The sequence below is a fragment of the Thunnus maccoyii genome, chromosome 11, assembly GCF_910596095.1.
Source record: "Thunnus maccoyii chromosome 11, fThuMac1.1, whole genome shotgun sequence".
Lineage (NCBI taxonomy): Eukaryota > Metazoa > Chordata > Actinopteri > Scombriformes > Scombridae > Thunnus > Thunnus maccoyii.
The window spans coordinates 21,453,379-21,692,139 of NC_056543.1; the positions used below are offsets into that span (position 1 = coordinate 21,453,379).

General features: G+C 39.4%; 16 protein-coding genes across 30 annotated transcripts; 9 read left to right on the forward strand and 7 right to left on the reverse strand.

Moving 5' to 3' along the window:
* Nucleotides 1-438: 438 nt before the first annotated feature.
* Nucleotides 439-13,832, reverse strand: u2af1 (U2 small nuclear RNA auxiliary factor 1). Its single transcript, XM_042426659.1, has 9 exons — nucleotides 13,714-13,832; nucleotides 8,622-8,773; nucleotides 6,839-6,926; nucleotides 4,141-4,207; nucleotides 3,763-3,812; nucleotides 3,169-3,267; nucleotides 2,912-3,045; nucleotides 916-1,008; nucleotides 439-765 (listed from the first exon to the last, which is right to left on the reverse strand). Exons 2-9 carry the CDS (start codon nucleotides 8,663-8,665, stop codon nucleotides 642-644), a joined length of 699 nt encoding a protein of 232 aa, XP_042282593.1. The 5' UTR covers nucleotides 8,666-8,773; nucleotides 13,714-13,832; the 3' UTR covers nucleotides 439-641.
* On the forward strand, nucleotides 12,906-19,150 carry gabpa (GA binding protein transcription factor subunit alpha). Of its 3 annotated transcripts, none has more exons than XM_042426655.1 (10): nucleotides 12,906-13,286; nucleotides 15,582-15,681; nucleotides 15,776-15,920; nucleotides 16,127-16,211; nucleotides 16,361-16,585; nucleotides 16,692-16,886; nucleotides 17,061-17,117; nucleotides 17,454-17,576; nucleotides 18,016-18,208; nucleotides 18,345-19,150. In XM_042426655.1, the coding sequence occupies exons 2-10, from the start codon at nucleotides 15,605-15,607 to the stop codon at nucleotides 18,565-18,567; spliced, it is 1,323 nt and encodes a 440-aa protein (XP_042282589.1). In that variant the 5' UTR covers nucleotides 12,906-13,286; nucleotides 15,582-15,604; the 3' UTR covers nucleotides 18,568-19,150. The 3 variants fall into 3 exon arrangements, with proteins under 3 accessions (XP_042282589.1, XP_042282590.1, XP_042282592.1); XM_042426656.1 differs by lacking the exon at nucleotides 12,906-13,286 and adding an exon at nucleotides 13,337-13,510; XM_042426658.1 differs by lacking the exon at nucleotides 12,906-13,286 and adding an exon at nucleotides 13,569-13,667.
* An 83-nt stretch (nucleotides 19,151-19,233) lies between these two features.
* On the reverse strand, nucleotides 19,234-33,490 carry LOC121907218 (amyloid-beta A4 protein-like). Of its 4 annotated transcripts, none has more exons than XM_042426650.1 (18): nucleotides 33,282-33,490; nucleotides 30,191-30,358; nucleotides 29,943-30,072; nucleotides 29,713-29,825; nucleotides 29,033-29,223; nucleotides 28,703-28,947; nucleotides 28,341-28,508; nucleotides 26,100-26,233; nucleotides 25,840-25,914; nucleotides 24,366-24,524; nucleotides 23,953-24,084; nucleotides 23,670-23,769; nucleotides 23,200-23,267; nucleotides 22,870-23,008; nucleotides 22,565-22,618; nucleotides 21,812-21,903; nucleotides 21,548-21,694; nucleotides 19,234-21,385 (listed from the first exon to the last, which is right to left on the reverse strand). In XM_042426650.1, exons 1-18 carry the CDS (start codon nucleotides 33,339-33,341, stop codon nucleotides 21,284-21,286), a joined length of 2,277 nt encoding a protein of 758 aa, XP_042282584.1. In that variant the 5' UTR covers nucleotides 33,342-33,490; the 3' UTR covers nucleotides 19,234-21,283. The 4 variants fall into 4 exon arrangements, with proteins under 4 accessions (XP_042282584.1, XP_042282585.1, XP_042282586.1 ...); XM_042426651.1 differs by having other exon boundaries at nucleotides 23,953-24,081; nucleotides 33,282-33,488; XM_042426652.1 differs by lacking the exon at nucleotides 28,341-28,508 and having other exon boundaries at nucleotides 33,282-33,488.
* si:dkey-192g7.3 lies at nucleotides 32,316-39,977 on the forward strand. Of its 3 annotated transcripts, none has more exons than XM_042426662.1 (6): nucleotides 32,316-32,852; nucleotides 34,596-34,677; nucleotides 36,994-37,311; nucleotides 37,668-37,715; nucleotides 38,164-38,250; nucleotides 38,369-39,977. In XM_042426662.1, exons 2-5 carry the CDS (start codon nucleotides 34,635-34,637, stop codon nucleotides 38,247-38,249), a joined length of 495 nt encoding a protein of 164 aa, XP_042282596.1. In that variant the 5' UTR covers nucleotides 32,316-32,852; nucleotides 34,596-34,634; the 3' UTR covers nucleotide 38,250; nucleotides 38,369-39,977. The 3 variants fall into 3 exon arrangements, with proteins under 3 accessions (XP_042282596.1, XP_042282594.1, XP_042282595.1); XM_042426661.1 differs by lacking the exon at nucleotides 32,316-32,852 and adding an exon at nucleotides 33,578-33,670; XM_042426660.1 differs by lacking the exons at nucleotides 32,316-32,852; nucleotides 34,596-34,677 and adding an exon at nucleotides 33,511-33,670.
* Nucleotides 39,978-40,155: 178 nt separating this feature from the next.
* piga (phosphatidylinositol glycan anchor biosynthesis, class A) lies at nucleotides 40,156-47,788 on the forward strand. Its single transcript, XM_042426654.1, has 7 exons — nucleotides 40,156-40,307; nucleotides 43,428-43,910; nucleotides 44,025-44,295; nucleotides 44,714-44,846; nucleotides 45,242-45,374; nucleotides 46,185-46,391; nucleotides 47,004-47,788. The coding sequence occupies exons 2-7, from the start codon at nucleotides 43,443-43,445 to the stop codon at nucleotides 47,259-47,261; spliced, it is 1,470 nt and encodes a 489-aa protein (XP_042282588.1). The 5' UTR covers nucleotides 40,156-40,307; nucleotides 43,428-43,442; the 3' UTR covers nucleotides 47,262-47,788.
* A 794-nt stretch (nucleotides 47,789-48,582) lies between these two features.
* Nucleotides 48,583-51,906, forward strand: asb11 (ankyrin repeat and SOCS box containing 11). Its single transcript, XM_042426705.1, has 7 exons — nucleotides 48,583-48,745; nucleotides 49,179-49,258; nucleotides 49,368-49,475; nucleotides 49,629-49,779; nucleotides 49,873-50,007; nucleotides 50,848-51,036; nucleotides 51,167-51,906. Exons 1-7 carry the CDS (start codon nucleotides 48,649-48,651, stop codon nucleotides 51,289-51,291), a joined length of 885 nt encoding a protein of 294 aa, XP_042282639.1. The 5' UTR covers nucleotides 48,583-48,648; the 3' UTR covers nucleotides 51,292-51,906.
* A 1,248-nt stretch (nucleotides 51,907-53,154) lies between these two features.
* Nucleotides 53,155-63,978, reverse strand: LOC121907283 (gastrin-releasing peptide receptor-like). Its single transcript, XM_042426756.1, has 4 exons — nucleotides 63,668-63,978; nucleotides 61,789-62,317; nucleotides 56,805-57,156; nucleotides 53,155-55,071 (listed from the first exon to the last, which is right to left on the reverse strand). The coding sequence occupies exons 2-4, from the start codon at nucleotides 62,202-62,204 to the stop codon at nucleotides 54,757-54,759; spliced, it is 1,083 nt and encodes a 360-aa protein (XP_042282690.1). The 5' UTR covers nucleotides 62,205-62,317; nucleotides 63,668-63,978; the 3' UTR covers nucleotides 53,155-54,756.
* Nucleotides 63,979-69,091: 5,113 nt separating this feature from the next.
* Nucleotides 69,092-76,686, forward strand: LOC121907136 (lanC-like protein 3). Its single transcript, XM_042426529.1, has 5 exons — nucleotides 69,092-70,170; nucleotides 71,939-72,062; nucleotides 73,351-73,548; nucleotides 73,636-73,843; nucleotides 75,193-76,686. Exons 1-5 carry the CDS (start codon nucleotides 69,637-69,639, stop codon nucleotides 75,350-75,352), a joined length of 1,224 nt encoding a protein of 407 aa, XP_042282463.1. The 5' UTR covers nucleotides 69,092-69,636; the 3' UTR covers nucleotides 75,353-76,686.
* Nucleotides 76,687-78,566: 1,880 nt separating this feature from the next.
* xk (X-linked Kx blood group (McLeod syndrome)) lies at nucleotides 78,567-85,718 on the forward strand. Its single transcript, XM_042427293.1, has 3 exons — nucleotides 78,567-79,158; nucleotides 83,246-83,508; nucleotides 84,003-85,718. Exons 1-3 carry the CDS (start codon nucleotides 78,914-78,916, stop codon nucleotides 84,938-84,940), a joined length of 1,446 nt encoding a protein of 481 aa, XP_042283227.1. The 5' UTR covers nucleotides 78,567-78,913; the 3' UTR covers nucleotides 84,941-85,718.
* A 651-nt stretch (nucleotides 85,719-86,369) lies between these two features.
* Nucleotides 86,370-91,387, reverse strand: LOC121907235 (dynein light chain Tctex-type 3-like). The gene is made up of 5 exons (XM_042426683.1): nucleotides 91,245-91,387; nucleotides 89,661-89,702; nucleotides 89,432-89,555; nucleotides 89,234-89,311; nucleotides 86,370-87,202 (listed from the first exon to the last, which is right to left on the reverse strand). Exons 1-5 carry the CDS (start codon nucleotides 91,269-91,271, stop codon nucleotides 87,126-87,128), a joined length of 348 nt encoding a protein of 115 aa, XP_042282617.1. The 5' UTR covers nucleotides 91,272-91,387; the 3' UTR covers nucleotides 86,370-87,125.
* Nucleotides 91,388-93,281: 1,894 nt separating this feature from the next.
* Nucleotides 93,282-144,782, forward strand: sytl5 (synaptotagmin-like 5). Of its 4 annotated transcripts, XM_042426963.1 has the most exons (18): nucleotides 93,282-93,407; nucleotides 93,612-93,732; nucleotides 121,658-122,019; nucleotides 122,113-122,328; nucleotides 123,547-123,659; nucleotides 123,795-123,912; nucleotides 125,452-125,595; nucleotides 126,277-126,385; nucleotides 126,497-126,620; nucleotides 130,494-130,594; nucleotides 131,235-131,330; nucleotides 136,654-136,832; nucleotides 138,212-138,314; nucleotides 138,417-138,578; nucleotides 138,687-138,795; nucleotides 139,736-139,874; nucleotides 139,964-140,172; nucleotides 142,198-144,782. In XM_042426963.1, exons 3-18 carry the CDS (start codon nucleotides 121,901-121,903, stop codon nucleotides 142,338-142,340), a joined length of 2,184 nt encoding a protein of 727 aa, XP_042282897.1. In that variant the 5' UTR covers nucleotides 93,282-93,407; nucleotides 93,612-93,732; nucleotides 121,658-121,900; the 3' UTR covers nucleotides 142,341-144,782. The 4 variants fall into 4 exon arrangements, with proteins under 4 accessions (XP_042282897.1, XP_042282896.1, XP_042282899.1 ...); XM_042426962.1 differs by lacking the exon at nucleotides 93,612-93,732; XM_042426965.1 differs by lacking the exon at nucleotides 93,612-93,732 and having other exon boundaries at nucleotides 126,277-126,379.
* Nucleotides 144,783-145,988: 1,206 nt separating this feature from the next.
* srpx (sushi-repeat containing protein X-linked) lies at nucleotides 145,989-165,158 on the reverse strand. The gene is made up of 10 exons (XM_042427182.1): nucleotides 164,857-165,158; nucleotides 157,295-157,351; nucleotides 154,991-155,179; nucleotides 153,349-153,525; nucleotides 151,979-152,105; nucleotides 151,725-151,846; nucleotides 150,012-150,191; nucleotides 148,518-148,651; nucleotides 146,855-146,976; nucleotides 145,989-146,774 (listed from the first exon to the last, which is right to left on the reverse strand). The coding sequence occupies exons 1-10, from the start codon at nucleotides 164,915-164,917 to the stop codon at nucleotides 146,591-146,593; spliced, it is 1,353 nt and encodes a 450-aa protein (XP_042283116.1). The 5' UTR covers nucleotides 164,918-165,158; the 3' UTR covers nucleotides 145,989-146,590.
* Nucleotides 165,159-169,511: 4,353 nt separating this feature from the next.
* rpgra (retinitis pigmentosa GTPase regulator a) lies at nucleotides 169,512-179,960 on the reverse strand. The gene is made up of 15 exons (XM_042426473.1): nucleotides 179,829-179,960; nucleotides 179,423-179,548; nucleotides 179,215-179,307; nucleotides 178,716-178,778; nucleotides 178,463-178,621; nucleotides 178,151-178,300; nucleotides 177,816-177,974; nucleotides 177,511-177,666; nucleotides 177,089-177,213; nucleotides 176,621-176,833; nucleotides 175,921-176,446; nucleotides 175,713-175,792; nucleotides 170,613-174,105; nucleotides 170,520-170,570; nucleotides 169,512-170,375 (listed from the first exon to the last, which is right to left on the reverse strand). Exons 1-15 carry the CDS (start codon nucleotides 179,854-179,856, stop codon nucleotides 170,122-170,124), a joined length of 5,676 nt encoding a protein of 1,891 aa, XP_042282407.1. The 5' UTR covers nucleotides 179,857-179,960; the 3' UTR covers nucleotides 169,512-170,121.
* A 4,189-nt stretch (nucleotides 179,961-184,149) lies between these two features.
* otc (ornithine transcarbamylase) lies at nucleotides 184,150-187,844 on the forward strand. Its single transcript, XM_042427163.1, has 10 exons — nucleotides 184,150-184,355; nucleotides 184,479-184,617; nucleotides 184,735-184,816; nucleotides 185,244-185,331; nucleotides 185,695-185,848; nucleotides 185,939-186,061; nucleotides 186,279-186,332; nucleotides 186,435-186,584; nucleotides 187,139-187,276; nucleotides 187,373-187,844. Exons 1-10 carry the CDS (start codon nucleotides 184,273-184,275, stop codon nucleotides 187,430-187,432), a joined length of 1,071 nt encoding a protein of 356 aa, XP_042283097.1. The 5' UTR covers nucleotides 184,150-184,272; the 3' UTR covers nucleotides 187,433-187,844.
* Nucleotides 187,845-196,277: 8,433 nt separating this feature from the next.
* Nucleotides 196,278-205,135, forward strand: gpr161a (G protein-coupled receptor 161a). 2 transcript variants are annotated; one of them, XM_042426097.1, is made up of 6 exons: nucleotides 196,278-196,876; nucleotides 198,751-199,138; nucleotides 201,023-201,744; nucleotides 201,840-201,947; nucleotides 203,182-203,307; nucleotides 203,447-205,135. In XM_042426097.1, exons 2-6 carry the CDS (start codon nucleotides 198,795-198,797, stop codon nucleotides 203,722-203,724), a joined length of 1,578 nt encoding a protein of 525 aa, XP_042282031.1. In that variant the 5' UTR covers nucleotides 196,278-196,876; nucleotides 198,751-198,794; the 3' UTR covers nucleotides 203,725-205,135. The 2 variants fall into 2 exon arrangements, with proteins under 2 accessions (XP_042282031.1, XP_042282032.1); XM_042426098.1 differs by lacking the exon at nucleotides 196,278-196,876 and adding an exon at nucleotides 196,921-197,155.
* Nucleotides 205,127-237,978, reverse strand: dcaf6 (ddb1 and cul4 associated factor 6). 4 transcript variants are annotated; one of them, XM_042426091.1, is made up of 21 exons: nucleotides 237,567-237,978; nucleotides 228,363-228,424; nucleotides 225,348-225,440; nucleotides 224,372-224,557; nucleotides 224,165-224,278; nucleotides 221,068-221,203; nucleotides 219,821-220,032; nucleotides 218,145-218,238; nucleotides 216,320-216,439; nucleotides 215,098-215,424; nucleotides 214,598-214,780; nucleotides 212,283-212,342; nucleotides 210,759-210,960; nucleotides 209,688-209,797; nucleotides 208,275-208,617; nucleotides 208,073-208,114; nucleotides 207,297-207,435; nucleotides 207,048-207,204; nucleotides 206,861-206,949; nucleotides 205,743-205,848; nucleotides 205,127-205,586 (listed from the first exon to the last, which is right to left on the reverse strand). In XM_042426091.1, exons 1-21 carry the CDS (start codon nucleotides 237,652-237,654, stop codon nucleotides 205,528-205,530), a joined length of 2,922 nt encoding a protein of 973 aa, XP_042282025.1. In that variant the 5' UTR covers nucleotides 237,655-237,978; the 3' UTR covers nucleotides 205,127-205,527. The 4 variants fall into 4 exon arrangements, with proteins under 4 accessions (XP_042282025.1, XP_042282026.1, XP_042282027.1 ...); XM_042426092.1 differs by lacking the exon at nucleotides 208,073-208,114; XM_042426093.1 differs by lacking the exon at nucleotides 214,598-214,780 and having other exon boundaries at nucleotides 237,567-237,977.
* Nucleotides 237,979-238,761: the final 783 nt, after the last annotated feature.

Below are 238,761 nucleotides of genomic sequence, written 5' to 3' on the forward strand. Positions count from 1 at the left end.
TTGAAGACCAGCAATGTCATTAGTTTAGTTTGATTTATTAGCACAAAGGAAGTGATAAAAACAAAAGTATATAAAAACAAACATAGCAAGGATTGTGCAGGAGAGATAAGAAACCCCAAAGGGCTTATAGTAAACCTCCCCTCTAGGACTTACAATTTATTCTAACACCATGGATATTTCTTTCCTTAACAACCATTGTTATCTGTATCAGGCAATATTATCAGACTGTTCATTTGAAAAAGTTACCTCTGCGCACTCAAAGGAGTTGGAAAAATAACAGATTACATGTTAGGTGTAACAATCATTGTGTCCATTTACCTCTTGCTGTTCTCCATGTGACTGAACAGGAGTAAGTAGCTCTAATATCAGAAAGCATTGACATCCTAACTTTGAGATTTATGCCGTGTAATGACGAGCGAGATTCACAAATCAGTCGTGTTAAGTAAAAATTTTAAATTTAATGAGGTGAAAGTCATTTCAGAAATCAAGAAAATACATGTTCATCAATGCTGTCACAGCTTCAAAATCAGGTACCTGTCAATTCGCCCTAGAATAGATCGGGAAAGGTACAAACTTAAAAAAAGAGTGGGGATGGATACAGGGATACAGGAATGGAAGGACAAGTAGTCATGGCTTGTGGTTTAGAACCGTCCTGAACGTTCTCTGTCTCTGGAGCGACGTCTCTCGTGGTCACGGCCGCCTCCTCGACCTCTGTCCCTTGAGCGAGATCGTCTCTCTCTCGATCGTGACCGAGACCTATGACGGCTACGGAAGTGAAGGAGGAGTGATTATGATTTGTTAAAAATTAATACTTCCAAACCTCGCCTGAGAAAGATGTTATAATCTGCAAAAACAAGTATTCATGTAGGTTTATTTAATTCTCCCTGAATGTAAAGGTGATGAATATGTTTGTACCTCTTCCTCCGGCGCCCGTAGAGCTCTCTTCTCAGTTCACGTGAGATGGGCTTCAGATGCATGAAGTTACAGAAGCCACCACGAGTACATTCCCTGCGGAGAGAGGGAAACTTCAATCAGTTAGAGCAGAGAAGAAAAGGACATAACAGAGGAGTCACACGCAAGTTTCACACAGCAGCTGCAACGGACAAATCTTTGGTGTGCTGATGTGGAGATTGAGCCATTTAAAACCAAAGACTTGCTACAAACTTACTTATAAACAGACTTTGAACAAAAGCTTTATGTTGGAATCTGTAAAACACTGAAAATATGACAACAATCAGTCACAAGAATTGATTTATTTTTAAGAAATTATTTAATCAAATGGATGAAAATAGAATTATAAAATACCCTCCTTTCATCGGGACTTAACTTTGGATAAAAGGCACCATTGTGTGACCCTATTTATCAATCTGTTGAGAACTTTTGATACTGTGGATCTGTGTCCTCAGTACTGGTCTCTCAGTTGAAGCTGTACAGTAGTTTATGAAATATTTAACTAGGCAGGACACTATGAGCCTCATGCAAGAACACTTTAAGATTCTTATCATATGTTGCTCTTACTTTTTTCTGTGAGGTTTGCGCGTGTTGTTGTTAAAAAAATCATATTTGCCAAATTGCAAAAACTTGTTGCTCATTTCAGCCTGATGAGTATCACCTGTTTGTGAGATTTAATCATTAGTATAATCAACGTCCTTTAAATTGCCTTAAAATTGCCGGTTCCACTCCATTTGTGTTCATTTACAATCTGCTTTTAATGTTGTTCAAGAAGGACAACATGAGCTAAAATTAGATCTAAATGCTGAAAAAGTAAAGTTGACAAATTCTAAGAAACAATGCACCTATCAGATGTCAATGCCATTCAGGGTGCTGAAAATTGTTAACATCTGGGTTTGTAAATGATAACTGCCTTTCTATCAAGCCTCGAAAACTGAAGCCAAGAATTTGCCTCAAAGGAAAAACAAACATTTCTTTCTGTTGTGGACCATGGATATTTTATTTACAAGCATGACTCTTCTCTATGTTTTACATATACTGTGGGGTCCAAAAGTCTGAGACCACATTGAAAATATTTTCAAGTTAACCTTGAAATAATCAGAAAGTTTGAGGATTCAAAAGTTATGACATGTAAAATGAAGAAGAAATATTTAAGATTCCGTACAATTTCTAGGCCAGCAATGAATTTAAGCAAATTTATAGCTTTGAACAACTTAACTCCTTTGTACAAAAGGTCAGATTTCCTTGAGTTGTATCCCTTCCATTGAAGCGTTCAGATGACACTGATCTGATCTTCTCATCAGAGGCTCGTTCAAGTAACTCAACTTGTTCATTTGTTATAAATGTGGCTGAGTCTCAAGTTTCCAGCAGATCATTTCTTTCTAAGTAGCATTGTGATAGTGGGAAACATGACATCAGGACTAAATGAAAGTATCAGAAGTCAAATTGTTATTCTAGACAAAGAGGGGCTTTCTCAGCATCAAATCATGGCTACACTAAAGGTTTCTAAGGGGGCAGTGCATGGAACTCTAAAACGCTTTGCAGAAACTGGATCAGTTGTATCTAAAGCATGATCAGGAAGACCAAAAGTGACCACACCATCAAAAGATCAATACATCAAACTTAGTTCCCTGAGAGACAGAAAAGCAATTTTATAACAGATACAGAATTTCCTGAATAAAGAAAACAAGACTCCAATCAGCAAAAGTACTGTCAAAAGAAGGCTGTGTTGTAGAGGTCTCAGAGGACGAGTAGCAGTTTCTAAACCACTTCTCAGGAGGGGAAAAAGGCCAAACGCTTGGCGTGGGCTAAGAAATACCAGCATTTCACAGTGGATGACTGGAAAAAATTAGTATTACATTGGAAACAAATGCACAGTAGAAGTATCTTAAGTGGTGGTCTCAGACTTTTGGACCCCACAGTAGTAAGTATATAAACTGTTCTATCATGTAGCACTCACCCCATTTCATACTGGCGACAGCAGGCTTCTCTAAAGTCTGTGACAGGAGAGAGTTCAGCATGGATGGGCTGCCCATTAAACCACCGATTATTCAGGTCTATCACAGCCTTCTCAGCGTCCTCTTCATAACGGAACTACAAAGAACCATCAAGAGACAGACAGAGTTTACTTGAAGAGAAAAATCAGACTCTGCATGCATATTAAAAACCAATGGCATTTCAGTAGCAGCAACATGAGGTTTTCAGGCCGACACCCACCTTCACATACACGTTTCCCACTAGGTGGTCCCCGAGGTTGTCACACACGTTCATTTCCTCCACCTCTCCGTACTTTTCTTCCATCTCTGTGAAAACCTCCTGAGAGGATGGCAGAGAAAAATGAAGTGTGACATCATGTAAATGAGTGTTTATTGCATATTGCAACGCTGACTTATAGCCCATTATCTAGATGTTGACAACTTCAACTTTTGATCAGATTTTGTGCATAAACGTGTAAATAATGCAGTTTTCTCAGAGACGATTGTTTTGAAAGTTAACTTACTGGAAATATGAACCTGGTGATAAGCTAATATAACTTTTGCTTCATGTGTTTATGGCAATGTGTGATACTGCAATTATAAAATCCAGGTCATATGGACTACACACCATTCAGTGCTCTTTACAACAATTCCTTGATATTTTAAAATAGAATATATTTAGAAGAATTCATCAACAGTTACATACTTTATATAGTTTTATCTGATCCTGTGGACGTGCTGTTAACATTAAAGAAAATGTAGCAGCTATAAACTGGTGTGGTTGTGGTTTGAGACCAGAACTACATGAGACAATCTTTCAAATGGCATGAAATACCTCAAAAAACTCGTCGTAGTGCTCCTGCATCTCCATGTCACTGATGGCACCTAGTGGTGATAAAAGAGAACGATAATAAGTGAAACAAACAAATAAACATGGATATAATTCATAAATTCTGCAACAAATTCTTGTTTGTTACACAAACTGAGACAAACTTTAATTCCAGACATGAAGGGCTGTTTCAATGATTAGCAACACATTTTGATTTAGTAAACTATTTGTTGATCAATGAAAACCTCTAAAGTGATTACAAATGACAAAACACGTTTAAAAATCTTCTGCTGCGTTCTTGTGGCAGTGAAAACATGAGCATGTAAACAGAGAAAATTACATTTTTGAGGACTAAAGATTCCTGTTAAGGGTTGAAACACTTACATGTCAGACCATCAGCAGACTGGGCACTGTTTTGAGGGTTCCTGTAAATGTTCAGGAGGGCAATTGTCTGAAACACAACATGTACATTTTTTTTTAGGATGATCTTGTTTTGATTAGGACCAGGTATCAACATCAGTACTTTTTTGATATTGACAAAAATGTGACAAATACAAACATAAGTCAATTCAATCACATTGAAAACTGTTTAATAACAATCATTAAAAGAAAATAAACTGTGAGGTACAGTTACAGATTTCAAATGCAACCACAGACCAAGAGACGTCAGAATTTGAAAATACCCTTTCAAGGATGCAAATTCCTGTTCTGACTGATCAAAGGTCAACTGTAACAATTTATTGACTATTGATAAGCAAGTATTGTCTGGGAGCAGCCTTCTACCCCAATGTGTTTTTATCACAATGGTTTCATCCGTGTCTTTGTCGTTGTAAACTGTCTATCAGTCCTATTGTTTGAATCTTTAACTATCACATAGATATCACTACTTCATTTGCATTTTATTCACAGCTTTATGTATAAATTAGTTAAGGCGACAGTTCTTTCTTCAGATTGTCAAACAGGTTCCCAACATCTTTTCAACACTGGAATTGCGGTGGCTGTGTGTTACAATTTCTGTACTTTTCCGAAACCGACACACCTACTTCCTGCAGTGATTGGCCAGGTGTGTGGATGTGAGAAAGTAGTCAAGGTTTGAACTTCTCTCTCTATCGCTCTTTTCATTCGTTACACAACTATTTCTGGCACCTTTCGTGTGAACAACCAAGTGCAGCACTGTGAATGTCTTCTAAGAGAGTCTGTCTGAAATGGTTATCCCCATGATCACCGTGTCTCGCCTGACACCCAAGTGTGGGTGTTCAAAGCAGCTATAAACATTTGCTTTTCAACGTGGTCAGACAACACATCGTTGGAACTAGTTCTTTTCTAGCATAACCTGGCCCTGTTGCCACACCTCTTCCATACAACCTTAAACTGTATTAGCTGATATCTACTTAGTGGAACACGAGTTCACTAGACACACTCTCCTTCCACGCATCTTCTGAAATATCAACCCCTGGTGCTTCACTTCAATATTTCCTCAGATTAACAACTAAATATTCAAGATGTTCATTAAAAGGATGTACCAACTTGGATATCAAATACCTGGAATTAGGTGACATTTTTAAAATATCAAGAGAGGATGCTGCTCTAAAATAATGTCAAATCTGTTAACAACAAAAAAATGTTGAAGATAATATTTTTCCTGTAAGGAATGATGCCAATCAAATCTTGAATTGTTTTAAGTCCCCTACCCTTCCACATAAAACACGTTGTATCAGAGTACGAAGATAAAAATGAAAGATTAAAGTAAGTATTAACTAAATCAGCTGGTTATCTGAGGGGCTTTTCTAATTTGGTTGAAGAGTTGTAAGGAATTTCTCACAGTGAAGCAAGGTCTTTGTGAAAGATTTACTTAGCTTTGAAACAAGACCAGGTCAAAACCTAGTATATGGCTGAACCGTGTATGGTCAATGTGTGAAACTGTGGCCAGTTTATTACTGGAATAGTCAGTGTGAATTCCTGGATATTAAATGTTCATCTGCATTTTTCTGTAGTGGTCCCAGTGATATTTGCTGGTAAAGTGTACTTAAATAGCATATCACATGACACGGTTAAGCAACATTTGAGTCAAAAAATAAAAAAAGGTTATAAAAGCAGAGGAAGAACAGTACTTTCCACTCATATCTTGGGATGTTTGATTTAGATGAGAACTTATTTTAATTCTAATTATAACTATTCTAATTATCTGTTAACTCCCCCTGCTCTGTCATCTGTTTCACTCTGCGGATGGCTCTAGTTTTTCACTTTGCATTGAGTGTTTTATCAGAGTGATGGTTATTTGTGGTGCTTTAACCGTGGTTCTCCCTGATATCTCTATGTACCTTTTTTCTGCCTCTTTTCCCATCGATCATGGAGGCTGCAGTTGAAATTGTAAATGAAAGTTTTGGGTGCAAATTCAGATGGCTTATCTCCACCCAGTTACCATCAAATCAAGCTCACCCCCACACTAAACTGATATAACAGCCTACATGATTAGCATTTTTACCAGCAAGACTCGTGTTTTAATGCTGTTGTTCATTGTTTGTGATGTGAAAATGTCAGAGAAATAAAAAAACTTGCACCCTGGTATTAGCTTCATTTATAAAATCCAAACGCACTACGGAGTGTCTCTCCTGCTGGCTGCTGACAGCGCTGTCAGCCGGAGGGTCAATCACACTGGACAGTAGAGGTGGACGCAGAGACGCTGGTACACGTCTGTTTAAAAAGGAGTTTAGCCGATGTCGCTACATTTAACATTGGAGCTGAGAGCGTCAGAGCAGGAAAAACAGTCACTCTGCATCGCGCTGCTGTCCTCTGCTTCCATCATCTAATGCCGACTCATTTTGAAAGAACAACGGCCATGAGGAAATTCCAACACTCAGACGGCCGACCAATGGTGAAATTCATCATTCAGTGAGTCAGTCACTCACTAACGGACAACTGCAGTTATAGGGCTGGCTTATAGAAACAAATCTCACCATAATTCCCATTAGACATTAGAAAAATATTGTTTTCTCTAATGTTTGGGTACTGATACTGAATAAGTACCATAATCTAGAAATTAAATGTCGGGACATTCGGGGACAAAAAAATATGATCTTACCTGGCTGAATGTTGGCTTATTGTGTAATCTGGAGCAGCGGTCTCCATGTCGGCAGGCACCAATTTTGAAATAAAAAGAGCAGTTCACCCTGCGGAAAAAGAGACAATAATGAGATGAGGAAAACAGGAAAACATACATATTCTCTGGAAAATCTCTCTGAAAATCCACATCTGAAGTCAATTCTTTCTCCAAATAGATGCAATTATCTCAACATAACCAATACATTTTTTCTCAAAAATGTTATGACTGAAACAAACTGCAGAAAATACTATTTCCACTGTCGGTTTGTTATGTGAGCCCGGAGCCTTGGTACACCAGAGTCTGAACTCTGGTAGGCTTACAAACATCTCCTCTGACAATGTTTCCTATTTTGATGTATACATCTAGATAAATATGCTGCCTGAAAGTAAACTGTAATGTTATTTCTCCATCATTTCAAGCTGTGCCATTTATGCAAGGCAATCGATAAATGTACCCACATTGTATCATTTATGCGTGACCATCATCTTGTCAGATGAAATAAGGATGAAAATATGATCTGACTTGAAGGAGGAGTCTAATTTTCCCTCCTACTGTAATTCATCCTACTGACCACTTTTCCTTGTTAGTTAACACTTAATCCAAACCTTATTTTTTTGGGTACCAACCGAGATATAAGCATTACATGTAGTATACTAGTATATGGTCAAGTATCAGATGCCTGGTCAGGTTCGTAATCTTGTTTACTAATCTTTGATCACTTTGTTCCTGAGGATTTTTCCAGGCTTTAGTTTTAGACCATTTTATTTCGACAAAGTTCTTTCATGGCTGCTTGTAGTAATATTGAATATCAGAAAATCCCAGTGCCCAGCCACGGCATAGTGCCCACTAATATTTATTATGTGATTTTGTAAAAAGTTAGGTGGGGCTAGTTAGAGCAAATTGTAAAAACAGAGAAATAATGTTTGCTTTGTGAAATATTCTTAACTCTTCTTCATCATTTAATCATCATCTAAAGGGAGAGGGGAGAAATACATATAATCATTATCACTATAAACGAGTGTAATATGGCAAGTACTCTGATAGCCTTATTAACTAAAGCTTTCAGTAAGTTTTAAGTTTATTTTTAGCTTTAATAGGGGCATGGCATGAACTGTTGCCTAGCAACAGGAAAGACTTTTGCTAGGAGAGAGAGACATTGGAATAAAATAGGTTTACAAAGTAGTAGGAGAATAACCACGTTACTGAATGAGACAAGCACCTGTTCTCACTCATTGCTATGAACTTTAAGATTACCACCGTGAGATCACACGGCTGGGGGACTGAGGTTTAAATATTTCAGGATTTGGGAACCAATTTGCTTTCCTTAATAACGCACTGATAAGTTAATTTCGAGCCCATATCGTTACGAGTCTTTGTTTAAATATTTCCATTGTAACAAAGGGTTTAAGAAAGTCGCTCTCCAACTACAGGATGAAAATGTAGTGAGAATATCACTTTGACTCTACTTTAATGAGTAAGGTAATTGTATTTTCATTCAGGAAAACTACCTGGACTGTTCCTTGTGACTACCCCAGCACTGTTCAGCACCCAGATGTTAACAGCAGCTAACGTGAGGTTAGCAACGGCGGCGCGGTATTTTACTGTTAGCTTGCTAGCATTAGGCGCTACAGCCACTGTATCACCTACACGCTGTAAACAACACATTTTTACATACACAGTGGCACTTGACAACGAGGGTTTTTGGAGAAAATGGTTAGCAACAATTGCTTAACAACAAATTTAATCAATATAAGCTACTTACTTATCTTTCTCTGTCCCAAAAATGGACGCCAGGTACTCCGCCATCTTGGCTGGTCTGTGTTCAACCACCGGCAGCTACGGCACACTTCCGTCCTGAATCCTTCACAATAAGAGCGTAATCTGTGCAGGCAGAACTGAATTTTTTCACACAACCTGCAAAAAATGTATATTACAAAAAGTTAATTAGCCACAGTGGTTTACTGAAGTAAAAGTAGCAATACTGCAATATAAAAAATACTTCTTTACAAGTAAAAGTCTTGAATTCAAAGTTAAAGATCCCCTCCAGACATGTTTTAGAACATATAAAAATCCTCTGTTGGAATAATAAATTGTGTCTGACATGTTTTTCCATACAAAATGTTCAGTTACCTTGTTAAAAATCCTTAAAATGGCATCTTCCCTTCTACCTCATTAAAATAAATCCAGAATCTATGAATATGCAAATATGTTTCATTTCAAAAAATTAAGCTGCTGGATACAAGATGTTTCCCACCTCACTGAAAGGTTCATTCTCAGTGTATGTGCACTGGAGGTTTCAAGTTTCCACATTACACTTGTGGAAATTATAAACTGGCCCTCGATGGCTCCAGACAAGTTGTGATGTCATAAATTATGCTTGTAGGCCCACCCCTTAAACTCAGATTTTAGGACAGGGATTAACAGGGAAACTTTCCTTCTTCAGTAGATGAATGTGAAAACAGCCTTCTAGTGTCAAACTCTGAACATACATCATTCTGCACAGTGAAGCTCAAACATCCAACTGAGGGAACAAGAAGAAAAACACATTTTTGACTGGAGGGGGACTTTAAGTAACAGTACAGAAGTATTAGTTGCTAAATTTACTTGAAGTATCAAAAGTAAAAGTATTCATTATGCAAAATGGCCTCACTCAATGATATATTGTTTATACATATACAGAAATAGAGTGTCTCTTGGAAGTTTTGATGTTTTTTGACTCACAACATGTAATCAAATTGAATTTACTATGGCTTTTAAAAATAAAAAAATCTGAAAACTAAGTTCTACAAAGTGATCTAAATTAATCAAATGTAAAAAGTATAATCTCTTTTATTTGTAAATCTAGATCGGAAAATGAACTATTAACTATAGCCATGAAATAAATGTAGTGGAGTAAAAAGTACAATATTTCCCTCTGCAATGAAGTGGAGTGGTATGAAGTTGCATTCAAAGGAAATATTAAAGTAAAGTACAAGTACCTCAAAATTGTACTTAAGTACAGTACTTGAGTAAATGTACTGTACCACTGATTAGGCACACCTGGTAAAGCTAATGAAATGAAATGCAATATCACTGCAATGAATGTTATCTTTGTGAAGCTATAATATAACACTGCATTATACATTAATACAATGTTTTAGTTGGCACTGTCACCAGCATTTGTTGATTGAATGCTGTTAGATTTTGAGTCTGTAGTTCATGGTGCTGTACTGGTTTGTGGTGTGTGTGTTAAAATACTCATGTTAGCCTATTGCATCTTAATATTGTCATTTAAACTGTAATTAATAATTGACCTTCAAAGTCAACCATCTCTTGTACAGGGGTTAGATTTTGAGACATGTTCACTGTACGAGTTGTAGAGTATTTATTATACATCAAAATTCACTCACTGGACTGTACTGTCCCCACACTGTCGTTTAAACTGTAATTAACTGTTATTCAAAAAAGAAAACTGTAGGACAAAAGTTAGCCCATACTGTACAATGGACTGCACTAGAATGAATGCACTACTAACACTAAATTCTTTCTCATATTTAATAGCTGTACATCATAACAACTGCAGGGTAGTGCTTTGTAGTTTTGTGTGGATTATGTTTTGGATGTAGACACATTATAATTGTGACACTGATTGTGATTGTTTTTTCTTTCTTGTTTTTATTGTTTATATTAAATTGTGTGCCCACACTGTGAACCAGTTTTACTCTGGGGTAATAATACAGTTAATGTATCTAATGTACTTCAGGCTAATCTGATAAATGGGGACATTTTGAATTTTGGGTGAATCAGTTATCCTCAAGATATTAAAAACAAATAAAGAAAAGGCTTAAAAAATAAAACTTCTGACTGGCAAGTTGTCAGTATTTTATGTGCAGTTATGTGTGCAATTAAAGTGTACAAGTAGTTTCTTTTACATATTTTATTTAGCTGAGTTTTTACATTATTTTGAAGGCAAGACATCCAAACCGGAAATTTTGGACAATATCGGCCATTTCCGCCTCGAGCGTGACTTTCGAAACAAGAGTTGATTTCATACACCACAGTCATATAATAATAATAATAATAATAATAATAATAATAATAATAATAATCATACATGTACTCATAACTATAATTGTAAATAAAATATAAATACATCATAAATTTCAATGTTATAATAACTTGAAAATGGAAATGTAAGCCACATTCCAAGGGGACTTGTCTGTTCAGTATTGATGCTATAGGTAGGTAGATAGATAGATAGATAGATAGATAGATAGATAGATAGATAGATAGATAGATCTAGCGGGGGGATGGTGGGGATTTCCCCCTCTGGTCTACATATCCCTGCCTCTGCTGAGTTAAATTTATCCCGCTCATAGTGATTTATGCTGCTTCACCCATTGACCTAATAAAATATCTAAAATAAAAATATGCTATTTAAAAAAAACTAAGTAGAGCACTGCAACATGAGAGCAGTTATTAGTGCAAACAATAAAATTAGAAATGGATTTTCACTGTCAGCGCTCTCGTGATAGTAGAGATGACATCGCGTCTAGGCTACGCAATGACGTAGTACATGGACCGTGAGCTACGTAAATGGACCAGGGGGTTGCCTCCTTCCCTGCTCAGAGAGAAGTCCGACATCAAAGCAGACTGTTTTCTTTGCCTATATTTTTTTTTACAATGACAGCACGTTGTACTGTTGCATGTTGTGATTATTTTTTATTCAGTATTGAAGTTTGATGCACATAGAGTTGAATTAAACAGTGACTTGCAAGAATGACATGAAGTGTTTTGTGACGTCTGGCCGAGTATCCACAGTACTGAAAGGAGCACTGGGGGATTCAATTCTGGCATGTTAAAATAACATTTAACCTTTTGTTTGATGTATATGATCACATCTCCTATATATCTATACCTTGACTGTAGAGGTTAAGGTAAGGGTTGGCATTAAAACAAGGTACTTTTGAACTGTTTACATTATCTTATGACCTTAATTTACCATTGTTATACTATAAAGACCACCAAGTGTGATTGTATATGAATGCAAATTTCTAAGAGCTAACTTTACCCTGTGTGGTCTGGGGAGCAGTGCTTAATCTGCATTAACACTTTCCAATTAAAGCATGGATTATACACATGGTTTCATCAGATCCAAATAATCTTACACAATATTGTGTATTTTACATAGTGATATAATTTTATCATGTTTAATAAAATAAAAAAGACTAATCCTGGTAATCCTCATGGAGTAATAATTTGACAAACAGGAAAAGAGAGCAGATGGATCTTATCCAGATAAAGTTTATTCCTTCCTTTTTCCGTTGCATTTGAGAAATTCCTATCAGCGAGCAAGAATGTAAAAAGAGAAACATGACAGCAGATCATTTACAAAATAACACTCATCACATCTTTAACCATTTGGTTTGTCCTTTGGATAATATTTCACAGCAGATTAACAGAAATGCAACAGAACCTACGTATGATTCAAATAGTTTCATCTGTATCACTGAACAACACTTTGGCAGTTTTCCCCTGTCTGTGAAAACAAACATGGTGCACCATAAATATAACCATCACATAGTTTTTACCAAACACATTTAAACACAAAGTACTACAAATTGCAAAACACGGCTAGATTAAGAACCAGGCAAATGGGGAACTGGCAAAGACCCCTGAAGGGTCCCTAAACGCACCATATTGCCTGTGTGGCAAATTACTGAAGTGGCAAGAGCCCTAAGGTGAGTCCTGTATTTTTACCCAATACTGAGGTTTTGTACAGGGGCCTGTGTCAAAATGTAGCCTTAACACTGTTAAAATATTATGGTTACATGGTGCACATTCCTTAGCAAAGGAACACTGAACACAGACTTGTTTCAAAAATTAATGCTCAATAGTTTCTTTCAAACTATTGTCATCTTTAAACACATCCTACTTACATTGAACTTCTCATTTCTGACTTCAATATCTTGGGACAAACACTAGGAGAATCAAAATCAAATCAAATCACTGATGAGGATGGAGGATATGCTACTCCGCATGTTAGTTACTTGGTGGGGAAACAAAAAAATGCAATTTTTTTGTTTAATTGACTAAGAAATGAAGAATGGGTGATCAGTTCCGTTTAACGCTGATGGGAAACCACGCATGCCTTCTTTATTATCACACCAAAGTTTAAACCGATGGACACGAGCACGTGTCCAAAAACAATTAATATAACAACACTCTAGTACACGATAAAAAATAAAGACAAGTGTAGCAAGTCATCTGTATTTCAATACAAGTTTTAGAGTAACTTCAGTCCTGCCGGTTAGTCTCCGCCCCTCCTCTCACTGAGTGTACTTCACCAAAAACTTGCATGAATCGACTCGACTGTGTGTGAATTTTGGCTGCTTATCTACCACAGTTGAACATTTTCCAAGATCTTCCGAGGCCTGACTTTTAAGAGGTATGGATATTTAGGAAAAAGACGTGTTTGTACTAAAGAAAAATGTACTAAAAGGCGGTCATCTTCATGGGATATATATTTGTCGTGCTTTGGGACTCTTCCCGCTATTTTGTCGCTCACTAGCTTAGCTTAGCTTAGCTGTTGTTGATGATTCCTGGTTAGCATTAGTGGGAGGAGGCCGCCGACATTTACAAACACACAGAGCTCACTTCAACTAAAGCCAGGTAAACGCCAGCTTCTACGGTTTAGTTATTTACCCCCGATGTGATCTAGAAAATAGAAACAGGAGAAACTCTTGTACCAGTTGAGTGTTAGCTGCGATGCTAACGGTATAGCTGCCTGCTGCCCTGCGCCGCTTCACCGTCCGGCTACAAACACACAGTGCGTATACATCCAGACACGATTAATACTGCTTTTTAGTCCTTACTTCTCCTTTTAGTTGCAGTCTGGTAAACCGAGAGTGTTGTTTCTGAGTATTAGCGCGGTCAGAGCTGCTCTGTAGTCTTATTTTTCTTCTAAAACTCGTGTCGTGTTACTATCACGGCTGCTCTCGGAAGTCTTAACAACGCAGTAAACCTTAGCCAGGATTTCCGGCTCCTTTCCATTTGCCCTATGCTGTTTTGTTTCCGTTTATTCTATTTCCGTTTTTAAAAGTTTCCTACGCGCAGAGTTAAAGTGCGATTTAACGTGAAATTGTTGAAGTTATGAAGCGCGACGCGTGTTTACGATAAATTTAAGGGTTGTTTAGCTCGTCGGTACCTCACGGTTGTGTAACGGGCTGCCTCGCCCCGACCCGTAACTGTTCACCAGTTTCAGTGCAGCGACACGTGTAGTCCGAGGCTTAAATCTGAGTTTTATGTGCTTTCCATAATGTGTAGTTATGTTTGGTCACTGTTTTTGGTGATTAATGGCCTAGCAGTTGGCCTTTAGACGCCAAAGCCTCGACTTCGAGTGGGCTAATGTTAGCAGCTGGAGCAGTCAGTGAACTGTCCCAGACGGCCAATGAGGAGTCGAGGCTGAGAGGCCTTTATCACTGCTGTCTCACATTCACACCAGTACACAGCTATTAAACACTGTACACACTGTTCAAAAGCTGAAGCTGCTATATGCTCTCTGTGTTATAATTGAGTCATTAGTTATTAAAACTACTTGGGTTCCAGTTACGGAATAAATAATAAGTACAACAACTTTTCTTGCAAGATAGCCAATGTGTCAGTGTTATTTAATAGTGACAATATAGTGTCGAAGTCTTATGTTTTTAATCTCTCTGGCATTATGAAAAGTCGAGCTGTACCAGTTAAGTCGACTAATGAATTAGCTGATCAACAGAAAATTAATCAGAAACTATTTTGATGATCAATTACTAATTTAAGCAATTTTTCAAGCCATAAATGCAGAACATTTGATGGCCCCAGTTTTTGAAATAATGAGAATTTGTTGCTTTTCTTGGTACATTTACATTACAATAAATTGAATATGTTGGGGTGTTGGAATACTGTTTTTATTTTTTGTTTGTTTTATTTAGTTTTTTAAAGACATCTAAGGACGTCACCTTGGACTCTAGGTTATTGTGATGCACATTTCTCACAGTTTTCTGATGTTTTATAGACCATATGATTAATCAAGAAAATAAAAGTCTGATTAATCAATAATTAAGATAATTGTTAGTTGTAGCCCTAATGAAAACAATATGATAAATCAAATTTAGAGTAAAACTATGGGCACCAATGACTCCTACATGTATGTAGTATGTTAAATTTTAGGACTATCTAATGAAAAGGGCTGCTTAAAGTTGACAGAGTTTATGCATGGCTAGACACAATGTTATTAACACCTCTACAATTCTACTAAATTTTAATAATCATTTATTTTTATTGATTGCTTAGGCTATAAAATGGTGAAAATCACAATTAAAACCCAGAGCCCAAGGTAGCCTCAGATCAGGTGTTTTTAAATTATCAATACTCAAAACCCCAGAAAAATTGAATTTACAATTACATAAAACAGAGAAAAGTGGCAAATCCTCACAGGTGAGAACCTGAAATGAGAGAATGTTTGACGTTTTTGATTCATAAATGATTCTTCAATTGTCAAAATTGTTGTCCCTTTGCTGGTGATCATTAAATTTGAACCATTGTATTAGATTATATAATGTTTTTAAAAAAGTGTAAATAACAGTGTAATTTTTCCTTTCTGATGTTTTGAGTCCCTTTTTAGTGATTTTTGATTAATAAGTTATGTTCAAATAAGTCACTGTAAAAACAGTTAAACACCTCTTTCATTACTTTCCTACAGCTTGGCTCTCTGTTGAAAAGACGATGTCTAAAAGTGAACCAGAGGAGATGATAGAGATCGAGATCGATGAACGGGAGAAACAGGGATGCCTGGAGGAAGGGTGAGGAAACATGTGAACTTGAATCACATACTGTTTTACTTGCAGCAGCTACACATTTACAAGTTCTTTCCCCTTTCTTCCTTTTTACTGGTAGTGTTGAGGAGCAGACCATCACTGCATCTGATCTGATCCAGCAAGACATTGACATCAACGAGCCAATCGGCAATTTGAAGAAGCTTTTGGAGCCTCGTATCCAACTGTCACTGGATGCATATGAGATCTGCTTGCAGGATATTCAGGTAACAACATACATAAATTAAAAAAAAAAAAAAAAAAAAGCATTTCAACATCTCTTCATGCTCTTCATGATTCGATGTAGAGACAAAAAACAGCACACAGGTGTGTTATGTGGGTCTGATAGGCAGGAGATCAGTCCTCCCTTGAACTGAAACATATATTGACTTCTCTCTCTGATTCAGCTCCTCTGTTGTGCTCTTCGTTTTAGTTGCACCCTGATCACAGCCTCTTCGATCAGGGAGTAAAGACAGATGGAACAGTGCAGCTCAGCATGCAGATTATAACCAAACCAGGTACTGATCTGACCAGAAACCGTAACAAAATCCATGTGAATTACTCAAAGCGTCCTTTGAAGGTCACTTATTTGCTGTTGGAGCGCAAATTCAAATTGCACATACACACATCGAGTGTACTCATTTGTCATGTGTTTGCTGTTGTCCAGGTGAGGAGAAGTTGAACATTTTGGAAATCGTGAAGCCGGTAGAGACAGTAGAGGTGGTGATTGATCCAGACGCAGCCGGAGAGGAGGCCACTCTGGTGGAAGAGGGACAACTCATTGCTGTGGAGAGATCCGCCCTGTCTGACGAGACCTCAGAGCAGGTTACACGCTGGGCTGCAGCACTTGAAGGCTACCGCAAAGAGCAGGTCCGCCTCGGCATACCATACGGTGAGAAGCACTTCATTAAAACACCTCACTGCGGGGAAAACAATCCTTAATATGGTGATATAATATGGTGTTTGTTAGTATATGAGGTTTCTTTCTCTCTCCTCAGACCCCGTTCTCTGGTCCGCTGACCAGGTGATCCACTGGGCTGTGTGGGTCATGAAGGAATTTAACATTGATGAGATGGAAATAGGCAGCATTCACATCCCAGGTCGAGACCTCTGCTCTTTCAGCCAGGAAGAGTTCCTTCAGAAAGTGCCCAACGGAGAGATACTCTGGAGTCACCTGGAGCTCCTACGCAAATGTAAGTCAGAGGTGTTTGTGTCCAGTATACACAATGTTAATGGTCGACAGTGTGTTTTTTAGAGGTAAACAGACGTACAGCGAGGAACAAAGTTGGATCAAGTTTGTACTAGGGAGAGTCAAATCTGAGTTCTGTACAGAGTTTATCCTGATCCCTTTTTTGTATTTATTTCAGATGTGTTGGCAAGCCAGGACCAGTCTGGAGGGGACGCTACTGTCACCATTGATCAACGTAAGTGTTCTAGTGAAAAATCTGTTAAAAGGGCAGGAAAAGGTTTTGAAAAGTGTTCCTCTTAACTCTGTGAGACCTGCAGACACTAAGCTATGAGCTGGATTTGGTTAGTCACAAGTTACTCTGGTTATCAAACAGTACACAGTGACTCCCTTTACTCGCCCACAGGGCAGCGAGGTTAAATAAAGTTACATTTGTGAGAGAGAATTTATCCTTTTCTTGCAGATCCACTTATAACATAGTTGACTAAATGTCTGTTTCACTAGTTATACACAAAGCAGTAGCAGTTCTGACCATTGATGTATGTATCTCTAAGTTTACTGTCCCTGTCTCCAGCTGTGCAGATAATCCCGGCTCAAGTCAGCACACCCACTGCGATCAAGGTATTGAAGCAGAACCGTGGTCCCAGAACGCCCCGTATTTCAGGAGAAGAACGCAGCTCACCTGGCAACCGCACAGGTAGCAAACACTACACACAAGGACTATTTTGTTTGTATTTTTATAAAGCTTCTTTAAGTGCTCTGTCTAGACAGTCTGAAAGCCGGATTGTGCACTAAATTTTAAACTTTACAATGCCGACTATTTGCCAGTAAAGTTGCTTTGCATACAGATGTGAAAATAGGTAAAGCAAATAATAGATTAGTCAGTCAACAGATAATTAATCAGCAACTATTTTTTATGTTTTTTTATTTGTGCCAAAAGTTTCTCAATTGTGATATAATCATTATAATAATATAATAAATGAAAATACTCCAAGCGCTACAAGTTTTGATTCTACATTCCTAGCGTTAGCTGTGACAGCAATAACATATTGTGGCGCAGTGTTTATCAAATGCAGCGCAATGTCTGTGACTACTTGTAAAACTTCAAACTGAATGCTGTGTGTCTCCGGTGCCAGGCAACAACGGACAGATCCAGTTGTGGCAGTTCCTGCTGGAGCTGCTGACAGACAAAGATTCAAGGGACTGCATCTCCTGGGTGGGCGAGGAGGGAGAGTTCAAACTCAACCAGCCTGAGCTTGTGGCACAAAAATGGGGCCAACGCAAGAACAAGCCAACGATGAACTACGAGAAACTCAGCAGAGCTCTCAGGTTTGTTTTGTCTGTTTGTTTGTTTTTTACATATTGTGATGGAGGTTTGGCGGATTGTCACAACATGTATATAATCAAGGTGATATTGGAAACACAACATCACTTGTTTCACATGACAATATCCTCTTTCATTTAGGTATTACTACGATGGAGATATGATCAGCAAAGTGCAGGGCAAGCGGTTTGTCTACAAATTTGTATGCGACCTGAGGACTCTGATTGGCTACAGTGCTGCTGAGCTCAACAACCTGGTGACTGAATGCGAACAGAAGAAACTGGCTCGCATGCAGATGCATGGCATTGCTCAGCCCATCACTACAGTGACCCTGGCCACCACTACACTTGACAAGGACAGTTGAAGGAGGCCGCATTTCAGCGCTCTCCATCCGCCGCAGGCAAAGTTTACTCTCCACCAATGATTGGAAATCAAAACAACTTTCTTCTGTTTGACTCAACTTTCTTCATTAGGCACAGAATGCAAAGCTGATCCGCGATCACTGTGGATTAACTTTGTCGTCTTTACAGTTTCAAGTTTCAAGTTAGACCCGGGCAGGTAAAGTTTTTGTTTTGTTTTGTTTTTTTTTGTTTTTTTTTTAAAGCTTTTCTTTAACTCTAACCAAGAGCAGACACGTGCTCAGGATGAGGGGGGCGAATGTGTGCGTGCGATTGCTGAGAAATGCTGTTGTTGTGTGAATGTGTCTGAATGCTTGAATGCGTGACTGAAAACCCAGATCGAAGCTTCGTGTAATATTTCCCTCGTCTGTAGTTTAGGTCGTTTCCACTGTATATACCGGTACTTCATGTTTTTGATAGCCACAAGGGCAAGTGTATTTTCATATTTTCCATTTATAGAGGACCTGTTTTGTATTTTATTTAGTGTTTGTTCCCTAAATTGTTGGACCCTTTTTGTCCACTAGGGGGAATAAAGTGGCAAGCATTTTTCTTAATGTCTCCTATTCAATCAATTTGCCTTTTTGAGATGTTAATATTTATGTTTTTAAAGATGACAGACAGCCAAAAAAATCTATATGTACATTCAAAATTTTATTCATGGTATAGTGAGTGTAGAAAGCTTCTTCTTACTCTAAGCAAATGGTTCATTTAACTACACAGAGGAAAGTCACTGAATCAATGAGGAGAGAAAAAAAAAAGCATCATATTTTAGCACTAGCCTCCAAAGACACTCAGAGTGAGCGTCAGTACAAATTTTTAAACATTCACCTGATTAAGAGCTTCTAGTGTGTCTGTACATGTGTGGATAAGGTGTAGAGAGGTGATATGTGTTGTATTTCTATGGTATAAATGCAAGTCACATTCATGTTCACTGCCTTAATAACTTAATTTAAGGGATATGTGTCTCTGTGCTGATGTGAGATGTGTTCATCCTCCCAGTTGATAGTAACTCTTCACCTCTACTAATAAGAGACTTAACAGATATGCAGGGAAGGGATATCAGTCACAGAAGCACTGTACATGTATACACAGGAAATGTAGAAAAATAGAACGTGTATGTGAGATTTGGTGAAGGAATGTGTACGAGCGGTGTGTGTAAAGAGGGGACCATTGGGAAAACTCTGTGTAGGCCCGACAAGTCCCGTCTATTTATCAGATACTCACACACGAGAGTCCCATAGTGCTGCACTGTAAAATATTGCTGACACAGCAAGAAAGAGGGTAAACATGAAAGATGGGGGTTAGGAAAGAGTGACGAACACTTGAAGTAAAGGTAAAGGTTTGATAATGAAACTGGGTCACTGAGAACTGGAGCTCAATCATCTGAATATTTACAATCAAGAGAGACAGAGGAATGATAAATCTGGAATGATACACTTTCTCAAGTTAGATCCTGATTCTATTAAAAACCCAAAAGTGTAATGACAAGTGGAATTGGCATCAAAGACTTAACAGCAATAATATTTGGTGATAATAATCAGACCTCTAAAAATGACAGAGTGCATAAAACGCAAACAGTAACACAATCATCTTCCTTTCGGATACTATTACACTTCATATTTTACATATAGAGTATTTTGCCCATGCAGCTAACACAACAGTGAAGCATGGAGATGAGCATAAAGCAAAGATTCAGTTAAAGCAAGTCTGTGTGACAACAAAGCAGACCAGATTCTGAATACTCTTTTCTTCTTCATATCACAAGGTCACAAAGAAGACACTAGAAATGTACAATCCTGCTAAAATATCTAGTAAGAGGACCGCTTCCTGTGGACCTCAACATACAGTATACTGCATCTGTCATCAATATTGCCATGCACTACATATACTTACAGCGAATCTCTGTCTTAATATATTACACATAAAAAAAAATCAGAAAACAAAACATTCAATATTTTTAACATTTACATATTTTGATTCTGTATATTTTTTCTGCATTTTTTTTCTCCTTTTTAAAAAACAAACCTGAAACATTTGGGCTTTATTCTTGTGGAGAAGGCGCTCTGAGAGCCCCTCCTCCTCCAGTTAACAGCTCTAAGAGCTGTTGTGTCATCAAGTACAGCACAGCTGTCATCTGAGAGCGGGGAGCGAGACTGTGTGAGGCAGCTTGAGAAAAAAATGGAGCGATGAGGGAGTGACTGGGAATTTAACTGCTGGGTTTTTACATGTTTCTGGTCTCAGCTGCGTGTGCAGTACTGAAATGACTCCATATAAATAGTCAACGGGGTGTTGGTTTTTCAGTACAAACACTGTCAAGTTTTCATTGTGGTTGACTGAAATGTGCAGGTGAAACAGGGTTACCCTTGTCTGACAAATTGCAGGTAAATTTATGCTCAAGTGTTGCTCTGTACAATCAAGGGATCTGGGATTAAGAAGGCTTTGTTCCATATCATTTTCCTCTAGCCCAAACCCCTGACTCAGATATAAATTGGTTTCTTTTTCTAACCTTCAAGCAAGATAAAAATCAGCCTTCGCAGCACTCTTCGCACCGTTCCCTCCCCCTTAACAGGGTGAGAAACTGCAGGTGTAAGGGCTAAGGGCAAGAGACCAGAATGGAACAGACCCTAACAGTGAGAGTGTGGGTTTGGGATAAGCCTGAAGAAAGTGTCGACGAGCAGTTCTTTAGTTCTGCATCTGCTCGAAGAATTTGTAGGTGGGGTTCTCATAACCGTTCTGCTGCATCTTGGCCAGATGACGTTCCTCTGGTGTCACTGCTGCGTCCACCTAGGAACAAGCAGAAGGGATGGTCAGCAAAACTATTTATAATAGTATTATGAAATATTTTGATAAAGACACAAAAGAACACAGTGGATCTTTTATACACAAATCAACACTGATCTCTGTTCTGTATTTTATACAAAGCCACCTATTCATTCAGCCCTTTACCTCGATTACACCGTGATGAATAGAAGTATACTGTTTCTTCCTCAGCATCACCAAGGTGATGACAATGACGGTCGCTATGACAACCCCTCCAACCATAAGCCCGATAATGGCCCCTTTATTGGATCCCACATCCTCGGCGAAAAAGACCTGCCATTAAAATAAAAAGGGACTATTCAATGTGTACAAAGCAAAGCGCAGACCTGCAGGAGCAAAAATAAATGCCATGATGACGTGTGTAGTGCTGGAATCAGCTGGTTTTCATACCAGTTTTTGATGGTGAACTTCGTAACCAGCACTTTGTCTCTCCTCAGTGTCCATCCGCACTTCTGGCATCTCCTCTGGCTTCAGGGCAGAAACTGACACCAAGGAACATAAAGTGCATTATAAAAACACACATTCAATGGTGAAATACAAACTCCTTGTCCACCATATATGCTATATTTCCAATGTGTTTGTATTGTGTTATTACACTCACATTCAGTCACAGTCACACTCCAATAATTATCACAGCCTGATCTTGATATTAATGTTGCCATATTTACTCAGTATTCAAAATCTAGCTAAACCTAAAAGCTTTTTCCAGTTTTACTAGGGCGAAATCCTTTCAATTCCCAATATGTTTTCCAGTAATTAAAGCCTGCTGTGGAGTTTTGCACCACTAATTGTGCTGCCAAGCAATGAAAAAGAACTGGTGGCAAGTAAACAAGGATGTTGCAAAATACTTTCCATTTTACATTTCTTGAGAAAGGAAATTCTTTCAACATGTTCTTTGGGTTTTAAAGATATATAAAGTGTGGCTGGTGAGAGACAATTAATGTTAACATAACTTTTTTTTCTTAAGAGAACTCAACAGGGCCTCTTCACGTTCTCATGCTACGACAGCTTACGGTACATTTTTAACTTGTCGTTCCTCTATGAGGATTATGTTGATGCATCATCAAAGGTACTATGAGTTAATTTCCCAGTTCGCCCAGGACTACTTGCTTGTGGCCATACTGGATCAAGAATTACACATACCAGGTCGTGTGGGGAGCCCTCTATCCGGAATTGGACGAGCATCAACAGGTTCAACTGCAACATTTAGAAAGAAAATTAAAAAAGGGGACAAAATGCAAATTGACATATATATTAGCTCATCACTGACACAGTTTCTGAAATGTTATGTCATTAATACTCTACACTTTGTTAAGATTAAGTATTTTGTTGCTGTACCAATTTTCTAATGAGGCTTTATACTCTCAGAATAATTTTTAGTCAGTGAATATCTCATTTTATAATACAAGACTAAGTCTGTGTACTAGTCTACAATCTGTTTGTGTTACCGTGGTTCTCTGTGTTGGGCTGATTGAAGCTCTCAGGGTGGATGAAGCCCAGTCCGTCAAGGCCGGGCTCCATAGGAGCAGAGCTGTAGGCCTGATCAGGCATCAGAGCGTCATTACCGTAACTCACCCTGCCGTCCACCTGGAAACACAGAGCAGCATTAATATGGACTCCACCAATCCCCGACCACGCCTGCATCTAAATTTCTCCCTGTGCATGGCAACTTTGTCTTGTACCATTCTGAGTAGCAGAGATGATTCTATTTATATATGTGAGAGAGGTTCACGCAGGACAGACTCCATGCATATGTGAGTGGTTGCAACCAGACTCACCCGCCCGTCGCTCTGCAGGGAGGAGACTTGCTGAGACAGCTCAGACTGAACTCTCTGCATTATGACCGCTGGAGAGAAAAAGGGAGTGAGCGTGAGAGAGAGAGCCCCAGCATGATGATAAATGAGGAGGGAGTGGTGGGAGTGAGACAGATAAACAAAATAATTGCCAGGTGAATTTCATACGGTGTCCCGATTACTGAGAACAAGCTATCTGTAGAGACACATGCTATGTGTGTCTGTCTCATCCAACACATTATTGTTCTCATACGAGAAATAAACGGCAATAAATGTAATGATGTGAAGATTGCCAGTAACAGTCTCATAAAAACACAACCTTTACTCCCTTTTATTAATAGGACAGGCTCCCTTATGAGTGGACACATAGAAATTTTTATGGTACTATAATGTTTTAAAATCTATGAAGCTCACTTCCTGACTGATTGTGCAGACGTGAAAAAAACAACACTCACAGACTTGATTGTGGATCTCATTAGCCACACTGGGCACTTTGTAGAGCAGACCCAATGACTGATTCATCCTCTCATCAATCACACGTAGGTGCGTCAAAACCTAAAAGGTGAGAGGAAAGTTGAGTACGTTCTGGTAGAAAGGGTTAAAGTACATCTAAAAAAAATATACACTAAGAATAGGCCATGCTAAGAATTCACCAATACAAACATTTAAAATCCTTTCATCACATTAAAGGTTTAGTGGGGATAAAAGTTTTGGCATTGTGTGCATGAGGTAGCGTACCTGAGGTCGGATCTGTGCGGCCTTCTTGGGATCAACTGTGCGGACATGCTCATAATGTTTCAGCGTGTGCTGCCTGTCCTTCTGTTCTGCGCGGACGTACTTCTTCAGCAGGCTCAACACCTGACGAGACTGCTGGTAGCAGTGTTGTATGTTGTTAGTGGGATTATTACACTCAGAGCTGCATTATAAATATGCACGTATGGTGTGTTTTTATTCTATATATTTCATACCTAACATTATATAATATACTTCATCTTATTTGCCAATTACTACAACAGTATAGTTTGACACAGGTCCTATTTAATTAATTTATCTGTGTACATACCCATGAGTTCATGTAACAGTTTAATGGCTTTTATTGAATAGTGCAGAAGGATGTGTTTGTGTTTGTGTTTGTGTGTGTGTGTGTGTACCCGTGGAGGGTTGGCCTGCAGGGCACTGAGGTAATTTTCCAGAGCCAGGCGTCGGCGGCTATTGAGCAGAGCTTCCACCCGGGCCATGTGGGTCTCCACCAGCTGCTGCCTCTCTCCTGCTGCCTCCTGCTCCAGAGCCTCCACCTTCTCCTGGAAGTGCTGCATGTCAAACACATTTTAAACACACACAAGTAGGCTTTAATGGTAATAACATGTAAAAGAAGTTGACAAAACTCATGCTAAACGTGCCAGAAATGGGACGAAAACCCATTTAAATGGTAAATAGACTGTACTTGAACCACTCAAAGCACTTTTACACTACAAATCACATTCACCCATTCACACGCTGAATGGATGCAGGGGCTACCATGCAAGGTCCCAACCTGCCCATCAGAGGAAATCTAATCATTCACATACATCCTCACACTGATGGCACAGCCATCAGGAGCAATGAGGGGTTAAGTATCTTGCCCAAGGACACATCGACATGTGGACTGGAGGAGCCGGAAATCGAACCGCTAATCTTCTGATTAGTGGACGACCCGCTCTACCTCCTGAGCCACAGCCGCCCCCAACTACAGTATATACCTCATTAAAAATACTAATTTTAATTACACAGCTCGTTAACAGTCCTTCATCATTTTCACCTCTGAAGTAATTTTCTTTTGACACTAATATATTTTATTGATAAGTTTTACATTTACTGTTATGAATTTGCACATGTTCTGACATAAAGTTTACTTTATGTCACATTTTTCATTAAAAATGTGTTCTGAAATTTTTTTTTTTCCTGTTATGTTTTTCTCTAACCTGACGCACCAGATGGTTTGCTACACAGAACCATCTGAGATGTCTTCCTTGGCAACTGTTTGGACAAGGGCAGGCACTTTCAAAAATACTTGGCAGGTGACTGGATGAACCATCTGTCCATCACCGTCTTTGCAGCTGGATTCATGAGATCACAAGATAATGTGAGAATCCTCATAGGACGCTGACTGGTACATGACTTGAAGCCCGACAAGATGGATTCTGGCCTGATCTCTTGATGTTGTGATGTCACAAATCCAGCTCCATAACAAGATAAGTTTTTCTCTACTTTAGATGTTAATCTCTTAACCTACATTAAAAACACAGTAAAATAAATGACACATTTTCCAAGTTATACCTCTGTTCCCTAATATACATGTGTTAAAAAAATAATTTCTGCATGTTTTATATCAGATGATTCTCTTTTGTCTTCCTGTAAAACATTACATATAAAAACATACCTCACTTTAAGCTTGACAATTAAGATTTTTACTGAAACCTGTGACTTTCAATTATATTGATCACTTTGTGACATTTTGGCCAGATATACTCAGATATTTTAATAACAAACACGTCAGAAGACAGAGGAAGTTCTAGTGTGTGTCTTTGACAGCCTTTTAAAAGTTCTCTATAAATAAAATGTATTATCATTATTATTGTGTCATACCTGGATGACAGCTTTCTTGTCAGCGCGAGGAAGGTTCTTGGCCTGTCTCTCAGCCTCCTCCCACTCTCTCATCACCTGGACACACAGAGCGTCATGTCACGGACAAAAGCAACCATTTCAGACTGATAAATTCAGGTTTTGTCACATCAGATCAGACACCTTCAAAGGTGCTGGACAACAGGAGTTAAAGAGAACCACAAGGCACACAGAGATGTTCAGGATGTAAATGTTAAGCACGCTACACACACATTCACACATACCTCCGACATCTTTTCACGGTGCTTAGCCTCCAGGCTTTCCTTTGCCTTCTGGAAGTCAGTGTGCTCATTGTCATCCCCAGGAGATTCAAGGTACCGATCCACTGCATCTGGAGGACTGGGAGCCATGGTGGGCACTGGAGGAGAGCAAAGATGGAGGAATCAAATACAGGGCAGGGAAAGGCGGAAGAGAAAAGATTTGAAGCAGAGTGATTCGAGAGGATGGTGGGAACACAGGCGAAGAGGATGCATGAAAAGGTAAATGCGGGACAAACACTGATCCTTGTGAGTCTGAAACACACGACGCATTCAATAGAGGCAACGTTACACAGGATTCAGCTCGAGGCACATGATGAACAGTTATTACTTAAATTTAAGAGACAACATGAACACATTTAAACAACTGTGTTAATAATCACATATAACAGGTTAGGCACATACAGAAAATTGTTTTTAAATACACATATAAAGGACACACAGGTTCTCAGATGACAAAAGGTGATTAGTTTCCCAGTACAGGTGTGTGCATATGTCTGTCCTGAGATAAGATGAAAAATGCTGAGTCAGGATCAGGGCAGACGCTGCACCACTGAAGAGTGTGGTGGTTCACTTCACTTGGTGGAAACAGCAAATGGCTGCAACACTCAGCTGGTTGAGGCATCTTTACTGCCAGGTCAGACTACTACAGAGCTGCAGCATCAGATACAAGACCCTACTACTGCATACAACAGTGCAAGGCATGCAAACACATGTGCAGAAGCACTCTTGACATTCAAGATTCAGTATTTACGCTGCCTCGTCCACATGCTGTAATAAGTATGCGTCAGTTAGTGTTACTGGTCAGTAAATGATGAAATGAGAAAATGAATGAAGTGGAAGTGAGTCTTTTATGTGATGAACAGTTACTTCATCTGCTTACTTTCATTTCACTTTTATTACTAAGTTCAAACATCATTGGCCAAACTACAGACTGTGTCAGTGTAAAATGGCAATTTAAAGGATAAAGCTGGCAATAATAATTTTCTTATTGAAAAAAGTATCGCTTGCACACTTTTTGACCATGACGAAGATCCGAGTAGGATCGAAATGTTGTCTTGATGAAATTTTGTGGCTTGTAGTAAGGGTGCAGGCATTCATTTTTCATTGGTGCTGCTTTCTAATAGCCTTGATGTGAGTATAATTACTGTCTTTCAACTCATATTTTTCTTATAGCCCACAAATCCCATGAAAAGACCAAAATCAATGATGAATTGATCCTATTAACAAGTATGGTCTGTGTAGTCAAAGCCTGATATACTTTATTCCTCTGTGCCAGAGTACAAAATTAGCACCAGCGACCAGCCAAATGCCTGGTAAAATATGCAAGTGTTTGGTCAATTTGCTTCACTCACCAGCCAAAAAAACAATGGTCATCTATTGAGTGGCTGGTAAATTTAAACATTCATTAGCCATCTGGCTGATGGACAAAAAAGTACCCTGCTCTGTGCCATAGAGCTTGTTGTGCAAAAACAATTAAGAACACATGAATGAGCCACACTGTTGCACTAGGTGACAAGTTGCTTCATTGCAATAAACATGGGCGTTGTAGTTTATTTTGAATCAATCCCATATTCATCATCCAAATACTAACTCAAGAGCCAAATGTGTATTAATCCGCTGCTGAAAATAGTCCCCAACAAATGCCCTCTGTACTCCTGTTTGAGTAACACTTGCTAAAAAATACAGTGCCCACCTATTTCAGGAAATTACTTTTCTACAGTCTATCTGCAGTATATATTTGTGCATTTTTAAAAATTTAAGTCTTCAGGACAAAAGAACGGGCTTGGGGCTGAAACCCATACATCTTCTTTTCATGAGATTTGTTGACAATAAAAAATGTAGGATGCTTTATCTTTACCACAAAATTGAAGTCCCTTTCTTTGCTTTTTGTGAAAGGTACAAAAATATGTTATTCCAGGGAAATGGAAGGGTTCATGGCCTTCACTGTTTCTCTTTGTTTCCTCTCTCTTCTAATTAAAGATACGTTTTTATCTTGCTAAGAAAGTAATCCTATAAGACTAGATAACGAGCAACCGAATCCACTTGTCAGTGCTCTGAATGGTTAAGAGCCATTAGACACAAGAAAAGGAGAGACAGAGTGTTGGAATGAGACAGAAAGACAGTCTGCAGCAGCCTGAGGACAGGAATCAGGCTTATTAAGGGGTGGACACTTCAGGCTTTAGACGGCTCCGTCCTGGGACTTACACGAGCTGCTGCAGACAGCTAGGCAGTACTCCTCCGACTCAAAGTTATTCCTGTTGCCCCCACAGCCCCCAAACAAGAAGGGAGCACAGCTGCCCTTGTCAGGCACGAAGTACCAGCGCTCCAGCATGGCATGACACGGGCCTGACTCAGCTTGTGCCCAACAAACCGCTGAGATGTGCACACACACAGGTAGCAACACAAAATAAAAATTAAATATCAAGTGAAAATAAACGCAAAATGTGAGCTTCTGAATTTGATGAGTAAAATAAAAATGATCAACAAAACGACACCTGATCATAAACAAATGAATGAAAACATGTAAACAAAACAAATGAACGAGCTCCTCTCTCTTGATTTCTTACCTCGAACGACTTCCTCAACTGATTCAGTGGTGGTGGTGGTGGTGGTTGTCATGGCGATGTTAGCGCTGCGCTCATCGCTATCCCGTTCGCTGGTCACGTCGTCGTCCTCGTCTTCCTCGTCCTCCTCGTCTTCCTCGTCTTCATCGCCATCTCCATTCTCATCCCTTTCAAAAGTCTCTGCCTCTTCGTCCTCGTCTTCATCATCTTCAGTGGTGGCGGGCTCTGTGTCTGCCTGACGCGACATGCTGTGGAGAGAGCGGTTGGTTCAGTCTTTGTATCGTTAAGTGTGTGTGTGTCTCCGTGGCGATGAATGTCAACGAATGATGATACCTGTTATCGGTGTATTCAGTCTCAGCTCCGCCCCACCAGACGTCTGACTCCTCCCCGTCTAGCTCGACACTATCTGACTCTCGTTCCGCCTCCGGCGGACAGCAGACAAATTCCACCCCGCGGAAACGGTCAATACCACATGGTAACAGCATCCCATAGTCATGGAGATTCATGGAGCGGTCTCCGCAGGACTAATTTTAATAAAAAGCCATTAATCATAATAATAACTTCCTACAGCGTTTCTATGGCTCACATGTAAACAGCATCACAATGAAACCACACAACATTCAATCATTTCAATCCTTTCGAGAGCTTATTGTGGTAAACCTTGGTAACTGGAGATAAGGACCGTGGCCCCACACTAGTGCTGTAACTCTGATGTGCGGATTATTTATTATAATGGTCTTCATGGGTGACTGCACATTAATGAACAGTGAAAAAAAAGAGGATGAAAGGAACACAAATCAGAACAAAGTGGCAGAGAAGGTTGACAGTAGATATGAGTGGGGGTTGGGGTGTAATTAAGGAGTGCTGAGTCATTCAGCAGGAGCTTACAGAAGACCAGATGGAGAAGGCAGAAAACAAGTGAAAAGAAAAAGGCTACTAGCAGATATCCACATGTGGGTGCAAGGATAACATACATATAATATGAGGCTCATACAATGAGACAGAAGGCTCACCTCTTTGGCTACAGTGTGCCAGTGCAGGTGACTCTCACACTGGTCCATACGCTCCTGGTGCAGGAACTTACACTTGTCAGGAACTAGCAGGGCATCACTCACAAACTCCCCCACTGCAACAGACACATGCTTTGGCTGTTTACAGGTACAGTATTTATCCATTTACATGTGCATCATTACACACATATTCATGCTCAGTAACATACACCTGTTTCATTAAAGCTGCTTACCCAGGCAGCGGTATGGCACCACAATATGTGTGTGACTGCGGCATTGCTTGCGGCCTTTCTTGCACCAGTTCTGGATGCTGACGGGCTGGTTGGCCTCCACGACATTTGTGATCTGCAACTCTGGATACACCTGCATAAAAGAGAGAGATTGTTATATTCTTTGTTTTTACTACATAACCTGCCTTTCTGTCTTTCCTTCCATCACAGTTTCTCCGTCTCCGCAGTACTCTCTGGCTCCGTTTAAATACCTCTTGGCAGTACTGCAGGATGCCCTCCTTGGTGCCAATGCAGCTCTTGGTGCCAGAGGGGTCAGATTCCCATTTGCCACTCTGCACGTTGATGTGCATGTTAAGCTTCCCACAGAACATGGCCACCTGGGGCTCAGTTAGCAAACCCACAGAGTCATCAGCAGGCACCTGGACAAACAAGGAGAAAGAGAGGACAACGATGAGGATTGTTTATACCAAACTTGCTCAAGTATAGTTTAACAATAAATACCTCCAGATACAGTTTATGTATATTTAGACCCTCTCATTTTATTCTGCTTCTTCTCACATACAATCCTGAAGATACATCTGTTTTTCTATGTGGTATTGGGATTAACAATTTGTGAGGATATATGCCTCTATGAATTACACTATAGCACTGCACATTTAAGTTATTATATAAATATATAAACACTGGTTTAAGCATAATCCAGGCAAGATACGCTATTCATCCCTTTAAGCCCTTTGGCCAGAAAGCTGAGCATTACAGTCACAGGGCGGCACATGTGCCCCTTGTTAGCCTGCCTTTTAAGCTCAGTAAAGTTTTATTCAATTCCTATATTAGAGAAAGTGCAGAGCAGTGAAAGTGAGACAAAAAGATGAGAGAAACTCCAAGAACCACTGACTATTAAAATCCAGCTGTGAACCAATATGAGGTGCAAACAACCTTTTCTTTCAAATGACGTGGTCTAAGTCTTCTACTGTTGAATAGGACATAGCTGTCTGCACTTATTGTTTCTTCTTCCTTTGTGTTTGGGGGAATAATTGGAGGGAGTCTCGATGTTTTGAGTTCTGGGGACCCTTTATTTTTCTGGCAGACATCAGAAAAGACTGATGTTGCAATATGTTAGCCACCAAGCCATCCAATCTATAAATGACAAATTCAGACTTGATGCTGTGCTTGCTTGTCAAGTTCTGCATGTCATTTGCCTCCTGTGAGTCAGGATATATCCATCAATACTGTGCTATTCAATTTTGTCCTTTGGGTGCCTTGCATCATATGGCACATCCATCTTGTTCTGTTTAAACCTAAACAGTAAAACAGAAACTGCAGCAGTAAGCAGTGGGTGCATGAACCAACGCCCAGCTGAACACAGTGAGTCTTGTGGGAATATGATTTTACAGGCTACAGAATATAAAACAAAATGTTATTTAAAGAATATGTGATGAGATGTCAGCTGATAATGGTTGGCCCACGGCTGCTTCAAACCACATAAATATCAATATTATCCTATTCTTCACATATCACTGGTTCCTGTATCTCCAGTAACGTTCTTTTTTTTAAAAATGAGAAAGGGATAGCCAGGACATTGTTGCTGTGTTGGTTAATCCACAATCACACTCACTTAACCAGCTTGACTTGGTCTAGATAAAAGAATAAGCTCAAGACACTCCTTGTGATTATAAGGGAAAGTGGCAGCAGGGCATGCCAGTGCAAAAAGGTTACCACATTTAGGTATTGCTGCTGCAGGGCCTGTGTGACTTTCTATCATGACTCAGCCTGCAGGTGACAAAACATGCAGCACAGAGGTGGAATTGCAGAGGTCCAAAACAATGGCTGGATAAATAATAAGTCGCCAGACTACATATGAACTTTAAGAACAATGGTTTATCAAAATATTACAGCAAAAATACCAAATATATGTCAGCAGGAATATAACAGGAATAGCATAGTAATAGGAGATAAAAATACAACCAAGTATGATAAAAATTTCTACGAACGTACTCTTGAATGACACTAAATAGTAGAGCTACAGTATCACATACTATCATATGTATATATGGTGATATTAGCAGGGGAAAGTTCTTGAATGCTACATCAAATGGTGTGTCCTGTATAACTCTTCTGTAGAGACATCCACTGCAGCACGCAGGGGGTCTGGCTGGGAAAGCTACAGTGGGTGTGTTATTATATTGAGCCTGCAATGTAGTAACACTTTCCATTAGTTAATTGCATCTCTTAATCCAGAAAGGCAATAAGGAAACAGCAGTGTGCATGTAATGAGTTGCATATTGCGAAACAGGCCCTTTTCATCTTATTTTCAGCTGGACCTGAGCTGTGTGTTTTTCTCTGGTCCAGCGCAGCAGCAGCAAGCTGCAGGCGCCATCTTGCTTGTGTCAAACTAAAAAGACTGCATCCTTTTACCATTCTCCTCAGCAATACCAGCCTACATAATAACGGTTTAAAGGACAAACCCGTTCAAATCCCTGATAATGGTTTGTAAATATAAAACGGTGGTTGTAACAGTTCAAAAGGACAGACTATGGCTGTAACGGTTTAAAAGGACAGACTGAGGCTGTAACAGTTTAAAGGGACAGACTGTGGGTGTAACAGTTTAAAAGGTCAAACTGTGTCTGTAACGGTCTAACGGGACAAACTAAACAAACAAATGACGCTATGTTAGTCTATAGCGGTTGCCATGCCAATCCGTTTAATTTTCTGGTAAAAGCTAGCTAGTGTTAGCTTCCTAAACCCTTTTAACTGCACTAGTTAGGTGACTTAACACAGCTATCCAACCAGTAATAGGAAAGAAAACCAGAACTTCACTACTGTAACAGCTATGAGGGGGGTTAAAAAAAAACTCCTCGGACAAAAACAAGTCCAACATGGCAGAACCAAGTTGTCAATCACTGACATCTAACGGTAGGCCTTGGTAGCATTGCTAACATTACTGGCTTGCTAATTGTGCGCAGTAAATCTGTATACACCGTACACCTGGCACATTGATGGACTTCTATGACAAAAATGTTAAAAACTATCAGGGAAAATTCAATTTAACACCTAGTTACTGATTCAATCGGAGTGTGGGCCTCGGCAAACCCAGTAATAAATATTGGTAGCAGCACTGTTGTTACCGTTACACCGGTGGAGCGTTACAGCCTACGCAATAGCTGTAACATTTATATTTTAACCGTTATTCTAGCAAGTCATTATTCAGTTGTGACACGGTGGTTGACACTGTGGTCAGTTTGGTGCTTGCTGTAGCCACAGGCCCTCAGATGAGTTCAGCCAGTCCGGACTCACCGACACTCTCTCTCCACCACAGGCGGAGATTTTCTCCGTTGTACTCACCTCGGATGAGAGCGTCAAGGTCGCCACCAGTAACAGCAGAAACGCCGTGTGTTCTCCCATGCCGTCCTCCCGGTATCCAGTACTCCCGTTTTGTTCACGATTTTTCCGTTAGAAAAAAAATATTACAGCAGGTGGTTATGTGTGTCGCGGCAGATGAAGCGTCGCGATCCCGCTTATATCCCTCCCAGTTTAGCTCCTGACGGTGACGGAGTGAAGCTGGACCGTAGGGATGTGTTTGGATGGGGGCGGGGGAGTGGGCAGCGTAGGAGGAGGAGGGGGAATGGGGGGGCGTCTCCGTCCACGCAGACATGTAATAAGTAGTCACAAACTATCCTGGTTTTCATCTGAATCTGGATGCGGCAAAGTTTACACGGAAAATGAGAAACCAGGTAATTCATATTCCTGTTTATAAGATTCTAACAGTGTTCCAGTGGTGAGGTACATTTACTCAAGTAGGCTACTGAGTAATTTTGAGGTACTTACTTTACTCTTGCATTTCCATTTGATACTACTTTATACTTCCACTCCACAACATTTCAGAGGATTGTACTTTCTACTCCACTACATTTATTTGACAGCTTTAGTCACTTTTCAGATGAAGATTTGACAAAATGGAACAAGCTTTTAAAATTCAACACATTGTTAAAGATGAAACCAGTGGTTTCCAACCTTTTTGACTTTTGACGTCTTACAGAAAGCAGTGTGTAGTCGGGGTCACATTTCAGATGTCTATGAGTTAACAGCTCCACCAAATAGTGATTTTCCCTCTAACCTTCTCACATGGTCTCATTTCAATAAATGTTCAAATGATCCAATATTTCACCAAAAATCAGATTTATACTTTAACTATATTTTGCTGTTAATACTTATGTACTTTTACTGAAGTAAGATGTTTCATGTGGGACTTTTACCTGTAATTGAGTGTTTTTACACTGCTGTATTAGTACTTTTACTGAAGTAAAGGGTGTGAATACTTCTTCCACCACAGCAGTATCAACAGTTTCTAGTCATATGTGTGTAGTTGTGTGTTATGAGCATGTAAACACACTAATTGTGTAGTTACACAGAAAATCTCAATGACGACATATTGGGAAAAAGTAATATTCTCTTGTATGATAATGTCCTATCAGTTTGGGCATTACCGGAAATGAGTCTTCATATCCGCTACTATTAGTGTTGGACTTGGAAATAATTCCACACTTCCTCTAAGACTGACAGAGGAAGGTCGCACATGGACTGCTGAACTGCTCGTGGTTCGGGATTTCAAGATAGTCTACTTGAACAGCGTGACGAATTATTATTATTTTCACGCAGCATATTCTTCAAGAGATCGCGGAACCATCAGAGTGCAACATGAGGACTTTCCTGGTCTTGTTAATGGTGTTAATTGCCTCAGGTGAGCTATCACATGATTCACACTACTACAGCAGTAATATGGAGTTAAACATTAAGGGTAGGCGGTGTATGACGCATTGCAAACCCTGTGTGACAATATTTGAGAGGTTGTCGTCTTGTGTGATTGCTTTATGTTACCTTTTCTATTCCTGTCTCATTGACCATTTGTTTTTTGCAAAAGTAAAGCAAAAGTCCGTTTAGATTTGACTGTTACAATATATGGCTTACCAACTTTGAGAACAGGTCTCCCACTATTAAAAAACATGCATAACACAAACTTTATGTTTTCTTGTAAGAGGTGAAGGGTATATTCAGTGATAGATTAAATAACCTTTATGAGCATTTGTTAGATTTAACTGAGGAAATAGATGATTGTGAACATCTGTGAAAATCTTTATTCAACTAGCAACAAAGATTTATAGTAATGGGAAAAAAATGCTGTTTTGAAATAGTTTCAGCAAATAATGTAACATTGAGGCACTTCCTTGTTTTATCACTTGAGGTTTTTTTAAGCCAAAATCTTGCAACACTACTTGGCAGTGAGCCATCATTGATCATCATTTTAAAGGCGTGGTTGAAAGTCCAACATAAACTGTTAGGCATGACAAGGGAACCACCAAATCACATCTGTAGTCAATTATGTTAACAGAAGAGGTAGCTACTCTGTTAAGAGACCTATGATCAAGGTTTTACTATTAATCCAAAATGATTTAAAGTCTTTGACGCATCAACCACATCAATCCAGCAAACCATTGTCATGTATTATAAGAGAGTGTTTTTTCTCATTGTTTTGTCTTACTTGAGGAGTTTGGTAACAGGTTATGAATGAAAATGTATTTGACCTGTGTTGTATGAAGGTGTACTGATTTGATTTTTAAGATTCAGTGGTTTTAATTTTATGTTACTTTTTTGTGTCTGTCTTTTAACATCTTGTTATACTGAAAATAAGTGTTCTCACCATGGTTGTATTTAGATTCTCACTTAAACATGTTATCTCTCGTGTAGGTCTATAAAAAATCAACCCGCCCCCCCAAAAAAGCAAATCCTCATGAGGAATTTTAAAAAGCTTTTACTGCTTGCACATCCAGATTAATGTTCAAGTTATTGAACATGATACATGTTTGTCCATTAGTTTTAATTAATTACACCAAAAAATGAATGTTTGTCTCATTTGAAACCAAACTATGTTATTTGGTGGATATCAGTGGAAGTAATATTTAGGTCACATTTTTTGCACTGTTGCAATAATAAATACCTCTCTCTCTTTATTTGTGCACTTGAACAGAAATGCAAACAAAGCAAGACTCTGCAATGTCTGGTGAGAAGCAACTATGCAGTTGTGTTTGATTGGAGAGAATCAGAATAAGGTCAAGTTTGTAAAATCTGCACAGTAATTAGCTCAAATTGAGGAAATTTAGTTTAGGACATGACTTTCACATGAATTTGTAAATATCTTTGGCAGTTACCACACACAGAGAAAGGCGAGTGAGAGAGAGAGAGTAACAGCTGAGGCCATTTGGTTATCATCATTGTTTGACATTTACAACACCAAATAAGAGACATTCCTTCTAAAGTAAACACATTGCTAATGTGTTTATAATAAAATCAGCAAAAAAGGGAAACATGCAAAGACAGACATCATAAAACGAATGACATCGGTGTATGTGTGTGTGTGGATGGTGGACTACAGAAAGAAAAAAATTGAAGAGTCTGAGAACTGAGTGGGTTGATCAAAGGGGTAGTTCTTCCTTGCAGCTGTCCCCAAGTGCTTGCTTATGGGGGACTTGTTTGGTCTCTATAAATTAAACAGTACGATCTAGACATTGTCATGTCTCAACCTGTCTTTAATTCTGCTGTTCCTGTTTTATTTTGGTATCTAATTCTCCTCTCACCTCTCACCTGTTTCTCATTGCACTCACTCTCCTTGTCTATTTAGTATGTGTGATCCCTGCTCCCTGTGCCAGTTCATCTCAGCCTCTTTCGCAAGCATTCCAGCACTATTCTCCCACTTATAGCCTTCTATGTTTTTTGACCCCAGATCTGTTTTTTGTTTTGACTCTGTCTCTGTCTAGCTCTTTGTGTCTGGTTGCCCTCTCTGACTGCCTGTCCGTGTATCGAATCTGCCTAGTAAAGACTTTGTTTTTTGGAAATTCTGACTGTGTGAGTCGTGCATTTGGGTCTAGCCCTGATGTATCAGACATTTTGTCAGACCTGCTCTATGTGAAAAGTGCCCTGAGATAACTTTTGTAATGATTTGGCACTATATGAATAAAATTGAATTGGGGGGAAAAAACTAATTCCTATTTACATTTTCTAGGGGAAGAGGAGAAAACTATCAATGGCATCTTGGAAGACAGTGTCCTTCTGCCATGTTCCTGCCCCAACAGAAATTCAAACAAGGTGTTTAAGTGGCAGATGGAAAAACCAAAAATGACTCGGGTTTTCCAATACGATGAGGGCACTCCAAACTCCCTTGATAGATATGAGGGCAGGATCCAAACGTTTGTGGCTGAGAACAGAGAAAACTGCTCTATTCTCCTAACCAACATCACAGAGGATGACCAGGGGAAATACAACTGCATTTTTCACGAAGAAGACAAATACACCCGTCGCAGCGTAAATCTAAACTTATCTGGTGAGTCATTCATTCATTATGCATACCAAAGTATTTGATCATTCATTCACTCATGAATTTTACTTCAAGTCTTCTCTTGCTAGCAGGTTTCAGTGTTTGTCAGGTGGGTGAACGTGTCCCTACCAGTGTCAGGGTGTTGCTACCAATATTTTTACCAATCAATGAATCTCACCATTTTAACGTCACATAGTGTTTCTTGGTAAGCTCTATCCAGAGTTGGCAGGTTTGTGTGTTTTCTGCAACATGTGGTATGACAAAGAGCAGGTCATGGGAAATGGGAGATGAGAGATGGCAACACTTTCAGCTTACTCATTTCATATGAATGTTTGGTATCTTTTTTTTTGTTTTTTTTGTAGGAAAGTCCCATCAGAGGCAGTCTAAGCAGACCAGCAACCAACCCACAGGTTAGCTCTGAAAGATCTTGCCATAAGTTGCCATGAGTTAAATGAAAAACAATACAAGTAGAAGTTTTTGAGATGATTTAAAGATCACGTCACTGTGACTCTGTCATGAATTCTTGAGTTGTGTTGCCCAAATCCACAAACTGAAAGGACAGCTACAGAATCTCAGGTGAGGTTTGAAAATGGTTCACAGCAGATAGTTGGTTGAAACAGAGTAGCACATTACCTACAACTCATTATACATTCTTGCTGGGGATGGGAATTACATACAGCCCATGAATCCTCTTAGCTTAGAACAGGCATATTACTACACATATATTAAAACCCCTTAAAAAGTAATTATTGTTTAGTATGTGTAAAATAAAGTCTGTGAAATCAAATTAGTAAGTAAAAGAAATCACTTAGTCATTTACAGTGTCATATTTTTTGCAATTTTCTTCATTTTTCACAGGATCTGTCAGCTCCATGACACACTGGAAAAGCATTCCTGTTGTGGTGACGCTTGGATTTTCCCTGATATCAGAGATCTTCATCTAAGGTGAATTTGCCACACTGCACTGAAGTATTGTTTGTTAAACCAGAGTTGCACAACTTTTATTGCTGTCACAGGGTGATTAAGTGCTATTTGTTTTTCCATGTGTTTTTCTTTGATAAAGGGGCTAATCAAGGATAACAGGAACGGTGACTGATAACCTCTGTACCCTGACGATTGCAATGACCCAAGAGAAAGTAAAACAACAGTGTTAAAGATTTTTCCTCTGAATAGTGGTTGGTCATGAATGTGGCATCCTGCCAACAAAGACTCACTGACAGGTTACACCCTGTGTTCACGACGCCTGTGGAATGTTGTGTTTATCAAAAGGATTTCTATTTCGTGAACATTTGTGGATGTTTATAGGCAGGTGTCACAAAATGAAATTATAAATTTAAATGTGAGAAGTTAGCATCTCAGTCACAAACAATGTACAAAAAATTACAGAAATCATCACACAACAAAAATAGATTGATAGATGTGTGATCTAACTGTATCAGGGAACTGTGATGCTAAAATTCAGTCAGAAATGTGAATCATGTAATGCAGATATTTACAGAATGTGTACAGAAAATGTGAAGGCAGCTATATACTGCTGTGTACAGGTGCTTAATGATTTAACCCATTGCCCGTAACTGTATTTCTATTAGACTGGCTTTTTCAATCCCGCAAAAAGTTTAAGGTGACTGTAAATATACTGTTGTCATGCTGCACAATAAATATGGGACTGATCAGAGGCCTCCCATACGGGATAAGAATCTAAACATCTAAAGTTCCTAAAACTTTTGCACAGTACTGTATATATATATTTAAGGTTTGGAGGGAACCCCCTGTGCCATTTTTTTTTGACAATTACAACATATGACACCAAGAGGGAAGGAATGAGAATGATTTTTGCCAAGACAATCAAGAATTTTAAAATGTTTTTTAAATAGTTTACCATCTGTGAATTGCTGAATTTTGGAAAGTGGAACACACACTGCTGGTCCATATGTCCACTTTATCACTGGTCCCATATTATAGGGTTGGGGAAGCAGTAGCTCCCAACAGAAGCAAACTGAAGCAAACTGGGAAAAAGGGAAACGGAATTGTAATGAAATGACTCATGATGACTGTGTGGACGTCTTTGTGGTTAACACATGAGGTCAAAGAATTGAAATGAAACTGCAGTGCAGCTGAACAACCTTTCGTCAACATACCTCCATTTTAACCTTTCGTGTCTTCATGTACCATTTTCTCTTTTTTTTTTATGGCTACCTGCTTACGTCTTTTTGTATCCTGTCATTATTTTCACTTGTGCTTTTTGTATGTTCATAGTTTTGATGTCTGCAGAACAGCAAAAAGATGTTGGCACACACCATATTATTTGCCAAGGGATACTTGTATCATTGAATAGATTTCTAACAAGTACATGTTGAGACTGGTAAATGAAACTTAAGTAGAGAACAGTATCAGACTTATTTTTGTCTAGCTGAAAGAAATCTGGGTACATCTAGCATTGCATGAAGGAGAGACATTACACAGTACATTATATGTTTTTAAGATAACTTCATGACCCAAAATTAAGAAAAGTAATAATGTTTAATAGAGAAAAGCAGGTTACACAGAGCAATACTGTATAAATAAACCACATTCAATAAAGAAATGATTGTAAAAGAATTATAGAACCAAAAAGATCCAATAAACAATCACTTAAAAAGATAAATAAACAATGTATGAGACTCTTCAAACAACTCTTTGTGTTTGTGGTTAGTTAATGTGGAAGTTACATTATATTTATATTTGGGGAAGATTTAGAAAACATTTCTTTGTGCGCGTGTGAAGTTTACACATATGAGATAAAACACGTTGTTACAAATTTTCTTTCTCCTGAATTGCATTCAGAAGCAGATGGCTGCAACAGCTCGTACGTCATTGCGTGTGACATGACGTCGTGACACTCCAGGAAGTAATGCAGGCGGCTAACTGGCTAGCTCAGAGCTAGCAAACAGAAATGAATCTACATCTAAGAAATTGTTCTGTGTATTGTCACAGGCTGGAACAAGATTGACTTTGTGTCCACGGTAAGGCAAGTTCGAATGAAAAATGTAATATCTGCATCGTTATAAGTCAAGTGGTCGTTAGTATGAACGAAGTTGGATAGCTGGTGCTAATGTTTAATGAAAAAGACAAGACGTAAAAAAAACGTATAGCTACTATGAGTTTCACCTGACATGAAACCAGCCAGTCTGAGAGGTGTTTGTTAATACATAGTATTGCTGAATTCTCCCTAAAACATGCTGAACAGCAGAGAGAAGCTGCTGTATACAGTAGTGACACGAGAGGGCTTTGACACTAACGATATATATATATATATATATATATATATATATATATATATATATATATATATATGACAGCACCAATGGTGGTTTTATTTATTGGGCTATGTGGAGATTTGAAGTAGGCTAAGTAAGTAAAATTTATTTATATAGCTTTTTTCACAGACATTAGTCACAAAGTGTTTTACATGAGCATGATGCCACAAAGAAACACAGAGAAATACACAGTCTGTAATTAAAGTACACAGTAAAAAACATAGAAAAAGTGAAAAAAAATACACAATAAAAACATGGAAACATTAAATGTCGACTTCTTACAGGTTACTCAAACACTTGTCTAAAAAGGTGTGTTTTTAGCTGCTTTTTAAATAAATAAGCAGAATCAGCAGACCTTAAGGGTGCAGGCAGAGCATTCCAAAGCTTGAGTGCCATGGCCTCAAAAGCTTGATCACCATGGGTCTTAAGGTGGGTGTGTGGAACAGAGAGCAAATTTTGCATGTTTGACCTAAGAGAGTGAGCTGATGTGGTAGATCAGCAACATAGTCAGGAGCTTGACTCTGCAGAGCTATGTAAGTAAGACTAAGAATTTTGAACTGAATCCTAAACGCAACAGGAAGCCAATAAAGAGTTTTAATTAAAGGAATAATGTGAGAGCTGGTGAGTAGTCTTGTGGCAGCATTTTGGATTGCTTGCAGATGATCAACGGCAGAGATATTAAGGGAGGTGAATAGTGCCTTGCAGCGGTCAATGCGAGAAGAAATAAAGGCATGTATAAGCATTTCTAGTTCAACTGTTGAAACTACAGATTTCAGTTAACTGATAATTCTCAAGCGGAATAAGTTAAACAGTACCCGTAAATTGCGCAGGTTGGAGTGGGCAGCGGAGGAAAGAGGCCCAGTACTTTTTATAATCACAGGCGCAGCCTTTTCTGGGGTGAAAACCAGAACTTCTGCCTTATCAGCATTGATCTGTAGATAGTTTTCTGTGTCCAGTCTTTAATAGTGTTAAGACAGTCCAGGAGCCTTGGTAACCTAAAAGACTCATGTAATGGAAAAAAACACACTTTGTATTCTCTGCAGCACACTTTAGACTTTGCATTTTGGATAAACTCACATATAACCTTGAACATGTAACTACCTGGTCACATGCTCATTATTGTTTTTCGTCACTATCTGGATCAAAGTTGGGAGTAGCTTCACCTTGGACATGCTCCAGTTCTTGTTAGACAGTTTTGATGAGATCCAGCACTGCACCTCACTCACATCATTACACTGTTTCCAACACTCCTTGTCTATAAAAAGTATGTAAACTTTGTAACTGGCATCAGTCTGCAGTTAGGCTACACTCTGTTGTGACTGTATGCTGATCCCTTGCAAGGTTTTTCATTAAAAGACAAAAAGACAACTTGGTCTTTGTCAGCTTTTTACTATCAGATTTCCACCACACTCACTGGGTTTGAATGAGAGGTGGAGTTGGATATCGTCTGCATACAAATGATAAGCAACATCAAAACTGTTGATGATCTGTCCCAAGGGCAGCAAATGTAGAGAGAATAATAAGGGCCCCAGAACCGAACTTTGCAGGACACCACGAGACAGTGGAGAGGAGTCACCAATAGAGTTGGTAAAACTTCTGTCAGTGAGATAAGATAAAATCCGGTCCAATGCTATGCCTTTTATGCCCACCCAATCACATAACCTCTTTATCAGGATATGATGGTCCACTGTGTCGAATGCAGAACTGAGGTCAAGTAGTACTAGCACGGAACAATTACCCGCATCGGAGAACAAAATAATAACATAAACATAACATAAAATGTCATTAGAGACCCTCAGAAGAGCAGTTTCAGTAGAGTGCTGTTTCCGAAACCCAGACTGAAACTATGTATATACTAGATACTATGCCTCTCCAGCGCAGCCGTGAGTTGATTGGCCACAACCTTCTCTAAAATTTGTCTGTGAAGTATCATGCTATACTGATATATATGAATTTGGACTCATTTTGAATATAAGGCTGCCACTAACTAATTATTTTCATTATCCATTAATATGTTGATTATTGATTATTGATTTATTATTTATTATTATTAGGTCTTTGGTCTAAGAAATTTCAGAAAATGGTGAAAAATCTCAATCACTGTTTTCCAAAGCCCAAAGTTATGCCTTCAAATGTCTTTTTTTGTTCTAGCCATCAGTCCACAACCTAAAGATATTCAGTTTACTATATAGATGACTAATTAAACCAGAAAATATTCACATTTGAGAAGCTTGAATCAGAGAATTTGGACATTTTTTTCTTTAAGCAATGACTCCAAACGATTAATCGATTATCAAAATAGTTGAATACTTGGCAACTAATCGATTCATCGCTGTCGCTCTATTTGAAGAAAATTTATTTAGATGTCATTGGCGCTAAAATGGTGAGTCAATGAAAGATATAGTCAATGGTCAGAAAGCTTTTATTTAATTTATCAATAAATCATTTAAATCATTTGTTGGACTTTCTCTTATTTTCTGACAGTTTGATATTGTAATTTAAATAATTTTGTGTTTTGTACTCTTGGTTGAACAAAAGGAGGAAATGGAAGATGTGAGCTCTTACAAGACGCGATGAACATTTTTCACTATTTTATTAACAGGAAATGTTTGGCATTTTTTGTTAATAAATTGCTTAAACCATTAATTGATATCAAAACTGTTGGTGATTAATTTCTTTTTTATCAACTAATAGATTAATCAACTAACCATTTCATCACTAAATGTATGGTATTTACTTAAACTCATTAACTGATGATTGAAATACTGTTGTTATCATTTAACTTTCTGTTGATCAACTAATCAATGAATCACCTCATTATTTCAGCACTGGTGAAGTGCAATGCCACACAAGAAGTCTACAATGGGCCAAAGAAGGAGAGCAGCAGCTGTCAATAATCCTTCATCTCAGAGAGTCACTGGAGCTCCGGTAGAGGCTGTCAGGGTCCCCAGCAGGAAGCACAACATCTGCATGGTGTCTGACTTCTTCTATCCCAATATGGGAGGGGTGGAAAGTCACATTTACCAGCTATCTCAGTGTCTGATCGAAAAGGGACACAAGGTGGTGATCGCCACCCATGCCTATGGCAGGAGGAAAGGTGTCCGGTACCTGACCAATGGACTGAAGGTGTACTACCTTCCCCTGCAGGTGATGTACAACCAGTCCACAGCAACCACCTGCTTCCACAGTCTCCCACTACTGCGCTGTGTGTTTGTCAGGGAACGCATCACTGTGGTGCATGCACACAGCTCGTTCTCCGCCATGGCCCACGATGCACTGTTTCATGCTAAGACCATGGGCCTTAACACGGTACGTGTCTCATAATGACCCAGGTCAAGAATTTAGAAAATCTTATTATACATTCATATCACAATGCTACACATATTCCACTGACATAAACCTAAACCAGATTATCATTCACAGATATTCACTGACCACTCACTCTTTGGCTTTGCCGATGTGAGCTCTGTACTGACCAACAAGCTCTTGACTGTGTCGCTGTGTGATACCAACCACATTGTGTGCGTGTCATACACCAGTAAGGAGAACACAGTGCTGCGTGCAGCACTCAACCCAGAGATCGTGTCTGTTATTCCCAACGCTGTTGACCCTACAGACTTCACCCCTGACCCCTCCCAGCGCCAAGACGACAGGATCACTATTGTTGTGATCAGTCGTCTCGTCTACCGCAAAGGTACAAAGAAGCTGCTGAATTAGACATTGTATAAGCTATTTGTCTATATATCTGCTGGTATTATATTTATATATATATAACTCTCAATTTGGCAGGAGTCATCCACACTTAAATATCTCTTCCAATTACAATGTGTGGACAAGCCTAAATTCTGGTCTGGTTGTCTACTAAGAGAACTTTCCTATAAGGATCAGAACTCAGAGAGAATCCGCTTAGTTGATTTATTGGCCAATATTTATCATAGATATATCAGTATCTATGTATATGTTGGCAAACTATGCATTTTTGTAAAAAACAAAGAAAATTATAGTCTTTAGCGATATGTAAATATTTGGCTTTTTATAATATCTGTATGCTTATCAGTCGGCTATAAAAAGGATCAGTGACAGCAACTGTCCATATTCTTTCTTCTGTTCAGGAATTGATCTTCTTGGTGGAATAATCCCAGAGCTCTGCCTCAAACATCCAGATCTACATTTCCTAATTGGTGGAGAGGGGCCGAAGAGAATAGTGTTGGAGGAAGTAAGAGAGAAATACCAACTACATGACAGGTACTTCTGGACACTATTATTTCCTGAAGTTATATGATAACAGTACATCTTTGAAATGGGCACAATGAGCGGACAAACTTATGTTTTGAGGTTGGTGAGAATGGGTCATAATGAATTAACCAGCCTGACACCATGTTACCTGCACCTTTATGATGGATCTCAGGTTTTAATTTTACAGCTGACACATTTGTATTTATATAAATGTATATTCATACAACATCCAGAACTTTTTAGTCTCACAATGATGTGTGTGAACCCACAGTTGCAGACCTGGGTCTTGTGAATGGCAAGGAATTAACCCATAACAGCAGTAACAGCCTGGATGGTCAAACATTGGGTTTGTGTGTGAAAGCACCATTAGATTTGCCTAATTTGTTTTGATTGGCTCACTGCAGGGTGCGTCTCCTGGGGGCTCTGGAGCACAAAGATGTGTGTGGAGTTCTGGTTCAGGGTCACATCTTCCTTAACACATCTCTGACTGAAGCGTTCTGCATGGCCATTGTGGAGGGAGCCAGCTGTGGACTGCAGGTTTGCTGCCATTCATATACTTGTTTTAAAGACAGGAAAACATATGTCAGAGAAAGCAGAGTGTCTTTAGGATTTCAGTAGCACCGCTTAAAAAACACATAAGGGAAGAAAATGGAAGAAACCATGGACAGCTTGTGACCCAAAAGGAGCAAAACAAAACAAAACGACAAAAACTTATAACAAGGAGTTGCCCATGGCAGGACCCAGACACTCACATGTGCCAGGGCAAACTGGGTATGGTGAGTCACAGGAAGAGAAAGCAGCGTTATCAGCAAATATGCAGAGAACAAAATAACAGAGAAATAACAGAGAAATGTTGATACTAGGAGGAGCCTCATCCATAAAAAAAACCCCTATCAATCCCACACTTGTTACACGCACTTGTAGAACATGTCTAGATAATAATGCCATATTGTCTAAATTTGGAAATCACAAGGCAGCTGCCTTCCTTGATAGAAGCTGGAAGTTGAGTGGCTCGGCAGGACTTTTGTCTTAGTTTTTGGTATAACAAAGAGACCCGTCTGCTGAGTATTTATGTGAAGGTTGTGAGTGGAAAGTTAGCTTGACCGAGTCAGATCAGCTGCTATATGAGAATAAGACCCAGGTTAAATTCCCTTTAAAGCAATTGAAGCAACAAAGACTGATGAGGTTCATTAAGGAGTCACTTAAAACTTAAAGCAGTGTGTCAGCATTGTGCACTTTAAAATCTTTAAAAGGATGCCAGAAAGGACATTTACTCTCATGTTGAGGGTGATTTATACTTGTGTACATATGTGTACAATATGTGCAGTTTTTGTTTTGTCTCTTAAGGTGGTAAGCACCCGTGTGGGGGGCATTCCTGAGGTGTTACCTGAGGATTTAATTACCCTGTGTGAGCCTACTGTGCGGTCATTGTGTGCTGGTCTGGAAACAGTCATCGCCCGGCAGCGGTCAGGGTCTGTCCCCTCCCCCGCTTCCATCCATGCACGTGTGCAAAACCTCTACACCTGGAGAAACGTTGCTGAGAGGACTGAAAAGGTAGGTTCACCAACACCAAAACCTGTTGTTTCATTCAGTCGTGTTCTGTTAGTATCACCTCAGTCACTGTATACATGTTCATGAGATAAAGAAGTTGTTGTTTCAGCATTTATTCTTTGACAGATCGAAGCCAGCTAAAGCTCAAGTTCTAGTATTGATTTTTGGAAGTAAACAGTTAGTCAGTTTTCTGGAGTAATCAGATTTCTTATCATCATCTTAACGAGAAACCCAGTTTACCCCAGATACTATTTTCCTGGAGATCACAGATTTCTTGGTCTTGTATGTGCGTAACCAGGTTTCTAAATGGCTTTTTACATGTATGTATGTTCTGGATAAAGACCTGAATGAAAGGAGAGATAATTAAATTTAAAGATGCATCCTTTCATTTGAAATTATTCAATTCAAAGTCCTGCTAAAACTAAAGCTGACACTGAGTGGCCTCTGTTAGACTAAATATGTCAGTTTCCACAGACATTTAATGGTTTGAAAAATTCAGACATCTTCACACTTTAAGGAAAAACTACTCTGTCAATACACAGTCTGTCACCACACAAACACAGATAAAACCAAGAAGCAGAGTCTGAAGCAGGATCATTGTGTTGTTCTTCTCAGGTGTATGACAGAGTGGCTGGAGAGGAGGTGCTTCCCCTGCACAGACGGTTACGGAGGCTGAGGTCTCACTGCGGCCCAGTGGCTGGCTCCATCTTTGCATTCGTTGCTGTTCTAGACTTCCTCTTCCTGCTGCTCCTGCAGTGGTTGGTGCCTGATCGGGTCATGGACATGGCTGTGGATGCCACCGGCCCTCGAGGACTCTGGAGGCAAGAACGGAGCAGCAAAGATGGAGCTGTTTTTAAAAGTGCCACGAAGTGAGCAGCAGAACCAGAGATTTCCTCATAGCAATCACTCCATCTGTACCTCTGCCTCACCTCTAGCTGCTTACATGGTGCTTCACTGTTTGTGCTCTTTAAAGTGCCGACTGACAACGTTTTAAACTTGGCCACTGAACATTGTTTACATTTATTTATCAGGAGGGACCATGAGTAAAAAAGCGTTTTATTAAAGATATAGAAGGAGGTTTTTATTTTTATATTTAATGCTTAAATCGAAGGCACTGCGTGGAGTTTTGATTTTCTTCATGTTGTTATGTATGCATTACACTGAACAGAAGGAGTAAAGGGCTGGTTAATTGCACTCTCACTGTTGGGTTGCACAGGGAAACAAAACTGCAGTAACATATTTTCAGTTAGTTGCTCATTTTGATATCATGTATGCCACTCCTGTTGTTTGATCATTTAAGTTCTCTAAGATGTTACACATATGAAGCTGGGAGTTTTTTCAGATGATAATGTGACTCGCAGATAATAACCCACTGACAAATAAACTACTTTCTAATGTTTCATATGTTTTCATTTTATTTGTATTGTCAGTTGTATCTTGCTTAGGCCTACATGATGGTACAACCAGAAATACATGAGACGACTTGTTTCTTAGAACTGGTTTTACAAAAAAGATTGCTCTCTGGAATGAAGAGTGCCAGACAAAACAGTAGCTGTGAAACGAGAGGTGATAGAGATGGGAAGGCATGGCTTTTCAAGGCTGACAATAGAGATTTGCATATCGTGATCATGCCTGCAAAAGAAAGAAAACACTAGATGGGTTCATGTAAGTAGAGCTTTAACTGAGAGTAAGTGTCTGTTGTGAATGAAATGTGCAGTTTCTGAAGAAATAAGCAGATGTGTAGTTCTGAAGTGCACTACATGTAGTAATGTGTTTCTCAGATGTGTTTTTGATGTTATTTTTATTGCAATTCACCAGAGTACATTCATGAGGATATGAATGTCTTTCAGTGCATTTCAATCACCAGTCGTATGATAGTAACATTTACTGTGCTTCTATCTGACAATATAACAGAAAAGTTCATATCCACATTTAACAGTTTTTTCTGTTTTTCTGCCACACACCCAGATACCTACAGTGTAAGAAAGTCGTCCAAGCTAGTGTGTGTACATGCATATTTGTAAGTGCTTCATTTCAAGGTGTATCAGTGCAGGCCCATTCTAGCAACCATTGTTATGCACATACTGTAGACTATATCCATGGATGGGGACGAGGCTGGGCGGGAAGTGGCAACGTGGGGGAGGTGGCCAAGGACCCAGATAAGAGGGGGAGGAAGACCAACTTCAGGTTTGTGCATCTGACTGGGCCAGCCCAAGTCCTGGACAGTCGTGGAGGAGTCTGCTGTTGGTTCATTTTCATCATGGCTGCTGTTCAAACGGAGGTTTCCCTGTACTCACAACCATGGCAGAGGCCTTTGCACATCTATGGGGGGCTGGTGTGCAACTCTCTGATGGCTGGTAAGCTTTTTTTTGTCTTCTTGGCCATTTCAACTCAGTCGTATTGTATTATGAGAGACGTTAAGAGATACCACTGCATTACATTTCTTATTTCTTTTATACATGTACAAACATTTTAGTGACTGTGGTATGGCTGAATTTAAGCAACAAATTCCTAGTTTTGTTTTTTGTTCTTGAAAGTTAGTTTTTGTAGTAAGGATTGCATAATGAAAGTGTTGACTGGGCTCTGCAGCGGCCCTGGGTGTCTAGTTCATTCTTGTTAGTTCAGGGAGTTTGTTGTTTATAGTTGGGATGACCCTGAAACCAGAAAAACATGTATTCAAATGAGGTCATCTTAACATCACAATGGACAGAGAGCAAGATCGCTTTGGCCATGAGCTATCTGTGTGTTTTCTGAACGTGGAGACTTCTCTGATCTTATTGTGTGTCTCAGACTCCTGGTCGGACAGAACTCCTCTCCATGAAGCAGCCTACCAGGGCAGACTGCTCCACCTGAGATCCCTCATCACTCAGGTAAACTTACACTGGCTCTTTCTTGACATGCACAACACAAGCATGGATTGTATGATGAAATACAAATGAAAACCTAAAGACAGTTTATCCTCTCTGATGTCACCTGCAGGGCTTCCATGTAGACACGCTCACCATGGACAGAGTCTCTCCTCTCCATGAGGCTTGTCTCGGGGGCCATTATGCTTGTGCCAAGTTCCTGCTGGACAGTGGTGCAAATGTAAGAGTGCAGGCTGTTTTCAGTTTGGAGATATATTTATTTTTAGGGTGTTTATGATCTAAATGTGGGGGAATTTGTTAACACGTTTTGAATAAGGAAACATGGGTCTTTTAACAGTGGTATTATATTGTTTCCTCACACATTCCTCCACAGGTGGACGCAGTATCAACAGATGGCGCCACACCTCTTTTCAACTCCTGCAGCAGTGGGAGTGCTGCCTGTGTCAGGCTGATCCTGCAGCACAGTGCCTCCATCCACACCACATACCAGCTGGCGTCACCCATCCATGAGGCCGCAAAGAAAGGTGTGTATGTGCAGATATGTACAGATACTAGAGACGTGGTCTGTCACAGCACAGATTCTGACATAGTGTTGTTTCTTGTTTCTCTTTCATCAGATCACAGAGAGTGTCTGGAGCTGCTGATCTCATATGGAGCTCATATTGACATGGAGCTGCCAGTGGTGGGGACACCGCTGTATTCTGCATGCATGGCCCGGGCCGCAGCCTGCGTAGATATGCTGCTACACTCAGGTAATCTGCAACCTCTGCAGTGTAACAAACAGTAAGGAACAATCCTCACAGACACAGAGGGCTGTTTATGACAAATGTATAAAGTGAAAAACTTCACACTGAGCCACTCATATGCTGCATTGTTGGTCTCACTAGTGATTTCTCATCGCCTTACATACACATTGATACCCAAACTACAACAAGGACCATTAGCCTTCAATTGTGCTGTATGTTTTCAGTCCTTGTTGTGTTGCATATTCCATGTATTCAATTAAATTAACACACCAAGGTTTTCAGTATTTGATAATTTCCACACTGTGACTCATTTATTAGGTAATACAGACAGTAGAGAGTGGAATTAGTCATCTCATTCACTTCCATACCTTGTGCTTGATAACAGTATGTTGAGTGATGGTATAAAAGTAACATAATCCAAAGAAGGAATAATGTGTGGAACTGAGTGTGGTTTTGAATCTTGTTCACAAATAATAGTTTAATGATTTAGTGTGCTGGTCTGTTTCCAGACCAGCACACTGATTTAGTTGCTGTTTGTTATCACGCCATTTACACTCTCAGTGGAAACAGGAAACAGCAAAATAACTGCTAGATTCAGTCTAATTTACAGAACTGTCAGGCGTGGCTGCAAACCATTTCGTGTTTTTCATAGCTCTGCTCCAAGTTCTGTTCCAATCTTTTCATTTAATTTTCACTCAGTATTTCTTAATCATTTTAACCACAAAGTGCTGGAATGAACAGTTTGTGAGGACTCATGGGTGGTTTTACTGTTTATGGTCTAAATAACATCATTTGGTTGGTCTGATGTGTTTCCTTGAGTCCGTTTGTGGTTTTTTGTTCATGTAGGGGCAGATGTTCAAATAGGCTGTGGGCAGGACAGTCCGCTACATGCTGCAGTTCGAGAAGGAGAAGCCAAAGTAGTGGACCTGCTGCTGGACTTTGGGGCCGATGGGTGTTGTAGGAACGCTGAGGGCAAGACCCCTCTGGATCTGGCAACACCAAACAGCACAGTGAGAATTGCACTGCAGAAAAGAGGTATGTTGTGCATGCATGCATGTTACAGAAACACTCCAAATCTAAATCTAATTTAAGGTAGAACAACTCCACTCTCTCTCTGTCTCTCTCTGTCTCTCTCTCTCTCTCTCTCTCTCTCTCACCTGATCAGGTCCCTGCTCTCTGTCTCAGCTGTGTCGTTTCTGTATTCGCCGAACTCTGGGAAGGAGTCGTCTGCACAGTGCCTCCAGCCTATTCCTTCCACCAATTATCAAGGACTTCCTCCTCTACCAATGAGCCGTCTCTGCTTGGCTTGTGTGGCTCTCTTTGGACTACATAGATTTATTTGTCCTTCACATTTTTACCTTGTCTCCAACCAATGAGGCAAAACATGTGAGAAAAAGACATCTACATTCAGAGAATGGGACTAAGTTTTGTCAGTCGTCTGTATTTTATAATACGGTTGCTTTCAATAATATAATCGTTGCCATTTTCATATTAGTCAAATGAAATATGTTGGATACAAGTGTAATTTCATATAATATTAGAGGTTATGTATTTTTGTACTCTTAATGAAGTGCTTTCTGTTTCCTTTGTATGGATTTTACATTGTTCCAATTTTTTTTTTTATAATGACAGTTTTATATTTTTGTGCAGGATCTCACAAAATAGGTATAACTTGTAAATCTCTGTATCCACTAAAAGTAAATATTGTATTTTGTAAAAAGTATTCTAAAAAGATGATGGTAATGTTGTTTTGTGGGTATCTATGGTGATCTATAAGTCACATGGCTGATCAATGGACTGTAAATAAGGAAACCAGAAGCAAGACAAGACACACAAAAATGTTTAGTGAATAAAGCATGGTGAACTGAGGAAGACGTATTAATTTTGATGAACTTACAAAAAATATTTGTTGGAAATATGTCCAGATTTTGCAGCATTGTCAACACAAGGATTAAAGAAGTAGGCAACTTTAAAAGAAAAGTCTGAGTACACTAGATTTCAGTGAACTGAGCAGTGGACGGTGTTGCTCAAGGGGAATTAATTTCCTGTATTCAAATACCAATCTAAAAGGTCACCTCTGCAGAGACTTGAAGAATCTTGTTTGAGTATGTAGGAGCCATGAATGGATTAATTTCAAGTTTGAATGAATTGCAAAGTAGTAATTCTTTTGTTTTATATTTTGGGTTATTTTGGTTTGTTTATTATTGCACGATCACGGGGATTGATAATCAGGTCACATGGATATGGGCGGTGGTATCCTATAGTTAATTTAAGCACCTGTTCACCTGCATGCCAGCTGGTAAGAGACAGAGGGTGAGTGGGTCGTCGTATTTTTTGTTGACCGCTGTTTTACACCTGAACGCTGTTTTACACCTGAACGCTGTTTTACACCTGAACGCAGTGATTATTTTGAGTAGCCTATATTTTGTGCAAGTTATAATAAGTTGATCACTTTCATTAATAAAAGTTATTAAACCTACAGTTTTGATCTCAGCGAATCTTTTTGGTAGCGTGTCGGACAAACGGCAAACAAGGCCCAACCTCAGCCTCTCAGCGACTTTTACGTTGTTGCCAGTAGTCGCTACAGAGTAGATTTAACTTGACGCTTCTTCATTTAAATAGCACAGAAAAGTCTGAGCCTTCACAGAAAGTTCTGAAAGAGGGATATATGCTGTGATTTTGCGTGTGTATGTGTGTCGATGGATTTCCTGCTGCTCATGCCCACATTCAGCGGTTACATGCAATACCTGTGAGACGATAACACCATTCAGAATGTCCACGATCTTTCACTGATGTCTCCACTGTGTACAAAATGACATTTGGAGGAGTTGTACACAGCATGTTAGATAAAGCAACTTAGATGTTGACATTTTCTGAGAAGCCCACAGTTCACAGTAGGTTTACACCAAACACCCATGTTACATACAAAGAGCAGGTCTACTGACTCAATGTAATAAAATTTATTCTAGAAATATAATCCAATGTAGTCCAAATATAATCCAATGTAGTCAATTGTGTTACACCATGGGAAAAGTCAGAAATGCAGCAGAGTGAAATACTCAGTGGTGCTACTGTGCTTCTCTTGATCTGTGGTATCAATCAATACACCAGAATGTTTCACATGTTTTTTGACTTTAATCAGCTCACAATCAGAGAACCTCTTAAAAATGACATCTCAAATCATATTTAATAGTATACAAACATCAAGATGGCACAAATCAACAACAAATTTACAGCACAGTTCTGTAATATAAACACAATTAACAGTATTGTTGTACCTTGTGAATACTTTGTGAAACTGCATATCAGCAACATATTATTAGGACAGAAATGATTAGTCGATTTAATCGATTAGTCGACGGACAGAAAATTAATCATCATTAAATAATTTATCCAAGAACGTGAGTCTACAATCAGCTCTGTGAGTTGTACTTATGACAACTCACAGCAGCACTTTGACCTAAATGCCTATTTGTTTACCATCTCAGTATAACACATTAGCATGCTATCATTTGCTAATTAACACAAGGTACAGCTGAGGCTGATGGGAAAGTCATTTCATTCATTTTGCTGATATTTGGTCAACAAAATTAAAAAGTCAGAGGATTAAAGTTATTACCATTCATTTTGAGGGGGAGATGAATGTCTGCACCAAATTTAATGTCAATCCATTGAATAGTTGTTGAGATATTTCAGTCTGGATCAAAGTGGTGAACTGACCGACAGACTCAGCATCATCGTCATCCTTAGAAACATGCCTAAAGATGCTAAATATTCACTTTCCAGCTTCTTAAGATGTTAGCATTAGCTGCTTTTCTCAGTTTTAAATCATTGTGAATTGATTATCGTTGGGTTTTGGACTGTTGGTCAGACTAAACAAGTTATTTTAACGTGTCACATTTAGCAAATTTAAAAAATAATAACGGATGAACTAATAATAAACATAATCAGTACTTGCAGCCCTATATATTATTATACATATGATTATTACATTACATGAACAAAAAGCTGCTGAATTTTGTACAAGTCTAACAAACACACCACTAACTAACTCAAGATATTTAACAGGAACATCTCTGTGAATACAACATGTGACATTTAACAATTCTTCTGGTAACATTTGACCCATCTTGCATAAAAAACGTTTCCAGTACACAAAATAGCAGGAATTAAATATGTTCACTTTGAATATTTTACAACCATTAAACCCTCAAATGTCAGAGGAACCTGCTGTTCCTCTCCAGCAGATAAAAACATGCACAACAGAACTAAAACCATAAGTGAATTTCATTTTACACCTAAAGATCTTTGAATTTTACATCAAACAGATTCATAACACAAAGAGAAAAAACTACCAACTATAAGGATTTGCTTTTTTACATTTGTTTGACATATGTACAAAAAATGTTCTGTACCAGAGTTACTGACAAGCAGCTTTACATCTGCACTGATTGTATCTCTTCAGAAACAGTTCTTTTGATAGTTGGATAGTCAGCAGGTAAGATATTAAGATATATGTTTATATATGTAACATTATTTCAGGGTGTTTTGTAATAAAAGGTAAGTGAGAAGTGATGAACTCATGACTGAGATGGCTTGACAAGTGGTTGTCTCCATTCATCATACTGACGCTAACACTTCTACATCAGAACTGAACATGATGTCTGTAAAACTCAGTGTGAGGAGATAATTATCACATGATCGACATGACTCCAGATCAAGTTAATGAAACCCCCCACAGGTTGACAGATGTTTTTAGACAGTGGTTATGTTTGTGCTCCTGCTATTCTGGCTGTGCAAGTGTCTCTGAGTATGGGAGCACAGGAGCTGCTTGTTAAAGTGTTTGCTGAAGCTTTTGCTCATCAGGTAGAGGGCAAACGGGTTCACACAGGAGTTGGTGAAGGCCAAGATGCGAGCACACACGCTGGCGATGAAGTGGCCCAGTGATGTGTCCACCTGGTCGTAGTGATAGGAGCGGTACAAGTAGATCACATGACTGGGCAACCAGCAGACAGCAAACAAGCCAACAAACACCAGAACAGTCTTTGCCAGACGCTTCCTGGACTTTATCTGAGATGAGAGTACAAAGAGAAGAAAGCGTTTATTTGTCTCCTTGTGTCCATTGCAGTTTTCTTGTTTTACATTCTTGGCAGCAATATTGTGTTTTATCATGTACCTACTACATGTCATGCTTATTTTTTTGTATAACTGTGCAACAAAGCACTCCTGCAATAAAAATCTCATTGAGTTTACATATTGTAAATAAAGGTTTCAAACAATCAGTCAGTATTTCTCAACACAGTAGAATTACTGAATATGGAAATACTTAAGAACAAAACGACTCATAAATGGCAAAAAGTATCGATCTAAAACTGGCTTCCTGCAACATTAAATCACAAAAAAGACAAAAATATACAAATACTAAATATGCATAAAAATTCAAAATTATACTTAAGCATTTCTCATTTTTCCTTTATGAATGCATCAACATTGATATATAGAGTAACCCAGCACCCCTGAGAATATTATTTTTGCCGACCTTCAGTAGTTAAACTTCTCACCTTGATGTAGTGATATAAAAGTGTACTCCAGACACCATAACATCACTGGTGGGTGCGGTCAGAGGGGAAACAGGCTTGAAATTTTCAACTGGAGAGGGCAGTGAAACACTGCTTTTCAGCCTAATGTTCAGTTACTCTTTGAATGCATTTTTATACAGTACATCAGTATCAGTATCAGTGGTTCTCAGCTGTTTTGGCTCATGACCTCTGTGACCTCTACCGGTTGAGACCAGTTCAACAAAAGAATGTTTTTCTTTTTCTTTGTTTTATGTAAAAAATTCTTAGATATGAAAGTATCCAATAATTCTCAAGACTAGAGTTGAACCGTTTTTTGTTTTTTTTTCTGTTGACAACACAGTCTCACCTGAATGTCCATTTAGTACCTGTTCCATAGCTTTTGGTCACATCACATGATCTTCATCAGCAGATAGTTAGTAATTGTATATCTTCACATGAGAAGTCCTTAAAGTGCTCAGAAAAAAAGTTAAGCTTGAACATCTATAACTCCACAGCAGCTACTAAATAAACCTTGAGACTGTTTTGTCAACTGCTTTTCCCAAGTCAAGAATGAACATAAATTTTTTGATGCTTTCCTATCCTGTTAATCATCTTTTGACCCCTCAGATTTATCTTGTGACTCCTTGTGTGGGTTCTGACCCTCAGGTTGGGAACCACTCCAGTTCCAGTATGTATGTGGATATGAATATATGAATGGAAGTTGCAGCAATGGTGCATGTACATGTACATGTATAGTTAGATGTTCAATTTTCACACTATAATACCCACTGCACCAACAAATTATACATATTTGTTTCAGTTTAAAATACTAAATGTACAATGCATTTCATTCATTACTGTATATTTGAACAGGTTCTATATACTGTACATAACCACCTACTATATGTATATAAAGTAACATGTCTTTTTTTTTACCATTTAATATTTTCCTCAGCACTCCTTGCACTCTTCACTTCTTTGCACTATTTGTATCCTGTTTACAGTTCACAGAAATGGTTTCACCGGTTGATAGACATTCCTTGTGTATATTTCTGAAGACTGTTTTATTGTTATTCTGTGTAAGTACACTGAGAGCCACTAAATTGGAGTCAAATTCCTTGTATGCATAAACATACTTGGCCAATAAAGAGCATTCTGATTCTGAGATTATTGTATTTAATTGTTTTGTTAAAGGTTTTAGAGGAAAAATATTATTAATCGGAAATAAAATGTGTATGTCCTCACCTGTTTCTGCATGTGCAGGTGTCCTTCAGCGGGAATGTTCACAGAGCTCCTGACCAGGCTGTGAGCAATGAAGCAGTAGTAGATGGATATGATGAAGAGCGGGATGATGTAGAAGATCAGGAAGGAGGCGGTGGAGTGAATCTTTGGGTGCAACTCCCCGGCATGGGGGTAGGGTGCACAGGTCACAAATGACTCATTGGTGTGGCTGGTGGTGAAGGTGTGCAGGTCAGAGAAGACGGCTTCAGGAATCGCCAGAGTCACTGAGAGGAGCCAGATTGCCCCGGCTCGTAAACAGATACTGAGTGTAGCGCTGGACCTGTGGATATCCAGGGGTTTGACAATCGCTCTGTACCTAAAAGGAGAGGAGAAATTAATTGTAAACTGGAATGATAATGGGTTTTTTTCCTTAGTGTGGAAAGACTGCTCATATTAAGATGAGCGCTGATTACCTCATTAAACTTTCTGATTATGCATGCAACCAAAAACAACTGTCTCATCACTGATTTCAATGTGGCACTCCACCACTTTGGACCGAGGCAGACTGTTGTGTACATATATCTATTGATCCCTCTGAACACATCTTCAGTGATGTTCCTGGAATCATCAGGTGTTTTTGGGTCTTTCAAAATCATACACCCTCCTCCAGGTGACCCAGCTGGGGCTAATCAGACCCCAGCTTGTGTCCAGATGGCTAGCTACTTATGACTACATGCCCAAATGTCTCAAGGCTCTGGCTAAAGAACAGGCAGCAAATCCATTGCATCCAACTTCCAATGGGAGACACCTCACTCTCCACCCAGCCTGCTTACAGTTGCTGACCGGTCCTGCGTACTTGGAGAGCTTCCTTTCAATGGCCTCTTCCAAGCAATCTTCCCATGGCACTGTCAGCTCCAGCAGCACAGCTTGCTTGGTGGACCCAGACACAAGGACAATATCTGGTTACAGGGTGGTGGCTGCAATATGGTTGGGGTACTTCAGCTACTGTTCAAGGTCCCCCAACAGCTGCCAGTCCCTTGCAGAGGTCAGGCTGCCAAAAGATGTTTTTTTGGAGGGCTTTGGCAGCTCCCCAGCTCTGACAAAGGTGATGGCCTGCTGGGAGGGTCGGGACCGCTTTGCTCACTCAACTCCTGTGCTAATGGCTTCAGCGATGGTCTTCAGAACTCCTTTGGTACTGTCCCTATCCAAGTACCTTTGTGCAACAGCTGAGGATGTGCTCTAGGGTTCCTCGCTTGGAGCAGAGTAGGCATGCTGGTGGCTCTAGTTTACCCCATTTGTGGAGATTTGATGGGCTTGGAAGCACATCATATACTGCCTCGATGAAAAATTTGATGCGGTGTGGCTCAGCCTTCCAAAGTTCAGCCCAGGTCACTTTCCTCTTAACAGCATTCTCCCATTTTGTCCAAGCTCCCTGTTGCTTCATTCCCACCGACTTGCAGGTTCTGGTCTCCTTCACTGCTGCTCTCACCTCCTCCTGAACTAGGCGGCGCCTTTCCTTTCCTCTGATGGTTTTCATTTGGGGAATTGGAAAGGATCCTAGCCCAGCTCGGCCTCATGTGACCACTCCAACCAGCTTATTGTGATACAGCCTTGCCTCTGCTTCCTGAACAGCTTCTTCTGCCTTCTACTTCCTGCCGGTCCTCACTTTGATCCCTGCTTTAGCCAGCTTTGGATCACTTGAGTCCCTGTACTGTACCTCTGGTTCTTGTTACTTTGAATTCCTCCTCCAAGGACTTGAAGGGCAGTCGCAATTTGTTGTGGTGTCCGTAGAGTGCAATGCTGCTCAGGCTCTTTGGCACCTTCAGCGATCTCCTGAGGTGGTTGCTGACCCTCCTCTCTTAGGTCTCAACTATTAAGATCGGAACTGCATAGACAAGGAGGGGCCATAGGATTCTGGGAATAATTCCATGCTGATACACCCAGGCTTTGAACTTTCCAGGTAGGCCAGACTTGTCCACAGATTTCAGCCAGCCCTCAAACTCTGTGCAGGTCGACTGAATGGATGTCATGTCCCTCAGAAAGCTGTCAAAAACCTTGCTTTAGCTCTTGATTGGCTTCTCTGTGATAGTTGGGATGGTTGTGCCTGCAATGTTGAACCAGAACTTTTCCTCGACCTTTCCTTTCCTCAGCATCATAGATCTTGATTTTGCTGGTTTGAAACACATCCAAACCCACTCCGGCTTTTCAAGCCCCTGCAGAATCCACCAGCATCCCAGGACTGATTCTGTGGTGAATCTGAGGTCATCCATGAATGCCCTGATGGGTGGTTGCCGTTCAGCGGAATTCATTCTGGGCCCTTTGTACTCTGGTTCAGCAGACTTAGTGAGCATGTTCACGGCTAGGGAGAACAGTGCCACAGAGATAGTGCACCCTGTGATGATGCCAATCTTCACCTTGTGCAAGCTTGATGTAATTGGTCCTGAAGAAACCCTCATCCTGAAGTTGCTATAGTAATCAGCAATGAGGTCTCTGATTCTGCTGGGGACATAATGTTTGTGTGAGCTGCACCAGCTTGTGTGGAATAGAGCCATATGCATTTGCCAGATCAAGCCACAACACTCACAGGTCGCCCTTGTTCTCTCTGACCTCCATGATGAGTTGTGTCTCCACACCGGTGTGGTCCAGACAGGCTGGCATCCCTGAAATGCCACCCTTCAAGACTGATGTGTCAATGTAGGTGTTCTTGGCCAGGTAGGTGCACAGTCGATTGGAAACGGCACTGAAGAGGACCTTTGCCTCGACACACAGCAGGAAGATGATGTGTAACTGGTCTATCTGGGTGGAGTTTTCCTTCTTCGGGATCCACACCCCTTTAGCCACTCTCCACTGCTCTGGGATCTTCCCCCCTTCTTCAGAGGACTCGCAGGATCTTCCACAGACGCAGCAGGAATTTGGGACAGTTCTTGGTGCTGTTTGGTCTGGGACTTCAGCACTTTCATCTCCTGCCCGATGTTGTGGATTCTTACGGCTCTTTGGTTCTTCAAATAAGGTGTTCTGGAGCCTTTCTTCTCTTCTTCACCAAACCATTCAGCTGCGATGCTGACAATGATTGTTGTCATGGCTTGTAGCTTCTCATCGTCCTCCCCAGTCACTGTTGCCTCCAGAATTTGGTTGACATCTTCGTCAAACTGCATCCACAGTGAAGTCATGTTAGCTGCAAGCCATGTGATCCACCTCCTCTTAGACTTGATGTTAGAGGGATTAGTTTGCAACACTTGGAGGTTCCGGGAACTATGGGGTGACTCTGGGCCTGGCACCTCCTGCATCTCATCAGGTTGGACACTTGTGCAATGTGCTGCTTCTGCTCCAACCAGACACTTCATCCTTGCTTGGTGGTTCTTCAAGCTGCGAATGTTCTTGCAGATTTTGCCACATACACACTGTTTGCTCATAGTCATTTGTTCTTTGCCTGGGTCTGATGCCGTTGTGTCATCCTCCCCCCCTCTCGGGCACCCCCGGGGGTATTTTTCCATTAGATACATCATAGCTTTTTTCATCATAGACTCAATTTCCTTCCTTCAATCACAACAAGAAAATCTTAAGCTTATCTTATACAGCAGAGAAAATTAATTTAGGATTTAAATCAAAACAGGAATGATAATATTGGCTCCTGGACAGGATGAGTTACACATCAAAGAGACAGTTTGTTAATTAAAACTGGCATTAAATGTTCTTTTGTTCCCGAAAGCTACAAAATTTCCAAAGGTCACACGTGCTGGAAATACTGAAAGATGCTGGCAGCTCCCAACACTTGTTCAGACAAGTTTTCAACATATCATAGACTGAATATTTACTTTACTGTTTCAGGTTGTTTATTCCCAGATCAACAGAAATACCACCAAAATCATTGTAGTTCTACATTAAAATTATCACATTATATTAAATCAGTCTAACACCTAAATATAATGTTCCTAACATTACACTTATACATAACATTAGACTTTCTTGTTGCACTTGATATTCGCAAAGGAACACACAGTTTTGCTGAGATAATTGTAACAGTGTCATTGTAATTACTGTAGTTTTTTTATCTATTCAACCTACTGGTGTGTTTATTTTTTCAAACTTGCATTGTACAGACAAAAACTGTTCAAACCCACACAGCTTTATTTGAAAATTTCCAAAAAATAGGCCAGCATGGACAGTGAGGACACTAAAATCATGTCCTTATTGTTGCCAGTTTGTGATAATTTAGAGGTTTAAAGGAGCCAAGGAGGAACAAGTAAGAGGACTTAGAATATTTTGAGATTATTTTGAATATCAAGCTCAATTTTAAAGCCAACATGAACAAGAAGTCCTAGAAGAATAAGTTTGAAAAGAGAATTTGAACATCTAAAGTGCCCTGACAACAGAGCAAACTCCAATCTCATAATGAAGACTGTGTGATAAGGTCAAAAGCTCCAGAACAAGCAAGTAAGTGGACCCTGAGTTGAGTTTCTTTTGTGGATGGAGTTCAGAGAAAGTTTACATTCTACATAACTTAAACAAATGACTTATTGTGAGTCTTGGCTTGTTGTGCCATTTTTAAGTAAATGTGATTATTTTTAGACCAAAAAAAAGTCAGAATTGCATTCTTGACAGAGTGGAAAAAGTTTTGGAGCATTTACTTACATCATGATCTAAACAAATTAAATGTACAGGAAAATATAATTCAAAATTTAAATATGTAAAACATAAAAAAACAATCATTTACATACTTGATGCAGTGGAGATCAACTACGAATCTGCATGTCAGCTGAGTTCTGGAGAAATGTGCATTAAATGATGCAAAACACTTAATATATACAGAATATTTCCATTTTATATAATAATGCAGCCATGATAAACATATTTTGGTTTTGAATATATCAGTCATTGTAAGCATTATGTGGCTTCAGCGCGGATTTGTTTTTTAATTTAAACAAACCTAAGAGGTGTTTAAGGATGAATGAAGAAGCTCAGAAGTTAAAAACACTTTTTAAAGCATGACCAACTGTGTGAGGAGTACCGGTCAGCCGAGAGAGCAGTGAGGGTGAAAACGGACACTCCCACCGAGGTGAGCTGGATGAACGGGATGAGTTTGCATCCAACCCGGCCAAAGAGCCACTCGTCCACCAGGTATCTGCTGGCGTCCACCGGGGCGCAGGTCACCAGCAGCAGCAGGTCCCCCAGAGCCAGGCTGGACAGGAACAAGTTGGGCACCGTGCGCATGGACTTCACCAACAGACATGTCTTCATTAAAGTCACATTTCCCACCAGACCTACGATGATGATGATTCCGTAGACAGCAGCAATCCCGATGCCAGGGAGCCAGATGTTGTACTGGTGCTGTTCTCCTGTGGAGTCCCAAAACACTCTGGACACATTCAGAACCGAGAGCCTGCTGTCCTCTGGCTCTAACACGAAGGAATCCTCCAGAGACATCACAGCATACAGTGAGAGGACAGAGGTTTCGATAGGAGAGTCTGATGTCGCTGGTGCGTTTGGTGAGAGGCTTTATACGCGCCATCCTGCTGTTGTGTGCGTCATTTTATGAGCTGCAAGTTGAAGATTGTCAGGATGAGGGCGACCACCAGGATGAGAGTGCCAATAACAAACCGTATAGACTGATCTAACTAACTGGAATATGGTTATATAAAGCGAAAGACTATCCTTAAATAGCAGATACCAGAAATTGACCTACACCCTACATAACAACATCAAGTGGACTCATATATTCTGCATCAGTTTGTTTCAGCTCTTCATTAAAGTTATATGCTCTTCAGTGGTGGAATGTGACTAAGTATATTTACTAATCAGCAAATTAGTCCATTGGTGTGCAATCAGAGTTAATGGAACATAAGGAACATATTTTTCACTTGCATTAGTCAAACTGTAATTCAAGGAGGTGTGTATATATATATATATATATATATATACACACACACACACACACACACACACACACACACACACACACGGCTGGATTACAAACTGGGTAACTGGCCAGATTCAAGGCATGTCAGTTCATGCATGATTTTAACAATTGATTAAATACATGAACTATTTGATTAAATAAAAATTTGTTGGGGGATTTGCACCACTAATGTACGAAAACCATTAAGAGATCAATGGGGGTCCTTGACAGCTGAAATGGTGGGCCTGGGAGGAACAGGGAAAAAGAGACTTTCCACCTGGAAGTTGCCATCTCAAGATCCATCTTCCAGATGGCAGGGAGGAGCCTCAAAAACCCTGGGTCTTCATAAAGTAAAATGTCTCTTGGTAAACCAAAAGCTTCACAGGCACTCAGGAGTCTGAGCCGCTGAATGTCTGCAGGGTCCTTTATTGGCCAATTTGTACCGTCGACAGTGTTAGTGGGGACTGGGGTTGGCCTTGGAGGGGCATGATCAGACAGGAGGCTAGCTGACTTAGGGGCAAAGGTAGACAGGAGGATAGCAGTCTCAGGTGCAGGCCAAAGAACTGCAGGTTGGAGGTTAGCTGACTGGGAAGCAGGCTGGTTGGACTGACTCTTTGTGGTGCTGGGCAACAGAGACTCTGTGGCACTGGGGAGCTGTCAGGAGCTGACAGGACAGGCTATGGAATGGCCTGGCATGGTGGTAACATGGCCTAAAAAATACTGGGTTTCTTTTCACAAAGCCTGGGAGTCTGGCAGACACTTCAAGGACCTCCAAGGGCAAGGTGGGTTCCCAGGAATGGGTTTGGGGCTGGAGCTGGCTCAGGACAGGTGGGCTGCAGACTCACAAAACATAACCTGATTCACTGAGTGACAGGCTGGTTGTGAACAGACTGGGGTGCAGGCTTAGAGACTACAAGAGAGTCAACTAAGCTGGTCTGCAGGAAATGGTTGAGCTTCTCACGACATCCAGGTGGGGAACAAAATAACTCACCCATGGCCTCTCCTTGAAATACTGCTGCTGTACAAAGATCTTCTCCAGGAGCGATGTACACTGATGTGAGTGAGAGGCAATGAGTTTTGCCACAGTCCGATCAAACTCAGAAACCTTTTCTGAAAAAGGCATTACTCTGCTGGGACCATATCTTGGTCAGATTGTACTGTCACAGGTAGCAGAGCAGATGGACCCAAATGCAGAAACTGAGGCAGAATTACTGATTTAAGATCTTTACTTTGAGTTCAGCAGTCCAGTAACAGAAGGCTCACAAGCTGGCATGAAACAAGGAACATAGACAAGCTGAAACATTGACGACAATCTGACAAACAACTAAGAGAACAGACAGGTATATATACACAGGGGACTAATCACAAGACAAGGCACAGCTGGGATGAGCAGGGACCAGAATAAGGAGGGAACATGATGATTGGGTAACAAGGTGATTAGGAGGGTGTGGCAGGCAAACATAGGGCAAGGCTGACAAGGCTAACACAGGATAATACCAAGCTTAAGCACTACACAAAGAAACACAAATGTCAAATGCAGTTATCACAAACCATTTGTAACCCAGATCACAATCAGAATGCACACAATCCTCTTTATCACTGAGGTAGAGTATATGCTGTGCAAGTTCAGACCGGACTGAAAACAAAGACAGACCAACCAATATAGGCAACCCAAATAATCACCATGCAAGATAGTCTTTTAGACACAAATCAGCTTTGTCCCACTCAGTCCAGTCTGAGGGCCTCTGGAGGACAGGTGGAGAATGGCAGAACCATAATGTATTTATTTAGTCGAGGATTTCTTACAAGCCACTAATACCAGTATTTTTTGTTTGTTTATAGTGCAATACAAGTGACTAACATAAAAACAAACAAACAAACAAAAACATACAACACAGCACAAGACAAGAGGGAGAACTAGACTCAAACAAACCAAAACAAAATACACAAAAAAGGCAAAACAGCAGTAACAACAACAACAACAACAACAACAACAACAACAACAACAACAACAACAAAGCAAACAAACAAACAAACAAAAAGAAAAAAGACATGATGTTTGACTTAGATCATCTAATTGTAGTACGCATGTGTTTAGGTAGGTGTGTGTGTGTGTGTATGTGTCGATGGGTGGGTTTTCTGTCTGAAAGATTTAGAGGGGAGAGAGAGCATAAGGAGGAGACAGTATCAACCAAAGGAAGAAAGAAGCTTGGAGGGCGTCTCTGGTTGGGCTCTGAGATAAAGAGGCACCAGGGTGGATCCAGGGCAGGTCAGGTCAGGACAGCCGAATACCAGTATTTAATTAAGTATTTATCATCCATTCAAATTCATCCAGCTTACTCAGGTATATTAATTTAAAACTATCTTAACTACTATTATTTTAAGATGCTTTGAAAGTTTCCAGGATTTTATTCTAAAATGGAGAGGGACAACTCCCAAATATATGTGATTTGTATCTTCATTCCCACTATATCTCCAAAACTAGTTTAAAAAGTAACTGCACCCAGTCTAATAATCCTGCTTGCCCTTTTCAGCTTGAACATTTTCAGCTTTTATCATGTATCATTGCACTTTAGTACACCGCTACATCACAGCTGAGGATGGTCACTAGAACACACCACAAAACCAAATGACACATAGAAAACCTGGAGTCAGGTAGTGTTAATCTAGATGTCTGAGGATGTAATGATGCTACCGAGTAAAGTTTTTCAAGACAAGTCAAGTCAGTTTTGTATTGCCTAAATTTCTAAATTTGCCTCAAAGGGCTTTTTTTTAAGTTGCACAGCATATGAACCCTCTAAACCTTTAATTTGTGTAAGTAGAAAACCCTTCAACTGGGAAAAAAGGGAAAAACTTCAAGAACAGACAAGGGATCTCTCATCAAAGGACAGACATGCAAGAGATGTTGTGTACACAGAGTAGACATAAATAACAATAGTATGTGACAATGTGTACATAAATGGGAACTTAGAGAAGCGGAAGGGTACAAAGGGGTGCCTTAACAGGTTAATCCTGCCACATACCATATACCTGCTACATACATATGTAAAAAGACCTTTTGTCTAATCTGCTGCAATCATTGGTGAAATGAAAACTGTTTCCTTTCAGTTGTTGCAGCTGGATCTGCTACTTTATGGCCAACTATTTTATTACTTTATGTTGTAGGAGAGCTGCCTCTGTTTTGCACAGGAATAAAAACCAAACCTTTATATACAAATGTTCAAATGTTCTTCAGTCTCCACTATACCTTTCATCTACACATTGTTCATGGTCCTTGTATCTTATATCAAAGACTTATAGAAACACTAGTGGGACATTATTTGCTGGTGCATCAGATGCCACCAATTGGGCCCAACACCATTTCTAATATAAATGCAAATTGAGTTTTCTAGTATCAAGGCCGCAGATAAGACAGACGAAAACATGCTTCCCCGAGCATGACTTGAACCATTTAAATTTTCCAGGCTCTTCTGTTGTCCACTTCTGAGAACTTTAGTCAAAATTGCCTAATAAGTTTGCAAAGAACAAAATGGCTGTAGAGCTGGTAAAAAAAAAAAAAAAAATCAACCCCCAAATGTGTATAATTTGTTTCCTATCATTTGTGTAAGACCGAGGAGGGACAGCCATCAAAGTAAAATGGCCACTTGCACAAACACACTCAAAAAGCTGATACTGATGCCACTGTCTGCTATTTCAAGTAATGACTAGACGAGCTTGCTTGAACCAAATGATGTTTTTCAGAGCTCTGAGTGCCACTGCTATTCTCCCTTCTCCATATCTCGCTCTCTCTCTCTTCATTATCCTCTGCCTCTGTGGCTTTCTATTTCAGAACAAATAAGAATAAAGGATTTTTATTTCAGTTTTTGAAGAAAGTTGATACCTTTTTTAGTGGTCAGAAATCAATCAATCAATCAATCAAACTTCATTTATATAGCACACGTCATATATCAAATGCAACTTCCTGTGCTGAACATAAAAAGAGTTTAAAAAGGACATGAGTTTAAATTTAAAAAAAAGTATAATATAATAAAGCTAAGAATAAAATAAGAGATAAGAAATATCAGATAAAAGCCAGGCTAAAAAATGTGTTTTAAGTTTTCTTTTAAAGATATCCAAATTCTTTAAAAGAAAACTTAAAACACGTTTAATTAATTCCACATTCAAAGGCTGACCTTTGCTTCTACATTCATATCTCCGTGGCATTCATCCTCTTTTTATCTCTTACTTTAGAAATGGATCAAAAACCCATTTCAAATTAAAATTTGATTCAAAGCTTCTCTCACACAATCTCGACTCAGATAACCACTTGAATCGTCTTGGAAATGGCAGCACAGTGTGATACAGCAGTAATCAGCACAGCTGATAGCGGCTACCTGTGATAGTTCTGAATATCTCATGTATTTGATGGTTTAAAATAAAAACATTGTGCTTTATTCTATGATGTCTTTTGAATGTAAAATCTTAATCCTATCTACAAAGAAACAGCTATCTGTCAGCAGAATTAAGTGGAGTAAGTAGAAAGTAAAGCATCAGTACCGTAAAGATCCCCTCCAGACAGGTATTAAGGCATATAAAAATATTCTGCTTGGAGCAATAATGAGTGTCTAATATGGTTTTTCCACAATGTTAAAATCCTTAAATGACATCTCCTCATTCTCCCTCATTAAAAATTCCAGAATCTGTAAATATGAATATATATTTCTTTTCAGAAGTTGATCTGCTGGACACAGGATGTCTCCTACTGCATTATAAAGTCCATTTTCAGTGTTTGTGCACCTGGGGCTTCAAGTTTCCACATCACACTTGTGTAAATTTAATATTGGACCAGGACTGGCTTCCAAACCACTCAAGCTTGTAGGTTTTCAATGATCACAGAGAAACTTTCCATTTTCAGCAGATGAATGTGAAAACAGCCTTCTAGTGTCAAACTGTTAACCTAGTTGCTCTGATTATCATGCAGCCACAGATAAAATTCTTGGTTTAGTATATTTTCCAGTCTCTTTCAGCTCTCACTACTTGACCTTTAGTTTTAGGACCACATTGAAGTCTGTCTGTTAGAACTGCTTTCAGCACCATGGACAGCGAGCGGCTGAGCCTGCAGGTTTCTGTCGTCACCTGGTGGTGAAGAAGCTGAACTGCAGGATTCACCAATAAGAATGACTTGACACTTTGGTGATTCAGGATAAATGGACCTTTTTCCTATCAGACATTTTGACTGGTCATAGCAGGTGAAGCACAGGTAAAACTGATAACATTAACAATGTCCAAGGAAGCCATACTGGTCATACTGGAGCTGTCACACACTGTACAGGGTCACTGGGTCAAGAATTTGGAAAAATTAAATGGGATTCATCCATCATTGATGGTATTAATTGCAAAAGCTAAAGAAAAGTGATGAGTCTTAAGATGAGTTTTAAAAATATCGATTGAGGGGAAGATCTAATAATGAGAGGCAAACTATTCCACAGTTCAAGGCCAACAATGTTCAAACATCCCTTGGGGAGTGGAAGAGCAGTGGAATAAAATATGCTGTTAAAAATAGAGAAAAATACTTAATTACTTAAGTAATAGTACAGAAGTTGTATCAACAAATAAGTAAATCAAAGTAAATATTCACTATACATAATGATCCCTTTGATGGTTTTATATATATATATATATATATATATATAATCTTATTGGATTATTGATGCATATGCATTCATGTATAAGCAGTTTTATAAAGGCGTTCTTTTAGTTTAATATATAACAACACATTATGTTATTTAATTAATATGTTTAAGCTGTCCAATAAATGTAGTGGAGTGAAAAGGCACACATTTCGCCTCTAATATGTAATGTGTATATATAATATAATAATATAATATATTCATAAACGTAGGCCACTTAGTCTTCACATTATATTTATTATAATTATCAGTAGTTGTAATGCGCTCTAGTGATTCATGTATGAGTTGAGATACATTTCAAAAATTTACATATACACAAGGTTATCATTATTTATTTATATATAATAGGCCCAAACAGTGAAATGCTTGCAAATATGTTAAATATAAGACCAACTAACTATTTAATGTGTTCCCTATACATTGTATGTAACTGTGTTACTTATCCTTCATGCATGTTTCATTTAGTCTTTGTTTGCCTCTGCTGACATACAACTTGCTTTGCAGATTTAGATTGTATGTACAACATCAGCATACAAAATATAATGCAATGTTAAAGGTTCAACTGCCCAACAGTATATAAAGTATTTGAAATGACCTTTACCTGAGCATGAGCTACACAATTAAAACACCCCGGGGGGCAATTCTGTATAGTAAGTAGCCTACTTTTAAGTACATTATATACACTTAGTTGCCAGTTTATGCAGTCTAATACAGCAGCCCCGCATACCTTCATACAGGTTATTTTATCTGCCCTAATTTATATAAATGGAGTGGACAAAATATTAGAAACACTATACTGGAACACAATACACCAAAAGACTAAAGCCTAAAATCAACACCTCTCTAAAACAGTTTGAACAAGACATTATAGCCTTCGTGATGGTAGGATCTATTGCACGCTGAAAACTGGAAACTGTGCATATTTTGCTGATAATACTTGTGTACTTCAATATACTGTTAAGTAAAACTTTGAGAGAAGGACTTTTAATAGTGGAGAGTGAGGAGTATTTCTATATTGTGGTGTTACTGCTGCTATTTATTTCAGTCAAGAACCTGAATACTTCTTCCACTTCTGCACACTGACATAAAAACTTTGACAGGAGGTCACTGCGAGCGGACAGGCTGCAGGTCCCAACATCCAATGTGAGACTAAACCATCACTGCTGACATCCAATCAGCTGAGGGCTGATGGGATTGGATGAGCAGTGAGTGTGTTTCTCCCCGCAGCATCCTTGGATACCTTTCAGGCTGACACTGATCTGCGTTATAGGCGTGGGGATTTTCATCGGTGATGGAAAACACCCGCTGCTTTGCCAACCGCTTCTCCGACTACAAAGGCGCGCTAATACCGGGCCAGGGCGCAGAGATCGTGGTGCCCGCCGTCATCTCCACCGTCGATAAAATCCTGAAAAAGGTCCCCATCGACATCAGCGACTATGACGGAGGGCTGTACGATGGCCCGGCCGGGGTGGCCTACATGCTGTATCATGTCAGCGAGTGTCCGCTCTTCTCCCAGCAGCGGGACGTCTACCTGAAGACGGCCAAGCAGATCATCGACGTGTCGGTCAGATATGTGGACGCGGAGCCAGACAGAAACATGCGTGCCGCCTTCCTGCTCGGCGGGGCGGGCATCTACGCGGTGGCCGCGATGATATACAAGTCCATGGGCTTGGCTGAGTTTGTGAAGCCGCTGACCAAATTCCGTAACCTGTGGGAGGTGTGTGCGCCCATCAATTTCCTGGAGTGCGGCTCCGATGAGCTGTTTGTGGGACGGGCTGGGTACCTGTGTGCCGCCCTGGTGCTTAAGCAGAAGCTGGGCATAGAGGTGAGCTCCTCCCCAAGGCACAGGATGGCACACTTCACATGGCCTGTTTGCAGAATTATAGAGGCAGTTCATCACCTAAACTTCAAAACACAGGTTTGAGACCTGATGCTGATAGATCCACAGGTCTGTAAATAGTCTACATGCACACACACAAGACAACCAACTCAGGTTCATGCTTTCTGATGCTTTAAAAGGTTTGTTTATCAGTAATCTATTAATCATTAAAGCTCCCCTTCACTCAAAAATGTTTTTCTTCTTGTTTCTTCAGTTGGATGTTTGAGCTTCACTGTGCAGAATGATGTATGTGCAGAGTTTGATACTAGAAGGCTGTTTTCACATATATCTGCTGAAAGTGGAAAGTTTCTCTGTGTTCATTAAAATCAGAGTTTAAGGGGTGGGTCTATGAGTATGATTTGTGACATCACAACTAGTTTGGAGGCTAATCATGGTCCAGTATGCAGTGTGATGGGGAAACCTGAAGCCTCCAGTGCATAAATACTGACTATGGACTTGAAGCAGCAGACATGTTCATATTCAGTGATTCTGGATTTGTCAATGAGGGAGAAGGAGTAGATAGAATTTCAAGGTTGTTAATGAGGTAATTGTACTCTTTATTAAGGAAAAAAACATAATAGGCAATACTATTATTCCAAGCAGAGCATCTTGTATACAGTATCTTTTACAACATGTCTGGAGGGGATCTCTAAATCTATAAAATGGCAGAAAATAGTTAAAAGTGGCCCCCACAATTTCCCATATTCTAAAGTGAAGTCTTCAAATGTCTTGTGTTGAACAGGAAATCATCACATTGGAGAAGCTTGAAGCTAGAGAATGGTTGCTTGATAAATTATTCGGTTAATTGATCATCAAAATTGTTGACAATTTGTTTTCTGTCACTCATTTCAGCCCTTTAGTTAGGCTCACATTTTCAGCTATGATAAATTGAAAATGTGGGCCTGTGGAGCAACTCTTCAATTATGTATGTTTATTTGTTTATTTGTCTGGATCGCCATTAGCTTTCGCCACAGCAGTTGCTAGTCTTCCTGGAGTCCACACCCTTAAAATACATCATAAAAGCAGGATACTTATAAGAGTATCTTATTAAACAATAACCAAAGGTAATGCTAACATAAATATCATCATACTAGACACAGCAGACTAATCCAAGGTAATCCAAGTTGCCTTAAGTATGTTTATTCATGTGGTTGAGCTAAGATGTATCTTATGTATTTCTCGAAGGTGGAGATGCTGGCAAATTCTCTAACCCTAATTAAATGTTTGTTCCATTTTGACCAAAAGTTTGAAAAAACTACTCTTGGAGCGAGGAATTACTAAATTACAGTTACTTAGGGAGCATGTGGGATAACTATGTATTTGGTCTGGATATTGCAGTTGGTCAGAAAATGGATGAGGTGTACCTGATGATATCATAATAATAATAGTATAATATTACTTCCTTTATAAATATGAGTATGCCATAATGAATCTGACTTGTACTGGGAACCAGGACAGTTTGTTGTGCATTTCAGTAATGTGTACTATATATATCTCTCATTTCGAAGGTGTGACAGGTGATTTAAATGATTTTGGCTGATCTCTTCTCACTCTCTCCTGTTACACTTTTATTATTCTTACTATGTCTGCAGACCTCATTTAATTTCCGGCACATCTCCACCTAGTCATCAAGTGTCTGTCTATATCTTACAGTTGTATTTCTAGCGATTACAAACCTTACAAATAACAAGAGGATATGTCCTTTATTCTCCAGATTCTGAGCAAGGATCAGATCAAGTCTATTTGCCAGGCCATCATTGAGGCGGGAAAACAGTACGCCAGGAAGAAGAGAAAGCCTTTCCCCCTCATGTACTCGTACTATGGGACAGAGTACCTCGGTAAGAAGAACAGCAGCTTTGATCGAGCTTTGATAAAGAAGTATGTCACCCTGCTGTTAGCATTTAATGTCTGTCTTTGTTATCCAGGGAGACTTTGTAAGTTGAAGAGTGAATTAGCTTAGTGAATTAGTTTCTCAGAGCTGCTGCCCTCTGACTATAAGTACAAGGAAACTTTAAAGAGATTTATTGTTGTGGGATTGGTGTGTTCACATGTGTAAAGCTAACTTTCCTTTCCTTGACTGCATCAGATGAAGAAAGCCGTCAGGCTCGGAGATCCTCAGTAACACTCACACCAACACAGAGTCCATAGTAAGCATAGCCCCGCTGGCCACTTCTGCATGGAAACAAAACTTTGAGGATGATGAAGAAGTGAAAAAAGTGACACTTTAAACTAGAAAACTATTTTCACGTGAACACACCTGGCTAAACTAAGATACTGCATGTGTTAACAGTTTGCCTGTACTAAAAGATTTGCTCGCTGAGGGGTTCCTCATTTGATTTGCTCGATATCAACAAGAATCACATCTGAAGGGAATTCACTGGCTTTCCTTATATCAGAGAGCCATGTTTTCCCTGCATGTGTTCAGTACTACGTAGGAAGATTCTGCCCCAGTTTCCCAAAGAATTACATCCATATTTGACGAATTCTGCACCTCACAATTTACATCCAATTCCAACAACGTGTAGCATGTCTGACTGACATTTCAAAAATGTTGGACCTCTGAGGTTTTGCATAATCGTCCAATATCGACTATCTTGCCTGGTTAGAGGGTTGCAAGACTACAAATACCTCAATGTACCTGTATTAATAACCTGTATTTATACTATATTTTCTAATAATTCTAATCTTATTTTAGTAATATGATATTCTGTACAATCTTTTTTCAACAAGTAACTTGTGGTAACATTTAAATCCCAACAGAGTGGTCTCTGGTCCTGAAGGGTTCCATAGTGGGACAGTGATTGTGCAGCTTCTTATCTAAACATCATCTGTTCTGGGAATCATCAAGTTTTGGCTGCTTACCATTAGCTTTATTAAACAGAAAGGACTTGTTCACTGCTTGGAAACAAAACATTTGCTATCAAACAAAACTGTCAAGTACATATATCAGACTAGAGGGTAAACAATCAAAAAACAGAAAGCCAGTCCTCCAGTCGTCCTTTGTGAATGTCTGTGCCTGTGTGCTTCGGATTGTGTCTGTCTGTGTGTACCTGGCACATTGCCCTCTTGCATGCCTGGTTTGGCGGATGCATGTGTGTCCCCTCCCCTCACTCCCCCTCCTGTCAGGCGCAGCCCACGGCCTTTCATCAGTGCTGCAGATGCTGCTGAGCTACCAGGACGTGCTCAGCGGGGTGGAGAAGGACCTGGTGTGGCAAAGCGTCGATTTCCTCATGAATCAGGAGCAGAACTGCAACTGGCCCGCAGAGCTTGGCGCCATCATCGAGAGGGAGAACGAACTGGTGCACTGGTGTCACGGAGCCCCGGGTACGCTCAGTATTGTTCATTCAGCAACTGTTTCTTCAGTTAAAAGAATGTCTCCTGTTAAATTCGTGTCACCATCCTCTCATGCAGGTGTGGCATATCTTTTTGCCAAAGCCTACCTGATCAATAAGAAACCCCAGTATCTGGACACATGCATCTGCAGTGGGGAGCTTGTGTGGCAGAAGGGTCTACTGAAAAAGGGACCTGGGATTTGTCACGGAGTTGCTGGCAGTGCTTACGTTTTCCTCCTGCTTTATCGGCTCACAGGCAACTCGAAATACATCTACCGTGCTCAGAGGCAAGAAAGCCCTTCTACTGTCCTTCATTACAAGAGTCAAGATTTTAGAAATTCTGAGGTCAAGGTTGGCGTTTGAAATACAGGTGCATGACAAGCAACAAATACAATACAAACAACTTTATTAATCTCTGAACAAATTGCCCCTAGTGGGATTAATAAAGTTGTTTGTATTGTATTGTAACAAAGGTCCTCAGCCACAATGGAACTAGGGAGTTCAATTAAATTCAAAATACTTTATTCGTCTCTCAAAGGGCAGTTTGAGGCAAGCGGGTCTGTAAACACAAAAACACTTCATTCATTCACAAGCTTAAAAACAATGTAACCATCTTTGGGAAAAACTTATTAGACATGTACTTTGATTTTTTAGTTTGGCTCATGTCCCGTCTACTAACATGGAGGAGGCAGGACATATGACCTATACTGCAGCCAGCCACCAGGGGGCGATCGAGATGTTTTGGCTTCACTTTTGGGGAGCTGTCATGACATCCATCTTTATATACAGTCAATGGTTACAATAGATGAAAAGATCAATACCACTCTTGTGTCTGTACAATGAATATGAAGCTAAAGCCAGGAGATGGTTAGCTTAGCTTAGCATAAAGACTGGAAACAGGGAAATAGCTAGCCTGGCTCTGTCTGAAGGCCTCTGCACCAAATCCCTTGTAAAAGCACAACATGTCATTTTTACACTAATATGTACTAAACAAACAAGATATAACGTGGTAATAGGTGAGCTTTAGAGGTGCTGTTACCTCTTGTTATGTTTTAGCAGAGCCACGCTAACTGAACACGCCCCTGTTTCCAGTCTTACTAGGCTACAGCAGATCATCTCCTGGCTCCAGGGTCACATAAATGTATAAAAATGAGAGTGATATAGATCCTCTCATGTAACTCGGGTCAAGAAAGCAAATAAGTATATTTTTTCCCTTAAAGGGAAACATTAAAATATTGGAGGCTACATGACAAAAAGCACAATGTGTTTCACCAGAAAATCTCCTCACATATGCAACCAGTAACAGACATGTATGTATGTTATTGCTGAGACTATGGACAGCTATCGACAAGAAGTTTACATAAACGTACCTAAATTTATAAAATCTAAACTTTTAAGGGAAATGTTTTGTTTCATATACTCTGTTCAGCCATCTTGGCGTCAGAGTTTCTAAAGATGTGAAAACTTTGTAGAAGAAGAGTATTTGTGTCCCCCACCCTTCTTCAAAACCCCCAAATTCTCAGAAAACATACTGAAGACATGACCTCAGTGTCTTTAACTGCTTCTCAGCTGTACTCCATTCATTTAAAACATCACTGTCAATTCATGTCTCTCTACTTTTCTTTCCTCCCTGAAGGTTTGCAGAGTTCCTCTTCACAGAGGAGTTTAAGGCAGGCTCCCGCTCAGTGACCAGTGTCTACAGTCTGTTTGAAGGCCTGTCGGGGACCGTCTGTTTCCTGGTCGACCTCCTGCAGCCGGACCAGTCAGAGTTCCCTCTGTTCAGTGTCTTTGTGTGAATGGACCCAGAGTCACTGACCTTTAACTTCTGAAATCCCCCAAGAACAGGATTGGTAGAAACTTCAGAACCTGGATTGAAACTGTGGAGGGATGGATGGATGGTGTTTGTTTGAGTTTTAGGAAATCACATTTGAGTACAGTTGCAGTAGAAACCGGTCTTGTTTTGTGTCTATTCTAAAGTGGGTGTTCAAGTTCCAGGCTTTACCAGTTTCATCCCACTTACTGTAGCCTATCATTGCCCATTTCAATTTACAATGTAATCACATGGAGTGAAGTTTTGGATGTTTTGTTTTGAGAGTGGTACTTCTAGTACAATGAATGAAACTGCAGCATATTTTACTAAGGTGCTGCTCTCAGGTCCCAAACACACATGAATATACATGATTAACAGCTGAAATAAACGGCAATCACACTCAAGTCACACAAAAAAGAACAAGTGTCACATAATGCCTTTAAAATTTTTCTACCGCTTCACCAGCTCAGCGTCACATATCGCAGACTTTTGAGTTTATGTCTTTAGGCTTCTTAATTTCTCAAATTGCTGTTGTCACAATAAATATTTGCACAACAAATATTGGAACCTTGAAAGGATTTTGATACTGAACTTAAAAAATCAAATTGGGCAGAGAAGTATAACCAACAGATACTGAGAGAAAACCAAACTGTACTAGTTTATTGTCTCACTTTGTCTGCGCTGTGCAATATAACTTACTCACCTGTTTGAACCGAGCTTAGGTCATGTTGCAGTGTGACAGTTGTTTGTACCTATTTGATGTGTCAAACTTATCTATTGTTATCTATGGAGATGTTTGAAACGTTCAATGTGATGTGTTTGCTACAAATTCTACCCTGAAAAAGTGCAGCATATTAGACTTTAGCTTGTGATGAGGACTGAAAACAAAAGACAAAAACATGTGATCAGTGTGAAAATGTAATTTTCCTTTTAATGTGATCTCTTCAAGACACTACTTTGTGCAGCTCAGTTATGTAAAATTACAGTTGACGGCAGATTTCTTTTCTTAGATGATGTGATAATAAGGCCTTCAAACACATTTCAAGAATTTGGATGTGATCACATCTCTCAGAGAAAAGGTCTGAAAACGTTAGAAAGTGAAAATGCTTTGGGAGGCGTTTTGGACATGTTGGTCATGTTGTAATGTAAAAAGGCCTGTGAACTCAGTAATGTCAAACCAAAGCAGTTTCTTGATGCTATTTGTGCCTGTTGTGGAACATTTATAAGCTGTGTATGTCTGCACTGTTTTTGCATTTGCAATCGGAGCTGTGCACAACAAAGTCTGAATTCAAAGTCTTATTATTGTTATTAATAAAGTGTCCAGATGAAAAAAACAAACAGATGTGTTTTTTTGTTTTTCTGAAAAGCCTTGCAGACATTACCTTCACAGCCTGACATAATGACAAATGACTCATATCTGCTTTATATGAAAACATGACTTAAAACATAAATCAATGCATCTCTCTGACCTTCCAGATAATGTGTACAATGATCACCTTCTGGAGGTTGCAGGATAATCAATTACCTTTCACTACATTGCTGTGTTTTATTGTGATTTAAATATTGCGCTGCATTTTTAATCTGGATTCATTTACAAATTGACAGCAGAAGAAAGAGGAAAACATCAGCTCATCAGTGCAATCAGTTCTCATGTACAACACATACTGAATGAAAGTTATCTTGGGTTAAAAAAAAACAAAAATAACACTACATCCTTCAGAATTCATGACTCATTGATTGATAAAAAATATTTTTTTTAAACTAATAAAGACGGAGAAAAAGAAAATAAACATTAAATGTTAGTTTTTTCAGATGAATTTCTTTTACAAATCTTTTTTTGGCACATGTAAAGAAAATGAAAAGTCATGAAATCTGATTTATTTCTTTTTTCAAGCTTGTGCTGATCTATGAGCAATCTGCCCCAGTTCTGGCAAATATATAACAAAACTCTGCTAACTTGTTCAAAAGTTGCTTAATGTGAACAGAAACAAAAAACATCACTGCATCTGTTTGGTATTTTTGGTATTTTATTGTTTTATTGTTTTATTGTTTAATTGTTTTATTGTTTTATTGTTTTATTAGGCTCCCTATTAGCTGCCAATGACCGCTAGTCTTGATTACAACAGAACACAAATACAGAATGTTATTGATAATAAATGCATTTACTTGACTTGTCCCAATTACATGTATTACATACAGGGCAAGAGAGATTGCACTATTATTACAATACATGAAAAATCTAAATATTTGAGTATTGCATCTTAAATAAAGACATATTTTTAAAAAGTGAATAGTAATTTTATTTAAACCTCTTTTAATAACTGCTGATAATGAATTACGTGTACACATGCCTTATCATTGATACACTTGAGACATTTTAATGTAGCCAAAGTTACAGACTCAGTGATTAATAATTCCAAAGATCGGATACACTTCTTAATGTCACCTGCAATCAACTACTTCAATAAAATGGTGATGTTGCTAACAGGGTTCAGTATTTAGCAGCAGGTCATACTGCATATAACTGGCCAGACACCAGGTTTACACTGCACTATTTACAGGCCTAAACATCCTAAACTCAAAATGTGTGGGAGCTAAAACTTGAACAATTTACCAGATGATGTGAAATACTCTGAATATATCTGAAAGATTATTAGAGTATTTGAACACTGGTGTAAATGTTTTATTTAAGGAAATGAAAAGAGGAGAGATGGATGAATGTACTTACTTGTACTTATTTTACTTTTTAAAAAGTACTATATGTATGATGAGTAATATCTGTATTTACCTACAGTAAATAAATCTCCACAGCCTTAACATAAGTCTGTAATGTAGCAGAGGTACAGCAGTCTGTTGTTATTATGATTTAGGGCAGCCAGGACTTCTACGGAAATAAATTACATTAACTTATAGTATTTTCTGTGTATGTTGCAGTTTCGTGCCTTGTTTGGCTTATAACTTATTTACAGTTTATTTTATTTAATATGTGTTGTCTTTGCATGTTCAGGTCCCATTTGGACTGAATCTGTCTTTTGTTTTGGTTTTCTTCTTCTTTTCTTGTGTGTGTGTGTGTGTGTGTGTGTGTGTGTGTGTGTGTGTGTGTGTGTGTGTGTGTGTGTTATGTGCAGGTTTTTATGACAGAATGAAACCAAACCAATGGATATGAAATTTACCAAATGAAATTATATGAACAGTAAATTGTATTTGATGGACTTGTTTCATAACATTATTAGTCTGCTTAATGATATGATTTGTTAAGTCGCCTGTCATCAGTCTGCATGGTGTTTATCTTCTCACTGACCGGCGGCGCTTCTCGCGAGCGCACGGTGAGCGCAGGCGAGCGCAGCGCCGACTGCGCCCCCTGCAGCCTCTCGCAGCGACAACATCTGACTGTGAAAACATCCTGACTGCCTGCCTCAAACCACGGACGAGCTGCGGCGGCGGCGGCCGACACAACGCCACCCTGTCCAGCGGCTGAGTGACGGCCGGGTGGTATGGATGTGCGGACCCTGAGCGAAAGGTTCCCCAGATGGCTCCGTGAGTGAGGATGCGACTCCCCAGTTCCATCTTTGTGTCGGTGTCTCTGTTCACGGCCGAGACCACGGCAGCTCTGTATCTCAGCTCCACGTACCGCTCCGCAGGAGACCAAATCTGGCAAGGGCTCACGCTCCTCTTCACGCTCGTGCCGTCCGTGCTCGTGCAGCTGACTCTCACCTTCATCCACCGGGACCTCAGCAGAGACAGACCGCTCATTCTACTGCTGCACATCCTGCAGCTCGGACCCATCGTCAGGTCAGTGTTGGCATGTTTATCACTGTGGTTGGCCCGTAAACAGCCTCAGATACCATTGTATCATTAATCTCCACCATGTCACGTGAGGAACGTTTATTACCGGCCACAGGTGTCGCGTCCACAGGCGATAATTGTCGTTAAAAACACGTCCGGGCCTGTGTGTCCATAAGCTGCTTACGGATGGTTTGAATGCGCTGCGCACATGCTGTTGTTTTCCTTTTCTGTGGCCTTTTGTGTTCGCCTGGCTGCATTCACCCGGGTGGTGCAGTGAATGTAAGCCTGTGCCTTTTTACTTCGAAAATAAAAGGCTGATCAATACTCTCAGTACTCATCGATATGTTCCATAAACCCCCACAGTTGGCAGTCTGCTCAGCCTCTCTCAATGCAGTGTGACTTGGCGTTAGATCTCCTCCTTCTCACAGTTTGACCATCTTCAGCTTCACAGAGCAGACAGAGTCTGATTTATTCATGACTGCTCCATCTGAAAGATCATTAAATCACCCTCCATGAAGAGGCGGACACACTGTGATGGTTCTACTGATGGAGGAACCTTGAAACATCTGCACAGAAATGCTTTAAACCATAATAGGCCTGGTCCTTCTCTGAGTAAGCCCTGGCCTGCTGGCCATCTGCCTCAGCTATAGGAGTCATGAGCCTAATCCTCCTTACTGTACATACTGGCACACACGACCAGCGTCCACCAGTATAGAAGCAGCAGGAGTGTTACTGGAGTAATATCTATTTATCTCCTGAAATATAATATAACTGTAGAGCTGAAACAACTAGACAATCAGACTAAAGTAGAAAATTAATCTGCAACTATTATGATAGTGATTAATTATGTAATTTTTCAAGAAAATAGACTTTTCTATTTTATTTTGTCTTACATTTCAGTTGAGCTGCAACGATTAGTCTGTGACTGTAAACTGAATATTTTTGGGTCGTTGGTTGGGACTAAACAAGACATTTGAGGTTGCACCTTCAGGAAACAGTGATCAATATTTTTCAACATATTCTGACATTTTATAGACCAAATGCCTAATAGTCTAATAATAATAAAAAAAATTGACATTAATCAATAATGAAAATAATTGTTAGTTGCAGCTCTACATTATAGTAAAAAAAGCTATTTGAAGACTCCACCTCGGAGGATATTATGATTCTCATGTTTTATAGACAAAAAAATAATGAATTAATCACGAAAGTGAAAACAGTTGTTAGTTGCAGCACTAACGGAAACAATTAATTAGAGCTGATATGATGAGTCAATTAACTGATCAGTAGATTGACAGAAAATGAATCAGCAACAATTTTAATAATCCATTAAAGTTGTTTTTGTTGTTGTTTTTTGTGTTTAAGTTTTTATTGATTTCATAGAAATGGTTGGCAGCAACTTGATCTATACAACATGTCATATTACCACCAACTTAACCAGCAATAGAGACAGTTAGAGACTGTATATTTATGACCGCCAGCAACAATAATACTTTCGTTTTTTCTCTGGGAGACCGGTTGAAGAGATGTCTCTCACTGCGGATCTGACCCCGCCTGGCCCACTTCCCCCTCGAGTGTACATTTACATGATTACTGTTCTAGGCTTCTACATCTTCCCACAGTGAAGAGCAGACCTAAGAATAACACATGTCACTGCAGCTCCTTATCTCTGACAACACAAGTAGAGGGGGGCGGGCGTCCGCTTCTACTGCTGACGGCACAGCTGCACTTCCTTCTCTCAGAGAGTCTCATTCGTTCAAAACAACACTTCTTTATCTTACATCTACTTGACTTGTCATTTAGTTTATAACACTGCTGGTTCCTGTTTTTGTTTCGGCGTCGTCTCTGCAACCTCGTTCCATTTCGTCACAATTGAGCATTTAGCACGAGCCATCATACTCTCTTACACTCTAAACAGAAGTGGAGTTTAATTTGTCTACATACATACAATATTATCTTTTTTCAGGAGCTTTAAACCAGTTCAACTCCTCCTCTATTAAAAAATGTGTTTTTCTTATTGAAGAAGGCTGTTTTCACATTAATCTGCTGAAGGAGGAAAGTTTCTCTGGTTTCTCCTTAAATATGCGACATGTACCTGTGAGCATGATGTGTGACATCACAACTTGTTAGGAAGACAATCGTTTCCAGTATGCAGCTTACACAAGATATGTCTGAACCGGATCTTGAAATGTGCAATAACATACTGTTTGGCTACTTGAAGGTCGCAGAAACAAGCTGTCAACACAACACTGATTGTGAAATTGCAAACTTGTTAACAAACACTTCCATATTTACACATTGAGCAGATATGGAGCAACGTCAGCATTCATTTGGGGTCATGTTCGTGCAATGTTTACTCTTCTTTTAGCTCTGTTTTTGGTCTCCATCAATTCCTTAGAAACATTTCTGTCTCTTTAGCTGCTTAATCACCGGCTAGTCGCTAACTGTGTCTGTTCCTTGTTTGGTGCTGAGCACGTAGCGTATAGTGAGTTTATCAGCTCAACACAGTTGCCTGCTGCTGCTGCAATGAGCTGAAAGACGCTGTAAAGCTCAGTAACACTTTGAACACTTTTCACATTCAAGTAGTCATTATTGTAGCTGCTTTTAAGTTAAGCTGCAATATTTTCTGGTTTCTTTAGTCTTTCATGATAGTGTTAGTCAGGACAAAACAAGAAAACAGTGATCAACATTTTTTACCAGTTTCTGACATTTTAGAGACCAAATGACTAATCAGTTAATGGAGAAAGTAATCAACAGATAAATCGATCATGAAAATAATCGTTAGTTTTAGCCCTAAAGTTAAGATTATCTTGTCAAAATCTGTCTGTTGTCTGCAAACTTGTTCTCCTAAACACATAGTGGATGTTTTCCACTTAAAACATGCTGAACTTAGCAGATCCTTGAATGAGATTTTTTTGGTGTTTTGTATTAACATATTAAAAACAGCTCACAAACTGAAGTTTCACATGTGTTTTTTAACTAAATTGGTGATGTTTTCACTGTGCATGCTACTCCAGTGAGGTTCAGGCTGGTAAATAGTTTGTTCCAGCACCCCTGTGGAATAAAAAAATCCCCCTGCCTTGCTATATTATTGGCACTGTGTATCAGTGCTGCTTTACCAGAACAGCATCGCCTCGACTTTTGGCCTTTTCCCCACAGTCAGCACTTTAGTGTTTTTAGTATCTTCCTGGCGGATGCCTGACTGGAACATCTGTACTAACAGAGAGATGAATGCTGGTGTAAATGTACAAATAGATATTGATGCTGTTGGTAAAAAAGAAAAACAACCTCTGGATTGCTCACATCTGCTGCATTTCATTGTGATTGTTACATTGAGTGATCAATTGATTAGCCATCATAGCATTTTCAGCCGTGCTAGCAACGTAGCCCTATAGCTGGTGACATCGGTCTGAAGTTCACGCTGATTTCACATACGAACACAGTGACAAAGCCTCTAGCATAGCTGTAGACTCTTAGTCTTGTTTCTTTCAGTTTATCTGCACATTATCTATCAGTCAGTCAGTCGATCCACCACTTTGGTCCAACCTGTAATATCTCAACAACTGTTGGATGGATTTTGTACAACCATTCATGGTCCTCCGAGGGTGAATCCAACAGATTTTGGGGACACCTGACTTTTCCTGTTGTGCTACCATGAGGTTGACATCTGTGTTTATGAGTGAAATATCTCAACAACTGTTAGATGAATTGGCATGCACATTTTTAATTTGTCCAAAACTATAGTTTATGACCAAATATCTGCAAATATCAGCCTTAACTGTACTTTGTGTTTAGTGCTAATTAGCAAATGTCAACATGCAAACACACTATGCTAAGATGGTAAATATTATAAACATCAGCATCTTAGTCTTGTTTCTTTTAGTTGATCTGGTCTTATTGTGTGTTGGTGTTATGGTGTACTGGAATGTGAATTTGAGTTTCCTGTTAGTGTGGTGTGTGTGGAACCTAAGGACATGAAATTGAAAAAACATAAATCAATAATGAGAAGTTATATGCAGCCCTTCATTGAGAGCCTCTAAAACAGTCTGTGGCTCTGAATGATTCCTGTTTCCTTGCTGTTGCTGTACTGTAGGTGTCTGGAGGCGTTCTGCATCTATGGCAGTGTGGGCCGTGTGGAGGAGCCTTATGTCAGCATCACCAGGAAGAAGCAGATGCCCCGCGGGGGTCAGTCTGAGGAGGTGGAGCGGCAGGTGGGGCAGGCGGAGGGCAAACTGTTTACACACCGAGCAGCCTTCGCCCGCACCTCTGTCATTCAGGCCTTCTTGGGTTCTGCCCCCCAGCTCACCCTGCAGCTTTACATCTGTGTCCTGCAACAAGGCGTATCCATCGGAAGAGGTGAAAGGGATGCGTGGAAGTGTGTGTGTGTGGACGCAGTTATGAGTTATGCAGTTATGAGCTCACAGCACTATCTGTCCAACTCTACTGTCTGTCACCAGTCCACAGCTCCACTATGATGTGGGCAGATTAGCTAAGTGCCATATTGGAAATAAGAGGATGTTGTTTTCATGAGTCAAAGAGGACTTACGTAACTGCCTCTCTGATGTTTAGGATGGAAAATGGTGATTCTGTGTGTGTGTGTTCGTGTGTGTGTGTGTGAGCCAGTATTTCTATTCCAGACAGAGATTTAGTAAAGGTTCACACAAAGTCAAACTAGGACATCTGGTCTTTGAATTAGGACAAAATAAAAAGAGAAAAAACATTTGTAAATCTTTCTTTTTCTGCTCCTGGAAGTCAGACATCTTTATTTCATGCTTACTGACTTAACGGTCTGTATGTGATGAATGTGGGCACAGCTTCAGGACCTTAAGTGATCTCTTTCTCTCTCTCAGGCACACTGATGGTGATCTCACTTTTGTCCATTGTGTATGGAGCGCTGCGCTGCAACATCCTGGCCATCAAGATCAAATACGATGACTATGAAGTGGACGTCCGACCCACGGCTTATCTGTGCATTTTCCTGTGGCGAAGCTTTGAGATTGCCACCCGTGTGGTGGTCCTGGTTCTGTTCAGCTCTGTGCTGCAGCTCTGGGTCCTGCCTGTGGTTCTGCTCAACTTCCTTATTTTCTTCCTCTACCCCTGGATCCTCTTCTGGCAGAGCCACTCGCCGTTCCCTGAGAATATTGAAAAGACATTGACCAGGGTGGGAACCACCATCGTGCTTTGCCTGCTCACCTTCCTGTACGCTGGCATCAACATGTTCTGCTGGTCAGCTGTGCAGGTGAAACTCAATGACCCAGACCTCATCAATAAGTCCCAGAACTGGTATCGCATGGCTGTGTACTACATGTTGCGTTTCATTGAGAACGCCTCGCTGCTTCTGCTGTGGTACATCTACAAGACCGACTTCTACAAGTTCATCTGTGCCCCGCTGCTGGTACTGCAGCTGCTGGTCGCCTACGCCATCGCCATCTTCTTCATGCTGGTCTTCTACCAGTTCTGTCATCCTTGTCGGAGGCTCTTCTCCTCCAGCATGACCCAGGGCCTTTGGAATTGCTCCTCTCTCCTCTGTCTGATGTGCAACTCTACTTCGCCGCAGAACAGGCCGATAGGAAAGGCCATCCTGGAGCCGCCAAGCCCCAATCAGCGCAAGGAGCCAACCAGCGACGGAGCCCACGAAACAGCCAGTGACACCACTGACGACATGCCTAACGACACGACTTACGACATGCTCAACGACACAATCTATGACATTCCTAATGAAACGGGCAATAATACAGAAGAGGGAATCAATGGTGACATTAGCCACAGTGTATCCTGCAATGCTTGAAGCATTACATTTGTTTGACGTGCCATTCAGAGGATTGTACAGGACAACTCTGACAGTAATCGCACCACCGTAACCTTTTAAGTGCCACATTGATCCCTCTGTGAGTTGAGTTTACACTTTAAATCCTTTCATCTTCATTTCATGTATCCATTGAATCTGTTTTCTAACACAGTTGGTTCCATACATGAAGCAAATGTGTCCTTAACGTTGGATCTGTACCGGCTGCATTGTGTTCACCTGTGTTAACCTGACGTCAGCAAGCAGTGTTCAGAAACATCCTAACCTGTCATTATGCAGCCTTTACTACGAATGAAAACCTGTTGTTGTTGTTGCCACCATTACTTTTATGTGTGGAGACTGTTTCCACTTATATGCTGCATTATTGATCACCAGGAGCCATGGCATTTGAATTGATTGTATTTAGTATCTCTCTTTGGCATGGAGGTGTGCATGTGTAGAGCCTCGGATGAGGTGTAAATGTTATTCTGAAGGGGGGGGTGGAGTCTGTTTTGTACAGGGTTCTTTCTTTAAAAAAAACAAAACCCCAGTTTTATGGCTGCAAGCAATCAGCTTTTTTACTCCTTGATAAAAGCTTTATAATAAATCTGCGCTGCTTCTGTGATGTATTTGTGCTTGCAGTGAGATATGAATCTCTACACATTGTTAAAGAGCCTGTTCGATCACCAAACGTGTCACTGTAAAGCACGGACATCTCTCCGCATAATGTTTTTGCACGTTTACAAAAAAATAAAAAAGGATTTAAGTGTCTTTGGTTCAACCGTTGGACAGCAACAGCTGTTGTGATGTGAAATGCTTTGTATTCAGATGTATTTGCATTTTTCTAACTCATGCTTTGTTACGTCTGTCAGCCCTGCGTCTGTATGTTTAGTTAGAATATTTACACCGAGTGCACACAAACATGGATAATATCTAACAGAAAAAGTGTCAATGCTTGGAATTGTGAGTTGTATTTTTGCTTAGTTTTAACCTTTAATGTATTTGTGTGTGTGTGTGTGTGTTTGTGTGTGTGTGTGTGTGTGTGTGAATGTCAGTGTTGTTTGTTTTTGCACTAACTCCTTTTTGCAATGTATCTGCGGAGTGAAGACGACCTCGGGAATCACATTCATGCTCCTAATGTTTGTACAAATAAGACAAGCAAACTTTGAAACCAAAAGAAATGTGAAATATCTATTGTACACATCAAACATTCTCATACAAAGAAAGATGAAAGGCATTAAAAGATGAAATCCTACTTAAAATAAATTTATATTTATATGTGAAAACTGTCTGTATTGTCTTAATTCTAGCAGAGGAGCAGTTATCCTGTGCTGACCTCTAGTGGATGAATGCTCAAACTGCAAGCTAATGACATTTTTCTCCTCTTTCCATTTTGGTTTTGAAAAGATTGACGCTCACTCAGAAGCAAAAATAAACTGTTGAATACATTTATTGACTGAACTGTACACATTCTAACAAATTAATTCATTTAAACAACCTCCATAAATTAAACAGTTTAACACAAGAATTCAAGGACGTCTGCAGGTTAAGTCCAAAGAAAAAAGTTTATTGGTCGCTGGGACCATGATACAGTCCTGGCCTGGAAATTCACAATCATATCCTCACAATTAGATATAAATGGGTAAAATATCAATGCAAACTAGTACAAACACTTTATACAAGTAGACTTGCTTATACATACTAAAAGACAACAATCACTTTTTCTAAAAAACCGACTCTCCTCTACAGCAACAGTTCAGTCTGTTTTATTTTGGAATGTACTGAAGGAGACAAATGATAAAAAACTACTTAACTTCTACATTATGGAAAATTTACAGCATCTGAAACAATTTGATGGATCACAATATTTAGTGTTTATCAATACTTTGTTGATTGAAGAACACACCCTTGATATGTCTAAAGTATAATTTTTTAAAGTACTGCTTCAGGCTTCCATTCTGACCATGACCCAGTAACGCCCTTGCACAGCTGCAGCCCATCCTGACGTTATGTTGTTCAAGCCTGTGGGGAGACATAAGCTACTCGTACATTAACTTCTACCAAAGGTTTTCATCTGAGGATGTTCACGGCTTGTTGGTCACGGTGCCATTTCAAGCACAGCTTGGGACATGACGATACTAGAGGAGAGAGAGAGGGAGAAAGAGCAGGGTGCGGCTCTGTGCTGCTGTTACAGTGTCACGGCAACAGCAAAGACACTGACCACACAGTACATGGTGCGGTTCTCCCATCTGACTGTGCAGCTTCCTAGAAGAGAAATACAACAAGAGCCATCAGACTGCATGAAACCTCCAAATATTTTCAAGCAATAAAGTTCTGGTGATATTATATAGAGAACATGTTACATAATGACTCAAACACAGAAATTAGAGCTTAAACAATTAGTTGATTAATCAAACTATTTTAAGTATCGATTAAAGATGTAGATGGAGCAAAATTTCAAAACATTTGCTGCTTTTGTCTGTTTGATGTAAATTGAATATGTTTTGCTTCAGGACTGTTGGATGTAGTTTACATATTGCATATACTCGACACACCATTTCAAAGCAGAAAATGCGATATGCTAATATTCCTGAACCGTCACTGAGATTCACGTCACTCAAATGCAAACTACATGAAAACTGTACAAACTGAAACATCAAGTCCGACCTGATCCGAGCAGTTTGTTTAGAAAGATTGTCTCATTTCAAACATTTTATATCCCCCAATTTTTTTTTTTTAAAGCAACAGATCCAGTTTTGGCATTACTATGTCTCATAGGTAATACAAATTATTTAGTGTTTATGCTCAGCAGTTTAGGTTTCTACTCTTGATTCACAAGTTGGTTGGTTCATTCACTCTTTTTGGAGTAAGAATGCCGGCAGATGAAAGTGCATTTTGCAGTTTGATAGTTGTGGTTTTTATTTAGGCCACGACAGATCACATAATGTATAAACAGTTAAGTGAGTGAAACAGATAGAGATCAAAGTTTTTCCTCAGTTTTAAAGTTTTGGTCTCATTAGAATGAGATTAGAAGGTTTGCAGTGACCTGAACCCACATGTAGACACTATATTTGAGTTAAGAACAGTGATACTACATTTGTGTAGCTGATACCGATATTTCAGTATATTCTGAAAATCTGATAACGTTGTGTCAGCCAATATTTGTTTGTTTTTTTAAACATTAACATTTTTCATAAGGAGTTCTTAAATATAATTATTAAAGAAATTTGATATTTTACAGTTGATAATAAACTTCCCAGTACTCTCTGATGGACAAACTACGTAACACTTCTGTTTCTGAATGACCTCACACGTAGCTTCTGCATTTCTGTACTGAAACTATATCTGTAATATGAGTAACTAAAACTGACTTGGACGATTTTTCACTCTGGCTGACCTCAGCCGACGCCTGCCCTTTGCTGCTAACCCTTTTCAATGTGTTGCGTGCATGTAAATTAGGATGTGTGGCCCCCAGTGTGAGACTGGTCCTGAAGCCCCGGACTGGGGAGGCACTCAGTCCAGCTCTGCAGTCCAGTCTATGCAATATAGACCATCATGTTATATATTCTCAGTTATGTTATTAGTTAGTGTGGCTGTGATTTGATCTTCAGATCTGTCTGTACTAGAAGAGTATTAAGTTTCTGTATAGGCTTGATTTCACTGTGCACACACCCACAGACACATTCAAATACAAGTTTTTAGGTTTTATTTATTTGATTTATGATTTGTAGTTCTCCTGTTTTTCCTGTTATTCACCTAAGTTAATTATGACCAATCCTTGTAATAAATTAACTTTATACCAAATCCATCTGGTTTTATGTCACTGCCCTTTCCCCTAGAGAACTGGGTCACAACAGATGCCATTAAAAGTTGAGCTAGGTATCAAACCACATAACTCTTTTGGTGCAGCCCGACATGTTGTCCAAGTATAGAAAACTATCAAGTACCAAAAGCTGGCATCAAAAGTCTGGGCAGGTTTGTAATCTTGTTTACTTATTCTATGATCAGATAGTCCCTGATTTAAATAATAATTTAACCAAACTAAAGATTATTTCATTTAGGCAAACTTTTGGTGCAGCTGCTTTCTATAGACAAGAGTAAACATCTGAGAAGTTTGGCTTCTTTTTTAAATAAAAAACTGTTTTTTTTATAGAAAAACTTCTTCTTTTTCAGACTAACCTTACTTCTTACAAGTGCATTCAGTAAAGTATTGTTTTGTTATTGGTATAGTATCAGCACTAGTATTGAATAATTGATGAATAATGACACCAACTGTAATTATGATTTGTCTCTTACCATCAGTGGTGGTGTCCCAGTAGCAGGAGTTGGCCGTGTGGAGACCAGCGCCGCTCTTCTGCATGATGGTGCAGTTTACTGGAAAACATCAGAGACCCGTGTTACGCAGTCACATATTTACATGTCATATACAAGCCCTACATGTCTACATAATGTAGAGAATCTCATGTTAGTATATGTGAGAGGGAGCTAGCTCACCCATGTATTTGAACGGCCGTCCTTGTTTCACCAGATGAGTCAGAGAGTGCTCTACGATGCCGGCAGTCCACTGGTTGACTTTACTCTGGTTATAATCTGTCCCACCGATGACACCTTCAATACACTGAGACAAGAACATGCACAGAAAGATGTAAACACAGTCATCATGTCAAAGAGTAGATTTACAATCACAGAAAACACATAAATGTTTCCAGGAATTAAATGATACCTCTTTAACTGAGATACTGGCCTCATCAGCATTGAAGACGCCCTGCAGGATCATTTAGAAAAGAAAAACATGCAGAGTTAGACGCTTCTGAGTAGCTTTACTATGTTTATATTTATTTGACAGTTATAGTTACTGGTTCCAGTTTACAGTCACTATTATGGTGTACTGTGGCATGTCATTGAGGACATTATTCATGAGAAAATATAATGGAAAACTGAGATCATGGACTGAAAGTTTGAAAATGTTCAAAGATACATATTCACTCAAACCCAAAATTGACATCTCACTAGCAAAGAGTTGTGTTTCATATTTGTAGCAACAATCTAATGAAGAAATAGTGAATAATTTGAAAAGAAAGAAAAGCATCAAATTATCACATCTGAGAAACTGCAACCAGCTAGTTTTTGAAACTAGGAACTAAGAAATGACTAAGACTATTATTTGATTATCAAAATAGTTGCAAATTAATTTTATGTTGATCTACTAATCAATTAATGAACTAATCGTTGACACCTCATTAACATAACGCACACACACACACACACACACAGTTTGTTGACACAGTAAACCCAGTTTCATTCAGTATTCTCGGTTTTCTCATTATTAATATTCTTCTGACACCAATATAATACTGATATGAATATGAATATGAATACATGATAATATTAAACATGACTGTGGAAATTCTGCATGATAAGAAGTTTCATTTTTCATACTGTTTTGCTGATGATACTTTTGTGCTTTCACTTAAAGTCCCCCTCCACTCAAAAATGTGTTTTTCTTCTTGTTCCTTCAGTTGGATGTTTGAGCTTCACTGTGTAAAATGATGTATGTGCAGAGGTTGACACTAGAAGGATGTTTTCACATTTATCTGCTGAAAGTGAAAGTTTTTCTGTAAAAATCAGATTATAAGGTGTGGGCCTACGAGTATTATTTTTGACATCACAACTAGTCTGGAGCCAGTCGTGGTCCAATATTTATTTACATATTTATAGATGGTGGATTATTAATGAGGGAGAAGGAGTAGATGTAGTTTTAAGAATTCCTAATTTGGTGATTGAACTTTTGTGTGGCAAAACATGTCAGTCACAAACTATTATTCAAAGCAGATTATTATTATGTGTCTTAAAACATGACTGGATGGGGATCTTTAAGAGAAGTAACATTATAAATGGTTTCACTTGCAAAAGAGGATTTAAATACTTCTTCCATCGCTGACTAGATGATCAAACAAATAAGGTTAAATAATTTAGGAATAAATTTATTTTCAATTTTAATAATTGATAAATGTAACTATCAACTATTAATTTATCAATCAGCTGATTGACAAAATGGCACAAAGAGACTCCACAGTTTGTGTAAATGTCGCTGTAACTAACTGTTTCAGCCTTTCTTGTTAATAACATAACATACTCTGCATGTACTGTACATTATATAATATTATATATCTAAATACATCTATAATACTGTGTGGCCACACCCTGAGAGAAACACCGTTATCTTCAAATTAAGAAACAAAGGCAGCTTTAATATCGACTGAGAGCCGTGTAATATTCAGTTAAATATGATCATAAACAGCTGTACCTCATCTCCAGAGTTATATTCCTCCATTGTTACAAACACAGGTACAGCTGTCTGCCCTCTTTATTGTCGCCGGTGGCTGGATGCTGTTGTCATGGACGGTTGTTAGGTTGTTCAGTTATTGTTTCCGGTTCACACTCGTCCTCCTCCGCCTCCTCTTCCTCAAACAGTGTTTTTATGTCGCCTCTCTGTGGCTGAATCCACACACTACACAACCAAGCGAGTCTCAGGCGTTTTATTCACACAATACAACTGAAAATTAAATGCACACACACACACACACACACACACACACACACACACACACACACACACACACACACACACACACACACACACACACACACACACACACACCTACAAACATTATACACATGTACAAATACTGCCATGAATTGGGGAACATACACTTATGCAACACATGTAAAATGATTGAAATATGATGTAAATATTGTAATTTTTGTATGATCATCAACACATAAAATTGCACCCAGTTTGCGTCAAAATAGCACCAATACAACACTGGGTTAATTTTAGCAATCTGTTATTTTGACCCAGTGTTACACACAACAAGCTTTAGTTAAAAACATCACAAACGTATTGTTTCTTGTACAGAATGATGTGCATATGACATAAAAAAGATACACAAGTTATTATAAAGATTATAACAAGCTTTGGTTTAGGTAAATAATAAAAAATAACACTAACTGTGTCAAAACAACCCCTTGTCTTGAGTGGCTTTCTGGATAACATTAACCCAGTATTGTGTTGGTGCTATATTGACCCAAACTGGGTTAAAATTGTGTGTAATGCTGGAAAATGTGTCCTGAAAACTGACATCTTTAGTTTCCATACAAAAAAGACATTCATACATGATTTCATATGTGAAAAATAATATATTTCACATGAGCGTCTACATACAAATTCAAATGAAATACTTCTTAATCTAATTCATGACCAACCTTCGTGTCTATATGTGACTCTACGGCATGTGAATGTTTTACATGTGATATTATATGTGACATTGTTGTTTTCACATGTGACTTCTTACATTTGTGAAAATATCTGAAAAAAAACATGTACATGTGAATTTTTATGTGAAATTGTTGTCCGCATCTATGTTTCACCCATGTTGAGTTCCTGTCATGATGTAATACAACTTGATGGATATAATTTATTTTTGTATAAAGTTTTATCAGCCTTAAAACGAATGTAAAATTCAAACTGTTATTAAAATTGGACAAATGTATGCAGAGCAATAAGAAAAAGGGAATATTAATGTTAGTACAAGTGTACTCTACATGATATCATTACACTATAATATCAGGTAACACAAAAGTATATAATACAAAGAGCAAGCACAACAAAGAGGAAAAAACATCAATTACTATGACACAATAAAAAAAAATGAGACAGGCTGACAATAACATAGATAAACAGGTTATTTTTAAGACCTAAGACCAAATAATGATATGGAATAAGGTCGTCTAGTTATTTTGATATTCATTTATTCATTTGTGTTTTTTCCATGTCATCAGCTGATGACCAACAAGACTCTTTCAAATTATGTGTGAGCCACATACATGAACTGTCACTTTACACCGAGCTGGATCTTCCTCCGGCCATAACCTCAGAGATGTAGACTCCCAGGAGGTCTCAGGGGGAAATATATAATTCATAATACTACTTCTGACAACAGGGAGTTTCCCATAACCTATTTAAAGCCGAGCACTGCGAAATACAGTATAGCTTCTGTATGTGAATGCTATTTTGAACGGAATCCGCCTTTAATTAGGTTATGTCAATAAGTTTATTGCACAGGCTGCAAACAACAGGAGACTGCGAGAAACAATTGTCGCATTGTCAGAAATAAGCCTATTTGTAAGGATTGCGTGCATGTGTCTCTCTCTCTGTCTTACACACACGCGCGCGCGTGTAAGCGCACACACACACACACACACACACACACACACACACACACACACACACACACACACACACACACACCACGCCCCCTCCTGTCGGGAACACCCTGGCTGTGGATCTCTGCCTTCAGACGGTGCCGAGGCGCACCGACACGCTCACGTACGGCTCTTGATCCACGGACCGACTCTTCAGCCTGCCGCGCTCTCCTGCCGGCTCCTCACCTCGGTCCACAGTCACCAGGTAAGACATCTCCTCTCTCTCTGCGGGTCAGCCGGCGACACTCCGGGACACCGAACCCCCCCCGTGTTTTCTCTGGCATATGGCAGTGTGTGAGACAAGGCAGCCGCTGCATGCCGCTGTTTGTTTGCAGTTAATGATCTTTTATTTGTTTCTTTTCCTTCTTGGGGGGGGTGTTTGTCCACCATCACGACCACGACCTCGGAGAATTGATCACTACCAGACAGCCCACATCCCACCTGAAAGTTAGGCGCGTTTGGGCAGGTGCAATGCAGCAAAAAGCTCATTTTCTCCGCTGGTGTCGACGGTAGATTTACTCTTCAAGCAGGTGACTAAAATCATTATCTTGGAAAGATGTGAATCCTGTCTTATAATAATAAAAATAAGGCAGTGTTTCAGATTAAATGATCACATATCAATGACAACTTTAATGGTTCAAACAGTAGCGCGTCTGTGCCTCACAGATGATAATTAATGATGACCTTGTTTCCTCATAGTCCTATCTGGTGTCACCAGGATACCCCCAAAGCTTTTTAGGGATGACTGCAGTTGCTGAGAAGGTGACAGACAGACAGTAATTGTCTCTGTCCCAGCGGATCCCCTGCTGGGATGCTGCTACATGTCTGTAGGTTTAGTTGGTTAGTGTAGGAAGGGGTACAATTGCTTCTTTGATGAAGAAACACGCTGACCTGGATTCAGATTTAGAGGTGGTTTTTACCTGGGATTAGCCGGTGTTAGGCTTGTGTTTGATGCTGCCATTCACAGCACTGATGCAAGGTATCAGAGATCTAGTTGTAGTTGAAGATAAAAGAGAAGATGGTAAAATACTGTCAGCAGTAGGATTTGAAGCCTGTGTTCAGGATGCAGAAGTTCTGTCGGGAGGGTTTGAGTCTGACACCCTGAAACACAAAATGCATGTTGATGTATGAATAAAATCAGGGCTGCAAATACTATCATTGTCACTTTGTTTTTGATTCAATTTAGGGCTGCAAATAACAATTATTTTAATTACCGATTAATCTGTGGATTATTTTCTTCAATTAATCGATTAATCTTTTAGTCTATAAAATGTCAGAAGATACTGAAAATGCCTGTTGTAATGTCTTAGAGCTCATGGGGACGTCTTCATGTGTTTTGTGTTTTTGCTTAAAAAAATGACTAAAATGCTCAATTGATTATCATAATAGTTGCCAATTGATTTTCAGTTGATCAACTACTTGATTAATCGACTAATCGTTGCAGCTCTACATCTGTTAATGTCAGGAAAATGTGAAAAATGACACAATATCAGTTTTCATTTTTTCCGACCAACATAAAAAAGTAAATCAGAAAAGATCAAAGGCTGTGACGAACAAATGTTTTGGACTTTTTACTTGATAAATGATCCAATTATCATATTATCATATATTCATCAGCCAGTTTTATTTCTGAACAACCATCAGAGCAATTCAACTTTCCAAAGAGGCTATTAGACCTGTCAGACAGGTGGCTGCTAAATCAGGCTGAGCGGCAAATATTGAGTTACTGTATGTGTTTAAGACTGGAAACAGCTGTAAATCAAAACAAAGCTGTTGTACTAATGAGTGAAAATAACAGTGGACTGGTGCGCCTCCGTAGCCTAATGGTGCCTTATGTGGCGCATGCCACATAACCGCAACATCCACCGTTCAATTCCAGTAGTGGATCTTTGTTGCATGTTGTTCCAAATCTCTCTCTCCCCTAATTTCCTGCCATATCTCTACCTTTGTCTAATAAGGGCAAAAAATGTCCCCCCCCCCCCCAAAAAAAAACATATATAAAAACACCTTTCAGTTCATACATTATCATGAGTTTTCAGTGTCAAAGACATCAAAAAGAGAAATGTCTTTCAAAAGACATCCCAGTCAAATTTTACATCTTTGCAGTGTAAGATATCCTGCAAAACTATGATGTGTCACAGTGACGTTTGCCTAAATTAGTTCATTTGGCTCGTATAAGCAAATGATGCTGAGGCTGTTTCATCATTGTCATGGGGAGAATGCCTCCTTAATGATCGCCAAGCTTTTATACAGCGCATGCACAAGGCTGGAGGGGGCAATAAACGGGTGAATAAAGGAGGAGTGAAGCCAGGGAATGCAGGGATTCCCTGATTTCTTAACACGCAGGCGAGCAGAGAGCTCATCCAGCAGAGCAGAAAGGAGCCCTGGGGAGTGCAGTCACACGGCATTAGAGGTCTGCGTCTCCCAGATCTGGCAAGACCGAAGAGTGTGTGAGTGTGTATGTGCAGGCACATGCATTCACACATGTATGCATTATTATGGCAGACATCTCTGTGACAGGCTTCTGGTGCCAGACTGATGTACTGTTGGCACCCTCTGTGTCTCTCACATAAATCCTGTTTACATTGTCCACTCCCTTGTATTCTCACACTGAGTGTTGAGCTGTACCAAGACAAGAGGAGGAGTTTCATATATTCAGCCTCTGAATAATAGCTTATTAAACCTGCTTTAATTTCTAAGATCATCTGCATGATGACCTAAGCTGCTGTAACAAACTCAGCTCTGCTGCCGCATTGAATAACGTCTGATCTTTGTAGTGCAGGGCTTCCCTGCCTCCCACTCACTGATGCCTCTCTTCTCCATCGCTCTCCAGTGCTTTCTTCATGCTCGTTTGGTATGCAGCCTATAGCCCCATGCGGCCTCAGAGAAACATCGTGTCCCCGTTCAATCACGGCCACAGCCAGGCAATCAGTAGGAGCCTCTCCACACACCAAACCCCCCAACCACAGGAGGGGAGAAAAAAAAGCATCTGAAAAGCAGGAATGTAATTTGGAGGCAGGGCTGAGGGGAGTGGCTCAATTGAGTAATAGATTGCCGGTCAGGGAGTGATGCCTCTCTGTCACCTTTCCTAAACTTGTCATGTGTGTGGGACACATGCCTTTGTGGGCTGTTGAGGGCCACCCATGGGATCAGGGGTCATTTCAGCCAGGCAAAGCTGTGGGTGCAATAAAACCTTTACACACGCTCAAACTCACATAATTGTTTTATTATTTATTCAGAGCCAAAAGCGCAGTAGGCTCTTGACTTGGGTGTACGGCGTGCATGGAAAAGTCAACACAGAAGAGTGTTCAAACATAGACATCAATTACACACACTGTAAGCAAGTCATGCAGATCAAGGTGTGTAATTAATGGGTATGTTTGAACGGATCAATGATAGCTGTAATGACATCACTTGGTGTAAGAAATTGACTGAAACTAGAGTCACAGCCTGATTCAGTTTTCAGTGATCTTATTGCCATAATAACAGCAAAGATGTATTTTAAACAGGCAAAACAAGGAGTTAAATATTTGAGGGAATATTATTTAAAATTCTATTTTTTTTTATAAGCAATTTGAAGATTTAACATGCAGTGCAATTAAATGAAAATCATCTGCATTTGAGCATGAAGGTTCATTCTTGACATTGTGAATAGTAGCCGTGATACACAGTCGACAGTTTCAGAAAAAGAGGAAAGCTTAATGATTTGGAAAGATAGGATGTGATGATATTGTAATCTTACATATAAATTAGAAAAAAGGTAATAAAATGCGGCACATTTTGGTAACCTTTTACCTATTGATATACACATGAGATCTGTTAACCATGATCAGTATAAGCAATGTGATGATGAACTGACATGTACATGTAGAGATGATGAACAGCAGTAGGTGAACAGGTGATAAAAGGTAAAGTGCATAAAAGCAGAGCCGGCGCACCTGAACTCCATGTTAATCCTCTATTGATGCATTACACAATGTTTTGTTCTTTAGGTCAAACTGAGCGCACTCAGGGTATAAGGTTGCCTCCTTTATGATGTCATTACTGGTGGAGACCCACAGGTGTAGGATTAAAATGTAGTTCTTTGTGTCATGCAGATTTTAATCACATAGTCTCGAGCATTAATCTTTTGTTTCAGTGGCATTTCCCGTCGACCTCGCCCATATTTGTTGTAAAGGCTAAAGTCCACATTGAAATTCACTGTGTTGGCTCATATCACTGCAGGAACAGCGCTGTGTTTCCCTCCTCAGGGGTAGAAGTAGTGACTTGTTCCATGTGTCTGTGATCAGGAGATGTTATGATGGATGTTATGCACGTCTGTATTTTGTTCTCCTTATTCTTGTTTTCTTCACATAACCAGACAACCAGACTACAGGGGGCTTTTCATTCTGTTGAGCACATGTAGTGATGGTTTTATTTCCTCTGGAATTGAAGTTACATTGTGTACCTGATTGTAGGAGCCATCTGGAGTGTCACTTAGACATCCGCTGTGTTGAATATTTGTATATTGGTAGACACAATCTGTTTATGGGGTTGTTTACACACATCCACATCCAGTGCTGCTGTTAATGGATTTTCCACAAACTAGTTTTCTAATTGGGTAATACTCGAAGTGATACAGCACTCTCATAAGGAGCCCCTTAATGGTTTATAACCTGTAATTAATGACTTTGTTAATGGTCAATAAATCATTCAATGAGGCTTTATAGATCACTTATAAGCCATTAGTATGAACAATTTTTTTGGCTTGCAGCTTGTGAAGAATCTCTCTTCCAGGATCACACTGGCTTTGTCTGATTAGCTCTTTAGTTCCTCAGAAATCCCTCCAATGGACTATCAGTTACCTACTGGGAAAAGACTGCAAAACATCTGGGCCACAATACATTTATAAGAACTTACTGATAGATTAAACTGCAGACTTGATAGATTAGTATATGAACCCTTTATTAATGACATATGGACATGTATAATTCTGAATGGACTAATATTTGGTTCAGATATCCTTAGGTCGACATTTCCACTTATCCAGGTAAATATCTCAACTTCTACCGGATGGATTGGGACAAATGTTTTTTATAGACATTCATGGCTATAGGGGGACAATTGTGTCCCAAATACATAATGCACACTAACTGTATACAGTATTTGCTATATACTAATGTTGATAGTATACTGTTAGTGTACAAGAAATCAAGATACTTATCCCAGCAGGAAATTATGCAATATGTGAGCTGTGCAAAGGCAATTAAACTCAATGCCACCGCCAGTTAAACCTAACAAAAAGACAGCAAATATTTTTTTCAAAAAATTCAGTAGTTATTTTTTGTTTGTTCCTGGAGCTGTTTCACCACCAGCCACTGTCACTTTTAATTTTGTCCAGTTGAGAGTAGTTCTTCCATTTCCTTTGTGCTCTACACTTTGGGAGAATAGTTTCCCTCAAGAGCACACTTAAAAATCAGAAGCTTTTTAGTATGCGTACCAACTGCACACTAAAGGAGTATACTTAACTTGTTGTTGCTTGATGTAAGCATTAAGCTCAAAGTACAGTATCACAGAGCTGCTAGCGTGGCTATAGACTGTCTTGTTTTAACAGCAGCCGAAGGGATATTTCAGCAACATTTTTACCGTTACATTTAATCATTTGGCAGACACTTTTATCCAAAGTGACTTACAGGCAAGGCAAGACAATCAAACGTTAGAGGACAGTTACTCAAAAGCTGTTGCAGTTGTTGAAAGTTGTCTTGCGATACCAAGACTATCGGAGATCTCTGCCTAACGAAGGCTGGGGATTTCTAAATGCACGGTTGTTGCTTGAAAGGTTGCAAGAACTAACACCTAACCACTAACCACTAACAAACCTATACCCCTTACATTTAATCAAGGACACACCTTACCAGAAACGATGAGCAATGTAATGAAGTGCAATGGGAAAGAGTGCTAAACAGATGAAACCTAAGTTTTTCTTAAATCTTATAAAGCATTAGTGACTTATTTATTAACCATTTATAAAGAGAATTAGTTATATCATGTAAACGATGTAATACGATTATTTTGACTGGCAGCATCTCTGAACTTTAAAAAGACACTTTTCCTTACGTGAGAATTCAGTAATTGTCTCTGTCTGTACTGAAACGAATCAGGATGCCCTTTCTGTCAAAATGTTCTGTGCTCCAAATATTGGTTGCTGCGTGCTGCATATTTTACAGGTGCAGTTGTTTTGGTTCATAGCCAGGATTTTCTTTAAATGTGTGGGAGGCTGAGAGCTCATATGCAGAATCAAAAGTGTTTTGTTGTTAGAGTTTTAGTTTCACAAGTACTGAATGTCATGACCACCTGAAATCTATTTACCGCCTAAGCAAGTAAACTTCTTTGACATCTGAAAAGAGGGAGAAGACAGATCAAAGGCCTGGCTACTAATAAGAAAGGAGGCAGACATGCTTTTTTGACTTGATACTGTTGATAAATGCTGAAATTACTTTCAAAAACAGAAATTCATGAGTACTCCAAACCTGGAAGATTCAAGGTCCACATGTCTCAAACAGCAGTTTTGTCTTCGCTGAAACATCTTTATTCATCAATCTGTCTTGTTGGCCCAGCTGGTCCGGACACCCATCTGTCCACGTTAATGTACCAACATACAGTCTAATAAAATAAAAATGACGCAGGGCTACGCTTAAAAAAATATATAATCCACTAGCAACCACTCAGTTTTAAATTACACATGCTGTTCAATTGTTACAGTTTGATTAATGGTAAGACTACTCTGAACACACACAGCCCTTTTCTCTCCATTAGACTGTAGCGCTTTGAAAAGACAAAGTGCACTAAAATATGTCAGGAAAGCAGCAGTTAAACAGGAGTGAGTGCTATGAAATATTCAGCCATGTTGGTGAAAGGCGAGGGAGAGGTTTATAACCTCAGTGTCTCTCTCTCTCTCTCTCTCTCTCTCTCTCTCTCTTTCTCTCTCTCTCTCTCTCTCTCTCTTTCTCGTTGAAGAAGCGGCAGCAGCAGAGGCCACGACTGAAACTGGGTTAATAAGATCCAACGTCAATCTAACAACCTCTCATCTCTTGCGCTCTAAGTGCACATAGAAATCTTTTACAAATCTGGTTCACAAACAAAAGCATGTTTTGCTGTGTGAAGTTTTCCTGAAAGACGCACGTCACAAAAGATCAGCCGTGTACAAATAATCCTTATTTATTAATCTGAGTTTTATTAGATTTCCTGAAGGACCTGTTTTGCTAAATTTTTTTCCTTCAGGGCGAACGTTGAGAACTACAGATTTCAGACACTCTGCACTGAATGTGAGTGTGTTTATCCAACAACCAGACTCCCTGCATGTCCTGTGTGTTAATAATCCCATTAAGAATGAAACATGCTGATACAACTCATACAATTCAGGAAAACTAATGTGACAACTTTATGCAGATTATTGGATTTATTGGTTTTATGGACCTGATCTGATGGGATTTCCCAGCCGTGATCCGTCTGCTTGAACACGGTAATTGTTCTGCCTCTAGGACTTATTGGTCTGTTGTTAGCCATCTCTACCATCTAGCCTCCAAGTTAGTCTAACTAGTTAGCCTGCCTAGCGAGCTCGGTACCAACATGATTCCTAATCTTTCACCATCCCATTGTTTGGGTTGCATACATTTAAATAGCAAAATCAGCAACCTGGAGGACACCAATCCTATGCAGGGATCAGTTTGAAGAGAGGAGTAGAGAAGGTGATGCAGAGCTGGATGATAGTATTCTCATCGGTGTGGGTAATGTTAGCCAGCACAAGGCTAGGCAAATCTGGGAACAAAACAAGTCGAGACCTGAACAGCCCAGCCCCACACCGCAAGGTAACTCCTGGTGGTCTGTGGGGAGGAAGGAGAGTCGGGGTGCAGGGTCTTCTGAAGGTGCATCGTGCTCAACAGCCCATTGTTCTACAAAACAGATATGATAGTCTATACCTTGAGGAGTTCCCAGTGCTGCAGTGGCATAACCAGTTATCTTCACTGTCACTGGCGGATTAACACCGCACCAGCAAAAACCCGGCCTGGACCCTCCTCCCATCCCAAAGCTGTCAACCCTCCAGGGCTGGGCGAGCAATCCTACAGCGGTCTCTGCTACTACTGGTGCTTTTGGTGATGCTGTTCCTGCTTGTACCAGGCATGTGATGGAACGACTGGATCCTGCAGGTCCTGGTGCCCACCTCTCCTCTGTTGCTGCGGTCGATGCTGAATGTTGAAAAGTGGAACCAGGCCTGCCCACAGAAATGGATGGGCCCCTGAAAAGGTCCAGTGAATGAGCCTTCCCCAGAACTGCTTTACTCATATCAGTGCATGCATGTTATGTGCTACATAGGCATGGACACACACACACACTCACACACACACACACACACACAACATAATAGAACTCTTTGTCACACTTACACACACCAAGGTCAACAAAGATCTGTTACACGTACACCAAACATTTCCTAGTAGAAAATGCAATTTCTTACCTTATGGCTTCATCTTTGCTGCCTTCCTTGTCTTTCTGGATGCAAAGTCCTTTATAATGTCTTAAAAGTCCATCTGTTTAGCCAGTTCACACACGATGGGAAATATTACCAGGTTATTGAGCCTCTCCTGGCTCATTGTGGAGTGCAACAAGTTCTTTATTATTTTCAGTTTACTGAAGGATCTCTCTCCTTCTGTCATAGTTACTGGTAAAGTGCAAAATATCCTCAGTGCAATGCAAATGTGACCATAAATGCTGTCAATCTTCATGTCATAAATCCTGTTGAGCAGCTCCATGGCTGTTGAATTTGAATATGAATTTTTATTTTATTTGATAGGGATGATGCAATTCAACATAGTTGTCCCTAGTCGGGCTTTACATGCACAGTGTAATTAAAATAAACCGTTTTCATCATCATAAAACCACAGTACTCTACAGATATGGAAGTACAATAAAATACACAGATTGGAATACGCTGATTGCGATGTACAGTTTGAAAGAAAAAAAATAACAATACAACACAATTAGCTAAAAATGATGGTTGAGAATGTGGCACTGTATATCCTTTTCAAATGGAGCATTTGTTTTTCCAAATCTTCAGATAGATCCTTAGAATATTTTGTTATCGAATTTCTACAAGATGACTAGACAAGATCCTCCTCACTCAACTGCTGGAACTTGAATTTTCCCTTGAAATCATTGTAAATATCCCTGATTGACTGAAACCTGGAAGTCAGCTGTGCAATGATACTGTCCACTGCAACATAAAACACAGAGTTGCTGAATGTTACATCAGGAGTCTCTTGTGCATCTGACCTTTCTTCAGTGCGCTGGTGCTTTCTCTGCCTGCTATGGGTGAACTCAGGTGGGATGCCCGTTGCTTGGACTACATTTTGATCTTCAGCAAGCATTGAATCACACTTATTTCTCAAAGAAATTATTTCCTGCTGTAGAGCGTCAATGTTTGCTGCTTCCTGATCGAAAGATAGGCTGCCACTCTGCAGGAGCAAATTCTTATCTTCAATATGTTCCAGTATTTTTACCCAGACAATGCACACGACAACCGCTGTGAATGATGTGAAGTATTCTCTCAGTCCTTGTGCATCTGATAAGGCCTCAATGGATAATTTGCAGGATGATATTATGCAATTAAGTGCTTCAATCACACTGGGGAGGTGGGGAGCAAGTCTTACCACATCAATATGTGCACTCAATCGTGTATCACTCAAGCAGGCATCTGAAATAAGTTGACATTTACTTACATGTCTGGACAGCATATACACCTACTAGATTCAGTGTATGCTTTACACGAGGAGAAAATGTAGCCAAAGGATTTACTTGGATAATTTGGGTTTGCACACCTCTAACTGCTCTATCATGCTGGCGATTTAATTTCCTGTCTTTTTTGCAAAGTGTACAAACTCAGTAAAACATTTGTTTATTGTCCAGCCTTGCCATATGCGTCATCGTTGAACATGTACCTCAGAGACAGGATGTTCTGCTTAACGTGATATATCTGGGATGGCATCATGTATTATAGAGTGATAGATTGACTGGAGTCTTTTCCCGAGAATGGTGCTGAGAACGTCATTTCCACACAGCTCAAGTAATTCATTCTGAGAGTGCCATGAGAGATAGTGCGTTGGCAGCTGTTCCCCTCTCTGCTTGTATTCTTTGACTTTTTCTAGATGCTCTTGCATGACAGAATAATATTTTGAAATCAGCTCGAGTAGCCCCAAAAAATTTCCATTATGAACATCACCAAGCTCACTGGTCTCCCCACTGAAAGCTAGATTTCTAGATGTCAAAAAGAGGGTTAGTCCTGGTGTTTTGGGCCTTGCTGGTCCACAACTGAAATTATCATCCGTACTGGTCATGAGAGACTCAATTGTGCATCATGTCACTGTTCCAGGAGGTGTAACACGTTGTCACACAGGAGCACTAGTGTCAGACATCAACCATACGCTGCTGAACGTCCTTGACCAGACTCCATTAGTCCAAACTGTAGGGCTTCATGTTGGAGTGAACAATATAAAGCAGCAACAATCAGAACTATTGAAAAGGGATTTCTTGTCCTTGTTTGAGACACTCAAGAAATCTGATAGGAAATGTGTTGTCTGGGGGTCCCTTCCCTTCTCTGCAACACATGAGGACTTGAAGTTCTCTCGTCTACAACAGCTTCACCGCTGGCTGACAGGCTGTTGTAGCTTTATGAATATCAGCTTTTATAGACAATTTTAATGTATTTTTTAATAGATCCAGCGGGTTCAAGGTTGTTATCTACAACCATGTGTGAAATGGTAGAATCACTGAAATGGGAGCCGTCAGTCTTGAAGACTCCTCTCACTGGGTGACGTCTCCAAGTGAGCCCGGTTCAGAACACACTCTGTCCTTCACTGTCTGCTCTTGTGTTTCCTGTACTGATCACTATTGGCCCTCATAAACAACACCAGCCTATTTCTTTTACAAGTTATTATAACCCTGAAAATTTAATAATCTCAACCCCCAAACAAACTCTATAGGTGGCCATTAGCGAGTAAGCCCTCCTGTGACTCTGGTCAAGCCTTATTTAACCCACATGCTTTCTAATCCAGAAATGGCCTGGGGCTGATGCATTTAAATATCAGAAGTCTGTGTAATCAATTTAAATTAGATCCCCTGAGAATTCTTGTTTCACAGACTGACCCTGATATCCTGGCTCTGACAGAAACCTGGCTTAAACAGAGTATAAATATTTCTGAGGTTTCCTTACATAACTATAAATTGTACAGAATAGACAGAGTTGGAAGAGGCGGTGGTGTGGCTGTATATTTTGAAGTCATGTTTATCTGTTACTGTTTTAAATGTCATCACTGTACCTCATTCTTTTGAATTTATTGCTCTGAAGGTTAATTTATCTAGTAATAATTCAACTAATGTGGTGGGTGTTTACACAGCATCCTCAGCTGTCTCTAGTGCAACTAATAAATTAGCAGACTCACTTGCTCAGTATAGTAACTCAGAGATGTTCTAGGTGACTTTAACTTAAATTGGTTAGAAAAAGATTCAGATAGTCTAAAAGAGATGTGTGACAATCTTAATCTGTCACAGCTGATTGATGAGATGACCAGACTTAATTTGAAGGATCCCTCAAAATCAACATTGATAGATTTGATTCTGTCTAATAGGAGGAACATTGATTGCTCCTGGAGTTTTTGCACTGTCCTCTAGCATGCGTTAGAAGTGCTAGACTGGAAAGATCGAGCTCTAGGATCATTATCAAAAGAAATTTAAAAACTTTTAATGAACAGGCTTTCCCCAGTGACCTTGCTGACAGTAATACACATCACACCTCTGAAATACCCGATGTAGAACTGGCATTGGAATATTTTACAAATTCATGACTTTCTATCACTGATAAATATGCATATTTTAAAAAGCTTAGGGTTAAAGATAGATCAAGCCCCTGGTTGTCCACAGAATTATCAGTGATGTTCAAGGCAAGGGACAAAGCCTGGGCTCTAGTGAGGTGTACTGGTTAAGCAGCCCAACTCAGAAGTAAATGCACATCCTCCTTGAGAAAAGCAAAATCCAATTATGACATAGAATTAATCTCCAGCTCTTTTACAAACCTGTCAAAAATTTTGGAAAGTAAATGTAAATGAAAACAAATCCTCTCTTTCTGTTCCTTCTTATGGTACTTTTAATGTTCGCTTAATAAATAAGACATCAGCGATTTGCAATGCTTTTAACACACATTTTACTGCTGCTGGGAATCCGTTTGATATGGTGTACTCAGGATCTGCTCTTAATAGTAAGCCTTTGGCTCACGTGCCCTCCTTAAACCTCACAGTTCACAACACAGGCCTTCACTTCCTCTGTTGTTAAGGAAGTACTTCAAGCTAACGATTGCAGAAAAGCAACTGGGGAGAATAAACTAGACCCTCATTTTTCAAAGCTCTGTGCCCCATTTATTACTGAACAAATTACATATCTCTTTAATCTTTGTATCTCCACTGGAGTTATCCCTCAGGTCTGGAAATCTGCACATGTAGTACCACTGCATAAGGGTAGTGATAGAAATTATCTTAATAACGATCAGCCATTTTCCAAAATGTCCTGTCTTGCTAAAACCCTGGAGTCATTAGATAATCATCAGCTCAAATCATTCCTCTCAAGAAATTCTGTGTTAAGTCCACACCAATCTGGTTTCAGAGCTAAACGTGGTCCTGTCACTGCTACTACTTTTGTTAAACATGATATTGTAACTGCTGTTGACAAAGGGAAATATTGTGCTGCCGTCTTTGTTGATTTAACAAAAGCACTTGACACTGTTGATCATGCTGTGCTCCTACAGAGGCTATGTGATATTGGTTTTGATTATAAGTCCTGTAAATGGTTTCAGGACTACCTGTCTCATAGACATGTGTGATATGGGGAAATGATTGTTCTGTATTTTTACGACTGTCAAAGGGGGTTCCACAAGTTTCAGTATTGGGTCCTGTCCTGTTCACAATTTGTATTAACAATTTTGCATCCTTTATAACAAATTACAATGCCCATCTTAATGCAGGTGAGGCAGTTCTGTATTGCTTTGCCAATACTGCACATTCAGCCACTGAAATCCTACAACAAGCCTTTGACAAATTGCAAGATGCACTTTTTAATTTGAAATTAGTCCTGAAGTCTAAATATATGCTATTCTCTAGAGCCAGAGATATTGTGGACAGTAGTTTGCATATTACCACTCTGAATGGACTCCATATTGAGAGGGTCTTGGTATCTGGCTGGATCAAAAAGTTATGTTTAAATTTCACACTGACACACTTGTCAGCAAGCTACGACACAAAATTGGATATTTGTTCAGAAACAGAACTAATTTTCCTATGTTCAGTAGGAAGTGGATAATTGAGGCCATATCTTGTCTGCTTTGGATTATGGAGATATATAGACACACCTCTGCCTCCACTCTTTAACTACTAGATTCAGTTTATCACTCCACCATGAGATTTATTAGCGATGACAGTTATTCTACTCATCATTGCATCTTGTATGAAGAGGCTGAGTGGGAATCTCTAACAGTAACACGTTACAGGCATTAGTTTCTATTTATTTATAAAACCCTTAATGGCAACTTGCCATCATATATCACTTCCTTATTGAATTGGTCCCATAGTCATTATTTGACTCGCTGAAGTGCTTGAAGTCCACACTAAATTTGGGAAAACTGCTTTTAGTTTTAGTTGGAACATTTTACAACACACATTAAAACTTAACACAATTGTACCCATAGGTCCATTTAAAACCATAATTACAAACTACTGCGTTATTGAATTGAACTGTTTTTAACTGTGTTCTGTTGTTGTTTGTTTTCTTGTTAATTATTTTTTGTGTGCATTTATTCTGTTTTAATTGTTCTCTCAACATCATTGAAAATGAGGATAGCCCCCGATGATTCCTCAAGATTTAAATAAAGTTTGAATGAATGAAATATAGAGGATGCACCGGGGAAACTGATTGAGCTGGTTGAGCAGAGGAAAAGGAGTGATAGATGAGCCTTCAGACAGAGTTTGACTTGAGTTATGCAGGTTTTGCAACTAGAAATATAAGGACAACAAAGACAGAACTGGATATTTATTTAACTTTGTGTCAGAGGTCTATGTTATTTTAAGAAGATAATTATTATCATTACCATATGATTTTCTCCTCTGATGTAGCTGAGTTCATCATTTATAAAAACAGGCTGTGATATTATTTACGTTTTGCAGACACTTGTAAGCCACAGTAGATCCAGGAGAGGCCTCAGAGAATACGTGCAGCAGCACTCAGGTCCGTGTTTGACACAAGTGCCACAAGGCTGCAGGTGCATGAAATAAGACAAAAATGCATAGCAAATACCTTTTTCTTTTTTTCTTAGAGAGAGATGTATTTTACAGTTCAAGCAACAGAGTGCACCATATCAAGCAGGGGAATTGAACTCATGTCCCTCTGACAAGCAGGCAGGCAGTAAACCACTTTACTACATGTCAATGAATGGATGAAATGCCTTGTAGTTAACATACAGAGAGGGCAGTTTGTTTGCCAGACATCGGCTTTATTTAAACACAACATGATTTACACTGCAGTAGTTAAATCCTCTGCACCCTTGGATGCTTTTGGCAGCGCAGGTCTATGGATGAAAATGCCAGCCAGTCGTGTACCAAATTGGTCCAGAATGAAATATCTTGATAAATATTGGATTGTTTTGTGTGACATTTTGTAGAGATATATTCCTGTTCCCCAGAGGATGTATCCTAATGACTTTCCTACTAGCTGCATCAGGAGGTTGAAAATGTTTTGGTGAAAAAATGTCTCTACATGATGAATTGTAAAACCTCTCTTGACTTTTCAGCTAGCACCATCGTCTGGTTAAAGATCGGCTTTGTCCAATACTTTGGTTTATGACCAAATACTTGAAGAATGAATGATATTCCCATCAGCCTCAGCTGTACTTTGTATAGTGCTGAATGAAGGATGGTGAACATGGTAAACATTACTCTCTAAAGCATATTATTCAGCATCTTAGCATTGTGACCACGTTGCTATGCTATTATTAACCTTTAGCTCAAAGCACTGCAGTGCCTACAGCCTCACAGACCCACTGTAGACTCTTGGTCTTGTTATATTATGCATTACTTGAAAAATTAAAGGCTGCAAAATCTGGAAATTTTGTTTTGAGAGTGCACTATCTTTCTGGCTTTAGACATCACAGTGCGGGAAATAGTCTGAGTCTTTTTTATCTTTGGTGATGCAATTTTAATGAAATAGTTTTTTGAGTTTTTTTTTTAACATTAATACGTTTTATAACACAGCATTAAGTAACAAAGCAATTTTCTTCAAAGAAGTCATTAAGATTGTGACTGTATTCAGAAAAACATTATTGGCTCTATGCAAAATGACCACAATATAACAGCTCTTTGTTTTATCTGCTCAGTGAAGAGGAGGAAAGTCTTTCTTTGCATTCCTCTGAGAGATTTGTCTTAAGGCGTGTTGTGTTGTGTTGTATTGTGTTGTGTTGTGTTGTGTTGTGTTGTGTTGTGTTGTGTTGTGTTGTGTTGTAAGGGATGAAAAAAAAATGTTTCAAGGTCAGAACACTGAACCTGCGTGAAGTCATCGCTGACCACCTGCTCTAACTGTCTTTCTCCTTTTCCCCTTAAAATCCTGAGCTGCTTTTCTCTCTCTGGCAGTCTTTTATTCCACCGGTCACACCCAAAAACACAAGCAAGCAAACCAATAATCTCTTTTCCATCTCCGGTTCAGCAGTTTTCTGCTGGTGTGTGTGGGGGAGTGGCAGCCTCTTCCTGATCCCACGCTGCCCTTTCCTCTTAATTAGCGGGTGAAATGACACAAACAACCTATCAATGCAAGGACAATAAGCAGCATTCAGATAAGAATGATGCAGGAGGGTTCAGTGAAGGTGAAAACCAACGAGCAGAGGAGAGGAGTGCCGTGCGTGAAAGGGAGCACATCTGACAGGATAAGGTTTTTACAGGCACTAACTCTGTTGGTTTGTTTTTCCTATTTTCTGCTCCATTGAGCCCTGCGGGAAACTGAGAGGTGTGCAGGCGTGATAGGTTGTTAGTGATGAGGGCTCCTCTGAGAATTGTAATCTTATAGTGGCTGTGACATGTGTGCTCCATGGCTGTAAGGGCAGCATTTTAAATGTTAGTCATGGTTGGGCAGGAATTGCCTTAAACAGTGGTGGTGGTGAAAAGGTTCGTATGCTAAAAAAGAACACTGAAAGATAACATTACAGTCTGCGTTTGTGTCCACTGGTTTGTTATTTCCACATTTATGAAAAATTCAAATAAAAAGCTTGTTAGATCGTCAAACAGCGTTTTTAACCTCCTCACCATGTTGGAATTGGTGGTGGCTGCAGGCGTCAGTAGACTTCAGTGGACAAGCTGCCATTACTGCAGTTGCACCACACTTATAACACTGTAATGTACGTAAAGAATTTCACTTTCAAAGCACAAGAGAAACTATCCAGGTAGTCCTGTAGAACCAGTTATATGTTGAAAATATAGACATCAAATGCCATTAAAACGAAGGTTACAATCTACAAAATTTGAACTCAAAATAATTTAATCCAGATTTAACTAGTCGTCTTTTCTGAGCTGTTATCAGCTGCTCCAACAGTAAACTCAGACTTTGGAAAAAGACAAAATGTAAAAGTGAAGGGCCTCTGCTCCATAAAATAAATTTTACTTTCATAAATGTCCATCAAATCCTCATGTTTTCGGTCATATTTTGAGCAGTATGCCAACTAAGGGACCACTACAGATGAAGCAACCAGCACTCCGCTGATCTCTCACTATCTGTGTATCAGTGTTACGTTTCCTGGCCGAAAAAAAAATCGTGAAGTTTGATGATTTCAATCGTAAGCTAGCAAGTGATATCTGCTGAGTTGAATTAGTTACTTCACACAGCACTTTCACATCCAGACTGTGGAGGTCAGACAGAGGCAGTGCGTTCATGTTATTTTTTCCCAAATCATGCGTCATAACTGATGTCACACTAGTGTTTTAAGACTGTCGATAGTGATTATCTCAGTCATCTGCGCTTTCGCTGTCACTGTAAATGTGTTCTGTTTAACTCTAATTGTGGCACTTACCACAACAAAACAATCAGCCGATTCGTCTATAGCTCGAGGCAAACTAGATCGTACAATGTGTTGTGTGCCTAAAGGCAAAAGTAATTATAGTTGCTGCTCCAGACGACACACACATTTGAAGGCGATGTATAAATCTGCAAAATTAATCTGATCTCAAAATAGAGCGGGGCAGGGACAATAATTTGGATTGGACAGGTTTCATTTATAGTGTTCGGTTTTACACGCGAAAAGTGATGGAAGTAGTTGTCTATAGTATGAAAAAACAGAGCTCAAAAGATAAAAATCAAATCCTGTTGTTCCTGCTGACCAGCATAGTTGACTCATTTGACACTTTTTGTACGTTTCCAAACCCGACAATCAAACAATCACACCCACTTGATGCCATGATTGGCCAGTGTGGAGGTGACAAAGTACGCAGGTGTTGTACTTCTCTCTCAACCTCGCTTTTGTCATTCTCCACTCAACACTTTCAGATGTGTGTATGAGCTAATTCTCAAGCTCACCCGGCCTTTACAAACTTGTCTTTCTCTCCTGTATTCGCACTTGTCCTCAGTGCAAGCATGAAAATTTGTGTACAGCCAGTTAAAAGATGACATCGAGCCATCTGCTGCAAGATGACATCACCACCCTCGCTGTAGACTCACAATCAGAGAAAAAAGGCCAAAACTGGCGAGGAAAAGAATGCTAGTCACCATAATGCAAAGTGTCAGGCTTGACGGAGGTGAGTTATTCATATTGGTGTCTAATGTTGCTTCATTACCTTTGAGGCGTCCAACTAATTAAGGTTTCAAATTGGATTCTGATTGGCAAACCATGATGGGTTGTTTCTCAGCAGAGGCACTAACATGCAGAGAGAGATGAAGATGGAGAGAGTGACGGATATGTGCGCCAACAGGTCTTTGCTTGATTGGCAATGACATGAACAGTGTGTCTGAAAGGTCTCAAGGCAGTGGGAGGGGGTCATTACTGCACTGCAGTGGTGCAGATATGTTATCTGCCCTGAGGTGATGTGTGTCTGTCGGAGTGAGACTAAGAGTCCAAGAAAAAGAGAGAATGACAACAAGGTCACCCATTAATGAAAAGTACACACAGGCAAGGATACTTTCCACTCGGATAAACATGTCATGTATCACTGAATGTGCCATCGCTTCCTCGCCCAAATCCGTCCTGTGCCTCTTCCCAGAATCCTCTCCAGTCTCCTCCAACATGCCAGATCTCATCTCTAGCTGTCTGTGGAGACGATGGCTGCCTATTGATTTCACCTTGCTGTGAACACAGGTCCACATCCGACCTCAGGAAGTGGATTACATGCAGGGAGATACACAGCTCAGATAACGGGATAAATCTTATTTGCTTCATTTCCTTTAAATTGAGATAAGCTGAGTGAGCTAGAAACCATTTTGAGATACAACAGCATCCTTTGTAAGAATCTGCAGCTTGTGTAGAATTATAAAAGACATGAAGCATGAGGAAGATGTGTGTGCTGCTTTATAAAGACCAGTCTCCGCCTGTTGACAGGGTTGTACTGTCACTACTGGTAAATTTGATTGGCTTGGCTCTCTGGGTTTTATGTGAAGAAATCCATCTCAATGGCTTTGTGCTTCATCTCATCCCCTTACTTAGAACTGCAATTGAATTTTAAGTCTATTGAGCGTTGCTGTGCTTTGATCATCGCCACATCTGTCATTGTTGGGAAATTTCCCCGTAGAATTACTCCTTGTATAAAAGAGTTAGGCCATTTAACAACCTGCTCGGCTTTAAAATCCAGTTTGTTCTGCTGTCTTGTGTGCTCCCTCCTTTCACTAGAGGCAGTGGGCAAGTAAAAACGATGTGTGCGTTCCCATTTACACACAGTTTTAAAGACTTTATTAGTGTGGAGTTAATGAGGGAGGGATGGTGACAAAGATAATATTACAGATCAGAACATTAGCAGTAAACAAAGAAATACATCAGTGGAGTAAATCATCATTATTCTCCCTTCAATGCTTTTCGGTGCTTAGTAAACATATGATGTAATGTAAATCAAAAACGATGAAAACAACTTATTAAGCATTTAAACTAATCAATGAATTTAGGGTTGCAGCTTACGATTATTTTCATCATCGATTCATTTATTTATTCATTCGACTTACAATGACATAAAGTAGAGAAAACCTGAAATAAAAGAATGTTTTTGCTCGATAAATTACAATTTATTGATGATCAAAATAGTTGCTAATATATTTTCTGTTGATTGACTCGTCAATGAATCTCTAACTGGAACACAAAATACGCCATTAAACACTCAAACTGACCAATGAAATACTAACCAAATAAAGTGAGTCTATTAAAGTGACAGTGAAGTACTTTTCTCTACTTTCCTAGGTTATTTATTTGTTTACTGCTTGAGGGTAAAGTGGTTTGTAAGATACTGAACCCTGATGGCTGTGCCATCATTTTATGAATGTGTGTGTGAATGGGTGAATGTGGCTTGTAGTGTAAAAAGCACTTTGAGTGGTCAGAGGACTAGAAAGCTGCTATATAAGTGCAGTCCATTTATTTACCATTTATATAACGTTCACATCACGTGGGATGGATGGGAGAGATGGGAAAGATTCACATTTATGCAGTGAGCATTCATATCATCTGACAACTGAAAATGGTTGTATGATTTGTTCATGCGCTGCCTTAAAACACTCTGCATTGACGATAAAACACTATACACATTAAATTTGGGTTTAATACTGACTATTGGTTTGCCTTTTGATGCACTTAAGTCATAGTTAGCGTCATGTTATCTTGTCATAATGGCTTGGATGTTTACATGAACAATTACAAACTAGTGCTCTATAGTGACATAAATGTGGCATATGCATGGATGTTGGGTGATGTGCAGACTTGTGATGTCACAGGTCTATTGTACATGGTGTCAAGAAATCAACCTTTACTAGTTATAGTAGAACTACAAGAGCAGAGTATGTTATATTCTCTGGTGTAAGCAGCTGTGAAGTGTACCGTTATTGATCATTGTTGATGAATTATTGATGTTTTCTACTCTCAGAGCATGCCTGCCACTGTGTGTGTGCACCATATAAAATCCTGTGTTGGCTGGCCGGCAGGATGTTTCTCTGGCTGAGTTGCATTGACCTGCTGTTTAGTGGTCACCAGAGATGCTCTCTGCCATTCATGATCACTGTCTACCGGCGTCTGTGTCGCATTATTAATGCAGGAAGAAACCGTACAGCATCCTGTGGTTTACCACAGTGGCATTTAAGGCTAATACATGAAAACAAAAGAGCAGAGCCGCAGTACATTACAGACTGCAGGTCCCACCAACTTTCAACTGGAAGAAAACCCTCTATAGACAGAATAATAGTTGATAGACTCCTGCAGCTGTCGGTTACATGGTACTGGCAATTAGTATAATTTATTAATGATCTGGACTCACTGCTCTTCATAGTCACCTCTGTGCGCATTGTGTGGTAGTGTTCATGCTAGAAAATGAAAGCGCCAGGGGAAATTATCCAGAAAACGCCAGCCTCCCATGAGATTAAAGATCTGCTGATACAAGGTGAAGGAGCTACTGTATGATTTATTTACTATCTTAAAGGCGAAAGAGGTCTCTCACATCAAAGATCTGTGCTGCTCCTCGCTGAAATAACAAGGCTAAAGCTGAAGTCGAAGCTGGTGAATTTGAAGACGATGGGGCTGACCCACATTTCTGTAAAAAATACACAACGCACCATAAAATGTTCTCTCAGCCTCAGTCACCCCACTTTAACTCTCTCATAGAAAGGTTTCATAACCGCATTCACATGTTGCGTAAAGTGTGTGATGCATTCAAAGCTTCTGCATAAAGTTGATATTGCTGCTCTGCTGCTGAGATCCCACTGAAGTTCAGGAGTGAAAAGTGAACAAGAGGAGAGAGAAATATGAGCTGAGTGCAGGTGATGTCAGGAAAAAACACACGTTTCTATATAGCCTGGGCAATAATTCAATGTTGCATTTTATCAAATTTTATCAAAATTGTACCATGATGATTATCATGATATAGTTTATCAATTCTGCCGTCCAAATTAATAATTTAACCAAGCTGTGATTTTAAAAAAGTAACTAAATGAGCCATTTTAGCCTTTAATTTTCCATCTAGCGCCACCATTAGGTCAAATATCTACTAAACTGATGACATTCACATAAGACTCAGCTGTACTTTGATGATTGAAAGCTCCAGAACAGTCCAGAACAATGGACCTGGTGAGAATGCTTTCTCAGTATGAATGTGTGATTGTGACTACATTAGCTATATTGTGATATATATTGATATCAGAAAGTATCGATATGAATATTATGGCCAGTGGATTTGTAGATTATGAATGAACTATGAAGTGTGAAACTATAGGCAGGAATGTGTATTGCGTGTTTCATGTGTTTATGTGCGTGCATGAGAACAAACTCATAAAAACATTGCTGCATAGCACTACTAGTGATCAAAAACTCCACCTTTAAACAACTTTGTAGAGCTGAATATAGTCTATGATAGCTGTGTTTTTTCATGGTGGAGAAGATTTGGCACTCGTTTCCTTTGCTCAGTCATACCATAATTTAATTTGGGAATGTTGAATGAAACAAAAAGACATAGAGAGATCGGGCAGTTAGCTCATTTGCTACTAAACTTTGTGAGTAAACCTGGATGTGGGTGTACACTCAGACAAATATCAACTTAATGCTCAAGTAACTAAACCACATTCACAAAGACTGTGTTGAATTCTAGTTACAGTAGCAGCATATTCAAGCATCAAGAGGTCTAAGCATCACACTGATTTTTTTTTTTTATTAGATCACATTTACACAACACGAGGCAACAAATAGCCCAGATATCTGTTGTTCAAGTCACAGGAGCACCGATGAGCAAAACAATTTAGCCAGAAGGGAACACTCTTATATGCTAAGTTGAGATGCTGAAGAACAGCAGAATAAATAAAAAAATAAATTTTGGCTTCAAAGAATCAGTACTAAATAAATAAGACTGCATTTTAAAGGGACAGCATGATTTTATATTTTATTTATTTTCAACAAATTCCATGTGAAGAAGATACTCTCTGACTTCTTTATCCTGTCTGTGGCTCTCAAGCCCTTTGGTTTCTGCTGAAGATGTAGATCACAGAAATGTAGTTTCAGTTTTTAACAACAGGCTCAGTAGTTTCCTAAAACAGCTGGACACTGCAGGTTTTAGCAAACATCACATTAACAGGAGTAAATGGTGCATTTGTTCAGGACTATTTTCAAACATTTGGTGCTCTAGCCAAGGCAATAAAACTATTTGTTTTGTTTCCAGTGGGCAACCTCTACTTCTTCTACTCTGTTTATTGGCAGATTATTTAAGCCTATATCGCCATCTACTGATGAAAGTATGTGTTACGTAGCCTAGTTTGTTAGCTTCAAACCAGTTGATGGAAACGCACCTAATTCGCATTTTCCTTTTTGCGACATTTCAAAAATTTGCTTAAAATTATCTTGTGAATCTAATGGAAACACGGCTAATGACTCGTGCAACGCTAACGGTGGGCAGAAGCTAAAGATTACGATGTTAAGAAAACTGATTTTACAATCTACAGTGTGAGTCAGTTCGGTTTTCTAGGTCTAGGTCTCTTTTCAAGGTCACTTTTGAGGGAATTCAGCAACTATGGTGCAGCTTTTGTGTATAACCTCAGTGATGAAGTGCTTGGAATTCATTACAGCTCTGATTTGCCTCTAATGAAGTTGAAATAATTGAAACGAGTGGTCATAATATAAACCTATAAGAACGTTACATTATCCTGGACAGTCCTGAGTTTCTCTGTTCAGTGATATTGAGGAAATAATTTAAAGAAAATTTTAAATGGGAATACAGAATGGAGAAAACACGTCTGGAACCAGCGGCCCCTCTCACTTCACAACTCTATTGTAACGATGTGACTTATTGGTATATTTTTTAATGAACTACAGTGCCCGTGTTCATTGTAATGAAGGACCATGTCAACCAGTACAACAGTGTGGTTCACTGATGTATTTTTAAAAGTTTTTGAACAATGGGGTTTTACAGCACTGAGGAATAAACTATATCAGGCTTTAGATACACAGACAGTACTTGTGTATTAGGATCAGTTCACTGTTGGTTTTGTCTTTTCATGGGATTTGTTGAAGAATAAGGAAAATATAGAATATCACTGACTTATCTTTTAAAGCCCCCCTCAGCTGCCATGTCTGACAGGGCCTCTATTTGCAGAGTGCATCCATCCAAAGCCAAACATAACCCAGTGTATCAAGTACAAACCAAGACCCTTTTTCAAAGTCAGAATGTAATAAAAGTAAATGAATCATTTTGCACTGATTTTCCCCTTAAAACTATTTGCATGTGAAGGTTTTCTTTCTGGAAGAACATCCTTGTATCCAACTACACACAGTTCAGGACTGAGTTGAAAGTACATGGCCTTGGTTTATGACTTCAAATCAAGTGGCAACCTCCGGGGCTGAAAAATGAAGCCAATGTGGAAGTACCAAAAACTGCAGTTCCTTGAATGGCCACTTGAGGCTGGCTCCAAAAGTGAGTCAATCCTCATAGACCCCCATATTAAAATGCCCCACTTGCAGCAGAAATAAACATGTTTACAGCCTGATACAAAAAATAGTTTTGGTCTCTATAGCTAATTTCCCCTTTCATGACAACTGCATGGGGTTGAATGTTTTTATAACCGTAAAGTTATGCATAGTTAAGGACGTGGCCGCTCAGTGACAGGTCGCTAGCCACCAGGTGGCTTGTTTCAGCAACCAGGCTTCATTCGACCTACCTCAGCTCCACCTCTTTGCCCACTTTGGATTAGCTGGGAGTCAGGTGGAGTCAGGGACTGCCAAGATGGCGACAGCCGGAGCTGCCCACTTTGAGTTTCAAAACTGCTCTTCAGGAACCATGACGTCACGGTGGCTATGTCCATATTTTTTACAGTCTATGCTTCAAACCCTGTTTTGTTTTGTCAGCCATTTGTGTTCTCCTGTTCAGTAATGACTGTATTTTATGTTTATCCCGTGTCCATTTCTCATCCATGTATCCTTTGCTTTTCTGCCAACCGGAGCCCAACTGTTCTCAGCACACCTGTGGTCTTTAATTGGCAGATTGATTCTGCTGTCTGTAAACCCGGCCACCTGCAGAAAACACCAAACTAGTGAAATGCCACAGAGTTATAAAACACCAAGAATAACACAATGTGGCTTTGTGGCCAGATGTCCCCAGTAAAGCATAGACCCTGCGGCAAATGATCCATTATATGCTTGAACAACATGAATTGTGAAAGGCGAAAAAGATGAAAACCTTCCCCGCACTATGTTGAGAAAGCAGTGAGTCAGCGAGCATTCCTTGAAGCTACATTATTAGTGCAGAGCTGAGAAGTGAGTGTATTTCCTCTGTTCAGAAGCCAAAGTTTAACTGTCTCCTCACTGGTGTTTACTCAGGGCAGAGTGAGCGGCAATAGGAATGTGTGTTGTGTGTACTCAGGGAGGGCTGCGTCAGGACACCACGCCTACTGCAGCACACAGTTCAAACTCTGAGACCATGTCGTGCTCACAGCACCACTGTAAAATGATAGACACTCAGATAAATATTTGTTTCACTTTATTGATGTTGTTGACCAAGTATTAGTCATATATGCCCAATACGTCAGCATCATGTGGCACAGTTGTTTAACTACCAGAATCTTATGTGTTGTTATATTCTGCATTTTCAACCTTCAGCTTTATAGACATTTACTTTTGATTTTTATCAGGTGAGCACATTCTTTGCAATCTTATGTTTACAGTTCAGTCTGTGGAGTAATAATGAATTGAGTTACAAACCCAGAGATCAATGACTTTAATTTCCCAGTTAGAAGATAATTGTGTTGTCTGAATGTTTGAAGAAGTGGTACGGTTGACCACTTAGTCTGGAGCTCTGTCTCACACAGCCTGTGTGTTTGTCTGAGGGTAAATAACAGTCCATGCAGACTGAAATATCTCGACAACTATTGGATGGATTGCCATGAAATGTGGTTCAGATGTGCATGGTGTTCAGATGATGATCCCTAATGACCCTGGTGATCCTCTGACTTTACCTTTAGCGCCACCAGCAGGTTGATATTTTTGTGAAATTTGGTTGACATTTGGTGAAATATCTTGACAACTCCCAATTAGTCTCCAGGCTTGACATTCAGAGCACATCACCCACATATTTAAGCTTCTACTAGCAAAGCGCTATCTTTCCTTGAAATTCACAAGACTTGCACAAATTATCTGCACACCTGCTTGCCAGTACACACAGCTACATTACATTCTTTGGCAGATGCTTGATGGTTTTGTCCAAAGACTTTTTAGTCATGTTAGTGGCATGGCTCCCAATTGGTCCACCACTTTGGTCCAGACTGAAATATCTCAACATCTACTGGATGGATTACCGTGAAATGTGGTACAGACATCCATGCTGCAGAGAGGATGAAGCCTACTAACTTTGGTGATCCCCTGACTTTTCTCTAGCACCACCATGAGGTTGACATATGTCGTTTTGAGTAAAATGTCTCAACGACTATGGATGGACTGCCTTAAAATATTCTCCTCAGAATGATCTGTAATTACTTTGGTTTACGACCAAATATCTACAAAACTAGTGACATTCCCCTCAGACCCAGCTGTACTTTGTGTTAAGTGCTAATTAGCAAATATCAGCATGCTAACATGCTAAAATAAGAGGATGAAAATGATAAACATCAGCTACACACCATCATGTTAGTGCATGTTATTACAGTAGGCTATGCTAATTTAGTTCAAAGCACCACTGTAGTGCCACTAACATGTCCGTAGACTCCACTTGCTCCACTATTCACAGTAAGTTTCAGTCTTCTAAATGTAACGTATCTGTAAATCGTCATTATTTCCTCTATTAAATCCCTACCTCATGTCTTAAAGGTGGAAAATCTCTTCAATGGGTACAATGCAGCTGGAGTTCAGTTTAAAATGCTATAATCACTGATGTCACGATGTGCCTTTGGCTGCAAATGAAGCTGAGATGATGTCTGCCGGTTCATTAGTGCTAATTCATGTAAAGTGAAGGCAAGAGGCGAGAGAAGAAAGAGGATGAAAGAGACGGTAATGAATAAGGACTGAAGGAGGTTGGTGTGGGCTTGTGCAGATCCCTCCACTCCATTCAATTTTGATTTCGCAACTTCATTTACACGTACGCTGACAGAATCTTGTCCTCTCCTCAGTGACTCATATAAGCCTGTATGTATTAGTTTCTAATCTTCTTGGTTGGTTTTATTGACAGCATGGAAAGCTATTTTTTGTGCAAATCAAGTTATTCACAACAGTTTACTTGATCAGGCACCGCAGCTAGATGGTAATCTAGTTTGCGTGTGACTGATTTTCATATTCAGTGTGTGTGTGTATGTTTATTTTCAGCATTCAAAGCACATCATTTGAAAAAAGTCATGGCCACTTAATGTTTTCACAGCGCAGCTTGGAGTGACATTTCCATTGTTTTAAACTGTTGGACCATTTATCTTAATCAAGGCTGCTGTGGCTCAGATGGTGGAGCCATTAATTGTAGGGTTGGTGGTTTGATTGCCAGCTCCTCCCAACCATACTGTATATCACAGTGTGCTCGAGCAAGACACTGAATCTAACAAACTGAGGTTAGTGGCTCTGTGAGGCTGTTCATTGAGCTGCTGACAATGACAACGCTAACATGCTTCTGTTTAGCAGGAAATGTTTACCATGTTCACCATCGTAGTTTAGCATGTTAGTGTCCTAACATCTGCTAATTAGCACTAAAGTAAAGGTTAGGGTTAAAACAAACTATGACAAAACAAACTACAACATTATTCTATGCTCTCTTGATAAATTCAAGCTATTTAGACTAACAGGGTCATATAGCTCCTTATTTATTTCCTTTTACATGCTATGTGTCCCTATTGTAGACAAATCTTGTTTCAGAGATTTTTTCGATTACCTGAGTAGTTTGAGCCCTCTATTTACGTAGAACATTCATTAGTGCATTTTGGACAGTTTTAAGCATTGACTAATTTTTTTACAATTTTTCTTCAATTGAGGTCATATACAATGTGAATGCATGTACATTATAAAGGTTTTTTATTTATATGCATCTTCATTTATTAATCTGGATTGTATAGCTCTTCATATATAGTCTCTTGCTATACGTTTCTGTCTTGGGCATTCAGTTCATATATCCATTACCTTTTAGTTTGTGATACTTGTCATTGTTTTTTCTGATTATTGTAGTCACAATATCTTCATTAGGAGAGGTCCATATTTGGGTGGTTCATTCATAGATGGATTATTATGCAGTTATGTATTCTCTTTGCTAATTGGTGTTTGAACCTCACCTGTTTTTATATAAGTTGCCATTTCTGCTGTTTTGATTATGCTGATGATGGCTTATTGCTGAAACGCGTTCATTTTTGCTTACAATACTTAAGAAGACTATTGATTTGTGAGTGTCAGTGTTCGGTTTGTTTTGATCTGTGACCTGATATAGTGTTCAAGAATTCAAGCTGTGCGCGCTGGTACTTTGACTATAAAGGTTAGGGTTACCCTTAAGTATTGGATGAAAATTTTGACCTGATGGTGCTAAATGAAAAGTTAAGAGATCAACAAATTGATTACAATTCATCCTGAGGGGGACATGAATGCGTGCACCAAATTTTCTTGTAATCCATCGAATAGTTGTTGAGACATTTTACTCAAAATCACAAATACGAACCTCATGATGTTGCTAGATGAAAAAGTTACCTATGTCAGTAAGCTTCATCCTCTGGGATGAACCAAATTTCATGGTAATCCATCCAATAGATGTTGAGATATTTCAGTCTGGCCCAAAGTGGTGGACCAACCGACCAACATTGCTTTATAGAGGACTACTAGTGTTGCTAAAAAGTAAGTCTTTGGATAAAAACATCTGCCAAATGAATGTAATATAGCTGTGTGCATTGGCATGCCAGTGTGCAGATAATTAGTCTTGTGAATTTCAGGGAGACATAGAGTTTTGCTAATAGAAGCTGGGAAATGTGGGTGCTGTGCTCTGAATGTCAAACCTGGAGACTAATTGGGAGGTTGGTAAGTGACTGTGGAGCTGTCAAATGTCTACCAATTACTTGTGTTTCCCCTTGTAATCCTGAAAATCATTGTTTTATTTTAATTAACGTGTTTTAGACTGGCCAAAAGAAAAGCACATTAACTAGGAATTTGACTTCAAACCCATTTGGATGTTTAGAAGTTATTAGTGTCAGCCATATTTTGTTGACTTTCCCTTTTGTCTGTTTGACCTCATCTAGGTTTCCTGAGAGTGGCCATCTCCTGTGAGATTTCTCAAGAAAGAGAAGATAAACACTGGAGGGACGCGGGGAGCTTTTTGGAATCACAAGTTTGGACTATGCACATACTAAAAGAACAACAACCCAAATGTTAACATAACATAACAGAAATGGGAACACATCACAGCATAATGTAGTTCTTTCTGGCTTCCTCCATGCAACATCTTTGCTTGGCTGATTTCGTTGGCCGAGACTGAAGGACCAATGGAGCAGGTCATGGAAGATCTGAACCTCTCCTTCCTGCTGGAACATGAAAGAGAAATGATCCTGAAGGTGCTGCAGAAAGACGAGAAAGTGAGGAAAAGAGAGGAGAAGAGAATACGGTGAGGACTTCAGTGTCAGTCATTATCATTCGAGTCTGTCTGTCTCTCGCTTTTCTCAGTATCCTTTGGTGTACTCCTGTTTCTCTACCACAGGAAGCTGAAGAATGAATTGCTGGAGATCAAACGGAGAGGTTCCCGTCGGCCTCAGCAGTCGGGGGAGCGACAGTGTGCTCGCTGCACTAAGACTTTGGGCCTGATCTTTGACCGTGGAGAGCTCTGTGAGGAGTGTCAGCTGCGTGTCTGCAATGACTGCCGCATTACAACTCCTAAGAGACGTCAGTGGAAGTGTAACGTTTGTGCCAAGATCTCGTAAGTGTAATGCCTGCAGGGACCAGACCAATTTAGTGTTTAAAAGAGGAATGGACTCCAGATGGTTTGGATTAGATGGTTAATGACACCACATCTGTCTCCATTTGTCTGTGAGGGCCTCAGGTGTTTCTGGTTCGCACAAACATCCCCAAAAAAACCCATTTTAAAACATATGGCTGGCGATTATCTATATTTTCTTATTGTCAACAAATCTCATGTGCAATGCCAAACCAGTAATTAATAAGTCCCACTTACAAGCATTGTGTCTGTATCCAAAGCCTGATATATCGCATTCCTCTGTGCTGTGGACCTCCACTGTTGTCCAAAACCTATTGAAACACATCAGTGAGCCACACCGCTGCACTGGGTGAAATGCTCCTCGGCCTGGAAGAGTTTAGTTACGTTAGTTTGTTTAGAAACAGCTCTAAAGTCTAATAACAGCAATCAAGTTTTCAGTCTCTGGAGAGTAGTAGAGAGAGTAGTTAGTGGGCAGACGCCCCTGAGCATGTGCAAGGACATGATTTATGTTTACAGAGCTTTAGTAAGCTTGTTGTGCAACATATCACAACTTCTTGACTTTGTATCACATTGTACATTATTAATAACTTTAGAATAAAGTCACAAGGTTGTGACATGCAGCACAACAACCTAGCAAAGTTCTGTAAACTGAACCACGTTCCCACACATGTGTAGAAGCTTCTGCTGTACAAGGAAGTACTTCAGTGACCCTAATCTCACAGGCCAAGGAAAATGCCATCTAGTGTAGCGGTGTGGCTCATTGATGTGTGTTGAATAGTTTTTGGACAACAACAGAGGTCTACGGTACAGAGGAATACAATATATCAGGCTTTGGATACACACACAATACTTGTAAGTAGTAGTACAGTTCATTGTTAGACATGATATTTGTCAACAATAAGAAAAATATAGAAAAGAAAGAAAATTTTCAGCCATATCCTTTAACACTGTTCATCAGTGTACTTTACACAGAAGTGATGTGAGATATTTCAGCTCTGCTACCATGGAACTATTAGGCATAATATTTCTGGTAAACATCAAGCTTTGGTGTCTGTTCTTCAGAATCAATTAGCCATGACTTTCTCTTACAGTCACTGTGCACATTCAACATTCACACAATAAGAAATCAATGGCAGAAATAGGAGACATGCCAATTCTCTGCCGCCTCCAGTCTGATAGAGTTGTACGATGTGTTTTCAGGGAGCTGAAGGTTGTTACAGGAGAGTGGTTCCTGGAAGAGAGGTCCAAGCGCTTTGAGCAGAGAGTGCTGAGCAGTGACATGGTTAAACAGACAATCATGAGCAGCCCGACAAGTGAGTTTCACCACTAATGACAACTGTAAAGGTGTAATACCATAATGATCACTGTGGAAAGTATGTTTTGAAGGTTAGGTGGTGTAGGATATATGATGGTTTTATTAATGGATTCTTGATGTTTTTGATCACAAGCCTCAGACAAAAAGTCTACAGAGAACTTGTCAGTTGCTTCTGAGCCAGAGAGACCTGACACGCCAAAATCCAGCAGAGGTGTATTACACAATGTTGTGGACGGTATGAGAAAGAAAGGGTAAGTCTACACTTTATGTTCATGTAGACACATACTTATACTGAATGTTAAAGGGTTTACTCAGTGAATTACACAATATGACAATGTGACAAAAGCAGACACTATAAAATCATCTCAAAGCAAATTTGAAAGAAGTCTGCAGTGTGTTCAGAGCACACTGCAGCACAAAGGCAGCAGAGAAGATCAAGAGGATGCTCATTTGATTTTATCAGACCATGAATACATTTTAAAATACATTTGGTAAAGCAACATATCAGTAATTGGATTCTGCATGCTAACACCACTCCTTATCTTGGCTGCAGACAAAGATGAAGTGCAGTGCAGTTCAAATGAACATTTAATATATATGTTATGACTCAACTGTCTTAAAAAATGAATTACTTCAATTTCAAAATCGCAAGCAGCTACAATTATTTTAGCAGACTGGTGGCTGCTGAAGAGTCACTGACTAATACTGACCTATATTTAAGAAAACACTCAAACACAATTTATTCATACACAATACTTTTTAAAATCATTTTTTATTAAATGTGTCTTTTTTGCAGAAAACTTAAAAAATGTGTTCCTGCATGCTGTGTACTGTTTCAAAATGTAAAAACTCTGAATTCTGTAAATTTCGAAATTAATGTGAATGTATATCTGTATCAAAATTCACAAATAACAGTGACAACCAATCATGGGATTCATTTAAAGAAGCCAAATAATTATAGTGGTAAAAGACAAAATAGAGAAATGTCCTTCAATTCATTTTAATGACAGAGGAGTTGCTTTCCAGCCTTTATCAGTGTCACAACTATACAGTTCAGATGCCTCTGAAACAGCAAAAACACAAGTGATTTATTATTTGGATCTGCATTAATATGTGAAGAGATTTCCTAAATTAGCAAGTCTAGTAGATGGTGCTCTCATTATAGTGGCCTAGTTTCAGTCTTCTTCTGTGTTACAATTCTAGATTCAGATTGGTTGTTATGTAAATATCTGACCACCTTGCTAGGTGTGATGGCAGTTACCCCTTAAAGGGGTAAAATTACCTGTGTTTTTACTATTATATAAGAGGCATCTGAACTGCATAGTTGTGATACTGATGAAGGGCTGATTTTGACTTCTTGTATCTTCACTGAGTGCAACCCTCCTCTGTCATCATTAGTCAATAGAATGAAAGAAGGAAAACACACCAATGTTTCTGAGATGGTGAAAAACTCTACATGTAAGGAAGCCTTTTCAAAAATCCTTGATCTCCACCAAAAACAACAAAAAAAATCACTTGGCCAAATGCCTAAATGTTCACCAAATTTCACTGAAATCTATCAAGAGGTTTTTGAGATATTCTGCTAACTAAGAAAAAAGAAAGAATTGCTGTATAATTATGTACCATAGTTGTTCATACCTGACAAGAGTATATTTCCTCTGTATTTTAACTGTAGAGCTGAGTCACTGAGGTCATCCTGATAAAGCAGAGGGAGCAGAGAGAGACAGCGTAATGGCTCTATAATAATGACTCTAATGTCTCTGTGTATGTGTGTGTTTGTGTGTGTGCAGAAGGATGAAGCTGGATAAAAAAGGCATCAGGCCCAACTTGAAGCCAGAGAACGGAGTCGACAACATCAGTGTCAAATCTGTCCCAGATGTTGAAGCTCAGAGTGTACGAAGTGGTCCCTCTGCTCCGAGTCCACGTTCAAACAGGTGTCCATCTAAGCTCCCAATAAACAGAGTGAAACGCGAACCCTGTGATCAATGTTCATACAACAACAATATTTCAAATAATTTTCATTATCTAAACAGTTACACCATGCAGTACAAGAATGGAATATGCAAAAACAACTCTTCCTCAATGGCTCAATATATCTCCTTAAAATTTTACATTAACACAGTAAAAATGTTTTTAGATCCCCATTTGACGAAACATAATATATCGGGTTTGGACAACAACAGATATTGCCTCAAAATTCATTCTTTCAGCGCTGGTGCAAGGTTTGTATCAGTCTCTACAGTATGAAACATGTGAATGGAGACATTGCTTATAAGTGGGTTATATCTCTATGAAAAATGAACACTTGAGGCATCAAGGCTGTAACTGCGGTTTCAAAAGAATTTAAGCGATTAAAAAAGAAACACATTTAAAGATGAATCAAGTGGGATGGCAATGACATTTATTAAGAGCTCAGTCACATAAAAAAAGCATCTATTTGAGTGATATTTTTTAATAGAGTGAGTGAAGAATCTGAATCTTACTTATGCCTTAGGCAGGTAGCTTCCCTCGAGTGTTACATGACGATGAAAGACTTGAATTGATGTCATTTTATGTTGAAGGGAATGTCGCAGGTGTTAAATTCTTGTTGTTGATGTTATACTTGTGGTTTTCAGTGGTGGTGCGGTGGCTTTGGAGTCCTCAGGGATGCCGACTGTACCCAATAACATGCGTTCACAAACTCTGGACAGATCCTCCACTCCCAGCGACAACCGGAGGGTCAGGGTCAGCAACTGATGCGCAAACACACACATGTAGAATTACACAAAGCAAAACTGTCTGAATTAAATTGTTATTTTTACAGCTTGGGTGTATGTCTTTTGTGTTTGCTCACAGCCTGACGGAGCAGAGAGTGTTGCCAGTTTACACTCCAGCGACAGTGAGAAGAAAGCTGCCAGCAATCACAGGAAGAATTCTGGCGCTCCGACCATTTCTGTTTCCAGGGCTTCGGTCTCTTCAGGTTTGTCCGTTAAACCCCACACCTCCTGTTTCAAATACTTTTTTTTGGTTTTTGCACCACATGCCAAGAAACATGACTGATCCTGAACGCCTGCTTTTGTCTCACAGTTTCACAGCTCACATACAATCATTTTGATAACTGAGTCACAGTTTCATGTTTTAGAGGCAGCAGTATCATATCAGGGTGATGTTTAACAATGATTGTCTAACCAGGACTATTAAGTATCAAGTACAGGACAAAATTACTCCTTTTGTCAGTAGCAAATATCACATCTGCACAAATTACACTATTACACAGGCCCGTCACTTTCTGTTGCACTTTTATGTGTTGAACTCCCCTCTTTTTTTAAGTATAATCTCCCCCACTTTGTCTCTCTCAGCGTCAGACCCTTTATCTCCACTTGTAACAGCTGCTAAGAAGTGTGTCAAGATTTTAAATTGGCTCCTATTAGTGCCATTAGCTGGAAAATTGCTGCTGGGGTTTAACGGGGGATCTGCTCACACCCACACATGTGTAAGGCCATATATTCAGTAATATATATACTTTTTATTAAAGTGTATATAAGAGGAAATCATATTGTTTTATGACATTATATTTCTTGTTAGGATAGATTTTAAGATCCTATAGTTGTCTAAAGTTTTATTCATAAACTTTTGCCTGACTGCGGTAGATTATGTTTGTTACGTTTGTCTCAGGAGGAGTCCTCAGATCCTCAGACATTCTGCTGCTCGCTGTTTCAAAATCTCAGACAAAGACTTGTTGTAAAGCTGTATTCTGCAGTTTTAGACCCAGATTCTAAAACAGTTTCCCTCTGAAGACAGCAGCATCAATGTAGGCTTTTAAGTGCCTCCTGAAAGCACATTATTTACACTTCTGAGTTTCAAGTTTCAACTTCCCTCATTATCTTTTATTCCTATATGTTGTGTTTTTTTCATACTTTTGAAAGAATTCTTCAATATTTTGGGAAGTATGTTTATAATTAACATTGTTTGTGAGAGTTAGACGAGAATAGAGCCACCATGGAGGTGATTTACTGTGACCTTTGTTTAGGAGAGTGGAAGCAGCTACGCTAGCGCTCTTCAAGAAAGTAGGGGCACACCTCCCAGCTTCATAATAAACATTTAATTTGTTTTATGCATATGATTTCTTTTTAAAATCCATTTTAAGACCAAAAAACACTAGAGTATAAGTGTAAAGAGTGTGTTTATCTGCTCGAAGGTAAACTGCAATTGTTAGCATGTCTGGCTAACTAGCTTACTACAGTAGTAATTAAGCATTACTTCCAAGCTAAGTAGTACAATGTTAACTAACCACATTAGTTTTGGGGTTTAAGTGTTTTTAATAATGTTTAAAAAAAAAGCCTGTTCATGTTCTGCTCTAAGTCCACGATACAAACAAGTATGTAAGCTAAGCAACTAAACAGATAACAGTTTGAATTTCCTTTTCAAGAGAATATAATCTATGATGTAGATTAGATATTAAGTTTGCAGTCAACAACCAACACAACAACCCAGCTCCAATTTCAAAACATGCTGCAAAGTCTCTCTCTTTCACAGACACACTGCACAAAATATAGCCTACGTGCAAGCCACATCTAAGGTTTCTCTGTCTCTCCATCTCTCTCTCTCACAAACACACACACACACACACACACACACACACACACACACACACACACACACTGCACTGTGTGCGTCATTAGAATATAATTTGAAATAGACTACGTACTCTTACCAAATAATTTCAGACAGACCCAAAAGCCACTCAACATCTTGTGTAATAATCATGAAAGCCAAGGCTGGCATCATTCTTTATTCTTTGTTTGAATCCCCATTAGCTTTTATTACCATTGTTGCTAATCTTCCTGTGGTCCACACAAATTTATACAAACACTGACAGCATACAGACATACAAACAGACATACAAACATCAACTTGCACCCCATCAGTCTACACAAAAATTACATAATTAAAAGTCAAAGTGATCAAAATCTATATAACTTAGTGCATGTACAGAGGTTATCAGACGAACTTATTAGTTGAAATCCCAAATAAAACATCATAGCAGGTGGCATCATTCTTGTTGTGTGGTCTCTCTCTTTAGTTTCTGTTTGAATGATATTTTTAATAGGTATTTGCTTCTGATTTGTTTAATGTGTGTAGGTAATGAGTTCCACTGGCTGGAGGCTCTATAAATGACTAAGTTTTTAAGTTGATTTGTTTTCGACTTTAGAACATCAAGATGATCCATGCTGACCTGTCTAGTTTTATGATTGTATTTTAGACCTGTCTGTACAAGTTGTTCTGTGAAGAACTCCAGTTTTCCATCTACGGTTGCATTTCGGACAAAAATGAAAGGACTGGATTTTAATTTAGCCTTAATGGTCAGCCATGACAGACTGCGGTGCATCTTTGTGACATTAGTTTTAAAAGAGCAGTGAAGAGCTAGTCTTGCGGCCCTATTTTGTGCAAGCAGGAGTATTTCGATATCTTGATATCTTTGATATCTTTTTTTGCTGCGCAGGACCACACAACCATACAGTGCCCTAGGTGTGAAAGAAGTGCTTGTGTCACCTGTCTGTCCTGTAAATCTCAGCTGTTTGACAATGATTTGCCTTGTTCCTGAAACTGCCCCACTCTGTGGGCACATTCAGTTTCCATTCTTCCAACATCCAAATTAGCTCAATGCTAAGAAAATAATGTTGAATTTCATTGAAAACTATCCTCCTCGGTTTTTCTTCAGAATGGATCTAACTTTCTTTTCTGATGTCTCCCAAGTCTCCCCTTTCTCATCTGTTATTCCGTCCACGATGATGTTGCTCCTTCTTTATTGATTCTCTATTAAGTCCAGCTTTGAGATCACTTCATCAAGTTCTGTTCTTGATTTGTCAATTTCATTTTCGATTTCTTTCATTCTTTTTATCTGCCCACAGCTCATTGACAAAGCCCTTGGTAAATTGATATCTGGATTTCACATCTTGGAAAGTCTTTAATTACTTCATTCAGTTCTCCTGCTGCTGTAGAATCAGCTGCATTTAAAAGTTTATCTGAAGCTAATATGAAGCTTCAACTGTCCAAATTAGTCAAATCAAGTAGAAATCCTTCAATGTTACAGTATTTTTATTACTTTACTTCCACTGCAGCTCAACAGGGAAACACTGTCCGAGGAAACAGAAGGAGGTAATTTGATGCTAAAAAGACTGTAAATGTGGCAGATATCTACTGATATGACTAACTCAGACTGCTGAAGCCTCATATAAGCTTTAGATCAACTTTTAAATGCATTTTTACATAAAATGACTGTGTGGACACACTGTGAATTTTTGCCCCTATCACTTACATTGGAAGCACATTTGAAGGGGATCTTTTAACAGCCAGTATGAACAGGAAGAATGATTATAGCGAGGAAAAACTCTTTCAGTGTTCATATGGGCACCTGACTGTTGTTTTGAGTAAGACTTGAAAATTTTTGATGCAAAGACATGAGAGTTGGTATCTTGTCTAACTCTTGGCAAGAAAGTAATGAAATATATTTTAAAAAGTGTTGAACTATTCCTTTAAATGATCAGCCCTTTCTAATTGTTCTCAGTTTTCTCTTAATGTAAATTGCTTTGAGTTGCATTTCTAGCACATTATTATTAATACTATCATAATTATGGGCAGTACCTTTCCACATGTTCATGATGTTCACATTTGTCTAAGCAGAAAACATGGTGGTAATCATTAGTATCTGCCCTCTATGTGCACTGCGTGCTTCTGTTTCTCACTGCCTGCCTTCTGGTTCCTCAATCTTCAGACAGCATCTTTGAAACTGCTTTCTTTTTTTTTTTGTCTTACTCCCCCTCTGCATTCCTCATCTCCCTGCCTGCACCAGATCACAGTCGCTCAGAGATGGACCTGTCAGCTCCTGGTTCTGAACCCAGTGACGACGCCTTCAGTCTCAGAAGCCGTTCAGTCCCCGGGCTTAATGAAACAGTAAGCAGCATCAATCCACGATCACACATTTGATTTCTGCAACAACCTCCCCACAGACCACAATCACAGCAAAGGCCTTGAGACCCTTTGATTTTTCAGTTGATGTCCCTTTTAAATCTACACATCTACTATACTATGAATCCATATCTGGCTCGAAATCTGTGGGCGAATGAAATCAGCGTGATGCATCAGATGTGGGGCTGAATGTTAATTTCATCTCAGAGCTCACTTCAAAGAGCATGACGAGCATCTAAATGGCTGTAGGCTGAAAACAGGTGGAGGATCTGACAGTCAGTATAGCACTGCTTTGTCTGTGTTCATTTGCATTCAAAGTGTCCGATAGACACACTGGCACATACTCAGACACGCACAAAAACAGACAATTTAAAAACAAACATACTCATCCATTCATACTCACAAGTTTACTGTAAACCCAGTGACATTGTGATTATTTTGCATGAAAAATGAGTAAACAAATTACCACACTCTGTCCTCATTTGTCTCATTGAGTTTAAGGAAGCTGGCTGCATCCACCCACACAGAGCTGCTCCGTCGAAAACTGTGCAAGTACAAAGATGCGTTGGCCAGCTTCCCAGATGCCATCTCCCCTTTGATTAAATCTGAATGTTGTCCTTCATAGGAGTTTTCTGATGAGGACGCGGAGGAAGACATTGATGCCCTGATGTCAGCCCACAGCCAGACTCCCGGCCGACGTCTCAGCGTTGCAGTGTCAACGGTAACACCCATGTTTAAGCTAGTACAAACACAAAATTATCAGAAACAGATTCTAGGAAGTCCCGTATGCTCATATACAGTACAAACACATACACGCACACTCTGTACACACACACATACTCACCATCACCTGATGGGTGAGTCAGGTGTCTCTGTTCTAGTGTTGACAGTGTAAATATAATGTGAGCTTTCAGGCCGGCTTGTGTCACGCATACACGCTTCTGAGGGCTGCTGCATTTACATAAACTAACTTGTCTTGTAGTATGATAATGTAAAAAGTGTTGCAGAAACATGTTGCAATGTAGGTCAATGGAGTATATGTTCTGTGTTCTGTGTAAGTTTGTAGAAAATTCATTGTACGTAGTTTTTTAAAGGTTTTGTAGTTTTTATCACAATATAGAGTCGAGTCACCCACATTACCAAAACACATATTTTCTCATTTACCTTTATTGGTGTGTAGTTATGTAGATGGTTTGGTTTTTTGTGCTGGGTTTGAGATATTTGTCTGTCAGATTTCTGCCTTCACCCAAAAACAATTACATTTCTTTCGTGATGCTCACGGGAATGAAAAATTACATTTAAAGTGGGACTAATTATATTTTTATATTAGCATTGAATCAAAAGAAGGAAGTGTAATATGAAAGCTGTGGCTCGTAGTGACAAACCCACAGAGAAATATCACCTGAATCTGCATTTCCTCTCGGCATTACAGAGTGTTTGAAGCATATTCCAGCTCATTGTTTGGGTTTTGAACTGCACTGTTTTGGTTCACTCTCACCGCTCTCATCTGCGTGATTTTTTGGCTACATTTGGAAGCGTTTGTTATAACACCACAATGCTACGCATTCAAAATCATTTGGTTAAAATTTTACCCAGTGTGGGTCAACATGGCACTCATACAACATTGGGTGAACTTAACAAACCTGAGCTAAAAACTTTCACAAATGTATTGTTTCTTGTACAAAACAATGTGCAAATTACATTCAAAAGATATACAAGTTATTAACAATCAATAACAAACTGTGACATGTAACTTTAAAAAGAGTAGAGTGGATTATAAACTTTAGTCTAATAACTGGGTCAAAACAAGCTGTTGTCTTGAGTGGCTTCCAGGGTAACATTACTGTGTCGGTGCTATATTGACCCAAACTGGGTAAAATTTTAACCCGGTGATTTTTAGTGTGTATCTGCCCTGCACCGACAGTTAGCGACTAGCTGGTGAACATAGTGGAGCATTTAGAAGCTAAAGAGCCAAATATGAGCTAGAATGAGTGAAAATTGGACTTAAATTTGTCAGATGGGCACAAACATGATGCTAATGTTGCTCTGGTTATGTAAATATACAATGTTGTTGTCATATCAACTTTAAAATATCACTGTTGTGTTTTGAGCTTGTTCTGCTACCCCCGAGTAGCAAAACAGAAGAAATAGTTCCCGTCTAAACTGTTGATGGCCCAGAGTAACAGGGACGAATTCTGGAGACAGATGTGGCTGTTGATTTTATAAAATGTAATATTCAGTAACATTTTTTGCACGGCTAAATGCTACATATACTCGGGATAAGTGAGAAAATATGCGCTCACATTTTTACACGTGACACAAATGCAGGACTTGAGCACAGTTAACTTGGTCACACATCTTACTTCCTACTGGACACCTTCACAACCAACAAGAAAGTGCAAGAAAGTGCTCAGTCTGGCAGAAAATACAGGTCTTCAAACAGTGTAAATAATTGGCTTATTTCATGACTCATACCGTGTTCATTGTTCCAGCTATTTGTGTGTGTGTGTGTGTGTGAAATTTGAGAACTCCATAGTTAAACAGGCGAGACAGACGTCGTGCCTGTCTGACATTTATCATGTCATCTCATAAATGACTAACAACCGTCATTGAGCTGCTGTTGGCTGTATGAATGGAAGTGGAAGTAGGCGATGAGTGACATTATGCAGATAGCAGTGTCTGATAATGAATAATTTGCTCTGCCCACTGTTACATGATTCAGTTCGTGGAGGGCTTTGGGGCGGATATAATGAAAGCATAACTGACGTAGTGTTGGTGCCATTTATTTAATAGTGCAGTTTCTATTACTTGTTCACTGTTTTACAACCTTTACTGTTTACCCACACTAGTGGTGTGGCTGTAGGGAAGGCAATGAAATGTCTTGACAACTATTGGATGGATTTCTATGAAATTGGTAGACACATTCATGTCCCCCTCAGGATGAAATGTAATCACTTTGATGATCCCCTGACTTTTCATCTAGCGCCATCATCAGGTCAAAGTTTTCATTTGTATTTTGATTTATGACTAAATACCTGCAAAACTAAACATAAGCTGTACTTTGTATTTAGTGCTAGATAGCAAAAGTCATCATGCTGACACACCAAAATAAGATGGTGAACATAAATTAGCAGCAACACTTTAAGTCCCCTTTTTAGCATTTATAAACACTATATAAACATTTGATAAATGGTTTATAAGTCACTATAATGTATTTATAAGCACATATAAGAACACATTTGAAGTGTTTGTCACTACACAGTATTTGTCAACAACTCTCATATGAAGATATTTTATATTATTACCACTGTATTTTAGTGTATTGTTGTTCATTATCTGGTTATATACCTGTGTCCACTTATGGACGTCCACAGTAGGATTTATACGATAGTTGTAGAAAAATACATTAATAAACACTTATATCTGCTTACAACTACATTATAGTCTTTTATAAAGCATTTATTAACTGTTTGTATACTGCTTATAAATGCTAAATAGGGGCACTTTAAGTGTTCCTATAGTAGAGTGCAACAAATATCTATTCTTAAGTGACAGGATAAAAGTTGTTTCTTTTGAGTTGAATTTGGAAACGAATTAGAAAAATATGAGAATAAATTATAATTTGATACACATAATATTCTTTCCCCATCCTGGCTGTTGAAACATATGCGTGTGTGTGTCCAGTGAGCTTCATGTTGATTTCACAGCCGATTCCAGATGAGTTATAATCTCTGTGGTTTCAGCTGATAATCACCATGGTAACCGTGTGTAATGTGGTTCCTGGCTGTGCTGCTGGAGACGGGGTTTCTGCAGCTCCTCCTCGGTGACTGTGGGTCTGTGCTTGGGGGTCTGTCTCTACCACTAACACATCAAGCGGCTCAGTTCTCTCTACTTCCCTTGTTTCATCTCTATCCTTCCCCTGTTTATCTCCGTATCTCTGAAATGAATCGGCTGCTAGTCTTCCACTCCTGGCTCAGAGCGAAGGTGGGGCTACCTCAATGTCCCCGACTCGGATGCTGAGACTGTAAGTCTCCCCTTCCGCATTTGTGCATGCAGTTATTGCATGTATTCATTATTCACCGTTACATTATAGAACAATAAACATGCAGCAGCAGCATCAAAGCACAAATATTACATACAATATTAATAATATATACTGATAAATAATTAATAAACCAGTTTTTGTAGCATCATATTTAGCATGTTGTGTTGTGAGCGTGTGTATTTGTGCAGATACATGCCATATCAAACTACCAGCTACATCTATTTCTGTTAAGTCTAAGCTCCTCACATTAAACTAGTCATTTATCACACCGGCTCCCTGCAGGAAATAAATGAGGAAGACTTCACAGTAGAAGAGGCACAGTGTGGTTCAGTGCTGGCTTTGTGACTTTAGCGCTCTCTGGACAGCAATATTATTATCAGTGGATTATACCAGTTATATCCTGTCCAGGGCTACGACAGATATGTTCGTCTGTCTCCAGTGACATTTTCCAGACACAATTATCTGCTGTGGTTGTAATGGTTTTGAGTCTTTTGTTCATTAAATAGGTTTTGCAGGTGCACAATATGAGGTAGTACAATGTAGTCACAGAGCTGTCTAGTTTGTGGTGTAGGAAGTTTTGACAATCTGTGAAACACAGGAGGTACTCGGACAGATATATGCGACTTATTGGGTGTTACTGGTAATGATGGAGCCAGAATAATTTATGTGTTGTCCACAAGACAAGCAGTTATCTCTCTTCTGACAAACACCACAATTAAAAGTTTTTCACTTTATTTTGCTCATTTTGTATTTTGGGTTTCTGTTAATTTCCTCTTTCGTCTTATGATTATACACTTATTCATCACATTCGTCTTATCTAAGCCGCTTATTATTTGACAGAAATTTCAAATAATATGTTTTGGGTGTATTTAGAGGTGAAACCATCAGGTGATTAATTTATTAGTCGTTTTAACAGAAACAGAAAACAGAAAAAATAATCTGAAACTATTTTGATAATCGATTAAGTCATTTTTAAAACAAACATGCCAGAAATGATGTAGTTTCAGCTTCTCAGTGGTGAGAATTTTCAGTGTTTCTTTGTTTTATGTGATTGTAAATTTAATGAGTTTTGGGTTTTGGATTGTTGGTCAGAAAAAACAAACAATTTTAAGACTCAATTTTCTAACATTTCATAGACTAAATGATTCATCAAGAAAATAATTGGCCGGTTGATCAGTAGTTGAAATAATTATTAGCTGCAGCCTTGCAATTTTTAGTCTTCAATACAAGCAAGACATCAACAACTGAAATCTGATGAGTAAATACAGATAATTTCCTCCAGTGGCTTCTCTCCGCCTCACACAAACACAAAAACAAACGAGGGGTCGACTAAAATACATCAAAGTGGTCTCCTTAGAGAGGAAAATAAAAGAAAAAAACATACAATATGGAAACAAACTATAAGAATATAAATCCCACATAGAACTCAATGTCATCAGTGTGCCTCACATTTAGACTTATGCATTTATAAAAGAAAATGCATAATGCACCATTAGAAACATCACATCCTTTCAAATGCCTTTCTTAACTCATCACACTTTCCTGAAAAGGAGGCACAGAAACACAGATAATACTTTTGTTTAGGAACAGAATAGAAAATTTTCATGCAGAATTGTTGGATTTCAGTCCACATTGCAAATGTTAAACTCAGTGACCTTTATTCATCAAAGGAAGCTTCACTTCCCTTTCAGGAATGCCCTTTTCACACTAGAATACCCTCATCTCCCTTATATTTCCAGCAGACCACTGAATCTTTTAATTCAGTATATAGTCTATATAATATATATACTATGATCTATATAGTCCATGTAACCTTCTGTGTAAAACTTGAATTTAAAGTGTATTGCTGCAGATTTTATTCCATTCATGTTCATCAAGTGATTTCACATCATACCTCATGTGTTGCTGTTTTCTTTTCTTACCTCTTCAGCTCTTTTCTTGCTTTGACCTCTTCACCGACCATTATCTACCGCTCCATCTCTTTTCTTTGCCCTAACAGAGTAGCATAAACAGCATGATGAGCATGTACAGTGAGACTGGTGACTATGGCAACGCCAGGGTGAGTGGTGAGATCCTGCTGAAAATCAGCTACAGCTACAAAACAGGCGCTCTCAATGTCCTGGTGAAAGAGTGTCACAACCTGGCAACAGGAGATGAGAGGAGGCAACGCACAGATGCGTAAGAGCGCACGCACACACATACACACACACACACACACACATGCGCACAAACACACAAAACAAACATACCAGGATAACAAGTACCTGCAGCTTGTCCAATATACAGTGTTATTAGGGCTGATATTAACGGCTATATTTGCTCATCACAGATTTTTCATTATTGGCATGTTAGCAAATGCAAAAACAAAATACAGTGCAGTAAATGACAGCAATAAAAGTGTTATGGGCTTCTTTTTTTATGTATAAATGACCATTATTCATATGAAAGAAGTTCTCAGAGGGGAAATACTCAATGTTCGCTGTCTTACCTTTTACTGTAAATGAGAAATTTTATATCAATTTCTTCTCTGTGTGTTCAGTAGTGACATTGGTCAAGGGCATTTAGCCTAGCAGCTAGCCTTGAAAAAAAGAAGGAAAAAAAACACCATCCAACAACAAAATTGCCTTATTTATCGTGTATCTTTGTAATCAAAGCCGGTAACTTCACAATGAGGTCAAGACTTTGAAGTTGCATACAGGCATTGTACCCTGAAGTGTCGGGACAGTACGACGCTCTAATACAAAACCCTTTATATAGGGTTTATAAATTGTAACAAATGTCTTTGATAATGCTTTATAGATCAGTTATAAGCCAACAATAAGAACACATTTTATTTGGCCATCAAGTTTGCAGTTCTAAATGTTATTGAAGTTAAATTAAATGACACTTTTTTTCTGCACCTAATAAGCCAACAGGAAAAGTTAGTAGGTCATCTGCAAATCAAGAAATAATAAAAGGGCTTCAGTCTATCAAGTATGCATATGTCAATAAACTGATAATATATGAATAGATAAGATAGCCATAATAATAGCCAGTCAAGATATTGATACTGTATTACTATATTACAACACAGTTACCTCTGTATTAAACACACAGAGATTAAATTGTTATCAACCTTTTCATCTAACTCTTAGTAAGAGAGCAAACATATTTCACAATATATTTTCCTTTAATCCAAGTTTAATATACAGGAGTTTTGTTTTTTTTAAATAAGTATTTATAATGGTTCATTTTCCAGTTTTCTGTTATATATTTACTGTTGTATTAATTGTCACTGTCATCTTTAATAATAACATTGATTGGTCAGCTGTCATATCTTAATCTTCCTATCAGTGCTTTAATAACTACATTGGGAGGATTCTTGATTTTAAAAAATGCTGTAAATGCTATGTGTTTATGTTAAAAAAAAAAAGAAGTATCATTCAGTATCGGCTGGGCAGGCATCAACTGTAATAAAGTAGGTGTTGCTAATCGATCACGTTGTAGGTATGAACAAGGACAAATGTTCATCTCCTCCTATGGAGCTTGAGTGAGTCACTGTGTCTGTTTCATGGCAGTTATGTGAAGACTTACCTGCTCCCAGATACATCACGGCAGAGCAAGAGGAAGACGAGCATGAAGGCCAACACCATTAACCCTGTTTTCAATGAGAATCTGAGGGTCAGTGGCTGAAAATCCCAATGAACACAATTACTCTGTGTACTACACACGTCAATTGAAATCTTTGTCATTGAGTTATGTTTTTTTTCCTGTGTGGTGTAGTACGTGATCAGCCACTCGCAGCTGGAGACACGAACACTGCAAGTCTCTGTGTGGCACCACGATCGATTTGGACACAACAGCTTCCTGGGAGAAGTGGAGCTGACCTTTGACTCCTGGGAGTTTGATTCCCAAATAGAGGAGTGGTACGCTCTGCAGCCCAAGGTAGGAACTAGTGCTCCAGCATGTGCACACGTTGTTGTCTTTTTTTATATCATACAAACACACACAAAGACAAAGTGTTTGAGAGGTTTGTGGATGTCGTTTATGTAGTTGGAGAGCAGTATCGACTCCACAATGCAGTACAAAGGAGAACTGACCGTCGTGTTGAAGTATATACCTGCAGAGAAGAACCTCACGCTGCCGCTGGACCAAGTACAAGGTACATTCATAACTGTGATGACTATTGTACTATTTATTATATGGTATATAATGTTCTACCTCACATTGTGTTAAACTGTGTCTGGACTTTTAAGAGATTAAACAAATGCTCTGATAATTACCGTAAATTTATAATATCTAAATTTTGAAAGACAGACAAAGTTAGGTGGTAGTTTTCTCTTATGTAGCTTTAAAGTTATTCAAAAATCTTTTTCCACGCTGTGTATCAGCTTGTTTCAGCTCTTAATGTTGGCTGTATGACATATACATTTGATTAAAATATTCAAATCCAAGACTCCATGTTGGAAATATTCTACAAACATTTTCCCCTAATTCATTCTGTAATGTGAAGTATATTTTGAGACTTTTGTATCTCACTCAAATATAAAATAGTTTAAACACTGTTGAGCTGCACATGGTATGTTTATAATGACTGTCCCGCAAGCAGGCCACAAGTTAGCTTCTCTCATCTGACCTGAAGAAAGTCGTTTATGTGCTAGTATCTTCCAGACATGACTACTGAAACTTATGTTAGAATTTTCCAGATCTGTATCTCCCACTAATGCTGCTAAACCATCATCCAGTTGTAAAAAAAAAAAAATAGACCAAATAGTTCCAATTACTGAGTCCATACTCTTCAAAGTTCAAAATATTACTACTTGTGTTTAAAGAGCTCATAAATCCAAAAGAGTTTGCTGTATGCAGCTTCTTCTTTCTTTGTTAAAAAAGCTCATTATCATAAGTATGTGTCCCAACTCATGCTTGTCTCTGTACAAACAATACATGGTGCCTGTGTGTCTTTGTGCATGCGTTTTTTCACGCGCGTGTTAAAGTTTCACGACAGACTTGTTTGTTTTTTTAAGTGTCACATAAATAAACCTGAACCTGTGAATTGAAGATTGTTTATTCTTTCACTCTGTCTGCTTCCCTTACTCCCTCAGTGAAGAAAGGCTTCCTGAAAGGCAAGAAGACGAGCAGCTTCACGCTTCCTAAAGGGGGCATGGTTGAGCTGTTAGTCAAAGGAGCCAAAAACTTAACTGCTGTCAAGTCTGGAGGAACCTCTGACCCTTTTGTTAAAGGGTGAGTGAGAAGCTCCTTTGTTTGGTATGTGATGTGATTTACTGAAACAGCCTGAGCATTGCTCAGTAAATTTGTGTTCCCCTGCCCAGATACCTGCTCCCTGACAGCAACAAGTCAACCAAGCACAAGACAGCAGTGGAGCGACGCACAGTGAACCCACAGTGGAACCACACCTTCACGTACTGTGGCCTGCAGCCAGGAGACCTCAACAACGTCTGCCTGGAGCTCACTGTGTGGGACAAGGAGGCTCTGGCCAGCAATGTCTTCCTGGGAGGAGTCAGGCTGGGAGCTGGAACAGGTGTGTGTGAGATTGCTTGCTGGGAAAGAAAAGTACCTGGGTAGACTTTGTTACTGTTAGACAAGACATCTCCACGTTTTTTTTTTCTTTTATAAGGTTAAAATACAAAATTTCAAATACAATGGTAAAACCTTTGAAATGTTTTACAGTTGTATATCGGCTAAAGAGCTTTACTCAGTCTTTGAGGAGGCAAATATACTTTACATCTACAGGAATAAGTTGTGTTTTAACTCCCATTAAAAGCTTTTGTAAGTTTGAAGAAAAATGGCTTGAAAATACTGTGTCAAAATTAAGGACATATATGCATTTTTTTTTAAAATATAGGCCTGACTAATATGTTACATCTTATCTAGAAACCAAAGATCTTTACAATAGTTGTACAGTTGAAAGCTGGTATTCTTCCTCTGGTTACTGAGGTTGGCAAATTCAGAGGGAAACAGATTACGTGAGCTGTGTGATTTGGGAAAAGTGAGTCCCATTTTCTTTTGTATTGGACACAGAAATATTGTGGTGTACAAATAATCAAAAATAGGAGCAGTTGTTCAGTTTTGATGTGTTTAAAGGAATAGTTTGACATTTTAAGAAACGTATTCACTTCCTTGCTGAGAGTTAGATGAAGATACCACTTCCATGTCCATACATAAATATAACAGAGCATCCTGTTAGCTTAGAAACAGGGGGAAACAGCTAGCCTGGTTCTATCCAAAGCTAACAAAATCAGCATACCAGCACCTCTAAAGATCACTAATTCACATGTTATATCTTTTTTATTTAATCTGTACAAAAACAGAGGTTTGCAGTTTTTACTTTGGTTATGTGCCGTACTATCTCTTGGCTAAGCACAGTCATTTCCTGGAGTCTTGTTGTCACCGTGTGTTTGCCAGAAAATAAGCAGAGACTCCAAGAATGCACAGAAATCGTCCAGCACATAATGCCCATTAAATCCACAACTTGTCATTTGTATATTTCAGTTTTTGTAGTGACTATACCCCTGTCTTCAGTCTTTGTGCTAAGCTAAGCTAATAGGCCGTAGCGATTAGCCTTTACCATACACAGAGGAGAGTAGTATTGATCTCCCCATGTAACACTCTGCAAGACAGTCAATAAGCATATTTCCCAAAATGCCAAGCTATTCCTTTTAGTTTGCTAACTTTGTCTTAAGGGATTTGGTGATTTTCTTTTATTGTTATCAACAAATCTCATGTGCAGAGCCAAACCAACAATGAACTGATCTACTTACAAAAATGACCGTAGACCTCTGTTGTTGTCCAAAGACTATTAAAAACGCGTCAATGAGTCACACTGCTACACAAAAGCTACCGTAGTTTGTTTAGAAATGACTCCAAAAAGTAACATCAGTGATTACGTTTTCAGTTTCAGGAGAGTAGTTCTGTGTAAGACAGACACCACTGCACATACACAGGAACACGTTACCCTGTGTAGCAGTGGGAGTCATTGACATGTTCTTAATAGTTTTCGGACAACAATGGAGGTCTGCGGTACAGAGGAATATGATATATCAGGCCTTAGATACTCATCAAACACTTGTAAGTAGGATGTGTTCATTGTTTGTTTGGCTCTGGACATGACAATATGAAAAATATAGAAAATCACCAGCTTTATCTTTTAAAAACCTGGGACAAAAGGCAGGATGGAATATTTAATTGATAATCATTCTGATTTCTCCAGTATTGTACAGTACATGTTTTGTCAGATTTATGAATTTTTTTGCAGTCACAAAGGTCTGAAAATCTGAAAGTTATTCAAGTTGGTTTTCCTTAGTTTGAAAATGTAAACACAGCATTCTTGACCTGGCTTAAATGAATTTGTAGTGTCTTGTAAGCCTATTATCATATGCATAAAACAATAACACTTCATTCATTCATTCTTGTATCATTATAATCTTAAAACGTATATCTATTCATCTAATATGCAAAACTGGAGTGTTGAGGGAGTATAAATGTCCTCAGGGCTCCCTAGTAGTTCTAACAAAGTAAAACAAATGTGTTTGTCTCTCCCCTCAAGGCAAAAGTTACGGGAACGAGGTAGACTGGATGGACTCATACGGAGAGGAACAGCGGCTGTGGCAACGCATGATTGAAAACCCAGAAGTCCCTCATGAGTGTACTCTTATGCTGCGTTCCAGCATGCGCAAGTGCAATACATGAGCCGGGCCGAAGCACAAACAGAGAGAATAAAAGAGAAAAAAGGGAAAAAGTGGTGAAGGTGTGAGGAGAGAGCTGGAGAAGTGGAACGGTCAAGAGAAGCAACACAGCAGAGGGTCCAGGACTCAAATGACCGTCCCTTTCCCTTCTTCTTTCCCCTGAGATGCTCTGTTCAGATTCCTTCTCCTGTCCAGAACAGCCAGTCATGCCTTACACTCTCATCCACATGTGCCCCTCTGCCCTCCAAAGCATCTAGTCTTGACTAAGCACTGCTGTTTACTGCTGTATATGAAAGACATGTGTTGTATGTAACTTACCGTACCTACTGAAAAAGCACACGGCGTGACTCCTGATGTGTATGTCCACGTCTTTGTGATCCATGTACCAGAGTCATTTCTGCATGTAGTTACAGCAACAGAGACCATTTGTAAGGCATTAGATGAGATACTGATCAATAACTTAGAGACTTAGACATTCCCTTTATGAGCAACCAAGCTGCATCCTGGTCTGAAGCACACAATGAGGCTGAGATTCATCCCCCTTGTAAACAGTTGTGAACAGAGGTGGAAAGGGATTAGTGCTAGTTCTACTGCCCTATTGAAGTAGCACTCTTACTTGACTCTATTATTACTGAAGCAGAACTTAAGTACAAGTACAATAGAAGCACTTTTGAGTAGTCACATGATGTATGGTCACTGTGAAAGGACATACCTTTCCAATCCTAATCCCCAGCATGCTCTCCAAAGGGGTGACCATCTGTTATTTGTTTTCTCAGATTACTTTATGACGGAAAAGATTATCAAAGCAAAATCCTACAGTCAATCATTCTGTTAGACTTGCATTTCAAAAAGGAGTTGAATGAAGGTCTTAAACAAATCTCACAGTGTCAAAGTTGATATAATGATTTTAGAAGTAGAAGAAGAGCTGGAACCATCAAATATTTGGTATTTTTAGCGGCTCTAGGGATGGCAATGTCCGTCTATCGGTCATTGGTCCTCCACTTTGTTCCAGATTGAAATATCTCAACAAATATTGGATGGATTGCCATGGAATTTGGTACAACCATTCATGTTCCCCAAAGGATGAATCCTATCAACTTTGGTGGTCCTCTGACTGTTCATTTAGCGCCACCATGAGGTTGACATTCATGGTCTTCGGTGGAATGTCTCAACAAATATCAAATAGATTGACATAAATTTTTTTACAGACATTCACGGTCCCCTCAGGATGAATTGTAATAACTTTGATTGATCCCCTGAATTTTCCACTAGAGCCATCGACATTACAAAATTTTAATTTTCCAGTTCTTTGGTTCATAAGTAAATACTTAAATACTTACAGTACATACTTACTACTTACATTAGTTTATAGAAAACTAATGATATTCCCCTCAACCCCAAGCTACCATTTGTGTTTCGTAAATTAGCAAACGTTGGCAAACAGTATACCTGCTAAACATCACATGTTAGCATTGTCATTGTGAGCATGTTAGCATGCTGATGTTAGCATTTAGCTCAAAACACCACTGTGCCAAAGCACAACCTCACCGAGCCGCTACCATAGCTGTAGACTCTTAGTCTTGTTGTTTGATGAATGACAAACAATTAACTAGTTTTCTGTTCATCGATTAATCGGTTAATTGTTTCAGCACAACAGAAAAATACAGGTTCCTGAAAAATGTACTTACAGTAACAAATGTACTTACAGCTGGTTACTTTCCACCCATGCTGGTTACTTTCCACCCCTGCTGGTCTAAAAAAAATCTCTGGCACAAAGTCTAGACAGATTACACAATACTTTAACTAGCTTTGATGTAAACTTACATAACACTGTATCAGTGTGATAAGTAAACTGCATGGTATTAGAATAAACAGAGGTAGAAGAACAAAAAGTAAAAGTAAAGTAAGTAAAGCACTGATGATGAAATCACTCTACACTCAGCAGTGATTTTAGGTGCATTCCCAGGATCCCTGAGACGGGGGCTGTGTGTTATAGTTTGAGTCAGCACTGAGGCGAGCTGACTTCATCTCAGGGGGTGGAGTTTGGGGGGGAGGGGGCTGATAATGGGTAAATGGACTCAGCGGTCCACCATCCTGTGATGAATCACGCAGCTCACAAAAACAATTCTCAAGTTAAACCCTGTAAAACCATTTTTCATGTGGAATGCCAGTTTTGTTTGCTTGTCCTTGGCAAACCCTCAGCTCTGAACTCCCAGGGCAAAACAGTTTCACACTGCACAATTATAGTAATAATACATGGTGTTCACTGTACAACATACTTTAGATGAGAGACTTGTGCAATACCCAATTACCGAAGAAACTCTATGTACAGCATGTACTATCTCTGTTGTGTCTGGTTTCCAAGCATTAAACTTACTGTATTCAAGCCTATTTTGTCCCATATGTGTTACAGGAATATTTTGAAATAAAAACATCTTTCCATAGATTGACTGTTTGCTTTTTCTGTTGGAGAATATTTCCTATATTATACACTTTATGTGAAATGTTGGCTTTGTACTTACAAGACTAGTTTGTGACACACTACAAAAAATACACTTTTAAAAAACATTTTTTTTTTTTGCTAAAAGAAAATTTGTTTTTAGATTGACTCGCTGAACACAAATGTGCTATAAAAAGCAGAATGTTCTCTCCAATCCCAAAAAGTAAGCGCAAAACAGCAATGATTGGTTAATATAAGGCTTCAGCAGCCTGTGTCAGTCAAATTAAGTGAGTATCTTCCAAAGTTACAGTCTCTTTTAGAACAAAATTCCCCTGGACAGCATTTCCTTGCTGAGCAGTAGTGCAGGGATCACAACACAAAGAGGAAATTTTGTACTAAAATGACTTTGGAAGATACTCACTTGATTTGTCTAATTCAGACTGATGAAGTCTCATATTAGCTTTGGTTGCGCTTTATGCATTTTTAAAGGGGGCCTGTTACACAATTGTTGCTGTTTTTGTTTTTTTGTGTTTCTGTTAATTTTTTGGTTGGTGAGTTTTAGGGAAGTCCTTTCTGAATAGACTCTCATTATCTACCATTCCTGAATACATCAAGTGGTCAGGTATAGGCCCTTTTCACAGAAGACATTTTGACATGTCCCAGTAGAAAAGAAAAGGTGTAAATAATACAGTTAATACAATTAACGATGGCTGAATTCTATTTAGCTGCTTCATTTCCAGGGTTCTGGTATTGTTCATGCTGACTCACTGTCACACTGTCATGACTTACTGGGACACTGGGACAGAGCCATTGTTAATGTTTTAGTAACACCTGTGCTTTTCCTGCTGTGAGAGGTCAAAGTGACACTGTAAAGGACACCAATATATTTTTGGACTTGCAGGAGAAAAACCCTGCCAGTTTGTGCCCAGTAAATAAGTGTTTGTATATTGAAATGAGACAAACTGACTCCCTAACTGACACTTGATCCTGGAAAATGCTTTAAACAAGTTGTTTGTACTGAAAAAGGGTTGAAATGATCTTACTGCAGGGACATTTGTTGTTATTTTAAGAAAGGATGATGCTTGATAAGATGGAGATTTTGCAGTGCTCCTTTCCCCCCCTTTCTTCACTTTCTCTGTTTTCTGCCCAGTATTTTCACCTCAGATGGTTTTGCATATCTCTTGCACTCATATTGACACACTGAAGATCACATCCTCTGTGATAGACATGTTTAATCAGTGTCTTGTAAATTCAGGCGTGGATGTACAGCGTACTAACAGAACAGCATCTACAGTACACAATACACACACAGTGTTCCAGAGAGTGTCAGATAATACATCATTATTAGAGAAGTGGGACATAAATATTAGACAGGCAAAGAGTTTCCAGTTCATACAGTAAAAGACTTTTTGTACAAAACATATTTCTGCTTTGAAAATAATAATAATAATAATAATTATAAAACATACAGATAGACAAGACACAGGAATCAATATGATTGTAATGTACTGTATGACTCATTTCATTTAATAACTGCATTCGATCAATCTCCTAGCTTCAGATCAGCACCATGGCTGACATCCCGACCTTTGATGTCACACACACACACACACACACACACAAATTAACACACGCACAGACGCATACAAACACACACACTTACAACTTCTGAATATAGGGCTGACCGAGTTCAGGTAGGAGTGTGTGACGTGGATAGAAAACAGAACATCTGAGTTGGTCCCGTCTGCTGTGACAGAGGAGGAAAAGGATCAAAGATGAGAGTCCATGGAAGTGCACTGAACGACCGGCGTGTTTTATGATTGACAGGTCTGGCCTGCCTCCTGCTGCAGCACCATCTCGTCCTTGCGGAGGGGGAAGATGTCAATGGTGGTGAATAATTCAGCTGCTGTGATCGGGAACGGGTAGCGCTGCTTGTCCATGCCCTGCTTGTCTACCAAGACCATTTCGAAAGACCTTTGTGAAATCTGGAGCAGTAACCTGGGAAACACACATCAGCTCAGTAAGCATAGGGAGCAGGTCACAGTGCTGAAGTTATGAAAGTGTGTGTGTGTGATTACCTGAGTTGCAGGGCCAGCCCAGGGGAGAGCAGCCTGTGTCGAATTCGGCCAACCTGTGCAGGGTAAGTCCCAACCAGCTCAATGACCGTCACGTGCCTCAGGTCCAGTCCACACTGGGCATGCTGTTACCACGAGAAAGAGAAAATGATCCATATCGCATGGATTACTGGCTGAGCAAGTTTTGCTGTTTAATAACTTTATTATTGATTCTTTTCCAGGCAAAAGAAAACTGAGCACAACTTCTATTACAAAAGATAAAACTCCAACCAATGTTGACACACTATTTTTTAATTATCGATTAAAGCTCGTCTTCACTGACAAAAAGTGTTTTGCTTTTTGTTGTTTCAGTTGGATGTTTGAGCTTCATTGTGCAGAATGATGTATGTGCAGAGTTTGACACTAGAAGACTGTATTCACATTCATCTGCTGAATGAGGAAAATTTCTCTGTCACAACTACTTTGGGAGCCAATCCTTGTCCAATATTGAACTTAATCAAGTGTGATGTGGAAACTTGAAGCCTCCACTGCACAACACTTTTCAATCTTAAACTTTTCAGTTTTAAAAGTTGTCTTTGTTAGTTTGCAGATACAACGAGACAAGAAAACAGATTTGTGAAACACAGAAAAAAAATATTTTCAGTAATTCTTGTCTGTAATCAAATATCATTGTAATAAGAAATCATTGTAATTGCACATCTTTGTGTTGGGGGAATGTTTGAAGAAATTCTAATAATTTTGCCAACAATTTAGTCCTAAAATTTTTATTTTCTTAAAACATGATAAAAAAAATTCCCAGTACAGCAACTTTATTTCAAACTGTTTCCAGTAAATAAGTGTCAGTATCCTGGACAAATTACCTCAGTAACATCGAGAACATAACTTGAATCAAGAAAATGCTTGAAACAAGTTCTTAGTACTTCAGCAAGTTGAAGTTTGAAAATTGAATTTTTAGAACTACATTGTAGACAAAAAAAATCATAATATCCCAGAGCCCAACGTGACATCTTCTAATTTCTTGTTTAGGCTAAAACTCAAGAGACTCTCAACTGCAGTGATATAAAACAGAGAAAAGCAGCAAGTCCTTAAACTGGGGAAGCAGGAATCAGACAACTTTTGGCATTTTTGCTTAAAAAAATGACCATATTAATTACAGAATAGTTGCTGATTAATTTTCTCGATGAATGGACTAAATGTTTGAGCGCTAGATAGCACAGACACCTCCTGATAACCCAACTCAACACGCCAGATTCCAGGAGCCATCACTCAGGTTGTTCACAAGCTGACGTTTGTCTTTTCAAATTATAATCCAGTCACTTTGAAAGGTCAGGCGTTTAAAGACAGCTCTGACTTAATGGTTTCTGACGAGCCAGGAAAGCATCCAACCCGAGAATAGCCTAATCACAGCCTGTGTCAGTGTCATTTCTTTATCGTCTTGACATTTTCTGTTCTTCAGGACACCCCGGTCCTATTTATTTGTCTCACTGCTTTGTCCCACTTTGGCAGCTGAGCGAGGAAGAAGACCAAACACACCATGGTCAACCTTTTTGATCAGCATTAGAGAGGACAAACATTACTTCAGTCATTTCTTCATTCCTGTTCTCCCCTCTACCTCAGTTCCTCTGCATACATACTAGTCATTTTCTCTCTGTAAGGCCTGCCTCACCTGTAAGTTAGTCATCTGGAAGCGATAATTATGATTGGCAGCTGTAGGGGCCGAGATAATGAGGAGTCGTCGTTTCTCATAGAACTGGTCCAGCAGTGCGGCAGCTGTACGGACTCCCACATTGATGTTCATGGCTGTGATGACACAGAATGTACAATTATGTGACATGACATGAAACATGAAACAGGATACAGTGAGATGCTGCATTATTTAATTCATTTCAGGCTGTTCAGCAGATGGAATCAACTATGACACTATTGGTCGAGTATTCAACTGTGATCTGAACATGCAACATGGAGTTGTTGGACAACATTTTCTGGCATTTCATTGAAAATAAATCAAGAAAATAATTGAATCGATTAAAGTGGAAATATTACGCTTTTTGTGGTTTTCTGTTAATTATATATGTTATGATGTCGGATGTCTATTTTAACATGGTCAAAGTTCCAAAACGTAACATTAATTGAAATAGAAAGTCAAAAGCCCAGGCTTCAACCTGCCCTGAACATTTTCAATGGTTTTTTCTACCTTGTTGACGAGCTGATGTCAGCTCATCACACATGCCCATAAACGGCCATCCAATCCATAGCCTTGGTTGCTAAGGTTGTTGCTAAGGTTTTTCAAATGTGTTGTTTGCGTTGTCCCCTCTCATATTTCGGAGTGGATTTCAGCTCAAACATGTACGGATGTATTTGAGGAGTTGACATTCCAAGTAAAGAATGAGAAAAAGTAGTCAAATCCTACTACTATAGTTTGTTTCATGGTTTGTTGACGTAGCCTTCGGAGCCGCTGGAAGTCTGCCGTGATACAGCTTCCGAGAGCTGACCAATCAGCACAGAGTGGGCTCATCTAGGGGGCGCTTAAAGAGACAGGAACTAAAACGGCCTGTTTCAGACAGAGGCTGAACTGAGGGGCTGTGCAAAGGGTCAGTATAGGATAAATAAGGAGAATTTTGAAGTGTGAGATATTCCAGTAGAACCCAGAATATAAATGCGCATGACGGCCTCTTTAATTTATGATAATAATAATAATCATTAGTTGTCGCGATGAATAAGTAATGTAAATGTTACACATAAACTATATTGTTAGTTCTGTGAATGATAATGAAATAATAACTATTGGAGTGAAAATACTAAAAGTTACTTCTGCAACAGTCCCGAATAATATTGTGGCATTATTCCTACTAAACTATATTATTTATCACAATGAGTAAATATGTAATCAAAGTAAAGTTACAATTTTACAATAATCTCTAATGGTCTGTTGCACAAGAGCTGCAGCACAGTCTCTCCCATCGGCTACTTCTTGTCTCACAGATACAGACGTTCAATAGAGGGACGTCCAGTATTGATTATTCTAATCGATGGATGGCAGAGGGGTTCTGTGTTCTCCTCCACTGAGCTGTTCACATGGACACAGTTTAGCACAGGTGAACAAAGTTTACATACTGTGGTTCTGTTTGTGTACATGTGTGCATCTGTGTGAAGTACATACCTGCACAGTTGGTGTCTGTTCCAGACCAGGTGAGTCCATACTGGCACACTCTGGCAGCGCTGCCCTGCAGCTCGTAGCCACCTGTGCATTTGAATTCACAAGTGGCCCCGTAGTTGTCTTTGTCACTGTCACACTTCATATAACCGTTGTCAGGGGGAAATAGTGGGCTGCAGCGGCGCACTACACAGAGAGAGAGAGAGAGAGAGAGAGAGAGAGAGAGAGGCACAATAGACATGTGAGGCAGTGAGGTGGGATTAAAAGAAAGGAGAGAGAGGAGGAGGATTGGCATCTACTGTAGAGCACAAATCTACAAATTCATGGAAATTAATGGAATTTGATGGAATAATTTAATTTGTTTTTCCATATCATATTTAAAATAAACAATCCTAACCTTAAGATATATTTTGTAAGATATTGTATCTAGGTTTAATATCTGAAAAAGTAGTAAACTAAACTAAACACTGGTATAAAAAGGAGCCTCCCAAACTACTGTCACATCATTCACATCTGTGCTTTTCATACTGTGACATGTCAAAATGTCTTATGTGAAAAAGGCTTATTGATGCATATAGTAAGGAAAATACTTGTGATGGAAAATTGATATTTTCTCTGAAGAATATAGGGGAGACCTTCCCCCCAAAAATGGGAAAAATGAATCACCCTCATTGCAAACAATGAGGATACTTTCAAATGTGGATAAGGATCAAACTAAGGACAACGTAGAAATTAAGACAGTAAAGTAAGAAATGTAAACTCCACTGGGTGCTTGTGTCTTGTTAATGTGTATTTGCTTCTTTTCTTTCAAAAATATTTTTAAATTGTTATGAATAATACCATTTTTATCACTAAAACTGTAGCTGTGTCATAATTAAAGTTTGTATCTCTAGACTGAATAATGGAATAATCATAACGGGATATCACGGCCTGCCTGATTCCAAAAGCTCAGACAAATACAGTTGTTGTCTTCATTAATTTTTTAAGTCAGAAAAATATCACATGGCCTCATTATTTTAAGTTACTTGGCTCAGGTGGTCATCAGTCCCTCATGAAGATATCACATGAAATAAGCCCCTGCAGTATGATGGAGGCCAGAGATTAAACTCCACTGTTTGTCACAAAGTTAAGTGGATTTATTTCACCCTTAACATGCTACACTCTGGTCCACTTGTCTGTTTGTTATATGTAACAAATTGCACTGTGTGACTAAAAACCTTTATTTATTATTTTGGACTTAACAAGTCACAGAGGGCCACCCAAACACACCATTACTTGGAGCAGAACCATTTCCTTCAGATATCAATCAAACACAAAAATCTGGTAACACTTTATTTCACGGGTCCATCATTTCCTTGGAAGTTTTCTGGAAAGAATTTCTTAATTATATGTGGAAATAAAACTCAATTCAAACCCAAGTAAACATCCATTCATTCTTAATTTATTGTTGGAAATGTTATTTTTCATTTATGTTGAATTGTGCTCTCACCTACAGACAAATTTCACAAATTGCACTGACTAAAAACATGGAGGGTCCACAAATTCATTAGAAACGTAACAATTGAACACTGTCTCTATTTCGCCCTTTATTAGCAGCAAATTATTAGTACTTTCCTGGAGACTTCTCGGAAATAACCCATAAAATAAAGTGCTGCTAACATCCTGCTCCACACAGATTGATGCGTATATCAAAAACCTTTCATCTCCTCCTCTGCTTACCTCGCACTCTGACAGTGAAGCGGCAGGATCCTTTGTTCCCTGCACGGTCGAACACAGTGTAGGACATCTTATGGAGCCCCTCTGGGAAGTCTGATTTTGAAGGTTTCCCTTTCAGAATAACACTGCAAAAGACAGGCTTGTTTAAATCTTTCACTGAGACCTCCCTGTTCAGACTGGAATAAAAAATAGGACGATAGAGTGCAATGAAGCGACATAGGAGAAAAGTCTAGAAGGGTGTTGGAGATGAGACTTACTCTGTAAGGATGCCATCTGCAGTGTCCACACCCTCCGGTGTTTCCCAGGCCACCCTCGCGGTCAGTTTTCCTGGTTCTGCCCACTTGTCCTTCAGATTAGGACACTTGATTTTTGGAGGATCCATATCTAAAGAGAGTGGCAGCAAAAAAAAAAGAAAAAGAAAGGGAGAAAGCAAATCTCTGAAATCACATCACATGGTCCACATTTAAATACATATTACTACATAGGCCACAAATGGAGAGTAAGAAATTTGGTTTCTATTGGCCAAACGTTAACAGTGATAACCGTGGCAGATTTACCACTCAAATTATAAATATTTATTGCTTTTTGAAACAATGGCTCCATGATTTTAGACAGAGACAGACAAAAGCAGGCTCCTCACTCAAGCCAGTGACTGACAATCTTGCTGGGTGAGATGACAACTGTTGCCAACATATTTTATCAGCTATTGCCAGCTAGCATTCACTCCATGACTTGGATTAAAATGCTGTCACCAGCTGACTTTTTAATGTTTCCAGCTGTCTTGTTAACGAGGAACATAAAAAAGGCGTCTTAAATATGCACTTCATGGCTACATACATGATACCATACTAAAAGACTGGAGCTAAAGCTGTGTGTCCAGTGCAAAAAGTCAGCAACCTCACCAGTTGGTGATACATGAAGGAAAAAATTGTTTTTGTATTGCAGTGTAGTGCTAATTAGCTAGAATTCTCGCAAACTGCCATTTTATTCCATCATTACCTGTTTGGCTGTTCAACAAACAGACTAGTCACCTATTGTAACACATTGTATTCTTGAAGCACCATTTACCAACACAAACACCCGAACTTAAAGAGTTCAAAGAGCAATGATCATGACAGACAGAGACATTGAGAGATGATAACAGTATTAGAGGTGATCCGGCCAAAGTCTTTGTTTCAAGATCGTTGCTCTGAGGAAACATGAGTCTTGAAAGTATCCTTACAGACAAACTTAGAAGACTCAACGTCATTTCACAAACAACCCTGGTGAGGATGTGATGGCTGTGATGCAGCGAGATCTGAGTGAGTCTCTGCAAGCGAACACAAACCAAGGTAGAAAGACTATTCATTCATTTATATGATCACCTAAGTGAAAGCAGTTATAACTCAGCTTTCTGTGAAAAACATTTTCAGTCATTTTCAGGCTCAGACTCACTGCAAAGAAGTGAAAAACATTTACCATGTATTTTTATTCAAACATCAATTATCTAACTTTGCATTATGAGGAATACTCTTTGTTGTTTAGGCTTTCATTCAGCATCTTTGCGCCTTAAGAAAGTCATTAAATCAGTCTGTTACACATTAGGTATTTACCGTGCAGCTGCAGAAAAGAACACAAACTCTCTTACCAACACAGGTCGGGACTCCAGCGCTCCACATCTTGCTGTGCTGGCAGGTCGCCGTCTTCTGGCCCTTCAGACTGAATCCAGGGGAGCAGAAGAACTCACAGCGAGAGTTGAAGTAAGAGCCGTCTGAACACTTGTAGCCGCCGTTATTGGGCATGTTCAGTTTAGGACAGCGGATCTCTGTCAGAAAGAGCTCAATGTTTTTTAAGGGCCTTTTTGACAATTTTATTTTTCAGGTATTTCAAAGTATGTATATCGAAACGCTAGATCTTCTCACCCACCCCCACCCAACAAAAACAAGTGGAAATACAATAAAACAAATGCCAGAGAGCAATAAAATTATTAACATATTTGCTTATGACATTCTTAATCTTGTTCTTTCACACTCCTTTTTTGGTTCATATTTTCATCCAGACCACTTAAAAATGTTCTCCACACTTTGTTTAACATTTCATCGGAGCTATAGTGAATTTTCTCCAGGTATAGTGAGGATATAATTTCATCCAGTCACTGTTTAAAAGCACATTTCCAATTCTTCAAGATAAGTCTTTTGGCTGTGACCAGCAACAAAGCATCTATAGAGCAGCAACCAAAAAGAACCTTTCTGTCATAAATAAAAGAAAACCTGTGAAAAATGTATAACCAACATTTAACCAAACAGCAGAGATTGATGAATACAATTTGTTCAGCCTTTTAGTGCGTAATGTCAGTGATAAATCAATGTGACCTAGATAAGTCCATCCCTTGCATTTGTTGAATATAAATGTACCCTTTTAAAAAGAAAAAAACTCTCCCGTAAAGCAAAACTCTTTGCTAGATGCCAGAAAGAGATCGGTCTTGATGGAGTGCTGCTTTGAATTAAAGGTTTTCGTTTTTCTATTCAGTTTAGCTTTCTGCAGTGAATTTAGACTGATGCATTATTAAAACTCACAAGTGTGTTGGCCTTCTTCAGAATAGTTTTCATTGTGTTTGATGTCATTGTATAACTGATCAGCACTACTGTCTTGAGGAAGAGGCCTTTAAGCCGAGCTGATTCTGGAGCAGCGATGGTAGTTGTAGTAATAGTCGTGGCAGTAATTTTCCATCGGTATTCTGAGTAACAACGGCTTGACTTAGTTCCCCCAGGGTCTAAATAGTGTTTCCAAAGAGGCTTTCACACTCTGACAAGAATAAACCTCTGAGAGAAGCAAAGGATCTAAGAAATGTGTGGTATAAACATGAACTAATTTAAAAATCCTGAACATCAGCTACAGGCAGTTTGAATTTTAATGTAAAATGTGATTAGAAAGAGACTGCTTTTTTTTTTAATTAAATAAATTATTAATTAAATATTTAAAGATGATTGCTCTTTTGGGGAAATTTGTTGCACAGGGTGATATCTCTTTAAACTACTTTTAGCTGCTAGCAAGAGAGCTATCACACAGAAATGACTCAGAAATCCTCCAACAAATTACAACTGAACTGTATGAAGAAACTGGCCTTCATCTTAAGACTATGATATGAACAATATGTAAAATAGTGGACTGTACAGTGTATGTGAACACACTCAAAAATGTAAGAATTACTATCAGCCTTTGGGAATCCATGAGGCAAACCTAGTATGTAGATGTATGGACATAATGTTCAGGTGGATGTCACTTCTCACCTCGGCAGGCGTAGTTAGAGGACCAGTGTTTGCTGGCCATGCACACCACTTCTACGCTTTGGGCCTCGTATCCCTGCTTACAGCGGATTTTACAGCGTGTCCCCATCACGTTCCTGTAGTGCTCTCCTCTCGGGGTGCGACAGCTCACGTCACCATGTTTCACCTTGATGGGTGCGCACCACGGGGTCCCTAAAAATGGAGAAAAGAGAACCGTGCTGACCTTTTCCTTTACTGCATCAAAGCAATTATGTTTTTATGGTACTCCCTCGTAATGGGAGAGAAGGTGGTTAATATCAGTGTTCAATAACTGGCACTTACCTGGAGACCATAAAAGCTTTGAAAGACTTTCTTGTAAGTGTGAAAATGTGAAAACCCGCCCATCATCTGAGCACAGACAGATATGGTGGATTTCTCATTACCTTATCTGTGATTTCCCATAATCCAGCGGTGTCTCGTGAGGATAAGACAAACAATGATGTGTTAAGGGCACTTATGTGTGTGTGTGTGTGTGTGTGTGTGTGTGTGTGTTTGTGTGAGTGTGTGTGATAGAGTGAGAAAGTCTCCTCAAAGATAAAAGTCTATGTTGAGAGTGCAGCTCTTTATTGATTCTATTCACGCTACTGATTTCGAGAATCAGCTCTGCTTATTGTGCTATTATGCTGGAACCATTTCCATCCCTCCAGGCTTTATTGTGTACTAAACATGTTGATTAGACTAACTACAACCATAACAGTGTTACTCTAGCTCAATAAAGTCATTATTTTTACACCTTCTAGTGTCTATACAGTACATGTGAGGCTATGGGCAGCAGCTGATTAGCTTAGTTTGGCATAAAGACTGGAAACAGGGGGGAAAGCTAGCCTAGGTTAGCATAGGCTCATTAAAAAGGTAACAAAATCCACCAACCAGCACCTCTTAAGCTCACTAATTAACACTTTATATCTTTGCTTGATTAATCCGTACAAAAACTAAAGTGTAAAGAAAACAAATTGTGATTTTATGGGGGATTAACCAGTGATGGGTAAGAATTAGTCCCACACATAACCCCCCAGTAAAGACACATTGTCATTTTTACTTTACTTTTACGCAAAATTTAGTCATTTGTGCTCTCAAATAAATGATTCGTGCTCTCAATTTAGCATTACGTATCACCTTCATGCCATTAGTCTTGTCTTGCATGTTCCCTTCACACTCTCCCTCTTGGATTTAATACAGTTATATTGATCTACTGAGATATGTGGTTATTTTTCAAGTTTTGGCTGTTAAACACAACATTGTGTAATCTTTGAGTTCCTCTTTAACAGACTGTTTCACCATAAAAGCTTTGACGACAATGCGGATGTCATCCAGTTCATAAAAACTCAGCTTCAGGGTTCTGCAGTGCTCCATAAATAAATGTGCCACTCCAGGCTTTTAATGCCTTATACAGACAGAGGGGAGGATTTAAAAAATATAATGTAATATAATTAATATAATATAATATAATGTATAATATATATAATACAATATTAAATTGAGAATATGAATCAGTAGTTTGTGCGCACAAATTACTTATTGGGGAACATTAGTTATATACTGTGTAAACAATTTTTTTGACAGCTTCTGGGCTCAATATCCCTCCCTACCAGACAACCATGTTTGTTTTCAAAGTTTCTCCGCCCATATTGGATACCTCTACTCATCTCTACAAAGCTTGCGTAAAAATTCCTTTTTTGATGCCAAGTTTGAGGGGCCACAAGGTTTCTATTCCAATACGCGGAAATCAAAATCTGCAGTTTATTTCCTGCTGGCTCAGGACAAACACTCAGCTTGGTAAACCAACACACACACACACACACATGCATGCACTTGGAGAGGAGAATACACACCATCTTAGGCTAATTTCCAGTTGGAATAAAAATGAGTATTCATCACACAGCAAGCCTCCCACACTCCTGGTCTCTCTGTATGTGTGTGTGTTGGCAAAGTCTCCACAACCACTGAGTAAGAGAAAATAATACTACATTTGAGCTTTTACACAAGGGGAGAGTTTGGCTTGGCTTCGAGGATAATGTTCCGTGTCTAAGTGACCCGGAATTTAAAGCTAGAAGCATCTTTGACGTAACTGTGTCAGTTTACAAAACTGGCTGAACTAACTTCTGTTGAATTATGACTCATTAGGGGAACTTCATGAACTCTCAAAGAGCTATTTTTCTGTATGAGGTGAGGTATTTCGGGAAATCGTGTTTATTTTGATCTCAATAAAATGATCCCTAAATTGAAATGTGGGTCACTTTTCAGAATGCACGTGTGTATTGCAGTCACCTTTATATCTACGAGAATACCAGTCCTCATCGTCTCCATAGGCGTACTGTCCTGACCCTGGGGATAAAAGGAAAGGAGAAAAAGAAACTAATACAAAGAAAAGCGCTGCATCCAAGATGTTAGGCAATGTTTGAAAGCATTGTCCTGGGCTGACCCGTAAGGTACCGAGAACAGGCTTACAAAGTATTGCTTAAGTATTTATCTGAACCAGACTCTGGGGGGTGATCTGGATCTTTTGGACAGGAGACATGCAGAAAGAAGAAAAGATCGTCTTTTTCCATCTGGTTTGGAAAAAGGAGTCTGTTTAACACAAAGATTCACTGATTCAATCCAGTGGTTTCTTGTTACGGCCCCCTGTTATGTTTGGTAGAAACGGAGGATGTAAAAATATTTTGAGACTCTTTGTTCCAAAACAGCTCCCATAGATTATACTTACCATAGATAGATATACATTTTAATTCAGCTTTAACATTGCACACATCACTCAGACACAGCAAAAGATGTTTTTGACTGTAAAACAGCAGCATCGAAGGAGGACTAAAATGTTTCTCAGTGGTGGCTGCAGGACACAGTTCAGTGGCACTGGTGAAAGACAAATGTGAGGAGAATTGTGATGAGCAGGGAGGATTATTTTAGGAATGAGGAAGGGATGGAGGGAGATAGAGCAGCTGAGGAAGCAATAAAACAAGGATAGAGGAAATGGGTGAGGAAGGGGTTAAAATGGGGGAAGGGTGTTCAACCTTGGCCCCGGGATGTTTTGAACTCCGGTGTGAATGTGTCCTCTGTTCAGGATCCACAAGGGAAGAGTGTTCCACCCTCCTCTAGCTTCATATACTAGTTTCATGTTGGTCACTGAACCTGATACTGTGCGTACATCTCCCGTCCCCTTTCCCCGTTTCCCATCGTGGCTTTTCTGTCAGTTTAATAAAAGCTGTCTGGACCAAAATGCTGCAAATCATCTAACACACGCACAACAAGCTCTGAGGTTTTAGCAGTCAGATCACACAGCATGGATTGTACAGAGCAAACACGCAGACTGAGTGAGTCAGATTTAGCTGTCTAATGGGAAAACCCAAAGTGTCTGCTGTTTAATGGAGAGAAGGAGACACAGGAAGGTATGGAAAACTAATCACAGGTGTGTGTGTCTGTGTGTCTGTGTGTGTGTGTGTGTGTGTGTGTACGTGTATATGTGTGCGTGTGTGTCTCCCCCTTCAAAGTGCACATTAGTTAGAGACACACACACCAGAAGAATGATCAACTTTCAGCCATTTCAGGCAAACAGGAGCTACTTGTTTTGACTGGCTGGCAGGTGTTCCCAAAATCCATGACTTAAAGGGGACGGAACATGCTTTTTGTGATTTTCTGTCATTCATATACTGTTATGTTGGATGTTAAACATGGTCAAAGTTCCAAAACTTGAGGTGAATCTATGTAAAAATGCCCCCTGCATCAAAAGTCAGGGCTTCAGCAAGCTCTCAACACTGTTTGCAAAGCTACTATATCCCTGTCGAACTGACGTCAGATCATTCACACATTCCTACAATTGGCCGTCTGTTCCACAGCCTTCATTGCTAAAGTTGTTTCATGGGTTGTTCAGGTTGTCCACTTGAATATTTCAGATTGGATTCAGGCTACAGAATGCACGGATTTATTTGAGAAGTTTGTATTTCAAGTAAAGAATGATAAATAGAGGCAAAATCTGCCGACAGGAAGCTTCCATGAGCTAACCAATCAGAACAGAACAGGCTCATTGGGAGGGGGGCCTTAAAGAGACAGGAGCAAAAACAGCCTGTTTCAGACAGAGGCTAAACTGAGGGACTGCATACAGGATCAGTATAGGATAAATAAGGAGTTTTTTGAGCTGTAAACCATGCAAAGATTCCAGTAAAGCCCCAGAATATAAATATAGACCTGAAAATGTGCATATGTTCCCTTTAATTATTCTCTCTTCTACAGACACAAATCCCAACATTTCTTAAACACTAGTTATGGTCAGCATTTTTTTCTGCAATGGACATTCAGTGTAATTACATTTAGCAAATACTTCTGTACATAGTAGTTTTTACTGTAAGCGGCGGAGTCCGCCAGTCCCGTGCTGGTTTCAAGTTGCCTGCAAACCAATGATACGCAGATGATAATGTTTTGTACTGTGTGACCGATTCTGTCCAACAGCCATCATGAAATTACAACTCTCCTTTAATGCACTGCAAGATGCACTTATTCATCTTAAATTGGTACCCAATGAAAATAAAAATGCTGTGTTCCAGATCCAAAGATATAGATTATAATCATTTCTATATCTCTACTTTAACTTTTACTTTAACTGTTTAACTTTGAGAGGGTCACAGAATATAAATATCTTGGCATCTGGCTTGATGACAAACTTACATATTTTAATATCACATAGAAATCCTTCTTATTTAGCTACGACAAAAGCTCGGCCTGTTGTAAAGAAACAGAAGCAGCTTCCCTCTGACCTGTAGAAAGAGGGTTGTTGATGCAGTTTTCCTGTCAGTTCTGGATTATGGGGTTGTCATTTATCGACATGGTGGCTGCCTCCACTGTGAGGCCCCTAGAGTCCACTTACCACTTGGCCCCCTGGTGACAAATACAACACTCACCACTGCATCCTATACGCTAAAGTTGGTTGGCTTTCCCTATCCAAGAGATGTAATAACCACTTATACTTATTTATCCACAAAGCCCCTGGTGTAAAATCCCCAACTTATATATATAAAAAACACTTATAACTCTGTAACTTCAAGAACATTCTTGATAAATGCTTTCTACCGGTTACTTTCTGTCTGTAATTTCATTTAACTATGCAAGGCGTTAGTGTAAAAGAGCATGTATGCTCAGCCAACCTACTCTGTATGAATAAATAAGTAAAAGCATTCAACTGGTATAACATGGGTTGATTTTTATTATGAAGGAGCCACAGGAATCACCATGCGGTCATCAAAAATGCATCTACATAACCAGACAACCGTCATTTTCAGCACTTTTGGATGTAACCCACATCAGTTTTAAATATTGCAGGAAGTAATGGAACAAGAGGGAGCAGATGTAGTGAGCTGTTAGACGAAGAGCCGCAGGCAACGGGCTGCATAACTCTAACTTTTCAACAAGCCAACTTTACTGTCCTCTGCTGAAACTGCTCACCACGTGTGCAGTATGAAATCAGATTCAGATGGGAAAACAGTTGATTATTGACCGACTTCTTTATTAAAACAACCTGAGTTTGTTTGGCTGTGGTGTAAACAGATACATACAGACCCCCCAAAGTTCCAAAAGATTTTTTTTAAATCTTGTGTCAACTTATTATCTTGTTACTGACCGATTTTCTTTCAACCAACTACTCAATTAATCAAATAATAATTTCAGTTTTTTCAGTTTCATTTTTTTTCATAATACAAACAAAATGTGGTTTGGGGTTTTCCACCTCTGAAGTAACCAGCAGTACAGAGGACATACAAGGACACCGACAGCAGTGTGAACACAGAATAACTCGCAATATAAACCAGAAGATATGCTACATAAACAAACTTTCAGAGCCAAGACAAGCCTTTTTGTGTGTGAAGTCATCTCTGTACAAAAATCTGTTGAACGAGCCTGCAGGGACAGAGCAAGACACACAAACATGTCTGTGCTGTATAAGCCGCACAGAGCAGAGGCCGTCAACCAGAAATCAAAAGTAAAAACTGTTTTGGCGTCTGCGCTGTGTGAGTAAGTTTCATTGAAATTAATCAATTTGCTATATGCTAGCTATGACAGTTGTCAATACACAAAACGAAATGTGCCATAAATTAGGTTAGTATTCCTATGGAAGCCCAGTGTTAATGTTTTCCTTAATACATCCATGAGGTTGCTGTTGTCATTCTTCTTGCCTGTAGGTGGCGCAGGTTAGAAATCGATCCCTATTTACTATAAAGTGCGCTGTTTATCTTCTGACATTTTATTTGATTGTCCAAATGCTGAATGTGTAAATTTATCCACTATATAGCACATAAACATATAAAAAATTCCACAATGGAACAAAAAATTAATGTCCATAGCATGTATAAAGCATTACATTTACAGATGCGAAAATATCTGACTCTAAACATGTTAAAGCTGACTGACAGAATGATGATGATTGATGAGTGTCCAAAATCTCATTGTACTGCTCACTATAGAGTAAAATATTGAGAGTTATACAGGGAGAAGTGAAGAGTGATTTTGGACACTTCTCAGGTCTGAAAATGCTGCAACTCTGCGGTTAGATGATATTTACTCAGTCTGGCTTGTCCTTGTCGATAAAAGTATTTGAGATTCAAAGTCTAGGAGGAGAATATGTGATCTGAGACTTATTTTCATTTAGATCTAATAAATCTCTCAACATGATGAGGTTAGATCTTCAGCCAGCATCATCCTCTTGTTTGTTTCTTTTCTACTTCAAATGACTTCTTAGTAAGAAAAATGTCAAACTGTTAACAGTGGAGAGAGCATAAAAGCTTGTCTTCCTGACAAATTGATAAACTTTCAATTACAGAGGCTGATAATCCAATTAGTTTTTCTCTGCAGGTTTGTAATAAAAACTGTCATTATATGGAAGCTTGTTATCTGTAAATGTTAAAGGCATAGCTACAAGCTAACAGAGCAGAAAATAATATCTTTAACTTCATTTCTTTAACTCTCAATTCAACATGATTGCAGAGTTACAAAATTCCTTTTGGAGCACTAAACTGATTTCTGTCCCAAACTCTATACCAACACGCCTGCTGCTCCTTTCTTAACCACGTCAACATTTCCTGAAACTCAAGAACAAACTCTTGATCCTGTTGTTAACTCATCTGCAGTGATGGACCCATAGATCAACACAATATATAGTATTAATGGTGAAAAATAAATCTTTTTAAGAGTTAAGAGTGTAAGTAAAGGCTAAGGCTACTCATCAGTTAGGGTTAGGTTATGGTTTTTGGCTTTGATTTGATTGATAAAGTATTAAAAAAGGGTGGTAGGACTAGAAAAGTTCTACTTCATCCTTCGCCCTTGTCGAACATTGAATGGTTATTATTTGTGTTGCTCACTGAAAGTTTGCTGTTATTTTTATTTGTTTTCTCTCTCTGCCTATATATTTTGTTTTGTTATTTTAACATGTTTGAAATAAAAAAGAATCTAATCTAATCTAATCTGATCTGAGTAGGATCATGCACCGGATTACCTGAGACACAAAAATGAGTAATAGCAGCAGAGTTCATTGGAAATGATTCCTTTTGAAAGTATTCATGCAGATGTACAGATAGAAACCTACAATTATATACTGCTAGAATAACACAGCATTTATCTGCCTGCGCTTAATGCTGCACCAATCAGTACATTTGTATTAACAATGGATATAAAATGACTAACGGCCAGATTACACCAGGCATGGACATGGTGCAACACGTCCAAACCCTGCGTAACCAACTGCATTATCACCTGGCAAAACTCAATATGCATGCAGTGACAGAGAATGGAGTTGGTATAGCAGGTAGAAAACCCCGCTCCGCCCGGCCTACGTGATGCACTGCATCCATGTCTGCTGTATTTCAGCTGTAAGTGTGATGTGGAGGTTGTCACTCATAGAATTATCACCTGACTCTCCGGTTACCTTCAGCTCTATCAACATAGCATTTTATCTTATCTTGAAACTTAATTTAATTGATTTTTTGGCCACTTGGGGGCAGCGCAAACAAGTTGTGAGAGCATTTACGTATAACTTTTTAAGCTGATATTTTGAACTTGTTAGCAAACAGCTGCTTATTTACAGCAGTTAGTCCAATATTCACTCTCTTTTAACTGTTTTGGTTTCTATCAAGTCCTGAGGGAAACATCTGGCTCTTTAGCTACTAAATGCTTCACTATGTTCACCAGCTAGTTGCTAACTGTGTTTGTTTGCTGTTTGGTGCAGAGCATGTAGTGTACAGTGGGCTTTTAGGGCTTCTTGCTGCAACCAAATACTACACTATGAGAGCTGTGAGAGTGAACTAAAACAGTAAAGTTTTGGGCTTGACAGTTAAACAATGACCTGAAACTCGCTATGAAGCTCCGTAAAGCTGAGAGGAGCTGCTTAGCCACTGATAATTCTCTGTAGGTTCATCACTACGAGCGACACCTCTCACATTACACATTATTATTATGAAAATATTGATTAGTCTGAATCTAAATATTTGCAACAGTTCATTCTAACGATATTATTATTATACGTGCTGCTTTAATTTCTATCTAGAACCACATAAAACATCTCTGATTAAATATTTATTAATTAACAGATAGTTTCTGATCTGTTCTTTGGTCGTTCCTTTGTAACTGTTCAGGATTTACCTCATAAAGTGTTGCTCATTTTTGTGGCAGAGACACTACTTTAGAGTAATGGTTCTCCAGTGATGGTGCTGACATTTCCTGAAGTTACTCCCTGTATGTGTGGAGGATCTCTGCCTCAGACTCACATCAGTAGCATCATGGAAAATATGATTAGGCTCTCATGAATACTTGCTGTTAAGGGGTTTAACTGTACGAAGCAATGCAGAACACTGGCCTTAAAAAGAAATCCCAAAGATTTCCGCTGTTATTAAAGGCATGCACACACAACTGATAAATGGGCTAACTGACCACCAGAACAAACACCAGCACACCACTGTACCCCTCATAAATTCACACACGCACAAGTACGGACCAGAGGCCTGACTGTCAGGTCGACAAGCAGTTTTTAGTCTGTCAGTGTAAATCTGCTCGCCAGCTTGTGTTCATGTTCCAGCCTGTATGATCATACAGCAGTGGTGGTGAGCCATTCTCAAACCATCTACAGGCACATAGCCACTGTGACTGCACACACACACACACACACACAAAACTCTTACGTCCAGACTTTGAAGTCATTTCAGCTCCTCACTGCAGACTACAGGCTCTGCTCTGTCTGGCTCCGTCTATCCTGGCAGCCTGTATGTTCCCTTATGTTGGATGCCATACTTCAGTGTGTGTGTGTGTGTATGTGTGTTTTACAGAGGGTCCTTCTCTGTTTACTCAACACCAGGACAGAAACCCATCAGTAAAGTACTGTAAAATACTCCAGGCAAGCTATACCAACATGCACCAGATGTGACATCCCTCTGCAGTAATTAATTTGGATGATGGAGGTTTTGCTCTCGGGCTCTTGTGAAAGAATATAAAGCATACAAATTGAAGACAAGGAAAAGCTCTGCACCTCAGCTTCCATTAAAGCCACAGACTGAGCTCTGTGCAGAGAAACGTCCCCCAGATGCACACTGTACTCCCCCCGCTTTCCTCCCCCTCCACGTAAACACAAGCGCGGTTCACCAAAAACCATTAGTGGAGATAAGAAGCCTCAAATACATGCAAGAACTGCAAAATAAAAACCTACAAAAAACAGAAAGCGTTTACTATAAATCCAGCATTAAAACGGCTATATATCCCATTTTCATCAGACTGTCTAAAGATAGCCTGTTCGATTATTTGATCCGGACCAGAAGAGTAGAGAAGTAAACGGGGGTGAATGTGGGCCCTTTTTTATCGGTCCTTACCTTCGTACCCGGCGCAGAAGCACAGCTGGACAAACAGGAGCACCAGCGGCCACATGTCCATATTGAGAAGCGGGACAGACGCTCTTCAACATGTGAAGGGAGCTTGCAGGAAAACTTCCAGCGCATTCCTGCTTTCCAAAGACCCGCCTCTTGCTCCAGAAACAAGGGAGGATTCTCCAAACACAGTCAGGCTGACCGGTATGAGGGAAGGCAGATAGTGAAGGCTTTGCCAACCCCTGTTGGTAAACTGTGACATGTATTCATCATCACCGCAAGGGACTGAACTAATAATAAACCCACTTATTAAAGTTATTTTACTCATTAAAGTCTCTGATCTCATGCACTCTGAATGTTTATTTACCCAGTTAGTTACTGCACATAAGTATGATTTAGAGGTACCTGAGTACTCATAAATACTCAACATACAAATAATGAACAGTTTATAAAATATTATCCAGTGGTTCCCAACCTAGGGGTCGGGATCCTGTGAGTAGCAAGAAGAGTCTGAGGGGTCCAGAGGACAGAGTTAGAAAATATATACTACTTATATACTTATAAATACTAATTAATTTACCCTCTTCTAGCCTTTAAAAATACTTCAAATTAAACAATCTGATAAGGATTAAAAAAACACCTTTGGGATGAGCTGCTAATGTCCACACTATGGCCATACCTGAGGGTTACCTAAGGTTATTTTACCTGAGGGGTCACAGGTAGACAGTGTGTTATTTTAAAGGACCATTGTGTAGAATTTAGTGGCATCTAGGACTTGACAGAAATTGAATATAATATTCATAAGTATGTTTTAATTAGTGTATTATCACCTGAAACTTAAGAATCGTTTTTGTTAGCATAGAATGAGCCCCATTGCACCGCCATGTTTCTACATTAGCCCAGAATGGAAAAACCAAACATTGGCTCTAGAGAGGGTCTTTTGCGTTTTCCACAAGTTTCACGGCCACCGTAGATTCTCCTACACGCTTGGAAGGGGAGGGGGATTCAAGTGATTGCAATTTGCAACCTCACCGCTAGATGCCATTAAATGCTACACACAGGTCCTTTAACTTACACTGTTAATTAATTAATCATGTTCTTTGATCAACTTGTCTAAAATGATAATAAGCCCTTTGTGGACTGAACTATTTTGTCCGTGAGAGAAGTTATCGCAAACATGAACTGTGCGTTTTCTCTCATGCATGTTTTTCATTAGTTTCTGGTCTACAAATGAAAAATATACATTAAAACTGCCTAAACTGCTAGAATTTGTACACATGAAAGACACTCTATATTAACAGAGCAAGACAGCAAGGCTTTCTTGATATTTTGGATTTTGACTGACATGTTTGCTTGATGAGTATTTTTATTCCCTCTCAAGTGAGGAAATCTTGCTAACCTGATTAGCTGAATCTTGCTAGCCTTGCTAGCATAATAGTACTCTTGTTTCTTTACAGTTAGCAAATGAATAAGACTCAGGATTCAGCTTGAAGAGCAAATAATGATGTTATTAGTTACATCAGTGCTTAACCCTCCTGTTGTCCTTGGGTCAATTTTGACAAAATGTCTGTTGTCGGTATATTTAAGTTAAGTTTCATTCTATATTTTCAATTAGTTATGCGTGTCCCACAGCAATGGCTCGGCTGCCTCCCAGCAGTGCCTGTAAACCCAGTTTGGAAACCACTGTGGTAAATGATTGTGTTGACCATAGGGTGTTGACAAATGTTTGTGAGAATACTTCCTGTTTTGATGTTGGTTAAGTATTCAGTTTTAACAAGACGATTGCCCTAATTAGAGAGCTCCACTCGCTCTTTACGACTAGTCATTACTGTATGTTACAGAAGCTGTTCAATATCTCTTTCTCTTCTGCTTTACACAAACACACCACCATCACCACTGAAAAGCTCCAACATCACATTGGTGCACAAGTTTACTCAGTTTTACTGTTTGCTAATGATGTGAATATCTAACAGGAAGTTGGATGAGTTTTTTCCTACCAAGGCTTTTCTGGTTAAATGTATAGTGACCATACTGTAAGCAAAACTGCATGTTTCTCCAATAGTAGTGGGAGAGGTATTGCAGGAGTAGTATTTTATAGTTGTTGTTTTTTTTAGCATATTAGATTTATTCCGGCTTGATAATTATATAGAGGCTTTCTACAGCGGATTATTACTCTGTTTCATAAGAGGTGCCCACATACACAAACACACAGCGGGAGAGCCGGGTGAAAGTACAGAAGTGTTGAAAGACTAATCAGTGTTTAATTTTCTCCTCCACAAGCAAGAGGTTGGTTAAATAGACCCTGTGTAGCCTGTGAGGGGGCGAGTCCACACATGAACATGTTGAAGTGTTCCTTGTCTTGTCAGGAAACAGGAAGGGGAGGTGTGTGGTGCAGTAACTGCGAGAGGATCTCCTGATCTGTAATTACATGTGGGTTCAGCCAACTGTTACGCCTGTTCGGACAGAAATGTCCCTCTCACTCAGGTCAGGTGAAGAAACGGTTAACTGACTCCATCATTGCACTCCTGGCTCTGAGGGAGAGGTCTGCCACTCTGATGTGGTGTTACAGCCAATGATTTTGGATTAAGATTGTCTCTGTGTTTTGTTTTGTTGTGTTTACCTGTTGTTTACACAGATTTACACTCTGCAGGTGTTCTCTTTGTGTATATTTTGAATAATTCCCTATGTTTAAACATTTAAAAGCATTGTTCCTAATCCACCTAAATACCTCCCTCCTAACCAAACATTCACTGCACTGACACAGTGTGTAATTACTGCAGGAGTTTTCTCACCATGAAAGTAGTGAAAAGTATGTAGAAAGATAAGTGTTTTTTAATTTACAGGTGGGTGACAAATTAAAGAAAAAAACAACATAAATTTTCTTAGTAAGGTGTTGGGCCACCATGTGCTGCCAGAACACCTTCAGTGTGCCTTGGCATTGATTCTACAAGTCTCTGAAAATACTGGAGGGATGAGCACCATTCTTCAAAAAGATATTCCCTCATTTGGTGTTTTGTTGATGGTGGTGGAGAGCGCTGTCTAGTCCAAAACCTCCCACAGGTGTTCAATTGGGTTGAGATCTGGTGACTGTGAAGGTCATAGCATATGATTCACATAATTTTCATACTCATCAAACCATTCAGTGACCCCTTGTGCTCTATGAATTGGGACATTGTCATCCTGGAAGAGACCACTCCCATCAGGATAGAAATGTTTCATCATAGGATAAAGGTGATCACTCGGAATAACTTTGTATTGATTTGAGGTGACCTTTCCCTCTAAGGGGACAAGTGGACCCAAACCATGTCAGAAAAATGCCCCCCAGATCCCCTCACTGAAGGGGTCAAGCATTCAGACCTGTACCAGTTTATCCTTTAATTTATCACCTGTCTGTATGTACAATCTGAACATTTAAATCAAAACATATCATCTTATTCATAGACAATAATTTAACAATATCCACTCAGAAACAAGGCACACACTCAGCAATACAAATAAACATTTATGAGAACACAAAGAATAAAATACACAATTAGCCTTAAAAACTTATACAGACTTTTATATCAAAAAGTTGTAATGTTTTCAGTCAGTTTTAATGTTTTAAAAAAGGAAGTGGCTAATGGTACAAATTCCTCCGTGTCAGTGGTACATTTATTGTTTGTACGGGGTTAATAAACATGCACATTGGTATTGATTGCACAAGATCACGTGATCAAATTCAAATTGTTTTAAAATAGAGAAATGTTTTTGCTCGCAGGTGATATGCCAATCCTTCCCATGGTTTTGGTTAAAATAGTTGGGTTTAGGCACAAAAAGCACTTGGTTAGGATTAGGGAAAGATCAAGGTTTGGGTTAAAACAGTAAAATTAGGTAAAAATGTCCCATTAACAGCACTAAAATGCCCGATGTGATGATAAAAAATATCCAGCAAGAATGCCCCGTTTAACAGCACTAAAATGCTCGAAGTCTGTTCCCCCCTAAAATAATGTCCCCCTCCTGTTAAAACTGTGTTTACGTACCAATAGAACAATCTACTATCAGCACGGAAAACCAGTCTGGACCGACGGCCTGTGGACTACTGGCACAGAATCCCCTTCCATGTCAATAGTCAGTAAATTATTGCACCAGTTCCGTAGTTGGTACCTTTAAAAAAAAGACCAGTATGTGTCCAGTATTACCAACTGTTACACTTTAGTTTGACTCACATTTACATTTTTAAAAGATAAGTCTGATAATATTTCATATTTTCAACATATTTTTTCAACAAATCCCATGAAATGCCCAAATCATTTTTTGATCCAACTAACAAGTGTAGCTAAAGCTGGATATAATTTATTCATCTGTTCCACAGACCTGCATCATTATCTAAAAATGACTAAGAGCACATCAATGAGCCACATCGCTGCACTGGGTGACATGTTGCTTCGTTACCATGAACGTGGGCACTGTATTTTATTTTGAGTCAATCCCTGTCAATTACTGAGACTTTTAAAGTGGACATAAGATGCACATTTTCAGATCTATATTCATATCATATCATATTCTGGGGCTTTACTGGAATATCTTTGCATGATTTACAGTTTAAAAAACTCCTTATTTATCTTATACTGACTCTTTACACAGCCCCTCAGTTCAGCCTCTGTCTGAAACAGGCCTTTTTATTTAGCTCCTGTCTCTTTAAGGCCCCCCTCTGTTGAGCCCACTCTGTTCTGATTGGTCAGCTCCTGTCCCTCGACAGACTTACAAACAATAGTCGTAGGATTTCACTTCACTTCAAATTCACACAAATCCGATCCAAAAAATGCGATTGGACAACACGAACAACATTAACAACCATAACAACAAAGACTATGGAACAGACGCCCGTTTGTTGCGTGTCATCGTGAGGAGGAAGTAGAGGTAACTTTGCAATCAAATCGTTCAGAGCAGGTTGAGCCCTGACTTTTGACTTGAAGGCGGCATTTTAAATACGTTCAACACAAGTTTTGGAACTTTGACCATGTTTAACATAAACATCCGACATTATAACAGTATATAAATGACAGAAAATCACAAAAAGCACGATATGTCCCCTTTAAAAGTTAAACGACATATCTGTGACGTATTTTTCAAGAGGCAGTCAGGATGTCAGACTAACTAACTGGTCTCTTCCTGGAATTTGACTTGTTTTTTGACAATAAATACATATAAAACGTTTACCGACACTCTGGCAGCTGATTGGTTGGTACGAGTCTGTGTGTTCTTTCAGCTGAGGGACGGCGTTTGATGATGTCATTGCAGGTCGAGGTACTGCGGCAGCACGTCGTTCCAGAACTGTTGAGGGTCGTCAGGTTTCGTCTCCCCTGCTGCTCTCTGCTTCGTCCTCGGCGCTGGTTTGGGCGTTTCTCTCTCCTTCCTGTCTGGAGGAGCAGATTTAGGAGGCGATTTGTCTTCTTCTTTTGCTTTTGCCGATTTTACCTTTTCCTTTTCTTCTTCCTCCTCCTCTTCCTCTTCTTCCTCCTCTCCTGCCTCTTCATCATCTTCTTCTTCTCCTTCCTCATCTCCTTCCTCCTCCTCCTCCTCTTCCTCCCCCACTTTTGGATTTCCCTCTTTTTCATTCTCATCTTCCTCCTCTTCCTCACTTTCCTGTTCCTCTTCAGCCAGCTTTGCAGCGTTTCCCTTGTCCTCACTCTCTTCCTCTCCCTCCTCTTCTTCACCCTCCTCTTCCTCCTCTTCACTTGCTTCTTCTCCCCCTTTGTTAGCTTCTTCCTCACCTTCCTCACTCTCCTCTTCTCTCTTACTTTTCTTGAGTCTTGTCTCTGTTTTCTGTTTAATTTGCGTGTCATTCTCTTCTTCATCTTCCTCTTCCTCACCCTCCTCTTCTTCCTCCTCCTCCTCTTCTGTCTCTACCATGACCTTTTCTTTAGCTTCCATGCCTTTATCTTTTCCTTTTATTCCTTCCTCCGCACCTTCACTCTCTTCCTCTTCTCCTTCCTCCTCTGCAACCTCTTCCTCACCCTCTTCTTCCTCCTCCTCACCCTCTCCTTCTTCCTCCTCCTCTGCTGTCTCTTCCTCCTTCCCTGTACCCTCCTCTGTTCCCTCATCTTCCTCTTCCTCACCCTCTTCCTCCTCCTCCTCCTCTGCCGTCTCTTCCTCCTTCTCTGTACCCTCCTCTGTTCCCTCATCTTCCTCTTCCTCACCCTCTTCTTCCTCCTCCTCCTCTTCTGCTGTCTCTTCCTCCTTCCCTGTACCCTCTTCCTTTTCCTCATCTTCCTCACCCTCTTCTTCCTCCTCCTCACCCTCTCCTTCTTCCTCTTCCTCTGCCATCTCTTCCTCCTCCTCTGTTCCCTCCTCCTTTCCCTCATCTTCCTCTCCCTCACCCTCATCTTCCTCGTCCTCTGCTGTCTCTTCTTCCTTCTCTGTACCCTCCTCATTTCCCTCATCTTCCTCTTCCTCACCCTCTTCTTCTTCCTCCTCCTCTGCCGTCTCTTCCTCAGGCCCTCCCTCATCCTCTTCCTCCTCCTCTTGCCCCTCATTTTCCTCCTCCTCACCCCCTTCCTCTTCCTCCTCAGCCTCTTTCTCACTCCTCTCATCTACAGATGCCTCTTCCTCATCTTCCTCGCCCTCTTCCTCTTCTCCAACAGCCTCACTGTCTTCCTCCTCATTTTCAACACTCACTTCATCCTGTTTCTGATCATCGTCATCATCATCATCATCATCATCCTCTTCTTCATTCTCATCTGTCCCTTCATCCTCTGAGTCTTTCTCCTCATCCTCACTTTCAGTGGAATCTTCATCATCTCTTTCCTCTTCAGTTTCACCTTCTTCATCAACATCATCATCATTTTCTTCTTCTTCACTCTTTGCAGAATCAGACTCTGCAGCGTCACTTCCCTCCTCCTCCTCCTCCTCTTCCAATTTAGACTCTTCGCTCTTGCTGCTAGCCGCACTTCCTGACTCTTCGCCACTTTCATCTTCTTCACCATCACTCGCCTCACTTTCCTCTTCTTCCTCTTTATTGTCTTCCTCACTGGACTCCTCTTCACTTCCACTTTCCTCCTTCTCCGCTGCTTCAGATTCCTCGCTGCTTTCTTCTCCCTCTTCTTCCTCCCCTTCAGTTTCTGTAGCATCACTCTTATCGCTTACTTCAACCTCTTCATCATTGCTGGATCCTGTTTCCGCCTCTTCTCCCTCCTCAGTTGCATCGTCTTGCTCCTCTTCGCCCTCCCCAGAGCCGCTCTCCTCTTCAGCCTCTGTGACATCACTCCTTTCACTTTCCTCCTCCTTTTCTTTGTCCTCCACATCGCTTCCACTTTCTCCCTCTTCATCTTCTTTCTGCTCCTCATCCTCAGTGTCTGTTTCTTCTCCCTCATTATCCTCATCCTCTTCAGAAGCCTTATAGGTTGTGTCATCTTCATCCTCCTCTTCTTCATGTTCTTGTTGGGAAGTTTCTGTGTTTGTGCTGCTCTTTTGCACCTCTGCTTGTGAAACGTCTTCACCTTCAATCTGCTCAGATGTGTCACTTTTCATCGCCTCCCGCTCTGACTGATCATGAGTGGTACAATAACTTTCTTCTTCTTTGACTACATTTCCTGACTCTGTATCTTTGCTGTTGCTTTCTTCTATTACATTTGATCCTTCCACTGAAGACAAATGTGACAATGTCGAGGAGAATGACGGCTGCATAATTGCAGTCTGCTTTGTGAACTGGTTCGCTCGGCTAGATGTTTTAGGTGGTGTAGAGGTAACTGTGTCACTCTCAGAGTGAAAACCCCTCACACTTGTCAACGCTTCACTAATGACATCTATCGCTGCACCTGCCATCCCTACAGCAGGAAGAACAGAGGCTGCATCACTGAGAATTTCGCCCCACCTTGGTTTTTCTTCTGTCAGGCACTGAATATCATCTCTGTCTCTTTCAGAAACAAGCAGATCTCTATCAACAGGTTCAAAGCCTTGAAGGGATTTGGCATCACTGACGGAAATCACCTCTGTTCTCGCAGGGTTCTGTGAGGAGATGGGGGTAGAGATCACTTCGGTAGGTGCATCCTGCTGTGATAACAGCTGGCTGGAGCCTCCACGGAGATTACTCTTCGGCTTGGCCCTAGTATTATCTTTAGTGTCTTCATCAGCTTCATCTTCACCTTTGATTTTCTCTCCTTCTCCTTCTCCTGGCTTTGTTTTTGCCTTCAGTTTAGATTCTTTTACCTTCTTTTTCTCAGTTAGATTAGCGCTGTCATCATCGGGCAACTTCTGCTTATCAACAGGTTTATCTTTAATTTTTTGAGCTGTGTTCTTGGCAAAGTTTAACTCATTTTCTGCACCCTTCCCTTTGCTTCTACTTTTAACTGGAGTTTTGACTGGTGTGGATTTGACCTCTTGAGGTTTCCCTTTAACTTTCACAGGTGTAGATTTTACACCAAGAGATTTCTTAGATTTAGCCTGAACAGGTGTGGTGAAAGGAGTGGTTTCTTTTTTCACTGGTGGTGATTTAACATCCTGCGCTTTACTTTGACCTTTAGATTTAACCTTGTGCAGATCTTTTGTTGGAGTCGATTTGACCTGCTGTGTCTCCTGTTGCACCTCCATTTTAACAGGTTTGACATCCGCGGTTTTATTCTGGATTTCTGCATGATTGCTCTCTTCCTCTGCAGCATTTTCTACAGATGACATATTTCCACTTTTGACAGACATGCTGGTCATATCATTTCCTGTAGTGACCTCAATAACAGGGGATGTCTTGTCTAAAGCTGGTGATTTTCTTTTCTCCTTTTTCTGTGAGCCTGTTGTCTTTTTCAAGTCATCATTAAAGGAGCTAGCTTTCACGTCGTCTCGATTCACAGAAGTTTCTTTTAAATTTCTATTTCTCCTGGCATTTCCTTTCACCTCAGACAGTCTCTGTTGTGGCTCAGTCAGTGTCCTCCAGACAGATTGTGGAGTCTTTGAGCTCAATTCTGACGACTTGCTTTGTTTTGATGTACCAGATTTAAAAGGAGAGAGCTCTTGAGAGAGTTTTTGAGTTTGTCTGTCTCCTTGAGTTTTGATTGTATTGGCGTGTTTGGTGATGTTTTCTTTGCCTTTAGATGTCTGTTTGGAGTTTTTTCTAATGTTCTTTAGCAGAGACACTTCTTTCTTTAAGGAGCTGGAGCCTTTCAGGGGCTCTGTGGATAAGGCCTTGTGAGGGTTTTGTTCTGCCTTCCCATTGGAGAAAAGCTGTTCAGCAAAGTCCTCTGCCTCTTTCACAGCTCTTCTAAGAGCTCTGCCCTTTTTCTTTTCCTGTAATGAATCACAGAGAAAAGTTTTTTGTAAAATATAAAAAATATATAAAAACATTTTTAAAAAATAATATATAGTAATAAAAAAATAAAAATAGAATCAGGCAGAGAAATGTCATATGCTGTTAATACTGTGTTTAAAAAAATAAAAATGTATAAATATAGCAGCAGACCTGCAATCAATATGACTGGATATGTAATTGTGGTGTTTTATGTTTATTTTATTGCCAAATGTCATCTCTAGTTTAAGAAAGTGGTTTCTTGGTCAATAACCCTGGAGCAAAAATAATGTTTACCTACATGAGCAGAATCAGAACCAGTTTGTCTGGAGACAGGTTTCATTCATTTTTTCTAGGTGTACAGTATATGTCATTCATTAAAAATGTTTAAAAAGATCTTTTGAATACAGTGTACAATATTAATGCCAGTGTATGTTTTGGATATCATCTGTCTATCATCTTCTGCACATGTACCAATATATTTTTGTACAGTACAATTTAATCTTTTCTTCTCTGTTTCTCTGCAGTAAGAGTAGGTTTGAATGATAACACCAAGAATATCATTCATAGCCAATATGTTATGTACACACATAATCAACAAATCTGTCATCAGGTTTAAATACAGAAGTGGGCGCAGAGGTAGAGAAAACCATGGAGATGATTGAGAAAAGAACGGGAATCCTGATTTTTCCATCTGTGCTGGAGATAAACAGAAGGTGGTTAATTAGGGGTCAGTGAGGTGTGATGTTAAACAGCTTCATTTAATCACGGTCACGGCAGAGTTTCTGATGCTTCAGTGAAGGTTTAACAATCATAAAGATTCTTATGTATGATTCTTAAAATGATGAAATTTTTAGCTCGTAAACAATCATTTAGTGACTATTCAAAGTAATATTCTCTGTCTCACTTTAAATCCTGTATGTGTATGAGCAAACACGTAGATGCAAAAACAGACATGAGCCTATTTAACACTACAACTAAGACTGAAACGGGTTACTGCGCACCACATGTTGCACTGCGACACACAACATTGTTGGTGACTCTTTCACAGCTTGCTTCATCACTAGCTGTGGAAACACTGATGAGATGTGGCAAGATTCCTGCCAGTTTTTCTAAGAAATTGTATGTTTTGTGTGCGTGTGTGTGTGTGTGTATCTGAGCCTGAAGCCCAAACAGATTTGTGTATTGGCAAGATCCTAATCTCTGAATCTGCTTTGAGGAGATTCACTACACACATTCCTGGTCGAAAAAAAGCAAATTCAGATGGTACAGAAATAAGACACCAAAAGACCAGATTCAATTAAACTCGATGAGTAAACATTTTGCCTTCGTGTTACACCAAGTGGAAAATGCCTCCACAGGCATATACACACATGCTTGTAAGAACACACACCCACATGGATACCGAATGTATGCTGAGCTATGCACATTTCCTGGAAAAGTCAGTGAGCGTTCAAAGTCGCTGCTTCCTGCCCTGGAGTGCTCATAATGTAGACCAAAACCAAGGAGTCTCAAGAGCAAAATAATGTTCTACAGGCTTTGGACAAAATTATGTGTTTAAAGTTGAACCATAGCACAATGGGCTATTTAAAAAATACACTGATCTCACCATATTTGGCAAAAAGTCACAGTTCTCAGAGGTATTCTCCTCCACATCTTCTATGACCATTTTTCTTTCAGATTCTCCATCTGAAACAAAAGACACAGTATAGTTAAACTGCTGTACACTACAGCACCTATTTTTATATTTTTATGGGAGTGCAAGATCAACCTCAGCTCAAAAACAGAAAGCTGCTAAAATTATATGTTTAAAATACCTGTTTGTGGCGAAGCAGGATGCTCTTCCTCACTGAGATGCTTATTGGAAACATGACTAGGGGGTCTATTGGGGCTGCAGGGTTCTTTAGGTGGTAGAGGAGACTGCGTTTTGTCACTTAGTTTTTTTCTTGCAGTCCTTTTAGGGGATACCGGGATGTTAGGGTTACGTTTAGTTACAGACTTAGGTGACAATAAGGGAGAAGGCACCTCTTTGGATTTAGACTTAGAGGGGGTGGTGGAAGAGGTTTTATTCTGAGGCGTGCATGATGACTGAGAATCTGGGCTTGATGGCTTAAAGGATAACACTGGACTCAGAGGGGATTTGGACGGAGATCTGGGGGAGATCGGTGGGCTTGGTGTTACTTCTGATTGAGATTTGGGGGATGATGACGAATTAGTCGAATCGTTTGAAGGATGTTTAGGGTTAAGGATATTTCTGGATTTCTGCCAAGAGGTGTTGAGGAAGCCTGCACTGAGACGAGGGAGGTTGTCGAACATCTCCCCAAACAGCTCGACAGAACTTTCCTGAAAGACAGAGAGGAAAAACAGAAAAAGCATTACTGAGTCAGGTTTGAAACTCATCTACAGAGCTCCCCCAGACAGGCACTCAGTGGCACTGCAGCAGAGCTACAATCTGGTGCAACACTGCTCCCTGCTGGATTTAAAACATGACTACAATCATCTCAAACATCATCTTACTTTTTCTCTGTGGCGGGCTCGAGCAGCTGGGGCCCCGTGTGGGGTTGTAACTACTGGAGTAGGATCATACAAAGGGTCTAGTTGGAGAATTTCTGTGCAATTTGACTCCATAATATTCTCAGTGATTGGGACATCCATCTCTGGTGCCACTTCTGGGCTCTCTGGTGGTCTGGGTACAGCCAGTACCAGCATGTGGTTTCCCCCACAGGACACCTAAACACAAGAGGACACATGGACTGTTTACAACTGTGAACTGTGTACTTAGCTTAGTGACTCACAATCACTGTACTCAGCCACTCTTTACTTTCATTTACATAACATTTTAGACCAGTTTGAAACCAGTATTTGAGGGTTCATTGTCTTGCTCAAGAACACTTCAACATGCACATAGGTGGAGATAGGGACCCTGTTGTTTGGTAGAAGATCTGCTCTACTATCTAATCCACCACTGCAGCCCTTCATACTTACGAATTGTACGCTGTACTTGAGAAAACGTGTGCAAGGTGTCGGGCTGAACTGGTTGATGAAGTTCTCCTCCCCTAACCCCAGTTTTCCATGGCGACCATCGCCAAAAGTGTAAAGCAGCCCACTATCTGTAGAAGAGGAAAAAATGCATTCAAGTTTGAAGATTATATTTAAGGTCTGTTGCACTACTCAGGTGTAATAATCATACAACTATTTAACTGCACTGTAAATTGGGGTTGAAATGCTGATTAAGTAACAAGGCAGACTAGGTGGATCAGTGTTTCAAGATCAGAAAGTAAATCAGAATTCAATCCATGAAAAATACATTATTGCAACTAATTCAGGAGCTTTGTGCAAGAAGAGACAATGGAAATTAATATTTAACACTATCATAGTGACTAGAGAGAGGTTAAAAGACTGCTTACTTGTGATCACAGCAGTGTGGTTTTCTCCGCAGCTGATGTGCTTGATGCCACTGTTACAAATGTGCTCCAGTGGTTTTGGCAAATCAGCTTCAAACAGAAATGTTCCATGGCCCAGCTGACCGTGCTGACCCCGGCCAAATGTGAACACGTTCTCCTCTTACACAGCAAGAACAGACAGTAAAACAGATTATGCTCATTACTAGGCTAGGAAGTTAAATATTTGTGTTTCTTATATACTGTATATTAATCATAATTAGAGGTGTCAGTGGACACTCAGTGTAAGTACTGTCCAATAATACTGATACCTGTGAGTGCCACAGTGTGCTCCCCTCCACAGCACACCTGAGTGACACGTCTGAGGATGCCCTGCACCCGCTGAGGGACTCTGTGATTGGCCAGTTGTCCCATCTGGAGACCAAGCCTTCCGTTCGCACTCTCACCAAACGTATAGAGGTCTCCATCCACTGGGACAAAGCCAACATATCATTTACAATCAAATCTGATCAAATGACCACGTCAGCAAAGCTCAAACTAAAAGAACTTTTACAGATAGAAAAATTATTTGCCTCATCAAAGCTTGTTTGATTGATTAAACTAGTTCACTCAAGTGTGAGCTGTGTTTGGATGAACTGTGTTTCACCTGTGACAAACGCTGAGTGCTGGTACCCGCAGGACACCCATGTCACCGCTTCCCCAACATTCACCTCTCTGGGTTCTGCTGCAAACGTCTCGTCCCCCAAACCAATCTGACCCACAGAGTTGTCTCCCCACATGAACAGCCTCCCGTCCTCTACCAACACACACATACACAAACACACACACACACACACACACACACACAAACACGCACACAATCAGAGGTACATACACACATACATGCAGTTCGGGCCTTGGCCAGATCATCTTGCCTACCAAAAACACTTAAACCATTATTACTTGTCACTTTTCGAACCTGTTAAGGCAGCGGAGGTGTTGCAGCCAGCAGAAAGCATTTTGATTGGTGCATGGTCACAGAAGGGATGCAGCATCTGAAAGGATGTAGTGTTGTTGCAGTGGCCTAAGCCGAGCTGCCCCTCCTGGTTACTGCCAGCACCATACACACTACCCTGCCCTAAAAACATACAAATCATGAATTAAATACAAAAATAATTAATTTTTGGGTGCTACTGGTCTGTGTCCATGGAAAAATCTTTCATATATCTTACATGTGCAGACAATTGTGTGATCTCTCCCACAAGCAACAAGCTTCGCCTTCTCAGGCTTTAAGGCTAAAAGGGAAATACACAGTCGTTATAAAAACTAAAACAACTTAAAAACACCTAAATTAATGCTTCTTCAGTCAATTGTAAAATAGAGCTGAAACAATTAGTTGATTAACTGATTAGTTGATTGACAGAACAATTTTTATAATTTAATTGTTTAATTGTCAGTTTTCAAGCAAAGCTGCCAAATATTCTCTGGTCTCAGCTTCTCTCTTGTGAGTATTTGCTGCTTTTCTTTGTCTTATGTGATAGTAAATTTAATATCTTTGGGTTGTGAACTGTCTACCAGACAAAACAAGTGATTAGAAGATGTCTGTTTGGGCTTTTTCATTGTTTTTTTACATTTTATAAAACATTGAGGATTAATTGAGAAAATAACTGGCAAATTAATCATTAATGAAAAAATAATCGTTAGTTGCAGCCCTGACTTAAAGTAACTTACCTTTCACAGAGGCAGGTTTGCTGGTAACGGGCTTAAGCCCCAGCCCCAGCTGACCCCATGTGTTACCACCAAACATGAGCAGCCTCCCTTTTCCTGCAGACATAAGAATCATTACTGAGATTACAAGTTTGATTTGGCTACACAATTACACAAATATGTATTGTTAAACATGGTATTCATTAATAAAATATGCATTTGGTGTGTGCACCTGTGATGACAGCAGTGTGCTCTCCACCACATGATATGTGCAGTGGGTGGTCATTCTTCACCCAGAATGTACTTGGCACATTGTCAGCAAAACTGCTTTTTCCAAATGTGAAGAGCGCTCCTGTTTCTGATGACAAATGGGTGATTTTAGACAACCTTGATGAAACTATTGCCATGTGCAGGATGTTAAGACAGTGACTCACTACTCTCTGACTTAACGCCGGCTAAATCCCAACACAATCTGTTGTCAGATCTCAAGCGATTTAAGTAGCAGCAGCAAGACTGAAATAGCAACAGGTTTACTGCACACACACACATACAGTATGTAGAAATCTGTACAGGTGAGTATACCATTCATAAAGCTTTGGCTATACAGTGCCTAAAGTTATGTGTACAAACGCTCTCACCAGGTATGTTGATGTCGGTCTGTCCCATCTCATCTGCTTTCCCCTCGCACCTCCTCACCGTGAAGCTCGGTGCTGACTGACGGGTAAATCAAGAAGCGTCACAGAGGGGCAGGGCCTTGTAAAGAGGCGAGTTAAAGCCAGTCAGCTGTCATTGACTGAACATAGATTTTACTTAGTTAATTATAAATAACAAATATTGATATAGCTAACTTAGTTTTCACTCTTCAGTGTATTTAGTGAACAGAGCAGCATGCTGGTGCCCTAATTGGCAATAATAAAAAACACTAAAAGAAAAACATAATCAAATGTTTCTTAAAAATATTATTTTAGCCGACTAATAACTATATAATAACTAAGTACATTTACTCAAGTACTGTACTTAAGTACAATTTTGAGGTACTTGTACTTAACTTACTATTTCCATTTGATACTACTTTATACTTCCACTCCACTACATTTCAGAGGGAAATATTGTATTTTCTAATCCACTACATTTATTTGACAGCTTTAGTTACTTTTCAGATGATGATTTGTCACAATGGATAATATAACAAGCTTTTAAAATACAACACATTGTTAAAGATGAAACCAGTGGTTTCCAACCTTTTTGGCTTTTGACGTCTTACAAAAAGCAGTGTGTAGTCGGGGTCACATTTCAGATGTCTATGAGTTGTTAACAGCTCCACCATATAGTGATTTTTCCTCTAAACTTCTCACATGGTTTCATTTCAATAAATGTTCAAATGATCCAATATTTCACCAAAAATCAAAGATTAGAGAAAAAGTCCAAAAACTGAGAACAGATTTGTGTATCAGAACTTTGTTTTCTCTTCTTTCCTTTCCCACTAATCATCTCATGACTCCTCAGATTTATCTGGTGACCCTTTGGAGGTGCCCGACCCCTTGGTTGGGAACCACTGAACTAAACTAGCTAACTGTATATAAAGTAGTTGAAACTAGCTCCACCATCAGCAGCTACAACAGTAACATGCTGTTTACACATTGATGCTTCAGTATTAATAATCTAATGATGTCATATACAATAATAAATCAGTCAGAGGGACCAAATCACTACTTTTACTAAAATACTTTAAAGGCTTTTTGCTGTTAATACTTCTGTACTTTTTAAGTAGCATTTTTCATACAGGACTTTTACTTGGAGTATTTTCACATTGCTGTATTAGTGCTTTTACTGAAGCAAACAATCTCAATACTTCTTCCCTCACTGCAGTATCCACAGTTTCTAGTCATGTGTGTAGTTGTGTGTTGTTGTGTGTTACTCATTGTGTAGTTACACAGAATATTTCAGTGACGACATATTGAAAAAAGTGATAGACTTTCATCAGCTTCTACCAGTGTTGGACTTGGAAATGATTTCACACTTCCTCTAAGACTGACGGAGGAAGGGCGGACTGCTGAACTGCTCATGGTCCGGGATTTTAAGATCTACTTGGACAGCGTGACGAATCTTAATTAACAGATACAAAGCAGAATAATAAGTTATTTAAGAAGTTATTATTATTTCCACGCAGCATATTCTTCGAGAGATCGCGGATCCATCAGAGTGCAACATGAGGACTTTCCTGGTCTTATTAATGGTGTTAATTGCCTCAGTGGACCACCTGAGGAGGTAGACCGTGCTGGAGCATCTGAAGTCCTTAAGGCATAAAAACAGGAAAGCAAGTTGTATAGGTAAGCATAATCCCTCTGTTAACTAGCTGGCTAAGATTTGAAATTCTACTCAAAATGTTACCAATTTACCAATTAAAATAGTGTTTATGAGCTGCCCAGCTAACAGCTAACAGCTGGCTAATATCCTCATCAAGATGATACTTATAGTTCTCTACATATAGAGGCAAAGCTAGCCAGCTGAAGTCAGGCTAGCATTTAGGTCCTGGTCTTGGAAACATTTATAAATCATTGCCTTTTTGGTGTGTGTGTGTGTGTGTGTGTGTGTGTGTGTGTGTGTGTGTGTGTGTGTAGATAAGGTTTTGTGGCCTTTTTTGAGAGATATTAGAATGCCTTCATATAAAAAATTAGCAGAAAAAGTAATGGACAAGTTTCTTTTTCTCTCTACCCCTGTGTGTGTGTTTGTGTGTGTCCAGAACAGATAAGGAGTCTGACTAGCCACTTAATACTGCCTAATTAATCATTGAGTAAGTATGTCATTACCAGCAGACTGTTCACACTGAAGTATACTCAAGCAACACAGCCAAGTATCCTAGAATTCATTTCGAATGTTGGTATCTGCAATTCCAGACACAATCAATGTGTTTTTAATGACATTTGTGGGAAACATTATCAAGCTGTGTAGATTAGAGCATTATAGCAAATAGCAAAATGTTTTTCAGTAAATGTTATGTATAGTATGTAAAATGTATAGTGAATATCTGCCTTTTTCCTTTACTTTCAGTACAATCTAGGAATCAAACTTTGGCTTCCTGCCTCTCTAAAACCACAGAATGTGCTCATCAAAGCCTTAATGTGATGATTTCATCTACAGGGCCTGACTCTGGCCTCCAAGGTCTCGTACAAGAGATGTTTTAGGTTCACAGCGTCAGGCTGGGAGATAAGGTGGTAACCTTGGATGGGTAACAACAGCTGCCGTATTATTTTCCAATCAGAGTTCATTCTGACACCAGGTGTCCCTGTTTCTCCCCTCCCTGGTGGCGTGAACTGAGCAACTCTATAAGAAGTGATTATTTTCCTGTTTGTGCTAAGTGTTTTTGTGCGACTGTATCCATGTGTATACTGTGCCAAAGGCTTCTCTGATGTCAGATATTTATTTTCAATAAACTTCATATATTTAAGTAAGCATCAACTGGAGCCTGTGGAGTCTCTTCAACAATTTTTCAACAAGTACAAGACTTTCCATATCAGGGACCTAAGAGCACTCCTAGAGGAAAAAATACACATGTTAAAAGCCCAGACCATCTTCATTGTTGAACACAGCACTGAGATCTTGGCCACCCTCACCAAACTACAAGACACATCCAGACTGTCCTCTGCCACCATCCATGGAGAGCTGGATGACCTGTATATATTGTTTGAGTATGGAAGCACTGCAGGTGCTGAAGACCGGCGTCCTGAGACTACTAGAGAGCAGCTGAGGGTACTGGTTGACGGTTACCTGCTCAGCTTTCCCAGCAGACCATAGCTGAATGTTCTGCAAAGCTGCAGGCTGTGATGGAAAGGCATCCCTGCATGGAGCTCTTCAAATCCATTCCAGTGTTTGATCCAGCAAAGGTGACTGGGATTAGAAAGAACATGGATGATTATGTCCAGACCATACCTACCCTAATCCAAGTGTCAGCTGAGGAATGGCGCCGCTACATTCACATGGACAAGAGTGACACTGTGCAGGTCAGTTCTGTGTGGTGGTGGGTCTCGAGGGAGGACAGGATGCCCACTCTAGCCTTGATAGCAGCTTTGTGCCCCCACCTCCCGACTACCTCAGTGGATGTAGAGACTTTTCTCCCACTACATGATGCTGCTGACACAGCACTGAAAGAACCTGACTGAAAACAACATTAAGATGATGCTGATTGCCAAGTTCGACTGTAGACCCCAAGACTAGACTAATCCTTACCACAAGTCAAAACCCATTCACTCAGTCATATCACTCACTGAGTTATTTGTTCTGTTACTGGACTGTTAATTTGTTCACTAACTTTTGACTAAATTAATTTTGTAGGATAATTTGCACCTGGATATGTGGATATTTTGAGTATCCAAAGAGTTTTAAATTTTAAGCAGATGCATTATTTTAGAGTACCTAAGAAAGTTTTATGTTTGAGTGTCATGTTTTTGCCTTTGTAGTTTGTAGAGGTTCTAAAAAAGATATTTGGTGAAGTTGAGGTCAAACACTTTACCAGTTATTTATTTATGTATTTGTGTGTTTATGTGTTGAAGTGTTAATTGTTGGGAGGTGATTAATGGTTAATGTTTTCGCAAATTAATTTTTGCCACACTCCACATCGATCCTTGCATTTTAGTGGCCATGTGTCCTACATTTTATGTAGTTTTGAACTGTTTGTGATGAAATAAAATCTCAAATTCAAAGGTTCTTCTGAAATCTACTAAATATTTCTTTCAGCCTGCTTGAGGTAATTTTAGGTTGTTTTAGTGTATTGTGTGTGCTTATTTTTGCTCAGAAACAATCTTAAATGAATATTGTCTATCACATTACAAGCAAAAAAACAATCCGCAAATTCTGGATCACTGCTGGTTTAATTTAAAATAAATATACATAATATAATACGTTCATGCAAATATCGCGGTCAGATTGGAAGCCACGCCCCTCTACGTCGTCACGCGGTGACGTCATTGGTATCCATGCCCTGGCTGCACGTTATCTGTGTCTGAGCTGTGAATGAAGGCTGCGCTCTCTGATGAATTAATCACACAACATTACGCCTCCCTTTAATTTACCTCCAGGGCTGCAATGTCAACCAAACTGTTCACCGCGAACAGTCCCGTTTTCAAATGTTTGAAAACTTTTTATAACACTCAGGCGCAAGGGTTTAGGTAAGTTAAGAAACTCCAGATAACTTTTTATGTTAGCATTACTGACAGTCAAGCTTTGATAGCCATTGCAAGTCGTTACTTGTAATAAGACATGCATTATGACTTTGTCGTGCTTTTTTTCAGAACTGGAGCTGCTTCCTTTGGTTCGGTTAATTTAAAGGGCCGCAGTTGTCTTACTCTGAAAGACTTCAGCTCAGATGAAATCAAGAAGCTTTTGTGGGTGTCAGGAGATCTGAAACATCGGATCAAACGTGAAAAACAGGTAGCTAACATTAACAATTGACGTTTACTGCAGTATCCATGTGTTAAATGTCCATATTTGTACTGTGGAGCCTCTGAGTTTGTCATTTAAAGAAAGTTACCGTCATTTCTATTCCAGTATCTTCCTCTTCTACAAGGAAAGTCCATTGCTATGATATTTGAGAAGAGGAGCACCAGAACAAGAATGTCCACAGAAACAGGTGTCCGAGTTGTATCTCAGAAAACTGCACTTGTGTATGCCACGTGGCTCAGTTAGACATCTCCATGAATGACGGAATACTACACATTTTTATAAAGGCACCGGTCAGCTTCACATAGATGTGTAGATTATGAGAACAATTTAAAATAAATGTTTCCTCTCATACTGTTAACTGGGCTGATCCCATTCATCAGTGTGTTCAGCAGTAAAACATTGTTCACATTGTTAATGTGGACACAAAAGGACCTGCTGACAAGGCAGATAAGATGCATCCCTGGAACAAAATAGCTCCTGAACTGTTATTCCTCCTGTGTCTCCCCCTCCCTCAACATGTGTCTTTGTGCTTATTCATTTAAAATATTTATACATTTTTCAAGCATCAGTTGGCCATAAGAGAAACTAAAGTTGCCTTAATATCATAACTCCAGGCTTTGCTCTGCTGGGTGGACACCCCTGTTTCCTCACCTCCCAGGACATCCATCTGGGAGTGAATGAGAGTTGCAAAGACACAGCAAGGTGAGTTTTATAACTATGCAAGTATTTTTTAAAAGGTTAATGTCGGTTGTATACGTGCACGCTTTTTAGTCATTTAGTAAGTAAACCCCAATAAGCAAACAGCTCTCCTTTACACATACAGTACCAGTCAAACGTTTGGACACACCAGACTTGACTTTTGACTGGTACTGTTTTCATCACACCAGTGGGCTTCTCAGGGTAACAACAGTTTTCTAGTGTTTCTCACTGCTGTGGTAATTATTGAGAGGAAAAGACAGCGTTTCCCATTCAGATTTTCCCACCTGGCACAGTATACAAATAACAGCCGCCCCCTCGAGTCCATGCCCACCTTTCTAATCTCTTCTACATAAACTCCCACTGCAGGGTTCTCTCAGGACTATGCGATATCGTCTTGGCACGAGTGTACAGCCACTCCACGCTGGAGGAGCTGGATAAGGAGGCTTCCATCCCCATCATTAATGGCCTGTCTGACCTCTACCACCCGATACAGATTCTGGCTGACTTCCTCACCTTACAGGTACTGCAACCCCCTCTATTTACTGCAGTTTTCATGCAATAAATGATAATGATATAGTGCTGTCTAAATGCAACTGCAACTGTCTTCTAGGAGCATTATGGTTCCCTTAGTGGACTGACGGTGAGCTGGATTGGAGATGGGAACAACGTCCTCCACTCCTTCATGATGACTGCAGCCAAACTGGGAGTTCATCTTAAGGTTGCTACACCTAAGGTTTGCCTCTTTACATTTACATTTGACTTCCCCTTTAGCTGTCTTTTCACATCTCTTTTGGCGTACGATTCATGTTTTATAGCAGTCAATCTTGAGCGTCTCATTTCCCCAGTGGCCTCTTGTGAGAGGAGATGCTTAGGGATACAAAAACATGTGCATGATAATGTACATCATTAATCCTAATCAGAAACAAAGTTAATACTGTCTTCATTCCCAGGGGTACGAGCCAGAAACAAGTGTTATTCAAGAGGCACAGAGACTCTCTAAACTGGTGAGGTCCTCATCAATATGATATACAGACCACCTCCGATTGTTTTGTGGTCAGTTTATTTATGATCAAAAGATGCTGTCATAACATTTCATTATGTTTCAGCATGGTACCCAGCTTCTTCTGACCTCTGACCCGATGGAGGCAGCTCAAGGCAGCAATGTTTTGGTCACTGACACCTGGGTCAGCATGGGACAGGAGGAGGAGAAGAAAAAGAGGCTCAAAGACTTCCACGGTTATCAGATTACAATGAAGGTAAATAAGAATATTATATTATCTATAGTTTAGAAGCACAACCCTAAATTTCTACCTTTTAGAACCTCTTTTTGCGTTAGAAATAATTAAGGGCCATCCACCTCATGCCAGTAACAGTTGTCTTTGTTCACTGTTTGTTGACAAATGTGTCCCTTTTGGCAACTGTACACAGTAAGCAAATAAAGTCAGTTCAAAACAGTATCTCAATCATGCTCCTGTCTGACTGGATGATGCACTTACTGTAAACAAAACTGCAGCATTTAACCTTCTGCAAATTGTATGGTATTGTACTGTATGGTGAACTAATCTAACACTAATTACAGACTTCATCTGGCACATAAGTTACCAAGCAAGCTTGAAATTAAACTCTTAAAATGTAGAGTATACACAAAACTGACAGGGTAATATAATCTAAAAAAAAATGATCAAAAATGAATTGTGAACTATTTTGAAAAGAGTAAACATCAAAATGAGGATGTGCAGTGATTATAAATTGTCTCTATTTTCCTTGTATTTGGATCTTAACTCTATGTTTTGGTGTTGTTTCACTACAGACAGGAAGTGTGGCCAAACCAGACTGGACCTTCCTGCATTGTCTCCCCCGGAAAATGGAGGAGGTGGATGACGAGGTTTTCTACTCATCCCGCTCCCTTGTCTTCCCTGAGGCTGAGAACAGGAAGTGGACAATCATGGTGAGTGAAACTGGTTTGATCTGATCCTGTCAGAATATTATCTGCCTCCAGTTTGATTGTCTTGGTTCTAATCAGCACAACTTTCCTCTCTTTCAGGGTCTGATGGTGTCTCTTCTGACCGACTACACTCCACAAACACCAATGCTTAAGTTTTAACTTCAAGTCTTAAGGTGGAATTATAACTGTGTGTCCCGAGACCCTGTCATGCTTCAGTTACATACCTCAAAGTTGTTATATTCACATTCTCTCATTTTACTTCTTATATAGATCAACAATGGGATAGTTTTCATTGTCTCAATGCTAAATAGACAGTTCAAAGTAATTTGTTCATACTGTATGTTCCTGGTTTGATTCCAGCCGGATTCAAACTACTGCATTACCACGACATGTTAAAGATGCTTTTTTAGCAATAGGGCTGAAAATGGACAAAAACACACTACTTAAAATATCTTTAAGCGAGTGACCAATGTGTTATTAGATTAATATGCCTTCCATTTGGTTAAACAAAGACTTTTTAAAACCTTTTTAAGTATGTAGTGTATACAAATAAACCAATGTGTGCCTTTTACGGGTTGCTCACCACATTTTTGAAAACCTTTGAGTGTTGTCCCTTAAGAACCTGTGTTGCAGAGATGATGAATAAAACTAAGAGCATCAAATTATTGTTCCCAAACTACACATAAAGATAGATGTAGTCTTTAGACACAGTAATCCAGGTTTTGTTACTTTATTATCCCAGTTTCTGTCCTTACTTCTACTTCTTCTACTATAATTTCTACCACTACTCTCTTGTCAAGATCTTTCTACATGATCATTTTTATTGAGATTTAAACAAAACAATATCAGGATGGTTCTAGTGCCACCACCCCATATAAAGGGCAGATTGAAATAATAAATAATTTTGTTTTTATCTCTTACATGATGTTGCTTCACCTCTATGGCAGTGTGTCTGGGATTGTGATGGTTATTTCAATACTGATATTATTCTGTCTACCACAGTTAGGATCATTTAGTGTAATTACTTACTGCACTTTAAAAACAAAACATGATCAGATTTCCCATCAGGTTTTAAAAAACAGATGCAGCAAATGTTTATTAGACAGTCATGTAAGGAATGAATTAAGGATCTGACCAGAGATGTAATAGAGAGGAGTCTCTTTGGAGAGAGGTGGAGGAGCTGAAATCTCAGCTCAACGCACAGCTCTCACTCAACCTTGAGCTCAAGTCTGAGTGAGAGGATCATGAGCTCCTGGAGGAGGCTGGAGTGTCTGAGGAGAGGAACCCAGAACTCAGGATTTCAGCCTGGAAATGAGCCTACCACTTTCTGGGATTGAGGAAACAGTGTGTTTGACCAATCAGATTCAGCTGTTGAGAAAAAAAGGGGTCAAAATTCGTGCTTGTAGCTTGTAGATTGTAACTTCTAACTTGTAAATAAGAGGAAAGTTAAAAGTAAAAAACTAAAATACAATGGAAAGGAAAGATACTAAAATGCAAAAAAAAAAAAAATCAACAAAAAAGTAAAAACAAAAGCAAACTTAAAATAAATCAAATTAAGGAAAACAATAATAATCATAAAAATTAATTAAAAAATGAAAAATAAATTTAAGAAAAGTAAATACAAAAGGAAAGTTAAAGTAAAAAACTAAATCAAATACAGTGGAAAGAAAAATGACAAAAATTAAATGAATTATCAATAAACAACTAAAAGGAAACTTAAAATAGGAAATTAAATGAAGTACAGTAAAAGGGAGAATATGGCTTTGACCCTGGTGTACTGACTGAGGTGTCACCAGAACGGATCATCAATGTGACTTCTGCACTGCTAGAAGGGACGAACTCAGCACTCACATGCTCACCTGCAGCAGCACCCAGTAGAGGTGGTGATGAAGCACATGGGTGTTGACATCCCAGGTACCTTCACCACCGCTGACCAAGAGAACCATTAAATCATTGTGGCCATGGAGTATTTCACTAATCACCCAAGGTGTACATTGTTCATACAAGATGCTCTGCAGAAACATAGAGGCTGGAGTAAGCAAGGTAGCAAAGACTGGGACGTGGATTACACCACTACACACCCAGAAAACTCACAAAGTACATTTAATCCATGATGCATGTAAGTACAATTTTATGGTACTTGTACTTTACTTGAATATACGCAGTTTGTTAAATATTATGCATTATTAAACAACTCAACAGTACTATATAAAGTATGAGCTCCACCTCCATTAACTACAATACTGAAATGCAGCTTACACCTTAAGGCCTCAGTGAAAACTATTATACTAAAAAGTACTATTACTAAAGACTTTCACTTACATAATGGAGCTGTGATGTGAACTTGTTCACAATTGATTAGAAAAAACAGTGTTATGACTAATAAATTATCATATGCAGTGGTGGAAGGTAACTAAGTCCATTATTTCCATTTTATGCCACTTTACACTATTATTCCTCTACATTTCAGAAGTAAATATCATACTTCCACTGTACTTTACATATAACTACATTTACTTAACAGCTATCATTACTTTTCAGATTAAGATCTTAAATACAAAAAGCATCATTAGTTTGTAAAATATTATCCCTTGTGTGGGGGAAATATTTGTGATATGCAGCTGTCTTGATAAGGATGGCTGTCTCCTATGGGAACCAAGGTCAGGTGGAGGTATACTGTGCTTTGTGCAGACAGTCAGACTGGTCTCAAGATAACCTGTGTACAAACCTCAGTTAACTCTAATCAGCATAGTGTTTTGTTTATAGTTCAATAACCAATAGGGGTATAGATGTGTGAGGAATAACCTTATTTGGAGGTAGTGAGGGTAAGGATTTGGTGGATGGTTTAAATACTCTTGACCGGAAGTAGATGGCACATTTGAGTGGCATTGCAGTGTTTCACTTGTACTGTAACTCTGTTCTCCTTAATTGAGCTTCAATCCCTCCACCCAATATGCTGATGACTTGTTGATAACTTTGCCATCAAAGGAAGCTTGTTGTTCTGACTCTATTTTGCTCCTGCAAAGACTAGCTGAGTGCGGTCACAGAGCTTCTTTGGCTAAGCTGCAATTTTGTCTGCCTGAGGTGACATACTTGGGCCACATCTGAATGATGGACAGCTCCTCCCATCCCAAGAGAGGGTGAAACTTCTAACCAACATGCCTCCTCCTAAGACCAAAAAGGAGATGCTGTCATTCCTTGGGATGGCAAATCATTGCCAGCACTGGATCTTTGACTATGCTGCTATGGATTCTGTTTCACGTGCAGCCACGGCGGTGCAATGAGCTTCTCCTACTGTGCAATGGACTGAGAATATACACAAAGCCCTCCAGGATCTGAAAACTGCACTCACAACAGCCCCATCCTTGGGTCTGCAGGATCTGCAGGATGCTGCTTCTCAGTATGCTTTTGGTGTGGACCATGACTTTGGACAGTTGGGGAAGATGAGAGGATATTTGACATCCTCTGGGAAGCCAATTCATCATCATATTTTAGTAGCAGATTTGTTAGAGGCCATTTTGCTCCCGTCTCAACTTGCAGTTGTCAAATGTGCTGCTCACACTACTGGGTCTGATCCTGTTTCATGTGAAAATGTGGATGAGTATATGACAGAGTATGTTAAGAAACTATCAGAAACCTTGAGAAAGGTTACAGGTGTCAAGTAGACTCCAAAAATCATCAGGAGAGCCTATCCATCCATTTCAAGTGGGTGATTTTGTACTAATCAAATCTCTGGACAAAGTGTCTTTGTCTCCCAGGTGGAAAGGTCCATTCCAGGTGCTGCTGACAACCAGAAGAATGAGTCCAGGCGTCAAGGTGCAGACTGGCTTCACCATCCGTTCACGAAGAAGGGAGAAGCAAGGACAAACAAAAGGATTCTTCCTGCTCAGTGAGCTGACAGGGTAATCCAGGTGATCCAGAGAATCCACCCAGGGGATGCTCTTTGCCATATGTTCCAGATCAAGTGACTTCTGAACTAAACTCTGATCCAATTAGATTTAATTACATTTCCCATTTACATATCATTTATGATCCAGGTAGCTCTGGCCCAAACCAATTGTTCAAAATTCTCTAATGACCATGTATGCACACCCCAACCTTATACCCCTATTTACTGGCTGAAGCTATGGGGTATATTCAATCATGGTTTGGTGCTAAGTCTGTAGAGTAAGTTAAAGTAAGGGTGCATAGTTATATAGCACTACAAGGTGAACAAACGCCCCTACGTGACTGTTCAGATTATTTACCCTTTATATCACTGCACTATTAAGAAATGTTTCCTTATGTTTCCAAGGAGTAGGGAAAGACTAGGCTGTAGAAATAACTGTGTTGTATCCTCCATTAAATAGACACAGAAGAGAGATTGCACCAGTACAAGAGGTAGCTAGTGTCTTTCTGTCATGGTATGGTGTATATGTCTCCCAACAGTAACTCTTATCATTATCAAAGGTGTTAGAGAAACACCTTGACTCTTCAAGTAAAGCCATGTTAGCTGAGCATAAGGCGGTGCAGGAGATTAAAACTGTAGTTTTACAGAATCAAATGGCACTTGATCCCCTGTTATGGACATGGTACATGACACAGCAAGAGGTGTCAAGGAGCTACATATTAATCATGGATTTTCCTTTGGGGATTTCTCAAGTATGTTTGGATCATGGGGATCTGGCTTAGTTAAATTCTTGATTACTCTTATAGTGTCTGTTTTCCTCCTAATTCTCCTGTGTTCTTGTTTGGTAGCAGTAGTCAAACTGATTATTCGTAGAGTCATGAAAGCTGCTATTGAAGCACCTCAGAGGATGGTAAGTAATGCAGGTAATGATACAATGATGATGTATTATGACTACCACGATTTTGAGTCGATTCCACCAGGTTATCGGTTTAATGAAGATAAATGTGTTTGACAATCCTGTTCTGATGATAGGGCAAAATAAGAGACTTTATTCCCAATCACAGGATATTCAACTACAAGATATTCAAGTGATGGATTACATACCACCATGCATCGCATGTGCTAGTAACCTCTCCATGGTGGTGACCCTCCACTGTGCACAAAGTACATGGGTTGAAGACTCTTCACTGTGTTGATTATGATGTTAGTGTGTAAATATATTGATTACTTTTTGCTTACTTTGGATAACATAACATAATGAGAACACTGTGATTGAGTGTTTTGATTTGGATCAGGCATTAAGCTGTTTTATTTTTAATGTGTTTTCAGGTCTTTACTGAAATTTGCTGTCCTCACCATGTATTCTTAACATTGATTATAGGCCTTAAGATGCCAGTTTAAGTGTTTTAATTAGTAGGTAGTGTTTTATGCTAATATCTAAAAACTATTATTAGTTATTATTATCAGATAATATGTAATTCAGATCTGCTTGAAATGTTATCTATTGGACTTAGAGAAAATCATTTTAGATTGTCTGAGTTAGTTTTTATTAGTTAGTTTCTATTTTCTTGTTTCTATTAATATTACATTAGGTTTATATTGAAGTTTTGATATTTTTACTTGATGACTTATATGTTAACTGTTTAAAATCATTGTTGATGATCCTGATGTATTTGTATGTTTACTTGTTATTAATTATTATAGAAGGTGAAAATTATGTTAGTTTTAATTGGTATTTGTTTGACGTTGATGTCTGCTGTTGTGGAAATTTTCTTGAGAAAGAGGCACATGGAGACATAAAGAAAGCATTAAACATTGTTACTTGTTGAAGCAGTTGTAGACACTGTACAGTCCATCACATCATCAGTAACAATTATACAAATATCCAAACACAAACAAAAATACAATCATTTTGTATTTTTGGAGAGAAAGCATGTTGTTCAGCTGGCCCTTTCCCTAAAGCCAGCCCTTTCTCTAAAGATTGTGAACCCAAACTAGACAGCTTTATACCTCTTCAGAAGCAAAGCTAAAAACAGTCTGGTCCCTAAATGGACACTTCCACAAACCGTTACACCTTCTTACAAACAAATATGGTCTCTAAAACAGTAGGCTTAAGACAAAGATATCTCTAGCTAACCCCAGAGGTCAGTAAGCAATCCTCAGATAGAAACAGGTTCAAGAGTTCAACTAGCCTAGGAGTAGGATTTCTTCACCAACATGTATCCCCAAACAATGACATTACATCACATTCAGTTGATAACAAACATTGACTCTTTAGTTTGAAGACATTTGTAACATATTTTCTTTCACACTATCATTATTGAACATTAATTATTTTTGATTACTGATGGTGATTCACAAATTTACTTGTTTTGTTGAGTGATTATTATTATTGTAAGTGTGTGTGACTTTAATTCTGAAGGTGTTCCTTAATTGATTTGAAGGTAATGGTAATTAAGGTTGACCTGACAGTCAAAAAGGGGGGAACTGTGGGGGAAATATTTGTGACATCCAGCTGTCTTGATAAGGATGGTTGTCTCCTGTGGGAACCAAAGTCAGGTGGATGTATGCTGTGCTCTGTGCAGACGGCCAGACTTGTCATAGTATAGTGTCTTGTGTATAGTTCAATAACCAATAGGGGAAGAAGAAGGGGAAGAATAACCTTATTTGGAGGTAGTAAGGATAAGGATTTGGTGAGGGGTTTAAATACTTTTAGAAGTAGAACTGAATGGCATTGCACAGTGTTTCACTTGTACTGTAACTCTTTTCTCCTTGATCGAGCTTCAATAAATGTTCCTGCGTAAGACATCCTGGTCTCCAGACAACTTCTTCACTTTGGGTTAATCAGCTCCAGCAGTTTGTTGATACCTTGCAATAAATGAGACTACCCAAAAATATATAAAACTATTTAAAAAAAATTTGCTCCACATCAACCAGTTACAACATTATTGTACTGCTTACATTAATACATACAATAATGATTCCATAATAATAATTTAACACTGACAAGGTCCACTCCGCCTAACAATTTACTTAAAATATATTTACTGATAATACTTCTGCAATTTTACTTAAGTAAAAATCTGGATGCAAGACTTTCACTTGTAGTTAAGTAATTTTTATAGTGAAGCTGCTACTTTTACAGTAAATGATCTTAGTACTTCTTCCACCACTGAAAAAGGTTAGGCTGCATAAAGTACAGACATCTCTCATGAACGTAACAGCCTACAGCCCGGTCCTCGTCATGGCGATTGTGCAGCCAGATAAAATGCCAAAGCCTTATGTGTGTAACCTTATGTGGAAAACTTAAGATATGTTATTTTACAAACTATACACTGAAAACAGAACATTTTCTGTCAGTTAAAGAATTGTAAAGAGTCTAATCTATTAAGATTCAACATTTACATATGAACACAAATATAGTGAGTGTGGGTACTTACCAAATTGTACAACCCTTTCTGTAAATTTAGCTGTTAAATACCTGCAAATTACTCTAGTATAAAATTAAGGGACCTGTGAGATAAAGAATTACATTTAATTTCAGTAAGGTCAGAGGAAATTTTAAAATTACATTAAAATGAAAACAATGGTTGATTTGCAATTATTCTTATTATTAGGCCACATCACATACCGCACACACTTTTTACACACATGGACCCCAAACGACAAGAAAATAAAGCACATTTCAACAGAAGCTGCTGTGTTGTCCCTCCTCTTTAAGTCTTTGGTCCATCCTTTCCTACCTGATTCCTGCTTTCATCCTTTCTGTCATCACCAGTAAACACTCATTTCTTCCTGCTGATATATTTGAATAAAACAAATAAGAAACATTACAATCACAAAACTAAATCTAGCTGCTGATACAGATGTGACAATTAGCATATTACCAATTACTTTGAGATAATTTTAAGGAGGGTTCATAACATGAGGGGAAGAGTTTCCAGTGGTTTTACTAACACCAAAAGGCCACACGATGGTGATGTTCTCCAGATAATTGACGCCAACAGTGTGCACTAAAACAAATGAATGTTCCTTGTCTTGGTCAACTCACCCAGTTTCACCACCTCAGGAGTATTTTGCTGTTTTTTGCCCAAATGTGACCAACCTGTCTGCACTGAGGCTTTCATTTGATTTTGCAGCTACCATGAGCATTTTTGTCTGGTTCTTGAGTGACAGATATGTGAGGCTGGTTAGTGAGCCTGATTGACCCAAATTAAAACCATATACTGGTTTAGTATTTCTACCCCAAAAAATTCTCCATCCAAAATATGCTCCATCCTTTACTCCTCTGCACCAATATTATAGCACTTCACATCCTCCTTAAAAACCTCAGAAGATGCCTCACACAATCAGTGCACGAGATGTATAAATGCAGGAAATTGTTTTCGGTAGGAAGTAATGGGTGGGGCAATACCAGGCAGCCAGGATAGCAGAGTTATCACCTCAGGGATCATTCCTCTGAGGATTCCCAAAAAATTTATTTTTTTCTTCCCCTTGCAGGTACATTGATTTGACAGCAGATGGTACTGGTCCCATTTAGCAGAATTTAACATGAACCTAGCCAGCTGTTACACAGTAATCCTTGAGGAGGCAGACCTTGACATCAGTTGAAATGTGTTGACCTGAGCAACAGTATTCCCACATCAATCAAAAATCTATGAAATCTATAAACTTTTGATGAATACATCAAGTAAGACCTCTCTGCTTACTTTAAAAGCTTCTACAAGTAAGTTGAATCATAAAAAAAGTATGTAAAGTATTCTTTACAATGAATTACAACTCCTTTACTCTATTTGATGTTACATTAATTCTACTAAACAAGTGCTGAGGACCAGCACTTTGCAGACAAAATATAACCAAATTATATGCATACAAAATATAATTCTAGGCATTAGTGAGACTATAAGAATTCAATATTGACTCAAGTCATCTACATTTTAGGTGAATAAGAATTCAAATAATATCCCACCCTGCCTAACTCTGTTATTAACATGAGGATAGATACAAACTGGTTCAGTTTTTATATACTAATTTTAGGCAAAGTGCGCCATCAACTGGTCACAGTCGGTCCAGCTCTCTGATTGGCTGTCAGAAGGTGACGTATTTGTGCGGGAAGCTTTAGATCTACCTGGGTGGTCCAGATGGATAAACATGATGCGACGCACTATTTCATTCATTAAGTCCACCATCCTGTTATTAAAGAGCTACACATACATATACTGACACAGTTTTTGTACTATAATGCACAACATGTTGCAACCGAAACTGAACAATAATGTACGTTTATGCCTTTTCAGCACATGTAGTGAGTAAAGTAATAGTGAGTAAAAAGCGCTTAACTTACATGCAAACCCACAATCATCTACACAAGTTAACCACAAAGAAAACACGCTGGCTGCAACAATGGCGACACCAAAACAAAACAAGGCAATCCTCACTGGCGACCACCCACACACTGAAGGAGTCTGCTAGGAGAGGGAGAGAGAGAGAGAGGGAGTTAAAGCGGAGGTGGGAGGAGGACGCCATTGCAGCCGCAGCTGGCCGTTTGCGATTCGCCTGAGGACAGACAAACTTAAAGATGTCGAGGGGCTTTCAGAGATTTCTCACACTCGGCTCTCGGGGACTGGCTTACAGTGTGGAAACAAACAAGTAGGATGGACAGTCTGCAACTGTTGGGGGAGAAAATGTGGAGCCACAGCGTCGAACCAAATCAGGTAGAGAGGGATGTGTGTTTCAGGGGGACAATGGGAGAAAGTTGCTCAACTAAGTTAGGCTAACTAACGGTGGCTAGTTGTTTTAGCTAGCGTTACCGCTAGCCAACTGTGGGACTAGTGGTCACAGCGCTGCACCGTATTCACCTTTTATAAAGCTTACATTATAAGTATAGAGCTGTGCAGAAAGATAATATGTCTCTAGACACCGTGGCTTGAACTTCACTTTCGTTTCCATTTTCCACACCTTCCTAAAATTCACTATAGCCAAGTAACGCTATGGTGAGACAAGGCAAAATAATGTTGATAAACAGAGCTAACGTTAACTAACGTTAGACGGCCGTTGGTGTAAAAGTAGATACGACCGTTGGTATGAAGTAGATATGGCCGTTGGTGTAACTTAAAATAGAGACAGCTTTCTGTCACTTTGCGCAGCTAAAACTTTAATTCTCAACACAGGCGATTTATTTGTGAGGATTTTATCCTCTAGGCTGTTGAGTTATGTGTAACGTTAGCGTTGAAGCTTGTAAACTCAACTTAATTACATGACCGCGTCCTGTACTTAACATCAAAAGTACGGTACATTATTTAAAGACAGTTGTAGAAGTATTCAGATCCATGTAAACATATTCCATTACTAGTAAGAATCCTGCATTCAGAATTATACTTAAGTAAAAATACGGAATTATTATCGGCTGCTGCCATTTGTAATATTATTATATGTTACATCATTAGATTGTTATTGCTGATGCATAAACGTATAAGTTTCATTTTTAATGTTGTAGCTGGTTGACATGGAGCTACATTACGTCCTATTGGGTAGTTAAATCTATGTTAATGGGCCGTAGTTTATAATGGTTTGTGTATAAAATCTTAATCAGCAAAGAAACTAGTAAATACAACTACAGTGGAGTAAAATGTACAATATTTCTCTTGGAAACGTACCCACGTAGTGTGATCATCAAGCTCCTGTCTGGAGATCATCTGTAAACATGCCTCAGGATTGTATCAATGGTTTTACATGTTTAATCCATTTATAAATTGAATTTATGCCATACATCTCAACTCATGAGCCTGCAAACCATTTTTAGCAGCCATTGATTTCCATTTATTTTCATACACTATGAAAATCAATCAGTAGGCTTTTGAAACTCGACTTGTGTAATCCATCACTGTTAACATTAAGTCTGCATTAATGTTCGTCAAAGTGACATTATTGTTATGAGGTGATGGAGTGCACACTTCTCAAATCAATCTGTGTTTAAACTGCATTGATTAGTCTATCAACAAGAAATGCCAACAATTTTGTGTATTTTCTCTGGTTTGAGCTTTGCAAATATCAGGATTTGCTACCTTTGTCTTTGTTATATGTTTCTTAAATATATTTAGAGTTTTAACTCTTGGTCAAACAAAACAAGCAGTTAGTAGAAGTCACTTTAGGCTCTGGGAAAAAATTTTTCCCAAAATTGTGTGACATTTAATAGACTAAACAATTAAAAAGTAATGGATAGGTTAATCGATATTAAACAAAACATTAGTTCTATCCCTTAACTACACTACCATGCGGCAATAATGCAGACTTAATGTCCATTGTGATAGTTTACTCAACACAAACAAGTTTCAGAAGCCTGTTAATTGATTATGTTGTACGGAAATTGATCAAAACCAATGGCTGCCTGAAACAGCGGGAAAAAATCTAATACTATCCAGGTTTCATTCAAAAATGTTTAAGATTGACAGTTTGCAGTTATGGAGCTAAAACATGCAAACACATCGTTATACTACTTTAACAGTCAGAAGATTTTAGCATTGCCGTCTTTGTAATATACTTGTACATCCATTATTCTTTCCAATCATGTCCTCTTCCTCTGCACCAGCCTCCTACCATTCCTTCACCTGTCCGGTGGCCCAGTCTCTCACCATGAACACCAGTAGGAACTGCACCGGGGTCGGGAATGGTGAGGGTCTGGCTGCCCTGGAGTCAGTCTCCATCGTGACCATCACTCTCCTCGCCTGCCTGGGGAATTTCTTGATCGTGGCGACCCTCTATCGCAGGCCCTATCTGCTCACCCCCAGCAACAAGTTTGTGTTCAGCCTGACTCTTTCCAACCTGCTGCTGTCCATGCTGGTGCTGCCGTTTGTGGCTGTGAGCTCAGCAAAGAGAGAGTGGGTGTTTGGGGTGGTGTGGTGCAACCTCACCGCCCTGCTCTACCTGCTCATCAGCTCTGCTAGCATGCTCACCCTCGGCGCTATCGCCATTGACAGGTTAGTGTCAGATAATGATTGTAGTCATATGCACTAGAATAACCTGACTGCCATATTTATATTAAAGTAGAATATTCACTTTCTAGCCAAGAGTTAGATGAGACGATTGATCCCACTCTTGTATCTGTTTGTTCAATAAGGATGACGTCATGCGGCAGTTAGCTTAGCTTAGCATAAAGACTGGACACAGTGGGAAACAACTAGCCTGGCTCTGTCCAAAGGAAAAAAAATACGCCTACCAGCACCTCTAAACCACCACCAGAGAGGCTGTGGTTGTGCATCTTAGTAGTTGCTGTCAGTGGAGCATAAACAGTCTACAAATAATAACAAGAAAAAATACTGGTAGTTAGATGTACATCATTCACATATTTGCCCCCATAGTTGGTATTCTATGATTAATTATTACCCATTTTACCTTGACAACACGAGGGGAATGGATATCTTATTCAGGTATGAATTTAAAGTAATACGTTTAGCATTAATTATTGAAGGAGAGGACACTATTCACTAAATCAGTTTTAAAACATGTCCTTTATTCATAAAGCGCAGATGTTGCTTTTGATCAAATGTTGAGCACTCAGTCAGGCTTGTGTTAGTTTGAGAATGAGAAGTGACAGTAATTACTGCAGTAAGGAGATTGACTTGAATTTGTATTAAGTTTATTTTTGAGGTTGTGTTGAAAATTTCTTCCCCATTGTTTTTTGGGACACAACATCTGTATGAAATCAGCAAGAGCCCGATTCATATTCATCACAATTAGAAACTAAACAACAAAATATATTTGTGGTCTTCCCTAATGTAGTGATGTTGCAAAAGGAACGATGATGCAATTCTTGACAAATCTCTACACAAGACATACAGAGTATTAAGACTGGATATGAAAGAAACACAAGACGAGAGGAAAAGACTCATAAATAACAGTTTAGAAGAGTAAAATAAAATGGAGGATAAAAATAAGCTAAAATTGAATAAAACAGATTCAGCAGGAGAATAACAATGACGTCACAGTACAAAACTGCACATTTGACATGTGTCTTCACCTCGTTCAGTCTCAGAGTTAATAAGGGATAAACATTGTTTCTATGCTTTCATGTCCAGCAACTTGTGAAATGTAGTTTTTCATTTGTTTCCCTTTGAGGTCAGTATGTAGCTTTGTAAATAAGATTGGTTAACCACACACTTTAGTGGTGGTATTTCTCTGGAGATTTTCCCAGCTCAAGTGACAAGCATTAGAAGGGCTTACACAATGTAACTTTAAATGTTGACTGATGTGAATGCACCATTCATATGCAGCACTTGGATTATTTCCATTCATTCCTATTTTTAGAAATATGAAACTGATACACAAATAAAGCAGACTTGTTTTAAGAAACAGGACTGAAATGTGCGTCTGGTGCAGAGTTTCTAAAACTGTCAAGTAAGATGGACTAAAAAAAGACAAAGATAGCATCAAATGCCTGTAAGATTGTCTTCTTTTCTCATTCTTTGAGTAGATATTTAAATAATTTAGGTGTATTGTGATCACTATTATATTATTATAAATGACAGTAAAATGTAGCTGCTAAGCTCTACTGTAAGTTTGCTCTGTATGATTCAGTCCTTGCTGTTCTCACTGTGGTCCTAATTACTCTCAGCACCTTTGGGGATTTTTGATAGTGCATGTTTTTGTTCTCCTGCCAAGCCTCTGCCTTTCTGTTCTGTTTGCAGCTTTTTGGGGAGGGAAAAAAAAAACAAACAGTAGCAGCCTTTGGCCGCAGCTTCTGTATCACTCACTCAGTTTCTCAGCACAGTTTCTGTGTTACTTGGATCAGAAGACTCCCCTGAGAGCGTGTTGAGTTTCCTCACTGCAGTTTCTTCACTTGTGTTCCCCTCTCGTCCCAACAGATACTACGCGGTGCTTTACCCGATGATCTACCCCATGAAGATCACAGGGAACAGGGCGGTCGTGGTCATCGCCTACGTGTGGTTGCACTCCCTGGTGGGCTGTCTGCCTCCTCTGTTCGGCTGGTCCTCCTTTGAGTTCGACTGTTTCAAGTGGACCTGTGTAGCCTCTTGGCACAGGGAGCCGGGCTACACAGCCTTCTGGGTTACCTGGTGCATGCTCCCCCCCCTCTTCATCATGCTGGCCTGTTACGGCGTCATTTTCCGCGTCGCCCGCATGAAAGCCCGGAAAGTGCACTGTGGGACCGTTGTTGTGGCCCAGGACGACTCCGCTGGAGCACAGAGGAACGGACGCAAGAACTCAAGCACCTCCACTTCCTCTAATGGAAGCCGGCGGAGCCTTGTGTATGCAGGGAGTCAGTGCAAGGCCTTCGTCACCATCTTAGTGGTGATAGGGACTTTCCTCGTGACCTGGGGGCCGTACGTCGGGGTGGTGTGTACGGAGGCCTTGTGGGGACAGGGGAGCGTTTCTCAGGGGCTGGAGACTCTGGTGGCGTGGCTGTCCTTCTGCAGCGCTGTGTGTCATCCGCTGATCTACGGCCTTTGGAATAAGACAGTGAGGAAGGAGCTGCTGGGGATGTGCTTCGGAGATCGCTACTACAGAGAGTCGTTCGCCACGCGACAGAGGACGTCCCGCCTCTTCAGCATCTCCAACAGAATCACAGGTGGGAGAACGGCAGTGGCTCGTGAACCGTGTGGGATTTCATGTGATTTCATGTGTGGGACGCTGATCACATAACATTTGTTTGTGCTCCATCAGATTTGGGTATGTCGCCTCACCTGACAGCCATGCTGGCCGGTGGAGGGCATCTGCTGGCCCCCGGGAGCAGCACAGGAGATACTGGTTTCAGTTTCACTCAGGACTCATGTAAGTGACCGACCCGAGAATCAGACCTACAAATTCAGTTTCTTCTAAGTCGCTCCTGAAAACTCAAGTGTTGCACACAGGAAGCGGAGGGAATGAACTGTGAAGCACTTTGTAGCTGTGTTTTGAGAAGTGGTGATATGATATAACAAATGATATAATTTATGGTTATATAACATTATCTGATATCAGGGCTGGACAACAATTTGAATTTATCTGATTATCAACATCAAATTTTAAATTTCCAACTAAGATAAATGTACTCATTACAATTTTTGCAATAATTAGTTTGAATTTTATAGATTAGCTACAGTAAACAAATGTTCAACAAGCTAATCAGCTCACTAACTTTTTTACTGTTCATAAAATAATATGTAGGCATTTGCTGGCTAACCTCGCATAGATAAGAGAAAAGCTTTAGCACACGTTGCAAAGAAAAAGAGTCTAAACAGAATATAAAAAACTGGAAAAATGTGTTTGAAAGGTTTGCTTAAAAATATTTACCATAAAATTTGTACTTTCATATCACCTAATCTGTAACATTTCTGATGAATTGATTAAAAATGTACTTAATGAAATTTCCCAGATCCAAGGTAAGGTCTTCAAATGGCTTGTTTTGTTTTGACCAACAGTCCAAAACCCAAAGATAATGAATTTTCACACATAAAAACAGAAAAAAAGCAGCAAATCCTCATATTTAAGAAGTTGGAACAAGAGTGTTTGACATATTTCTTGATAAATTGTTCTTGATAATTGACCAGTGACTTAAAAATTGTGAGTCAGTAGACTAATTGATTAGTTGACTAATCATTTAAGCATTACAACCTACCGTTGTCCAGGGTTACATTTAATCATAGTTTCACTGCGTTGCTCTAAAAGTTAACTAACAACTACCAACCATAATATCACATTTATTATCCTGCTTTTTAAAACTCAACCGTTGAATTTAACTTGAAAATAAAAAAATGAGCTAAAGTGATTGATTGCACTCATGTAAACCTGAGGTTTGGCGGCTGCACCACTGCGTCACACTCCCAACAGCTTTGTTACAGTCGGCCTCACATTCCTCTTTTCACAACTCACATTTCCAGTCCAGGATGGTGTCAGCAGGGCAAGTAAGGTCATGTGTAACACTAAGAAACGTCTGATTATCCAACTCATTTGTGTTTGTACAGTTGTCTGTACATTAACTGCTTTCGGTTACGCAGCCTTTTTGTCTCTAATGTTTCCCTCGCAGGCACAGACGTGATGCTGCTGGAGAACTTCTCCACAGACGGCTCCTCCCATCCACAAATCCACGGGAATCCGTCCGGGAAGAGGAGGAGCTCAGTCACCTTTGAAGACCAGGTGGAGCATTCCAAAGGTATCTGTCATTTCCCCACAAGATTAGAGAGAAGGAAACAAACTAAATACTCAGAGGGTTTGAGAAAATGTGGTTTGAGGTTTGAGATCTGTTCACTGAAGCTTTTGTCTAATACGTCACACTGCATTTTTCTCCGCAGCTGAAAACACCAACACATCCTCGCTCCAAGTCCATGCAGAGGTGCACAAATCTCTCGACACCTTCGCCTCCTGCCTGGCAAAGGCTATCGAGAGCGACGCCAAGCTCACCCTGTTTGGGGACGGGTTGGCTCTGCCGGGGGGACTGTTCACAACCAGAGCACCGCCGAGACCCAGATACCTGGACGGCCAGAGACTGAGGCTGGAGAGTATCGATGAAGGGATCGTCAAAGATGACAGAGATGAAGAAGAGCAGGATGTGGAGGAAAAACCAGCCTGAACTCAGCTGGCTCGCTTACGATCTCACTCAGTTTTATCTGTGGACTGCGGGCGCTTCACACCCGGAACTCGTAAACACTTTTATATGAACTGTGACCACTCGTCATGCTCTATGGTGCAGTTTACAAAGTCTGATCTCCACACTTGGGTACTCCATACTTGAAGTTATTAAGAAACAGGAAGTGCACATTATTCATTCCACTGTGTTGGACCAAGTGCACGACGTCAGTGTCTTTGCAAGCTTTTGTTTGAAACAATGCATCATATAGGAAAGCCTTAACTACTGTAACCTACATGGTCTGATTATTGTAGTAAGTTGTTTACAATTATATTTTATTATAATTGTATTTTTCCAGAACTTTCAAGGTGTGCCTCATTATGGCAGGACAGTACAAAAAAAACAAACTAATACATCGTAGTTTCTATCTCACAAATAACTCTCAAACGTTATTTGCTTCATTTTTATGACTCATTTCATGTTGAAGAAGGTGATTATTATTATTATTATTATTATTATTTTGTCTGTTTTTATATATCAAAGCAGTGATGTAGTTAAGACCAAATATGGTAAAAACAAAGTGGATTCATGGGTACATGACGTCCGACTTTTATCAATATTTCAGGATAGTTAAATTAATGATGTCATTGTGCACAGTGCTGTAATGAGCAGTGAGAAGCATGTCTGTAAATGAAAGTCAACTTAAATAGAAATTGTGATCAATGTCCAATCAGTAAACCAAAATTGTTTTTTTTAACTACAACACTGTCTTTTAGTAAATACTGAGTGGTACATGTGTTTACCTCAGTTTCTACTCCTTCACCATCAGTTATAAATGACACTCAGAGTACTTTTGTAATAATTAGAGCACAACTACGGTGCTTCAGTCTTACCTCGTATTTTCATATTATGTTTGAACGGTACTATTTTTATAAGAAAAACTATACACCTGAGAAGTGATGTAACCTTTTGATTTTCACTATACAGTAACTATTAATACTTGTATTAAGATTCTATTAAATTTCTTTTGGGTTTTTTTTTTTACATAAAATTTTCTGAACAAACTTGTTTTTCCTGTTTGTGTGAGTAGTTCAGCTAAACCATATTGTTCTGCGTGTCCCTGTGTTCAACTTGCAGCCTGTCAGTCTTTGAATCACTGCAGGACTCGGCGTGCAGAGTACAGACGGTTTATTTCTGGAATGAATTTAAGTTCATTCATTTGTTGGTAAGAGGCCAGTTGCACAGTCGCCCAGCTCTGAATGCAGACATCTTTGAGATGCCATTTAGCTTTATTTTCTTCCAAATTTTGTAAAAGATTAATTTATTGACATAACCATTTGGGGAGAACAACCAAGCTTTGTTTTCTTTTTTTTTCTCCAACAACAAAATTAAAGCATTCTCCAAGTATGGTTTACTTAAAGTCTTTGTTTACATGGTTACTGCCGGAGCAGCACGTCAACATCTCTTAGCTTTGTGCTACAAATTCAAAATGTCACACGTTAACACTGATCAAAGCTCACTCTCCCCTTACAAAATAATATTGCACTTAACATCCTTGCACACCAGCCGCCATTATTCTCACACTTAATATATACTGACGTCTTTGCCTTTGCATTCACACAGATGTAGTTTAAACTCATACAGAAACATCAGTAAGAAAGTCTCTTAAAAAAACACAGGGGGAGCTAGAAATTACACTAATTTTCAAAAGGAAGTATTCTACACTGTACTTGTACAAATCTCGGGTTTTCAAGTGCTATACAGCAAAAAGAAATAGTGTTTTCTTTCAAATAAAACGCCACCGGTCTACTGCTCGTCCTCGTTTTCCTGGCCTGAACCTTCAGAGCGATCACCTTCTAGTCGATCTACAGGAAGAAAAAGGCAGATTTCAAAAGAGGGAACAGAAAAACAAGTAAACCGTTTTACAGAACACAAGAGTCCTACTGTACCCGGGCATTAACAGGCCCAAACATTCAAACAATTTGCCTGATGTGAAACAGAGAGATTGTGTGTGTGTGTACCTGATCTGATGTGATTAAGGGAGGCCAACATTCGCAGCATGAATGAAGCCGGGACTGTGATTGTGTTCCTCGTCTCCTCTAGCATCAGCTCGTTGCGAGTGATTACCTTGAAAGTAGAGAAGGAGAAAGATGGAAAAACAAAGGTGAGAGGGAGTGTAGAGTATCGAGACGTGCGAAGGATCTGAAGAAATAACTGGGAAAGCTTGTTGTGCAAGAAATAAAGAGGATTTTTCTCTGAAAGGAAACCTAAAGCCGTCTTTAAAAGCTAAAAAAAAAAAAAACATGTAGCATTGTTTCATCAGCTTGATACCTTATGACTTTATGAGAATTACTCATAAACACGATTATGAGCTGATAACATGTTTCAAAAGTCCACTACAGACCCCAAATGTCTCAGAGACCCCAGCTGTAAAATGTATAAATTACAACAGATTTTCATATCTGAAACCGGTGTTGATAGTATTTTTATGCAGCACTGCTCTTCCTGAATCTTGAATTTCTCTTGTTAGAGTTTTGTAACAGTTTGTTAATAAGATGTTTAACATGGAGTTTGAGCTGTTTGGCGTCTGACTCCAACTATTATTAAATTAACTATGTATGTAGTATAAAAACACTGCACTTGTCTTTGTCTGTGAATGAACAAAATAAGTATTTCTTCATTCATAGTCACTTATAACACATGAAATATGTTCTTATTTGGTTTAACAACGCTTTATGGTCATTTCTGTGTTTTGTCACCTTCGTCACATGAGCTAACTCAGTTTGTGGCAAAGTGAAGAGTTACTTCAATACTTTTCTACATGTTGGCTTTAAATGAAGTCAGAAGAAGATGCATCTCTTCTGACTTCTTTCTCCATCAGATGCAGGATTTCAGCTTTAACTTCCATGAATCTTATTTTGTGTTTTATTGCTGCCAGTTTGGTGAAATAAGGACAAAAATCAGTTACAGAAAGCTGATTTGCTTTGGTTGTCTGAAGGCAATGTGTTTTTTGCGGGGGAGATTTATAGAAAATGTACTGACAACTAAGACAGAAGAGACTGTATCCTTCATAATAGGAAACAATAAACCAATTAATAAATCACTCAATCAATTCACTGATTTCACTGATTGGTCACACCTCATCAGCGAGGACTCTGTTGAAAGATGGCGACTCCTCCAGTGGCGACCAAATCTTGATATCGTAGTCTATCCCTGAAGAAGCCAGAACTGAAACAAAGCAGAAAATAAACAACATGGTGGGAAACGTCGTCACGGAGCAGTAGAGAAACATCTGACGTGCGGGGAGACGCTGCGGCGGGACTCACTGGGGTCGTAGGGGTGCGGCTGCAGGCAGTTGACCACATGGTTGTCGGCTTCAAGCAGCATGAGGTGCTCTGCGGTGTGTCTGTCCCAGATGAAGATGTGACCGCAGTCTGAACCGCTCATCACAAAGTTGTTGCCCCAGAAACAGGATTCCTTTATCTAGACGTGCATGTAAAAAAACACTATAAGAGGCTTATTCATGAGGTTTCGAGGCTCCTGACCAATATAATGTAAAACGGCGTGAGGTGTACCATCGTCCTGGAGTTGCGGTGGCCCTTGTAGACCATTTTAACTGAGGGTCTCCTGATATTCTGCGTCTCGCTCTCCTCCATCTCCCGTCTTTCTTTCCTCCTGCGGAAAAGCTCCTGGATACGAGCCGCTGCCGAGCGTCTGAGAAACACAAGGAAGCCAAACACAAATGTAAATATAAAGACGCACAAAAAACAGACACACAACGTCGTGCTGTCGCTGTGGCTTATCAACCCCATGCTTCACATTTATGCCGGATTGATCTATTCAACAAACTCCCAAGCTAGAAAGCAGCCACTTCCAAGGCAAAACACCTTCATCATCATAACTGGATCAAGCTCTTGATATTCTGTTATGTTAAGTCTTGTCCATTAGTCACATGACTGACAGTATGTGTACGTTGTATATTAGTTCATAAAAGAGATCCTATTGAGGAAATCAAACTTTATATATTTGTATGTGTTCCTTTCCATCAGGATGTCATGCACACATCGTTCATTCTCCATCCCTCCATCGTATGACATCTTTTAAATGCTGCTGTAACGGTGTCTCTCAAATCACTGGTGGAGTCAACACGTCATGCATGGCGCTCTAACGCTACAGTTAGCTGTGTGTATTAGTTTTTTTTCTGTGAGTGAAATGACCAAACCAACACAAAAAACGTTAATCTTCACGCTTGCTTGCACATGTCGTGTTGTGCTCTTGAGTTTAAATGCTCTGCTGCATGTCACACACCTGACGGGTTAGATGCTTTGGTTTCCAGTGAAAAAGACTTTACCTGATCATTCTATCTCCTACTGCGGATCCTCTGGAATTAAATCTATATTTGTAGCAAAACAGTCACATCACAAAGAAAAAAACCCAAATCAGAGAACCCACCCTTTAAAAGTGATCGTAAATGAGAGCAATATTTGAATATAAGCTTTTATTGCTTCTAGTGTAAGAACAGGAACACAAGAGCGTCATCTTGTGCAGCGTACCTCTGTCCCTGTCCTCTGAAGCGCGTTGACGGGATGAGGATGGGATCGTCGTCGCTGTCGTCAGAGTCCTGGTTGGCGCGTGCGGGCTGGCTCTGGCTCTGGCTCTGGCCCTCCTCTCCTCCCTCCTGCCCTTCCTCTGTGGTGGGCTCCTGCCTTCTGCAGCCCCCTGACGTGTCCTCCTCAGGCTGACTCCTCTCTGGCGGTGATGAGGAGGAGCCCTGTGCTGCGGCCGGGGCTGGAGCTGATGAGCTGCCAGGTGACGCGGAGGAGGAGGAGGAGGCGGCACATGGAGGCTCTGTGCAGGCGGCCGGCCCGCTTTGCTGCTTCGAGGACGCAGAGGGAACTGAGGGGGGACACACATCAATACATAAAGGATACTTAAAATGCACTATTGTCTGCTTTGTTGTAGGCATTCAAGTTCGATGTGTGTATTAAGGCGTTTTAGAATTACAGAAATATCACATTTTTCATTCATGTTTTTTTTTGTGGATGTGTTTTTTAAGTATGTTTACAGCTGTGCATTAAGATTCGTCACCAACATAAAACCATGAACTCATCATTGTGCTCTGGACTCCAGAGTTGCTCTATGTGTTACTTGAGTCACTGGTATATTTTTATTTATAAAGCCTTTCTAGAAAAACTTCCCTCAACATCTTTGCAAACTGATTTAACAGAGTCCATCTTCCAATCATAATCTTAGATCACAAGACACATATCTACCGTCCGACCCCAACGTACGGACAGAGAGAGTATTCATGTTTTGTGCTCCAGACACTTGGAATAGTTTGCAGAGGGAAATTAAAGAACCAGACTGAATTGTAGACTCCGTGGTAAATGACTCCTTTACTAATTGTTTTGTAACTTTCTCTGTTCTTTGAGCCTTTATCATCTGGCTTTTAGTACTGTTTTATTTGTGTGCCTGGTGTATATTGTATTGTCCTGACTGAAACTTGTAATGCTGCCGCTCTAGCTAGGTCTTGGTTGCTAACGTCAGTAGGATTTTTACCTGGTTAAATAAGTAAATAAAGATAACATCTATTTTTTTAAGTGACATGACTGTTTTTCTATGCAGAAATCCAAGACAAGTTTCTCTTTCAGCAGCCTGAGATTTTTTTTCCAAATGTTGAGGAAAGGGAGGAGCGAGCTTCCTTTACATGAAATATTAGGAGCAGAAGTCCATAGAATTCACCTACTAGGGAGATCTCAAATTTTCATATTGCTACATCTTTCTTTTTACTGAATGATTGCTAACAGTCGGCTACACTGGTGTTGTGCCTTTCATGGTTTGTGTCAATTACTTTGCTTTCTGTATTTCTGTATTTGCTCCTATTCTTTTTTTTTGCACCTTCAAACAATTAATGTCCTTCTTAGGATAATAAAGTTAAATTTGATTTCGTCAAAAACACAACTCACCTTGCTCTAACGTGGAGCTCTCTGTGGACAGACTCTCTCTGCTCTGTGAAGCCACCGCCTCAGATGCTTTGGGACCTCCACTGCCCATAGAGCTGGATGTGCTACTGCTCCTGTAAAAGGAAGAAATCAAACCGACTGAGTCCTTTGAGCTTCTGAAAGGTTTTAACAAATGGTTTACATTTGTTTTTAACTGTTAACCTCAGTGTGGAATCAGTTGTACGAGGTTGACGATGCGTCTGTATCCACAACGTTTCAATTTGCGACTGAAATTTTTTTGTATGCAAACTGAGAAGAAACCAGGAATTCTGCACACTGTTGGTCACTTGTAAAATCATATAAAGTGTCTTCCTACATGAGGATCTGCCAACCAAAACACTAATTAAATGCAGCACTAATGCAGCTGAGTTTCCTCTGATCCTGTGACCAACATTTACTGACATGAAACTGATCAAATATAGTTTCTACAATAAATATTCACTTTGATTTCAGGTTTGATTTACAGGTCAAATAATAGTTGAGTCCACACACAGTTTCTTTGCTCCCACAATAAATTTCCTGTTGGAAAGCGACAGTCAATATAAAAAAAATAATCGTGGGAGCAAAGAAACTGTGTGTGTATTCCAACATTTCTTGTCTTGGTATTTCCTGTTTGGTTGAGCACCTGGTTGAGGAGTTTATTCTGGATGTGTGTAAGTCTCTTCTTTCTCTTCTTTCACAAATGTTAGTGGTGCCAGTTGAGTTTGGTTCAGTTATGTTGACTGACTGCTGATCCTTTATTTCTGATTGTTTGTATTATATTTGTTTGCATTTGCTTCTTGCATTTTTTAATTCACTGGGTGTTTGTACGCTTGAGGTTGTCCATTGTCACATGGTTTTGTGACAAGGAGATGCAGCGATTATGAATAAGCTCGTTGGAAATGAATGAACCTCCAACAAAACATTCAAAACATGAAATCTGTTATAGGTGCGAGGACAAAATAGCTCTCCGATGACGCTACCTGTAACAGACTTTCACGGGGATATCAGAGAGCTCACAGAATGTTTCTCTCCCACTGCTCAGGTATCACTCACCACTCATCAGTGAAGTCCAGCTTGATGGTGCTGGTGGTGGTTCCTTCTGAGCTGTAGTGCAGGCTGAGGACTGGCTCTGCTGCACTGGGTCGACTGGTGCCAGCGGTGGTGGAGGTGGAGGTGGATGTGGAGGTGGAGGAGGAGGTGCTGCTGCTGGCTGGTACAGACACAGATTCATCAGGAGGTGAACCTGCAGCTCCTCCTGAAGGGCGAGAGGACAACACACAGGCAGAGCAAGCAAGAAAGATTGATTAGTGTGGTTAAGAAAAAGTAGCTTCACTGCTGAATCAAGAGTTCAATGTGTAACTGGTTCTTGCAAAACACACTGGAAACATGCAACCTGCTGTTGCATTACTTCCCACTGATTAACACCACACACAGAAAATGGGAACATGCAGCAGACACTGACAGAGCGGACAGAGGTGGTGATTTCGTAACAGTGATTCAAGTATCAACAGCAACAGACAGAAACACCTGAAGGATCATCACACACCTCAGCTGGTCATCACAGTCATAAAGGAGATTGAACCTGCCGTTGATTAAATACATTTCTTTTTTTTTTAATTCTTAGATTTTTATTGTTTTGTGCACAAACTGATTCACATGTATCCCTGTTGTATTTATGTGAAAGGAGAAGCCTCACAAGCAATCAAAACTGCAACAATTAGTCAATTAGTTTCTATAGTCGATCAATTAATCAATTAATTGAGGAAATTAAACTTTTTTTTATTTATTTTTAAAATTTTGATAATTTTTATTTAAACTAAAATGCTGAAAGTTCACTGTTTCCAGCCTCTGAAGTTTGAATATTTGTTTTCTATGATATGAAACTGAATATTTTTGGGTTTTGGACAAAACAAGCAGCTTGAATATATGTCAGCTTGAGCTTTGGAAAATTGTGATAGATATATTTTAAAACTTAATTTATTATGGATGAAACAATTACTCAAGAAAATTATTATTATTACTATTATCATTATTATTATTATTGTTGTTATTATTAGGCAAAGTTTGAAAACAATTTAGTTGCAATCCTGCTCAGAACGTGAGCAAGTTAAATCAAAAGCAAAAAATGTTTTCCAAAGTTAATTAAAGTTAATTTGAGGCTGAAGTAGGTTGAATTACACTAATCATATTATATATGTTCCCAAATTAGTCTTTTTAGCATGAAATTCCCTCTTGGTGTTAATATGCCTCCACTGCAGCTCAGCAAGAAAACACTGTCCAGGGAAACACAAAGAGGATTTAAATTAATATATCATATTATATTATTCATTTATTATAGTATCCTTCAGCCCAAGTAACAGTAACGTGGGTCTGATAGACCTGCTCAGTCTATCTGCAGGCACTTTAATGTACATGAGGAGAGATCATGGGAATAATGGGAAAGTAAAGAGTTGGAAACGGAGAAAGCGAAGCATGAAAACGACGGGAGAAAGACTGTGGTATGAAAGAAAGAGTTTGTGTATCTGAGAGAGGGTGAAAAAGACAAAGCAAGTAGCAGGGTGGGAGGAGAGGACGCACCCTGCTGTTCATCGAGAGTCATGGATCCCAGCTGTTTGTTTACCACAGACGAGGGCGAATCTGGAACACAAATGAGACTGACTAAACACCGGATACAGAGGTCAGACCTTAGGGCTCACACAGTCAACACGCACAAGAATTAAACTTCAAAGACATGTTGAAAAAAACGGTCCGAGGCCAAGCAGGAAGAGCTGTAAAAATCAGCCAAAGGAAAAAAAAAAAACTTCATGTTTCTTTTATTTGCTCAAACCAGGGAAGGTCATTTCACACACTGTGAGTGCAGCTTCAGCCTTTATATGCAAAATGAGTACCAGAGATTAGTAAATCTGAGTGAAAAAAATGACAAGTTCACAAATGCTTCCTACAGATCCTTTACAAATAGTTTATTCCTGCCATCAAGAATAACTTATTCTCAGGTACTGCACAACACCGCAGTGAAAACCTTAAACAACAGGTGCACAATTTTTCAAGTTGTCTTAAACAGTCAGGAGCCCAAATGAACATTGAAATGTTTTTTTTCTTGCCATAATCATTCCTCATGTTCATACTGACCATTAGAAGATCCCTTCATAATGCACTTACAATGTAAGTGATGGGGGACAGAATCCACAAGCCTCTTTCTGTGAAAAAATGTAATTAAAAGTTTATCTGAAGCTAATATGAAGCTTCAGCCGTCCAAATTAGTCAATTTAGTAGATATATTTCAACATCACAGTCTGTTTAGTGTCAACAGGGAAACACTGTCTGAGGAAACACAAAGAGGGAATCTGATGCTAAAAAGACTGTAAATGTGGCAGATATCTACTTGAAATGACTAACTCAGACTGCTGAAGCCTCATATACGCTTCAGATAAACTTTTAAATGCATTTTTGCACAAAATGACTGTGGATTTTGGCTCCATCACTTACACTGAAAGTGCATTTGAAGGGGATCTTTTAATAGCCAGTGTGAACAGGAGGAATGATCATAGCAAGAAAAACCTCTTTCACTCTTTATATGGACACCTGACTGTTGTTTTAAGACAGACTTGAAAAACTGTGAACCTTTCCTTTAATAAAACACAGTTTGCTGTTATCCACCATGTTTTTTAAATTATACAAAATTAACAAAAGCACCGGTTCTCTGCACTACATCTGATAGTGCTGCCTGGCTCTCACTTCAAACAATACAAGCAAAGACACTACGTGTTCAGTGAATGCATAATTTGTGTCATCGCTTGTTTAATTTAACAACTTGTCTAATAAAGCCCCTTTCAGACATGCACTTCGTTGCATAAATGTGATAGTAGATTTTTGTGTTGGTCTCATGGTTGAATAAGCACCAGATTCACTTTTATGTAAAAAAAAAAAAAAAAAAAAGTCACGAGGACAAAGTTATTGAGTTAGACCTAATGACATTTCCGTGACACCGTCTGCATTGAATGCTGTGAAAGCTACAACGCAACAAGGTTTAAAACGAGACTGAAAGCACGTCCTCTACATGTGAGCACTCACCGTAATAAATCTATCACTTATTTATCAAACTCAATCGGTTTACATACAGCACGTGAGCAAACGGGAATTCTTATCATCCTTTGCTTATGTGCCATCATAAAACAAAGCAGAACTCTTATCTCATAAATGATGAAATTGATGAGATTCATTGTGAGAAGTGCGTCCCTTGTGCTCATTAATTAAGGCTTCAACATCGAAATAAGTTTTAAAATCCATCAGTGATGCGGCCTGTGAGAAAACAGATGTGTGAGCTCTTTGGCTCTTTCTGTAAAGGTCCTGTCATGTCTGAATAGACCCGTAACGGACAGCTCTGACTGAATGACAAAAAGCCACTTCAACAAACAGATGAAGCCAGCAGTGTTACATAATCCATGTCTGAAAGAGAGTTAGGATTCTCAAGCTGAAGTGAAATCGAACCACAGCCGATCTACGACTGATAAGTAAGTACCGTCAATCATGAGTGAACAACCACATGAGCTGTGAGGACACCGAAGCAGCAGAGCTCCACACCGGCTGGGTGTCACTCCAATGGGAGAGTTGCAGGTGAAAAACTCAAGCGATGGAGTGAGTGAGGGGCCGAGCAAAACAGCGGAGAGGTTAATAAGCTCAAGGTGCAGTAGTGGGGAATGGAAAGAGTGATCGCTGTGGGATTAGTGGTCAGTTCTAGCAAGGCTGGATCCTCTTAGAGCATAACTGTCTCTATGTGAAGGGGGGAGAGGAAGATGGCGAGGGAAAGGGGAGGGGAGTGGGGTGTCCAGGCAATGAGGGGGAGCAGCAGGAGGTGGGGGGAAGGAGGGGGGGAGCTCAGAGGGGCGGGTAACCTGTACGGGGTCGCGTCTCAGTGGTGGCAGCGGCAGCGGCAGCTCTCTGTGACTGTCTCTCAGAGGCTGCAGAGGAAGAAGAAGTGGTTGCTCTCTGACCCTGTCTTGGGGGGTCGGCCAGCCGGAGTAACCTCTGCAAACGCCTACACACTAAACTTATGGGCAGCCGATGAGGACCGTACTCTGACAGAGAGGCAGAGGAAGAGAGGGAGAGTGGATGCACGATTAGAAGATTGAGGGGAGGATGTGAGGAGGAGGATCAGGAGCAGAGAGTCAGGCAAAAGAAAAAGAAAACAAAAACAAGGAGAAAGACAACAGGATGCTGAAGGAAAAGAGAGTGAAGTGAGGCTGCTGCTTGAGTGGAGTGGCTCCGACACACACACACACACCACACACACACGCACACACGCACACACACACACACTCAGTACATACAGTCGACCTACTCGCTGGACTGAAGAGTAAAACGTACATTTCTGAAAACAGGTGCGTGAGTCTACCTGAGAGTGCAGGCTCTGAGCTGGGGGTGGCAGTTGGCGTGGGGGTCCCGCCCGCGTCGGCCTGACTCCTCTGCTCTGAGTCAGGCGAGGAGGTGGAAGGGGCCGAACTCTCTACCGACGAGGAGCTGGAAGCAGGAGGTGCCGTGACTGTCGACGACGACCCTGAGGAGGAAGAGGAAGTGGGGGCGGCAGCGGCAGCGGCAGAGCTGGCAGGTACTTCCAGGGTGTCTGTCCCCGCGGGCCTCATGGGGGCGCCAGATTCCTGTCTGGAGTCTCTTGCAGGGGCAGTTGAGGTACTCGATGCCGCCTCTGGACGGACAGCTGTTCCTGGAAATAAGAAAATAAATAGATGTTTACAGTCTCTGGTGACAACAGCTACAGAAAAGAATAAACCAGTTTAAACCCCACGTGGGGAAAAAATTACAATCTGTGAGCCATAAAATCCTTTAACTGGTCGTCTGAATCCACACAGATAATACTGAGGAGTCAGTTGAGCTTGTTTGGTTTGGATGTTTCATGAAAATGTGTTTTTTTTTTCTTATCTTTTTCTTTTTTGTTCCTCTGTTTTTGTTTAGAGTTTGTTGAGGTGGTTGTTGTTCACTGTATGTGATATTATGTGTAAGTGTATATGATGTTAGTCAATATATGTATGGAAAATTAAAATAAAACCTAAAAAAATAAAAATAAAAATCAGTGGTGAAGGTGGCTACACAGTTTGGCAACATGAACTTTTTAAACTTAAATCAAACCCAAAATGCAACTGGTTTATATCACATGACATCCATCCAATGATCAGTCTAAAACAGTCATAAATAATTAAATGTACTGCAGCAGTAGATGCGCTTATCAAAAGCCGTCTGCATACAGGAAGACGTTCATAAGATGGGATTTGTGAGAAAATGCCATGGTTAAAGAAATAAAATATAAAATATTGTTTACTATGAAGATCACGAAGATTCTTCATTATTCAAATGAATTAAAGAACTTCTATGAACTAGAATTTATACAATTTTCTTTAAGACAATTCAAGACCTTAAAAAAGATGTGAAGACATCCATCCAATAATGATTTTCATACCTCAAACTATATATCTGTGATTACTGACTGCCGGTCCTGTATCAGAGCTCTCTTTCCCCCAAAATTCATAATCTATATATTTGAAGCCTGAAATGTGTAGATCTTATTTTATACGTATTGACAGTTTTTCAGACTGATGCCTCACCTCTGGGTCGGGTCTGAGGTCGGGTTCCTCTGCTGCCCTGAGCCTCGCTCGCCTCCTCAAACCAACGGGACAACATGTCCGACATCCTCTGCATCAGAGAGACGTTCGGGCTCTGTTCTCCTGGAAGATCAGAGCAACATTTAGAGGCACTTTTCACACAAAACATCTGCTTTTTAACAGCAGTACATTTGACCACTGGGCAGAGAGTAATAATACAAACACAAAGTAGATGAATATTTTTTGGTATGAATGTGTTATATGTGTCATGATTGTGACATCAAACATTGTATAAGACACACTATAAGATTTGAATAACATAGTCAGAAGTGTTGATTCAATGACTGAGACTTATGTTTAGACAATTTCACTCAGTAAGGACAAAGAAAAAAAAAACTACGTGGGGACATTAAAGTGTGCAGATTATAAAACCCTTCGAGGCAAATTTGTGACTTTGGGCTGCAGAAAAAAAACTGACTTGACGTGTGTGTGTGTGTGTGTGTGTGTGTGTGTGTGTGTGTGCGAAGTGAAGTGATTGTGCAACTGACATTCATTTAAGTGGAACGAAGCCGCTGTTCTCTTCAAGCCTACAGCTGGTGGGTGTTTGATAGTTTTGATGAAGTATCATTTCAAACCAAGGGTCTCAAACTCAATTTAGCTGAGGGTCGCTGGCCAGGTTGTTCTCTCTTCAGAGGGCCACTTTTCATTTCAACATTTAATCTCAACTGTGTACTCTGAAGCTGAGAAATGAATAAAAAGCAGATCTCTGTGCATCTTCCAGCAATATGCAGCTGATTCAAGTGTTTCTCTGATAAGGGACAGCAAACCCGAGAGAGAAAAGACTGAAAAGAGACACTGATGAAGACACAGCTGTGTCGAAACATTAGTCTGTTTTCACTATTAAAGGCTACAAATCAGTGAGTGTGCTCCAGTCTGTTCCCACTGAGCCATGAATCTCTCCTCTCGTCTGTCCCTTGTGCCTATCACATTACTCTGCATGTTTGATTATATTCCCAGAGAACGGCAGCTTTCTCTTTTTAGATGAGACAGGTCACGAAATAAAATCAGTTGTCGCCTCTCTTTAAAGCAGCTATAATCAATATTTCTGTATTAGCAATGGATCACATGACTACGTGTGGTGTGATAGGTAGGTGTGATAGAAACGTTTCCTCTCAGCTCAGCAGAGGTCGATAGTTTCTTTCAGCTCACGGTTTTGGTTTTAAGGTTTGTGACTTTACAGTTTTGGTTCACTCTCACTGCTCTCATCAGCTTCATTTCCAGCGGCAGCAGACAGCTGTTTTCAGTGAATTAAAAATGAAAAACACTGCCTGCACTGCATCAGCTGGTATGCAGACAAAGTTAGCGACTAGCTGGTGAATACAGTGTTTAACAGCTAAGGAGTCAGATATTTTCATCAGGAGTACGTGGAGAGCAAAACAGAGGTAAAAGGAGAGTGAATATTTGTGTGAGATTCTTTAGGTGGACACAAACGTGACTCATAATTAAGGCTAATGTTTGTAAGTTCACCATATCCATTTAAAAAGGGATCCTTTATACATCCTTTAATGCAGGTTTAGAAAGTGTTGTTGATCACATTCAAAGCGTTTATGTTGGGAGGTTTCAGCTTTGCAGCCTTGCTAGAAAATTAAATGATCACTCTCATAAAAAGTCTGAGAAAAATATAAATGGAAAAAAATAAGAAGTGAATTTGTGGGCTGATTTAATAATAAATTCTCACGGGTCGGCGGTTCATTATTGTGCTTTAAACTGAGCAGGAACACATACGTCAACGTGTCACATGTTGCGGTACTGTCTGCTGTGATCTTACCATCTCTTTCCCTCTCGCTCTCAGGACGAGCTCGGGGTCCAGTGTCCGACCAGTCGCCTCGTAGACGGAGGCGCTTCACTGGAGGCTGCCTCAGCTGTGGAAACACACACACACACACACACAGAAAGATTAGCAGTTTGTCAGTCAAAGCATGGTCAAAAATAGCTCTGCTGCCAAAGCAAAACACTGCATGTCTCTGTCAGTGTCCTCTCCAAAGTGCCCCCCCCCCCCTCCTCCTCCTTCCTCCTCCTCCCTTCTAGCTGCACCACTGAGGTCGCCTTCACTTTCCAGTCCCCTGGCTCTCTCTGTAGGGCAACAGGCTCAGAGCCAGAAATAGAAAGAAGGGGGTCTTAGTGGAGAGACTATCAACTGCTTTGCTAAGGAAATGTCATCAGGTCTGGACATGGGCTGGAGGTGGTGAAAAGGAGCCGAGGCTGGAGGAGATAGTAGAATAAGGGAGGAGACGGAAACAGAAAGGCCCAGAACAAAATGGTATCACAGGTGGAAGAAAAAGGAGAGAGCATTTCCTTAGCTTCAACCCCCCCCCCCCCCATCCCCCCCATCCCCCCATCCCCCCACCCACCCACCACCACCACCTCTGCCTGAACTATTTTGGTGGATAGAGGAACACTGCCTGCGTCGGTCGCTGTATTTGGAAAGGAATGTGTGTGGCGGTTGCATCTCGACACAGCTGAGCTCACCACGAGGCTTTCAAACACTGGCACCATGATCCAGCACATTCAGTCACACGTGAAGCTCCGGCGCCCACCTAAGTTTATCTGAGGTCCGATTTCTCTGATGGCTCACTTATCCGATGTCCAGACTATGTGCTCAAACAAACTGATATAATGACCTAAATACATGTAAGAAAAGATACTCAGTGTTTCAGATTTGGTTTTAGTGAACCATCATGTTGTTTCTTCTCCTCTCTTTGAGTTTCAGGGTCATTTGCTCTACTCAGCCACAACAAGGTCAGATCTGTTTCTAAGAAACAATCTTTTCACCCAAACAACTTGGGTACTTTTTATAGAGAATATCTGGAGCATCAAGAAACGTCATGTTTATGGATTAAAGGCTCAACCACCGCAGTAGTTCTGGTCCAGGAGGCCACTGCAGCCTCTTCTGCAGCACTGACCTTCTCTGTGTCCGATTATTACCATATTTCTTTTAACTGGAGCTGAAACTATTGGATTTATCATATTGTCAACAGTAAAAAAAAAACCAGTAACATTTCTTAACAATGACTAATTGTTCCTGTTGTTTAATCAAGCAACAAAAAAAACGAAACATCGTCTACTTCAAGCTTCACAAATATGATAATTTGCTGCTTTTCTCTGTTTGATGTCATTTGAAATTGAATATCTTGTTGGTCTGACAAAACAAGATATTTGAAGAACTTGTGATGAGCTTTTTTAGTATGTTTTTGACTTAAAAGATTAAAGGATTACTCACTTAACCAAAACAAATTTAACAGATTAATCAATAATTTAAAAAAAAAGTGTAGTTGGATGATCACATGAAAGATTTCAAACAACATTTCATGGTATTAAAAAAACACCATGAAATTATAAGTAAGTAATAAGTAAGGACATAACCGAACGGGCAACAGTTAAAGAAGAAAAAAAAGGACTTGTGATGTGTCTCGAGTCCTTCCTCGAGTCTTCATATGTTCTCACCTCCTCCCTCCTCTCCTCAGAGGGGCCCTTTAGCTCTCGGGCCTGGTCATCTTTGGGATCGAACAGGTAGATGTAATCGGAGGAGTAGCTGACCAGAACCTCCTGGCCATCCTCGCTGTAGCAGAGAGATGTCACTCGGCACGACTTGTTGGACAGGTGAGCGGGAACGAACCTGACGCACATACCCGTCGTCCCTCGGCCCATGTAGTTACCTGACATTGAGAGAGAGAGAGAGAGACAGAGAGAGAGAGAGAGAGAGAGAGTTGATCAGTTACATCGGCTGCTGTGTTGGCGGGTTTTCTTAAATCTATTCATTGACTTTCTGCAGACTATTTGGTTGATGTGCTACAAATATATATATATATATATATATATATATATATATATATATATATATATCTATCAGGTAGAGTCCTTAGAATCTCAGACTTACTAACTTAAGTGCCTGTTAAAAACATATTTTCAGCCATGCTTTTACTTGTTTCACTTCCCTCCTCCCTTGTATGCATGCATGCATTTTAAAGTCTTAATTTACTAACACCAAGAAGTGATCTCAGATCTTTACCCCGACTTCCTGTGTCAAAGAATAGTGTTTTTTAAAGAACTACTGTTGGTTCATAAAGCACTGAATGGTTTTCTGATCTGCTGCTATGCACCACATATCTGAAACAAACTCACACAAAATGTTTTTAATGTATTCATATTTCTTACTGCACTGTAAATTAGAATTTTCCTATAATGCGTTTTAATTAATTACAGCTCATATCTGTGTCTTTATTCTCCTTACAGTATGTCTTTTGTTCCTTTAACATTTTGTCTTAATTCCTTTATAGGCAGTGTTATTGAAGCTTTCTATTCAAATAAATTTGCCTTTCTCAAACTGTTTAAATTGCCTGCTCTCTCTTTTCTTTTCTTTGAGTCATTACTGTTAATGTAAACCAATGTAATTTTGTTAATTTTGTTAATGTAATTTTATAAATAGTTTATAATATAGTTGGAGAATTTCAGAGAAAGAGGATTAAGTCACATTCATGAGAATATCGAACAATAGACACACAGCACAGCAGGATGGGACGACATTCTTTACCTTGTTATCTTTGTAGGATCTAGACGTTTGTCTGATGGCTGTTGTTTAGATGCTGTGTGGTGTTTGTGTGTCATGACGGACATAAGCAGCTTTCAATGCTCTCATGGTCCAAGACTAATTTCCTTTTGTAGACAATGAAGGTTATCTCATGTTATCTTACCTGTCGCTCTAGTTCCCAGCATGCGTCTGTCATAGATGCGCACTGAGCTGTCAGAGCAGCCCACAGCCAGGTAGTAGGGCACCAGTGGAGAAATGGATATGGAGGTTGCTGCTCTCCGACAGTTTATAAGGATGTCCTGAAATCAAAACCGTAGAATAAAGTCATTTCTGCTGTTTTTTGCAGAAATCTGTTCTAACAGAAACACCTGAAGCTGCATTTTGACAATAGGTATTTACAAATACTCATAAAGTAGATATAAGGACAATCATGCTGCTATTGCAACTGTTAGGTCAAGTTGAACAATGTGGAAAAATTATGGATGTTTAGTTTTCCAGCTGTGGAGGTCCAGTCTTAACACTCACAGGTTGTAGGATAATTAAGAGGGGGAAGTGAGTGTCTGGTGAAAGTATTCTGACAGTTTCTACTCTGACAGACACAGCGACTCGCAGGCCCGCCTTCTTATTTCTGGTGACTTTAATCACACCTCTCTGTCCTCCACTATGCCCACATTCAATAAGGAGGAACTCAAGAAGGTGCAGAGAGAGCTGAGGAGGAGGATCAGGGAGGGAAAAAACATTTACAGGAGGAAGATGGAGGATCAGTTGCCTTAAAACCATCTCTGGTTACAAGGAGCCCAACTCCCCCATTCTCACAACATTCAGCTCACAGCCACTGCATTTCCTGTCCAATGCCCTACCCCCTCCCCCCAACCCCCACCCACAACCTCCAGCATACAGCCCCCCTGCCCCAATCTGTCCCTCACAAAAAACCAGGTGAGGAAAGATCTCAGGAGAATCTTGGCCAGAATGGCTGGATGGCATCAGCTCAAGGCTTCTCAAGTCCTCTGCAGACCAGCAGTGCAGGATAGTTGAGCACATTTTCAACCTGAGCCTGAAGCTGGGGAGAGTGACACAGCTGTGGAAAACATCCTGCATGGTACCAGTGCCAAAGAACGCACACCCCAAGGACCTCAATAGCTACAGGCTGGTGGCCCTGACATCGCACCTGATGAGGACCCTGGAGAGGACTGTTTTTATCCATCTCAGACCCCTGGTGAGCCCATCAATGGATCTGCTACAGTTCGCCTATCAACTTGGCATTGAGGTGGATGACGCTGTTATCTACCTCCCACATGGATCCCTCTCTCACCTGGAAAAGGCTGGGAACGCTGTGAGAATCATTTTTTTTTTTTTTATTTCTCCAGTGTCTTTAATACCATTCAGCCCACGCTTCTGAGTGACAAGTTGGACCACCACCTCACAAGCATGGTTCCTGGACTACCTAACCAACCAACCACTGTATGTGAGGATACGGGACTATGAGTCCGACATGGTTTTCTGCAGCACGGGGGCCCCACAGGGAACAGTCCTGGCTCCCTTCCTCTTCACCCTCTACACTAAAGACTTCACACACGACTCAACTAACTGCCACCTGTTCTCTGACGACTCTGCAATCATCATCACAGATGGGGACGACAAGGAGTACAGAGAACTGACTCAGGCCTTTGTGGACTGGTGCCAGTGGAACCACCTCCAGATCAATGCAGGGAAAACCAAAGATCTGGTGGTGGACTTCCACAGGCACAAACACTCTCCTCCTGTACCGGTTAACAACCAGGGAATGGACACTGAAATGGTGAAATCTTACAAGTACCTGTGTGTTCACTTGAATGATAAACTAGACTGGAGGGACAACAGAAACGCACTCTAAAGGAAAGGAAAAAGCAGACTCTCTCTGCTGAGGAGACTCAGGTCTTTTGGACTGCAGGGGGCCCTCCTGAGGACCTCTTTGACTCTGTGGTGGCATCAGCCATCTTCTAAGGAGCGGTCTGCTGGGGCAACAGCATCTTGACTGCTGACAGGAAGAGACTTAACAGACTGGTTAAAAAGGCCTGCTCTGTCCTGGGATCACCCCTCAGCCCAGTGGTTGGTGGGAGAAAGGAGAATGATGGCTAAGCTATCATCCCTGATGGAGAACATGTCCCACCCCGTGCAGGACACTCTGACAACACTGGGCAGCTCCTTCAATGACAGTGTGCTTCACCTGCGGTGTGTGAAGGAGATACTGCAGGTCCTTCTGCTGCTGTCAGACTTTACAATCAACAATCCAGTAGACCACAAACCAAAACTGACACATTCACTCGTGCAAAATCAATGTATACTAAACTGTGCAATATCAATATTTCCTATTTGCAATAATTCAGCCGTTGAGTCTGTTTACTTATTTATTATATCTTGCTTTTTTTACTGATGCTTCCTGCTATTGCATTATCCTCTTTGCTGCTGTAACTGCAAAAATCCCTGCTATGGGATTAAGGATTAACTTATTTTATCTCTTATCTTAGTTTTAATATCACAAGCACTGATCTCCAGAATGAAATACGAGTAGATGACACACAAACTAGGAGGAAACCACTTCCCTCTCTCTCTCTCTCTCTCACACACACACACACACACACACACACGCACACACACACGCACACACACACACGCACGCAGCCCGGCCTGAAGCCAAGATAACCGTCTTCTGTCTCTCCAACCAGAGACAAGCAGCACCGAGGACAAACCCACGCAAATGTGGAGGTGTTGTTGCATCATTACTACATCATTAATACCAAATCAATATCAATTCCAATATCAAGGTGTATCAATAACATACATAACTTAAGTTAAGCAGGTAGAAGGAATTTCATTAATGAAGGAACATAATTGACAAAAAAATTATAACAAAATTTGTGGATTCTTTTTAATGTTAAATTAGATGTTTTTGATTTTTAATTTTAAAAAAAAGTGTTACCTGTAACTATTATGTGCTAATAAACACCTTTAAGAAATAAAGCTCAAGACTAATAACCTAAATAAAATGTAATATAAATAGAAAGAAATAATGTTCTTTATATAAATAAATAATATAAAGAATATAAAGAACAAAACATGAATCATCATCTACAATGTGCTGGTATTTCAGTGGTTGAAAAAACAAAACAAAAAAAAAAAGGAACCCATCCAGTAAACAAGTAAACAGATATTAGTGCTACTGAGATGTTGATGAGTCACTGACTGAAAAGAGAAAAACAATATCACAGCTGTCGACGTACGTCTTTGCAGTCTTCTTTAGTGCAGCTAGTTTTCATGCGCAGGTCAAACCACCGCACCGTGCCGTCCTCCCCACATGACAGAAAGGTGTAGGGGTCATTTGGTACCGTCATAATCTGATAGAAAGCAGAGAGGACGAGGTTAGAAATGGAAAACGTGAGAGAGTGATAAGTTATGTGACCTGCAGAGGTTCCAACAGTGTTTAGTACCTCATAAGCTGTTCCATAATGGCAGGTGAACTGACACTGTCTGTTGTACTCAGCACTCTTCTCGGTGTGGGTGTAGTAGATGATACCATCTCCGGAGCAGGAGATGATCTCCTGATCGTTGGTGTGAGGCATGAACTTAGCACTGAAGATATTTGCACGATGACCTGAACGTATAGACTTTTTGACCTGAGGAAGAGAAACAGAAGTTAATGACCGCCTGACTGTTAGAGGCTGCAGGGAAGTAACTGAGGTGAAAACTAAACACTTAAATATATCCATTAACCATATCTGCTTCAATTTCCCATCATGCACTGAGTTTCAGTTGGGTGCTCTGCCTCAAAAAACAAATTATTGCAATGTGTTTGTTGTTTCCTCAAATACAAATTTGAAGAAAAAGGCTCCAGTGATTATCTCATCTTGATCATTTTGGTGCATTTCACTTACAGAGCATCACAAAAATGACCAAAACATTATTTTTTACTCTTTATTTTCTCTTTATTTTTAACCACTGGAGTCCCACCTTTTGTTTTGGGGAAACAAACATTACAAATCCATTTTCAAATCTTATAACGTAGGAACACTACTGGCTGTGCAAACCACTGCAATAACCATCACATCACAAGACTAAAGAAAGAGACCTCTGTCTGACCCCTAAAACCACCTTCAACTGTATGTGACCTCCACATTTGTCCCCACAGTGTCTCTAAGCTTGACTGAGAACATGAGTCGGTAACTTACTGCTGCCATGTTTTGATTATTTGTTTTTTCTCCACATTACAAAATATTTGTACACTGAAAAGAGAAAAATCATTTAATTGTACCGGAGCTAAAACTGGTTAAATATCAAAGTCAGCAGACAAAAAAGTAGTCTTCATCAGCTGTTTACTCAAACAGTTTATTTACATCCGTTTGTTGTTACTCTGTCAGCTGTTTGAACTGTGTATGACAGCTGAACTGTTGTCAGTTCATTGATTACCTTTTTGTTGTACGGGTTTGTAATGGCCAGGAAGGTATCGTCTGACCCTGACAGGATGTATTCTCCTGTGTCGTTCCAGGATATAGTGTTGACCTGCGGAGAGACAAGTGGAGACACAGACGCAGTTTTTACTCTGCAGTTTACATCACAGCTGAAAAGATTAGTCTATGAATTGATTAGTAAATCTGCAGGAAATTAATCTGAAGCTATTTAATTGATTAATCGTTTGAGTCATTTTTTAAGCAAAAATGCCAAAACATTCTCTGGTTCCAGCTTCTCAAATGTGAGGATTTTCTGCTTTTTGTTATCTAATACAAGATAAGAATTTATTGATGATTATGAATTCATAACATGGTTATAAATTGAAACAAGACATCTGTAGAAGTTACTTTGGGAAACTGTGACTGGCAGTTTCCACTATTTTCTGACATGTCAATTAATTGATCAATCAAAAAGTGACTCATTCTTTTTAAAAAGATTAAAGTGATGATGAAAGTAATTGTTAGTTGCTGCCCTAATAATATTAGTTATATAATTATATAATAATATAAGTTATTTATTAAACAAAAATACTTCATATTTATTGATTCCAGCTTCTCAAATATGAGGATTTTGCTGTCATTTTTTTTAAACATAATTTTTTTGTCCAAAAAAACAAAAAACAAAAACAAAAAACCAACCAATTTGAAGATGCCACCTTGGTCTGTGGGAAAATGTGACAGGATTTTAAAGCATTTTTATGCCTTAATGACAGACAGTTGAGGTATGATGGTTAATGAGGGAGAGAGAAATGCAACTAAAGGTCTCCAAGTCTTAAACCTCTAAGCTAGATGACAGAATTTTACAATTTTCTTACATTTTTTAAACAATGAATTGATTAAATAAACAAAAAGTAAATCTATGGATTCATGGGTAATGAACATAAATGCTTGTAGCAGCTTTAGTTTACATATTACAGACAAAAACCAATCTGAAAAATCCTTTTTCGAAGTGCATTCACACTCTGAGACGTGTGGCAGCTGTATCAGAAACACATTTTACAGAAATGTTCTTGTCCAATTTAAATGACTTTCACTGTCGTTCTCAGTAACATCTAATTAACTGACTAATTACTATCAAATTATGGTCACAGGTTGTACTGAGTTGTAATCAATCCATAGATCTAATGCAGATCATTCAGTTCACTGTTTTGCACTCTGTGGATCAATATTTCATTAAAAACTGCTGGTTGCATCCTCTTCCAGTGTTTCATCATCACACTATTGCTCTTCATGTCTGAAGACTCACTCTGGAGCAATTAGTGAAAATACACTCTGTGTTCACTCCATTAACCACATCCTGCAAATTGACCTCAAGGCTCCATCATATGTAACATTTTAACAGGTTTGAAGAGACGCTGCACAACATCTGAAGATCAAAACGCATTAGACTGAGTGGTTGAGTGTAGATGTCGCGGTTTCTCTCGTGTGATGAAAGATTAACGGACAGATGTGGTCGAGCAGATTCAGAGGATAGAGATCTAAATGAAAAGTCTCACTGTGCCTTTTTTTTTTTTTGATTAGTCAGCTATCTTGTATAATGTGGTGCACAAATGACATTGAGACTGTGGCAACCAGGTAACATCTTAATGTTTTATAAAAATGTACATTTTTTTTCTGTGTCCACTAATAATCTGCTGTTCAATTTTTCACTCTTTGAGCTACAATTGCAAAGTTGTATTTTGCAGTTGTTTTTGTTGTTGTTTAGTGTGTATCTTTGTTGTTTTTGTCCTTTAACCCACTTAGACCCACCAGGTCTCCTATTGTACAGCTGACCAGTCTGAGGCCTGCTCACAAACCCTCCAACAGGATGCAACTTTTTGTGAGGCAAATCTGCAGTTTATCGACCGTGATGACAGAAAAATGTGAAACAGGGTCTGGAAACTTTTATTTTTAGACTACATCTAACAAAAACACGCAAACCAAAAAACTGATGTTCAGCTGGTTCAGTACATACTGTATCTAAAAATATACAGAGAATATTGACAATATATATTTCAAGATGCTGTTATTTTTAAAAACATATACTTAAAATTAGAGAATACACCTTTTCATTTCCCACAATGAAACCAAAAGGGTTATGCTATTTTACTTTATCCTCCTGAGCACTTCTTTCACCTACATTAACGTTCAATATGGAGAGATCATGTCGTATCTCTACAGTAAATAGAGCTCTTAGTACGCAGCCTCTGCTTTAGTTAATACTCTAAGGGTGTTGTCTTCGTGACTTCCTGGTGGAAGCCTCGGTGGAGAAAATATGCCACATCATTCACTTCTCTAAACTGAGAAACTCATACAGTTAATATACCTTCATCTTTGAGAATACAGATTCCCCTTTGTGGATTATTTTATCCAATTAATAGTCTTTAAAGTGCATCACATATTATCAGAGACAAAAGGGACAATTTCAAATGGCTTAAAAAACTGAATTATTCATATCTGATTTTTTTGCAACAGAAAAAAAAGAAACTAATTGGGTTTTTTTTTACTTCAAAATTGACTTAAATGAATAATCACTGACTGAAACTGTCATTATTTTTTGTTGATAAACTAACAGACTAATATTTTCAGCATTTATTAAAAGACTCTTCTCCCATTAACAGTCCACAGTGTAAACCCAGATGATTACAGCTTGTCTATATTCAATTAAACAGATAATAACGTACAATACAAATGAAATCCTTTGAACTGTGGCTGCTCTGAGTAAGACGAGGCCGATAAATAAACTAAAGTTCTTGTGGGACTTGTGAGCTGTTGTTGTTTTGGTGTCTTGGACAGACTCAGGCTGCCTGGCTGATAGTGTGACAAGACGTGTGACTGTTGTGTCGGCTTCAGGTTTCTCAGAGGCATCAACCACCTGACCTCCAGTCAAAGATCTGCTCTGTCACATACGGAGACTTCACAAACTGACTGAAGAAAAGTGACATGATTGCAACGGGGCACACACACATCATACATAAACATGTGAGGTACTTACGCAGCCATCATGTACATTCAGTGTCGCTTCAAGTTTAAGCCTCTGGACAAATTCTCTCCTACCTGTGAAAAGAGAGAAACAGCAAACTTTAAAAGACTACCAAGTTTTCTCACTTTATTTCTGAGGTTATTGTATGACAGTCTGTAGGCTTCATATCTTCATATATAAACACATTAACACTCTGCTTGGAATAATTATTTATGTCTGACATGATTTTTCCACAAAAAAAAAAAAAAAAAATCAGTTAAATAACTGAAAATTCTTAAAATTACATCTACTCCTTTTCCCTCATTAAAAAATTCAGAATCTATAAACTCAGATTTAAAAAGTGAGCACAGAGAAACTTTACACTTTCAGCAGATAAATGTGAAAACAGACTCTGAACACTGAAGCTCAAACTGAAGCAACAATAAGAAAAACACATTTTTTGAGTGAAGGGAGACTTTAAGTTGACTGCAGTAAGAGTTCTGTGGATTGATATAAAATATCACAAACATTTGCATTCAGTATTTCCGTAGCTCGTACTGCATTATTAATGCAGGGGAAGCATCTCATGCATTTGGGTTTGTTTGCTCCAAAAGATGAAAATCAGAAAGAAAACACGTCCTACATAAATAATGATGATGAGACTATAAATGCAGCAAAAGACGTCTGATAAGCCCACTTACTTTATACCAGAACGCAGCCTTTATGAAGGACTGACAACACTTTTTAAATGTTTAGTACGTTTTCAATAGTTATTTTTGTGATTAAATACTTTTCATCACTTTCAAGTTAAGATCTGTGTCCCAAATACACACCAATTCTGTGCAGGAGTTGTGTTGTAGTGTGTTCACACTGTAAAAGTGACAAAATTCAGTGTACTCAAAACAGTCAGCATACAGACTAAAAAAAAAAAAGCAGAATTTCTGGGTGCTCAAAAAACAACAAACTATTTGTGGATGGTGGCTCAGCTCTAGAAACAACCTCAGAGAACAAAAAATACCTGTTCCATTTTTGGTAAAAACATTTGGCTGAATTTAATTGGCCGTTTGATTGACGTCTAACGACATGCTCATTGTATAAAACAGTTAGGTGTGTTATTTGTTGCACTAATGTTCACCGTGAGAAACATTCATTACTCTTGTAAGTGTAAAGTAGCTTCCTTCCTGTCATTTTTCTATTTTGAAAGAGAATAATCAAAAAGGTCTCAGAGAGTAGCTGTGAAAGCCAAGTGCTGTATATGCAAACCAGAGCTTTGACGCATTAAAAGGACTAATAATCATCTTAAATATGGAATATGAAATAAATATCCCTCCAAGTCATACTCAGACTGCTGATACATGATTGTTTTATTCTCAAGTACACAGATATTTGTGTTGGAGATGGCTATGAACACACCAGGATGTAGCCCAAATACATTTATGAACCACGACATTACTATAGAAGTTAAAAGGGTTTATAGACAAAGCAAAGTTGAATAAGGCATCTGGATTTGAAGGCAAATGAAGCTTTAACGTCTGCACATCTCTTAGACGTCCTCTTTTTTCTTTTCAATACATACTTTAAATATGGTATAATCCTGAGAGTGTGGTACAAGTCTGTTATTTAGCCTGCTCCAAAGTCACTGAAGAATGACCCCAGAATACCCCTCAACTACAGGGGCATCAGCCTCCTTAGTGCGGCTACAAACTGTACTCTAATATAGTGAAAAACAAGCTCACACAGTATTTAAAAATGGGACAGTATGCTGTCGATGAGCAGAATGGATTTAGAAAGAAACAAGCCTGTATTGATCATATACATTCAACTATTATTAGAACTAGAAATGCTAGAGGCAAACCCACTTTCACACGTGTTGTTGACTTTCAAAAGGCGTTTGACTGGATTAACAGAGATCTGCTGCTTGCCTTTAAACTTATGGAAGTGGGATGGATGGTAGCTTTGTATAGCTGCCTGTGTTCAGATCAATGTTTACTGATACACTTTTTGGAGTAAAACAAGGTGATATACTTTCTCCAAATCTATTTGCATTATTTGTGAATGACTTAGCTCTACAGATTAAAGAAGCTCATTTAGGCGTACGCATAGATGATAAATTAGGTATTTTATTATACACGGATGATATAATTTTACTGGCTGAGTCTGAGTCTGAGCTACAGTTAAATGTGATTAGTTTGTGGTTTTACAAGTGGAGATTCAGTCGCTTTAGAATATGTTAGTGTCTATAAATACTTGAGTTTCTTTCTAGATGAATTTATGACTTATGAGGTTGGAATTGGGTCCATCGCTGACTCTGCTGGGAGAGCTTTGGGACCAGTTATTAACAAACTGAAAGTACGTAATAATCTTGGTTATTCTACATATACCCAGCTTTACAATGCATGTGTCTCCCACATACTGAATTATGCTGCAGGGGTTTAAAATGATCTAAAACTATAGACTCCATACAGAATAGAGCTATAAGATGTTTTCTCAGGGTTTAATAGATTTGCTCTGATTCCAGCAATTCAGGGAGACGTGAGCTGAGTACCAGGGTCTGTACGACAAAAATGTGAAATGATCCGACTGTGGAACCATCTAATCAAAATGGCAGAGGACAGAATAAATAAACTATTTATACTGAGTAAATCATACAGTTCTCCATTGGCAAAAGAGTTTTACTCCATTTTCGAGGAGGTGAATATGCTGCATATCTACAGCAATAATCTGTGCTGTAATGTTAACTCCATTAAAAATAAGCTTTTAATGAAATTTGAAGAAAAATGGCTTGAAAACATTCTGTCGAAGCCAAAATTAAGGAGCAGATCAAACAGAATTTTGGCCCCAAATTATATGTTACATCTTATTTATCTAGAAGTCAAAGATCTTTGATTGCACAGTTGAGAGCTGCTGTTCTTCCTCTGGTCACTGAGGTTGGTCAATTGAAAAAATATTCCAGAGGAAAACAGATGAGTCATGTGATTTGGGTGAAGAGGAAAGTGAGTCCCATTTTCTTTTGTACTGTACAAATTATGGGGACTTAAGAGAGTTACTGTTCCATGAAATCACTCAACAAAACCATGAAATATTCTGGTGTTCAGATGAGTAAAAACTAGGGATGCACAATATTGGATTTTTTGCCGATATTCCAACTCATTGTGGCCGATTGCCGATGCCGATATATGCACATATTTTTTTCCAGCTGGCTGAGGAGACTATTAAACATGCAATCATGGATTGTACTGAGTATGATCAAGAAGACAATATGTGAAGGAAGAACTTAGGAAGACTGGAGTTCAGGAGCTCAGCGTTAAAACTTTAATGAACTTGCCAAGTGGGTGGAGCAGTAGAGTTTTCTTTGAGTTTATTAGACAGACAGGATTAATGTGTAGTATTTAATCTTTGGTCCACACTCCGGAGCAGAAGGTGACGGTAATGCACCTAATACGCTGGTTGCCAACCACTGTTATAAACCAAAAAGAAGAAGTTTTTTTTTTCCCCCCAAACAGAGTGGTACATCCTGTCAGCCAAGGTGTTTCCTATCTGTGCAGCTGAACATATGAACATAACAGCTCTTCCGCGGACTATTTTACCCTGACAGTCCCGGTGCTTCCTCCGCAGGCTCCACTTCACTCAAGCTGCCCGTCAGATCAGCTGCTTCTTCCCACTTTAACCTGAATAACAAACCTGGGCTCGGTGCTCCGGTTGGATCCACCTGGAGAGCCGGGGCTAACGTTAGCTGAGAGGCTAGCAGAGCATTAGCAGCAGTATGGCCAGAGGGAAGCACAGCCAGCTAGCCTCTGCTAGAAGAAGCAGCTAGTCTGATGGGAAGCTGAGTGAAGTGGAGCCTGCGGAGGAAGCAGCGGGACCGTCAGGGTGAAACAGTCCATGGAGGGCACAGTTATGTGGCCGAGGAGAAGACAACAAATCGGCCTCTCATAATCGGCAGAAAATGTTCATTTCGGCCGATGCCGATATTTCATTTTAGAGCTTATATCGGCCGATACCGATGACGTGCCGATAATATCGTTCAACGCTAGTAAAAACTGTTATGGTTGTTTAATTTTGATGTGTTTAAGTTTGCTAACTTTATCTCCAAAGCCTGAAAAAGAAGGCAAGGTAGATTGTTTAATTATAATTGATCTAGATTTTTCATATTAAGCTTCTGACAGTAAATGAGAAGTTCTGCACCATTAATGATGGTGTGAAGATATGAAGATGCTTTAGTTGTTTCTTTATTTCTTTATTCTTCATTTTCTTTCCCTACTGTTTGACAATGTAAACGATGTACTCTGGTCCTGGTTTGTCTGAATTTATGGTGTCTTGCAGATTGAACATAAAATCGTATGTATGATGCAATAATAAAAACATTCATTCATTCATTCATTCTGTTATCAGTTCAGTTATTGTATACTGTAAATTACAAAAAAATACATTGAAATGTATAAATCTTCCGGGACTGGAGGTGAATGATCACATTCATTTAGTTGTTTAGTTTTATTTCCAGTACAAACATACAACAACGTCTTAACTTTACTGTCTTTGTCTTATTTTTGCCAATTAGAGTCACTTTACTTTTTAGAGTCTCTTACCACCACGTAAAACCAGAAGCAATGACAATACTGACATTTAAATCATTCTGAGGATCAGGGAAAGGCCGGCGATACACAGGAAATTTCTTCTATCCTCCCCAGAGGTTTCTCTGTCGGAATTTAACGTGGACCACAAGTTGCTGCCCCCACCCCTCTTTTGAAGCTAAATATATCCTACAAGAGCTCTGACCCACCATATCTCAGTCAAGCTAAATACAGCACTGACTAAACCTCTGTGGCACCTGCCCCACCTCTACAGGCCCATAAATCTCCATTCAACCACTGTCAGGTGCTGACTGTTTGACAGGCAACAGCACACACACGTCTTATAAAAACTGCCTCTGTCTCTCAGTGTGCCAGCAGCTTTTCCTCTGTTTGCACCGCGATCACTGTTGTTCTTCCAGGCTGTTCACTCACAACCGACACACAGAGACGCACGGCCATCGAGAGACATAAATCTGACATTTTCCCCGTGAAGACGTGCTGATATAATGATGATGAGGACTGTTGCTGGAGGGAAACTTGAGACTAGCTTTGCCCTGGTTAAGCTTATCAAATCATACAAGGGAAATGCAACATGAATTTTTAAAAACTATCTAATTTTTTTTTAAAACAGCATCACACAGCTGTGAATCTTTCAAGGAATTTAGTGTATTGGCAAGTGCTCTGTAATTGCTCTCGTGTAATTTGTGGGACATAATCAGTGTTACAATATATCAAGAGAAATATAATTTTCACAGATTAAAAGGTTTGAATTTAATGAGGCAGAAGTCTTTACTTACTTTACAACATTGGTACCTTTACAACTGTTCATTTCTGGTAGTTCAGACTATTGACTAGAAATGCAACCATAAGTCAATTAGTAGTTTAGTTGCAAATTATTAAATTAATTTGCTATTTTAAACTATTTTGATAATCGATTAATAGTTTTGGGACATTTTTTAAGAATAAAATGTCCAAATTCTCGCTGATTACAGCTTTGCAAATGTGAATATTTCCTGGTTTCTTCAGTCTTCTATGACAGTAAACTGATTATCGTTGAGTCGTTTGGACAAAAACGAGACATTTGAACATTTATAGACCAAATGACTAATCAATTAATCAAGAAAGTAATCGACAGATTAATCAATAATGACAATCATGGTTAGTTGCAGCCTTGCTATTGACAGTTTATGGTTGTTTCACAGTTGAATATATGAAGCAGGTGTATTTGTTGCTGTGAGCGTGTTTATTTAAGAGGGTTTAAGAACTTTGTTTTACCAACAAAATCCTGCAAAACTGCAAACACTTCATAATGCACTAGGCAATTAATCAATACATAACTTGATTGATCCCTGCTTTTTAACTGAATTATTTTTGCCATTTATGTGAAATACTTTAATATTTCACTTACTTATTACAGTGATGCAGCCAATAGATCAGTCGTCAGCCATTAGGTTTGACCGTGGGCCAGATTTATAACACTGTTAAGGACTGTATCTGAGGGGTGAGGCTGAGGATGGCATTAACACAACATTTCTGTTTGACTGCCGCGCATTTGTGTTTGTGAAGAACAAATCTGTTATGATCACAAAAATAAAGGCTTCAATTTCTGGTTTATTAGACTTAATCTCAACACTATTCAAATAACATGGTGCAACCATAGTTTTAATGCCTCTCCTCGTGTGGGGGCAGGATTAGATAGTAACAAGGTTATATTACAGTACCTCTGGGCCCCCAGGACTAAGCTCCGCACCATGGGGGGGGGGGGGACCTTCTGTTCTGGTGCACCAGGCTTGTGGAACAACCTTCCTAACCATCCAAGGGCGGCACAGACCCCAGACTCTTTTAAAAAGGGCCCAAAAACCTTTCTATTCAGGAAGGCTTTTCCATCTTAACTCCTATGATTTTATTTATGTTACATGTTTTTAACACTGTAGCACTTTGAGATCCACTGTGAATGAAAAGTGCAGCACAAATTAGCTAAATGTATTATTATTATTACTATTATTGATTAGGATTTACACGAGCCGTGTGTTTATCCTGTTATCTACAGTAGATTTGTAGAAAAATTGTTAGTTTTGATGTAAACTATGAAAGTCAAAACTTTCACCAAGGGACCAAATATTTTTGCTGCAGAGCCAGATTTTAGTCTACGGGCCGCTATTTGCCTACCACTGCTTATAGATGGCTGCTGTGCTGCACATCATCGACGGCAGAATCTCCTGTATCATTATGATGTCTGCAATGCAGCAAATATAGTGATACGTAAGATAAGATAAATATGAATGATGAAAGACAATATAAATATGAGTTTGCTGTGGCTCTAACGTAACAGGGCTGCACTGATGAGGATAAAACACAACTTGATCTCATCTATCCAGCAGCGTCGTTGACTCTCACATAAATAATTTGAGTTAACAGGCTGTAATCACACACAGGACGAGTCTGACAGCAGATGATGTCTTTGGGGGAACAGACGTGTTTGTGTGCAGCTGTCAAACCATCAGCAACACAAACAGCCTGCAGGGAGGTTTTTTTTTTTAATACCTTGTCTGGCCATTACAATAATAAGTTGGTGATATAGTACAAACAGGACAAATCACAGACTGAGCTATTACAGTTTTTTTGTAGTATTACACAAAGCAGTAGAAATAAAGACAAAAATAAAATCAAAGAGTCAGAGGTCTAATCAGAAATCAATATTTGAATGTTTTTGTAAATATCAAAGGCTTGTTTGGTTTTTATACATTTCAGTGCTTTCTTGAAATGTATTAATTCATTCATAAAGACCAAGAACAATTAGTAGAGTTAGTACATTGGTAAATCTGCATCTGTGGATAAATTGTTCAGCCATAATAATCAGGCTATTGTACATCACTTTCATTTCTTATCCTGCATTATAAATCCAAATTTAATATCATAATATTCTAATTTAGGCAACTGAAAGTCCTTTTCAGATATCAAATTTTGAAATGATTCCCAAAAAGATCTAATATAATTACGAGCAAAGAACAAAAGTTTCTTCTAAAGTTTCCATATCAGAATTACAAAACATACAGTTGTTTTTATCTCAGAAACTCATTACAAGGATAAATATCATTTATCATTTTAAAATTAGTTTATTTAGCTTTCGGTGAAATAGTATCTGGTTCTAATTCTGATTATAATCTTATAATAGACTATTTATTTTTAATTGTAAAGGGAAGAGTTTGTTCATCTATATAAAATGAAGACATCTGTGGTAAATAACACATCATGAGGCAACATGTCTTTCACCATATTCACCATTACTTGTGGAACTGCCTTGATAACCACTGTGTATTGTTTTTTTTGTATGCTGCACATTGAATTTATGAATACTCGAGAAGATTCCCTCTTGAATCCATCAAATATAAAACAGATCTAATACGTCTCTCCACATAATCACAGGAACATAAAGATTTTCTTTTAAACAAGATACGTCTGTTATTCCAGTTCAGAGAGCTGTGTGGAGTGAAACTGTGCTTCAGTTTCCGGTATAAGAGAACCTGCTGATGAAATTTATACAGCTTATTGGGTAGTTCAGCAATATAGAAAATCTATCCCACCACACCATCAAATATTTTAGAAGGAATATTAAATTAGAATCCATCATTATTTTATATGAATTGTTCTATGAATTAAACCGTTTGAGTTTTATCAAACCACTCATTGCCTCATAGTCAATCACATTTAAACCGTCTTCTGCTGACAATTTTATCACATTCCCTTTTTAAGATAATGGGTTTTTTTCCAAATAAAGTTGAAATTGGTTTGATCAATTGATTGTATTAAATTGTCAGGAATGGCAAGTGAAAGAGCTGAGTACATAATTCTAGATAGTGTTTCAATTTTTTTAATCAACATACGTCTGAAGATTGATAAATCCCTCTGTAAGTATAGACTCACTTTTCTTTATATAAGTCACAATATTTACTTCTTCTCTAGTTTTACAATCTTTTGTTATAACCACTCCTGAGTATGTCTCTTCATTGCTAACTGGATTCTCATATAAGTCTATTAGCAGGTGGTCATGTAGAGCAATTAGTTCACTTTTCTTTTTCTTTTTTTTTTAAATGTAGGTGTAATCCAGACTAGGGTTGGGCAATATATCGATATTATATTGATATTGTGATATGAGACTAGATATCGTCTTATATATTAGATATCTTAATATCATGATATGGCATAAGTGTCTTCTTTTCCTGATTTTAAATGCTGCGTTACAGTGAAGTGATGTCATTTTCTAAACTTACACCAGACTGTTCCAGCTAATCTATTATTTGCTTTTACCCACTTAGCCATTATGTCCACATTACTGATGATTATTTATCAAAACTCTCATTGTCTAAATATTTTGTGAAAGCACCGGTAATCATCCCTTCAATACTGTTGCAATATCAATATCTGGTCAAAAATATTGTGAAATTTGATTATGTCCATATCGTCCAGTCGCTTTAGAAAACTCATCTCTCCTCTTGATTAGCAGAGGGATCTGTTGTGACCTCTTGAGGGAGATGCGGTATCATCTGCCAGCTGATTTATGATCATATAGCACCTTTAAAGGCTCAATGTCTGCAGTGAGGTTACTGCTGCACGCACACACACACACACACACAGTGTTAAAAGACAAGGCTTGTGTTGTTCTTACCTAAATAGTTGGTCCTGATGGCGTTAGGGTCGCTGTATCCAATTAAGCGTCTGTTTACATCCCAAACCAGGTTGCCAGAGCAAGACATTGTGACCGAGTGTGGTTCTTAATTGACAATAACATTGAAACTAAGCTAACCGTGTTCCTGTTGATGTCGCCTTTTTTATCTACCGACGCTTCGGTTTCGCCATCGAGATCAGTCCCTGCCAGCCGGGACGGGGCTACCGTTAGCTGGCTACGACCCTCATGGTTTGCATGGCTGGAAGTGAAAGACTCGCTGCTGTCCTCCCGACTTTACACGGACTGTACTCCCGCTCTGTGCGCCGATAACTATCCGTCCTGCTAGCCTAGCCTGGTTTATGTTTTTTTTTTTCCTTTAGCAGACAAACGGTCAGCTGTGTCCAAACAACGCGAGAAACAACGTGTTTTCACAGAACGATTGGGTGCGCTCGCTTTATTAAGACGAATGAGCTGTCAGAGGGGCGGAGTGTGGCACATCAGAATCAGCATCTATCAGCCAAGTAACGCGGCATGTAAAGAGTGAGTCTCGTTTGCTCCCACAAGCAACATAGAAGAATAAAAATGAAATAATGGAATAATAATGATGAAGTAAACAAAATAGGACTAAAATTAAATGAAAATTTTAAAAAATTGGAATAGTAATAGTCTTGAAATGGTATATAAAACTTGAAATGAAATATTGACTGTACAAAGGAAGTATAGACTGTGCTAAGGACGAATAAATGAAAAGTATAAAATATATGAAGATGACAAGAGTAACAATTAAATGCGACGTACATAAGTAATTACAGTGGAGGTTGAATGCGATGTACAATGTTAAGTCCATGATGAAATATATGAAAGTGACCAGTGCAGGGATTAAAAGAGGGATGTAAAATGTAAAGCCCAATTTGATAGGAACCCTCTTCTGGTATTAAGGAAGGACCCATCTTAGTATAAGGCAGTTGGTGTTTTTTAGTGGTGCATATATATATATATATATATATATATATATATATATATATATATATATATATATGTATATATATATATATGTATATATATATATATATATATATATATATATATATATATATATATATATATATATATATATATATATATATATATACACACACATATATATATATATACATACACACACACACATATACATATACACATACATACATAC

What these genes read in the sequence shown, in the direction of transcription:
- LOC121907283 (XM_042426756.1), bottom strand. Translation starts at nt 62,204, where the DNA reads ATGTCTCTGGAGGATTCCTTCGTGTTAGAGCCAGAGGACAGCAGGCTC. An exon ending in ACTGCTCTCTCGGCTGACCG is followed by an intron (nt 57,157 to 61,788) that starts GTACTCCTCACA and finishes CTCTCCTTTTAG; the next exon opens with GTACAGAGCGATTGTCAAAC. An exon ending in ACCTGCACATGCAGAAACAG is followed by an intron (nt 55,072 to 56,804) that starts GTGAGGACATAC and finishes CTCTCATCTCAG; the next exon opens with ATAAAGTCCAGGAAGCGTCT.
- otc (XM_042427163.1), top strand. Translation starts at nt 184,273, where the DNA reads ATGTCAACCAAACTGTTCACCGCGAACAGTCCCGTTTTCAAATGTTTG. An exon ending in CTGACTTCCTCACCTTACAG is followed by an intron (nt 185,849 to 185,938) that starts GTACTGCAACCC and finishes ACTGTCTTCTAG; the next exon opens with GAGCATTATGGTTCCCTTAG. An exon ending in CACAGAGACTCTCTAAACTG is followed by an intron (nt 186,333 to 186,434) that starts GTGAGGTCCTCA and finishes ATTATGTTTCAG; the next exon opens with CATGGTACCCAGCTTCTTCT.
- LOC121907218 (XM_042426650.1), bottom strand. Translation starts at nt 33,341, where the DNA reads ATGGGAGAACACACGGCGTTTCTGCTGTTACTGGTGGCGACCTTGACG. An exon ending in TCCTGCAGTACTGCCAAGAG is followed by an intron (nt 30,073 to 30,190) that starts GTATTTAAACGG and finishes TCTTTTATGCAG; the next exon opens with GTGTATCCAGAGTTGCAGAT. An exon ending in GGTGCCATACCGCTGCCTGG is followed by an intron (nt 29,826 to 29,942) that starts GTAAGCAGCTTT and finishes TGTCTGTTGCAG; the next exon opens with TGGGGGAGTTTGTGAGTGAT.
- u2af1 (XM_042426659.1), bottom strand. Translation starts at nt 8,665, where the DNA reads ATGGCGGAGTACCTGGCGTCCATTTTTGGGACAGAGAAAGATAA. An exon ending in TTTGGGACAGAGAAAGATAA is followed by an intron (nt 6,927 to 8,621) that starts GTAAGTAGCTTA and finishes CTTTTTCCGCAG; the next exon opens with GGTGAACTGCTCTTTTTATT. An exon ending in TGGGAAACGTGTATGTGAAG is followed by an intron (nt 3,046 to 3,168) that starts GTGGGTGTCGGC and finishes GGTTCTTTGTAG; the next exon opens with TTCCGTTATGAAGAGGACGC.
- dcaf6 (XM_042426091.1), bottom strand. Translation starts at nt 237,654, where the DNA reads ATGTCTTGCTCTGGCAACCTGGTTTGGGATGTAAACAGACGCTTAATT. An exon ending in GCTGGGAACTAGAGCGACAG is followed by an intron (nt 220,033 to 221,067) that starts GTAAGATAACAT and finishes TCTCAATGTCAG; the next exon opens with GTAACTACATGGGCCGAGGG. An exon ending in TTCAGAGGACAGGGACAGAG is followed by an intron (nt 208,115 to 208,274) that starts GTACGCTGCACA and finishes CTACAAATATAG; the next exon opens with ATTTAATTCCAGAGGATCCG.
- sytl5 (XM_042426963.1), top strand. Translation starts at nt 121,901, where the DNA reads ATGGAGCAGGTCATGGAAGATCTGAACCTCTCCTTCCTGCTGGAACAT. An exon ending in AACGTTTGTGCCAAGATCTC is followed by an intron (nt 122,329 to 123,546) that starts GTAAGTGTAATG and finishes ATGTGTTTTCAG; the next exon opens with GGAGCTGAAGGTTGTTACAG. An exon ending in TCCCCGGGCTTAATGAAACA is followed by an intron (nt 130,595 to 131,234) that starts GTAAGCAGCATC and finishes TGTCCTTCATAG; the next exon opens with GAGTTTTCTGATGAGGACGC.
- piga (XM_042426654.1), top strand. Translation starts at nt 43,443, where the DNA reads ATGCCACACAAGAAGTCTACAATGGGCCAAAGAAGGAGAGCAGCAGCT. An exon ending in AGACCATGGGCCTTAACACG is followed by an intron (nt 43,911 to 44,024) that starts GTACGTGTCTCA and finishes TATCATTCACAG; the next exon opens with ATATTCACTGACCACTCACT. An exon ending in GAGCCAGCTGTGGACTGCAG is followed by an intron (nt 45,375 to 46,184) that starts GTTTGCTGCCAT and finishes TTGTCTCTTAAG; the next exon opens with GTGGTAAGCACCCGTGTGGG.
- gabpa (XM_042426655.1), top strand. Translation starts at nt 15,605, where the DNA reads ATGTCTAAAAGTGAACCAGAGGAGATGATAGAGATCGAGATCGATGAA. An exon ending in CCTGGAGCTCCTACGCAAAT is followed by an intron (nt 16,887 to 17,060) that starts GTAAGTCAGAGG and finishes TATTTATTTCAG; the next exon opens with ATGTGTTGGCAAGCCAGGAC. An exon ending in AAACTCAGCAGAGCTCTCAG is followed by an intron (nt 18,209 to 18,344) that starts GTTTGTTTTGTC and finishes TCTTTCATTTAG; the next exon opens with GTATTACTACGATGGAGATA.
- LOC121907235 (XM_042426683.1), bottom strand. Translation starts at nt 91,271, where the DNA reads ATGGAGGAATATAACTCTGGAGATGAG. An exon ending in CCAGTATCTCAGTTAAAGAG is followed by an intron (nt 89,556 to 89,660) that starts GTATCATTTAAT and finishes TTCTTGTCTCAG; the next exon opens with TGTATTGAAGGTGTCATCGG. An exon ending in ACGGCCGTTCAAATACATGG is followed by an intron (nt 89,312 to 89,431) that starts GTGAGCTAGCTC and finishes GATGTTTTCCAG; the next exon opens with TAAACTGCACCATCATGCAG.
- si:dkey-192g7.3 (XM_042426660.1), top strand. Translation starts at nt 33,511, where the DNA reads ATGTGTTTGGATGGGGGCGGGGGAGTGGGCAGCGTAGGAGGAGGAGGG. An exon ending in CACGGAAAATGAGAAACCAG is followed by an intron (nt 33,671 to 36,993) that starts GTAATTCATATT and finishes TACATTTTCTAG; the next exon opens with GGGAAGAGGAGAAAACTATC. An exon ending in GACCAGCAACCAACCCACAG is followed by an intron (nt 37,716 to 38,163) that starts GTTAGCTCTGAA and finishes CATTTTTCACAG; the next exon opens with GATCTGTCAGCTCCATGACA.
- rpgra (XM_042426473.1), bottom strand. Translation starts at nt 179,856, where the DNA reads ATGGGACAGACCGACATCAACATACCTG. An exon ending in GCACACTGCTGTCATCACAG is followed by an intron (nt 179,308 to 179,422) that starts GTGCACACACCA and finishes TTATGTCTGCAG; the next exon opens with GAAAAGGGAGGCTGCTCATG. An exon ending in GCACACTGTGGCACTCACAG is followed by an intron (nt 177,667 to 177,815) that starts GTATCAGTATTA and finishes TTGCTGTGTAAG; the next exon opens with AGGAGAACGTGTTCACATTT.
- asb11 (XM_042426705.1), top strand. Translation starts at nt 48,649, where the DNA reads ATGGCTGCTGTTCAAACGGAGGTTTCCCTGTACTCACAACCATGGCAG. An exon ending in CCATGAGGCCGCAAAGAAAG is followed by an intron (nt 49,780 to 49,872) that starts GTGTGTATGTGC and finishes CTCTTTCATCAG; the next exon opens with ATCACAGAGAGTGTCTGGAG. An exon ending in AATTGCACTGCAGAAAAGAG is followed by an intron (nt 51,037 to 51,166) that starts GTATGTTGTGCA and finishes TCACCTGATCAG; the next exon opens with GTCCCTGCTCTCTGTCTCAG.
- xk (XM_042427293.1), top strand. Translation starts at nt 78,914, where the DNA reads ATGCGACTCCCCAGTTCCATCTTTGTGTCGGTGTCTCTGTTCACGGCC. An exon ending in CAGCTCGGACCCATCGTCAG is followed by an intron (nt 79,159 to 83,245) that starts GTCAGTGTTGGC and finishes GCTGTACTGTAG; the next exon opens with GTGTCTGGAGGCGTTCTGCA. An exon ending in AGGCGTATCCATCGGAAGAG is followed by an intron (nt 83,509 to 84,002) that starts GTGAAAGGGATG and finishes TCTCTCTCTCAG; the next exon opens with GCACACTGATGGTGATCTCA.
- gpr161a (XM_042426097.1), top strand. Translation starts at nt 198,795, where the DNA reads ATGAACACCAGTAGGAACTGCACCGGGGTCGGGAATGGTGAGGGTCTG. An exon ending in GGCGCTATCGCCATTGACAG is followed by an intron (nt 199,139 to 201,022) that starts GTTAGTGTCAGA and finishes TCGTCCCAACAG; the next exon opens with ATACTACGCGGTGCTTTACC. An exon ending in CATCTCCAACAGAATCACAG is followed by an intron (nt 201,745 to 201,839) that starts GTGGGAGAACGG and finishes GTGCTCCATCAG; the next exon opens with ATTTGGGTATGTCGCCTCAC.
- srpx (XM_042427182.1), bottom strand. Translation starts at nt 164,917, where the DNA reads ATGGACATGTGGCCGCTGGTGCTCCTGTTTGTCCAGCTGTGCTTCTGC. An exon ending in CTTCTGCGCCGGGTACGAAG is followed by an intron (nt 157,352 to 164,856) that starts GTAAGGACCGAT and finishes TTTTATCCCCAG; the next exon opens with GGTCAGGACAGTACGCCTAT. An exon ending in TGGAGTCCCGACCTGTGTTG is followed by an intron (nt 152,106 to 153,348) that starts GTAAGAGAGTTT and finishes CACTCTCTTTAG; the next exon opens with ATATGGATCCTCCAAAAATC.
- LOC121907136 (XM_042426529.1), top strand. Translation starts at nt 69,637, where the DNA reads ATGGAAAACACCCGCTGCTTTGCCAACCGCTTCTCCGACTACAAAGGC. An exon ending in CTATGGGACAGAGTACCTCG is followed by an intron (nt 72,063 to 73,350) that starts GTAAGAAGAACA and finishes CCCTCCTGTCAG; the next exon opens with GCGCAGCCCACGGCCTTTCA. An exon ending in CTGGTGTCACGGAGCCCCGG is followed by an intron (nt 73,549 to 73,635) that starts GTACGCTCAGTA and finishes CCTCTCATGCAG; the next exon opens with GTGTGGCATATCTTTTTGCC.